A 288,358-nucleotide genomic window follows, 5' to 3' on the forward strand; every position below is an offset into this window, starting at 1 on the left:
AGACTTTACATAAAGACAAACCCCTCCTCCACTCCGATTTTTACGATCCTTTCTAAACAGACTGTAACCCTGTAAGTTAACTGCCCAGTCACAGCTTTCATCTAACCATGTCTCGGTTATTCCCACTATGTTATAGTTACCTGTAGATATTTCTGCTTCCAGTTCTTCCATCTTGTTTGTCAGGCTTCTGGCGTTTGCGAGCATGCATTTTAGAGAATTTTGCTTTGTTCCAATCTCCTCCCTATTGATTGTTTTCGAAATTTTCTTACCTCCCTTCTGAGTATGTTGTCTTGGATCTTCTTTGCCACACCTTATATCATTCATCAGTATAATATCTGGTTTCATGTTCGTGTCTAACGTTTTTCTTCCCATCCCCTCTTCTAGTTTAACGCTCTCCTGATGAGTGTAGCGAGTCTTCTGGCGAATGTGTGCTTCCCACGTTTGTTGAGGTGTAGTCCTTCTCTGGCGAGGAGTCCATCATACAGGTAATTCACACCGTGGTCCAGGAATCCAAATCCTTGTTGTCTGCACCATCGTCTTAGCCAGTTGTTCGCATCAAGGATCCTGCTCCATCTCCTGGTGCCATGCCAGTCTACAGGAAGGATAGAAGAAAAAACTACCTGTGCATCCAGTTCCTTTACTTTCCTCCCCAACTCTTCAAAGTCCTTGCAGATTGTCGGTAGGTCCTTCCTTGCCGTGTCATTTGTGCCAACATGTATCAGAAGAAATGGGTGGACGTCCTTGGAACTGATGAGCTTTGGTATCCTATCGGTCACATCCTTGATCTTCGCACCTGGGAGGCAGCATACTTCTCTTGCGGTTATATCCGGTCTGCAGATGGCTGCTTCTGTGCCTCTCAGTAGTGAGTCTCCCACCACTACCACTCTTCTTCGCTTCTTGGCTGTACTTTTTGTTGTCACTTCTGGGTGTTGCTGTGTGCCCTTTTCTTTGCTTGCTGGTTGTGCCTCATCCTTAGGTGTACCATCGTCATCCTCTGCAAGGCCTTGGTATCGGTTTGTCAGTTGTGTGGTAGGTGATGTCTCTATGGTCTTCTTGCTTCTTTTGGTCACATGCTTCCACTCGTCTGCTTTTGGAGGATCTCTGACACTTTCTTCACCTTCTGTGAAGGGCGGCACGGTGGCTCAGTGGTCCCAGGTTCGAATCCCACCAAGGACAACATCTACAAGGAGTTTGTATGTTCTCCCCGTGTTTGCGTGGGTTTCCTCCGGGTACTCCGGTTTCCTCCCACATTCTAAAGACATACTGATAGGGAATTTAGATTGTGAGCCCCATCGGGACAGTGATGATAATGTGTGCAAACTGTAAAGCGCTGCGGAATTTGTTAGCGCTATATAAAAATAAAGATTATTATTATTATTCTGTGACCAGTAGAGATGCTTCTGTTCTGTCTAGGAAGTCTTCATTTTCTTTGATGAGTTTCAAAGTTGCAATTCTTTTTTCCAGACCACGCACCTTTTCTTCTATAAGGGCCACTAATCTACACTTCAGGCAGGTGAAGTTGGATTCTTCTTCTGGTCGATCTGTGAACATGTAGCACATGTTGCAGCTCACCATGTAGGTTGTCACATCTGCCATGTTGCTCCTAGATCCTGCTGACTTGCTGCGTGTCTTCCTTCTTGTGTAATCTACTCAATCAGGCAAGCTTTCTTGCAATAATGTCCTAGAGACAAAAATTACGGCGCGCGGTTCGGCGATGTTTTCCAAGGTCCATCAGCAGCATCAACAGCAGCAGCAAGTAAATCAACAGCAGCAGCTGGTGCAACAGGAAACATAACTGCTGGTGCAGCAACTCCAGCAGCAACAGTGAAAATATCAAGAGGTGCCTGTATGCCAGATGGAACTCCTCACAGAGGTGATTTGTGGGAGGACGGCAGTCCCTTCCCCAAGTCCAGGTGATGACTCATATGTCCGAAAAGCAGAGGGTGGCAGAGCGTGACAAGCTACCTCCAGAGGTGTGGGCGGAGGTGCTGGCCCCCTTTCTAACTGGTGAACTCCAAAAGACTTATGATTTGGCATTACAGGATGCACAGGAGTATGCCAAATTAAAAACTGAAATTTTGGCACACACTGGAGTGACTATATTGGTCAGCGCACAAAGGGTTCACCACTGGGCGTATCATAGTGACAAACCCCCTCGTTCCCAGATGCTTGACTTACTGCACCTTGTACAGAAGTGGTTGCAGCTGGAGTCTTCCACTCCAGCCCAGATGGTCAAGCAGGTTGTCATGGACAAGTCTGTTCACGCCCTTCCTAGCCCATTGCAGACCTGGGAGACCCCTCTAATGCGGACAAACTGGTGAGCTTAGTGAAACGGTACCAGGTGGTCGAGAGGTCCCTAAGGAAGCCATGCGGGGTGGCATCCCCGTACAAATGTATCATGAAGGAGCCCAAATCTAAGAGGGGATTTAGAGACACCACTGGGGGGAGTCCGAGGTCGCAAAAGGTGGCTGAGGGGTTGCCAAAGGCCATTGTTAAAGACTCGATCTGCTGAAGATGCCACGTCAAGACACATAGCCACCAATTTTCCTATGTCCTCCGAGCAGATGGACTGCAGCCTAGGGAGCTGCTGCTCGTACTATGCCTCTCTCACCTGCAGTGTGGACTATCAACCTGGTGAGGGGCTGCAGTCATGTCCTGTGACAATAAATGGAGTACTTGGACTCGGGGAGTTTGGTGACCCTTATATAAGTCACACTCCCTCAAAGGTTGATCCCACAAAAATATGCATTTGCCAATGTCACTGTGATAAATGAGGTTGCTTATGAGTTGGGGGGGGGGGGCGATACCAGGTTTCCATATTTCACTTTAAACGCAGAGCTGCTTTATTGTGTCACTAAACTGAGAGAGGAAGTGACAGAAGTTGTTGGTATCGGTGTAAGGTATTAGGTCTGGCCCATTCTCATGTCTTGGGTGGGCATCTGGGAGTAGAAATAGAGGTTTTACTGGACTGGGTATCACTGAGACATTGTTAATGTTTGCTGATCCTGCCTTTCCTGTAAGCTCCCGAATACCACTTCTGCAGTACTCTTGTGCCGTTGCCCATAATAGAAGTCCCATTTGACCGAATTGCAATAGACCTGGTCAGTCCCTTAGTTAAGTCCACCAGGGGTCACCATTACATCCTTGTGGTAATGGACTATGCAACACGGTACCCAGAGGCAGTACAACTGAGAAATTCCTCAGCCAGGAGTATAGCACGAGAGCAAGCCCATATTTTCTCCCAGATGGTCCATCCAAAGGGGATTCTGATGGACCAAGGAGCTCCTTTTATGTCCATAGTGATGTGGGAGTTATGTTAAGTTCTCCTGACTACCCAACAACGTGTGTCGGTGTACCATCCGCAGACAGACGGCCTTGGTGGAGAGGTTCAACAACACCTTGAAATCCGTTAGAGAAGCCCCAAAGGCCTCTATGGGGTTCTCATGGTTCAAGATACTATATGGATGGCACACTCTGGAATTTCTGGACATGGCAAAGGAGACCTGGGAAGCGGAGGTAACACCCCACCGAGGCGTCATCTAACATGTGGCCCCGATGCGGGACAGGATCGCAAAAGTGATGCTGATTGTGAGAGAGCCTCATTCAAGCATCAGAGGCCCAGGCAAGGGTCTACAACTGGTCGGTGAGACAGACAGTTTAGCCCTGGAGACCAGGTGTTGGTGTTAATCCCCATGGTGGAAAGTAAGTTCCTGGCCAAGTGTAAAGGGCCATTGGAGGTGGTTGAAAAGTTAAGTGACGTCAACTACAAGATCCAGCAACTAGGGAGAAGATAGCTGTACCAGGTGTACTACATTAACTAGCTCAAACCATGGCGAAACGGGAAACAGGTGGAAGTTACGTGCCTGGGGGCCAATCCTCAAGCCAGGGTCAAGGATGTCACAGTGGCAAAGACACTGTCACTGACCCAGAAGCAGAAGTGCAGAGAGCTACCTCAGCGGAACTGGGACCTGTTTTTGGAGTGAATAAGTAGGTTGTGGAGCATGAAATCCTGACAGGACCGCATGTGAGAGTGAACCAAAAGTCGTATCGGATTCCCGAAGCCCACCGCTAAGTGATCTCCAAAGAGGTGAAGAGAATGTTGAGCCTGTGAGTCATTATCCTTGTGCTGAAGCCAGATGAAGAGTGGCATTTCTATAATGACTAGAGGAAGCAGAATAAGCTGTTCAAGTTCGACGCATATCCAATGCCCTGGGTCAATTACCTCATTGAGAGGCTAGGGTCAGCCAGATATATCACCACCCTGGATCTAACGAAAGGTTACTGGCAAATTCTCCTGTCCCCAAGTGCCAAGGAGAAGACGGCCATCTCTACACCGGATGGATGCTTTCAGTATGCCAGAATGGTATTTGGTCTGCTTGGAGCCCCAGTTACCTTCCAGAGTGTCAAGGACCGGATCCTAGCCTCAAAAAGTACACCACAACTTATCTGGACAACATTGTGATCTTCAGTCCGGATTGAGGAATTCACCTGCAGAAGGTCCAGGCGGTACTGGAAGCACTAAGGAAGGCAGGATTTATCATAAACCCAAGGATGTGTGCCATAGGGAAAGAAGAAGCAAACTACTTAGGCTACATCGTCGAAAGGGGAAAAATAAAGCCGCAAGTAGCTAGGGTGGAGGCAATCCAACCAGTCTCCAAGTAGCAAGTTTAGGCATTTCTGGGAATTTTAAAATACTAATCAGCGTTTAATCCCAAATTTCACAATAATAGCTACCTCCCTGACTGATGTTCTTAAGGGCACAAAGACATTGATGGCCAAATGGTCCTCTGAAGCAGAGATGACATTGCAGGAGTTCAAGCTCCCCCTATGCAAACAGCTGGTCTTGGTTGCACCTGACTTCATTAAGGAGTTTGTGGTCCAGACGGACACCTCTGAGGTCGGTTTGGGAGCTGTTCTGTCCGAGGAAACAGATGGGGATGAACATCCAGTCCTGTTGTGAGTTCATTTTCCCCTTCACCGTTGATGTCTGATGAACTCCCTCTGCTGGTGAAGAGAGGTAGTGAAATTGATTGGGTTGGGAAGAACCTGTCATCTGAACAGGTGGAGCCTGATTGGACACCCGGAATCACTGAGTGGATATAAGGCAGCCGACGCCCTACTGGGGTGCTGGTGATCCTTTCTGCTCTGAGCTCTTGCAAACCAGTTCAGTACCTGTCTTCTGAAAGCTAAGTATTTGCTCTCTTATTTTTCCATGAGATATTGTCTGTTTACTTAGTGTTTGTGTTCTGCCTGCGCTTGTTGGTACAGGCTGAGCTCCATTTTTGTCTCTGATCAAGTTGATCTTTTGCTCAGTCTTCAGAATATACCTGAGTGCTGATATAGTGATTTTGAAGTCTAGTGACTTCAGGGCCTTTTTTCTCAGATGTGTTGGGCATTATTTTAGCAGAATTTTTGCGGATTGCAGCCAGCATCTTTTCTGTCCTTTCCTATTTAGTTAGTTGGGCCCCATCGTTTGCTCAACCTGTCTTTCTGTCTGTGTTTGTGTTTTCATCTGCTTTTCACCGACAATACATGTTGGGGGCTGTCTATTGCTTTGGGGTCTGCTCTGGGGCAGTTTAGATTTCCCCTTTCTTTATTTAGGCTTATTTAGTTCTCCGGCTGTGAACGAGGGGTCTAGGGCACCGTAGGAACCCCCCACGGCTACTGTTAGTTGTGTGAATAGGATCAGGGGTCTGCAATCCGATAGCTACCAACCTCTCCGGTTTTCTGGACTCAGCTTGTATTTTTGTTTTTTCCTCCTTCGGTGACTCATTCATAACACAGTCCTATACCTGAGAAGGAAACTCTCCTCCTGTGAAAAGAACTACGCCATCGTGGAGAAAGAGTGCTTAGCCATTAAATAGGCAATTGAAATGCTGAAATCCTGTTAGGCCGGAAGTTCAGGTTAGTGTCAGACCATGCTCCCCTCAGATGGATGAGGGAAAGGAACAGGAAGAATGCTTATGTGACTAGGTGGTTTCTGGTGCTCCAGGACTTCAGCTTCCACGTGGAGCATAGGCCAGGGAAACTACATGGTAACGCAGATGCCCTGTCCAGAATTCCCAGCTTAGTGAGCAAAGGTGCCAAAACTCCTGGCATTGGGCAGAAGAGGGGGGGATATGTGACAAAGTCACTGGCAATGTCAATGACAATTCACCGAGTCAATTAGCTTCAGTGATTTGAAACCCAAAAATTTTCTCCAGCACACTAGGTGTTGAGAGGGGTTAAATGGCCATTTTAAGGGCTGGGTTTTTGTGGACCACCATAGGGTGCGTGTGAGGTTGTCCACCTTATCTCCTCCCCAGTGTCTGGTCTAGGGTTTAAATAGAAGGCCTCCTGAGATCTTTAGTGTTCAGTGTGGCTGGATAGGCTAACTCCAGAAAAGTGTTGGTGCGTGGGCTAACCTGAAGTATGTGTTTTGCTGAACCTTGAGCGGGAGGATCCCCAATACCACAAGGACTGTGCTTGATGTTAACTCTTTGTTTTGTTTCCCTTTTTTTTTTGCCCAAATGTGCCGTGTTTATTTTGTCTTCACTGTGGTTTATGTTGAATATATAATAAACCAGTGAAGATCTTAACGGAAATAAACATTTGAAATAAATCACTCTGTTTGTAATGAGTTTCACCATTTGAAATTGAAAAACTGAAATAAATTAACTTTTTGATGATATTCTAATTTTGTGAGAAGCACCTGTATGAATATAGACAGAGAGGAAGACAGAGAGAAGAAAGGAGAGAAGAGACAACAGAGAATAGAGAATCATCAAAGAATGAATATACAATGTACTTGCTCCTGCCATAATGATGTACAGTGTTAACAACCAGACAGGCTAAAGTCCACATGTCACGGAGAGATAAGCATCAGCCGCAGAGCTCAGTATGGTGACATGTGACTAATTTCTGAGTGATTTGTATGTGTTATTTCTAAAGAGAATATCATTAACCCAATAAAGGAAGTGAGGACGTTACTACCCCCTGGGATGTAACTGGGGATTCCCTCTCTGCTGAGTCATGTTTTCTGCTGATCTCTCTTTTTGCTTGAAAGGCAATTTATTCTCTTAAATAGTGCTGCCCACCCAAGGGTTAACCCCTTCCCTAGTGGCATGCTTCCAGCTTTTATGCAGATGGCATCATTTAATCCTTATAATGCAGTATTAACAGCAAAAGAACTGGCACATGGTGCATGCAATGGGCATTATGAACACAAAGCTGGCACTTAACCGTGAGCACCATATAGGCAAATAAAGAAATAGTAGGAATGGCTGGCGCACATTGTACTGGTTATACTGAGTTCTTACTTTGCCAGTCACCAATGCAAAAGAGGGAATCATCCCGATGTTTTGGGCCTCATATGCTGTTTCTGAGCCCACATAATTCACTGGTTGATTTTAATTAGCACCAAATATGATGAAATGCCCTGCATAGGACTTGTATATAAAGATATATCAGTGTTTTTGGGGCTGTGGATTGAGGGTTACTAGTGTTATCCAAGCCCTGGTGGATAAGGTGCAACAAAAGCCCTTCTATGACACTAAAAACACCACTAATATATGAGCGATCAGGTAAGAGACCATGATAAAGATTTTGCACTGGCGCATGGAAACTTTTAAGGGGGTGGCTTCTCAACACAGCGCTTCAGGAGCGCACTTCCCAGCCTCCTGCTTGAGAGGAGGCAGTGTGCTCCCAATGATTAACAGTTTGGACAAGTTATTGGCTGAGAACTGGTGCAAACTGTGTGCTGTCTCTGATGCTGCTATAGGAGGCAGTATATAAGGAGAACGATGGCCCTGGAGCTGTCCAGATCCAGCAATCTATCCAGCTTCAAAGCATAAAGCTGCACTCTGCTTAAAAGACTGACCGACTGATCACTGCTGATAGCTGAGGAGGCCGGTAACATAGTAACATAGTATTTAAGGTTGAAGGGAGATTTTAAGTCCATCTAGTTCAACCCATAGCCTAAGGCCTCTTTCACACTTCCGTTTTTGACCATCAGTCAAAATCTGCCAGGTTTTGAAAAAAACGGATCCGCAATTTTTTTTTGCGGATCCGTTTTTTTCCCCATTGAGTTGCATTACTGGCGGATCTTGACTGATGGTCATCCATTGGATCCGTTTTTTTGAGGATCCGCCAAATTTTTTTCATCCGCCGGCATGCCTGGACGGACCAAGCAAATTTTTTTTGTGGTTGGATCCGCATTTTCCAGTGTCCATGCCTGGAGAAAGGATGTCAGGGAGAAAATTAACCCTGAAATCCTTTCTGGCGGAGGAAAAAAAAAAATCAATCTCTCTCTCTCCTTCCCGGCCAGCGGTTCCTTTAAATTTCCTCATTTTGCGGATCCGTCAAAAAAACGTATCCTGTGGCATCCGTTCACATCAGTTAGGAACGGATCCGCTTGTCCGCCTTTTTGGCGGATTTTAACTGACACAAAAAACTGAAGTGTGAAAGAGGTCTAACATGTTGATCCAGAGGAAGGCAAAAAAAAAAAAAAAACAAGCGGCAAACACTAAGCTCCACATTGGGGAAAAGAATTCCTGACTCCACAGGCAATGAGACTAGTTCCCTGGATCAAAGCTCTATCAAGGAATCTAGTATATATATCCTGTAACATTATACTTTTCAAAAAAGGCATCCAGTCCTTTCTTAAATTTTAGTAGTGAATCACTCATTACAACATCACACGGCAGTAACCTTGGCAAAAGCGGTAAACTATAGAATCAAAAATCCTCTTGATATTGAAAACGTAAAGTATTTTTAACAATGGTTGGCTTGCAAAGTTGCTTGTCTTTAGAAGCACTTTGCCAATTTACCTATTTATGATATCGAGAAAATCCCTTTAAGTTACACATTAACTAGCTATTCCTGTTTCTCTCACCCCTTGTAGAAGAAATGCAACAAAAAATGCACAATGTATATTTCAATACCTGGCTTTGTACCAAGCTGATTTTTGGGGGGGCAAATGGTAGAAAAGACAATCATGAGCTCAGCTGTCTTTAAAGAGTTGATTCATAAGCAGATTTCTATGGTTTTTGTGTTGGCCAGCCCATGGTCAAACCAAAGCGGGCATCCAGGGGTTAATCCAGAAGAATCATCAAAGAGAAAGCCGGATCAGAACACTAGAACCCCAATTCAATAAACTCACCAGGGTAGCGTAAACCACAATAACTGTCACCAATTGCTCAATTTTGTAACTTAAAGCTTGAGTATCCCAACGTAAAATCTCCAACAGAGCCCCCAACTATCACAGGTCTTTAATAGTATTGGTGTTTTCATGTGGGTCCATTAGGCTATAGTTCTGATGTGCAATTTGCACCTTCCATAGTTACCCTCCTCGTTGGCACAGTGTACAACATTGGTGAGCTGGACGCTGGCTGCCTTGATGGTCTGCAAACCCTCCTTGCTAGGCTATGTTCACATGTTCTGTTTTTGGTCAGTATTTTATATCAGAATTTCTAAGCCAAACCAGGAGTGGAACAATCAAAGAAAAAAAGTATATTAGAAACATCTCACCACTTCTGTATTTTTCACCGACTCCTAAGTTTGGCTTATAAATACTGATATGAAATACAGAACGTGTGAACATGGCCTTAGGTTAAGTTCCCAAGATGAGTTTTTGACGCTGCATGTTTTGACTCTCTAAAAAAGGCAGTGTCTTAGGCTGCATGCCCATGATCAGTACAATTCTCGCAAAATGGAATGGATTTATAGAAATCTCCTGTCGACGCGATAAAGTGCATGTTAAAAAAATGCAATTAAAAAAAAAAACCTAATTTAGCTAATACTAGGTGCCGAAAATCGGCAACATCAAAAACTCACCAATTACTCATGGTGGGAATGTAGCCTTATTAATCTTCTAATTAAGGCCTCTTTCACACTTCAGTCTTTTGATGTCAGTCGAAATCCGCCCTTTTTAGAAAAAAACGGATCCGTTTTTAAATTAGCGGAAACTGTTTTTTTCTCAGACTTGCATTAGTGACGGATTGCGACAGATGGTCGTCAGTTTCATCCGTCATTTGACGCATCCGTCTGAATTTCAGCGTCCGTCGTCTGGATACAACGGAGATAGTAACGTTTTTTGTCTGCGTCAAAAAGACGGACGTTGACAGATCCGTCGTGTGCTAGAATGGGCGCCTATGGGCGGCGGATCCGTCACATGACGGAATCTGTTTTTTTAAACTGAGCATGTCCTGGAGAATTTCCATTCATTTAATTTAACCCCAAAAGACGTTCTAGAACAGAAAAAATCTCTCTCTCGAATCTGCCCCTTTAAAATTTCACCATCTGCTACTTCAACGGATCCGTCAAAAAAACGGATCCGATGCATCAGTTTTTTACAATCTGCACCGGATCCGTTTTTTCAACACTTTGACGGATTTCAACTGACGTCAAAAGACTGAAGTGTGAAAGAGGCCTAAGCAATGAGGTGGATCTTGTGATTGATAAGAAAGGTAACACTACGAGTGTGTAACATGCAGTTGTATGAAAAAGTATTTGCCTCCTTCCTGATTTCCTATTCTTTTGCCTGTTTTACACACTTAAATGTTTCAGATCACCAAACAAATTTAAATATTAGACAAAAATAACACAAGTAAACACAAAATGCAGTTTTTAAATGCATGTCATTTTATTAAGGGCAAAAGAAATCCAGACATACAGGTCCCTGTGTGAAAAAGTGATCCCCCACCAAAAAGAAATCATAAGTTAACTGTGGTTTATCATATCTTTGGGAAGCTGAGTTCAAATTCCCTAGCCACACGAAGGCCTGATTACTGCCACAACTGTTCTCAAGCAAGAAATAACTTAAATAGCACCTGCCTGACAAAGAGAAGTAGACCAAAATTTCCTCAAAAGCTAGGCATCATGCCGAGATCCAAAGAAATTCTGGAACAAATGAGGAACACAGTAATCGAGATCTATGAGTCTGGAAAAGTTATAAAGCTATTTCTAAAGTTTTGGGACTCCAGCAAACCACAGTGAGAGCCATTATCCAAAAATGGCGAAACAATGGAACAGTGGTGAACCTTCCCAGGAGTGGCCGGCCGACGAAAATTACCCCAAGAGCGCAGCGATGACTCAAAGAGCTTACAAAATACCCCACAACAACATCCAAAGAACTGAGGGCCTCACTTGCCTCGATTAAAGTCAATGTTCATGACTCCACCATAAGAAAGAAACTGGGTAAAAGTGGCCTGCATGACAGAGTTCCAAGACAAAAACCACTGCTGAGCAATAAGAACATAAAGGCTAATCTCGATTTTGACAGAAACCATCCTGATTATCCCCAAGACTCTTGGGAAAATACTCTGTGGACTAATGAGACAAAAGTTGAACTTTTTGGAAGGTGTACGTCCCATTACATCTTACACAGAAGTAACACAGTATTTCAGAAAAGGAACATCATACCAACAGTAAAATATGGTGGTGGTAGGTGATGGTCAGGGGCTGTTTTGCTGCTTCATGACCTGGAAGACATGCTGTAGTAAATGGAACCATGTATTCTGCTGTCTACCAAAAAATCCTTAAGGAGAACGTCTGGTCATCTGTTTGTGACCTCAAGCGGAAGCGTGCTTGGGTTATGCAGCAGGACAATGATAAAAAACACACCAGCAAGTCCACCTCTGAATAACTTAAGAAAAACAAAATTTAGACTTTGGACTGGCCTTCATTTATAAAAAAACATTTTGTGATTACTTGTGTTATCTTTGTCTAATATTTACATTTGTTTGATGATCTGAAACAATTAAGTGTGACAAACATGCAAAAGAATAGGAAATCAGGAAGGGGGCAAACACTTTCACACAACTGTATATGACAAAATGTACATGAGAATGTCCAGTGTTCAAAGTATTTATACTTTAATTCAGCAGACTCTATCTCACCTTGAGCTGCCCATAGGCAAAGGCCTTTTGTGCCTATAAATAAATCTGAATCCTGGTCCTGATCTTGCCCTGCGCATTTGCTCTGAGCGCCAGAATACATTTAAAGTTTTATAGTACTTCTATAGTTAACTAAGAATTAAATGTTCCCCACTAAAGTTATTTTCATTTGTCATCTTTTTTTTTTTTTTGCTACAGCTTGCATTGCTTTTACAAAACTATATAGCGTTGTTTCTGAAAGTCTAAAAGTTTATGTGCCAGGAAGTATAACAGTGTCTGTCCCTGTGATTGTTGTTTTATCTCAAATATCTCCCCATGTTATAACTTCCTGACGCTTTTACGTAAATTAAAGTGAATACTATAATTAGCAGTTTCTAATCTAGTGGGTATTTACAGAAATGACGAGAGTACGTGTGTTCTTTACGCTATTTCTTCTACTATTTTTGCTTATGTCTTAAAATAACAAAGACAGAACATTGGAAACAATTCTGTAAGAATGACTATTGTTTAGTACGTAAAAATCGTCATGACATCAATTAGAATAAATTACTAATTATATATCTATCATGGGCCAATTTGCTTTATCCAGTCCGTACCACAGCAAGGAGAAACGGGGCAATGAATCCCCCGTTCTGGTGACCAATGAGTGCTCGAACAGTAGGGCCCATAGTAATCAGATGTTCATCACCCATCCTGATGACTTTTTAAGGGAAAAGCCATTTAAAACCAAAGGAGCTGGTCACTTTGAATAGTCCATGTCAATATGCCCCATGGGAACATACACATGGGAGTACCCAGGATCAAAACTAGGGGGGGGGGCAAGCCATGGTGGTTCAGGTTGTAAAATTTTAGAACGAAAAAGGTGAATGAAACTGCTCCACACAGTATGAGCCCCATACCTGTATATACATCACCAGTCCCATCCCACTAAGCCCAGCACCTGTATGTACATCACCAGCCCACAGAGACCAGCGCCACCTATATACAGTATATCACCAGCCCCAGCCCACTGAGCCCAGCACCTGTATGTACATAATCAGCCTCAGCCCACTAAGCCCAGCACCTGTATATACATCATCACCAGCCCCAGCCCATTGAGCCCAGCACCTGTATGTACATCATCAGCCCCAGCCCACTAAGCCCAGCACCTGTATATACATCACCAGCCCCAGCCCACTGAGCCCAGCACCTGTATATACATCACCAGCCCCAGCCCACTGAGCCCAGCACCTGTATATACATCAGCCCCAGCCCACTGAGCCCAGCACCTGTATGTACATCAGCCCCAGCCCACTGAGCCCAGCACCTGTATGTACATCATCAGCCCCAGCCCACTGAGCCCAGCACCTGTATGTACATCACGCACCCCAGCCCACTGAGCCCAGCACCTGTATGTACATCACGCACCCCAGCCCACTAAGCCCAGCACCTGTATATACATCAGCCCACTAAGCCCAGCACCTGTATATGCATCACGCACCCCAGCCCACCTAGCCCAGCACCTGTATATACATCACCAGCCCACTGAGCCCAGCACCTGTATATACATAACCAGCCCCAGCCCACTAAAGGCCAGCACCTGTTTATACATCACCAGCCCCAGCCCACTGAACCCAGCACCACCTATATATATTACCAGCCCCAGCTCACTGAGCCCAGCACCTGTATATACATCATTACCAGCCCCAGCCCACTGAGCCCAGCACCACCTGTATATATATCACCAGGTCCAGCCCTAGCCTACTGAGCCCAGCACCACCTGTATATATATCACCAGGTCCATCCCCAGCCCACTGAGCCCAGCATCACCTGTATATACATCAGCTCAGCCACAGCCAGTCCCTGTATATACATCAGCCCAGTCAGCCCCCAGCCTCTGTATATACAATCACAACAAGCCCCAGCATTTACATAAGTCACAACCAGCCCCCAGCCCCTGAATATACAGTCACAACCAGCCCCTGAATATACATCAGTCACAACCAGCACCCAGCCCCTGTATATACATCAGTCACAACCAGCCCCCAGCCCCTGTATATACATCAGTCACAACCAGCCCCCAGCCCCTGTATATACATCTGTCACAACCAGCCCCCAGCCCCTGTATATACATCAGTCAAAACCAGCCCCTGTATATACATCAGTCACAACCAGCCCCTGTATATACATCAGTCACAACCAGCCCCTGTATATACATCAGTCACAACCAGCCCCCAGCCCCTGTATATACATCAGTCACAACCAGCCCCCGTATATACATCAGTCACAACCAGCCCCTGTATATACATCAGTCACAACCAGCCCCTGTATATACATCAGTCACAACCAGCCCCTGTATATACATCAGTCACAACCAGCCCCCAGCCCCTCTATATACATAAGTCACAACCAGCCCCCAGCCCCTCTATATACATCAGTCACAACCAGCCCCCAGCCCCTGTATATACATCAGTCACAACCAGCCCCCAGCCCCTGTATATACATCAGTCAAAACCAGCCCCCAGCCCCTGTATATACATCAGTCAAAACCAGCCCCTGTATATACATCAGTCACAACCAGCCCCTGTATATACATCAGTCACAACCAGCCCCTGTATATACATCAGTCACAACCAGCCCCTGTATATACATCAGTCACAACCAGCCCCCAGCCCCTGTATATACATCAGTCACAACCAGCCCCTGTATATACATCAGTCACAACCAGCCCCTGTATATACATCAGTCACAACCAGCCCCCAGCCCCTCTATATACATCAGTCACAACCAGCCCCCAGCCCCTGTACATACATCAGTCACAACCAGCCCCTGTACATACCTAAGTCACAACCAGCCCCTGTATATACATCAGTCACAACCAGCCCCTGTACATACATCAGTCACAACCAGCCCCTGTACATACATCAGTCACAACCAGCCCCTGTACATACATCAGTCACAACCAGCCCCTGTACATACATCAGTCACAACCAGCCCCTGTACATACATCAGTCACAACCAGCCCCTGTACATACATCAGTCACAACCAGCCCCTGTACATACATCAGTCACAACCAGCCCCTGTACATACATCAGTCACAACCAGCCCCTGTACATACATCAGTCACAACCAGCCCCTGTATATACAGTCACAACCAGCCCCTGTATATACAGTCACAACCAGCCCCCAGCCCCTGTATATACGTCACAACCAGCCCCCAGCCCCTGTATATACTGTATGTCAGTCACAACCAGCCCCCAGCCCCTGTATATACATCAGTCACAACCAACCCCCAGCCCCTGTATATACTGTACATCAGTCACAACCAGCCCCCAGCCCCTGTATATACATCATTCACAACCAGCCCCCAGCCCCTGTATATACATCAGTCACAACCAGCCCCTGTATATACATCTGTCACAACCAGCCCCCAGCCCCTGTATATACATCAGTCACAACCAGCCCCCAGCCCCTGTATATACATCAGTCAAAACCAGCCCCTGTATATACATCAGTCACAACCAGCCCCTGTATATACATCAGTCACAACCAGCCCCTGAATATACATCAGTCACAACCAGCCCCCAGCCCCTGTATATACATCAGTCACAACCAGCCCCCAGCCCCTGTATATACATCAGTCACAACCAGCCCCTGTATATACATCAGTCACAACCAGCCCCTCTATATACATCAGTCACAACCAGCCCCCAGCCCCTCTATATACATCAGTCACAACCAGCCCCCAGCCCCTGTATATACATCAGTCACAACCAGCCCCTGTACATACATAAGTCACAACCAGCCCCTGTACATACATAAGTCACAACCAGCCCCTGTATATACATCAGTCACAACCAGCCCCTGTACATACATCAGTCACAACCAGCCCCTGTACATACATCAGTCACAACCAGCCCCTGTACATACATCAGTCACAACCAGCCCCTGTACATACATCAGTCACAACCAGCCCCTGTATATACATCAGTCACAACCAGCCCCTGTATATACGTCACAACCAGCCCCCAGCCCCTGTATATACGTCACAACCAGCCCCCAGCCCCTGTATATACGTCACAACCAGCCCCCAGCCCCTGTATATACGTCACAACCAGCCCCCAGCCCCTGTATATACATCAGTCACAACCAGCCCCCAGCCCCTGTATATACTGTACATCAGTCACAACCATCCCCCAGCCCCTGTATATACATCAGTCACAACCAGCCCCCAGCCCCTGTATATACATCAGTCACAACCAGCCCCCAGCCCCTGTATATACATCAGTCACAACCAGCCCCTGTATATACATCAGTCACAACCAGCCCCTGTATATACATCAGTCACAACCAGCCCCTGTATATACATCAGTCACAACCAGCCCCCAGCCCCTATATATACATCAGCCCAGCCAGCACTCACTCACCCAGACCCAGCATGACGTCACTGACTGAACAGATAAACAGCGACTGCCTCAGGAGCGCGCGGGTACTAGAAACTCCTCCGGAATGCCTGACCTGATACGTTCAGCGGCGCGCTGCGGCCAGGGGTGGGAAACAGGGAAAGAAGAGCGCTCTCTCTCCGCCCACAAAGAACGTCCTGAAGTTCAACGTCAGGCGTTCTTAACCCCTATGTGCAGGGCACCTGGCCACTAACTCACTAATGCTTGCGCGAGCGCGTGCACCTGTAAAGCCAGTGTGCCCGAAGATTTAAAGGGCTGGCGGCAGGAAAAACAGGTGGCCTCATCATGATAGGTGCGCACCCCTGCTTTTGGGGGGGGAGCAGCTGCCCCCCCCTGCCCACGGTGGGTACGCCCATGAACATGCATAGAAAATAAAGGCTACCATTCTTTTAATCTTTCAAGTGTATCGTGCCATGATATCAATCCAGCATATCAATCAGACACTATGATAGGCTTTTCCAGTCTTTACAATAGCATATTTTTAGGTCTCCTATCAGTCCATCAGTCAGCCTCTTCATAGAACGCAACTCTGCAATTTAACAATTGTTTGCTGCAAGTACTCGACTAATTATACTTTTTCAGTTCCTAGGTATATCCGCACTCCTGGCTCCTTGTCTTCTGATGTATCCTGACCACTTGTCTATGTGTCCTCCTACATACCCTGTTGTCCTTGTCCTCACTTATCCTCATGCCTTCTGACAAGTCCTGCCCACAGTGTCATGACCTTTGGTCCATGTTGCTCACACTGGCCTAGGGCTTAGAAAATCTACCTCACCAGGTGAGCCCATAACACCTGGTGCCATGATCCCATTTTCCACTTTCTTTTATACCACATGAGGACGAGTCCAACCGCAAATGGGTGCAACATTTTTAGTATAAAAAATTGGATGCATTTTTTAATGCATAACCACCAAAACTGTTTTAGCAGCAGAGAACAGTTTTCTTTCAAATGTAGAGATTTATCAGCAGACGGCAATGTAAGGACCTCAATGTTAGAATTGTTAGGATCGTATGTCCGCTGCTAATGAGTGATGCTTCACAATCTGACATTACACATAATGCAACATACAATATTTCAGTATCCACTTTTTTTTGCTTTTAACTAAGGAGAGAAGGTAGCATTCCTACATCAGTCCTTGAGCACGAAAATCAATAGGTGATGAGAGCAGAATCTGGTACTTCCTTTGTGTGTATACATAATTCAGTGACAGCCACTCGCTGCGAGAAGCCTTGAATGACACCTGCTTCCTTCCATTCTTTTACTCCAGCACTTCTGCGCCCCAGTAATCAGAGCTGCAGAAACCACATTTTGAGCTGCCAGCATCAGATTTGTGAAGCCATTACAAAGAGCAGGAACTGATGAACACTGTGTACCAGTACCTATCTAAAATATTGGGAACAGCATTATAGGTAGACAGAAAAGGGCCCCTGTGCAAAAAACTGTATTGGGGCCCTTTGCAGTCCAATACCTTATCATAATACACAATTCCACCTGCTTTGGAGGTGGAAATGGTCCCCCTTACTGCTCGGGTACCTGTGCGACTGCAGAGGTTGCGCCAATTATTTGTCTGTCTCTGCATTTCAGCCACTCAGTATGATGCGGAGGATGAAAAACAACCAATGGGAAATGAAAGCAAAGTATACATTTAAGGACTCTATCCATTTTCCTTATTAGATCATATCAAGGTCATAGAGGGGGTTTCCTTTGAAGGACCCCCTCAATAAATCACATTGCAAATGTGGCTCCAGCTTTTCCTTTAAGGAAACGTCCAATGTATTATACTCCTGCAACTCGATAAACCTCAGAAAGTGAACTTTAAAAAAATTCCTTACATCTTAATCTAATGAGCTCTGTGTGGTCTGATGGGCATGTCCAAAGCATACGCTAGAACATCCTCATGTCCGAAGCATCCTCCAAAGCATCTTTCACAACATCTTCATATCCAAAGCATCATCTGAAGAATCCTCCAAAAGATCCTCATGTCCGAAGCATCTTCCAAAGCATCCTCATGTCCTAAGCATTATCTAAAGCATCTTCCACCAAATCCTCATGTCCGAAGCAAAGTCTGAAGCATCCTCCAAAGCATCCTCATGTCCTAAGCATTATCCAAAGCATCTTCCACCAAATCCTCAAGTCCGAAGCAGAGTCCAAAGCATCCTCCAAAACATCCTTATGTCCAAAGTATCGTCCAAAGCAGCCTCCAAAACATCCTCATGATCTAAGCATTGTCCAAAGCGTCTTCCACCACATCCTTATATCCGAAGCACAGACCGAAGAATCCTCCAAAACATCCTCATGTTCAAAGCATCGTCTGAAGAATCCTCCAAAACATTCTCATATCCTAAGCATCGTTCAAAGCATCTTCCACCACATCCTCATGTCCAAAGCATCATCTGATGCATTCTCCAAAACATCTTCATGTCCAAGGTATCGTCCAAAGCATCCTCATGATCTAAGCATTGTCCAAAGCATCTTCCACCACATCCTTATGTCTGAAGCATAGACCGAAGAATCCTCCAAAACATCCTCATGTTCAAAGCATCGTCTGAAGAATCCTCCAAAACATTCTCATATCCTAAGCATCGTTCAAAGCATCTTCCACCACATACTCATGTCCAAAGCATCCTCCAAAACATCATGTCCAAAGTATCGTCCAAAGCATCCTCATGATCTAAGCATTGTCCAAAGCATCTTCCACCACATCCTTATGTCTGAAGCATAAAAGCATCGTCTGAAGAATCCTCCAAAATATTCTCATATCCTAAGCATCGTCCAAAGCATCTTCCACCACATCCTCATGTCCGAAGCATCCTCCAAAACATCCTCATGTCCAGAGAATCGTCCAAAGCATCCTCATGTCCAAAGTATCGTCTGAAGAATCCTCCAAAACGTCCTCATGTCCGAAGCATCCTCCAAAACATCTTCATGCCAAAGCATTGTCCGAAGCATCCGCGGTGCCTGCAGTGAGCCTGTTAATCAAGCACCTTATTGATGTGGATGATGTAGTCATCATTCACATGGCGGTTAAAGAGTTCCATAGTATGGCAGATTTGCCACTTGGATATGGTTTTCGTGCAAAGCATCAAACACTATGCAGATGTGAACAGAGCTACACACATTTTGTATTCTATAACTCCTAACAACACTATAAGGGCTTTAAAGATTAGTAGAATTGACTATATTGATTTATTAATTGATTTACCCACTGTTTAATCATTTAGGCATATATTTTTAAGTATCTACAACAGCTCCGTTTGAAGAACACAGGTGGTCAATTAACATGAAGCCTTAAAGAGAATCGTCATCAAATTATACTTTTATTTAAATAACTTTTACAGCGTGGGGTGTTGTGAACTCATTTTCTGGTTTACCTCTGGCTTCTGGTGAGGGTGGTGGAGCTGGCTGTGTTGACAGAGGAGTCGTGAGTTCTCCATCCGGGCTCCCTCTAGTGGTGACAGCAGGTAATGAAGCTGATCTAAATGACAGAGACCAGCCCCATGAGGAGGACTGTGAGTGGACATCAGGAGTCTCTGACTGGATTTAAGACAGCCGACTCCATAATTTTGTGCTGGTAACTTTTCCTACCCTGAGGTTCTGGTTTCCAGTTCTGTTCCTGCCTTCTCAAGCTAAGTGTGCTCTGCTATTTTTTCACATGAGATTTGGTCTTGTTTACTCAGTTTTTGTGGTCAGCCAGCCCCTGCTGGGGCTGTGCTGAATTTCCATTCTTATGTCTGTTTATGCCAGTTTGCTTTTTGTCCCTGATCAGATTGGTCTCTTTTTGCTCTGTCTTCAGAATATACCAGAGTGCTGATATAGGGAATTGAAGTCTAGCGACTTCAGGGATTTTGTTATCAGAAAGTGTTGGACATTTTTTGGCAGGGTTTTGTGCGTGATTGCAGACAGCATCTTTCCTTTCCTTTCTAGTTAGTGTGGGCCCCATCGTTTGCTCAGCCTATTTTTCTGTGTTTGTGTATTCATCTTGTCTCACCGATAATACATGTTTGGGGGCTGTCTATTGCTTTGGGGTCTGCTGGGGCAGTTTAGATTTCCCCTTTTCTTGCTTTAGGCTTATTTACTTCTCTGGCTGTGACGAGGCGTCTAGGATCATCGTAGGTACGCTCCACGGCTACTGCTAGTTGTGTGGATAGGATCAGGGGTCTGCAATCCGCTTAGTTACTAACCTCTCTGTTTTCTGTGGCTTAGCTTGTTTTTGTTTTTCCTCCTCGATGACTCATTCATAACAGTGGGGTATGTGTTCAGTACATTGGTTGCACTTCTGGTCCAGCTAAAGAATTAAGTGGCATGGTCCATCAGAGCAGTTAATACAGCGACTGCCTCGAAATATTTTGCTTGTGTACGAAAGATCATTCCTGGCTTAAGTTTAAGGACATAGAAAAGTGATAAGGATTCATACAAATTGGAAATTATAAAGAAAAAATCTTAAAACAACTAATATGGATATTTACATTGGATACCAGAATAACAGAAGACTTAAAAAAATCATCATTATATAATTTTACTTCTATTGTCTCCTGAGATCTTAATCTGTGCATATACCGCCTCTGGTGGCCATTTTCCTAAAGCCCACTGCATTCATATCATAGGGAAAATAGACTCCACTCACCGGCGCCAACACATTCTGAGATCACAGGCACCGCAGCATCGCCCCGCTCCTGCCTGCCGCCAGCCTCCTGAAGCAGTAACCCTGCCTCCTGTGACCCCGCTAGCCTCACATAAGCTCACTTCGGATTATAAGGCATCCCCCATTTTCCTCCCAAATTTGGTGGAAAGAAAGTGCATCTTATAATCCAAAAAATACAGTGTCTTAAATGAATCCTCTTTGTATTTGTTCTTCTGAATTCTCTGCTTATCTTGGGGGTGCTTCTGCACCTAGCACAGATCATCCTGGAGTACTTTTGTATTACTATTACTTGCTATACTGCCATTTTTCAATTATCCACTTTATTAAAGTTTTTAATTCCACTTTGATTACTGTATGTCAATTTGGTATTGTGCAATAAATACACATTTTGTGATATAGAATATTATGTGCCTACGAGGCTTTTACCACATATCCTATTTCTTCCTTTATAGCTTACGTAATACTGGTTTAGATGTGTGGTTTTGGAACATCCATGCCATTTTATCTGTGCCTATTCTATTTTCTGTTTGGATACATTTTAAGAAACACTACATAACTTCGATAAAATTACAAAAAAAAAAAAGAACAATCCATTCTGTGACATTTTATCACTATCCATATTCACAGCAAAAGGGTCACTATGTTTCCTTCCTCAGCTTTTATACAGGCTATGATAGTCCCTCCTGATTGTCTATATGCTATAACTTTGAATACTGTAGGTCAATTTGGTATTGTGCAACAAACACACATTTTGTGATATAAATAGCATGTGTCTACTAGTGTCACAGTGGGACAGCAAATAAGTAACTTTACAGACTTTCAAACTAGGGGTCCTAGCTATCCCTGAGCCCGGGATTACCCCTGAAGGTGGGGATGCCGGGGCCTTGTTCATATGCAGTGTATGGGGGAAATACAAACAACAGATAGGGTAAAAGGGAAAACACAATCACACAGCACTCTCACAGAGAAATACATAACAAAACATAAAGTGTAAAGCTCGAGAGGCAACAAAGTAATATAAAGATGCCTAGGGAAAAAGAAAAGGGTTAACCAAACACCGCTCACAACAGCTTTGGAAATAACTAATAACCAGGACGTGTTCACCTCTTCAGACCAGGATAGAGAAACTATTGCTGGCATTACCTGTATAGCAGAGCCAGCTTAAATAGAGAAAGATAAGACATGACCGATTCTCCCGCAGTTTGTGACCAAAGGCAATCAACCACCTCACACCAGCAAAGATTTAACTCTTGCTAACCTACCTAGGAGCTGCAGCTCTAAGAGTCAACACCCTAGTTACCCTGCACTGATATTAGCTATCAATGGAGTTACAAATAGAAGTGTAAGACTCTGTGGAATCTACCGACCCTGCCGCCGCCATGACAGTTGGTGATGTTTGAGAAAACCTCCTTGTGACAAGTCTTTTTCACACCTCTCTTTTCCTTTACAGCTTTTTATATTAGCTTGGTGGATTTTAAGCATTCATGCTCATTTAGCTGTGCCTACCCTATGTTGAGTTTGGATTTATTTCATGTAGCTCTCTATCAGATCAATCCAACAACAAAAAAATAATAATCCATTCAGCGACATTTTCTCACTATCCAGATTCACCGCAAAATGATAGCTGCTTTTCCTGCCTCGGCTTTTATACAGGCTATGATAGTCCTTCCTCATTATCTTTTCTATATCTATATGCTATATCGTGATGTGATGGCTATAAGGCATCATTGGCAATTTATGAGCCTTTTCTAGCTGATGCAAATTTCTTCAATGCGTAAAATATCAGCATCAAATTATTCAAATTCACCATGTTCATTGGATTCCTAAAAATTTGACACAAATTTGCATCAAATATAATAGCTGAACTTTAGTCAATATACTTGCAATGTAAGATCATTATTGCTATCAAGTGTCCTCTGACTTTAATATCTGGATTTCCCAGCCCCCGATATTGAAAAGTGTTATTCACTATCCCCTGACTCCCCTCCCAGCACATGAGTTGTGAGCACGGCTTGATTTTCCCATTCAGAATTAATCTTCATAAACCAACTTGTGTCTTTTCATAGCATGTTGCTGGCATTAATATAGTAATGGTCTGTTTAAGCTTCAGAGAGCTGCACACAAGAGAATTATGGATTTTGTGATGTCTGTGGGTGTGGTTATAAATCCTCACTCTCCTTGCCCTCTGCCCTGTGTGGCATAAGCAGCTGTTAGTCAGGATGCCAGGGCCTTGTTCTCTGTAATTACGTCCAGAAAAATGTTTAACCTACGTATTTGTCATTTGATACTGCATCCTCAGTGGTGTAGAGTGTTTGGGAAGGGCTACATGGGTGTTTGCGCAATGCGCCAAAGTCTATTAAGGAGCAAAATTTTGCCCCATTCCGCGCTTTATGGCAAATTATCTGCGCCTGCAAGCATCATACACTGGATGGGATCTGGCCGGGAGTGTGGATAATGCATACATACCCTCTGATACTGGCTCAGAATCTGGCGAATCATCGCAGCGCACAGTGCTGGGGAGATTCATAGTCTGCAGTCACACAGAGTGAATGCAGACTTATCGATTTGGACCAGACAACCCCTTTAAGGTTAGGAGTACGATTAAGGCTAGGGTTCAAGATACGGTAGGAAATTGTAACTTAAACATAAAATAAAAATAAAAAGTAAAAACGTATAACTATTTTTCAAATTTGATTTACGATTTCAGAGAAAATCAGAAAAAACAAGGACAAAGCTCAAACTGACAATGCTGGCTTGGTGGAAAGGACTTGGAGTTAATGGATGGCGGATTAAGGGGCTGCAAAAAGCTAGTCTTTTCCCTGGGCGCTGACCACCCATGGTACCCCACTGGATATCCTGCAGGGACAGTGCTTTCTTGATTTTGTACTGTCACCATTATAAAAATAAAACCTATACCCACTCCTGACATGTCTATTTCACTAATTACTTGCATTTTAATAATATAACAAATCTGAATAATCTTTCCTTATGATTCTTTGTTCTGTTGTTCCTCCATGGTTGTCACAATTCCACCTATCAAGATGTCTGGACGCAGTGAGTGACAGCTCAGCCAGACAGGGGTGTACTGAGCTGTCGATTTGATGATGGACAGCTCAACTGTCCAATAGGATGTTGGAGCGTGCTGAGCTGTCAGTATGGTGATGGACAGCTCAACTGTCCAATGAGATGTTGGAGCATGCTGAGCTGTCAGTATGGTGATGGACAGCTCAACTGTCCAATAAGATGTTGGAGCATGCTGAGCTGTCAGTATGGTGATGGACAGCTCAACTGTCCAATAAGATGTTGGGGTGTGCGGAGATGTCAGTGTCTTGAGTGACAGTTTTGCTATCCATTCAGGGCCAGCGTGTGTCAGGGCTTCATCCATATGTCTCCTGTTTTGACTGCTTAGCCAGCTCTCTACCTTAGATTACCACCAATTGTAGCTTTGTTCATGAGGTGTGTACTTGCTACCAGGGCTGTGGAGTCGGTAAGCCAAACCTGCGACTCCGACTCCTCAATTTCCCTTACACCAACTCAGACTCCACGACTCCGACTCCCACATATATTGCTTATATTTAAGTGAAAAATGTATTGTAGTACAATGTGAACATCAGACATTTAATCATTTTTATGGTACAATAATCAAGATATTTAGATAGAACATAATATATATTTATTGGAATACAACTTTAGAACACAAAAAACTGTAATAAATTGTAAATATGTAATACACTATGTAATATCAATTACATATATACAGTACAGACCAAAAGTTTGGACACACCTCATTCAAAGAGTTTTCTTTATTTTCATGACACTGAAAATTGTAGATTCACTCTGAAGGCATCAAAACTATGAATTAACACATGTGGAATTATATAATTAACAAAAAAGTGTGAAACAACTGAAAATATGTCTTATATTCTAGGTTCTTCAAAGTAGCCACCTTTTGCTTTGATTACTGCTTTGCACACTCTTGGCATTCTCTTGATGAGCTTCAAGAGGTAATCCCCGGAAATGGTCTTCCAACAGTCTAGAAGGAGTTCCCAGAGATGCTTAGCACTTGTTGGCCTTTTGCCTTCACTCTGCTGTCCAGCTCACCCCAAACCATCTCGATTGGGTTCAGGTCTGGTGGCTGTGGATTCCAGGTAATCTGGCGTAGCACCCCATCACTCTCTTTCTTGGTCAAATAGCCCTTACACAGCCTGGAGGTGTGTTTGGGGTCATTGTCCTGTTGAAAAATAAATGATGGTCCAACTAAATGCAAACCGGATGGAATAGCATGCCGCTGCAAGATGCTGTGGTAGCCATGCTGGTTCAGTATGCCTTCAATTTTGAATAAATCCCCAACAGTGTCACCAGCAAAGCACCCCCACACCATCACTCCTCCTCCTCCATGCTTCACGGTGGGAACCAGGCACGTAGAGTCCATCCGTTCACCTTTTCTGCATTGCACAAAGACTTGGTGGTTGGAACCAAAGATCTCAAATTTGGACTCCTCAGACCAAAGCACAGATTTCCACTAGTCTAATGTCCATTCCTTGTGTTCTTTAACCCAAACAAGTCTCTTCTGCTTGTTGCCTGTCCTTAGCTGTGGTTTCCTAGCAGCTATTTTACCATCAAGGCCTGCTGCACAAAGTCTCCTCTTAACAGTTGTTGTAGAGACGTGTCTGTTGCTAGAACTCTGTGTGGCATTGACCTGGTCTCTAATCTGAGCTGCTGTTAACCTGCGATTTTCACACTTGTTTGTTAATTATATAATTCCACGTGTGTTAATTCATAGTTTTGATGCCTTCAGAGTGAATCTAGAATTTTCATAGTCATGAAAATAAAGAAAACTCTTTGAATGAGGTGTGTCCAAACTTTTGGTCTGTACTGTGTATATATATATATATATATATACACACATGCATACATATATATATATATATATATATATATATACACACATACAGTATATCACTATGACTTATCTCAGCTAAGACAAAGCCTAGATCCTCAGGCTACATTCACACACCGTGGGCGTAGCCAGGCTCAAACCTGGGGGGGCAGAACCTCATACTGTTCCGCAGAACCTCATACTGCACACCTCAGGGCGTGCAGAACCTCATGCTGCACACCCCTAGACTTGAAAATAAAGCCTACACCTTAAGAAGATGTGGTGATGAATGCAGTCTATTTATTCCAACTATCAATTGATGTTGATGTGTTACTGAAGACGAGCAATGCCTGTCCTGGGCGTCCTTTTGGGCAGCTATGAGGTGTACCTGACTGGTGCAAAAAAAAAAAAAAGGAGTGTTAGTCTGTGTGCTACCCGGCTTTCATTCTTTTTGGTACCGATAAGATATGGATAGAGAGAGCAGATTTCTAATCTGCTTTTGCTATTGAAATTATCTATGAGGTCAAAAACGTTTCAGGTGATGCGGTTTTTTAAAAAGCTGATCTGCTTTTGCAGCTGAAAAACGTATCCTCAAAAAACGCAGGAAAAACGCTGTGTGTGAATGTAGCCTTAGATCAGGAATAGAACAGCCATTTACAGGACATTTCATAACTTTCCCAAATTCCTATGAAAAAAATATTCAGCACGTTCTGCATTGAATTACTGTACCCAATTTATTATATATTTTAGGAGTCGGTCCATTTTATACCGACTCCACCAAAATAAGCACCGACTCCACAACTCTGACTCCACAGCCCTGCTTGCTACGTGCTCCTGTTCTTGTATTCTGATCTTTGTTGTTTGACCTTGGATTTGCCTTTGACCTTGCATTTGATCCACTACCTTCTTGGAATTCTGACCCCGTACAGTGACCTGACTATGCCTTTGTCTCAACCCTCTGTCTACGACGTACCCTGTTGGCTTTTGACCTCGGACCTCTTGATTACTCACCCTCGTGGCTTGTTAGTGAGTAGTGACTAGCGTCACACAGGTGTTACCAGTTAAATCTGGGTCCCTGCACACTCTCACACTGTCCACTCAGTTGTGACAGTATCAAGACACACCCCTTCGACAAAAGAATGGTAACACCCAATTGTTTAGTAGAAGTAGCGGAGAAATAGCACAATGCAGAATTATTTTTTAAAAAAAGATGTTCTTTTATCGTAATTTCAAGGGATTTTTTTTCTAAAAAAATAATCTGAACCCTGTGATCTTGGACCGCCACTGATTTACTAATTTATTTTTTCCAGTGCAGTTGTGATGTAGTTTCCTGCTGTGACACGTACTGGTATCATCAGATTACACCATTACGGTCAGATTCTATAAGGACCAGGTAAAAGAACATTTGCAGGTTTTCGTGTCCTTGCAGCCATGACGAATAAATGCTTCATTAGTGCATCATGTCCTTTAGCAATGCATTCGCACAAGCCTGGGAGCGTGTAGTATATATCACATGAGGAACTCTAAAACCCACAGAATGCAGATGGATTACAAAGGGATTTCAGGGAAAGTGGAATCGGATTTAATACTTGGAGAGTATGTTACACGTTAACTCGAGTTATGAATGCCTTCTATTTTCCCTTTCATTCTCGTTCCTTTTTTATTTTTACAATACAGAGAAATGCATACATTTAAGAAATTAGCTCCCGTGTCACTCATCCCCTGCAGAACTAGGGCGAGTCTCTATGCTATAGCAGCTGTATGTGGGTGAAAAGGCGGATATGTGAAGTGGTCAATGATAGAGCTATTTTAAAAGTAATATCTTGGTTTTGCAAAATAGTTCAGCCTATGTCCACCACATGTGGTTGGAGGAGTCAGATCCTTGTCCCACCGGTTGGACTCTCACCACTTACCCATTGATGCTGTATCCTCACAACAGGTCATCAATGTGTGATTGTTGTGAGTCAGACCCTTGTCCCACTGGGTGAACCCCCGCCACTTACCTATTGATGCTGCATCCTTATAATAGGTAATGTGTGATTGTTGGTAGTCAGACTCTTGTCCCACTCCTTGGACCCTCACCACTTACCCATTAATGCTGTATCCTTGTCATAGGTAATCAATGTTTGATTGCTGGGAGTCAAACCCTTGTCCTAGGGGCTTAGACCCCACCAATTACCCATTGATACTATAACCTTATAATAGGTAATTAACGTGTGATTATTCGGAGTTAGACCCTTGTCCCAGGAGTTGGACCCCACCACTTATCCATTGATGCTGCATCCTTATAGTAGGTCATCAGTGTGTGATTGTTGGCAGTCAGACCCTTGTCCTAGGGGTTTGGACCCCACCAATTACCCATTGATACCATAACCTTATATTAGGTAATGTGTGATTATTCGGAGAAAGACCCTTGCCCCAGGAGTTGGATCCCACCACTTACCCATTGATTCTGTATCCTTATAGTAGGTCATCAATATGTAATTGTTAGGAGTCAGGCCTTTGTCCCACCATCATTGACTGCCAGACTCTTATCCCAGGGGTTGAACACCCACCAATTACGCAATGATGGCCTATCTTTAAATTGTTGAACGCTCCCATCCAATAAGCAATTAGGACCTTTTCTATAAAACTTACAGTATGTCTACATAACTTGCTATAATCATTCAATTTCATAAATTTCATCATACCATGTGATATAATTTGACTTATAATTCAGGAGACATCCCCTACAATGTTGATTGCTAATGACTGACAATTGCTAGTAAAGATCCCTGCTGATATGAATATCTCATTTGAACTCATATTATAGCCTCATATGTGCATCACTGGAATCTTTGAATCTCTCGTAATGAGTTACTGAATATTCAATTAGTTTTAAGATGCAAATTAGTACTCAGCTATTTCCTCAGGAACACATAAGGTTTGCTGATGGCTACTTCTATGCACACCACAATTATCTGCTCTTTATAAAGAATAAACTTCTAAATGGACCTCTTTTCCCAAAGGGAGAATGAAGGAGAGAGTCTGCATTTTGAACATAACTTGTGTCACTTCCTGAGGCAGCCATTTTTACGATCTGAACATAATGGTATGACACAGATGCCAGATGCTTTTTCCTTGTAAGCAAAACTTAATTTTGAAAGATGATCAGGAGCCATACATTTAGCCTTCGATCTTCTTCACATCCAGTGTTTGGCTTTTTCTGTGCCCCCAACTCTTAGTTCCCAGCCTCTCAGGTCTCTAAGCTCCATGTACATAACTTCACCTGCTTACTCTATCATCAGTTGTAAGGCTGGTTTCACACTTGCGTTTTTTGCGCTGTATTTTAGCGCTAAAAAACGCATGCGTTTTTTCCCTATATTTTGAATGGGATGCACTTATGTGCGCATACACATGCGCTTGTATGCGTTTTTATGCGCATGCGTTTTTTTGTGGTGTGCGCTCGGGCGCAAAAATTGCATCCCGTTGCATTTTTGGGGCGTCCGACTTGCCTCAAAAAAAACGCATGCGCGCGCAATGCATTTTTTTACAGCAAGACACCCATTATAAGTCTATGGGTGCGCATATGTGCGCATTGGCATGCTCATGTATGCTTATTTTGCGCATGCGTTTTTTTGTTGACCATTAGTTAGACAATGGAAATTAGGGGTTTGGGTTAGATTTAGGGTTAGTTAAGGGGGTTTAGGGTTAGGGTTAGTATGGTTTGGTTAAGGGTTAGGGTTTAGGGTTAGTTAGGGTTAGTAGGGTTTGGTTAAGGGTTAGAGTTAGTATGGTTTGGTTAAGGGTTAGGGTCAGGGTTAGGGTATGGTTTGGCTAAGGGTTAGGGTCAGTAAAGTCATGGTTTGGGTTAGTGTGAGGGGCCAACTAATGTTGGAAAAAAACGCAAACGTGGTAAAAACGCACTAAAAACGCATACAAACGCTGCATTTTTTTCATGCATGCTCATAAAAATGCTTGAAAAAAACGCAGCATTTGTATGCGTTTTTTTCCATGCGTTTTTTTGCGGGAAAAACGAGCTGCAAGACAAAGCAAGTGTGAAAGTAGCCTAACTTCCATGTGAGTACTTTCTATCTGTTTGACTGCTTCTGTCGCCAGAAGGCGCCACACCTCCATTGTGGGCGACGCAAGACAGCAAAGTTGAATGCCTCTTTAAATCCCTGGGACTTGGGTTGCCATCTAGGCAGAAAGCTAGAGATTTAAGTTATTGCTTTAGTTCTTAATTACTTCCACCTTTGAGCCTAAGATGGAGCTGCTCACTATATAAACACCACAAGTCCCTGTCAGTTATAAATACATTTTAATCAGGTTCACACCTCTGTGCTCAGCTCCAGTAGTTCCAGTGTTTCATTCTGTTTCAGACCGTGGCCTATTTACTGACTTGTCTTCTGACTTATGATTTTGTGCCTTTCTTGTATGTCCTGATTCTGACCCCGTGACCTGACCATTTCTGCCAGCCTGCTCCACTGGCCAACAACTACTCTAAGGACTCAACTTCATGTACCTGTAAGTCCACTTCCCTTTACAGAAGGTAAGGGATGAAGGTCAGGGTTGCCCTGGTCCCTGATAGTAGCTATTGCAAATATGCCAGGCATACATGATACCTGCCAATGCTTAGAAACTGAGTGCTTCTCATGTCTCGATGTGGAAAAGAAAAACGCTGGTTAACTTATTCAAGAAAGTTAGAGACATGTTCATTGTTGTAAGCCAGTGATACCAGTTTGAGAAATGGTTTCATGAAAATGTGCCTTAGAAAGCTGCTTGAAAGAAACCTCAAGACTTGTGACTAGAGTTGAGCGACTTTGGTCGGATCGGGTTTCGTGAAACCCGAATGAAACAAAATAAGTTTCAGATGAAACTCGTCCGACTAGAGCAAAACAAAGTCGGAGTTTCGTCCGAAACCCGACCCCAATGCAAGTCAATGGGAAATAAAAGTCGGACGAAACTCCGACTTTGTTTTGCTCTAGTCGGACGAGTTTCATCTGAAACTTATTTTGTTTCATTCGGGTTTCACGAAACCCGATCCGACCAAAGTCGCTCAACTCTACTTGTGACATCATGTACCTGGGTATTCAGCATTTCCTGTTGGGCCATCGTCACAAAGATATGTGTGGAAAAAAAAAAATTAAAGATTAATTACATAGATCTCTCTGGGGTCTGCCTATTGGCTAATTACTGTGTGATGCAACATCACTAACTGCTGGTCTCTAGTGTACGGCAGTAAGGATTGGGTCTAGGTAATGAAACAGAAACATGTCTTAACATTATATCTAATACGTACAATGATCTGGAAACACACAGCTTGTGAAATGTGATAGAGACATACAAATGAAATTAATGTTAAGCCAAAATGTTGCAAGAGGTTTTGACAATGCCTTTGTATGATGGAGGAATAGTATTACCAAGGGAAATCAATCGTTTCCTACTTGAACAATTTCCATAGAGAAACAGTCTCTTGAGCAATCTCTCCTCCTTCCCAACAAAGCTGCATAAAAGGCATCCCATTTAGCTAAGAAAACTCGGCCGTGTACTTATGTGGGTGAGAGGCTCCCCCCCAAAAAAAAGCCTCCTGACGATTGCTATCTGGCTAAGCTAATATTCCTCAACATGTTGCAAGGTGTTATGTTGGTGGAGGTGGACTCACTGCACCACAGGCCAGACATACCCTGAAGGGATGTGAAAAAAGTGACTTCGGGGTATTCACAAGAGCCACTCATGGTGACGATAGGCTTGGCCACCAGTAATCACTCCATGACAGTCCCTGGGTTTGCAGCAGCTGACCGAAGGGTCAGAGACACGGGTACGAGGTACAGGTGGAGAGAGGCAAAGACGTGGTGAGACAATGACTACCAGCAGCAGGAAGACGCTGCAGTGTTGCAAATGCTACAAGAGGCAGCTCAACAAGACAGCCCCCGACTGGGGTGAGCAGAGGGTTGATCACCCTGAGTAGGGTGGTCCTTACCACCTGTGCAAGTGACCTGCGTAACACTAGGCTCGTTAGAGGGTTGCAAAATTGACAATTTGGCTATGTTCAGTAGGTGACACTAGCAAGATATTTTTATTTCCTTCTAGGTGGGAGCTGATCTGCCTGTTTTCCCCATAGAGCATTATCAATAAGGCTCCATACTCCACTGGTCTCTTTAAGAAAATCCAGTACCATGCCAAAATGTTTACATACAAAAGTATTTCATCAGTTTTATATTCTTTATTCAACATAAAATTTGGAGGAATGCAGAATTAAGGTAAATTGTAGAAGCGGAGGTTATGATATTCCAGTATAAAAGAAAGAAAAGAAAAGAATAACATGAGATACAACTGTACGAGCATACTGAGAATCTATTTAGTGATCAATTAACAGTGACTCAACAAATTTCAAAATGGAAAGGTGAAATGGGGAGAAGCTTTCCTACTGGAGCTGTTGGTCCAGAGGTGTCTGTAATAATAGGTATGAAGTGGATCCTTACTGAGGTAATGGCTCTCCAATGTGGTATTAATCCACAGGTAGTCAAAAAGTAGGATCTCGAATGGTGAAAAATTGGTCTACAGAAGGTCAATCTGAGACCACATACAAATTTGCAATTCTAAAGCAATTTGTTTTCATCCAGGATTTGAAAGTTGTGTTCTCATTCCGGAGAGAACCATGGTTAAAAGGGGTTTGTGAACAGATATATGTGAGAGCAGACTAATTTATTGACACAACATGTAAATGTGGGTCTAAAAGTTGCATTATGTTTAAAAGATTGTTAAAGGTCCATATCTAACCAAAGTAGAATTCAAAAATGATTGGCACTTCACTGTAGCTGTGGAGCACAAGAAGAGTAAATGGTGCAAAATCAGAGAAGTCCCTGTACTCACGGTAGCAATATCTGTCTGTATCATGGTATTGGTATCTAACCAAAGAACCATCGAAAGAGGATTGAAGGTAAAGTTTTGTTTGAATGACACACAAGGTTCTTTCCAGTCATGCCTGCACCAATCCAAAACTCTTGCAAGATGTGAAGTCAGGTAACAAGATTTACACTGTGAGTAAAAGTAAACAATGGTAGTTAAATGTAAGTCAGGGGTAGCAGGAGATAATTAGACACCTCAATGTGAGCTAAGCAGAAGGTGAAGCAGCTCCTGGCAAACACATTATAAATGAGAGTAATGTTTTCTTAATACTCAGAGAACACATAGCTGCCTAAGAGAGCCTTAAAAGGTCTGATGGTGACATCAGTTGTGTTTGCCACAGTACCTGGCGATAACAAGCATATATTAGGGTTGGCCATAGGAAAAGGAAGCAAGGCTCGGCACCTGAGCCAGGACAATAGGAAGGAAAAGCAATATAGTCATCTTGTCAGGTTGTGCATCTTTTAATACATTTCCCATTTCCACATCTGTAATGAGAGCTTCTAATAGCTCCACTTAAACATTCGACGAAGTAGGTAATTTGGCCCTTTGATTATAATCTTGAATGTGTCAATGAAAGTGAGAGACTCAGGATTGGATTTGTCTACAGAGTGGAGAGAATTGTAATTGTCTTCAAAAGCATTTGCAATATCCGGCAGCAATTGTTTGCAAGTATATAATGAATTACAAATTTCATCAACATTTGTCATGGCTTGTTGAATTCTCAACAATCTGGCAAGAGATCTACTAAATTTGTTTCCTTACTTGTAGACATAGCGGCAGAATTTGGAAAAAGTGGCTTTGTAGACGTGAGGACAGATGTTTCACCGGGAGGGTTTCTAAAAGAGCACTGAAAACCATGGGGCACCATGTCCTCTGGGATAGAGGGCACCAGTGTTGGTCAGTGCAAGCATAACTGTTATTGATATAAAAAGGCAGAGGTGGTCAAATTTTTGGTATGCCCTTTTATCTTCTGGGGGTCACAGAAACCTAAATAAATGCTCATGACAAGTTTTGTTTCTGGAACCCAAGGTCAGGGAACTCCAGCAACGTGCGTTCTCACACCATACTGTACCATACTGAAGTTTAATTATAGCAGTAGTTGGACACTACAAGTTTCCATACAGATTTCATGCACATGCCACTGCCCTGTGCATGAGGTTTTATCCTTGCTTAGGTCTTAATCTTTTTTTAGTTTAATCCTGAGAATAAAAGGACAATTAACAAAAAATATATCTGTAAGGGTGTATCACGGTGTGGTTGTGGGCTAATAGAGGTACACCTATACTTAAGGCCCTGTTACACGCAACGATATTGTGAACGATATCGTTGCAGCGTCACCAGTTTGGTGACGTTGCAGCGAAGTCAAAATGACATCATTGCGTGTGACACCTAGCAACGATCAGTTGGATGATGCCCCTGATGCCGGTGCCAGCAGCTCATAGTTGAAAAAAGGGGTGACAGATTCCCTTTAAGTATAGAGAGCGCGTGGCTTCCTACCAAAAAGCAATCCGAAGAATAAGCATGTCGCTTCAGGGTTAAAAGAAGTGAAATCAAATGTGCATTATGGATTGAAGAGTTAAGGCAAGGTAATTGGCCCCGGCGTCTTCACCATCAGAAGTAATCCGGGGAACACGGCCAGCTAGGGCGCCCCTAGCATTAGGGACAGGGAACGAGCCCTTAATCCTAGGACACTCGACAACAGAGTTGTAACAGTACCTGATAAGGACTTTGTAAAATGGAAACAAAGAATGAACATTTTAAACAAAAATAATTCTTAATTTCAACAAACTCCTGATATCACTGAATACAAACAATTTAGAAGCACTAGGTAGGGAGAAATCACGTTAGTAGATCATGTTCCTGATCAGTGACATTGATTACCCAGGCCGTGATCTGAGCGTTACATGGCAAAACTCAAAAGCAAGATTCAGAAATTGTTTATTTTTTTATCAAATGTAACCAACATTCTAAATTCATATTTGTCAAAATTAGAGAATGCCTTGAAAATAATAAAGGGCATCTTGACATCTATTTCACTCTCAATGATGATGCTCTTGGTAAATGAATTTCTAGTATATGCTTTGCTGTGAAGGGACGGAGGAAGTAACAAATTCAGCCTAGTAGTGCAAGTGGACAAATGTGGCTAAAGTTGGGTAAAGAAAATAATTTCAAAGTTTTGATGCACTGGCACTACTTTATAAATGTCACTCTGCCCATTGCTGAAGGTGTCAAACTAATACAGTTTAATGACAACTTGTTTCCTGATAATTGTGCAGTCCAATCAAGCTGCCAATTACCCAACAAACGAGCAAAATCCTAATTCGTTGGGTGACGCTATCTTTTTAGTCTGCAGAAAAGATCATTGTTCTCGGCAGCGCATAGTCCTGTGTAGACAAAACCTCTGCTGCTGAGAAAAATAGCAGTTTGGGAGCACAAGACAATCTATTATAGTGCCTTCAGTCCACATCTGAAGTTATATATGCCTGTGTAAACAGGATAACAAATGACCACCGGATAGCAAACCTGTAGCTGATCGGCAGTCAGTTAGTGCAGCAAGTCGGCTAATGTAAATGGACCTTAAAGAACCACTAAAGCATTTTTGTTTAAATGTTATTGCTGGAGTGGTGTCACTATTGTAACTTCCCTGCCCCCAGTAATATACTTACCAGTCACCGTCTTCTTCTGTTCTCATTGCCGCTCCGGTCATTTCCTGCAGATTGTGGCCTGCCGGATCGCTCCAGTGTTGGCTGGACCAGTCAGAAGTCACAACTCAATGTAAGTCTATGAGAGCCAGAATGTGAGCAGAATGAGGATCTGATAGACTTACATTGAGAGCTTGTGACAGTTACCTCTGACTTCCGGTCAATCAGAAAGATAAAGTAAAAAAAAATGGTCCTCTACTGATAATCTCCAGCTGATAAAACTGGAATTTTATAAAAAACTACACTAAGCAGCCCTGTAAGTGACACATCACAGGAATCAGAGTCTCAGCACCTACTGTACATTATGCTACCATTAGATTATGTAGCAAAAACCTGGTGATAGATTCCCCTCAAACACTGTCTATATTTCTGGGACGTGGCAGAAAGAAATTGTCACTGGCTGTCACCAGATTTCTGATAGCTGGTAAAATCGCTCTAGTAACTGCAAAAGACCGGCAGCAAAATTTAGTGGCACTAGGCACTGATACTTCAGGTTGCACTTTAAGGCGCAAACTAAACACTGAATGTTTACTTGCTTGAACTCTAAGATATACACCTCTACTGACTCAAAGGCACAAGAAAAGTTGTTCCAATATGTTCAGACCCATATAAATAAAGCTACACATGTTCTGGAATACTGTAGTGTAGAGCAATAAAACAAAACTGGGATTTTTGGTCGTCTATAGATATGCGATGTCTGGAAGAAGAATGAAACATATGCTGAAAAGATTACCCTGCCTATAGTGAAGCATGGTGGGGGCTCGGTAATGCCTACACTGAAGCATGGCAGAGGGTCAGTGATGCTCTGGGGCTGCTTTGCTTTTTATACTTGAAACCTGCAGTGTATGGAGGGGAAGATGGATTCAATCAAGGAAATTCTAGGAGAAAATGTAATGCTTTCTTGGAGGAAGTGGAAGCTGGGTCATCATTGAATCGTCCAATAGGACAATGATGTGATTGCAGACTTGTGAAGTCTCACAGCGTGCACAGTGTATGGTGTGAGGATTCTGAGGTGTCGACGCTGGGAAGGGTGGCGATGTGACAGCAACTATGCCATTCTCATATTTCCAGCCACATTTTGACTAGACGTATCCGGCCTAGCTCAATTCACTTGTTTTGAGCAAGGCCACACACGTTTAGTTGGCATGTGACACTGGCACCAGAGAATCCTGACTTCGGGCAGTGTGTATGCTGTGAGGATTCACATGTCTTGACTTTAACACCAAGACTGGACAACCCCTTTAACCTCTTCCCAAATAGGAATATGAAAAATGCCATCAGATTGCTTTTGCGTTTTTTGGACAATAGCTAGGTGACTAGATGCATCTCTGATGGAAGAGAAAAAGTTTTAGGTTCACCAGGCGAGGCCGGCAAGGACACTAGCATCACCACAAGGAGATTCACAACAACAAGATAGACAGAAAAAGGGGAAATAGTACTTAACACTGTCCCTGCTGTAAAGCACCACACAGCTGAGGATAAGGTATCCGGCCGGACCACGAACTCCAAGAACACAGCAGAAGCACCACTGAAACCAGAGTGCTCTTTACTCCAGGCTTGGTCAACATAAAAAATTATCACCGACAGTCAGTTGATGGGCCATGTGCCTTTTTAAAGGATGGTGGGAGTGGTCACCACTGACATCAGCTGACTAGCAACAAAGCAGCTGCCAGCAAGGAAACCAGACGTTAACCCTTGCTGGCCCAAAAGGAAAACAAATACCTTTAAATTATAGCGGAACCAGAGCAGCCACGAACGCAAAAATGAATCGTGACACAGTTCATGGGAAAAATCTGTAAAATCTGTATTCATATTTTTGCATTACTGAGATGACAGTTGGTGCTTTTGAAATTCTAATGAAAGAGGAGGAGCTAGAGACGGAGACAGACGTTCTGCTGCAAGTTCTCCATAGAACTTTATGTGCACAAACTGTCATCTCCTATCTCAGTAACTGGAAAGTCTGAATTCACTGAAGACACATTTTATTTATAAATTGAGAATTTTGACAATGAAAGATCAGTCCAGGAGGAGGAAGAAGCAGGTTTGCCTAATATTAAAAAAAAATATTTTAATGTGTACTATTGGTTTATGGCAAAAAATTAAAACACAGTTACTATTTAAGTTTTGGTAGTCCTACAGGCAAGAAATATGTTCTCATCAATTCACATGTAGTACAGATGGACTGTCAGGATCCATTATCTGTAGAGGAAGATGTATTATTTACAATGAAAAGAAATCTACAACAACGACCACTTTGTGGGTTTGAACTGAGGGCCAGTTTTATTCTGGATTTGCTAAATCTTCATTTCTTGTAAATGAATTTTATGTGGATAATATTTGCTATTAAAGAAAAATACAGTTACATCATGAATCAATACACCATGCAAAAGATGAAAGTCTACAAATTTAACAAGGGTTTTTGCCTCTCAAATTATTTTACTAATTTGTCCTAGCCTTGTTAAAAATAAAATCAACTAGTACTAACCCTCTATCCTTCGGGGATTGTGTATAGGCTGTGGCGGAAAAATCAGGTTAACATCGCTGCAGTCAATCACTGATTGATTGGCTACTGTTGATGTGACATCATCACTCCATCTTGTACACAATTTCCAAAGCAACGACTACAACACAGCACTTGGACCTAGGGAGGGTGATATTTTTATTTATCAATATATCTCAATTAACCTAAAAGGTATACCACTTCCCCTATGTGGCACAAAAATAATTAAATAACCAAAGTAAGAAAAAGATTGTGGCGGGGATGAAATATATCACAAGAAAAATATATCACAAGAATACATTTTATTGTATGAATTCATTAAGAACATGTATATGCAAAATAATTAAAGGAAACACCAAAAGACGAACAGACACCTTAAAAAAAAAACGATATGATACATACATTCATGTGCACACATATAACCATATGCAGGGCCGGCTCCCGGTTTTTGTGAGCCCCGGTTGAAAGAGTCTTATCGGCCCCCTTTAACACATACCACGATTTATGATGCACAGATACCAGATACGGCAGGGAAATATAGGTATAGTACAATGTCAAAGATTTCACTTATTACATTACATGAGTGATAACTATTGTAAATTCTACATTACATGAGTGATAACTATTGTAAATTCTACAATAGGTCAGAAACCGGACAGTATAGTCCACCATACAGTATTATGGCCACCACATAGTGCTCCATACAGAATAATGAGCCCCATATATTGCTCCATAGAGTATTATGGGCACCACATAGTGGTCCATACAGAATAATGAGCCCCATATATTGCTTCATTCAGTATTATGGGCACCCCATAGTCCTCCATACAGTATAATGAGCCCCATATAATGCTCCATACAGAATAATGAGCCTCCTATATTGCTCCATACAGAATAGTGAGCCCATAAAATGCTGCAGTATGATGGGCCTCATATATTGCTCCATATACTGTATAATGGGCCCCATATATTGCTCCATACAGTATAATGAGCTCCATATATTGCTCCAAACAGTATGAGTCCCATATAATGCTCCATTTTTAATAAAAAATAATAATCTTTATTTTGATATAGCACTAACATATTCCGCAGCGCTTTACACACATTATCTCTGTCCCTGATGGGGCTCACAATCTAAATACCCTATCAGTATGTCTTTGGAATGTGAGAGGAAACCGGAGTGCCCGAAGGAAACCCACGCAAACACGGGGAGAACATACAAACTCCTTGCAGATGTTGTCCTTGGTGGGATTCCATATATGATGCTTCAACGTATTATGGGCCCCATATATGGAGCTCCAGTGTACAATGGGCCAAATATATGATGCTCCAATGTATGATGGGCCCCATATATAATGCTCCAGTGTATAATGGGCCCCATATATAATTTTCCATATATGATGATCCCCATATATAATGCTCCAAACATTAAAAAAATAAATACTCTCCTCGCTGGCCGTTGCTCTGCTCCGGACTCCTCAGCGTTGCTGTCTTAAGCTCTCTGCACTGTGACTGTTCAGGCAGAGGGCACACAGACGTGACATCACCACGCCGTCTGACCTTAACGTCATAGAAGAGGCGGAAGACACTGCAGCAGTGGAGCGGGAAGAGGTAAGTATCTCAAGTGTCGGGGCCCTGAGCAGACGGGGGAGCCCACTCGCGGGTACTGGCACAAACACCGGGCCCCTGACGGCAAGTGAGTCCCCCGCCTGCTCAGGGTCCCAGCACTTGACTGGGTGCGCCGGGTGTGGACGCCGGCCCTGATCATATGTATGTGGAAGGTGAACTAATCATGGACATTTTACAAGACCATGTATACACAAAAGCATAATCGCAGGTGATCAAAAAAATATGATCCTATAGTAGTATATCAATAGTATAACGTGGCACAGCTGTGTCGGTGCACAAAAGAAGGTTCCCACACCAGTATAGAATAATCAAAAAATTTTTGGTACTCAACTCGTTGCAAAGATGAAGAATTTTTATCTGCAGTCACAAATATAGTCGCTTCGGCTGTATCAACTAGCCTTCATCAGTAAACAAGACTGCTCCTATCTCTGTAATTTTCTGGACATTATTAGAGCTGTGACTTTGAAATGCTCCAAAGGTTGCACCAACCAGAAGTTGGCATAAACATCCTATGGCTATGCCTGAAGGGGATTGTCCCAAAGGGGATTACTTGTGGGATTGTTAAATCCTGTGACTCATAGAAAACCCCAATTTCGCACTGTAAGAACAGCAGCTGGCTGTAGTTTCAAATGTCTGTCATTGGTGGGTGGCAGCAGGACCTGTGTGAACACGGCATCCACCGCTGGGCACTTGGGATTCGCGGCGGATACTGCGTCCACACTCCACAAACCACCACGCAGTGGGACGGCTTCATGTGCCTCCTCACAGGATTGGTCTATCTCACAAAGCCCAGTCACTAAGAATCTCACAGTACAATATATCGTACATTGATGAAGGTCCTAGACCGAAACGTCTGTGTATGTATGTACTGTTGTATAATTAAAAATCACCTTTCTGCATCAGAAACCTTTGGTGTGTGCCAAGTTTATATATATTTAGTTCACGGATTGGGATCCTACTTGGGCACCACCTACAATTCTTAGGGTTGTGCCAACGGTTTTGTTCTTACCTTTTCTTTACTGACGTTGTTCAGTCATTCCACTAGTAGTTTTTTCCACACAAAACTGCTGGAAAAACGCTTAAAAAGATGCTACGGCATCTTTTAGACATCTTTTGAAAGCTTCCCATTGAATTCTATTATAAAGTATAGAGCGTCCTCACGCAGGAAAACTCCTTTAGAATGGTCCCGCTCACTTTTTTTTTTGCAACTTTTCATCTTTCGAAACCTGAAGCTGTTAAAAGGCTTAACATTTGAACAGCAGGTTGTTTTTATGTGAAAATGCACTTGTTCACTCTTTTCAGTGTTTAGTTATTGCTTTTTCCAGTGATAATTCATGGCACCAAAATCCTGTGACTTGTTACCCTCTTCTCTTCCTTCATTAGTAGAAAAAGGGCATCCTGACTGTTGGGTTTGAAGATGTGGTAAAAGGGAACCCTATAAATAGGGGATGGAGCAAGCCTGGCCTGAGACATCTGAGTTGAAGCCCTTTCTTCTCCCATAGGCCCCAACAACGTGATCTTTACCTGTCACTAGTCAGTAAAGGAAAACCATGGACCAAAGTGGTCCACATGTTCACACCTTGTGCTGGAAGTGTAGCTAGCAAGGGGATGAAGGGAACAGATGGGCCCTACGAGACTACATGTGCAGTGGATCCTCAACAACACCGCCGGGCAAGACTCAAATATGGTACAGTAGACAAGAAGGCAAAAACAAACACCAGCTTTATAGAAAGGCAAAGGATTATATGCCAGGAAATAAGACTAACAGCTATTGTAATGATAACAGCAATATTAGATACAAGGAGAGATAGCTGAAGCGTGTACACAAGCTGCCCTCCAGCTATGGCAATACAAAGGTCAAGACAAACAATGTAAAACAATTTTTACAAAACTACTCTTCTAATTTCCAACCTGACTTGCAATAATTGGGCTGCGCTGCTACAGCGCCCTAGCTACAGAGCCCTACTCTACACCCCAACACAGTGAAACACCAGTGTACTCTCAGTTTTGTAGCTTAGAAGAAAGTCTGGTAGCTACTGCTTGGTCTTAATGTAGCAGATCCAAGTTTGTTGAGTTAAGCTCTTCTTCCAGGTTAACTGATCTGTCTTCTTCCTGAGCTGGGTAAGTCTCGCTTCCAGTGTCAATATTGAGAGATTACTAGTACCGCAGTGTTGTTTCCTCTTTCAGATTACAGATGCTCCAAGAGAACTACTCAGGCTGTGTGTTGTGAATCTGTCCTTCTGACACAGTCCTTGGGATCGATCCTGGGGTAACTGGGCACTAGCTTCTCCTTTGTAGCCATTAGTTAATTTACCAGTGTCTCGTTGTTAGGACATAGTTGTAGTCCTGCCTGTCTCTCACAGACACGAGGCTCCCTCTCTACTTCCTGACCCGACACACTTCCTGCTTCTGTCCAAAACTAATACACACCAAGCTTCAGGAGAGAAAGGTCAGAGTGGAGCATTGTCTCTTAAAGTCACAATGTCATTCAGTTCCTTGCAAGGGCTGACCCCATACACAAGCACCTCTTACTATGGTATTGACCTCCAAATAACTAAAATAACGCGCAACCCTACAGTATAACATGCAGGCTAAAGGATAGCGTTGGCACGCAGGCATTTGGACAGCCTAGAAGAGGATTTGGTTGTTGTGATCATCAAGGCTAGGAGTATATATTTTTTTCTTTCGCAATATCAATAGACAAAGAGAGGGCATTACTACTTTTATGGGGGAAATTAAGGAGCAATTATTTTTTGGAACACTTGGGGCATTGTTACATTACAGGTACAGTCGGGGGGCAATATAACTTTCTAGCAAGCACTTGGGGCATTCTCATTCTATAATGTTAAGGTGTACTCAGGGGGCATTATCACTTGTTAAGAGTGCTGCCATAGTAATGATATATTAAGGAGGAACTTAGAACATTATTACATTATAAGGGGCACTCAGGGCTTTATTACTTTATAACTGAATTTGCAAAATTATTACTGTATGGGGGCAACAAGTGAGGTATTACTTTCTAGTGTGTATGCAGGGTGCATTAATATTTTATAGGAGCATTATTTTTTGTAAGGTGGCGCAAAGGTGGGTAATATATTTGTGTGGATCATTAACAAAAGAACGGTTACTGTTTGGGGGTCCAATAAAGTACTTTCACTGTGTTGTGCTCATTTACAGTATGTGGAAAAATATGGATCACTATTTTGCACTACTATTTCAGACGCACTCGCTGTATGGTGCTATTGTTTTCTGGGGTGTTAGGGCTATTTAAAAGGGATAAATAAAATGGCATCAATATTTTGGGTGATAGTAGAAGAATGGTGAGTTTTTTGTAGGAAGGAAAAAGGTGCAAATGAGTTGTGGCTACAAGTGGAAGTCTTTATGGTGGTCTGGGCCAGATGGAATATATGGGAGATGTGAATGGCTCCCATCAGAAGGGATATCTGCTATTCTATGAGTCACTGAGTCTTAAATTATTCATGGATAAATATCAAGCCATGTAAGGTCTTTCATATTGAATGTCATGTTAATAAAAAGTATTGGAATGCCCCTTGGATGAGAGAGGGTGTGTAAACCTAGTCCATAGCCTATTTCAGTATTCCATAGAAAGTGTTCTCCCCATAATGTGATTATTCTATCACGGTCTGTTATCAACATGGAACATATAATATAATGTTAAAGACCTAATCTCTTTGGACAGCTTGCTTTTGTATTGATATCTAAATAACAATGTAATTAAAAAAAAAAAAACTGCTACCGGATATTGTAATCCTAGCAGCCAAGACAAATGAAGGTGTGATGCATAACATGCCCGGCAGAAGCAAATAAATAGATAAATCTATCTACACATGATCTACAGTATATATATTGGATATATTGTAAGGCAGCAGCGTTTCCGCCAGTGAATTTAGTGAGACTGTGACCCAGGCAAGTTAAGAAAAACATCCTTTATTGACCAACAACTGCACACATGAAAACTGTTCACCTCTGGATAGCAGCCGGGAATATGTAAATAAAGTCCAGTGCGCTGGCACTTGCACCCCCCTATCGTGGTTGCCCACGTCGTTGGCTCTGGTCTGTTAGCGTCACAGATCGAGGGGTACGTCCACAACACCATCAGCTCTACTACATGTGCAAGCCGAACACAAAAACTGATACATCCAAACCTTAACTGCAGGTTTAAATGAAAACCGTGTTCATGGGCTACTTGTAAGACCTGGACAGGAGGGAGAGATCCATCCCACTACCATCCTACAGATCTTTCCAAAAATAAAAGTCCGAGACAGGTTTTCCTAAATGGATTTGGTAAGATAACTTGATCCAGTCCGCACTTACTTTTTTTTTTTGCATGGTAACCACAGATATGGCTGTGATTCCAGTGCACTCCAGCTGTTCAGTGAGCGGGGATACATAACTGCCCTCGCATATGATTCCCATCATTATGTCACTATATATATTTACACACACACACACACACACACACGACCCCATATATATGCATATATTTGTTGGGGGGTTTTAGTGCTTTTTATGGAATCCGATGAGAGGAGCTAATGCTGTACGTGAAATGTGCTCTGCAGCTCAGTTCTCAAAGAGATTTAGTAAAAGGCAGGGATTATGACAGCACATTGATGGGTCTATGTGACAGTCTGTGATCAGTACTGGGCCACACATAAAACACTAAGTGACCTTCTAGGGTTTAGCAGATGGCCCAGAGGTTGTGAGACAGAGATGAGCTTGTTATCATGTTTAATCCAGCCCTATTGATTCGGTCATTTAAAACTGTTATAATTTCCACAATGTCACTCTCTATCATTTGTCTCATTGACCGTAAGGAAAATAAACTCCATTTTGGCCAGTGATGGCTATGAAGACTTAGTGGCCAATGTGGAGAATTATTGGTCAATCCTTCAAGCTTATAAAAATGCTACCATTGTAAAAGTTCTGCAAGTTATGGTAATTTAGAAATTACAAATGTGCATTATGAATGCCGTTTCGTACTGTGTCAAAATATATACGTCTTCCTCTATTAGGCTAATGTCACGTTTTCATTTGCATATTCCGTTTTGTGGACCAGACATACAGAATTCATTCTCAAAATGAATTTGTTGTATACCTGACACAGAGGGATCCCACGGATAACTATGTTGTCACGATGGGTCGTGTCACACCGGGTCATTCACAACGGTTGATCGGTCACCTAACAGCACAACGCCGATGGAATAGGGGAGAGGAAGGCCCTGACAATAGGGAATCAGGGACGGTCACCTCCTGCTCCAACCTGAGCCTGTCCCTGTTATAACCTAACACCCTATGCTGGTCCTTCCCCCTGCCAACGTCAGGATATCTCGTCCCTAAAATGTCACCTAAAACTGCCCCAGCTAGTGCACTGGCGGGTGACGGGCACTAGCCGCACCACTGCAGGTAAGGAACACAGGGAAGGGACAGACACCGAAGGGATGAGGTAACAAAAATATAACACTTAGCTTTCTGCCGCAAAGCACCGCACAACAGAGTAAGGCACCAGACAAGCGAACTCAGCAAAGCACCACTGCACCCAGAGAGCTCCTTCCTGCAGCTTGGCCGCTGTAGAATGAACACCGACAGTCAGCTGATGCATCAGGTGACCTCTTAAAGGATGATGGGAGTGGTCACCCACCCACATCAGTTGACCCAGCAGCAATGCAATCACACCAGCAGGGGGGGGGGGGGGACTGACATTGACCCCCGATGGTCTGAAAGGAAAAGTTTTAATCTAAGAACCAGATCTTCCACAGATCCAAAAATGGATTCTGACAGGTGTTCTGTTTGGATTCCATTTTGTGCCAGTTTTAAGAACAGAATAAAAAGTTCTGCATAATGATGATGACACAGGACATAGAAGGACCACGTAATAATCAATGGTGCCCCTCTGCTTCCGATTGTATCAGTTATGCAAAATATCCTTTTTTTTATGAGGATTGTGTTTGTCTGCTCCTCTGAGGATTCACCAGTCATGTGACTGCAAGTGTACAACTTGCATACTTCCAGCCACATTCTAACTAGACGTGACTGTACTCGATCGCTACATTTGTTCGCGTAGTCGGTATGTAACCACATGTATGCAAATCACATACACGCACCCACCGTTCCCAGGACTGGCACCAGAGAATCATCACAATGTGCAATGGGGGGATTCAGAAGTCTGCAGTCACATAGAGTGACTGCAGACTTGTACCCTGAGGCTGGACATATAGAATATGATTTTTCTTTGTGCACCAATAGTTTTTGACTAGGAGCAGGCTCATTTGCCTCAGTATACATGGGGCATTGACCTGATTTTTCTCACACCGATGCACCAACTTCCTATTAAAAACCAAAAGGAATGATCTGGGACATTAACTGGTGAGCATGCAGCGTGTAAGCACATGTTCACACAAGCCACTAACCGCAAGAACTTGTCCTTGTTCACACCATGGAACTACATAACTCTCCATTCAAGAATTTCCATTCTTTGTTTGGTAATGTCATGGCACCTATTAATGAAAGAGGGGGTACTGCACATGTTGCCACCACCTATGACCAAGCAAATCACTGATAAGTTGTTAAAATAGGCAAGATAAAGTTGGATAATTGATATCTGAGCAGGTAGAAGGTCCCAAAATGAGATCAGGTAGACCACTTAAAGGGAATCTATCACCCCATTTTTGGCCTATCAGCTGCCGGCACCGACATCAGGGGCTTATCTACAGCATTCTGTAGTTCTGTAGATAATTAAGCCCCCGATGTAACCTTAAAGAGAAGAAAAATTAGTTATATCATACTCACCAGGGGGGCGGTCCAGTCTTGGTCCGATGGGTGTTGCGGTCCGGCGCCTCCCATCTTCTAACTATGATGTCCTCTTCTTTGCTGCCTGTCGTGGCTCTTGCGCAGGCGCACTGCTCTGCCCTGTTGAGGGCAGAGCAGAATACTGCAGTGCGCAGGCGCCGGACTTCTCCCCGCGCCTGCACACTGCAGGACTCTGCTCTGTCCTCAACAGGGCAGAACAGTGTGCCTGTGCAGGAGCCACAACAGGCAGCAAAGAAGAGGACGTCACCGTTAGAAGATGGGAGGCGCCGGACCGGACAGCCCCTGGGTGAGTATAATATAACTCATTTTTCTTATCTTTCAGGTTACATTGGGGGTTTATCTACAGCATTACAAAATGCTGTAGATAAGCCCCTGATAGCGGTGGCCGCCGTTGATACTCAAAAAACGGGCTGACAGATTCCCTTTAAGGTTACAGTCCAGAAGAAATGCTACTATGACAGCCTATTTATGCACAATTTTCAGTGCCCGTCTTAAACACTTTTGGTTCCTCTGACTTCACCCCTTGTAGACACCTGCGATAATGAAGTCCAACTGCTATGGGATCAGAAATCCCAGTATTACAGGAGGTCTGAGAATCATAGCTTCCTAGCAGCTGTAGAGATGCTAATCCTGGTCTACATAAGCGACAGCGTTAGGAGATTCAGCTCCACCCCGCAGATTCTGTTTCTATCAAACTAATGGCATGATTTGGGTAGACTTTGAGCAATCCCTTGGAACATGTAGACAAGGATTATGCTTGTTCTATTGACCTCATCTCCGTGATAAAGAGGAGTTATGTTTATCAACGCATTGGACGGGCCCATTTAGAAGATTACCACATTTTTCAATCCCATTTGTGGGGAAAGAGGATTGCAGACAATTTATTTTATCTGCTGCGGGTGTTTATGAAGTTAGAAAGAACAGAGATGTGTTTAAATGCTGCCTTTATATATCGCTGGAATATGGGCTTGGATAATTCTTGTGTTTGAACGCTGAATTTCAGAGGCAGATCCTTTGTGTCCTACTTATTAGGGACGTGATACACTTCCATCCTGTGTCTTTTATACCACGCTTTAGGCTATTTTGGGTTATATACTCTGAAATGATCTTCTATAGACCAGTAGTAATAATGTTTGAGAGCTGACAGCTATGCAATACGTAGGAGGCAATATCATACAAATGATGACAAAATTGGGGCATATTTATCAATACTGGGTAATTTTTAGACAGAGAAAAATTAGACCAGTCTTAAATGTGTTGTGCACCTTTTTGGACTTTATTGGTTTACTTAAAGGGAATCTGTCAATTTGTTTTTGCTATGTAATCTGACAACACCAAGATGTAGGGGCTTAGAACCTGTCTCTATTGCTGTGTCCCTCACTGGGCTGTGCTTTGCTTTTTCAATAAAATATTTTTTTCTTTTTTTTTTTTTTTTTTTATCAGTAGGAGATTACCACTACAGGACTAGGTGTCGGGTACCTCCTAGTCTAACCATGCCCCCTACACTCATTGGCAGAATTATTTCAATGTACACAGAAAGCAGCCAATCAGTGGTGTGGGCGTGGTTATATAGGTCTCAGCATTCTGAGCTCTGCCAGGTCTGCAGCAAAGAAACCTGCAATTGTATCAAAATCACAACAAGCAAACTAGCAAGTGACATATCATCGGAATGAGGGTTTCACCCACAACAACATGCTGTTCTCTGATTACATTGCAAAAATCTGCTGACTGATTCCCTTTAAATGTATGCACTTGGGGCTAAAAACCATTTTTGCAATTGGCTTAGCTACATTTTTTGCATGGTTTAGCTTTTACAGGCTCCTTGGGTTTTTCTTTCTGATCTACAGCTTTAATATGATCTTTGGTTATAAATCAGCTGAGAGGACTTCAGAAAAAGACAGATAAGAGAGTCACAAACTTCTTGTCATACCATCATAGTGGATTGATTCATGGATGGTCACTAAGAGGCTACAGAAAGCAAACTGTGCAAATTTTAAAGGGAATCTGATTGCTAGAATGATTTTGAACCCCATTTGCATACATTTAAGAAAAATAAAATAAAAAAACAACTTATAGATTATCCTCAAAATTGGACAACCCCTTCAAAATTCCTCATTTATTATAGTGCTTCATGTTGTTTGATAAATCTGACATTTTCCAACTGTCTAGTCTAATTTTACACTAATAGTTCGATCATTTTGCGCGATGAATTTGCTATTTTTTTCGCCCTTGAAATTGCATAACATGGCACACCCATTTTCAACATGGCCACACCCCTTTGTCAGACATGGAGCAGAAAGTGTCAAAAACACATAATAAATATGGTGCAAATTTTTTTTTTTATTAAGTCTCAACACTCAATTTTTAACCATTTATATTACCTATTCCAGAGAGTTTCTTCTTGTTGTTCTTCTCTTTTCTCCACCTAGAAAAAAGATATTTGAGACTAGTTTTAGCTATTTATACATGATTTTAACCATTTTCGTCTTACTTTTCAGTTTCACATGTAGCATAGTGGACTAATACCATGAGTTATATCCTCTGAGGCAAGTTCTAATCCACCCCAGGACTCGAGAGCCATTTTTTAATCTTTTACCTCGTGATCCCCCCAGTGTTTTTTTTTTAATCACGTTTTTTATACTAACACTCTTTTTATGGCATTTTAAACATCATTTTTAATATGGTTGTAATAAAGTTTTATTGTTTTGTATGATTCATGTATATGTATCCATGCTGACGTGTCACCCCACTATTCTTGGTGCCTCCCCTTTTTTTTTTGTATATATACCCCTGCAATGATCTTCTGTAACATGCCCTGATGAAGTGAGCTGGGACTGGCTCAGGAAACGCGTTGGCAATAAAGATATCTTGAATTCTACCACAGCAGCGCAGTCTCTTATTGCACTACCAGCCTTCTTTTTATAAATGGACATGAGGGATTCCTGCTTTCTTGTATCCACATAGCACACGCTCAGAAAGTGTAGCAGCAACATGGAAGACAAAATGCAGCATAACTAAGTGGTGTGGCTGTGAATCCAGCACTGAATTAAAATATATTTGCTAAAAACTGCAGCTTGATTTGCCTGAGTCTCCTCACTCTTCCTCCACCCTCCTCTCTCCATAGACTTCAACATGCATTGCAGTCTGACACTTCACAGTTTTGGTAGTCCATCTTGCTTTGACAAAGTCTAATTTGATGGGGGTTTTTTTTGTTGTTGTTTTTATTTAGAGCTGATGATGAGTTCACGAGGTAGGGGGTTGGACAAGTGTCTCATAAGTAGAAAAAAAAGCATCTTTCTCTGAAAAAACAAGTACAATGTTAGGCTCACCAGATGAGGTGGATCCTTCAAGCCCAAGGTCCAGATGGGCACACAGGCCACATGCATCAATACAGCAAATGGGTGAGGCACGCAGGGCATGGATGGCTGGGATACTGGATACCACAGGCAGGAGAGAGGCATTCAGAAGACAGAGGACAGGCGGCCGTAGATGGTGGAGAATGCTGGTGGGAGACATCCAGGAAACCGTGGACAGGCAGTCAGGATGCTGGAAACCACAGGCATGAGACGTCCAGGAGACTACAGACAGGCAGGTGGGATGCTAGAAATCGCAGACAGGCAGCAGACGTCCTGGAGACCACAGAGAGCCAGAACAGCAAGTCAACGTGTATCAAGAAACAGCACTGAAGTCTTAATATCAAGCCACAGGATCTTGGTAGGCATTAAACAGGCCCGGGCAGATGCTCACATGAGATTACACTGGGCCATCTGCAAAGCCTGAAGTGGAGCACAACAGAGTCTAGTGCACAGGGGAGAGGGAAACAAGGCATGGATACTGGACATAAAGATCCAAAGTGGAGGACACAGTTTCCAATATCCATGTCTGGTAAATATATTTCACCATTACACTTCGGTTTGGCACTTTGCAGAATTCATTGACCAGATGTGCACCGGGGCGAATAATGCAATTCAGAGCGCTGAGCACTCCATCACTTCTGCCAATCATCACTTGGGTATGGGACATCCGCAGTTTTCAGGGAAAATGGAGCAATCTCACTTCCAAGAAAAGCTGCCGAGCAGCACATTTCCTATGTCCAGTCATAGCTCGATTATAGTGGGCAATTATCAGTCTACTAGAATGTAAAAGCCCCAGGAACAAGAGAAGCTGTGATCTTCAGAGCTTGCAACCAGACTGATGACAAAAATCTTTAATAAAAATTCCTAATCATTAGAGCAGACAGGTCAACAGCAGAACTCAAGACAAGAGCATCATTAAAGCTCTATGCTATTTCTGTCCTGCGCTGAATCTGGTCTTTGTACATGCAGACAGAACCTGCTCAAGCAAATAAAAGAAGAATAATCTGTTCTGGTTCAAAGATCCAAAATGACAAATATTTGGAGGAGTTGATACATAACAGGGTTTGAGCGTTAAATGCAAAATTACGAGTTCTTAAGTCATCCTCATCCAGACTCCTGTCGCCTAAAGGATTATTTCCAAGATCGTAAGTTATCCCCTCACCATATACCCTCTCCTTGGGAGAGAGGATAGTTTATTAATTTCTGGGAATTGACCTCTAGGAACACCAGTGATCCCAAGAATGGTGCTCTGCAACCAAAGAACTGCGCTTTGTAGAGCTTCGTCTTGACCATAGAGGAGGTGCAGATCTCTGGTTTCTGGCTTCCAGTCGGCTTTTCTGGATTTCTGGTAATTCGAGCAGTTGGAACCCTTGTGATAAGAATGGTATATCCTATCCCAAGACAGCATAATCAGAAAAAGGATTCCGAAACATCCGTCACCGGACGAATGCTGGCAGCATACATTAAAGAACTTGGACCGAATAGTCTTGCGGCTGACAGCTATTCTTTCCCGACTCCCCCCTACACATGCACATCCAGTTTGGACAAGTTTGCCAGGGTTCTGAATGGGAAGAGTGGAGTTAGCAGCTGCAATTATTTTTATTGATGGCCTATCCTTGGACAGGCCATCAATATCTGATCGATGGGGGTGCGACACCTGGCACCCCTGACAATCAGATGTCTCCAGCACCGACAAGTGGTTCTCGGACACAGAGGCTCTGTCAAAAGTTTAGTGGCCATTCATTTGAATAGGGGTGGATCTGCAGTATTCGTCCGCGGCCACTATGTAAATGACGGAGCTGCTGTGTGTAACAGCTGATCAGCGGGGATGCGGGGTGTCACACCCCCACGATCAGATATTGATCACCTATTCTAAGGATAGGCCGGAACAAGGTAGTTTGGTGCCCTAGGCAGATGAAGCTGATGGCGCCCCAGACCCGACCCCTACGAAATCTCAGCACTTAAGTAAAGGAATGGGTCAGAGACTAAGGTAAAAGGGCCTCTAAAGTACCCAAATTTTTTCACTCAGCAATACTAGAAAACGTAAAAAAAAGTGGTGTTCTTTAGTGGTGAGGCTCAACAGGGAGTAGGGCCGTTTGGTTTCAATTAAAGTGTCCATCATTTGGCAGATGCCCTAAAATGGAAACTAAACAGATAAAGGGATACACATATGCATGATGGTTTTTAAAGAAGCTCTCCTCGTCCCATCAAAATTTTTATTCTCTCAATACATTGTAATCATAGAATCGTAGAGTTGGAAGGGACCTCCTGGGTCATCTGGTCCAACCCCCTGCTCAAAGCAGGATTCGCTAAATCATTCTCATCCCTTATCTCCAAAAGGGTGTAGGCCAGAAGTGGCCTGCGGTTTGGTGGAATTCCCGATAGGGCAGACAGTAGATGACAGCTCATCTGCTCCCATATGGGGCAGGGCGGCTCTGACATCAATTCTATTAACATCTGGTAGACACAAATACAACTGAGGGGAGGAAGGAAGCAACGGCAAAGGAGCAGGACAGAGACTTGTGAGTGGTGTCAGTGACTGATACCGATCACCTCTGTGCCTGCATGCCGGCCGTCACTGTGCTGAATGTCTGCGGTCATAGGAAGATACTGGGCGGCCGCAGACATTCAGCCATGGCACTTTACTTTTTTTCCCCCCAAGTGCCCCCACGGAAAGGTAGCACCCTAGGCGGATGCCTAAGCTGCCTACGCCTCGTCCCGGCCCTGGTGAAATCTTCTGACTTTGGGATCACACTCATCTGCGTAAATAAAATTGCTCCGATGTTGTTCCTCAAAAGTAGGACGAGTGTCATGAGAGTACAATGCAATTTTTATCACATAGCATCCGTATGATATGGGGGGTTTTTTTCTCTGCAACTTTTATTCTATAATCATTTACATGACAATTTACAGAGTTCTGTACTACAGAATGTTAATGTATCTGTAAAAAAAAAATGGACGGCATGTAGTTGGTCCATTTTTTTTTCTTGCATCCATTGACTTACATTGACCTCCGGCTGAGGAAAAAAATAAATAAATAAATAAAAAAAAAAAAAATCGCAGATTAACACCGTTTCAGTGAATGACATTAGTCAGAGCGCAATACAAATTTTTTCATCGGATTGCACTTGTCTGATTTAAAAGCAGATGAGCATGAGCCCTTCAAGTTTCTCTGCACCATACTGAGCAGGGTGAGATCTCAAGTAGCAGCGGGGAGGAGGGACACTGAGGAGCTGTCAATCAGGCTAGGTGGGAAGAGATTGACTGTAAACCTTCAAAAAGGATTATACAGCTATTAGAACATCTGTTGATCCTACTAAGAGATTCTCCCTAGAATAATTGTTCTATTCTATGATTTCATATTCAATTTCTGATTGTATTTTTGGCAATTGAAGCATGTGTGGATAGTTTTTTGTTTTTTTTTGCAGAATGTACTCTATTTATATGCATACGTCAGCCCATTTCTCTATCGTAATCACTGGCAATAGGTATAATTTGTAAAGATCTCTTTGAATCACTATCTTTACACAAAGGAACATATGGTTTGCAGTCAGATGTTAGGCTCAGAGCTTTTCTGATTCATGACTTCAAGAAAAAAAAAAAAATCGACTAAAGTGGAAAACAGCAGAGCATAAGGCCAAGGAAAGAAATGCAAGCTTCTTTTGACCCGTTAAGCAAAGCTGAAGACGTTAGATTTACACATTCATTAATAACCGGTGACAAGAAAAATTATTACTATGGCAGAGAGAAAGTCGAAAAGAGCACCACCAAAGCTTCTAGTTCTGTCTCCGTCCTCAGCTCGCTGCTTTGCAACATATCTTCAGGAAATGTCTGTCCTGGAATTGCGAGGCATCTCCAGAACACGGTCCTGTGTGCCTCATAGTTTACTTCTATGGCCAAGAAAGTCAAACACAGCGTCTCCAAATTGTGCCAATGAGTAAGAAGAACGCAAACGAAGCTCTCTCTAATCAATTCTATAGGTATTCAGAAAATAGCCAAGCGAGTTTGCTCAGCTATTCTTAGAACCCACCAAAGACATGAATGGAGAGAGCCATCTCTTTATTCCCAGCAGTATGAGATAGAGGCACCATTATCTAGAAAGGTGGGGTCGGCAGCTATTAAACGCTTATCATATTAAGTGGGTATGCAATTAATGTCCAGGATGGGAATACCCCTTTAAAACCTAAGTTAAGATCATCTGGTTAATATTTATTTTTTGATCAACAATTCTATTTTAACACGCTTGTCCCAGGTAATCTGTGCTCCGCTTCCTTCCCCTGGGTCCACTGCCCTCTGTTGTTCTCCACATTGGGTTTTGCAAGTTCCAAATTACACCTTTTCAAGGCCCATTTAGACACATACCTTTGTCTTGGGATTGAGACTCTAGACCTCTGTTTGGTGTGCTCCACATTTTGTGCATACTGTGCTTTACTTGCTTCCTTTCCTGCTGGGCTAAATTTTATCTGTCCGGCTACTCCTGAGATTCCTGTGTGCCAAGTTCTTGCTACCTTCTTGTGGCATCAACTACAGGAGACCGTGTGCCCACCCGAACTTAAGGCTTAGAGGCTGAATCTGATTGGCATGGTATCCCTGGCAATCAACCGGTCTCGCTTCACTACACACATTATGAAATCCTGCCAGCAATCAGTTTAGTCAGAGAACCTCTTTAAGGTCAGTATGGAAAATCAGGCCTGCTGCAACCGCAAATTCTGCATGTGACGGCCTCCGTGTGCTTGACCACATTGCCGATGGGTGCTGGAGCTGCCTTTTATTGTATGAAGTATTTTGGCAAAATGGACCGAAGTAGCGCATGCTGCAATTTTTTCTATGCATTGCTCCATGTGGGTAATCAGCCATGTGCAATGCTACACTGGCTATAATAGGGGCGTGTGTTGTCCATGAGGGGTCCGTGTCACACACGGTCAGCACACAGACTCAATTTACGCTAGTCTGGACAATCCCTTAGGCTACATTTCCACAATGATCTTTTGATAAGTTTTTGATGTTGAAGACATTCTGCACCCATTAGGTAAAATAGGTCACTTGCATTTTTTTTTGAAAATACGCAAAGTAAGAAAAAACTCATCATGTGTACGTAGCCCAAGGGTTATTGTCCAGTTTAGAAATCTCATTGAATTATACCCTATTGGCAAATTAGGGTAATCAGAGATGGACTTCTTTGTTTAGGTTCATCACTATGGGGAACATTTTTCAGGGTGGATCACACAGCGATTTTTTTAAGCACTGAAGTATTGTATAAGTACATTGAAATGAATGAGATTGTATTTTTTGAACTGTGATATGTTTTTAAAAAAGCACAGCATGTCAATTCTTCCAGCGTTTTTACTATAATTTTCCCTCTTTGAGGCAATAATGGCTTAGGCCTGTTTCACACTTCAGTTGTTTGACGTCAGTTGAAATCCGCCAAAGTGTAAAAAAACGGATCCGTTTCCGCTATGCACCAAACGGATGTACCAGATCCGTTTTGTGGACGGATCCACCAGTGTATCAAATTTAAAGGAACAGCACTCTGGAAAAGAGAGAGAGACAGACACTCTTTTTTGCCGCTTCCAGAACGCCGTTTAGGGTTAAAATGCATGAAAGGTAAAATATTCCAGGCATGCGCAGTTTAAAATAGCGGTCCGCCGTTGGAAAAAAAACGATACATTGTCCGTCTACACCAGCTGGCGGATGGTAAAATTCAAACGGATCTGTCAAAAAACGGATGCAACAGACGACCATCACTGAAAATCCGCCGCTAATGCAAGTCTATGGGGAAAAAAAACGTATCTGCCAAAAAAATGGTGGATCCGCTTTTTTATAAAAACGGCGGATTTTGATTGACATCAAACAACTGAAGTGTGAAACAGGTCTTAGGAGTAAAAAGTGTAAAACAAATGCATTAAAAACTGGCATTTTTCTGGCCAAAGTCTGAGTTTGTCATGCAGAAAAACACTCATCTAAAAAGCAACGTGTGAATATATCCTTACAATCAAAGCAGCCCTCAGACAAGAGGTGCACAGGCAACCCAATCATTTTAATGAGCACTGTGCAATGATATATTTTACCCATGGGGGCGATTTAGGGAAACAACACTTTATGCTAGTTTTTCACAGACAATAAGGCTACGTTCCCACAATGATTTTTTGGTGAGTTTTTGATGTTGAAGATTTTCTGCAGCACTTCTGCACTCATTAAGATGGGTTACTTACATTTTTTCAAAAATACTCAGCATCAAAAACTCATCGTGTTTAAGTAGCCGAACTGATCTTTCATGGACTCAGCGGGGGGGACACTTTCTGATCAGTTTATTATTCTTATTATTTATTTATTTATATAGCGCCATTAATTCCATGGTGCTGTATGGGTCTACAGAAGTGCTGTTGGAATGCTCTGGCTGCTGTCCTGGCTGTTTGATCTTTGACAGGCACAACTACCAGGAATCTTGAGTAGTGGTCCACGATGGTAAGAGCATAGATGTAGCCTGAACGGCTTGGGACCAGCTTCACATGGTCCAGGGCAACCAACTCAAGTGGCTGTTTGGTTACTATTTGCTGCAGAGGAGCTCTCTGGCTGTTTCGATCCTTTCTGCGCAGGTTACATTGTCCACACTCCCGGCACCACCTTTCAATGGTCTTCCTCATACCAGCCCAGTAGAATCTCTCCCGGAGCAATGCTTCCAACTTCTTCCATTCCGAAGTGGCCAGCTCCATTGTGGTATGCTTCCAAGACCATTGATGCCTCTCTCTTTGGGACTACTACCTGCCAGACCAGCTCATGAGTGTGGGCATTAATACTCCTCCGACACAGCTTTCCTTCATAAATGAACAGCCGACCTCTTTCCTTCCACAACTGCTGGGTTTCCTCAGGAGCATCAGACTCTGGGCGTGAGTCAGCTTGTGACAGTAGCTCCTTCACCAGGCGGACTGTGGGGTCATTACCCTGAGTTTCTGCCCAGTAATGATGGGGCAATGGATTTAGGTTGACCTCTTTCAAGCCAGACCGTCTGTTTCTCACTCCTTGAACACGTTGGGCCGCAAGTGGCTGGTGCAAGGGAGGCAACTCTATTTCCTCAAGAGCCTCAGGGTCTTCTCCTGCATCTGGCAGATTAGGCATTCTGGACAGCGCATCAGCATTGGCATTCTTGTGCCCTGCTCGGTACTTAATGGTAAGTTCATAGTTAGACAGTCGAGCCATCCATCGCTGCTCCAGTGTACGTAGTTTTGCAGTTTCCAAGTGAGTCAACGGGTTGATGTCCGTGAAGATGGTAAACTTCAAATGGTAAAGCTAGGTAATGCTTGAATCTTTCAGTCACAGCCCAGACTATGGTCAAGAACTCCAGCTTGAAGGAACTGTAGTTGTCAGGGTTCCTTTCAGTGGGACGAAGCTTCCTGCTGGCGTAGGAGATCACCCTTTCTTTGCCATTCTATACCTGTGACAGTACTGCTCCAAGTCCCACATTGCTGGCATCAGTGTACAACACAAATGGTTTGACATAATCTGGGTAGGCCAGAACTTCATCTCCCGTGAAAGCCATCTTCAGTTGGGTGAAGGACCTCTCCAAATCCTCAGTCCATCCAAAGGTGGAACTTTTCTGTTTAGCCTTCTTGGACTGCCCCACCAGAAGATTTTGCATAGGGGTGGCTATTTCAGTGAAGCCTTTGATGAATCTTCGGTAGTAACCTACCAGTCCAAGAAATTGGCGTACTTCATGGAGGTTACTGGGCTTCGGCCAGTCCCGGATGACTGTGACTTTGTCCGGATCTGGTGCCACACCTTCTGCACTCACCACATGACCGAGGTACTGTACCTTGGGCTTCAGGAGGTGGCATTTGGAAGGCTTCACTTTCAGGCCAAAATAGGACAAGGCTTCAAACACCTCAGCCAGGTGTTCCAGATGGTCTTCATAAGTCTTGGAGAAAACAATGACATCATCAAGGTACAACAAGTCTGTCTCAAAGTTCATGTGTCCCAGGCAGCACTTCATCAGCCGTTGAAATGTTCCTGGAGTGGTGCAGAGCCCGAATGGCATATAGTTGAACTCACAGAGACCCAATGGGGTGGTAAATGCTGTTTTCTCCTTGTCTGCCTCTGCCACGGGAACCTGCCAATACCCACTAGTGAGATCTAAGGTGGAAAAGTAGTTAGCAGTTTTAAGTGCAGCTAAGGATTCCTCAATTCTGGGTAATGGGTAGGCATCTTTATGTGTAATGCTGTTAATTTTCCTGTAATCAACACACATTCTCATGGTACCATCCTTTTTCTTTACAAAAACTATTGGAGCTACCCAGGGGCTACAACTGTCTCTGATAACCCCTGCTTCCTTCATCTCTCTCAACATACCTTTAGCACTTTGGTATTGTGTTGGGGGTATAGGCCGGTATCTTTCTTTTATGGGTGGATGATCTCCAGTGGGGATATGATGTTGAACCCCTTTTGCCTTCCCAAAATCTAGAGGGTGTTTACTGAATACCCGCTCATATTCTTGGGTCACCCTGTAAACCGCATTTTTCTGGTATGAAGGTGTAGAGTCAGTCCCCACCTACAGTTGCTAGCACCACTCCTCCAGCTGCTTTACAGAGCCATTGTCCTTCACCTGGTCGGATGAGACCAAGGGCTCTGCTGCCTGCATTGCATTATTACTGACAGTGAGCAGCTTAGCAACTGTGGCGCACCGAGGTATTGTGGCCTCCTCCTCCCCACAATTCAAAAGGCGTACAGGTACTCTCCCTTTACGTACATCAACTACCGCTCTGGCTGTCAGGACAGTGGGCCTGCTATCAGAGCATACTGGCTCTACCAATGCCTGGTAATCTTTCCCTCTGAGGCCTATGGCTGCCCGACACCAAATCAACATTTCACATCTGGGGGGTATTGCAATGGGGAAAGCATCACTCACTCTGACGCTGCCAATTTCTCCGCCAGAGAGTTCTACCTGTTGTCTTTGCATCAGGGCCTTGATCTCCTTCTGCAAGACTCGTTGTTCACTGGAACCAGCAGTCTCAGCCACCTGTTGCAACAAGACAATAACCTCTGAAAGACAATTTTCAATTACAGTTGTACCAAGAGTCATCATGGGATTACATTCTCGTCGATCAATATCCACAACTATCAGACCTTGTGATTTTAGCTCTACCCGACCCACTTTAACAGTAATCTCTTTACATCCAATCTGTGGCAAAGACTGACCATTGGTCTCCCTCCAACATACTTGGCTCGCCAGTTCCTTGGGCCTTGTGGTCCTACTCCTGGGGGTTGGCCCTCTGCCCCAGGGGTTGCTCGTTTAAAGGACAGAATCTTGCAAGATGACCTGCCTTGTAGCAGCGACGACAGATGGGATGTCCGTCCTGGTCATAGCGATCGTTGTTCCTCCCTCAAAGTGGCGGGGCCCTCCTCTTCCGGAGCCACGGGACATCTTCTGGACTGGAAGCAAGCTAGATCTTCTCTTTGGAGGACACCTGCAGGGACTGCACGGTTTTAGTAAGTGCAGCCATACCTTTGGTCAACTCCTGGACCTGAAGACGCAGCTCCTCAGCTGGATCTTTACCCAGAGTCTGTGCATCAGCCTCCACAGGGATGGAAGGGTAAGATGTTGCTTCCTGGTGGTAGGTGATCGCTGGGCGCCTAGGGGGCGCTGGATGGTTGACAGTTGGTTCCTGCAGTACCCGAATAGCCCTGTCCTTGAAATCAGCAAAGTCCAGGTCAGGGTCTTGTAGGGTTATGATGCACAGCTGTGCTCGGTGGGTACTGGATAGGAGTCCTTCAATGAACTGCTCCTTTAAACAGTTTGTCTTCCTCTTTCACACTGTCAGGATCAATTTGCTTGACGGCTCGCAGCGCCTCCTGCAGGTTAAGAGCATAGTCACTTATACTGTCCTGCACTTTGTTTACACCCAAAGAACCTCATCTTGATTTCAGCTGCAGTGCGGGTGTCAAAGGTGCTTTTCAGCTTGGCCAAAATCTTTTTAACAGTCTCTTTGTCAGTGTCCTGTCAGGCTTTTACTTCTCTCTGTGCTGCACCTGTTAGCTGTCCAATAAGGATGTTCACCTTCTGGCTTTCAGATAGAGGGTACACCTCAAACAAACTGCACAGCCTCTGTTTAAATTCACTCAGGGTATGTGACTCACCCGAGTACTGCGGTAGCCAGGCCGCTCCCGGTATGTAGGGCATGGACAGCGGCATTATGGGAACCGCTGCGGTGGGCGCTACTCCTTGCGGCGCTGAGGGGTTGGCGGCGGCGGCAGCTGCATTGCTGCATGGTGCAGACATTCTCTTCGCCCCCTAGTTAACGTTAGCCAGGGCCGGGGGTTATGTGAGCTTACCGGCGGCTGCTTCGCAGGCCCAATGCTCCGGGCTCTAGGCCTCAGTTCCTCCCACTTCTCGCGCGCTTTTTTCCTCTTCCCGCGCAGGACTTCACTGCTTCGCGCTCTATGGCAGGCTCCTCCCATGAAGGCCTGCCCCTTTTCTTCCCGCGTGCACCAATCAGTGGGATAATGGCGGCAATGGCGCCAATTTCGCACACAGTCTATAACACACAACAGTGTCTCTAGCACACAGGACCCGGGGATACCGGGCTCCGTAATCTTGTTCGTGACGCCAAAATGGGTCGCCCTCCGAGGGCTGTGGGGTACTCTGTACCGGGCCGGTCTCTCAGAGGGGCTTGTCACAGCAGCGGTGACCCGGTTCGTGGCCCAGGGCACCCATGTAAAAGGGATTGAGTTGGGAATAAAGTTTATAGGTGAATGATTCGTGACGCCACCTGTGGTGTTCGGCAAGGGAGGTGTTAAGCCGACGCTGCATGCAGATCCTCTGGAACTGATGGTGTAGTGCAGCTATGATGTTGTAGCCACAGGCAGGGCTGTAGTTCCAGGGCAGTGTACGGTAGATAAAGGGTTAGGAAAAAGGTGCAGTGTTTGGCACAGAGATGTAGCAGTGCTGAGGATGTTACAGGAAGGAGGCAAGGACACAACAGGGTGAAGTTTCTTTACCTTTACTTGGCAAACACAGTCCAGGGTCCTGATTACAGATGGCACAGGAGCAGGCTAGCCTGGAAGCAACTCAGATATCTCTCTATCAGATGGGTTGTGTAGTCTCTTTCCTAGCGCTGGCTTGAGGTACATGCAGTACAGTGTTAAACTGAAGTTCCTCCTTCTTATCTTCTCTTAGAACTACCTCGAATGGCAGACAGCTGTAGCCCTCTATCTCTCTTGGCTCACCGGTCGCTGTCATGCCTCCGAGTCTTAGGGAACAGAGCATTTACAGCTTCCTATTCCTCTGGTTTCTGTTGCAGGACCTTCAGTATCCATACAACCGTGGAGACCAGGCTCCAGATCAGGCGCTTTCTCAAGGAGGGAGCTCTCTGTCCTCAGCTCAACCTCCAGCTTCTCTCTCCACGTCTACACTCATTGCCCTCCTCACAATAACTAACTCACTCCTTCCTGGCCCTCAGAACGTGCTCCTCCCCTAATCCTGGCTCAGAGCTCCCGCTGCTGGCCTGGAGTGGGAACGTGTTGCATGTAAATGATTAACTGTCAGAGAGACCCTTCCTTGCTTCCAAGAATGACATCACCCTCCCTGGAGGAAGGCAATGCCATTGTGGCGGCGCCACTGTACATGAGATGGGGGGTTACATACAAACTTGTAGATATCATTAACAGTAAACAAATTTACAATGACAGACTGGTACAGAGGGGAGGGGACCCTGTCCTTGCGAACTTACATTTTACAGGAAAGTGGGGAAGAGACAGAAGGTCGGGGGTGCAGCAGCTCTGGTGGTGATGCGGTGGTGAGGTGGCAGGACGGGTTTTCAGGTTCCGTCTGAAGGATCCGAGGGTGGTGGCTAATCGGACATGTTGAGGCATGGAATTCCAGAGGATAGGGGATATTCGGGAGAAATCTTGGAGGCGGTTGTGTGAGGAACCAATAAGTGTGGAGGAGAGTAGGAGGTCTTGGGAGGATCGAAGATTACGTGAGGGAAGATATTGGGAGATTAGTTCAGAGATATAGGGAGGGGACAGGTTGTGGATGGCTTTGTAGGTCAGTGTTAGTAGTTTGAACTGGATTAATTGGGAGAGTGGGGAGAAAGAGGGAGTAGCGAGGAGAGAGGTGGATTAGTCGGGCAGCAGAGTTGAAGACAGACTGGAGTGGTGCAAGAGAGTTAGCAGGGAGGCCCCAGAAGAGAGTGTTGCAGTAATCAAGGCGGGAGATGATGAGGGCATGCACAAAAGTTTTAGTAGATTATCAAGGATCTTTCTAATAAGTAGAGACTGATCAATTTGGAGAAACCCTTTAATTACCATGCAAGAACCTCCTGAAAATAAAAGTGTGGTGGTATAAATAGTACAATAATGTGGGTGAGTTTGCAATGTTCCTGTCTAAAACCTCATGTTTAGGGAATTGTAATGGCCCCTTAAATTGCAGAAGGGCACAGTTACTGTCATCCAGCTAAATCCCAGCTGTGACATGGAGAATTGAGCCTGAATATTGTGACTGTGGATGAGCATCATTACGCTCTTGCACAGCAGCATCCTAGTCATATATTTTTGTTCTAAATTTCCTTCTCCATGACATTGTCCCAGACTTCAGTGGAATATAAAAAAAAAAAAATCATAGATCACCAACATGATCCACTCCACCCCATACAATTTTTATTATATTTTCTATTTCCGTACGTACATACATACACATATGTATATATATGTGTGCATATATATATATATATATATATATATATATATATATATATATATATATATATATATATATATATATATATACATACACACACAAATTTTCCTCTGATTGGATGAGTCAATTAGTCAGTGCATGGAGAGTTTTTTTTTTTTTTTTTTTTTTTAACTGCAACAAGGGCAGAATGATTATAAAGCACAAACTACTACACCACCAGTGAGATAGTACTTATCATGCAACTGTAGAGGAGGATATGTTGAAAAAGCTGCGCTGCAGTAAATTAGCAGCCTTTCGTAATCCAAAATGGTTCTTTATTGTCCTAATGTGTTTACCTGCAAGTTAAAAGAAGCAATAATTTAGGCTAGTTTCACATTTGCGTTTGCAGGCCAAGCGTTGGGCTGCGGACGCTCGCCGTGAAGCTCCGCCCCCTGGCGCGCCTCCTCCAGTCAGCTCCATCTATGGGCGCATGCCGCTGCATGTGGCCTGCGTACCCTATCTTTAGCATTGGGTACGCAGGCCGTGTGCAGGTATGCATTTGCCGCCGCATGCGTCGTTTTGACGGTGCGGCGACCTGCGTGAAACGCAATGTGTTGCATTTTGGTGAGGTCACCGCACCGTCAAAACGACGCATGCGGTGGTGAACACATACCTGCGCACGGCCTGCGTACCCAATGTTAAAGATAGGGTACGCAGGCCGCATGCAGCGGCATGCGCCCAAAGGCGGAGCTGACCGGAGGTGCGGTAGGGGGCGGAGCTTCAAGGCAAGCGTCCGCAGCCCAAAGCTTAGCCTCCAAACGCAAATGTGAAACTAGCCATAGGCTTTGGCCAGAAAGAAAATGTCAGTTTTTGATGCTTTTAAGAATTTTTTGCATTTTTACCGCTAAGCCATTTTGATCTCAACGGGGGAAAACTACAGTAAAAACACTGCAAGAATCAACATGCTGTTTTTTTTTGTTCTTAAACAAATCACGTTTCAAAAAATGCAATCTTGTTCATTTCACTGTTACCATAAAATATAGCATTTTTTCGCATTAAAAAAGTGCTTAACATGTGGTCCACCCTGAAAAATATTCTTCATACTGAGGAACCTAAACAGAAGATCTCCGTTTCTGATTACCCCAAATTTGCAGAGTATAATGCAATGAGATTTCTAAACTGGACAAAAACCCTTAGGCTACGTTCCAACCAGTAGCTGTGGCTTCCTTGCACGCTTCTACCCTTCTCACCTGGCAGTGGCGCCAACTCACTCACCGCCACTGCCCCAGTCTTGAACTTCCTCATCCTCCTGCCCGGGGTCTGCGCACGGTTGGCAAATCTCTGAGCACTGTGCTTAGTGCACACATGTGCTCCCTCCTTCTTAAAGGGACACAGCGTGCTGTCCTAAAGTGTCCCCATCTAATGACTGGGAGACATTTATAATTTAAGGCACCTCCACCTGATGGGAGGTGCCTGAGCAACGTGTATTGTCTGCTTGTTTGCATGATAGCTAGTTCTCAGGTCCCCTGTTCTACCTGCCAGTGCACAACTGTACACCAGCCATACCTGCCTGCACTGCACCTACCAGTACCCCTAGAAAAACAAAAACAAAAAACAAATATCCTAAAGTAAAAACGTAAAAAATAAATTGCAAAAATTGCATGAAGGTAGCAATAATAATAAGGGTATTTAGTAAACATAATTTTGATCAAAGAATGTACAAGCCATCCTGCCATGTCAAATCTGATCGTTTTTTGCAGCTGAAAAACCGACTTCAACTCCACCAAAATGAGCACCGACTCTGACTCCACAGCCCTGCGCCAGGGTACAGGCTAGGGCCTGTGCATGCTAGAGGGCACGCCAGGGTACAGGCTAGGGCCTGTGCGTGCTAGACGGTACGCCAGGGTACAGGCTAGGGCCTGTGCGTGCTAGACGGTACGCCAGGGTACAGGCTAGGGCCTGTCTGTGCTAGAGGCACGTCAGGGTTCATGGCAAGACCTGCGTGTGCTTTAGAGAAGCACGGGGCGGTATGCCAAGGAGCAGGCTAAGACTTGCGCGTGCCAAGAGGGCACGCAATGCACAGTGCAGAGACAGCATGAGTGCAAGGAAGCACAGAGCATGGCTGGGGCACTGGCTAGCTGGTCGGGAGGCTCAGACAGGCAGGCAAGACTGAGGCGCAACAGGCGGACATAGCTGAGTCACTGGCCGATGAGCACGGCAGAGGCACAAACAGACGGGCGAGGGAAGGCCAGGCGCGTGCACAGGGCATGTGGAGAAACAAGGCAAGGCAAGACTAGGGAAAGTACAGAGCAAGGAGCGGAACGTAGGCAGAAGCACAGAGCAGGGTACAAGAAAGAGAAGCGGTGCGTATGCTAGAGGCCAGAGCCGTGTCAGAGACAGAGCAGGGTACAAGGGAAAAGCAGAGCGTATGCCAGAGCACATAGCGGGTATATGGCAAAGAGCATAGAATATAGAGTTAGCAGCGGAACGTAGGCCAAAGCCCAGAGCCGGGTCAATGCAGAACCTTGAGACTAGACAGCGAATGTGCTAGAGAGCACCACAGGACAGAGTATAGAAAAGGAACAGAGGTTGTGCTAGAGCGAACAATAAGACAGAGGAAAGGAAAGCCAGGCAAAGACAGAGAACATGGGAAATACTACAAGGCTAAGGATAGCAAGGACAAAACATGGCACAAAAGACAACACAAGACATGGCACATGACAATAGACAGAGTACAAGCACAGAGCGGGTGCAGAGAAGCACAACAGGGCAGAGTGCAGGGGCACAGAATACAGAGAGTGACCCAGCAGGACCATGCAGCCTAGCAGGTAAGCAACACGATACTCAGGCCCCGACCATAGGAAGGGGCAGTCTGATATAGGTAATTAGTACCTGAACTTCCGGGTGAGGACCAGGGGAGGACTTCCGGGTCGAGTCCTCCAGGATCAAAGAGGATCACATGGTCGGGTCCTCCAGGACCATAGAGAGGATTGCTGGATTCGGTCCTCCAGGACCATAGAGAGGATTGCTGGATTCGGTCCTCCAGGACCATAGAGAGGATTGCTGGATTCGGTCCTCCAGGACCATAGAGAGGACCACAGCAGGCAGAGCAGAGACGGGCGTTAACACAGCAACGGCATGCAGCCATGAGGTACGCATGCACATTAGCGATGGTGCACAGCCATGAGAGGTAGCACATGTGTGCACAAGCAATGGCGGTTAACCATGAGGTAAGGTGCGCGTGCACACTGCTCCGGGGGTCATGCAGCATAACATTCACGAGGTGCGCGTGCACACTGCTCCAGGGATCATGCAGAATAACAGTCATGAGGTGCGCGTGCACACTGCTCCAGGGGTCATGCAGCATAAGTCATGAGGTGTGTGTGCACACTGCTCCAGGAATCATGCAGCATAACAGTCATGAGGTGCGCGTGCACACTGCTCCAGGGGTCATGCAGCCTAACAGACATGACAGGCATGACAGATGAGTTTTGGGGGTTTTTTTGTGTATTTTCAAAAACATGAAAATAACCCATTTTAATTAATGGGTGCAGAAAATCTGGAACCAAATGCGTTGGAAGATAAAGAACCATTTTGGAACATAAAAGGCTTCTCATTTACCGCAGAACAGCTCATTTAACGTGATATCGTCCTTCTCTACTATTATTCATCTGGAAGAAGTTTTTATTCCAGTCTCGGGGCCGCAGCAACAGTCTCGCATGTCTATGTGACTTCACACAACACCGCCCACATACTCCGCGCATGCACCGCACATACTTCTGCCTTCCATTACCAAGTGATACTGCTCTATGTGTGCCTTTGTCCCCCAATCTGTTCTTATCAAGTAATTGACACATCTATACTGCGGGTAGTAAGGCCTAATTCAGGTATCTTTTTTTTTGCATACGACAAACATCTGACTGTTTTTCATAAGTGTGCTTGATCCCTTTCAGTGTGTGTATCCATTTTTACGATCAGTGTTATTTTTTTTATCATATACATAAAAAATAAAAAAATTAAAAAAGGGATGGCAGTTGGACTTTTGACAGACTTATTCATCAAACGTGAAAAATGGACAAGTCTCCTTTTATTTGCATACAATAAATCTACAAAAAAATAAGACTTGTGTCTATCCATGAAAATCATAGATGGCGCAGATACATGCAAAATTCATATGAGGCTTATAGCTAATCGAGTTTCTATGATTAATTAGACCATAATTTTAAATCTTATACTTATAGAATTGCTTTTTCACCAATTACATCATCTTTTGTCACATAAGGTTGGGATCGGATCAGACCACATCTTAAGCCATGCGCATGACAGCTTCCAAAAAAAAAAAAAAAAAAAAAGAATTCAGACATGGTTGCAATGGAGACATATACTTAATTTAGAAAAAATAACAGAATAAAAAACTTACAAATTTGACCTTTTTTTTCCTTTTTGACTTTTAAGCCAAAAACAATAGTATAGTCTGCTATGCTATTACTCTATTAGTGAAGTTTATCACTCTGTCACTTCCAGCTGAAACCCAGAAAAAGTGGGTCTTAAAGGTGCTCTTGATCCAGACATACGCTATAGTGAAAATTCTGCAGTTTCCTGTCACAGATGACATCTCCCTGAAGTCCCTGCTTGTTTCTTCTCTTCACATTGTAAGATCTATACTACCACTGTCATGTCTCCACCAAGCCCTACTCCTGCAACATCTGATACTGTCACTAGGCGCCACCATATTCATTCTTTGTACGGCACTGTTGATGGTGGAAACGTCAAGATCAGAAACTCTGTGCGGCCCAAGCTCTGTCCAGCCAGATATATTAGTGTGGATGGGACCTGTAGTGCCAGCCAGTCTGGCAGTATGGCTGTGTGTTGTCCAGCAGGAGATATCAACTCCCGACTGTGGCCATTGGGACTGCACCACTTCCTACTTAAACTCCTAGAATATTTCTGGGCGTTAACAATTACAGTTTATACTTGGTCTGGTTCAGTCCTGTAATTCAGGTCTTGTTCAGTTTGATTTCTGTTTCTGACCTAAATCCATGTTTAGATTATCCTTGTTTCAGACGAGTCTGTTGCTGTTCCCGACTATGGAATTGAGGCAGCCACTCCGCGGACCCAACCCAGGGGTCCCTGTATAAGTCCAGATTCCTGCACAGGGATTAAAGGTTGAAGGCCAGGGAACCCCATGGCATCTGCTATACACAGTAGCTAGTGTAAATCCTGTCCGTGGAAGTCCTATTAAGAGCTGCCAGCCCTCCACTGACTGTGTCCCCTGACAAATACATTGTGTGCAATGCAAAATTCATACAGGCTATGTAGCAATCGAATAAATAAATCACTTAGATTCGCAACCAAACACAGCCTTTGTGAAGACCACATAATTATAGGCATGTATTTATGTATTCTGCGTCATCTACCATTAGCTACGATGATGCCATGCACAAAATATATTTTATAGAAGGATCCGTTACCCCCACTACATGTTCTGCTGAAATCCTGGTCAATATGTACTAATGGCCACTCAAACCTATGCACTAACACTTGTGACTCTAGAAGCTCCAAGCTTGTTCATCCCTATGAAGTGAAGTCAATTTTCTAGTACAATACCTGGAGCTATATTTGGAAGACTGCTTCAGAGTTGGATCCGCCTGGGGATTTCATCGTGACGTAAACCACTGGTAAACAGGTCAGGGAAAACTGTACGGGTAGCTTTGGTCTTGTGTTCATCTGTCATATTCCTGTGATGAAAAACAGATAGGCACCGCTATTACCTAACAGTGGTCCCTAAAGACAACCTTTGTTGACTCGGGCTACATTTCTGGGTAATTTAATGAAAACTTCCACAATTCTCTTCATTTCATTTGCTATGGTCGCTAATCTCTGCGCTTAGACACTTGCTAGAACCTTGAAGACGTTGTGCATGAATATCAGTGTATGTAGCATAGAGAAGCAAAGTCAGTGATATAGAAAATTAATCTCCCCCATTACAGTTTTCAACTATAATTAATTTTATTTTGTTACGCTGAATAGTTTGCAATCTTTACATAAAATGTAACATATTACAAAGGAAAACTAAGCAAGTTGTGTTTTGTTTTTTTTATAAAACTATCAACACTTCTACACTTACCACTGCGATTAAACAGCCCTTAGGTACTCGATGAGAATCATTAAGGATGGGTTCACTCATCTGAATTCACAATTCCGATTAGGGACCGGGTGAGAGTCTCCTGTCCAGAATCAGCAGACTAATCTGTTAGGTTCAAGTCAGGAGACCGGCAACCAGCCCTAACATTGCGGTTCATACTCAGACCATGAATGTTGGATGCGTGAAACTGGCCGAAATGTGTCAAATCAACAATAACAAGAGATTACCTAAATGGGAAAACTACAAGTGGTGGTATCCAGCTCCATTTTAAATTAGAATCTTTTATTGTAGTCAATTAAAAGTAGACTCCATGATGATGGTGCGGCAAGGCATAATTTAGACAGTCATGTTATACAGCTAGGCGTTTCAGATGCAATCCGGCATCCTTTGCCAAAGCTAATGGAACTAGACCAGCAAGGTCCTACAATTTCCTGCCTAATAAAACCCCAGTGAAACAGAAAAATCACATGACATCCAGTGTAAACAGGTGGGATCTGACAAAACATTGAGAATGGAGTAGATTAACAAATATACATAGGCAATATTTTTCCATGTGGAGAATTGTTACCCTTTAGACCTCACTCCAGAGCCCATCACCTAGGGAAATCAGTTCTCATACTTTGCCCTGATGAGGGGAAAACACCCCGAAACACTAGACTGCAAATTGAAATTCTTATTTGGATTTTATCCCAAGTCATAGTGCAAGACTCACTAAAGGGTAAATAGTGACTTGTAGAATTGCGGCTTTCAACAGTTATAGTGTTCATGTCCTCTTCCTCTCTGAAGAGGCAATTTTCATATCAATTATATATACAATATAAAAACAAAAAATCTGCAACAAAAAGACATAAAATCAATAAGACAATCAATATAACAAGCTGCCATATATTAGTAATGGAACAATAATTTCCCTATGCATGTTCAAGCCGTCTGGGACACATGTACCCAAATTATAAATCCAGAAGGCTTCATTGGTAAGCAGGCGTCTCCTGTGATCACCTCCCTTGCTAGACCATTTAACTCTCTCGATGCCAAAAATATGAATGGATGAAGTTTGTCTGAGATGATGAATGATAAAATGATTGGAAGCATGTAAAACTGCGCGGTTACTATTGGTACTAGTAACTGTATCAGTAATGTGTTCAGAAATATGTATTTTTTGATTTACGAGATGTACAACCCACATATGTTTTGTGACATAATTACATTTTTGTTTACCTTGCCTCCCTAAGGCTGGTTTCACATTAGCGCATTTTCAGCGCGCGCACGGCCGGGGGTAGCTCCGCCCCCGAGCCGGCTCTCTGCCCGGCGTGCCCGCCCCTTGCTTGTAGCGCCGCCTACTAGCGGACAGCGGCGCCTGCGATCGGCGCACCCTATCTTTAGCATAGGGTGCGCAGATCGTGCGCAGGCCGTGCGCTAGTTGCGCTTTGACCTGCGCTGCGCACTTTTGACGGTGCGCCGTGCGCGCCAAAATCCGAAAAGTTTGATTTTGGCGCGCACGGCGCACCGTCAAAAGTGCGCAGCACAGGTCAAAGCGCAACTAGCGCACGGCCTGCGCACGATCTGCGCACCCTATGCTAAAGATAGGGTGCGCCGATCGCAGGCGCCGCTGTCCGCTAGTAGGCGGCGCTACAAGCAAGGGGCGGGCACGCCGGGCAGAGAGCCGGCTCGGGGGCGGAGCTACCCCCGGCCGTGCGCGCGCTGAAAATGCGCTAATGTGAAACCAGCCTAAATGGAATTAAAAAAAAGGAAAAAAAATTGTACCATTTAAAACTAGAGTTAATTCCAAAAGAAAACAAGTCCTCATAAGCTATTGATTGAAGAAATAAAAAGTTAGGACTCTCAGAATATGGCAAAAGAAACCATTTTTTTAAGCTTTAAAATTTTTTTTTTTTTTTTAAATTATCCATTTCCCAAAACATAGACAAATCTAACAAAAAAAAAAAATATTTGGTATCGCCGTATTTGTCCAAAACGAATAAAATATCCTAGTTATCTTATATGGTTGGCTGATGAAAGGTTGAAAAAATAAAATCTAAATTGCAGAAGTGTTAATTTTTGGTTCTTTTGCCCAGCCCAAAAAATTGAATTTAAAAGTTATCACAAAAGGTCAAAAGGTATATGTACCCACAAAAGAATACAAATTAAAAAGATAGTTCACACTACAAAAAAAAAAACAAGCTTTCATAAAGTTTATCAATTGAAGAATAAAAGTTATAGATCTCAGAATATTATATTGATATATATTGTATATATACCGTGTATAGTATTGTTTAACGGCCTTCTGCTCAATCTCGAGCCATGGCTACTTGATGGATGAACGCTTTGTAGAAAGATCGATCTTGTGCAAGCCTAGATAGGTCCACCAGGGTCTTCTTCGTTATTTTGATAGTATCAAGCCATCGGGTTGTTCGTCTTCCTCTTCGCCTTGTTCCTTCTAGTTTTTCATGATGTCCTTCTCCACTGATTATTCTCTTTGTATGATGTGTCCAAAGTAGGCAAGTTGTAGCTTGGTTATTCTTGCTTCCAGTGACATGCCTGGCTTGATTTGTTCCAAATTTGATTTATTATTCTTGCCATCCATGGTACTGATACCATCCTTCTCCAGCACCTCCAGCGTTGATCCTTCTGTCTTGTTTCTTTATTATCCACGTTTCGCATCTGTATGTTACTACAGAAAAGACCAGACTATGTATGAGCCGTGTCTTCATCTCCAGTGAAATGTTAATTAATTTGAAGACCTTGTCCAGTGACATCATTGTCGATTTGCCCATACCTATTCTCCTTTAATAAAGCCTTATTCCATTTATCCAAATGGTATCCATATTACTTCAGAGGGAGCTTGAGAATCTACAGCCGAAGGATCTCATTAACTTATTAAAAATTAACTATTCATCAAATATTAAGGCTATGTGCCCACGTTGCATAAATTCTGCGGAATTGTCCGCAGCATATCCGCAACTCCCTGCCATGGGTAAAACGCATGCGGAATTCGTATGTGTTTTCCCACAAAACACAAGCGTTTTACAGGCGTTTTACAAGCGTTTTTAGCTTGTAGAATGCTAGCGATTCCCAAGCGATTTGAAGAATCGCTGGCCGGCGAGCCTTCCAGGTGGAGCGTGCGCAGTACGGCCGAATACCTGCAGACAATCATCCGGAATTAACCACAGCTGGGCTCGGAAGGATGACGAATCAGATGTCCTGAAGCTGGATAATGCTGACTACTTAAAGGAGGGACAGCTGGCAGCACGCCCGACTTAGTATGGAGAATGCTAGCCATTCTGACGTCAAGTCCTTAGAGCCATCCTTGGAAAATGTAAGGTGTAGTAATGTGGCAAGGCGGACTTTGTGGCTAAGATCATGGACAGAGGATACCCAGTCAAAAAATAAGTTATGCTCGGTACCCTTCACGAGTTCAGACCAGTCCTGGATGAGTTGCTTGAAAAAGCATCTGATAAAAAGAAAGGCTTCCCCAAAGAAAAACCAAAGAGGATGCTGTCCTTTCGTAGGACTCGCTCTCATCCCAGGCAGGATTATAGAGGGAAGGGGTAGAGGCTCCTATCAAAACAAAGGACCAAGACCCAGCAGCCATTGACACCAGAGGCATTGGGGGGACACTTCAGTACTTCCTGGGAGGCTGGCAGGAAATTACCAAAAATCCATGGATTCTGCAGACAGTCGCTAAGGGGTACAGGATAGAGTTCACATCCCAAGAGATACTGTCGAACTTCTACCCAGTCTCCAGTCCACCAGAGACTCCTAAAAGATATAGATACCAAAAATCGAAAAGTTAAACCGCACCCTATAAGCATCAAAGTCTTTAAGACAGATTTGTAAAGGCGCACGTCAAAACCAGGGAGTCCATCCTGGAGCCAGTTCCATAGCAATAGATAAAAAAGACAGCACCTCAGACAGTGGTGAAAAAAAAAGCCTTACATGTTATTGCCACAGGAGGCAGAATAAATTGTAAGGCTTTTTTTCACCACTGTCTGAGACGCTGTCTTTTTTTATCTATTCCTAAAAGATATAGAACTTATAGAATTGCTGGTCATAATTCAGGTGCCACATTCCGGAGGGGAGTACTGAATAATAATCAACCTGAAACCAGTAAACCGGTGGGTGGTCTACAAACAGTTCAAAATGGAGTCACTAAGGTCGGTCATACTTCTGAAAAAAAGGACTCCGTAATGAGCACGCAGGATTTAATTAATGCCTTTTATCATTTACCTATCCATACCTCGCACCAAAAATACCTCTGGTTTGTGATAAAGAACCAGGGAAAGGTACAGAATTTCTAGTTCTGGTATCTCTGCCTTTCAGTCTCTGCTCTGCGTCCCGAATTTTTACAAAACTCATGGTGGAAATAATGGCCTTCCTAAGAGAAAAGACCATCCTCAGACTCCCAAACTTGCATGACCTACTCCTAGTAGCAGACTCGCCAGAGCAGATGGAGGAATATTTAAAAACAACCATGTCATTCCTGGAGAGGCTAGGGTGGTTAGTAAACCTGAAAAAACTCAAGTCTCAAGCCGGAAAGGAAGAAGGTGTTTCTGGGTGTACTCATAGATTCCGAACAGGAATATTCAATCCTTCCTCTGCACAAACAACGGACAATCAGAGAGAGGAGATACAGGCTATTCGAAAGTACATTTCCATCAGGAAAGCCATGAGAATTCTAGGTTTAATGACCTTATGCATTCCCAGTGTCCAATGGAGTCCGTTCCATTCAAGAATCCTACAGCGGGAGGTCCTTTCGGCCTGGGACGGCTAAGAGGCATCTCTGGACAACAGAATGTTAATATCCAGTCTTGGTGAACCAGAATATCAAATATCAGAAAGGAAGGCCCTGGAAAGTGTCGTCATGCGTAAGCATCACTACGGATGCAAGCCTCAGAGGTTGGGAAGCCCACATAGAAGGATGTTACCTCCAAAGAACATGGTCCACATCAGTGCACAACAGCTCCTCGAACCACAGGGAGCTCAGCGCTGTTAGGGAAGCACTGAAGAAATGCCAAGAAAAGTTAAAAGATAGACACATCAGAATCTTTTTAGACAATTCTACCACAGTATCCTTCCTGCTGCATCAGGGAGGTCTGAGGCACCATCACTTACAGGAGATATCAGAAACAATATTTTCCTGGGTAGAAAGCACGGTGAAGTCAATCAGATAGACTTTCTAAGCAGGGAAAATTTTGAATGCTCTGAATGGTCTCTAAACGAAGAAGTCTTTTATCAGCTGATCCAGCTCTGGGGTACTCCAGAAATAGACTTATTCGCCTCCAGAAGGAATACAAAGACACGAGAATTCTTTTCAATAAATCCAGGAGACAACCCGGCCGGGGTGGACGCCTTGGGACAGAACTGGAATATGGAGCTCGCATACGCCTTCCCACTACATACATTAATACGGAGAGTAGTGAGGAAGATTCAGGAGAGCCGGGCGGTTGTGATTCTAATTGTCCCCTATTGGCCCAAAAGGAGCTGGTTTTCCCTACTGAAGTGGATAGCGTTGGAAGACCAAATTCTTCTACCACCAAGACAGGACCTTCTGAGGCAGGGCCCTCTTTTCCATCAAAATCTAGGGATGTTACAGCTGTCAGCCGGGATCCTGAGAGGGAGATCCTGAGATCAAAGGGTCTGTCGGAATCAGTCATCTCTACTATCCTAAAGAGCAGGTTATATATCTAAAGATCTGGAAGAAATTCTGTTCACAAAGTAGAGTTCCAATCTCCATCATTCAAGGCCCAGATATTTCTCATATTCTAGAGTTCCTTCAGTCCGGGTTTGATAGGGGTCTGAAGCCTAGTACATTGAAGGTACAGATATCAGCCCTGGGATCATTCTTTGACTATCCATTGGCCAACCATCCCTGGATAGTAAGATTCATTAAAGCTATTCAGCTTATTAGACCTACAATACGAAGTTCAGTGCCCCCCTGGAATCTCATCTTAGTCTTAAACGAATTATGCAAAAGTCCATACGAACCACTGGAACAAGCAGACCTAAGGTCTGTGTCACTTAAAGCAGTCTTCCTGGTGGCGATAACGTCAGGAAGGCGTATAGGCGAGATCCAGGCCCTTTCCATAAGGGACCCATATTTAAAAATTCAAGAGGACTGTATCATCCTAAGGCTGGATCAAGCATTTCTTCCCTAAAGTGGTTATTGACTTTCACAGTAGCCAAGAAATCGTGTTACCTGCTTTCTGTCAAAATTGAAGAAATGAGAAGGGACTCTCTTCTCTCCACTCATTGGATGTAAGGAGGACAGTTCTAAAATACTTAAAACTCACAGAAAGCTGGAGAGTGGACTCAAACCTCTTTGTCCAGATGGCTAGAAAGAACAAGGGGAAGAAAGCATCAAAATCTATGCTGGCTAGATGGATAAAGTCGGCAATAGGTACAACGTACGTCTCGGCGGGAAAGACTCCACCAGAAAACCTCAAGGCAATCTCGGATTTGGGGGTAGAGAGCGCAGGGGCATCTGTGAATCAGATCTGCAGAGCTGGGACTTGGTCAAATTTAAATACATTTTGCAGACATTATAAGTTGGACGTTCTCTCAAATCAACAGACGGCCTTTGAGAGAAAAGTCCTAAAAGCAGTAATCCCGCCCTAGTAGGAGTTATTTGGTATTTTTCCTGGTGGTGTTGTCAGGAGGGACATCCTGGAAAGTAGGAATCAGTCCTACTGGCAGCGTCGGACTGGCCCACCAGAGAACCGGAGGATTCTCCGGTGGGCCCTGGCATCTGGTGGGCTCTGGCACCTGCTGGCATACAGGGCCAGCAGTTGCCTAGGGCCCCTGCTGCTCCAGGGGCCCCCAGCCAGTGGTGTGTCGCACACCATACAGCTGCTATGGGGGGCCCCTGCCACTGGAGCAGCAGCGGGTGACAGGAGGCAGAAGTCCCTGTCCCCGCTGCTAAAGAGAAATGAATATTCACTGCGAAGCAGTGAATTTTATTTCACAGTCTCCACCCCCAGAGGCCCCGCCCCCAGCCCAGTAAGCTGCTCTGCATCTGTAAATCAGGGCCAGCGCCGCCCTCAGTCCCCTCTGCTCCTGACTCACAGCCAGTGCACGATGACGTCACTACATCGCGCACCCGCTGTGTGTCTGGCAGAGGGGGCAGCTCCCAACACTGAAGCTGGGATCAGCGTGGGAGCGAGGAGGAGAGGTGAGTATCGTGGTTTGTTTTTTTATATCTCTATCTCTCTCTCTGTCTCTCTCTCTATCTAGATATCTATCTCTATAGCTATATATCTCTCTATATATCTCTTTCTCTATTATCTATATCTATCTATCTTTCTCTATCTTTCTCTATTATCTATATCTATCTATCTATCTCTATATCTATCTATCTCTCCATTATTTATCTCTATATTTATCTCTCTCTCTATATCTATCTCTCTCTATATCTATCTCTCTCTATATCTATCTCTCTCTATATCTAACGCTATGTATCTATCGCTCTATCTCTATCGCTCTATCTCTATCGCTCTATCTATATCTATCTAACTCTATTTATATCTAACTCTATACCTATCTCTATATCTATCTCTATATCTATCGCTCTATCTATATCTAACTCTATTTCTATCTAACTCTATATCTCTATATCTATCTCTATAACAATTATCTCTATATCTATCTATCTATCTATATATCGGAAGCTATCTATCTCTATATCTCTATATTATTATTACTATATCTCTATTATCGATCTATCTATTTCTATATCTATCTCTCTATCTATCGTTTATCTATCTATCCATTATCTATTTTCTATCTATCTCTATATCTATCGATCTATCTCTATATCTATATTTCCATCTATATCTATCTTTATATCTATCTCTATCTATTATCTATCTCTATCTATCCATTATCTACTATCTATCTATTTCTACATCTATCTTTCTATCTATATCTATCTAATTCTATATCTATAAAGCATTATACCCTATGAGGGGGCAGCATTATACCCTATGAGAGGGCTCTATTATATTCTATGAGGGTGCTACATTATATTCTATGAGGGGGTTGCATTATACTATATGAGGGCGCTGCTTTATATTCTATGAGGAGGCTACCCCAACTCCTGCTACATAATTAAGATTTGTACTACCTTATATTATACCCTGATATTAGCATGTTTTACCACACAATTGGTGGTCTGGTATTTATTTCTATGTAGCTACATAGTGGGCCCCAAGAATGATTTTCTCTGGTGGGCCCAAGGTGCTCCAGTCCGACGCTGCCTACTGGTAATGGATTTTCCAGGAGTCCATCATGACAGCACCTCTTATATGCCCTCCCTTGGATTTCCTGTCTGATATGTGATATGAACATGTGTAGAGAGGAAATTCAATAAAATATTTGTTGCATCCATCCTGGTGTGGCACCTGGAAAATCACTGAAGGGTGGTGGTGTGGAGGGGCTATTTAACCACTTCTGTGTTAATGTCCCTATCAAGGAAACGAAGGACTACCTCCTGGTGGTGTGGTCATGATGGACTCCTGGAAATACTACTATTACCGGTAGGACTAATTCCTACTTTTCAGAAGCTTGCAAAAATTAAATGCACAATCAGAGCTCCAAATATAGTAAATCTCCAAAATGCATGTAGTACATTGATATAGTGCTCAATATTAGCAGTGCTCAAGAAGAATGGTTCAATCTCACCTCACTTCTTTGTGTATGCACTTAGTTCCTGCTGGATCGAAAGACCTGGTTAGCAACTTACAAAAAGGGGCTCTTTTCTACTGTCCCTGTGGTGGCCAGAGTAGCTCCCACCCTTACAAGGGCAGTACCCAAGTGCATAAGTGTATATCCTATATACAACCATACTATAAGAAAAAATGCCACACGACGTGTTTTAACCCCAATCATGAGGTCTCATCAGGGGAGTGTATTTGCAAGAGGACAATGTATCTAACAGATCCAACATAGAAAACAAGATGGGGTATAGAGCATATTATTGCTGGGGGTACTTATGTTTGCTATCTTTGGGCTGTGAGGTCTTATCTATATGAGACCTCACAGCCCACAGTGCATTTCAGACCAAATGAGAATCATGACATCAAAGGAACTGATCAAGGAGCTCAGAGACAGAATTGTGGCAAGGCACGCATCTGGCTAAGGTTGCAAAAGATTTTCTGCAGTACTCAAGGTTCCTAGAGCACAGTGGCCTCCATAATCCTTAAATGGACTAAGTTTGGGACCACCAGAAGTCTTCCTAGACCTGGCCGTCCAGCGAAACTGAGCAATCGTGAGAGAAGAGCCTTGGTGAGAGAGGTAAAGAAGAACCCCAAGATCACTGTGGCTGAGCTCCACAGATGCAGTAGGGAGATGGGAGAAAGTTCCACAAAGTCAACTATCACTGCAGCCCACCACCAGTAGGGGACTTTATGGCAGAGTGGCCCGACGTAAGCCTCTCTTCAGTGCCACACATATGAAAACCTACAGAGTTTGCTGAAAAAAAAAAAAAAAAAAAACAACACATGAAGGACTCCCAGATTATGAGAAATAAGATTCTCTGACGAAGACAGAACTTTTTGGTGATAATTCTAAGCGGTATGTGTGGTGAAAATCAGGCACTGCTCATCACCTGCCAATACAATCCCAACTGTGAAATATGGTGGTGGCACCATCATGCTTTGGGGGTGTTATTCAACTGCAGGAACAGGACGACTGGTTGCCATTGAAGGAAACATGAATACGGCCAAGTACAGAGATATCCTGGATGAAAACCTCTTCCAGAGTGCTCTGGACCTCAGACTTGTCTGAAGGTTCATCTTCCAACAAGACAATGACCCTAAGCACATAGCTAAAATAACAAAGGAGTGGCTTCAGAACAACTCTGTGACCATTCTTGACTGGCCCAGCCAGAGCCCTGACCTAAACCCAATTGAGCACCTCTGGAGAGACCTAAAAATGGCTGTCCACCAACGTTCAACATCCACCCTGACGGAACTGGAGAGGATCTGCAAGGAAGATTTGCAGTGCATCCCCAAATCCAGGTGTGAAAAACTTGTTGCATCATTCCCAAGAAGACTCATGGCTGTATTAGCGCAAATTGTGCTTCTACTCAATACTGAGCAAAGGGTCTGAATACTTCTGACCATGTGATATTTCAGTTTTTCTAATTTAATAAAATTGCAAAAATTTCTACATTTGTTTTTTTTTCTTCCAGTCAAGATGGGGTGCAGAGTGTACATTAATGAAAATAAATGAACTTTCTTGAATTACCCACTGTATATACACAATTAATAAAGTACAGTAATAAATTATATTAATAGTAAATTAAAATTAAAGACAAGGGGCAACCTCCCGATACTAAAGTATTTAAATGGGATGGATTTACACCACAGAAAAAAACAAAACAAAGGAGCTAATAAAATAAAAGGAGGATCCTGATTTATAGACAGGAATATTTGAAGAACAAAATGAGCCAAGAATTTCCCTAAATTATAATTAAATAAAATCGACAAACATTATAAAGAGCCGATGGCAAAATGGCCCTACATTAAGGAACTGACTAAATAGCCATGATTATAATAATCATAAGATTTTCAGGGTAATGTGAAATTTGATAATATACAGTACAGGCAGAGTTTAGGGGAATTTCTAAACAATTATTATTTACTTGCGTTCTACAATTAATATCATCATTGGGTAGTCCGCTCATTTCTGTTCACGTTGCTAGGACTGCTACAATCTATCATAACTGACCTTTATGTGTTTTATAGCAACTTTGACCTATTTATGTACAATTTATTTTCAACTAGTTTGTGGATGTATAAAAAATACTAATATATGCAAAGATGAACTATTCTAAACAGAAATGTCATTAGACAGTGCTTTGCAGACTATGATAAGGCTCCTTAGCAGCAGAGAAAAGTCGCATGTGCCATTTATAACAGTGAATCCAAGGGGTAATGGTTCTCACTTTGTGAAAAGTGCCAAGTCAGCTGTCACGTCCCACCAGAAGACCTGGTGTTAGAAGATCACGTTTGGGAATGATTTGTGGATCTTTAGAGATGGTGTGATGTGTCCCATATTAAGTGGATTTAATTTCCTCTGGTGCTGAAGAGGTTAACAACCCTTTCTATGCTGGTCATAAACATGCAGCTCCATTTCAGCTGCTTCTGATCTGGTCATTACCTCTTCCTATGAAAACTGGCCAGACCTTCTTTTCCCTGCTGGTGAAAGATTTGCCTTCCTGTGCTGTTTGCTAAAGCTAAGTGGTTGGAGTGGAGTTGTTGTGAGAGAGATCTTTGGTTTGCTGTAGTACGTGTGTTTATCTCCTGGTCCCTGTTCCCATTTAGTTTATTCCTCCTAGTCCCTATCATTGGTTAGTGCTTTTTTGTGAGAGGTTTTCTGTTATCCCGGTTTCGTCTTTGTGTCTTGTTTACCTTACATTTCTGTCCCATGCCTCATGGGTTGCGGGGAGGGAAAGAGCAGGGTTTAACAGAAGCATAAAAAGGTTGGAGACTCGGGCCTCTCTACCGTCACAAGTGCACGACAGGGATAGTTAGGGTCCCAGTTACAGAGACAGTTTGAAGTCCCCCTTCCTTACCGAAGCAGGACAACAGAGTAAAAGAGATTTAAAAGGAGACTTATAAGCTATGCAATGTTCCTCTGGGAAATTAAATATGCAAGTATCCTCTACAGAGACTGTGAAGTCTGTGTAAGGAGACTTAAAGGCCATGCAATGGTCCTGTGGGAATTTAACCCCTTAACGACCGCCGATACACCTTTTAAGGGCAGCAGCTAAGGGTACTTATTCCTCAGAGCCGCTTTTTAACGGCGCTGAGAAATAAGTGTATAGCGGCCCCAGCATCAGAAAATCCCGGGAGAACATGATTCGTGTCGGTTTTTACTGTCACCAGTGTTGCATTCGCTGTTATTCACTGAATGTCGACCGCAAAAAAAAAACAAAAGAAAAAGTCTGGTTTCACATTTATTTCTCTCTCCTCTGATATGATCTAACATCAGAGGAGAGAGAAATAGGGTCTGCCTACCCCCCCCTTCTCAGTACCTCCGGCCATCAGGAAAATAGGGGGTACATGCAAACAGCAGTATATGTACGGCGACACGATTGCGCGGCCTCACGTTGAGCGCCATGGCGATTGGGTGCGGGTGTCAGGTCAGCTCTGTGTGAGAGCTGACAATACAGCACCGCCCACGATCGGTGCTAACACCGACCACAGGCATTTAACCCCTCTGCCACTGTCAGTAATGGCAGCAACATTGTGGAGCATCGGGTAGGGAATGAGTTGCCTGCACTCTTCCACCAGGACATGATGCTATCGCGTTGTCCTGATGTTCTCCATGGAGACTCCTGGCTGCAAGATGGCTGCGTGGTCCTTCGGGGTTCTGAAAGCAAGGTGGCTTGTGAGCAGGCGCTGACATGACTCCCTTCCCTGCCTATCAGATAGAGATGTAAACTGATTAAATTTGCTGATGACACAAAGCTAGGAGGGATAGCTAATACTAGAGAAGAGAGAGAGAGGATTCAAAAAGATATAAATAAACTGGAGAAGTGGGCAGCAACTAACAGAATGGTTTTTAACAGGGAGAAATGCAAAGTACTACATCTGGGCAATAAAAATGAAAAAAGCATATATAGAATGGGAGGAATAGGGCTAAGTGACAGCACATGTGAAAAAGACTTGAGTATACTAATAGATCACAGACTGAATATGAGTCAACAGTATGATGCAGCAGCAAAAAAGGCAAATGCAATTCTAGGATGTATTAACAGAAGCATACAGTCTAGATCACGTGAAGTCATTATTTCCCTCTACTCCTCTTTGGTCAGACCTCATCTGGAATATTGTGTCCAGTTTTGGGCACCACATTTTAAAAAAGACATCAACAAACTGGAGCAAGTTCAGAAAAGAGCGACCAGAATGGTGACCGGTCTGCAAACCCTGTCTTATGAGGAAAGGTTGCAGGATTTGGGAATGTTTAGTTTGCAAAAGAGAAGACTGAGAGGAGACTTAATAGCTGTCTACAAATATCTAAAGGGCTGTCACATTGTAGAAGGATCAACTTTATTCTCATTTGCACAAGGAAAGACTAGAAGCAATGGGATGAAACTGAATGGGAGGAGACACAGATTAGATATTAGAAAAAACTTTTTGACAGTTAGAGTGATCAATGAGTGGAACAGGCTGCCACGAGAAGTGGTGAGTTCTCCTTCAATGGAAGTCTTCAAACAGAGGCTGGACAGACATCTGACTGGGATGATTTAGCGAATCCTGCTTTGAGCAGGGGGTTGGACCAGATGGCCCAGGAGGGCCCTTCCAACTCTACGATTCTATGATTCTGTGATACTCTGCAGTGCAAAAGCATTGGAGGGTATCAGATCAGCGATCTGTCACTATACAGTGATGTCCCAGGATGGGACAATGTACAAAAGCTAAAAAAAAATAAAAAAAAAAATAAAAAAAAAATATTTTTCCAATAAATACATTGATTTATGTAAATAAAACGTAAACAATGAAAGTACACATATTTGGTATCGCTGATGGAGCTGCACGGCAGCTTGTTTTTTTGTGGGACAAGATTATGTTTTCAGCCGTACCATTTTTATTTACATCCGTCTTTTTGGTCGCTTTTTATTACAGTTTTTGTTTGGCGGTATGATAAAGCATTGTTTTTTGCCACGTTTTTACTTTTTTTTTTTTTACAGTGTTCACTGAAGGGGTTAACTACTGGGGCAGTTTTATAGAGCGGGTCATTACAAACGCGGTAATACCAAATATGTGTACTTTTATTATTTTTTTTATTTACATAAATGTATTTCTTGGATAGGTATTTCTTTATTTAGGGATTTTAAAAAAAATATTTTTGTACTTTTAATTTTTTTACCTTTTTACATTGTCCCAGGAAGGGACATCACTATATAATATCAAGTCGCTGACCTAACACTCTGCACTGCAGAGTATCACATCAGGAACTGACAGGCAGGGAAGGAGGCATGCCATCACCTGCTCCCAGCAGGCGCTCACAAGCCAACTTCCCTGAAGGACGCCGAAGGACCCCTCGGCTATCTTGGGGCCCGGGGGTCTTCATGGAGACCATCAGAACAACGCGATTGCGCTACTGACAGCGGTTAAATGCCCGCGATCTGTGCCATTACCGATCGTGGGCGTTGCTGCGGGGTATCAGCTCTCACACAGAGCTGACATCTGCACACCTTCGCCGCGAAGCTCACTGTGAGGCCGCACAATTGTGCCGCTGTACATATACTGCTCTTTGCAGGAACGCAGCTCTTGCTGAGCAGTATATGTACGGTGCAAGTCAGGAAGGGGTTAAAGATGCACTTGGTTTATTAGACACGACATAAACAAAGTTTAAGCACAAAAATAAACACAGCCCTTTAGGAAATTCAGCAAAACAAAATGGTAGCACTAAATACAGTCCTTGCATTAGTGGGGATCAGCTCACCCAGGGTTAGCAAGACCCATGGTTCAGGCATAAACAAAACACAAACCAATTCTCTGGAGAGTTCCGTTGCAGCCACTGACACCCACGTGTCTTTGAAGGTCATCTACTTAAGCCCCAGACTATCCTCCGCCCATGAGATTCATCACATGACTGACACAACAGAGGTCCTGGCAGTACAGGCTCTGTAGGTGGAGAGAAGGTGGGCATCCTCCCACCTACTCTATGGATGTCCACATAAAAACCATGGAACTTAGCTTAAACCTCACAGCACATAGTGGGCTGGAGGAAAATACTCTGGGTTTTACATCACTGACGCCATTAAGCGTAGTGACACATATCTCCCCTCCAGTACTTTGCCAGTGACTTTGACACACTTGATATCTGCAATCTGATGTCTTATAACGGAAATATACAAGCTTTTCTTAATATTTAAATGAGCAGTTAAGATCAATGGGCTGGACATAGATCTCCCCCAGAACCTGCCTCTAGAAAGGGTGTTACCAGTGTGAGACATTCAATGACTGACATTCTGTTTTCCTGATCTACATGTCTCACACTGGTAACTAGAGTTGAGCGACTTTGGTCGGATCGGGTTTCATGAAATAAAATTTGTTTCAGATGAAACTTGTCTGACTAGGGCAAAAAAAGTCGGAGTTTCGTCCGAAACCCGACCCCAATGCAAGTCAACGGGAAATAAAAGTCGGCATTGAGCGGATGACAGACTTTTATTCCCCATTGACTTGCATTGGGGTCGGGTTTCGGACGAAACTCCGACTTTTTTTGCCCTAGTCGGACCAGTTTCATCTGAAACAAATTTTATTTCATGAAACCCGATCCGACCAAAGTCGCTCAACTCTACTGGTAATGCCTGCTTTCGTTTACAATAGGCTCTGGAGACAGATTCTCAGGGAGAGCTATGTCCGGCCCATAGATCTTAACAGCTCATTTATATATTGAGAAGAACATGGATTTCTCAGGAATAAAAAATTGGATCACAGATATCAAGGTATAATTTTATTCCATTTTCTATGACCTACATGTCCATATAGGTGGCTTAGGAGGGTTGATCCTTAGTTGTATTGGTCTTTTTTCTCCATAAAAGGAAAATGAATGCTGCACGGAGACTAAAAATGGATACATGGCCAAAAAATGGATTATAAAATTGATCTTCTAAGGCCTGAGGAGGGCCTGCACGTGATATTTTGCAATATGGCAGATTTAATGAATGTAACATTGTCACATACGGTCACAGTTTATTCATCATAAAAAAAAGAGGAAAATAAATTAAAAATGCAAATCTGACCATAAAATGAAAATAGACGGGAGCGTACAATGAACGTCCCTACTGTATAACACATTCATCCATTGTGAGAACATCCTAATTTGTATGCAGATGGAAGTGAAGAAGGCAGACAGGTGTTTAATTAGTAAAAGGGTTTAAAAAGGTCAGGTTCGAGCACCCCATCTTTCTTTAAAGGTATGTTTACCACCGAGAGAAGCAAGGCCAGCCTGAAAGGTTCCCTGGCCAGTGTGAGCATTCTTCTAGTTGAGGTCCCCAGAGACGTGATGCTTTTGGAGGTTGACTGTGAGAGCATTGTGCAGCTCCAGCCCCACGTGACGTGAAGGAACGTCTCCACATGTCCCCCATTGATTCGAGGACTATTGTTTGAGCTCTATGATAAATGGAAAGCTCGTGCTCATACATTGTGAATCCAATTAAACTGTCAGTTTAGCAGCGCTGTCTTCCAGAATTTCCCGCACACAGACATCACAACAAGAGCGTGATTGTTACAGCTGTAGGGATGTATTTTATCTACTAGATTCTGGCTCGATGTGGGCATGAAATCCGCCTGCCAAGTGAAATCCAAGCTGGCTTATGTCAGGGTGCTTTAGGAGATATCCTGTTATTTATAGGATGTAGCATTCAGGTTGGCAAAGATCACCCCTGGGGTAAACCAGGCAGATGTTTGGTGCATTTGGGTTCATGAGCTCCAATACAGCACATAGAGCTGACCTGGGTTGGCATTATACTGTACATCTATAGGTTTTAGAGATTCTTTAAGGGATGAATAATCATGTCAATATGGAGTAATTCAATATTTTGTTCAAAATGCATTTTTTTTTTTAACTTATGCCAATCGTTCGAGTTGGGCAAAAAGATTTGCAGGGCCCTTGTGCATTGGGCACATCCATGGCACCAGACCAGAGCACTTGTTAAGCTCACCTGGTGCAGTAGACTGACTAAGATTCAAGTCCAGGAGGGCATACGGGCCTCAGTCAGGCTTACTTAAGGATACGTGGAACCGTGAGGACTTGGACAAACTGCAATCTCAGCATCAGTTGGCCAGAAGAAGAATCCAGCAGAGATGATTGGAAGTTCAAGAAAAATAAGAACAGATGGTGGAGCTCACCAAACAGAGGACTCTGGAGTCCCAATCCTGAAACACAGATGTGTGTCTTAGTGGGCATAAGTTGGCCTACTAAGCTAGTAGACCGGGAAAATTAAAAACCTGATATGGAGCACAACAGAGGGCTGCGGACCCAGATGAAGGAAGCAGAGTCTGGGATACCAGGGGCAGATGTGTAGCTGCCTGTGACATCCTGGGACCCTCTTCTGATATGTAGTCCCAATGCGACTACATTGTTATGATGTGATGCACGCATGCTGTCGTGACAGGACTACAAATGGGGAGATGTGCCGGCAGGTAAGAGACGATTCAAAGGACCCTGGTGCAGAGGACACATCCATAGCACTGGACCAGAACCTCCGACATCCTGAGCACCTCTTCTGATTAGTAGGCACAGCACTACGTCATTATTACAATGTGATGTATGCATGCTGTCGCATCAGGCCAACTATTCAGAAGAGGTGCCATCAGGTATGAGAAAGTCTGTTCTGGTGGCCACGAACTATCGACATGACAGCTGGCCGGTATCCTGTGAGTTGTTTTGTCAACTCTGCCAACCATGCAAAGAAGGCTCTGGTTATACCTGCAGAACAGAACAACTAAATAGACAGCAAATGCTGGATCTATCACATGGCAGAAACCAGGAGCACCTGGCGGACCCGACTGACCATATTGTGTTTCCATCAGGGTAGCCACCAGTTTATCAGAAAGAATAGCTCAACATGTTTAGCTGGATTAGGTCTCATTTACACATACTTTTTTTCACGCGCGTGTCCGATCTGTATTTTTCATGTACCCTTTACACTCTCTGGGGCTGTTCACATGTCCGTAATTTTTTTTTCATGTGAATGACCACACTGACTACACTAAGTAGGAGTTGAAAAACAAGAATCGAAAAACGGACGTCTGAATGATTCCTTAGGCTTGGGCTACAGGACAACTTTGAATTCAAGACAATTAGTGCGACCAAAGATTGTTATGCGTTAGCTACATTGCAGCGCTATGCAAGTCAATGGGGTTGCATTGTGACCTCAAGGGTACACTGACATGTAAGTCACAAAATTTCGGTCCCGATTGGACTATTTGACTTGTTTTGCCCAGTCGCTGTACCCTTGATTCGCAATCAAGTCCCATTCACTTGTACTGAGATGCTATGTAGCAGCAACACATAGCGATCATTACGCTTAGGGGAATACAGGTATGTAACATTCAGCGAGCACAAGGGACTGAAGCTGTGATGAGTTCCTTGTGACATCTAGAAGCAATGTTGGAAGGAATCTGAAGTTTCTCCATTCCGCCAAAAAATCATTGTCTGTACACAGATAATAAAACCCACTTGTTGCCTTCATAATGGTAATTCTCACATCCGGAAATGCTGACCACTGTTTATTTTCTTGGTTTTTCTTACAGTCACTTCATTGATTTTGCAGGTGTTTAGCAGAGTATGATTTCCTACCAGACAAGCAATTTCCATCTTGCATAAAACTGTAATAAGTCAGCTGTCCAAAAATTGCCCGAGAGCTGAGAAATGGAGGAAATTCATAGATTCTAACTTGTAATAACATCTACACAATTGTTGTGAACTCATGGAAGAAGAAAAGGAGTCACTTTTCATAACTTTGGATAAAAAATTGTTTACAAAAATTTGTTTTTAATAAAATATTAAATGGAAAATGCCTTAATGGTGAATTGGGGTCAAAAAACCCAGGCAGCGCTCTGACGGGAACTAAAAATCCCCCTTACTGTATTTGCGAATCTCATTCTGCTACATTGTTTCTTAAAAGGTAAACAAACGATCATTTAACGAGTAAGCACACTTTTTTTTATTTTTTTTATCATTTTGTTCAGCATGGAACGTTATCTAACTTTGCAAATCACTATATTTGGGGATTTTTCTTCACTACTGTAAAAAAATAAATAAATAAGTAAATATAAAAAAAATTGCACATAAGTGGCTTCCAAATTCCTGCTTTCCCCCAGTCTATTTGCCACCTTTAGCTGCGTTGGTTTCAAAGTGTACACATTTGGAGTACAGATGATGGCAGTGATGGGTCAGTTCAGCTCCTTGTCCCAAGAACTTTGAGGATAAGGTGCTGCAGATGACTGTTCTGATAAGCTCAGCATTCAGTGGAGGAGACAGGGGCTGACTAGAGATGAGCAGATTGATCCACGGAGGATCGAGTTAAAGTCAAATTTTCTGAAAATTAGAGGTTTTATAAGAATTTGAACATTTTGAAATTCAATTCGCGGTTCACAAAACAAAAAATTCCCGCCACCATTATCCACATTGCTGAAGTATTAAAGAGTGGGCTAACATCATTCTGTAGTGCCGCGGGGGCTTTCCCATAATGCCCTGCAGAAATGACATCTAGCGGATTATCATTCCTTGGACAGTGGTGGTCTCTACCTAGGACATCACAGATCAGATGAGCGGTTCTCAATGGAGCACAGATTGTACGGCAGAGTGAGTTTCCATCTCCAGAGACACTGGGTGTAAGTCTCTCTCTCCTATAGAGTGTAAGCTCTTATGGTCAGCAGTTTCCCCTTTCTCTCCTGTAGATTGTAAGCTTTTACGGTCAGTGGGGTCCTCTCTCTCTCCTGTACAGTGTAATCTCTTATGGTCAGCGAGGTCATCACTTTCTTCTGTAGAGTGTAAGCTCTTATGGTCGGCAAGGTCATCTCTTCCTTCTGTAGAGTGTAAGCTCTTATGGTCGGCGAGGTCCTCTCTTTCTTCTGTAGAGTGTAAGCCCTTATGGGCGGCGAGGTCATCTCTTCTGTAGAGTGTAAGCTCTTATGGTCGGCGAGGTCCTCTCTTTCTTCTGTAGAGTGTAAGCTCTTATAGTCGGCGAGGTCATCTCTTCTGTAGAGTGTAAGCTCTTATGGTCGGCGAGGTCATCTATGGTCGGCGAGGTCATCTATTTCTTCAGTAGAGTGTAATCTCTTATGGTCGGCGAGGTCATCTCTTTCTTCTGTAGAGTGTAACCTCTCATGATAAGCAGGATTCTAGCTCTCCTCTCCCCCACGTGTATTTTACAAGCAATAATAAGATTTCCAGAATTGAAATTCTTGCAAATGTATTCACCCCTTCCGCTGCCATCATCCATACACCAAATTTTATTAAGAGGTTGTCCACTACTTTATCATTAGGATAGGTCCTCAATGTCCGATCGGTCGAGGTCTGACACCCGCGACCTCTGCCAATCCCAGGTGTTAGCGGCGGCAGCTGGACATACTCAAATGTACAGTACCCTGCCACGGCCACTATCAAAAGACAGAGCAGCTCCGTATTTGAGCATTTCCATTTACCGACTAAGTAGAAAAGTAAAAATCAGGTGAAAAAAAATCGTTAAAATGCCAAAAAAAAAAAAATGATCACAAAAGAAATTAAATAAAATAAAAATAATTTACCAGTAAAAGGTATATTTATGTAAAAGCAAAAATAAACAAAAAAATGCGCACACATTTTGTAATGCCATGACCGGAAAGATCCAACCTATAAAACAGTCACACAAGTTAACCCCTTTAGTGAATAGAATAAAAAAAAAAAAAATTAAAAGTATGGCAAAAACAATGCTTTTTCATCATACTGCAGAACAAAAAGTGGAATAAAACGCGATCAAAAAGTCAACTGTAAATAAAAATAGTATCTTGTCCCACAAAAAGACAAGCCACCATACAGGTTCTTCAGCGGAAAAATAAAAAGGCTATAGCTCTCAGAATACAGTGATGCAAAAAGAATTCTTTTTATTGTGTAAAAGCGGCAAAACAAAAAAAATAATATAAATGTTGTTTCGCTGTAACTGTACTGACATAAAAAAAATAAAAATAATTCCTGAATTTCTGGCTTTTGTTAATTTTTCTTTCCAAAAATTGGAATAGAAAGCAATCAAAAAATGTCACGTGCTCGAAAACGGTACCAATAAAAACATCGACTCGGCCCACAAAAAAACAAGCCCTCACATGACTGTCAGTAGAATTCTGGAAAAAATATAGCGATGAAAACACTAGTTTTGCAAAAAAAAAAAAAAGCATCTTTTAGTGTGTGACAGCAACCAAACATAAAAACCTGATATAAATCTGGTATCGAGGTAATTGCACCGACTCGAAGAATAAAGTGGCCTAATACGGCACGAGGAAAGAATTAAAAAAATATAACCAATTCTTCACCTGCTGTTGATTTGTTCATTCTGCCTCCCAAAAATCGCAGTATGGCTCGGCGCACATTTATCATGCACTATGTGCTTACACCAGGGTTTCAGGGTAAATATCTGAAATACGTGATTCAGAAGGAAGCCCCGACGGAAGATTCCCTACAATGAGGTGGAAACACTGTGGATGGCGTCTGACCTGTGATCCAGCGGTTTCTGTCTTTTTAGGCGTGCACAAAACTGAGGTCAGCCACAGTTTTGTGCACTTCTGAAAGAAGGACAATGCTGAACGGAGGCCAGATGGAGTCCAGTGTAACTCTGCTGCCTCATTAAAGGGAATGGATCCCTTGGAAGTTTCATATGAATCGCATAATTCTGAAATTTAGATAAAAACCCCAATGTAAGCACTCAGTGTAGAGCACAGGATAAATGTGATCCCAAACGTTATGTAAAATGTTCCCAATAAAAGATTCAACTCAATTCACAAAAAAGAAAGTCCCCACTCAGGTCTGTCATCTGATAACGGAAATATAGGGGGCTTGCACGTTATTGGTAGCACAAATGTTCTGAAAAGCTCTATGGCTTCTCACCCACCAAAATAAATCCAGTGAATTCTCCACTCCCAAATACAAAAATCCCCTTCCGTTTTGATCCCCACAGTTTTCCTAAAGCACAGTTAGCCATCCACATGTTTGGCATTTCTGCAGCGATGAAAGCCTGTCTAATTTACGGGTGCATGTCTCCAGAAGCAAGAGCTTGCACAATGTATTGGGCACGACAATGTACTGAGCGCTACACCAGCGGTTTTTGACCACATGGGGTATTAGTGGACTCAGGAGAAATTGCATAACAAATTGCACGGTTTATTTTCTCCTATAGTTCCTTTTGAAAAAATGGCAATTTTCTAATGACTCAGTCCAATGTTATACAATTCTGTGAATCGCCTTATGGTTAAAAATTCTCACTACACCACTAGATAAATTTCCTAAGGTCACTTGTGGGGGTTTCTGCTGATTTGGCACTTCAGGGGCTCTTCAAATGTGTCAAGGCATCCAGCCAAACTTGCAGTCCAGAATTCAATTGACGCTCCTTCCCTTCAGAGCCCTGACGCGCCCCCAGTAATTTTCCAGCACATATGGGGTATCGGTGTACTCAGAAGAAATCATACAACAAATTTTGGAGTATATTTCCTCCTGTTACCCTTGTGAAAAGGAAAAAATTGGCGATAAAGCAACATTTTTGCTGGAAACATTTATTTTTTTATTTTCACGGCTCAGCGTTATAAAACTCTGTGAAGCATGGGTTCAAGGTGCTCACCATACCTCTAGATAAGCTCCTTGAGCGGTGTAGTTTTCAAATTAGGGTCACTTGTTGGAGGTTTTCACTGTTTCTGCAAATGCAACATGGCTTCCGCTATCTATTCCAGCCAATTTTGTGCTCAAAAGTCAAATGGGGCTCATTCCCTTCTGAGCCCCCTGTATGCCCAAACAGTAGTTTTCCACCACATATGGGGTATCTGTGTACTCAGGAGAAATTGCACAATAAATTGTATGGTCCACTTTCCTCTGTTACCCTTATGAAACATTTGCGGGTAAAGCAAAATTTTTGTGGTAAAAATTTGATCTTTTATTTTCTGTGAAGATATGGGTTCAATGTGCTCACCACACACCTTGATAAAGTTCCTTAAAGGGGGTAGTTTCAAAAAAATGGGGTCAGTTGTGAGGAGGGTTTTCACTGTTTAGTCACATCAGGGGCTTTGCAAAAGCGACATGGCGTCCCCTATCTTTTCCAGCCAATTTTGCATTCCAAAAGTTGAACGGTGCTTCTTCCCTTACAACCCTGTTGTGTGTCCTAACAGTAGTTTTGCACCACATATGGGGTATTGGCATACCCAGGAGAAACTGCTAAACAAATTATACTGTACATATTCCTCCTGTTTCCTTCAAGATGCAAAATTTGGGACTAAAGCAATATTTTTGTGGGAAAAAGTAAAATTTTATTTTTTTCCATCCACATTGCTTTAACCCCTTAAGCCCCAAGGGTGGTTTGCACATTAATGACCAGGCCAATTTTTACAATTCTGCCCACTGTCCCTTTAAGAGGTAATAACTCTGAAACGCTTCCATGGATCCCGGTGATTCTGACATTGTTTTCTCGTGACATATTGTACTTCATGTTAGTGGTAAAATTTCATTCAAATAACTTGTGTTTATTTGTGGAAAAAAACGGAAATTTGGCGAAAATTTCGCAATTTTCCAACTTTGAATTTTTATGCCCTTAAATCACAGAGATACTGCACACAAAAAACTTGATAAGTAACATTTCCCACATGTCTACTTTACATCAGCACAATTTTGGAACCAAAATTTTTTTTGTTAGGAAGTTATAAGGGTTAAAAATTGACCAGCGATTTCTCATTTTTGCAACACCATTTTATTTTTACGGACCACATCACATTTGAAGCCACTTCGAGGGGTCTATATGATAGAAAATACCCAAAAGTGACACCATTCTAAAAACTGCACCCCTTAAGGTGCTCAAAACCACATCCAAGAAGTTTATTAACCCTTTAGGTGCGTCACAGGAATTTTTTGAATATTTAAACAAAAATGAACATTTAACTTTTTTTCACTAAAAAAATACTTCAGGTTCAATTTTTTTTATTTTACCAAGGGTAACAGGACAAATTGGACTGCAAAAGTTATTGTGCAATTTGTCCTGAGTACGCTGATACCCCATATGTGGGTGTAAATGACTATTTGGGCGCATGGCAGAGCTTGGAAGGGAAGCAGCGCCATTTGATGTTTTTGGCTGGAATTGAGATCGGACACCATGTCGCGATTGGAAAACCCCTGATGTACCAAAACAGTGGAAACCCCCCACAAATTACACCATTTTGGAAACTAGACCCCCCAAGGAACTTATCTAGATGTGTAGTGAGAACTTTGAACCCCCAAGGGCTTCACAGAAGTTTATAACATAACAATTAAAAAATCATTTTTTCCACAAAAATGATCTTTTCACCCTCAATTCTTATTTTTCCAAGGGTAACAGGACCCTAAAAGATATTGTGCAATTTGTCCTGAGTGCGCTGATACCCCACATGTGGGGGTAAACCACTATTTGGGCGCATGGCAGACCTCGGAAGGGAAGCAGCGCCATTTGACGTTTTTGGCTGGAATTGAGATCGGACACCATGTCGCGTTTGGAAAGCCCCTGATGTACCAAAACAGTAGAAAACCCCCACAAATGACACCATTTTTGAAACTAGACCCCCCCAAGGAACTTATCTAGATGTGTGGTGAGCACTTTGAACCCCCCAGTGCTTCACAGAAGTTTATTACGCCCGGGCGTGAAAAAAAAAAATCGTATTTTTTCCACAAACATGATCTTTTAGTCACCAATTTTTTCATTTTCCCAAGGGTACAAGGAGAAATTAGACCCCAAAAGTTGTTGTCCAATTTGTCCTGAGTACCCTGATAACTCATATGTGGGAGAAAACTACTGTATGGGCACACGTCGGGGCTCGGAAGGGAAGTAGTGACGTTTTGGAATGCAGACTTTGATGGAATGGTCTGCGGGTGTCATGTTGCCTTTGGAGAGCCCCTAATGTACCTAAACAGTGGAAACCTCCCACAAATGACACCATTTTGGAAACTAGACCCCCTAAGGAACTTATCTAGATGTGTGGTGAGCACTTTGAACCCCCAAGGGCTTCACAGAAGTTTATAATGCCTGGGCGTGAAATTGAAAAAAATCATTTTTTTCCACAAAAATGATATTTTTGCCCCCAATTTTTTATTTTCCTAAGGGTAACAGGAGAAATTGGACCCCAAAAGTTATTTTGCAATTTATCCTGAGTATGCTGATACCCCATATGTGGGGTAAAAACACTGTTTGGGCGCATGGCAGAGCTTGGAAGGGAAGGAGCACCATTTGACTTTTTCAACGCAGAATTGGCTGGAATTGAGATCAGACACCATGTTGCATTTGGAGAGCACCTGATGTGCCCAAACAGTGGAAACCCCCCAATTATAACTCCAACCCGAACCCCAACACACCCCTAACCCTAACCTGAGCCCTAACCCTAGCCCTAAACCTAATGGGAAAATGGAAATAAATATTTTTTTTATTTTATTATTTTTCCCTAACTAAGGGGGTGATAACGGGGGGTTTGATTTACTATTCATGGCGGTTTTTATGTTTGGCGGCTGTTGCACGCTAAAAGACGCTTTTTATTGTAAAAATAGTTTTTGCATCACCACATATTGAGAGCTATAATTTTTCCGTATTTTGACCCACCGAGTCATGTGAGGTCTTATTCTTTGCGGGACGAGTTGACGTTTTTATTGATACCATTTTCGGGCACGTGACATTTTTTGATCGCTTTTTATTCCGATTTTTGGGACGCAGAATGAACAAAAATCAGCGTTTCATGAATTTCTTTTGGTGGGTTGCGTTTACACTGTTCCGCGTGCGGTAAAATTGATAAAGCGGTTTTATTCTTCGGGTCGGTACGGTTACAGCGATACCTCATTTAGGTTTTTTTTATGTTTTGTCGTTTTTTTGCAATGAAAACAATTTTATATAAAAAATAATTATTTTTGCATCACTTTATTCTGCGAGCTATAACTTTTTTTTATTTTTTTGCGGATGATGCTGTATGGCGGCTCGTTTTTTGCGGGACAAGATGACGTTTTCAGTGGTACCATGGATATTTATATGCGTCTTTTTGATCGCGCGTTATTGCACTTTTTGTTCGGTGGTATGATAAATCATTTTTTGCTTCGTTTTTTATTTTTATTTTTTAAGGGGTTCGCTAAAGGAGTTAACTAATGGGACAGTTTTATAGGGCGGGTCGCTACGGACGCGGCGATACCAAATATGTGTCTTTTTATTTTTTTTTTTATTTTCAAAAAATGAATTTATTGGGGAATATTTTTTTTTACTAATTTATTTAGCGTTTTTTTTAAAATTATTTTTACACTTTTTTTTTCTTTACTTTATTACATAGTCCCAGGTGGGACATCACTGTCCTGTGACAGATCTGTCACATCACAGATCACTGTGACAGATCAGCAATCTGTCACAGGCAGTTCTGCAGACTTCCACATGCCTGCGCTTTGCAGGCAGTGAGGAAGTCAGCTCCCTACAGGCCCCCGTCGCCATCTTGGACCCGGGGGCCTGTAGGCAAGGAGTCCCCGGCAGCAGCGCTGCACATTGCGCTGCCGTGGGGGGGCTCAGGGAAGCACGGAGGGAGCCCCCTCCCTGCCGATGCTTCCCTTTAACCCCCGGTACACCGCGATCGTGTTTGATCGCGGTGTACAAGGGGTTAACATGTCGGGGGCGGTCCGTGACCGCCCCCTGACACATTGTGCCGGGTGTCAGCTGTGATAATCAGCTGACACCTGGCCGCGATCAGCGGCGCTCACCACGTGGGCGCCACTGATCGCATTAGACGTACTATCCCGTCCTTGGGAATTAAGTCCCAGGGCACATGGACAGGATAGTACGTCTAATGGCAGAAAGGGGTTAATTCCGGTGAAGCCCACAAAGGATTAATTAACTTCTTGAATGTGGTTTTGAGCATTTTAATGGGTGTACTTTTTAGACTGAAGTCACTTTTTGGTATTTTCTATCATATAGGCCCCTCAAAGTCACTTCAAATGTAATGTGGTCCATAAAAAATGATTTTGTAAATTTTGTTGGAAAAATGAGAGATTGCTGACAAACTTTTAACCCTTCTAACTTCCTTACAAAAAAAAATGCTTATAAATGATGCCGATGTAAAGTACACATGTACTTAACTATTTTGTGATATAAATATCTGGTTTAAGAGCTGTGGGGTTTCTACTCACTCGGTTGCATTTGAGGTAGGCACGGAAAGCGGTTTCAGTAAAATGTCCAGGCTGGTTTATTAAGATTCCGTAAACCGCTCAAGAAACTAAACAAAAGACAGCCTTTTCTGGCACAATGTGAAAATACAAAGTAAACAGTTCATACAGTATTGTGCTTTCACCTGCTTGGATTAGTGTCCAGTTCCTGGATCCTTAGCAAAGACCAACACACTGGAGATAAACACACCTCCAGACACAGACACTGAATGAGACAACTGGTTTCCTTTTTATCTGCCATACCACACCCCTGGGGTGCGGATATGTGAGCAGCCAGTCCCACTCATCTCTTTGCTGGTAAACTCAGCCCTGATACGCCCTATAAACTCTCTCAGGACTATATGTGCTGGAGCCTGCTTTCCCGGGCTTATAGCCGCAAAGCTACCAACCTCGATGATACATATCTTCCCACAAGTACCTGCCCGACGGTCACCTTACAGGGCATAAAATTTCAAAGTTTGAAAAATTTCAAAATTGTCAAATTTTTGATATTTTCATAAACGCTAATTATATCGACTAATATGATATATTGTTACACCCGGTCCCTGTCCTGGCGCGGCGCCCAGTTCTGCCACTGTTACACCTGGTCCCCGTCCTGGCGCTGCGTCCAGGTCTGGCGCTGCCCTCCGTTATGGGCACTCACCTCGAGCCTCACATGCTGTCCTTTGGCAGCAGCCGGCCTCCTCTGGATCTCATGCTGCTGCTCAGCGTTCTGTCCTCCCTCCTGCCTCCACCTCTTGGCGTCCTGTGAGATCTGTAGCTAAGGATAATCGGGCACGTCCGCCCGCTCTCCTGCTTTCTTAAAGGGACGGCGTGCATTATTCAAAAAGTGCAATTAACCAATTGCAGGGCACTGGCTGCTATTTCTGGCCTCTCGTCCATAGGAAGAGTGCCGGAGGAACGAGTATCTATCATTGCTACATCCGGTTCTCATGCTAACCTGTCTGCGCTGCATCTGCAGTCTCTGTGCATTTTCTAATGCTCTCTGTCTCCACATCATATCAGTATCCTGTGCTTCCTGGTTATATCTGCAACCATCTGGGCGAAAGTCATCCCGTTCCACCAACAGCTATCCGTGTCTGAGGACTGTGTGAAAGTCACTGGAACAGACTCCTTCCCATCTACCCGGATCCAGGACCCGGCTCATTTCGGACTCTGCTGTAACTACTGTTATCCCTTTTGTTCCCGCTGGGACAGCTGCCACGTGTTCGGGGTCTAACTGGAGGTAGCACCTGTGTCCTCCGAGTATTCCATTCTGGCCCTGTCTGAGAGGCTTTACTACGGGTGCCTGGGGCTCAATAGTCACGCCCCCTTCGGAGCCCCCCCGGACCGTTGTCCCGAGGTTCCACTTTAAAAATAAAAACGAATGTGAACTTCACCATCTCTGCCTCCGCTTCCATCCGTTACATATATTTTGAAACGTTTCATAGTTATTACCTTATAAAGTGACATTGGTTAGAAAAACTGGCCTAGTCATGAAGGTGAAAACAGGCTTGGGGGTGAAAGAGTATGATCCCACAATGATGCGTACGAGACGGGGCGAATGATTGTACAAATTAACCAGTGCTATCACAATTTCATGCACTTATTCACCTCCGCAGGTGGGTGTTGCTTCCATCCAGGGTTGCACCATCGTAATGGACCCCAAGCATAAGTTCCCACAGGGCGTCCACATTTTCCAGGAAAAAAAAAATCTGCGTATTACAGAAGCAAAATGATAGTGAATGTCAATCTGTGCTTTGTATTTCAACCTTTGCAATGCAAACTGACATCGCCTGTACGTGTCGAAGAGACTTCTTATATACTTGTAAGGAAACCAGTCAATCGTGAGACCCCTGACATTACTGCTGACAGATCTCACAGAACCCTGGGACATTATATCCTCTGCTGTGTGATGCACATCACGTTCTGAACCCACTGGAGATAAGTAGAAAAGTCTTTTTCTCAGACAGTGAGAAGGATCTAGGTGGCAGAGTTCCCCTGTAAACAAGATATACACTGTATACCCTTGTTCGTACAGAAACCTGGGCCTTCACCCATTCCTACATTCAGTTTCCCTGGTAACAAAGCGCAGAAACATCTTCTCGACAAAGAAAACTGAATAAAATCACTGTACATGAGGGTGCATAGTCACCCGAGACACGGCTCCTGTTATCCTCATAGTAACACTGCGGCGCTAATACATGAAATCTGCACAGCAGCCCACAACAGGACAGCGGCATAATAATCACAAGCAGAGGGTGCACTCATTTATGTCATATATTCTCATTTTGCTTTTAGGTTAACCAGTTCTGGACCAGTCCATTTATCCCCGTTCCTAACCAGGCACATTTTTTTTTCATACATTTGCTTTAAAGATCTGTAAAAAGCTCTCATTCAGACGTTCAAATAAATTTTGCATCTTTTTTCATTATACGTGGAGTCTCAATTTTCATGTTCTTTTTATAACATTACTTTCATCTCTTTTTATACCGGTGGGAGAATAAAGGAAATGTGAGTCTGTTCTTGGTTTATGACCACACCTAAAATACATTTTAAAATGTGTACCCCTTTCTGTAACAATTATTTTTATATATTGGACATGTTTATTTTTAGACGATTGTGGGGCTAGTAACAAGGATTTGGATTGGCAGCGGCTTTTTTTTATTTTTTTCCTTTTTACCTACTTTTTATAAATTTTTTATTTTTAATTAACATATTGTGCCCCCCTATTATGTCATGACCACATTTCAACATTTCAAATAATTTTTAAAAATATCTCTAACTAGGGCTGGTACATTTTCCCCAGTTACAGAGGACATTCAAAGTCCTGGCAGTATAGCAGACCTGATTAGGTCTCCTAGAACTTTGCAGCTACTATGATTTTGTAAGTTTGCCCACTGTCAAAGACATGAACAGTCTATAATTTTAAGGGTAGGATAATTTTAACCTTGAGAGAAAGAATATCAAAAATACAATCCAGAAAATCACATTGTAAAATGCAAATTTATATAATTTATACAATGAGAAATAAGTATTTGATCCCCTACCAACCATTAAGAGTTCTGGCTCCTACAGACCACTCCTAATCAACTCCTTACCTTCCATTTTCTTAGGCTACTTTCACACTAGCGTCGTGCGACGCACTTCGCCCTGCGTCGGGGCGACGTAGCGTCGCACGTTGTGAAAGTTTTGCCCAACGGCGGCAGCGGATGCAGTTTTTCAACGCATCCGCTGCCCCATTGTAATGTCCGGGGAGGAGGGGGCGGAGTTTCGGCCGCTAATGCGCTGTCGAAAATGGCGTACACGACGCACCAAAAAACGTTACATGTAACGTTTTTGTGTGGGTCGCGGCCGCCAAAACACGACGCATCCGTCGCACGACGGATGCGACGTGTGGCAATGCGTCGCAATGTGTCTCTAATGTAAGTCAATGGAGAAAAAACGCATCCTGCGGGCAACTTTGCAGGATGCGTTTTTTCGCCAAAACGACGCATTGCGACGTGCGTCGCACGACGCTAGTGTGAAAGTAGCCTTACTATTGCACCAACAGTTGTCTCCTCACCCAGCATCTTACTTATGGTTTTGCAGTCCATTCCGGCTTTGTGCAGGTCTATGATCTTGTCCCTGACATCCTTACAAAGCTCTTTGGTCTTGCGCATGTTGTAGAGGTTAGAGTCTGACTAATTGAGTCTGTGGACAGGAGTCTTTTATAAAGGTGACTATGTAAGACATCTGTCTTTAATGCAGGTAACGAGTTGATTGGGAGTGTGTAGCCGGTTTGTAGGAGCCAGAACTCTTAATGGTTGGTTAGGGATCAAATACTTATTTCTCACTGCAAAATGGAAATTTATATAATTTATATAATTTAAACAATGTGATTTTCTGGATTTTATTTTTGATATTCTATCTCTCAATGTTAAAATTAACCTACCCTTAAAATTCTAGAATGTTCATTGTATTTGTAGTGGGCAAACGTACAAAATCAGCAAGGGATCAAATACTTATTTCCCCCACTTTATCTACTGGTCACACCATCAAGTAGTCAAAGAGGTCCAAATAGACACTGTATCTACTGGGCAATTCATTAAATACTCAAAGAGGTGCATATGGACCCTGTATCTACTGGCCATTCCTTCACGTAGCTTAAGGACAAAAAAAAGCCTGGTTTGCATTAGAGAAATGACCTCTAATTGTCCTCTAAGGAGGCATCTGCAATCTGTGGTAAAACTTTATATTATCTTAGCTGATCAAGCGGTTTTCACGCAAGAAATGACAACACAACAGGTACCTTCCCTCCCTGTGTACCACTGAATATTTATAGACCCATCAAACTCAGTAGAGCAGTTGTAGAAAGGTCAGCTCCATTAGATGTATAGATGTAATGTGTTATTATAAATCATGCGAGGATACCAGACAATCCTCTGGTGCATCCCAATCCCATGTCAGTCCCTGTAAATTGGTGAAGGTGACTTCATTTTTTTAAAACATTAATCCCATATTTAATATTCATTTTGCATAATTTAAGTCCAAACAAGGGTGGGATGAGATTGCTCTTAGCAAAGGGCCTTTGTCCAACCACCATAGAATACACTTGAGTTAGCACTTTTCCTTACAAAAGCATTTCTCTCATGAATCTTTTTAGTAGAATCTTTGGGCTATTGCATCACTTCTGACCATGGGGACCACCCCAATTAAGGAAGCATCAGTCAACTTCTGAACTCTAAGGATATGTCCCAGAAACTTTTTCAACACAACACCAGGCTGCATCTTGTCCGTGCTACTGTCAGCAGCTGGCGTGGCCTAAGCGTGCTACCATGACCTGCAAGGTCTCTGGACTTGACTCCTATCAAGCAACTCTGAACATCAGTGGTCGGTGATTACCCAGGAGCTGCCAGCAGTGAATCTTGATGATTTGCACAAGTTGCTTTCAGGGCGGCAGAATATTTCTTGGGCAGTCATTAATAACCTTATTGATAGCAGCCAAGGCTGTAAGTGCGGGTTTTTCTGGACATGGCGCTCATGCTCCATACTGAATAATCTGAGATGCTTTGAAAACGTTGCTTTCATTTTTGTATCATTTGGATATTATTAACATATCTGATCATCATAATTCCACAACTTTTCCTTCTTGGTCTTGCAGTTTCAATATTGAGGTATAAACAATATAAGCCCCCTCTAGTGGTGACTGCAGTTGGTCTGCATATTTTCCTTTAACCCCTTAACATCCATTGACATATAGTCAATGTTTGATGTGGGCTCCGCCCATGAGCATGCACCTTTTCCAGCACATGACAACTGATCTGAGCCCCTAACAGCCGTGGGTGGAATTTCAATCCTCCCGCGGCTGTTAACATGTTAAACGCAATGCCAATCTCTGACAGTGGCATTTAACATGCACGTGCCGGGTCTCCGATGGGTTGGCATGACAACCAAGGGTCTGCAGGAGCCCTGTGGTGGTCATTGCCGGATTGCTTTGAGCGTCGCCCAGCGGTTGGCACTCATATCAAGTGAGCATTTCTGTTAGATACAGCAGGTGATAAAATGACTGCAGCTTCAAGCCTCCCATAGAGACTACAGAAGTAAAAAGTGAAAAAAATGTTTAAACAAATTTAAAAAATATAAAAGTTTAAATCATCCTCTATTAACCCCATTCAAAATAAAACAATAAAAAAAAATACACATCTGGTATCGCCGCATTCAGAATCGCCTGATCTATCAATATATAAAAATAATTAATCCGATTTGTAAACGGCGTAACACGTAAAAAAATTAAACCGCCAAAATCACTTTTTTTGGTCGCTGCAGTATTGCATTAAAATACAATAACGGGCGATCAGAACTTTGCGTCTACACCGATATGGTATCAATAAAATGGTCAGCTTGGCGCCAGTGCTGTAACTATAAACTTCGGGGCCCCGGGGCAAAACTTCATAGTGGGGCCCCTCAACATTTAAATTACTAGAAGTTGTGCGGAACGTAGTGAAGCCTATTACGCATTGTTATATACAACACACAGGCTTCACCACGTTCCACAAGACCTTTAATAGATTTTGTTTATGATGCAAGTTTTAGATTCAGCTGCTTTCTCCAGGAGGAGAGAGACTGGAGCTGACATTTCTGCCTCCCCCAGCAGGTGCCAGACATCAAATACTACAACCCCCGACCACAGGTACAGCAGTCAACTATTGCTCCCTCCCGGTTGTGAGGAGAGACTGAGTAGGGGTTGTACACAGCTATGATTATTGAAGAGGCAGATGACTCACTGAGAAGATAGATACTGCATGACCCGGAGCCGGGAGGAATGTGTGCTTATGGTGACTTCCTCCTGACCTCCTCCCCTCCCCCTCACAGCAGTATAGACCTGCAGACTGGAGAGGGGCAGGGCTTCTCACAGTTTGCCACAGAGATATTTGTGTCTGCTGAGACTGTCTCCTCTCAATGCTGAGAGTTTGTTACAGTGTGCACTGTGCCTGCCTTGCCAACTCTCTGTCATCTCCAGACTAACATATTGTTACAAATCTTGTGCTGTGAGACTATCAAGGCCAGTGCAGGTTTCCATTCATTGACAGCTGGCAGAGCTCATGGAAATTACTGAAATCAGAGTCTCCTGTCCTCCGGGTGACATTGTCTGACAGGAAAGTTTTCCCCCTGTACTCCAACCCCCCCCCCCCCCAATCTTGACACAGGCACAAACCTCTCTCCATGTCACCTACCCCCTCACGGTGCTGGCACATCCCTGTCCCCATATTCCACCCCCCTCCACACGATGCTGGCACATCATCCCTCTCCATGTTTATAGTATATGGAGGACTATGGGGGTGCAGTATACTACAGGGCTGTGGAGTCGGAGTCGGAGTCGGTGCTCATTTTGGTGGAGTCGGAGTCGGTATAAAATGGACCGACTCCGACTCCTAAAATATATAATAAATTGGGTACAGTAATTCAATGCAGGATTTGCTGAATTTTTTTTCATAGGAGTTTGGGAAAGTTATGAAATGTCCTATAAATGGCTGTTATATTCCTGATCTAAGGCTACATTCACACACAGCGTTTTTCCTGTGTTTTTTGAGGATACGTTTTTCAGCTGCAAAAGCTGATCATCTTTTTAAAAAACTGCATCACCTGAAAGGTTTTTGAGCTCATAGATAATGTTTTCAATAGCAAAAGCAGATTAGAAATCTGCTCTATCTATCCATATCTGTCTATCCATATGGTATCTGTACCAAAAAGAATGAAAACCGGGTAGTACACCAATATATATTCTGTTCTATCTAAATATCTTGATTATTGGATCATAAAAATGATTAAATGTCTGATGTTCACATTGTACTACAATAAATTTTTCACTTAAATATAAGCAATATGTGTGGGAGTCGGAGTCGGAGAGTCGGTGTAAGGGAAATTGAGGAGTCGGAGTCGCAGGTTTGGCTTACCGACTCCACAGCCCTGGTATACTATAGGGAGCACTATGATGGTGCATTATAATGGGTGACTATGGATGATGCACTATAATATATGGAGCCAATTATACTATGTGGAAGCCATTATAATACTGGGAGGGCTCTGTGGGGGGGGCATGATAATACTTGAAGGACTATGAGGAAGCCTTTAAACTTTATGGAGGGTGATTTAAAGGGACACTGTCACCAGTGTCACTTACTGGGCTGCTCAGTGTAGTTTTCATAAAATCACTGTTCAATCAGTTTGAGATTAACATTGTAGGACTAATCAAATAGTCCAGCACATTCATTTACTGCTAAATATGAAGCAGGGAAAACAGTAATTATATTAAAATTACAGCAAGCAGCTCAGTAAGTGACACATCGCTGGAATCCGGGTCTCTATCTCTACATTATGCTGCTATCAGATGGGATGGCAAAATCCTCGTGACAGTGTCCCTTTAAAGCTGTGTGGGGGCCATAATACAGTGTGAAGAGATGTAGGGGCCATTATACTGTATGAAGGGCTGTGTGGGGTTCACAATGGGAATCATACAGTAGAAGAGGGATAGTCTTATATGGCAAGTATATTCCAAACTATATTTTAACTGGAAAAGTTGGGGGTCGTCTTATACGCCAGAAAATACGGTAATACTAAATACTATCTACCTACACACGCACTACAACTACTATATGCGACACAGACTGCACTGACGATCCGACACTGGCCGCTGACCGATGAGCAATGGCCAATGAGCAGTTCAGCAGTTGGGGTAAACAAGACCTCAGTGTCATTGCACGTCGCGCCGCTGCCTGAACTATTGGCTGAGCCACCGCCTGGTGCGACACCACACGATCAGCTAACAGTCTACTGTCTGCCATAGAGCTCCTGTTACTAAGCAAAATAGCGTTTCCCCATTTAAAGTATAAACGAACTAAAAACATTTACACTTGCACTTTCATGGATCTTTTCGTTATTTTTATTAACTTTAAACTCGAATAATATAGGAGCTGGGTATTTTATGAGAAATTATTAAAGTATTAAAATACAATTTTTTACCATCAGTTTGGGGCACCTTGGGTGGTTGGGGCCCCAGGGCAGTGCCCCGGCTGTAGTTCCGGCCCTGCTTGGCGAGTCAAAAATAAACCCTCACCCAGGCTCAAATCCCAAAAAATGGAGACGCTACAAGTCACAGAAAATGACAACTTTTTTTTTTTTCACAACTTCAATATAAAATAATCTAGACATGTTTGGTGTCTCCAAACTTGTAATGACCTGGGGAATCATAATGGCAGGTAACTCTTAGCATTTAGTGAATATGGTAAAAAACAAAATTGTAGAATTGCACTTATTTTTTGCAATTTCACCGCACTTTGAATTTTTTTTACCCGTTTTCCTGTACACTATTTGGTAAAACCAATGGTGTCGGTCAAAAGTACAACTCGTACTGCAAAAAAAAAACAATCCCTCACATGGTCATATTGACAGAGATATAAAAAAGCTTAGGTTTCTGGAAAGAAAGGGAGCGAAAAAAAGATGCAAAAAAGGAAATCTTCCAGGTCCTTAAGGGGTTAAACAGGTTGCTGTAGGGGCCAAAAATATTACCAAAAAAGGAGGGGAAAAAAAAAAGAAATTAATCCCAACACCGATCCCCCACAGCTTCAATTCTGACGCTTACCTGATCCCTCCTGGTACATGCGACATACCAGAAATGGCAGGTAGTGCCCATACAGCCAATAGTGCAGGGCTGGGGTGCCAAGGACCCACCAGTAAAACTCCAGTGTCCCACTTTTAAGCTACATAAATAACAATGAACTGGGTAGATTGGTAAATGAATAAGATGCTGCCATTGTCTGTACGAGGGGCGATCCAAAAGTAATGATAATCAATAATAAACACAATGAATATAGTCAAAAAAAAATTTATTTTTCTACATAGTCTCCTAACAAGTCTATATATTTAGTCCATCTCTTTTCTAAACTTAAAATTCCCTTTGAAAAAAAATTCTTGATCTTGACCCTCAAAAAACTCCCCAACAGCAGTTATCACGTCGCTATTATCGTCAAATTTCTTGCCCCGGAGGTGTTCCTTGAGCCGAGGAAAGAGAAAGAAGTCACTGGGGGCTAGATCTGGCGACTAGGGGGGGTGTTTCACCAGTTCAAAGCCCGCTTCTTGAATGGTAGCCATGGCAACTGCAGCTTTGTGAGCCGGTGCGTTATCTTGGTGAAACAGCACTCCAGCCCGCAGTTTGCCGCGCCTTTTCTCCTTGATAGCCTCCCGCAATCTTCTTATTTGTTCTGCGTAGTAGGAGCCCGTAATAGTGGCTCCCTTCTCCAAATAGTCCACCATAATAATTCCTTCAGTGTCCCAAAAAACGGACGCCATAACCTTCCCTGCCGAGCTTGACACTTTGAATTTCTTCGGCGTCGGTTCGTCGGCTCGTTTCCATGTCAACGATTGTTGTTTAGTTTCGGGATCAAAGTGGTGGAGCCAGGTCTCATCCATGGTCAAAAAACGTGACAAAAAATTCTCCTTGTCTGCTTGGAACTTTTCGAGATTTGCTATTGAAATGTCAACTCGTTTCTTCTTTTGCTCGTCGGTTAACATTTTTGGCACCCAACGCGCGGAGACCGTTCTCATATGCAATTCTTTTGCAAGGATTCTTTGAATACTGCCATATGAGATCCCTAAAAAAGGTGGAGACAGAAGCGTACAATAGGGTCTTATCCAGTGATATAAACGTTTCACAGATATGGATCCACTCACCTGGTTCAGTTGTGTGAAACACAACAACCATAAGCACAAATAGGTAGGATCCGATGAACTGCAGCAATCAGCCGGTCACTAGAATTGCATATATAGGAAGGAGAGAAATCCGGCTTTCAGGATCGCGCTGTTCCAGTCCAAAGTACACAAGGAGTTAATCCAAGGACCAAGCAGTGATTATAACTTCCTTTTTATTCCATAAACTCTACGCGTTTCGTGTACACACTGTACACTTTCTCAGGAGCAAAAGTTTTGCTCCTGAGGAAGTGTACAGTGTGTACACGAAACGCGTAGAGTTTATGGAATAAAAAGGAAGTTATAATCACTGCTTGGTCCTTGGATTAACTCCTTGTATACTTTGGACTGGAACAGCGCGATCCTGAAAGCCGGATTTCTCTCCTTCCTATATATGCAATATGAGATCCCTGTGACCTCAGCTACATGCCTGATAGTCACTCTTCGATCTGCCAACACAACTTCAACTTTTTTCACGTTTTCTTCAATGAGGGACGTGGATGGGCGTCCTTCGCGATGTTCATCTTCCGTCGATGTTCTTCCCAGCTTAAATTCCTTGGCCCAGCATGCAACTGTGGAATATGGAGAAGAGTCCCCCAATGTTTCCACCAAGTCGCTGTGTATGTCTTTGGTAGACATTTTTTTCAAGCAGAGGTATTTGATGACAGCTCTGAGCTCGTTTTTTACCATTTTGATGTTCACTCCTTGGCAGTTCATATTCAAATGAATGTAACTCCCGGGAATCGTGGCCTTTTTAAGTGATTTTTTTTTCCTGGACTAGTGGGTACCTAAGAGAGAAAACATTTTATTTTAATTTCTGTGTGCAATAGAAATAACCGATCATTACTTTTGGTTCGCCCCTCGTACACAGTGATTCCAGAATATTGTGCCAAGTACTGCCCATATAAAAGGGTAGTGGCCTACTCTTGCACAGCGGCCCACTGAAAGATTCTCCTGCTCTCCTGTGGGCCAGTCCAAGCCTGCTGGTGGGTATTTCCTACTATTTCTGTAGTGCTGATTTTTTTTTTTCTTCGGCAAGCCCTTTAAGGCTGCGTCCGCACTATGCCTGGATAACATGAATTAAGGTCTCTTTTTAGTTTATGTCAACACCTTCTATCATTCATACAAAACTGCAGGTGCTCCCTGGACCTAATGTATTTCCACTTGGTTGGTAAACACGGCATTCGGCTTATCGCATCTCGGAGATGTGAATGCAGGCCTGTCTGCTGCCTTGTGTGAGCCGCTGTGTGTATTGTACTCTGGGGGAGATAAGAGGAGACGCTCTAGGTACACACAGGAGACTAATGATAAAACAATATGCAAAACTAAACATGTTTACATCATGCTCCGGGTCACTGGCACCTGCTCATCTGATAGTTCATGACGTGGCACGGTGCTCTGGGCTTCTTTCTTGGTTGCAGCTCATGACCTGGAATCCCCACAATGAGAAACAGAAATCCATTGGGAAGAAATGCAGCGGGAGACATTTCTCTGCACCATTTACTAATATTCTCGCGATGAAGGCTATGTACCCACATATGGAGAAAAAAAGGACTTCTTCCCAGGAAAAACGCGCATTTTTATGCGGTTTTTTGCGTTTTTTTTACAGGGGCATCCTCCTGCTCATAGAATATAGTTAGAAATGCGGATTGTTCCGCAAAATTAATGAACATGCTGCGTTTTTTTCCGCGATGCGTTTTTTCACGGTAAAAAGCGCATTATGTGCACAAAAATTGCGGAATTCATTAAAAAGAATGGGATGCTTCTTGTATGTGATTTTGAAGCGTTTTTACCAGGAAAAACGCTTTAAAAAATGCAAAAAAACCCCACGTGGGTACACAGCCTTAATGTAACAAGTATGAGCTATATATTGCTGGAGACATAAGAAAATTATTCTCTAGTGTCTTTGGCACTTTACCCATTGGATGGAAAGTATGATTATTCTTATTTTTAGACAGATACTTTTTTTTCCATATAAGCAACTTTTAGGTCCATTTGCAAATGTATTACACAGATAAGATTGTGCATAAATACTGATTAGATATCCCTTTAAATCTGACTACTTTTCGGGATCCATTTTGTGTCTCCAGAATAATCCATCAAGGCACGGACTCCACAAAACTTATGAAGGTGTCCTGTGGTATTAGGCAACAGGAAGTTGGCTGCAGACCCTTCGAAGGGGACTTGTCACTTGCTCAAAAAAAAAGTTACATAACTTGGGAAAATCCCTGAGCTCCCCTGATTCTGATACTTTTTTTCCATTTTGCGCAGCATCGCTCCCTTGCAGAGATATTTAGAGAAAGTTTATTTCTTTATTCTAGAGTGCAGCATGGGAAATCTTTGCTTGTAGTTCAACTGTGCACATCTTCAGAGTCTAATCTGAGGGCATGGCACTTTCACTCCTCACCTCCCATGCACCATGGTTGGCATCATTTGGGAATGAGAGGTGAAGGCACATGCCCCAGAGAATACTGTAAAAAAAAAAAAAAAAAAAAAGCCCAGTTGGACCGCAAACTAGAGATTTCACATAAAAGAAACAAATGTGAATTTCTCTGCAATGGAGAAACGCAGCACAAAACGGAAAACGGCAGCAGGATCAGTGGATCGAAGGAATTTTTAAAACCTGCAATGTGATAGAGCTTTTTCCAGAGAGCAGCGTCAGGAGTTCAGAAGGCGTAATAAGTTGTGTTTTTTCTGTGGAGATGTCTCGCATATTATTTCTGTCTGTCCTAAACGAGAGAAACGCTTTGCACACACGTTTTCTGTTGGGGGTGTTCAACCTAAGTTTCTTCTGGCTATTACTCTGATCTGCTCCCTGTCCACATTTTCCGCCAAGGCTTTTGTGGATTCGGGAGCAGCCCTAAACCTAATGGACTTGGATTTTGTTAAACGCTGTGGATTTCCGATGACACCTCTGCAGACGCCTATCCCTTTGAGGGGGATTGATGCTACTCCTTTGGCTAAAAATAAACCCCAGTTTGGGACCCAGGTGGTAATGCGGGTCACCCCAGACCATCAAGAAAATTGCAGATTTTTGGTGTTACATAATCTGCATGATACTATTGTTCTGGAGTTTCCCTGGTTACAGATTCATAATCCAGTTTTGGATTGGAAATCTGTGTCTGTGGTGAGTTGGGGTTTTCGGTGTGCCTTTAGTGAGGCTCCGGTGTTTTCCACATCTCCTCAGTCGCATGATGTTCCTGATTATTTGGCGGACTTTTATGATGTATTTAGTGAGAATGAGTCTGCGTCTCTGCCTCCTCATAGGAGTTATGACTGTGCAATTGAACTGAGCCCGGGGTGTAAATTTCCCAAGGGTCGGCTCTTCAATTTATCTGTACCCGAGCACGAGGCTATGCGATCCTATATTAAGGAGGCGTTGGAGAAGGGTCATATTAGACCATCCTCGTCACCCTTAGGTGCCGTTTTTTTTTTTTGTAGCCAAAAAGGATGGATCATTAAGACCTTGTATTGATTATCGTGCCCTCAACAAAATTACTGTTAAATATCAGTATCCGTTACCCCTGATTTCTGATCTATTCTCCAGAGTTAAAGGTGCTTGCTGGTTTACCAAGCTTGACCTCAGGGGGGCGTATAATCTTATTCGCATTAAGCATGGGGATGAATGGAAGACGGCGTTTAATACTCCGGAGGGACATTTTGAGTACCTGGTGATGCCTTTTGGGCTCACTAATGCCCCTTCTGTCTTCCAGTGCTTCATGAACGATATTTTCCGAGATTTTGTCGATAAATTTTGATTATCTATCTGGATGATATTTTGATCTTCTCCAAGGATTGGGATTCTCATGTGGAACATATTCGGACTGTGTTCCGGATCTTGAGGGAGAATTCCCTGTATGTCAAAGGATCTAAATGCCTCTTTGGAGTACAGAGGATTTCTTTTTTGGGATATATTTTGTCCCCGTCAACTATTGAAATGGACCCGGCCAAGGTACAGGCCATTCACGATTGGGTTCAGCCCACTTCTTTGAAGGCCCTCCAGAAGTTTTTGGGTTTTGCTAATTTTTATCGGAAATTTATTGCAAAATTTTCTAGTATTGTCAAGCCATTGACTGATCTGACTAAAAAGGGTGCTGATGTGTTAAATTGGTCTCCGGAGGCAGCTTCTTCCTTTCAGGAGCTGAAGCGAAGATTCACCTCTGCCCCGGTTTTGCGGCAACCTGATGTCTCACTTCCATTCCAGGTAGAGGTGGATGCTTCTGAGATTGGTGCAGGAGCTGTTTTGTCCCAAAAGGATCCTGTAACATCTAAAATGAATCCCTGTGCTTTCTTTTCCCGAAAGTTCTCTCCATCTGAACGTAACTATGATGTGGGGAATAGGGAACTGTTGGCCATGAAATGGGCATTTGAGGAGTGGAGACATTGGTTGGAGGGAGCTAAGCATCAAGTCGTGGTCCTCACTGACCACAAGAATTTGATTTACCTAGAGTCGGCTAAGCGCTTGAACCCTAGACAGGCTAGGTGGGCCTTGTTTTTTTTACACGTTTTGATTTTGTGGTTTCTTTTCTTCCTGGAACAAAGATTGTCAAGGCAGACGCCCTCTCTAGGAGCTTCTTTGCTGATTCTCCTGTGGTGACCAAGCCTGCTACCATCTTAGGCGAAGGGGTAGTTCTTTCTGCCATCTCGCCCGATTTGAGACGTGCTCTGGAAGAGTTCCAGGAGGACAAACCTGAGCGTTGTCCCAGTGGAAAGTTGTATGTTCCTGACCAGTGGAAGAAGAAAGTGATGTCTGAAGTTCATTGCTCTGCTTTGGCTGGTCATCCAGGTATTTTTGGTACTAGAGATCTGGTGAGTCGGTTTTTTTGGTGGCCCTCCTTGTCTCGTGATGTCAGGAATTTTGTGCAGTCCTGTGGGACGTGCTCCCGGTCTAAATCGTGTTCTCGCTCTAGTGGGTTGTTGATGCCTTTGCCTGTCCCCAAGAGGCCATGGACCCATATTTCAATGGATTTCATCTCTGATATGCCGGTCTCTCAAAGAATGACTGTTATTTGGGTGATTTGTGATAGGTTCTCTAAGATGGTTCATCTTGTACCACTCCCTAAGTTGCCGTCTTCCTCTGAGTTGGTGCCCCTGTTTTTACAACAGGTGGTTCGTTTGCACGGGATTCCTGAGAACATTGTATCTGACAGAGGAGTCCAGTTTGTGTCTAGATTTTGGAGAACTTTCTGTTCCAGGCTGGGAATTCAGTTGTCCTTCTCCTCTGCTTTTCACCTTCAGACCAATGGGCAGACAGAGAGAACAAACCAGACCTTGGAGTCATATTTGAGATGTTTTATTTCTGCTGATCAGGATGATTGGGTTTCATTTTTGCCCTTGGCCGAATTTGCTTTAAATAATAGAGCTAGTTCTGCCACTTTGATGTCACCTTTTTTTTGTAACTTTGGGTTTCATCCTCGATTTTCTTCAGGGCAGGTGGAGCCCTCTGCCTGCCCAGGTGTTGACACTGTGGTGGAGAGAATGCACCAGATCTGGGACCAAGTGGTGGATAAGTTATCTCTCTCCCAGGAAAAGACCCAGCGGTTTTCCAACCGACATAGGACCATTGGTCCCCAGTTTAAGGTTGGTGATATGGTGTGGTTATCATCAAAAAATATTGCTATGAAGGTGGCTTCTCCTAAGTTTAAACCTAGATTTATTGGACCTTACAAGATTGTGGAGATTATTAATCCGGTCTCTTTTCGTTTGGCTCTTCCTGTCACATTTAAAATCCATAATGTGTTCCATAAATCTTTGTTGAAGAGGTTTGTTGAACCTGTTGTTCCGGGGGTGGCACCTCCAGACCCTGTATTGGTTGAAGGTAACATGGAATATGAGGAAGAGAAAGTACTGGATTCCCGTCTGGCTAGACAGACTCCAGTATTTGGTTAAGTGGAAGGGTTATGGTCAGGAGGATAATTCCTGGGTCTCTGCCTCTGATATTCATGCCAAAAGATTGGTGCGTGCCTTTCATCGGGCTCACCCTGATCGCCCTGGCGGCGTAGTTGAGGGTTCGGTGACCCCTCCTCAAGGGGGAGGTACTGTTGTGAGTTCATTTTCCCCTTCATTACTGAGGCCCGAGGAACTCCCTCTTCTGGTAAAGAAAGGTAGTGAGCTTGATTATCAAACACCTGAGGCTGATGATGATGACTGGCTGAGTGGAGTTACTGACTGGATATAAGGCTGCCGACGCCCTTCTGCCCTGCGGGTGATTTCTCTGTGGGATCCTTGGAGACCAGTCTGAATTCCTGCTCCTCTAAAGCTAAGTTTGCTGCTCGGCCCTTTGCTTTTGTGCTTTGACTTTGTTTTGCTTTGTTTTTCTGGATTTCTGCCATTCCCTGCTGGGGTGTGCTGAATTCATTTAGCTCTGTCTTCTGAAAATACCTGAGTGCTGATTTAGTTTTTGAAGCCTAGCTGCTTCAGGGCCATTCTCATATCAGCTTGTTGGCTTTGTCTTTGATAGGGTTTTGGCAGATTGCAGACAGCAGCCTTCCTGTCCTTTCCTATCTAGGTAGTTTTGGGCCCCGTCTTTGCTCAGTCTATCTTTCTGTCTGTGTTAGTATTTTCATCTTGCTTCACCGTCATTATATGTTGGGGGCTGCCTATTGCTTTGGGGTCTGCTCTGGGGCAGTTTAGATTTCCCCTTTCTTTCTTTAGGCCTATGTAATTCTCCGGCTGTGATCGAGGGGTCTAGGGCATCGTAGGAACCCCCCACGGCTACTGCTAGTTGTGTTGATAGGTTCAGGAGTCTGCAATCTGATAGTTGCCAACTTCTCTGGTTTTCTGGACTTAGCTTGTATTTCTGCTTTTGCCTCCTACGGTGACTCATTCATAACATATTACCTATCATTCTGCCTCTGATAAGGAAAATGCTGTAAACTCTTTCTGAAATCATATGAAGTACAAGTTTAACCCCTTCACGACCAATGACGCCACATAGGCCAGCCATGTCCGACGCAGCTGTAGCATCGGACATGGCTGGTGACAGCGATCCGACCCCCCCCACCCGTTAACGGGGGCGATCTGCCCCCCGCCTCTGTATGACAGCGGCGATGAGCCGCCGTTGTCATCTCCCCCCCGGCTTCCGATCCCTCCTCCCACCCCACATATTGGAAAATGGCGGGCGCATGCGCAGTGCGCCCGCCGGCTGCAATTTCCATTCATTCATTTGGATCACTGTGATAAACTCTCACAGTGATCAAAATAGAATGAAAAGTAAATAAACCCCCCGTTTATCACCCCCATAGGCAGGATCAACTAATAAAGAAATTATTTTTATTTTTCCATTAGGGTTAGGGTTGGAAAGAGGGTTAGGGTTGGAAAGAGGGTTAGAATTAGGGTTAGGCTTATGGTTGGGATTAGGGTTAGGGGTGTGTTGGGGTTAGGGTTGGGATTAGGGTTAGGGATGTGTTGGGGTTAGGGCTGTGGTTAGGGGTGTGTTGGGGTTAGGGTTGAAGTTAGAATTGAGGGGTTTCCACTGTTTAGGCACATAAGGGGTCTCTAAAGGCGACATGGTGCAACCATTGATTCCAGCCAATTTTGCGTTCAAAAAGTTAAACGGTGGTCCATCCCTTCCAAGCCCCGACGTGTGCCCAAACAGCGGTTTACCCCAACAAATGGGGTATCAGCGTACTCAGGAAAAATTGCACAACAACTTTGGGGGTCTAATTTCTCCTGGCACCCTTGGAAAAATAAAAAAATTGGGGGCTAAAAAAATATTTTTGTGGAAAATTTTTATTTTTTTATTTTCACGTCTCTGCGTTATAAACTTCTGTGAAGCACTTGGGAGTTCAAAGTGCTCACCAGGCATCTAGGCAAGTTCCTTGGGAGGTCTAGCTTCCAAAATGGGGTCACTTGTGGGGGGTTTCCACTTTTTAGGCACATCAGGGGCTCTGCAAACGTAATGACGACCGCAGACCATTCCATCAAAGTCTGCATTTCAAAACATCACTACTTCCATTCCGAGCCCTTACGTGTGCCCAAACAATGGTTCCCCCCCATATATGGGGCACTAGCGTACTCAGGACAAACTGTACAACAACTTTTGGAGTCTAATTTATCCTGCTACCCTTGTGAAAATAAAAAATTGCTGGCTGAAAATTTTTTTGAGGAAAAAAATTATTTTTTATTTTCACTGCTCTGCGTTATAAACTTTTATGACGCGCTTGGGGGTTCAAGGTGCTCACCACACATCTGGATAAGTTCCTTGGGGGGGTCTAGTTTCCAAAATGGGGTCACTTGTGGGGGGGTTCCACAGTTTAGGTACATCAGGGGATCTGCAAATGTAACATGATGCCCGCAGACCATTCCATCAAAGTCAGCATTTCATAATGTCAATACTTCCCTTCCGAGCCCCGACGTGTACCCAAACAGTGGTCCCCACCAACATATGGGGTACCAGCGTACTCAGGACAAACTGGACAACAACTTTTGGGGCCCAATTTATCCTGCTACCCTTGTGAAAATAAAAAATTGCGCACCAAAAAAATAATTTTTGGGGGAAAATTTTTTTTTTTTTTTTTCACGGCTCTGCGTTATAAACTTTTGTGAAGCACTTGGGGGTTCAAAGTGCTCACTATGCATCTAGATAAGTTCCTTAGGGGGTCTAGTTTCTAAAATGGGGCCATTTGTGGGGGAGCTCCAATGTTTAGGCACACAGGGGCTCTCCAAACACGACATGGTGTCCGCTAACGATTAGAAGTAATTTGCATTTCAAAAAGTCAAATGGCGTTCCTTCCCTTCTGAGCCCTGCCGTGTGCCCAAACAGTGGTTCCCCCCCACATATGGGGTACCAACGTACTCAGGACAAACTGGACAACAAGATTTGTGGTCCAATTTCTCCTGTTAGCCTTGTGAAAATTAAAAATAGTGTGCTAAAAATCATTTTTGAGGAAAAAAAATATTTTTTATTTTCACTGCTCTGTGTTATAAACTTTTGTGAAGCACTTGGGGGTTCAAAGTGCTCACTACACATCTAGATAAGTTCCTTACGGGGTCTAGTTTCTAAAATGGGGTCAGTTGTGGGGGAGCTCCAATGTTTAGGTACACAGGGGCTCTCCAAACGCGACATGGTGTCCGATAACGATTGGAGCTAATTTCCATTCAAAAAGTCAAATGGTGCTCCTTCCCTTCCGGGCCCTGCCGTGGACTCAAACAGTGGTTTATGACCACATATGAGGTATCGGTGTACTCAGGAGAAATTGCCCAACAAATTTTATGATCCTTTTTATCTTGTTGCCCATATGAAAATGAAAAAACTGAGGCTAAATAAAATTTTTGTGAAAAAAAAAAGTACTTTTTTTTTTACAGATCAATTTGTGAAGCGCCTGGGGGTTCAAAGTGATCACTATGCATCTAGATAAGTTCCTTGGGGGGTCTAGTTTCCAAAATGGGGTCACTTGTGGGGGAGATCCAATGTTTAGGCACACAGGTACTCTCCAAACGTGACATGACAACCGCTAAATATTCCAGCATATTTTCCATTCAAAAAGTCAAATGGTGCTCCTTCCCTTTTGAGCCCTGCCGTGCGCCCAAACAGTGGTTTATGACCACATGAGGTATCAGTGTACTCAGGAGAAATTGCCCAACAAATTTTAGGATCCATTTTATCCTGTTGCCCATGTGAAAATGAAAAAAATTGATGCTAAAAGAAATTTTTTGTTGGAAAAATTAAAATGTCCATTTTTTCTTTCCACGTTGCTTTAGTTCCTGTGAAACACCTGAAGGGTTAATAATCTTCTTGAATGTAGTTTTGAGTATCTTGAGGGGTGCAGTTTTTAGAATGGTGTCACTTTTGGGTATTTTCTGCCATATAGACCCCTCAAAGTGACTTCAAATGTGAGGTGGTCCCTAAAAAAAAAAATGGTTTTTTAAATTTTATTGTAAAAATGAGAAATCGCTGGTCAACTTTTAACCCTTATAACTTCCTAACAAAAAAATATATTGTTTGCAAAATTGTGCTGATGTAAAGTAGACATGTGGGAAATGTTATTTATTAACTATTTTGTGTCACATATCTCTCTGGTTTAACAGAATAAAAATTCAAATTTTGAAAATTGCAAAATTTTCACCAAATTTCTGATTTTTTCACAAAAACGCAAAAATTATCGACCTAATTTTACCACTAACATGAAGCCCAATATGTCACGGAAAAACAGTCGCAGAATCGCTAGGATCCGTTGAAGCGTTCCTGAGTTATTACCTCATAAAGGGACACTGGTCAGAATTGCAAAAAATGGCCTGGTCATTAAGGTCAAAATAGGCTTGGTCATGAAGGGGTTAAAAAAACCCTTGTTGCCAGTGTGAAAACTGATAAAATTTCGAATTTGTTTTAAATAAAAATCATGATATGGGAAGAAAAAAAAACACATTGCCAAAATGTAAAAAACTATAAAATGTAACATAAAAGCCTGATCTAGTCAATAGGTCATTTTGTGACATATATATAGTGAAAAGGTCACTGGTGAAATACTGGAGGGGAGATGTGCGTCACTCAGGGTGTTAGCCTCAGTGATATGAACCTGGAAAAAATGTTCCAAGTAACCAAGCTCTGTCTCCTGCCCATACAAGTCCCAAAACAAACAAAAGTCCCAGCCTATGATAGTGGGGTGCAATAAGGCAATAAGTCCGGGACCATGCCAACCTTTTGGGACTCAGTACTTTGGGGCATTTGAAAGTCCACTCTGATCACAGGATAGTCTTTAGCATCCTTGTGGATGCAGTAGATACTAACCTTCTTCTCAGGGATCAGCTGGAGAGGAAGTGTGGCCTTCACAAGGGTCGTCAAACTCCCTAAGTCTAGCAGACCATTCACCTTTTATGGGACAAGCTTGTGGGCCCTCGCTAGGTGAACCGTTCACACTGCAGGCCAGATACACAATATGAACAACGGTATCCCAGGCTAGTCCATCTGCTCGGATGTCAGGGTACAACAGGCGGCTATATGGCCTATACCATGACATTTTCAGCATACATCACTGGCTGGGACCTTCGGCACTACCTTCCCCACCCCTTTAGACCTTGGAAGCCCCCCCCTTTTAGGCCTCCACCCTCTCTTAGGACCCCCAGTATGCAGTGGGTTGCCTCCCCAAGGAACCCTCGACCCAGATACCATCCGACCAGTTAATCAGTGTTCCGGGGATCACCCTGGGCAACCCAAGTCTGCGTTGACCTTGAAAGGGAATGCACAAACCGGTCCATCACCGCACGCTCTACCATCTGCGCAGGGGTAGATTATTCTGTCTGTAACCATTTTTGGACCAGGTGCAGCAGAGCAAGCATTTGGGAGCAAGGGGGTTTGCCACGGTGATATGCCCAGTGGTGAACCCTTTGTGTCCTGTCATTGTCACTCCCAAGCGCGCTAAAATTTCAGTTTTCAGTTTCACATTCTTTGGCGTCTGGAAAGGCTAAGTCATAGTAGGCATTCTGGGGCTCCTCTGTCAAGTATGGTGCCAGCACTTCCACCCATAGCTCTGGTGGGAGTTTCTCTCTCGGCGACCCTTTCAAAAATGGTCAAAAAGGCCTGTATGTCATCACCCAGGTCATTTTCTGCAAGGCTAACCTTACTGACTTCCGGATGGAAAAATCATCAGCTGACCTTGGAGTCGGAGCTGCCGCCGTGCCACAAACCGCCTCTGTGAACAATTAAATCTGCTGCTGTTGTCAGTGCTGTACTTGTTGCTGCTGCTGCTGTATCTGTTGCATAAGCAGCTTACTTGTCTTCTGTTGTGCCAGCTGTTGCTACTGCTGGGCTTGCACCAGGTGCTTAATCAGGTCCTCCATGCTGTCTGATGTTGCTTGCTGGTTTATCAAACAAATAAACTTGCACTCAGTAATGCTATAGCATTTAAACACGAAATATGGAGGGCGGAGTGCTCGGTCAGAGAACCAATATACAAATAACAAAAGACTGATTGTCACATCCAAACAGAAACCCGGCAATTGCAGTAATGCAATTGAAATTTCATATTTTTCATGTTTACATGCTATAGCACTACCCAGTGCAACTTACTTTATTATGCATAGAGATGGCTACTCTTACTTTGCACCTGTCCACACCAGCTTTCTGTTTGGAAGTGACAATCAGTCTTTTGTTATTTGTTGCTTGCTGGCTTATGGCCACCTTCATCCAGAAAATGCAGCACCTATGTAGCAATCACTCATACTTCCTGGGGAATTTTCCCACGCTTCTAGCACCAACTGTGGTAGATCGACTACCTCGCCTGCTTAAAGAGATAGTCACAGGAACACTTCTCGTTTAAGTTTTCAGCTGGTTTATTAAAAACGTACTGAATAATCCAGTGCAAAATTACATAAACAAACACGCCCTTCTGGCATAACGGGAAAAACAAAATAGCATACAGTACAGTCTGTGTGGTTTGCCCGCTCTAGGGCACCAAAACAAGGTTCAGTTCTCTTTAGGACATGCACATCTCTGGAGATCTCAGCTCCAGACACACTGAACACTGAATGGGTCCAAGGGCTCCACAATGACCTTCTGGATTACACCCTGGGGTGGAGATATGGTGAATAGTCTCCTACCAATTATTCAGTTATTTACAAAAATCCAGCCCTTAATATGGACGATTAACCCATCTTAGCATTTGGTATGCTGGAACATTTTTTCCAGGGTCATATCACTGAGGCCAACATGCTCTGTGACACATATCTACCCTCTACTATTTTGCCAGTGACTCTCCCACAATATCTAGAGATTATATCGGAAAATACACTGTGTTCCAAATTATTATGCAAAAAATATTTCCTCATATTTTCTCTAAATTACCTATATGAATTGCAGTCATTGTTATTTTCCAGTCATTTAATATTCTAGTATAATTGCAATGTTTTTGAACAAACTGCCTATGAACACAGTATATTTTTTAAAAATATACACTCAAAATGCATGTTCCAAATTATTATGCACAGCAGAGTTTTCAACCTTTTTATTTTTATTTTGACCAAAAAAATGGTGAATTGTGAAATTAGAAGCATTATCAGCTTATTACAAAATGAAATCTAACAGCTTTCAAGTCAAAACTTGATTCTAGGTGATGTTACATTTGCACATAGGACCCCTTGTTCGAAAGAAGCTTCTGAACTCTCTCGTCCATTGAATTTGTCAGTTTTTGGATGGTTTGTGCTTCAATTGTTTTGCATGTGGACAGAATACCCTCCCAGAGCTGTTGCTTAGATGTGAACTGCCTCCCGCCATCATAGACACTCCTTTTGATGATGCTCCAGAGGTTCTCAATGGGGTTTAGGTCAGGGGAAGATGGTGACCACACCATAAGTTTGTCCTCTTTTATGCCCATAGCAGCCAGAGATGCAGATGTGTTATTTGCAGCATGAGACTGTGCATTATCATGCATGAAAATGATCTTGCTGCGGAAAGCACGGTTCTTCCTCTTGAACCATGGCAGGAAGTGCTGTTTCAGAAACTCCACATAGATTATGGAGTTCATCTTTACCCCTTCAGGGATCCTAAAGGGGCCGACAATCTCTCTCCCCATGATTCCAGCCCAAAACATTACTCCACCTCCTTCTTGTTGGCGCCTTAGCGGTGTTTTCATGGGGTGTCCATCAACCAGCCATCCTCCACTCCATCCATCTGGACCATCGAGCGTTGCACAGCACTCAGAACAGTTTGGAAGTCAGTCTTCATGTATCGTTTGGCCCACTGGAGCCGTTTCTGCTTGTGTGCAGTGGATAGAGGTGGTCGACAGGATGGCTTACGCACAGCTGCAAACCTCTGAAGGACCCTGCATCTTGTTGTTCGGGGGACGTTGGAGGCACCAGCAGCTTCAAAAACATTGCTGCTATGACAAGGCATTTTTGCAGCTGCTCCTTTAACCTGACGCAATTGCCTGTTGGAAAGAGTCCTCAATTTTTCCTTATCAGCAAGCACACGTGTGTGCTGGGAATCAGCTACATACTTCTTGATTGTGCGATGATCACGATGAAGTGTCTTGGCAATGTTGATTGTATAAAACAGCAAAAGAGCAAAAAGGTTTACCCGTACAGGCCTCCAGACAAATGCACTATCAGGATGCAGTGGACCCATATAATTAAGATGACAACACAGGTGCAAGAATACCGATAAAACAACCGCTCGCAGCCTACCAATACATGGAGGAGGCTTTTGACACGCATGTTAATGCACAACAAAACACTTGTATGCGGCGCTGTTCACACTATGCGTGAGAGATCTTTTGCGCAGGTTATGGGCTCACATATTTTGGCCAAAATATCAGCTAATACTCCACATTTTTTTTAATGTGTTTTTTGCACTTTTTATTCAGGGTGCAGTTGGGCCCATTTGGTCTTGTAAACTGCAGTGTCTGTTCACATGGCATGCATTTTGATAGCGCTGGGCCAGCCCACCTGGCGTCACTACTAGGCTGGCCTGGATGCTGTGCATGGCCATAGTGTGAACAGCGCCACATACAAGTGTTTTGTTGTGCATTAACATACCAGGCAACCGCCTCCTCCATGTATTGGTAGGCTGCGAGCGGTTGTTTTATCGGTATTCTTGCACCTGTTTTGTCATCTTAATTATATGGGTCCACTGCATCCTGATAGTGCATTTGTCTGGAGGCCTGTACAAACCTTTTTGCTCTTTTGCGGTTTTATATTATTGGTGGACTTTCAAGTCCTCTTTCTGTGCTGTATCAATGTTGATTGTTGTCATGCCTTGACCTAAATACTCCACAATTTGTTGCTTCTCAGCAGCCGACACATCCTTTTTCTTTCCCATTTTGGCAAAAAATGTAGGCTGCTTAATAATGTGGAACAGCCTTCTTAAGTAGTCTTGCCTTTATTTGGACACACCTGCCAAACTAATTTGCACAGGTATCTGCAATTGCTTTCAGTGATATAAAGAGCCCTGACACACATCAACATCAATGAATTTAAATGACAAACAAAAAAATTCTAACCTTATCACTCCTAAACTCTTTTTACATAATAATTTGGAACTCAGTTTATAGCAGAATTTTTGTGTTTATGGACCAGGGAATGTGATTAATGGGGTGTATACACTGCAGAACACATCAGTTACAATATGCAGGAAAATGGGAGTAAAACATGAGAATATTATATTGCAAGCTCTGTGTCCTTATGTTCTTCTGACACAGTAGATATGTGACAGTCTTAAAGAGCTAAGCAAAAAGATGCCGGCTCTGCACACTGTGGCGTAACAGGAACCTTCTGCAAAACCTACAATTGGAAGGTTGCCTATTCCTGTATGGTGTCATAGGACATCACAGTATAGTCTGCTATTTCAGGCACGGCAGCATTGACCAAAGGACTATAACCTCTATAAGATCAAACGCGCGACACTGTCCTCGATTACGTTTACCATTGCTGAGTAACGGGGTGCAGCGCTATCACCTCCATTTTCAGTGATAGTGCTGAAATTGTGCTACATAATCTCTTATCCCTTTTTATCAGTATGTATGTCTTTATTCATTTTCTTCGCTACTGACGTCAGGTCAGTCATTCTGCACTAACAACATTACTAACAATAATTAAATAATTTAGCATGCCTCGCCGCGTCCCTGTTTATTGATTGACATTGCTGGCTTGCCCAGGGCAGACAGTGCGTGATCAGAAGACTACAGCGTGTGCGTGCACACTGACAACGCAGGTGCCGAGTGCACACAGACCTCTCTGCTGCAGCCCCTCACTTCTCTTTTGTAAGTGTTAATGTAGTGAGGGGCCGCAGCAAATAGGTCTGTGCGCACTCGGCATCTGCATTGTCAGTGTGCGCACGCACACCGGAAGTTTCTGTTCAGCCATATGTGATCATAAACTATTGTTTTTGGCGCATGGCAGGGATCAGAAGGGAGTGAAAGCTGTTTGGTTTTGGGGTACAGGTTTGGCTGGAATAGATAGCAGAAAGCCCCGATTTTGAAAAACAAACTCCTCAAGGAATGAATCTAGACGTATGATGACAATTTTGACCCCACAGATTTCTCACATTGTGGAATAAAAATAAAACTTTTTTTTTTTCCCAATAAATTTGTTTTTGCCCCAATCTCCCATGATAAACATGCTGGACACAGGTTGTGTGCCTGCCCAATCACAAACATGTACATTCATATACAGGAAGAAGACTTTCCTAACCAGGACATACACGTACGTGAAACACCGGGAAAGGGTTAAAGTAAACCTGAAGTTAGGGTATGTGCACACGCTGCAGATTCTGCTGTGGATCCGCAGCGGATTTGGCCTCTGCGGATCCGCAGCAGTTCTGCAGACAGTGTACAGTACCATGTAGGTCTATGGGATTTACAATCCGCTGTGCACATGCTGCAGTTTTTCACAGCGGAAAAGCTGCGGTTTTAAATCCGCACAAAGAATTGACATGTCAATTCTTTTTGCGGATTCCGCTGCTGTTTGCCACCTATTCCATTGTCCAGGTGTCAAACCGCAGGGAAAAACCGCTGGCCAATCCTGCAGGTCAATTTACCTGCGGTGATACCTGCAGGTCCGCACGGAAAAATCCGCTGGTGAATCCGCAACGTGTGCACATAGCCTAAAACATGGTTGTGCTGCCATCTCCCAGCATAAGGTTAGACATCTATTAGTGCACATACGGTTAGGTCCATATATATTTGGACAGAGACAACATTTTTCTAATTTTGCCAAAGCAACCCAGGCGTTTATTAAAGCAAAGAAGTGGAATATTCTTGAATGGCCAAGTCAGTCACCTGATCTCAACCCAATTGAGCATGCATTTCACTTGTTAAAGACTAAACTTCAGACAGACAGGCCCACAAACAAACAGCAACTGAAAACCACCGCAGTGAAGGCCTGGCAGAGCATCAAAAAGGAGGAAACACAGCGTCTGGTGATGTCCATGAGTTCAAGACTTCAGGCAGTCATTGCCAACAAAGGGTTTTCAACCAAGTACTAGAAATGAACATTTTATTTACAATTATTCAATCTGTCCAATTACTTTTGGTCGCTTTAAAAACAGGGTGGCACATGTTAAGGAGCTGAAACTCCTAAACCCTTCATCCAATTTTAATGTGGATACCCTCAAATGAAAGCTGAAAGTCTGAACTTCAGCTGCATCTGAATTGTTTTGTTTAAAATTCATTGTGGTAATGTCTAGAACCAAAATTAGAAAAATGTTGTTTCTGTCCAAATATATATGGACCTAACTGTATCTAATATGTCAGGGTCTTACTTTGTAACTTGTCATCCAGTCTTTAGTGGGCTGGTCCTCTTCATCAACATTCTGCCAGCATTTTAGGAGCTAGAATTCCCGGAGTGGGGGGAAAAGGCTCTTCAAACTATAGCTTTTCTGAAATGCTGGACAGCACAGACTTTCATTGATCCATACACAAGTGTATTTTACAAACGGATCCATGCAAATCAGAGCATGTATTTTTCTCGTCAGACAATCCGCCTGAAAAATAAAATGAACACAGTGCACAGCAATGTCAAAACGACACTGCTGTGCACATGTTCCATCTTAGGTCACATCAGGGTTTGGAAAACTTGAAGTGGTTAAAAGAAGAAGTTACCTGCCCAATATTTGAGTGGCTTGTACTAGGAAGCTGCTCGCTTTCTTTCCATGTAAGTAAAGAGGAAAAGACGCCGGTAGTGGAAAACCATCATCAAAGCTGCTACAGGAAGAAGACTCCTTTTTATTTCCTGAAGTGGCTTCACATTTGCAGCTTACAAAAAGGTGTGGATGAGCTACATGTTTCACTCTTTAGGATGCAAAGGGTATATACACACACATAAGGAAAAATTGACATGTTGCAGATTTCCAATGCATGACTCTTGCCAATATACGATGCAGGTGCTTTTTTACAACATGTGCACAATGTGCATTAGATTCTAGACGATCTCAATGTTGGTATTGTAAGTCACATTATATGTATGAAATATTTTCTCTGTGTACTATACGGAAAAAAAAAACGCTTTCTGTACGTTAAACTTCCTATCCATCCTATTAGGGAATGGCAGTATGAGCAACACCCTAATTCATTACTGTCAAATTTTCCACTGCTTCTCTGCAGTACCGTCAACAGGTAAGTGATCAATGCCAGCGCGGAGGATGCACGGCTGATGCACAACCTTACTACAGCTTCTTCTGGGAATTGGTCCCATATACTGGATAATAAGAGCCATTCCTAACATAACATTAGTTCATTTATTATAATACAGTCCACAGAAGTGGTGGAGACCCCAAGAGGAACCTGTGTCTGCGATGTGGTTATATAAGCACTATAATATGGTCGGATTATTACAGATTTTGCATTGCTTTTGGTTTCGAGGGCCCTCCAGGAGGTCAGGAACCCTTCTTCCTCTGCATTGGCCAAAGCTTAAATAATTGTGTTACTTCTGAAAATAGCTCCATTATTTTACCATACATACATGGAAATCATTAGTCTCTGAAAACAGAAACCAAGCCACCTGCTGGGAACACTTCAGCATAGCATACATTTTAATCTCTTCCTCTCGACAACACGAACAGCCATCCTGGACCTGCTATTCATTACCCAGTCCGGAGACGCTCATACAAAATTTATAGCTCATTTCTAAGCATCGGCCAAAAAAAAAAAAAAAAAAAAAACTGTGCTGCCTCTGTTATATTGCTTAGTAGGTAATCAGCGCCCTGGGATGCTAGATTTCACGGGTCCGCCGCTTGGATGTGCCGAACACTTTATAATTTGTGGAGTTTTTCTCCATTGATAAATTTGGCAACAGAGATTTGTACGGCTGATAGAAATAAAATCAACTTTTACTCTATGTGACTGCACACTTGCGAATTCTCACAAGGCGCACATTGCTCATTGTCAGGATTCTCCCTGATGCTAGCGAGGGACCGGATGGTAATGTGACCACAAGAATGCGACTGTATACTTCCGGCCACATTCTGACTAGATGTGTCCAGCCCTGCTCAATTACTTTGTATTGAACAAGGCTGTGCACGTCTAGTTGGCATGCGACCACATGAATGCAAATATACACTTGCGGTAACGTGTCCTCCAGCTACATGACAGTGCGCACTGTGAGTATTTACGAGTCTGCAGTCACATAGAGTAACTGCAGACTTGAACTCCAAGCCCATTAAGTTTCACCAAGGGATGGGAATAGATAAAGGGAAGGGGTGTAAGGTACATCCATAATGTGTGACCCAGTCTGCCTTAAAGGGAACCCGTCAACTGTTTAGGCCGCTATAAGATGCGGCCACTGCCTTTCAGGGCTTGTCTACAGCATTCAATAATGCTGTAGATGAGCCCACGGTCCGACCTGATAGATAAGAAAAATAAGTTTTATTACACTCACCCGGGGGGGATCCAGGTCCGGCACCTCCCATCTTCTTATGATCGCTGCCCTCCTGCTTGCTTCATCGCTCCACGGCATCGCGCTCCTGCGCTGGCGTACTTCTCTACCCTGTTGAGGGTAGAGCAAAGTACTGCAGTGCGTAGGCATCGGGAAAGGTCAGTGGCCCAGCGCCTGCGAGTTGTCACCCACCACAACTCTCTGGGTGCAGTCTTTGAAATAGTTTTCAATCCAATTACCGTACTTTCTAGGAGAGGCTGGAGCAATGGACTAACAACGCATGCCGCGGCAAAAGCATACCTGTGCACGGCCTGCGTACCCAATGCTAAAGATAGGGTACGCAGGCCGCATGCAGTGGCATGCGCCTATAGGCGAAGGTGACCGGAGGAGGTGCGGCGGAGCTTCACATCGAGCGTCCGCTGCGCATCCAAACGCAAATGTGAAACTAGTCTTAATGAAGCTGCCAGTTGAGGACCTGTGAGGCATAGATTTCTCAAACTACAGACTCTAATGTACTTGTCTTGTTGCTCAGTTGTGCAGCGCGGCCTCCCACTTCTCTTTCTACTCTGGTTAGAGCCGGTTTGTGCTCTCCTCTGAAGGGAGCAGTACACACCGTTGTAGGAAATTTGTAGGAAATCTTCAGTTTCTTGACAATTTCTCGCATGGAATAGCATTCATTTCTAAGAACAAGAATAGACTGTCGAGTTTCACATGAAAGTACATTTTTCTGGCCATTTTGAGAATTTATTGGAACCAACAAATATAATGCTCGAGATTCTCAACTAGCTCAAAGGAAGGTCAGGTTTATAGTGTCTCTAATCAGCCAAACTGTTTTCAGCTGTGCTAACATACTTGCACAAGAGTTTTCAAGGGTATTCTAACCATCCATTAGCCTTCTTGCACAGTTAGCAAACACAAAGTACCATAAGAACACTGGAGTGATGGTTGTTGGAAATGGGCCTCTATTCACCTATGAAGATCTTGCATTACAAACCAGACGTTTGCAGCTATTAACAATGTATAGAGTGCATTTCTGAATCATTTAATGTTAGCTCTATTTGAAAAAACTGCTTTTCCTTCAAAAATAAGGAAATTTCTAAGTAACTCAGCTTTTGAAAGGTGTTGTGTGTGTATATATATATATATATATATATATATATATATATATATATATATATATATATACACACACACACATACATATATTTTACAGGGATTTTACATGAAGTGAGGTACTGTGTTCGTTAACAGGTTGTTGAATCTCGGGTCATAGAGGCTAGCAGCGTGTACGGGATCCTTGAGGTTGGTTTTAAATTTGTATGGGGATTTATCAGGACATGGATCGCTCTGTTATAAGTTTTTTTTGGGGGTCTGGCGATTGGTGGGGCTTACAGCAAAGGAATGTCGAGTCCCAATTTTGCGGTTATTTCTTAATAACCCTGTTTTGGTGCTTCTGAGCCTGTGGGTTGTGGCTGAGAGCATGTGTGGTTGGTAATTTTTTGGATCAATTTATTTTGTAGCTTTAAAGACCTTAGCACTTTTTTGGAAACCAGGTAAAATGTTTGTAATGTTTAAAATAAAAGGCCGCTGTGGTCAATATTATCCAACCTTTGGTGTTCTGTTATTTGTTAGAGGTACAAGAAGGGTTGGTGCAGGGTGGGGGGGTTCCTTCCTTAACGGTCACGGGAAACACTGGAGAGTCGACAATATCAACGTCATGGTTTCTACTAGCCTCTTCATAAAAACTAGGGTAGCTTCACAACTTCTGTCCCGTGTAAAACCATGCTGGTTATCACCTGTAATATTTTCTATCGCATACTCCTGTATATAATCCCTTACAAGCTCCTCAAATGTTTTGTCCATAATGGATGTTAAGCTTACTGGTCCTTTAGCTAGGACAGGGAGAATCTTTGTAGACCATAAAATTGGTCAATAGGATTAGGCAATTTTTCATCGTGCTAAATTGGAAGGTCTGCACCAAAATAAATAAGTAATGCAATGACTAAAGTTACTCAACTTTTATGACAAATTGTAAAATGGAATTGTATCTGTAGGAAACTGGGATCAACACCCATCATCACCACTTGAGATCAGGGATGTCCAGAGACAATTCCTTATTTATGTGCCCATACACATTTTATCAATGTCAGCTGAACGCACCGCTTTCAGCAGGACAGATTACCCATTTAAATGCTTTAGAGAGTTTCCTACGCCCACACGAGATAAGCCAGTGTGTGTGGCAGCGGCTTACTTCCCTCTCCCCATTGAATGTTCCCAGTCATTTCAGTAAAGTTTCATAAATCAATATTAAAAGCAAATATAAAAAACTGTTTAATATATATTGTGAGAGAACTATGCTTCTTTCTCCATTGACGGACTTCCACCCTCCTAAAATCATCATCTACTCAAACTGCTAAAACCTATCAAGACTACCTGCATACTCACTGAAGTATCAGGTTACAGCTGGCTATTGTCTATGGAGAGAAGGAGGGAGATACAGGGCTAAAAGCAGAATCAAAGAGAGAGGTACAGGCATACTATAAACCAGTATCAAAGTCTAAGAGTTTTATCTCACACCAGAGCTGTATTCACAGTTACACTGCTCAGTACAGCCTCATAATTTCCTGAACAGGGCTGAGGCTTTTACATAGAAAGAAGAAAACAAGAATCGCTCATGTTTGTGTGTGCCCGTGTATGGGAGAAATTATAATACTTATTGTCCACTCACTAGCTCAGAGACAACTAAAAATTAAAGATTAGAGACTGTAGATGAGATAACTGATGAAATATTCAGGATACAAGTCATACAATGGCCAGAAATAGGGTTACTCCTCATGAAAACCCACATGACAGCTCAGCTCATTTTGGAAAGTCACTGGTACACGGAGACCCTTTTTTATCATAGCCAAGGAAGCCATGGAGAAGCTGCCCAATGTTAGGGCTGTATCATTTTGGTGACAGCTTACCACTTCACTTAGAAGGGATGTCCCATCCCAATGACTTTGCTCTGAAAGGCCCCTCAAACTTGAGGAGTAGCCCACACATTCACCTACTTATAGGTGAAAAACAATTTAAAGGGCTTGTCCAGTTCAAATAGGTAATATGAATCCCCCCCCCCCAGCGCATGTACTGTGCTCTGCGGGGATTCGCCAGGTTCTGAGTGGGACCGGAGGGTATGTATGAGTTAGGTATACTCCCGGACCCAGGCCAGGAGTATGTATAACACAAACAACCCCTCTGGTCCCGGCTCAGAAACCGTTGAATCCTCGCATCGCACAGTACATGCGCTGGGGTGGATTTATAAGTCTGCAGTCACACAGAGTGACTGCAGACTTTTCGATTTGGACCGGACAACCCCTTTAAGGCCAGACGTATTTGCTGCAGAATTTCCAGCAGCAAACATGGATGGAATCTAAACAGAATATCTACAACATAAATTGACATGCGAATGAGATTGTAAACCACAATGATGACACTGTACCAGGCTGTTAAATTACTGTCTGGAGAATGGTAGCATATCTGTCTCATGTGAACAAGTCCTAAGGCGAAGCATCACTTTAAGGAAGTTTGACAACTACATTTGAAGTCAATTTATTCTACTAAATGTATGATCAGTTCCTTCACACAAGTGATGATTAAAACATTGTGAAAAGGCGATAATTGACTTTTGATAATCCACAGAGTTTAAAAAAAAAAACAAAAAAAAAAAAAACAAACTAAAGCAAATTTAAAACATTTAAATTCCACTGGGAATAAACTGACTGCTTATTATCTCCTCTTACTCACACGCATATACAGGCCCAGACTGGCCATTAACCCAGGCTGAAAACCGGCGGCATTAACTCGTATAATTATATAATAATATGACAAGAGCATCACTGAATCTACTAGACAGTGACAATAATGCAAGACCTCAGCGAAGAAAGACTGAGAGCCGGAAATAATTATTTAATGCTCTACTTGGTTGCAATTAAATTTGTTAAAAGTCACGCCAATTACTAGCCATGTCAATGGATGTAGGTGGGGAGGCCTCAGACTTTGGCTTATATTGCAGGGTACGTGAGACTGAATAAGTTTAACTTTCCCGACTTTATTAAAGGGGTTGCACTATAAATGCAAGTTTTCACCTGTGCACAGGATAGGTGATAACTTACTGATCCTTTTTTTTTTTTTTTTTTAAATAAAGCGATAGTCCACCATGTGCATCGCCGATTGTAGGCTGTACGCTTCCCCTTGCGGGTCACTAAAAAAAGCCAAAATATTATGATTTAACCCCTTCACGACCTATGACGCCTACGTGGGCGTCATGAAAAGCAGTGCCCAAACGACCTATGACGCCTACGTAGGCATCATGCTATAAATAGCCCCCCTGCGGGTCGGGTGACCGTGGTCACTGAAAGGTCACCCGACCTGCACACAAAGGACCCTTCAGAGTTAACACCTGGGGGTGTGGCTTAGCCCCCACGTGCCTACGATCGCTCTGATTGGCTGTTAAAAGTGAAACTGCCAATCAGAGCGATTGTAATATTTCACCAATGAAAATTGGTGAAATATTACAATCCAGCCATGGCCGATGCTGAAATAGCATCGGACATGGCTGGACACCGATCAACGACCCCCCCCCCCCACACCGACTGACGGCACCGATCGGCTGCCGCCACCGTCTGACGGCACCGATCGGCAGCCGCCGTCATGATCTGCCCCTCCGCCTTCCCTCCGCCCCCCCAGCCCTCCGATCGCCCCTCCGATCACCCACTCTCACCCTCCTTTGTGCCTCCGACCTCCCGCTATCCGTCCCAGTGTCCTGCCGTCCAGCGTCATGGGCGCCGCCATCTTGCAAGATGGCGGGCGCATGCGCAGTGCGCCGAATCGAATCTGCAACGCTGCAGATTCATTCATTTATTTTGATCACTATGATAAACTTTCATAGTGATCAAAATAAATAAAAAGTAAATCACCGCACCCCTTATCACCCCCATAGGTAGGGACAAATAATAAAATATTTATTTTTTTTTTCCATTAGGGTTAGGTCCAGGGTTAGGGTTGAACTTAGGGTTAGGGTTGAACTTAGGGTTAGGGTTGAACTTAGGGTTAGGGTTGAACTTAGGGTTAGGGTTGAACTTAGGGTTAGGGTTGGGTTGGGATTACGGTTAGGCTTGTGGTTAGGGTTAGTGTTGGGATTTCGTTAGGGGTGTGTTGGGATTAGGGTTGTGGTTAGGGTTATGATTAGGGTTAGGGGTGTGTTGGGGATAGGGTTGGAGATAGAATTGAGGGGTTTCCACTGTTTAGGCACAACAGGGGCTCTCCAAACGCGACATGGAGCCACCATTTATTCCAGCCAATTTTGCGTTCAAAAAGTCGAACGGTGCTCCCTCCATTTCGAGCCCCGACGTGTGCCCAAACAGTGGTGTACCCCCACTTATGGTGTATCAGGGTACTCAGGAAAAATTGCACAACAACTTTGGGGGTCTAATTTCTCCTGTTACCCTTGGGAAAATAAAAAAATGGGGGCTAAAATAATTATTTTTGTAGAAAAAAAAGATTTTTTATTTTCACGGTTCTGCGTTATAAACTTCTGTGAAGCACTTGGGGGTTCAACGTGCTCACCACACATCTAGATAAGTTCCTTGGGGGGTCTAGTTTCCAAAATGGGGTCACTTGTGGGGGGTTTCCACTGTTTAGGTACATCAGGGGCTCTGCAAACATAACATGACGCCCACAGACCATTCCATCAAGTCGGCATTTCAAGACGTCACTACTTCCATTCCGAGCCCCAACGTGTCCCCGAACAGTGGTCCCCCCCCATATATGGGGTACCAGCGTACTCAGGACAAACTGGACAACAACTTTTGGGGTCCAATTTATCCTGTTACCCTTGTGAAAATATAAAATAGTGGGCTAAAAATCACTTTTTGAGGAAAAAACTGCGTTATAAACTTCTGTGAAGCACTTGGGGGTTTAAAGTGCTGACCTCACATCTAGATTAGTTCCTTAGGTGATATAGTTTCCAAAATGGGGTCACTTGTGGGGGGTTTCCACTGTTTAGGTACATCAGGGGCTCTGCAAATGTAGCATGACGCCCACAGACCATTCCATCAAGTCTTCATTTCAAAGCGTCACTACTTCCCTTCCGAGCCCCAACGTGTGCCCAAACAGTGGTCCCCCCCCACTTATGGGGTACCAGCGTACTCAGGACACACTGGACAACAACTTTTGGGGTCCAATTTATCCTGTTACCCTTGTGAAAATAAAAAATAGTGGACTAAAAATAATTTTTCCAGGAAAAAAAAAATATTTTTTTATTTTCACGGCTCTGCGTTATAAACTTCTGTGAAGCACTTGGGGGTTCAAAGTGCTCACCACACATCTAGATTAGTTCCTTAGGTGATCTAGTTTCCAAAATGGCGTCATTTGTGGGGGGTTTCCACTGTTTAGGTACATCAGGGGCTCTGCAAACATAACATGACGCCCACAGACCATTCCATCAAGTCGGCATTTCAAAACGTCACTACTTCCCTTCTGAGCCCCAACGTGTGCCCAAACAGTGGTCCCCCCCACATATGTGGTACCAGCGTACTCAGGACAAGCTGGACAACAACTTTTGGGGTCCAATTTATCCTGTTACCTTTGTGAAAATAAAAAATAGCAGGCTAAAAATTTATTTTTTGAGGGAAAAAAAATATTTTTATTTTAACGGCTCTGCGTTATAAACTTCTGTGTAGCAACTGGGGGTTCAAAGTGCTCACTATGCATCTAGATAAGTTCCTTAGGGGGTCTAGTTTCCAAAATGGGGTCATTTGTGGGGGAGCTCCAAAGTTTACGCACACAGGGGCTCTGCAAACACAACATGGTGTCCGCTAACGATTGGAGCTAATTTTCCATTCAAAACGTCAAATGACGCTCCTTCCCTTTTGAGCCATGCCGTGCGCTCAAACAGTGGTTTCCCCCACATATGGGGTACCAGTGTACTCAGGACAAACTGGACAACAACTTTTGGGGTCCAATTTATCCTGTTACCCTTGGGAAAATAAAAAATAGCGGGCTAAAAAAATCATTTTTGAGGAAAAAAAATTATTTTTTTATTTTCACTGCTCTGCGTTATAAACTTCTGTGAAGCACTTGGGGGTTCAAAGTGCTCACCACACATCTAGATAAGTTCCTTCGGGGGGTCTAGTTTCCAAAATGGGGTCACTTGTGGGGGAGCTCCAATGTTTAGGCACACAGGGGCTCTCCAAATGCGACATGATGTCCGCTAACGATTGGAGCTAATTTTCCAATCAAAAAGTCACATGGCGCTCCTTCCCTTCCGGGCCTTGCGGTGCGCCCAAACAGTGGTTTATGACCACATATGAGATATCGGTGTACTCAGGAGAAATTGCCCAACAAATTTTATGATCCTTTTTATCTTGTTGCCCATGTGAAAATGAAAAAACTGAGGCCAAATAAAATTTTTGTGAAAAAAAAAAGTACTTTTTTTTTTTTTACAGATCAATTTGTGAAGCACCTGGGGGTTCAAAGTGCATACTATGCATCTAGATAAGTTCCTTGGAGGGTCTAGTTTCCAAAATGGGCTCACTTGTGGGGGAGCTCCAATGTTTAGGCACACAGGTACTCTTAAAACAAGACATGGCAACCGCTAAACATTCAAGCATATTTTACATTCAAAAAGTAAAATGGCGCTCCTTGCCTTCTGAGCCCTGCCGTGCGCCCAAACAGTGGTTTATGACCACATATGAGGTATCAGTGTACTCAGGAGAAATTGCCCAACAAATTTTAGGATACATTTTATCCTGTTACCCATGTGAAAATGAAAAAACTGATGCTAAAATAAAATTTTGGTTGGAAAAATTAAAATGTCCATTTTTTCATTCCATGTTGCTTAAGTTCCTGTGAAGCACCTGAAGGGTTAATAATCTTCTTGAATGTAGTTTTGAGTAGCTTGAGGGGTGCAGTTTTTAGAATGGTGACACTTTTGGGTATTTTCTGCCATTTAGACCCCTCAAAGTGACTTCAAATGTGAGGTGGTCCCTAAAAAAATGGTTTTGTAAATTTTGTTGTAAAAATGAGAAATTGCTGGTCAACTTTTAACCCTTATAACTTCCTAACGAAAAAAAATTGTGCTGATGTAAAGTAGACATGTGGGAAATGTTATTTATTAACTATTTTGTGTCACATAACTCTCTGGTTTAACAGAATAAAAATTCAAAATTTGAAAATTGCAAAATTTTCAAAATTTTCGCCAAATTTCCATTTTTTTCACAAATAAACGCAAAAATTATCGACCTAAATTTACCACTATCATGAAGCCCAATATGTCACGAAAAAACAATCTCGGAATCGCTAGGATACGTTGAAGCGTTCCTGAGTTATTACCTCATAAAGGGACACTGGTCAGAATTGCAAAAAATGGCCAGGTCATTAAGGTCAAAATAGGCTGGGTCATGAAGGGGTTAAAAAGTTTCGCCAACTTGAAAATTCTATCTTTAAAAGTAATCGAACTTGGAAGATGTAAAACTTACTCATGAAGTTCATTCAAATAAAGGGTCACTTCACTACTTTTGGTGGTCTATCCAAGGATAGGTCATTAAAGGGGTTATCCAAGAATATTTTTATTTTCTACACTGGGACTAAAAACTTATAGACAAGTAGCTGCTAATTACCTTCTACCAGGCGCCGACAACAGACACAACCATTCCTGCCGGTGATTGGGTGTCATGTAGAGATGAGCGACTTTGCCTTTAGGGTCGAGTCGGGTTTCATGAAACCCGACTTTCTCAAAAGTCGAGTCAAACGAAATCAGCCGACTATAGGGAAAAGTCGTGAAACGCGAAACCCAATGCAAGTCAAAGGGGAGAAAAGTCGGCAGTGAGTGGAGGACTGTAAACACACCTGGCATGAATTTTAACCCTAGAGGCGGCAAAATCTCTCTCTCTCCCACTCCAGTTACGCTCCCGCTACGCTCCGCTTCTCTCATTGGCTGAAAAAAGTCACGTGCAAGCATTCGGCAAAACCTGACTTTGGCGCTTGGGTCGCCAACCGCATGGCCAACTTCACACTGTGGTCGGGTTTCGTTTCATGAAACCCGACTTTGGCGAAAGTCGGCGACTTTTGAATCTGACCGACCTGTTTCGCTCAACTCTAGTGTCATGTCAACAGAGCAGCTACTTCTCTTTTGCTTTGCTCTGCTGACGAGGTGTAATTGCCATCATGCTGATTGACAACTGGTTCCCAGTTGCCTAACTGCGGGGAGCAGACTGTCAGTCAACATCATGTCTGTAGACAAGCCCTGTCGACAGAGCAGCCCGGAAGAGAAGGAGCTGCTCTGTTGACACTGAGCAGCTGAATCGCTGGCAGGCGCAGTGAATGACTATTCTGTGCCGGCGCAGGGTAGAACAAGAAGTTTTTAAAGTCTATAGTAAAAAAATAAGTCTTGAATAAAACCTTTAATATAAGATTGGTGGGGTTGCTAATCAGCAGTTCTCTGTGTGTCACCATTGGACAGGTCATAAATATAAAATTAGTGGAGCAACACTTTAACAAAGGGGAGATAACAGTGTCAGTCTCAAGTCCTTGCAGGTTCACTTGACTTATATTCGTGACTGTTTCTTGTGTTAGCAAGTCATCAGTGCTAAGTGTGAAAGGGCTGGCTGGCCATAACGCCAACATATTCCGCATCGCTTTGCGCATGTGGGTCGCCCTCACACCCAGGGCAGTGGGGTACTCGGTACCGGGCCCGATGGCCCTCAATGGGACATGTCACGGTAGCTGGAACCCGGCCCGTGGCCCTGGGCGCCCATTGTAAATGTTCAGTGTCAATGTGTAAGTCGTGACGCCACCTGTGTTGTCCGGCAATGAAGATGTAAGCCGACGCTGCAGACAGATCCTCTGGGACAGATGGTGTGTTGCAGCAGTGATGTTATAGCCCTCCACAGGCAGGGCTGTAGTCCCAGGGCAGAGTAGGTGAAGTGACACGTAGATGGTGTAGTGTCAGGCGCAAGGGATGTAGCAGTGCTGGGCAGGTTGGCGCCGGAATAAGTGGATGACACCAAGGCATGTAGTTCCAAAGCTTTACTCACAGTCCGTTGTACAAACAGGTGCCCGCCTCCGTGCCATGTCCTCCGGGTCAGGGACTCAGTCAATCTCCAGGCCAGATGGAATACTCCTTTCCAACACTCCGCCAACATGTGCCTTTCTGAACGCCTCCTTTTATAGCGCCTTTAAAGGGAATCTGTCACCCCTTTTTTGAGATATCATATAATGATATCCTTCAATTGTGTGTCACATAAGGATTCTCTTAGCACTTTTGCTTCCCCCTGACCCCGCACCTTTCATGCATAAATACCTTTTTTAGGCTGGTTTCACATTTGCGCTTTTGTGCGCAGCGCATCGTGCGCACCTGTGCGCATGCGCACTGCGCACCTATGTTTAACATGACGTGCGCATGGTCTTGCGCACACTTGCGTTTTCGTGCGCATGCGTTTTTTTGTCTTTTGCGCCAGGCGCGCCAGACGCAACATGTTGGATTTTTTGGTGCGCCCTGTCTCGGCAAAAAAACGCATGCGCACGCTTGCGCACGGAATGCGCAAAAACAACACATTGAAGTCTATGGTAACGCATGCGTGCGCATGGTCTTGCGCACGGTTGCGTTTTTTTGCGCATGCGTTTTTGAGTGAAACAAGTCTAGAATGTTCTCTAGACAATGGAAAAAATGTCACACCTAAAAACACATGTGCATAAAAAAACGCAAACGCATGCAAAAACGCATGTAAAACGCATGCAACGCTGCGTTTTTTTGACGCATCAGCGGGCGCATGACGTTAAAAAAACGCGCGCTTGTTTTGCGTTTTTCTTTGCGTTTTTTATGTGCACGATGCGCTGCGCAAAAAAACGCTAATGTGAAACTAGCCTTATATCGGTTCAGATGTATGTAAACTGCTGCTGTCCGGCCCGCTGGATGGGGCTTATTCAACTGCTCCCCCCCTCCCTGTCTTGCTCTACACAAGAAGAAATGCGTAGAGCAAGACAGGGAGGGGGGAGCAGGTGAATAAGCCCCGCCCAGCGGATCGGACAGCGGCAGTTTACATACATCTGAACTGATATTAAAAAGGTATTTATGCATGAAAGGTGCGGGGTCAGAGGGAAGCAAAAGTACTAAGAGAATCCTTATGTGACACACAATTGAATGATATCATTATATGATATCTCAAAAAAGGGGTGACAGATTCCCTTTAAATGAAGTACTCCTAGTACTGAGTTACACTGGAGTTCCTCCTGTCTGATGTTCTTATGAACTCTACTTGTACGGCAGACAGCTGTAGCCTGCTTCGGGGACTTCTTGCTACTACAGTAAGTCCCGGCTCACTATCCAGTTGCTGTTGTGCCCCCAAGTCTTGTGTGGGAATAAAGTGGTCACTACTTCTATTCCTCCGGTGTCTGCTGCAGGACCATTAGTATCCATACAACCTCGGGGACCGGGCCACGGCCTTGCGCCTGGAACTTCTAGGAAGGGTTCGCTTCTAACCCACGTCCTCTGTTCTCTTTTACTCCTCTCGCTCCATACTAGTCTTTCTTTCTATGGAGAATCAGGCTTTCAGTCTTGGTTACTCTCTCTCTTCTTTTCCCGTGCCAGCAGACCCAGGTAACTGGGATCTGCTGCAGCACCTCCATCCATCCATCCCTCTCTCCAAGGATCCTCTTCTCTCCAACTCTCTAACCAACTGACTCACTGTCCTAAACTCTTCCCGCTCCTTGTAATGTAATCTAACTCCACCCACCTCCCAGCACGTTTCGTGTTCCAAGCAGGGAGCCGCCAAAGGTGCTTTGCTACACTACCTTGTGGTGTGGGGTGCAAGTGTTGGAGCGTGGTCAGGAGTCTCCACCTTACCTGGTTGGTGGGATACCACACTTCAGGAGGAGGTGTAGTACCTCTGTGGCGACTGAGCCTCAGGGGCGCCACACATGCATCATTCCGTATGGTTGATATTTGGAAGGTATTTCTGTATTTTGGTTAAGTGTCCCTAAAGGATAACATAGCAGTAGGTGATGTATTTGTCATATGAGATGAAATGACACAATTTGCAAAATCTAGGCCGTAGTTATTTATGAATTTATAATTTACATCTCCGGCCTGCTCAATATGCATCCCATATACCGGAAACCTTTCTTCATAATGACCTAGATTTATCAATGAATTCTAAGAGCTCCTTGAAATTAGAAGCTGAGCAGTTTGTTTTTGTGGGGGAGGGGGGGCATAAATCCTTTTTTTGGAACACAGTCATAATTAAGGAACGGTGCAACATGCAATATATTCGATACAAGCATTGAGTCAATGCACCTGAACAAGAAATGCAAATACCGGATCCCTCTGATATTAACAAGCGAATGTTGGGCTCAAGTGCAGGGAGATTTATTATTACTTGGCAAAGAAAGAGCTGCCTTCCTAAATGTTTCTCTAGCTATAACGCCCTCATACATAACCTATCTATGGATCAAAATTGACCGTACCCCTTTGTCTATATATTCCCTAAACTATCCTCCACTCAAAGAAAACTATTGATCAACTAAAATCATGGCATGACTTGCCACTAATTCACGGGAAGGGACCACTTTGTCAAAAGGAAAAGCATGACCAAGCTTATGTATCCATTACAAACCCTCCTGCTGTTACTAAACCATATACAGTTGTGGCCAAAAGTATTGACACCCCTGCAATTCTGTCAGATAATACTCAGTTTCTTCCTGAAAATGATTGCAAACACAAATTCTTTGGTATTATCTTCATTTAATTTGTCTTAAATGGAAAAAACACAAAAAAGAATGAAGCAAAAAGCAAAACATTGATCATTTCACACAAAACACCAAAAATGGGCCAGACAAAAGTATTGGCACCCTCAACCTAATACTTGGTTGCACAACCTTTAGCCAAAATAACTGTGACCAACCGCTTCCGGTAACCATCAATGAATTTCTTACAATGCTCTGCTGGAATATTAGACCATTCTTCTTTGGCAAACTGCTCCAGGTCCCTGATATTTGAAGGGTGCCTTCTCCAAACTGCCATTTTTAGATCTCTCCACAGGTGTTCTATGGGATTCAGGTCTGGACTCATTGCTGGCCACCTTAGAAGTCTCCAGTGCTTTCTCTAAAACCATTTTCTAGTGCTTTTTGAAGTGTGTTTTGGGTCATTGTCCTGCTGGAAGACCCATGACCTCTGAGGGAGACCCAGCTTGCTCACACTGGGCCCTACATTATGCTGCAAAATTTGTTGGTAGTCTTCAGACTTCATAATGCCATGCACAATGTCAAGCAGTCCAGTGCCAGAGGCAGCAAAGCAACCCCAAAACATCAGGGAACCTCCGCCATGTTTGACTGTAGGGACCGTGTTCTTTTCTTTGAATGCCTCTTTTTTTCTCCTGTAAACTCTATGTTGATGCCTTTGCCCAAAAAGCTCTACTTTTGTCTCATCTGACCAGAGAACATTCTTCCAAAACGTTTTAGGCTTTTTCATGTAAGTTTTGGCAAACTCCAGCCTGGCTTTTTTGTGTCTCGGGGTAAGAAGTGGGGTCTTCCTGGGTCTCCTAACATACAGTCCCTTTTCATTCAGACGCCGACAGATAGTACGGGTTGACACTGTTGTACCCTCGGACTGCAGGGCAGCTTGAACTTGTTTGGATGTTAGTCGAGGTTCTTTATCCAACATCCGCACAATCTTGCGTTGAAATCTCGTCAATTTTTCTTTTCCGTCCACATCTAGGGAGGTTAGCCACAGTGCCATGGGCTTTAAAATTCTTGATGACACTGCGCACAGTAGACACAGGAATATTCAGGTCTTTGGAGATGGACTCGTAGCCTTGAGATTGCTCATGCTTCCTCATAATTTGGTTTCTCAAGTCCTCAGACAGTTCTTTGGTCTTCTTTCTTTTCTCCATGCTTAATGTGGTACACACAAGGACACAGGACAGAGGTTGAGTCAACTTTAATCCATGTCAACTGGCTGCAAGTGTGATTTAGTTATTGCCAACACCTGTTAGGTGCCACAGGTGACTTACAGGTGCTGTTAATTACACAAAATAGAGAAGCATCACATGATTTTTCGAACAGTGCCAATACTTTTGTCCACCCTCTTTTTTATGTTTGGTGTGGAATTATATCCAATTTGGCTTTAGGACAATTCTTTTTGTGTTTTTTTCATTTAAGACAAATTAAATGAAGATAATAATATCAAAGAATTTGTGTTTGCAATCATTTTCAGGAAGAAACTGAGTATTATCTGACAGAATTGCAGGGGTGTCAATACTTTTGGCCACAACTGTAGATGTCAACATCCTCAATAGGGCCTTCAGCCATTTTAAATGGCCCCAGGATTAGCCTAAATAAGCTCATGGCTTTGAAGGACGATGGAGGCATCAATTTGCCTAGTGTTAGGAATTATAACTTAACTTGCCTTGCACGTTATATACGGTAATTGACTGATTCTACATAAGGCATACCTATTCTGAGTATACGTTAGAGTCTGATTTTGCTTCTCCCTATAGCTTAACTGCACTTCTGCATTCCCAGATCACCTCCCTACCTTCTATGCTCAAACGCTCAATAATATTTAGAGACTCAATATCCACGATTAAAGCAGTGAGGAAAAAGTACGGTCTAAATAATATCTCCCACCTTCTCCACCCAAATGAGTCTAGAAGGTTAACATGTACCAAACGTCTAGGAAAATATTACCTTCCTCAGTTCCATTATCTAAGGTTTGAAGAAATTAGACTCTCCATAATGGCTAGCCCACGAGAGGCCACCTCTGAATCGATATAAAATCCAGACTCCATCTTTTAATCTCCAATACATACCCACTCAATATCAACACTTTATGCCTTGATGAAACCCAATGTCATGGGTTTATTGCGACAGAGAGGAGCCAGCGTCTGATTTCTCGTACTCCAGCACGGATTATAGGAACTTCACCATCATACAGTTTTGTCAGTAATGCAGGGGTTAATCTGTTTAGCTTGCATGTTGCTGGAGTCTTCCAGCTTTGATGGTCTCTGCTGTTCAATGTTGGCCACTTCCCTCTCCTATATATACACTCGACTCTGGCAATCAGAATTGTCAGTGTTAGGTTACTTCTGCCCTGGCTAAGAAGCATGGTGGAGCTTGTTGTTTGAGAAGGCGTTTTGAGTGTTGTTCTAAAGACTCTTGGTTGGATTTTTGACTGTATGCACACCCTTATTCTCTCCCATTTGTTTTTCTTTTCCCTTCCTTCACTCCCCAGTGTTCTGCTGTGTTGCTTGTGAGCGCATATTTGTGTGATTGGTATATTTCCTTTATCCCTGTATGTATTCCCTTTGTTAATCTGGGTTGTGTATTCTTATACTCTACTATTCCCCAATTCCCTGGAAGGGAGAGGGAACAGTTTTAAAGCTGATCTAGGAGCTCAGCAAGATACGTGACCCCGGTGTCTTCACCATTAGAAGTAATCCAGGGAGCAGGGATAGCTAGGGCATCCCTTATCTTTAGGGAAAGGGAAGGAGCCCTTGTATATCTGAGCCGTGACACCCAACTTACAGGGAATACACCCAGACACCTATAAATACTTTAAGAAGCAGCTAGATGATGCTGATAATACCAAAGTAAGAGTGGGATGAGCTTTATTTAGGAAGAGAATTATTTGCGACTCTTGCAGAGAAACACAAATTAAAATTATGCTTTGGGCGATTTATGTCGTTAATATACTCCAAAATGAATCTCTTTCAGATAGACTAACTGTATGTCAAAAGCGTCACCTCCCAAATGCCGACTTTTTCCACGGTCTTTGGCTTTGTCCCAAGATAGCCTCCTTCTGGAAATTGCTGTTACACTTTGGGGCTTTAATTGTTGTTTATCTCCCCAATTAGCCCTTTTACACTTCTGGTACAGTTCAGATGTCAAAACCAACCAGTTTAAGGGCCTGCAAATTGATGCAATTTCTACTGCTTTTGGCAACAAAATTACAGTAATTCTTAAAGGGAATCTGTCAATACCTTGGATGAATATAACCTATTATACCGGGCACACAGGTTATAGAATGGTTATAAAAATCATACCTGTATGCCCATATCTTTGACCTTGTAGTGGAGAAATCCTCTTTTATTTGTATATAGTAATGAGTTCTGAGTAGATGTAATGAGTAGACTCGGGGGCATGTAGGGTCTGGAAGAAAACTCTGTCTCCAGTCTTCATTAGCGTACCAGCTCCCTCCCATCAGCGGTTACATACATCCAAGGGGTGACAGATTCCCTTTAAACTCTGGCTGGAATGCCCTCTGTCCCATAATTAACCTCTTCCTAACATGAGATTATATATATATATATATATATATATATATATATATATATATATATATATATATATATATATATATACACACACATATACACACACAAAGTCATATGTTAAAGTTTGGGCACCCCTATTAATGTTAACCTTTTTTCTTTATAAAAATTTTTGGTTTTTGCAACAGCTATTTTAGTTTCATATATCTAATAACTGATGGACTCAGTTATATTTCTGGATTCAAATGAGGTTTATTGTACTAACAGAAAATGTGCAATCTGCATTTAAACAAAATTTGACCGGTGCAAAAGTATGGGCACCTCAACATAAAAGTGACATTAATATTTCGTAGATCCTCTTTTTGCAAAAATAACAGCCTCTAGTCGCTTCCTGTAGCTATTAATGAGTTCCTGGATCCTGGATGAAGGTATTTGTGACCATTCCTGTTTACAAATCAATTCCAGTTAAGTTTGATGGTCGCCGAGCATGGACAGCCCGCTTCAAATCATCCCACAGATGTTCAATGATATTCAGGTCTGGGGACTGGGATGGCCATTCCAGAACATTGTAATTGTTCCTCTGCATGAATGCCTGAGTAGATTTGGAGTGCTGTTTTGGATCATTGTCTTGCTGAAATATCCATCCCCTGCGTAACTTCAACTTCATCACTTATTCTTGCACATTATTGTCAAGAATCTGCTGATACTGAGTTGAATCCATGCGACCCTCAACTTTAACAAGATTCCCGATGCCGGCATTGGCCACACAGCCCCAAAGCATGATGGCACCTCCACCAAATTTTACTGTGGGTAGCAAGTGTTTTTCTTGGAATGCTGTGTTTTTTAGTCTCCATGCATAACGCCTTTTTGTATGACCAAACAACTCAATCTTTGTTTCATCAGTCCACAGGACCTTCTTCCAAAATGTAACTGGCTTGTCCAAATGTGCTTTTTCATACCTCAGGCGACTCTGTTTGTGGCGTGCTTGCAGAAACGGCTTCTTTCGCATCACTCTCCCATACAGCTTCTCCTTGTGCAAAGTGCGCTGTATTGTTGACTGATGCACAGTGACACCATCTGCAGCAAGATGATGCTGAAGGTCTTTGGAGGTGGTCTGTGGATTGTCCTTGACTGTTCTCACCATTCTTCTCTGCCTTTCTGATATTTTTCTTGGCCTGCCACTTCTGGGCTAAACAAGAACTGTACCTGTGTTCTTCCAATTCCTTACTATGTTCCTCACAGTGGAAACTGACAGGTTAAATCTCTGAGACAACTTTTTGTATTCTTCCCCTGAAAAGCTATGTTGAATAATCTTTGTTTTCAGATCATTTGAGAGTTGTTTTGAGGATCCCATGATGCCACTCTTCATAGGAGAATCAAATAGGAGAACTACTTGCAAGTGGCCACCTTAAATACCTTTTCTCATGATTTGATACACCTGGCTATGAAGTTCAAAGCTCAATGAGGTTACAAAACCAATTTAGTGCTTCAGGAAGTCAGTAAAAAGTAGTTAGGAGTGTTCAAATCAAGAAAATGATAAGGGTGCCTATACTTTTGCACCGGTCAAATTTTGTTTAAATGCAGATTGCACATTTTCTGTTAGTACAATAAACCTCATTTGAATCCAGAAATATAACTGAGTCCATCAGTTATTAGATATATGAAACTGAAATAGCTGTTGCAAAAAACAAAATTGTTATAAAGAAAAAAGGTTAACATTAATAGGGGTGCCCAAACTTTAACATATGACTGTATATAGCACTGTGCGTTCCTGCAAATCTTTGTATATATATTACGGTGTGATGATCCTACGGGTTCACATTGAGCGCTGCAGCGATCAAATGTGGGTGTCAAATGACACCCTGCAGCAATGCCCACGATCGGTGACCCCGGACCGAAAGATGGCTGCGGAGTCACCCTGGGACAGTGGCCTGTCAGCTCCTGCTCAGAGCAGGAGCTGACATGTCTCCTCCCTGTGTGAGAGACGTCGATCTAATTCCCTGCACAGTGTTAGATCAGCGATCAGTCAGTTGAAAATTGATGTCCCCCATCCTGGGACAATGTAAAGAACTTATTAAAAATTGTAAAAATATATTTTTTTTAAATCACAGGACCAATAAAACCATCACACTAGTTAACCCCTTCAGTGAACACTGAAAAAAAAAAACTAGATAAAAACATATGCTTTTTCATTCCTTAAACTGTCATCTTGGCCCACAAAAAAAAAAAAAACAAGCCACCGTACAGCTATATCAGGGGAATAAAAAAGTTATAGCTCTCAGAATAAAGTGATGCAAAAATATGTTGGTTTTTTTTATAAAGTAGTTTTCATTGTGTAAAAGCACCAAAACATAAAAAAAATATATAAATGTGTTATCACAGTAATAATACTGACCTGAAGAATAAAGCTGCCTTATCAATTTTACCACACGTGGAACAGCATAACAAAAAAAGAAAAGAAAACAATTGCAGGTTTTTGTTCATTCTGTCTCCCATAAATCGGAATATAAAGTGATTAAATAAGGTCATGTGCCTGAAAATGGTACTAATAAAAACTCCCGCAAAAAACAAGCCCTCACATGACTGTCGGTCAAAATATTAAAAAATTATAGCAATCTAAATATGGAGATGCATAAACTGTGTGACATCGGCAGCCGTGTCCACCGCCGTCCCAACAGCGGCAGGACCCGCCGCAGCCTCCTCTTACCCACGCTCCTCCGAGCTCCCTCATTCTGCCTTCCGCTCTGCTGCGTCCTCGTGCAGGCGCCCGGCAGCTTTCTTAACCTGGCAGTGGGCGTCTCTGAGGGGCAGGGTCAGAGAGCCATTTCCTGGCATGAGGTATTTCAGGCGTCTCTTAGTGGGAAGACGCCTGGTTATTGTGTGCTACTCCCTGCACTGATCTGGCTGCTTATAGCCCATCTATAGCCTTCTTCCTTGTCTGGTGTTACCTCGTCTCTGTCTCTGGTTCTGTTACCTTCCTACCTGCCCGCCATCCGTTCTGCCTAATCCTGTATTCTACGCAGTGTCCTCCCTGACCCCCGTCTGGTATACGTTCCCTTGTGCCTGTCTGGTCCCCTGTCCTGGTGCTCCTGCCTGCAGTCTGTCCGTTGTTATACTAGTTCCTGGGGCTAGCCATGCCTGCCTCTCTCCGCGTTCTGTGCCCTAGTCCTGTTACCCCCTGTGGGTATTTGCTGTCTGGTCTCGCTACAGCTGTCCTTTTTCGGTACTCCCTACTCCGGTACCGTAGGCCCTGTCCGGCAACCCAGTCCTGCTCATAGCCTTCCCAGTCCTTCGAGCCGCCCCTCTTGGCTCCAGCTGTCGCGGTTCTGACCCCCGCGGTCCTGCCCCTAACGGTCCCTGTATAGGGGTCGGTTCCACCTGGCGCGCTCGGCCCGGGGGCCACAGGGTCCACTCTCGGACGCTGCCTATCCCTGAGCATCACAAACTAGTTTTTACAATATAAAAACTTTTAGTGTGTGACAGCAGCCAAACAAAAAAACCCAATATAAATTTGATATCGCTGTAATCGCACCAACCCTAAAAAGAAAAGTTGTCTAATCACTTATACTGCATGTGGAACGGTGTTAAAAAGAAATAAAACCAATTCTTCACCTGCTGTTGGTTTGTTCATTCTGCCTCCCATAGATTGCAGTATAGCTGGGCTCACATTTATCCTGCACTCTATGCTGAGTGCTTCCACCGGGATTTCAATGTAAATCTCTGAAATACTCGATTCAGACGGAACCCCCAGTGGAAAATTCCCTATAATGAGGCAGATGGAGGCTCTGTGGATATGGTCTGGCCTGTGATACGGTGGTGTCCATCTTTTTAGGATTGCATAAAAGTGCCGTCGGCCACAGTTTTGTTCACTTCTTAAAAGAAAGACACGGCTGAAGAGATGCAAGACGGAGTCCAGAGTAACTCTGCCGCCTCATTATAGTGAATGGCTCCCTCGGTGGTTTCATCAGAATCAGGTCACTCAGAGATTTAGATGGAAATCACAATATAAGTGATCAGTTTAGATCGAAGAATGAATGTGATCCCAAATGTTATGTAAAATGTTCCCAAAAAAAGCTTCAACTCAATCCACAAAAAAGCAAGTCCCTATTCAGGTCTGTCATCTGTTAACAATAATATAGGGGGGTTCCACTTTACTGGTATAACAAAGGCTCTGGAAAATAGCTATAGCTCCTCGCCGTTTAAAAGAAATTCAGCGCTCCCAAATCCAAAAGCCCCCTCCCTCCAAAGCCCCACAGTGTGCATAAATCACATTTAGAGCCCAAATATTTGGCATTTCAGTAGCGATGACAGCCTGCCTAATTTATGGTGCGTGTCTCCAGAAAGAAGCATGAGCTGGACACCACAACGTACTGGTCACTACCACGTATGGGTCACTACAATGGCAGCTTGCAATTTTCACTCCGCAACATCCACTGCTTCTTGCTTCTGAAAAAATACCCATTGAGTCAAAATTGTCACTACACCTGCAGATAAATTCGCAAAGGGGTATAATTTGCCAAATAGGGTCTATTAAGGAGGTATTCTGCTTTCCTAGCGCTTAGGGGCTCTGCATATGGGGTTCGTAAACTATTCTAGGTAAATATGTACTCCAGTAGGCAAATAGCGCTGCGTCACTCATGAGTCTCTCCATGTGGCTAAGCAGTACTGTACATATGGGGTATTTCTACATTCAGCAAAAATTGTGAGACAAATTTTGATGCCTTTTTTTTTACCAATTTTTCTGTGTGAAAATGTAAAATCTGGGGTTAAAACAAAATTTTGGTGGTAAAAATGTAATTTTTTCTTCAGTGCCCAATGGCATAAAATTCTGTGATACACCTGTGGTGTCAATACGATCATTTCACCCCTAGATGAATTCATTGAAAGGTGTATTTTGCAAAATGGGGTCACTTATGAGGGGTTCTGCTGTTCTGGCACCTTGGGAGCTCTGCCAATATAACATGGCACCCTCAAAGCAGTCCATCAAAATCTGAACTCCAATATGGTGCCTCCTCCCTTCTGAGCTTTATAATGTGCCTCAAAAATCAGTCTAACATTATGTGCCAGGTTCATTCATTTATTGATGTCACTTTTTTGTTTTGTGGTATTCACTAAATGTTTGCCCTAAATTTTTCAAAATGGTGCCTGTGGTTTATGAATCAAAATAAAAAATGGTCATTATTTTTTTCCTTTAACCAGTTTTAGCAACTTACACATTAGATGGTCACCTAGTACTACTGACCTTAAAGAAGCACTCCTCCTCCTCCCATCAAAATTTGTATCCTCTTAAAATATTGCAATAATCGTATTATATAGCACTGTGTACTTACAATTGCTCATTTTAACTTCTACCCAGCTAATTCTTCTCTTTTCCATAAGGTCTATGATTAAAAACAGATGAGCTGAATTCTTTTATGCTCCATGTAGAAAAAGGAGGTCAATTTTCCCTGTATGAGTGACTGCAAAAGTCCCTGGTAGGAGGAGGGAACAGCTGAGTCAGGAGATGATGAAGGGGATGATAAATACAGGGACAAGAGACTTCCTGTTTCTACACAGAGCAAAGAAAAGAATTAGCTGGGTAGAAAGGAAAAATAAGCAATTGTAAGTACACAGTGCAATGTAATATGACTATAATATATTAAGAGGATAAAAACTTTGATGGGAGGAGGAGGAGGGCTACTTCGATCTAATGTGTATGGGGGCTTTAAGTCTTCCTTACAGGAAGTTCCTATTTCCAAAATAGGAAGTGATTGGTCCGATAGGCGCAGAAATACTCACATTTCAAGAATAGGTTTGCCGATTCACTTAAATTAAAAGTCGTCTAATACTATACTCAAAACTCGCCGAAGCTCATATGTAAAAAATTAGATGAGAGGCACATGCAGGTCAACGTCAGGGAGAACGGATGGACATTTCTGTACTGTTGTTCATGTGCTTACAAGGACTACTAATAATAATGTTGTCGATGACAACAAAGCTGATTAGGATTCAAAGAATTTGATGTTTGGAATGTAAAGAACATTGTGTGAATCTAACAATTCCCGTATTGTCCCGGGAAATGCTGACACAACCGTAGGACAGGTGGATGAAGAAAGACTGAAAAAGATGAGAAGGTTCACTGTGTTGTAGCCTTGAGCCGAGGCGGTAAATAACATAAAATGTGATGGTAACGCAACACATCAGAAATCACACAAGTGATTTACATATACAGTCATAGCAAAATGGCATATGTAATGTAGGTCAAAAACAAGAATTGCGCCCTCCAGGGAGAGACGGTTGTGCGATGTCACCCGAGAATAGAATCTTTCTGGGTCTCATTTGTTTGGTTGCTAAAAAAGAATGGTGGAAATTGTCAGTGACTAAACTTGCCTGTGTCCGATTTCTGACTGCCATAATGTGAACACATTTTGTGTCCACATTGCAGCCTCAAAATCTTTTTTTTTTCTCACTACAAGGTAAAACTGACCTGGCAACATGATTCTCCAGAGTACAATTATATAGATACAAGATATGAAAAAATATATATATATATAAAAAAATTTTTTTTTTTTTTAAATTAGAGTTTGTTTTTTTCGAAATTTGTAAAAAAAAAAAAAAAAAAAAAAAAAAAATGTATTATGTCACCATTTTCAAAAACCCAGGCTGTGTGAGGGCTTACTTTTTGTGCTCTGAGCTTACGTTTTTATTGATATAATGTTTTGATCACCTTTTATTGCAATATTGTGGTGGTCAAAAAAGCATGGATTTTTGTGAGTACTCACCGTAAAATCCTTTTCTCCGAGACGCTCATTGGGGGACACAGAGACTGTGGGTGTGTGCTTCTGCCGTCTGGAGGCCGACACTAAGTGTACAAAAAAAGAGTTAGCTCCTCCTCCGCCGCATACACCCTCGCCCCTAGGCCGGGCGTAACTCAGTTTAGTGCATAAGCAGTAGGAGAACGCGCCTTAAACTCAGGCAAGAAACTATATGTCTGAAAAAGGGGCCACCCTAAACCTTGTACAAGGATTTGTATAACTCAAAATAAGTAAATGCCAACTGGCTGATAGGGTGGGTGCTGTGTCCCCCAATGAGCGTCTCGGAGAAAAGGATTTTACGGTGAGTACTCACAAAAATCCATGTTTCTCCTTCGTCTCATTGGGGGACACAGAGACTGTGGGACGTTCTAAAGCAGTCCTCTGGGCGGGATCTTAGCTCACCCAATCCATGCTAATTTGCGCCCCTGATTAGAGGTGCGCAACTGCTGCCTGGAGAATCTTTCTTCCCAGGCTTGCATCCGAGGATGCCTGGGTATGTACGTTATAATGTTTGACAAACGTATGCAAACTGGACCAGGTAGCTGCTTTGCACACCTGCTCCGCTGAAGCCTGGTGTCGCAGTGCCCATGAGGCACCCACTGCCCGTGCCGAGTGAGCCTTGATCCCTGCCGGAACCGGCGTGCCACTGATTTGATAAGATTCTTGGACCGTCAGGCGAACCCATCTGGCCAAAGTCGCTCTGGACGCAGCGAGCCCCTTCCGCCGCCCCTCTGGAACCACGAATAGAGAGTCTGTCTGGCGGAATGGCGCTGTCCTTGTCACATACCTCCTAAGAGCTCTTACCAGATCCAGGGTGTGCAAAGCCTTTTCTACCCTGTGCACCGGTGCCGGGCAAAATGAGGGTAAGACAATGTCTTTGTTGATATGAAATGCAGACACAACCTTCGGCAAGAAGGGAGGAGCTGGCCTTAAAACTACCTTATCTTTACAAAAGGTCAGGAACGGCGGTTTACAAGATAAGGCCGCCAATTCCGAAATCCGCCTAATAGACGTTATAGCTACTAGAAAAACGACCTTTCTGGACAGGTAAGGTAAGGAGACCTCTTGCAATGGTTCGAAAGGAGCCTCCTGAAGGGCCCTGAGCACCAAGTTCAGGTCCCATGATTCCGTCGGCGCTTTATAGGGGGGTACTAAATGTGCGACCCCCTGCATAAACGTCCTAACCTGCCAGACGGAAGCGACTTTTCGTTGGAAAAGCACCGACAGGGCCGAGATTTGCGTTCTGAGCGAACTCGGAGCCAACCCTGCGTCCAGCCCTGCCTGTAGAAAAGCCAGTACGTTGGGGATCGAAAAAACCAGAGGAGCCACTTCACGATCCCTACACCAACGGAAAAAAAACTTCCCAAGTTCGATGATATACTCTCGCCGAGGAAGGCTTTCGGGCACTCACCATCGTGGCCGCCACATCGCGCCTGAATCCTGCCTGTGTTAACAGCCAAGATTCAATGGCCACGCCGTCAAACACAGGGCCCCTAAGTTCGGATGGCAGATCGGCCCCTGGGACAGTAAGTCCGGCCGATCTGGAAGACGCCAGGGTACGTCCACCACTAGTTGAACCAGATCTGCATACCAGGCCCGCCGGGGCCAGTCTGGGGCCAGCAGAATTGCTGGAACCTTCTCTCTCCTTATTTTCCTGATAACTCTTGGAAGCAGCGGCAGCGGGGGGAACAAGTACGGGAGACGAAACTGGCTCCACGGGAGCACCAGAGCGTCTGCTGCGATTGCCTGCGGATCGAGGGATCGAGCGACAAACCTTTGTACTTTGGCATTCTCTCTGGATGCCATAAGGTCCACGTCTGGTGTCCCCCACCGTTGGCAGATCTGCTGAAAGATCTCGGGGTGCAGGGACCATTCCCCTGCCGCGACCCCCTGTCGGCTGAGAAAATCTGCCGCCCAGTTTTCGACTCCCGGAATGTGCACCGCTGAAATTACCACGCGGTTCTTCTCTGCCCAACGCAGTACCAGCCCGACCTCGCGCATGGCTGCCTGGCTGCGCGTGCCCCCTTGATGGTTGACATATGCTACTGCTGTAGCATTGTCCGACTGAATGCGTACCGGCCGGTGTCTCAGGAAACACTGGAAATGTTGCAGGGCCAATCGTATTGCCCGTATCTCCAGAATGTTGATCGGGAGAACTATCTCCTGAATGGACCACCGCCCCTGGGCTGTGTGACTCTGGAAAACTGCTCCCCAACCTTGCAGGTTTGCATCGGTCGTCACCACCAACCATTGTTCCGGGGGAAAGGGTTTCCCCTGGACCAGAGACGAGTCGCGAGTCCACCACCGGAGTGAACGTCGGACCAGCGGAGACAACTTGCACCGATGACTGAGAGACAGCAGCCTCCGGTCCCATGCTGACAAGAGCGCATGCTGAAGCGGACGGAGATGGAACTGGGCAAACGGGATTGCCTCCATCGCCGCCACCATTCTGCCCAACACACTCATGCCGTACCGGATGGATCTGGTGCCCGGCTGTAGAAGGTTCCGTACCCCTTGCTTGATTTTTCGCGCCTTGTCCTGAGGGAGGATCACCAGCCCCCGGGAGGTGTCGAAAATCATGCCTAGGAACACGATTCTTTGGGCTGGAACCAAGGACGACTTGCTCCGATTGATCAACCAGCCTAGACGGGCCAGGGTATCCAGAGTGATACTGACATTGTCCTGGCACTCCTGAAACGACGGCCCCTTTACCAAAAGGTCGTCCAGGTAAGGTAACACCGTTATGCCCCGTGCATGCAGGATGGCCATAACCACCGCCATTATCTTTGTAAAGACTCTGGGGGCAGTGGCTAAAGCGAAGGGCAGAGCCACAAATTGGAAATGTCGTCCTCCGATCGCAAATCGCAGGAACCTCTGGTGTGGGGGAAATATCGGAATATGTAGATATGCATCCTGCACATCGATCGAGGCCAGGAATTCCCCTGGATCCATGGCTGCAATGACCGAGCGGAGGGACTCCATCCGGAATCGCCTGACCCTGATGAATCTGTTCAGGATCTTTAGATCCAGTACTGGCCTCACAGTCCCGTCTTTTTTGGGGACCGAAAACAGATTGGAGTAAAACCCCTGCGACTCTTCGCCCTGCGGCACTGGGGCGATGACCCCTTTGCGCTGTAGCGTCATTATAGCCTGTAACAAACTTTCCGCCTGCGAATCTGTCTTGGAAAGTCGGGAACGGAAGAATCGCTGTGGCGGCCGTCCGACAAACTCTATCTTGTACCCGGACGATATTAGTTCTGCCACCCAAGTGTCGCGTGTCACTGCGACCCAAACGTGGCTGAACCCTAGTAGGCGTCCGCCCACTCTGTCGTCCGTAGGTACGGAGCGCCTCCAGTCATTTAGCTGGAGGCTTTTGGGATCTGGCCCCCCTCGCTCTGGGCAAACGGCCTCGGCCTCTACCCAGCGGATTGGCCCTGTAAGAGGTTTGCTTTTCCCTACTCTGGCCATCGTTTGCGGAGGAGTATGCCCTGGCCGAAGTCCCCCCCCAGGGGCTACGAAAGGGCCGAAAACGCCTCTGCGTTTGCCTGAATGCCGGGCAACTTCTCTGCTGCGGGAGGAAACTACTTCTCCCCCCTGTGGCTTCTGAGATAAGCCTATCAAGCTTCTCACCGAACAGCCGATTGCCCTGAAAAGGCAATGAGGTTAAGGATTTTTTAGAGATAGAATCCGCTTTCCACAGCCTCAGCCATAATGCACGCCTAATGGCGATCGCATTTGCTGCCGCCACAGCCGAACACTCGGCCGCGTCCAGTGAGGCGCTGACAAGATAATCACTCGCTCCTGATATCTGATTTGCCACCTCCAAGACCTCCGCGGGCAGATCCCTGTCTTGGAGGGCCTTATACAGAGCGTCCCCCCACGAAACCATGGCTTTAGCCACCCAAGTTGCCGCAAAGGAGGGGGCCAGAGCCGACCCTGCTGCCTCATATACCGAGCGGGCAAGCCCGTCCATGAGGCGATCAGTTGGGTCCTTTATAGAAGAAACACTGGGTATCGACAATAGCGATCTTGATGCTAAACGTGATACCGGTGGGTCCACTACTGGCGACTCTACCCAACCCTTATGGAGCTCAGGAGGAAACGGATACTTTGCTTGCAGCGCTTTTTGCATTGCAAAACGCTTATCCGGGTGTTCTCTATGTTTCTGGACTAGCTCCTCAAACTCCGGATGCGTGGCAAACCTTCTATGTGGTCGCCTGGATTTCTTGAAAGAGACCTTGTGACCTGAGGCTGTGGGCACATCGTCCTCGATCTCTAATGTCTGGTTGACTGCCTCAATGAGACTGTCCACCGAGTCCTGGTACCCCAGGCTTTCTAGATTCCAGGCCTCCTCCTCCTCGCCCTCATCCTGATCGCTCCCTGAGCTCAGCGACGGGGAACGAGATGCCCTAATACCCGCCGCCGAAGCCCCGGAGGGCCCGGCCGACGGGGAACGAGCCCTTTTGATATGAGCTTGCCTGGTACTGGAGCGGCCTCTAACGGTTGGAGGGTCCTGAGACGAGGACGAGCTATCTCCCGCTGGCAGACCACCATCCTTGTCCCTGCCCGGGCCTTGAAGGGATTCAATTGCCCTTGTAAGGGACAGCATAGAATGCGATAAGGACACCGCCCATTCCGGGGGGTCCTGACCCCTGGGTTCTGAAACAGTGGGGGGCTCCTGGGCGCGCTCCGACTCGCAGGCTTCACAAAATTTACCCGCCTGTGCCTTTGGCAGCCTGACCCCACAGGACACGCAAACCGCGTATAGGAAAGAGTGAGCTTTCCCTTTGGCAGACATACTTGCACAAGCTGAAGGCAGGGTAGAAGGAGGAGGAGGGTAACCCCTTCCCTGACAACCAGTGCGGTTCTCCAAACGGAGTTGCACTTACCCACCGGCAGCGTCCCACTCCTGTTTGAAGTACCCCGGAAAACTCCGGATGCGTGGACGCGAGGTGGTAGGGCGGAAGTCTCCGCTCCGGGACTTGTGCGCCCGCCGTTCTCCACCCCCTGACCTCCAGGCCTCCTGCTCCTATACAGAGCGTCTCCCCATGCGACGTCAGTGGGCGGGACTTCCGGCTACCACCGGAAGTCGGCGGGCGGGGCCTCGCGCGATACTCACGGGCCTCCTCCTGCCGCGGGGGCCGCGGGGGCCGGCGGGCTTCCGGCCGCACTCCGGTACACGCGGCGTGCGGCGTCCGGGTGCAGCGCCACTCTGGGCAAACGGCCTCGACCTCTACCGTTACTCACCGGGGCAAACTTGCGGTGCGCTCCAGGAGAGAGGCGACGGGCGAGCGAGAGAGACGGATCTCCCTAATATTAAAGGTGAGCAGGGCCATCCGCCGTGGGCTCCATCCCCGGCAGGGGGGGGGGGGGACTTCTGGTACCGGTTTCTTCCCCCTGTACTCGGCCACGTCCAGTAACTAGACCCCTCGGCTCACCTGCGCCTCCAATTCAACCCCTGGACTCACTACCTAGGGGTGGAAGGGGCCTCTATAAATTGTTGTTGTAGGAGAGGAACAACGTGGAGGCTGACCCCTGGGTTCTGCTCACACGTGCTCGCCTGATGAAGTTATGGGGAAACCGAATCCTCTTATCAGGATGCGTTGCCCCTCTTTAAAAAATAAAAAAGAAAAATGGTTGTCTGGCAAAAAGTCCCAGATGTGTCCCTCGGTGCGGGAGAGGACACGTGGAGGGTTACTCACACGTGGTCGCCCGTTGATGATTTGGGGAGATCGGACCCTCTCTTTAGGATCCGTCGCCCCTGTCTTATCTTCATAGAAAAAGGAGGGGGAAAAAAAAAAAAAGAAAAAAGAAAAAAAAAATCTAGTCTGGAGCTCCAGACTGCGTGTGCCTCCATCAGACACTAAGCAAAAACTGAGTTACGCCCGGCCTAGGGGCGAGGGTGTATGCGGCGGCGGAGGAGCTAACTCTTTTTTTGTACACTTAGTGTCGGCCTCCAGACGGCAGAAGCACACACCCACAGTCTCTGTGTCCCCCAATGAGACGAAGGAGAAAAATTAATTCTGCCTGGAGTTTCGATTTCCTTTCTCCTTACACCGTTTAACAATAGGATTAATTTGTTTTATATTTTAATAGATGTGAGTTTGTTTTATTTTTAATGGTGCAAACGGGGGATGATTTGAACTTTTATATTTTTTTCTTATTTTAAAAAACTTTTCTCTTTTTACTGTTGTCTCCTTAGTGGACTTGATTGAGCCTGTGATCCTGTGAGCTGCTTTTAGAGGCAGATGATGGCTGAATAATTCAGCCATCATCTGCCGGCAAACATCTGGGCTCAACTTGCGAGCCCACAAAGTCAGGGAGCTGGCATATTACGTAAACGCATGTTTCTAAGGTGCATACTTGTAAAAGATGACCATGTTTCAACACAGTGATGGTCTCTTTTTCATCTGTTTGCATCCAGTATGTCCATTTTTACCATATATGTTTTCCACCCATATACACTAGAAAAATCAGACAGAGGCACGATTCAATTCTTCAAAAACAAATTTTCCAAACATTCCAAACAACTCACAGTTAAAGTGACTAATTCATTTGAATGAACAAGTTGAACTCGCCATTTGGACCAGAGTAGGGCATTGCTCCGACTTTTTCGTGTTGACCAATGGTCTGTGTTAAAAATCAGATGTGTGAGAACTGCCAGGTACGACCCAGCCATATTTGAGATGGACGTGGATGAATATAGAGTTGTGAAAGACTTCAACCTAACTCCGACTAATGATAACTCAAGATGCAGCGACGACACCGGACGCCAATAGGAGAAAATTTATGAGCAAAACAACAATGAAGTCACCGGACAAGGTCTTCAAATCAAGGAACGTTACACTGGTGACGAAGACATGGTTCATACATAATTTGGTGTTTTCTGTGGTAACATACTGATGTGAAACCTGGATGATAAAGAAATAAGACGGAAGAGGAATCAACACCTTTGAAATGTTTTGCTGGAGAAGGATGTCATCAATACCATGGACGGCAATCAGAACAAACAAATCAATTTTGGAACAAATCAATATACAAATTGCCTCTTCAGAGAAGAAGAGGACTAGAACTCTATAGCGCCACCTGCTAGCGATCCTACAAGTCACTATCGATCCTTTAACAAGCCTTGCAATAAGACTTGGGATAAAAGCAAAATCAGAATCTCAATTTTCAGAAATGGTGTTTCGGGGTATTGCCCCTCGTCAGTGCAAAGCATGAGATCTGATTTGGCTACGTGAGAGGCTCTGGACTGAGGTCTAAGGGGTAAAATTTCTGCTTCTTGACAGTGACATACCAGCCCTGACCCGTCAATATAAGACGGCTCATTCACTGTGCAATCCTCCTCTGGGAAATCACATCTTTAATTTTGCACGGACAAGTAGAAATACCCTGAAACACCGTGCCTATAAATTGAGATTCTGATTTTGCTTCTATCCCAAGTCATATTGTAGAGCTCGTTAAATTGTTGATAGTGACTTGTAGGATCGCTGCTTCCAACAGGTGGCGCTATAGAGTTCTAGTCCGCTTCCTCTCTCAAGTGGCAATTTGCATATTTAATTTCCCAGAGATGCATTACACAGCCAATAAGCCTTCTTACACTGGCATGACAGGGCCGATATGTCACTCTCCACAAGGAGAAACGTTACTCCTTAGACCTCGGAACAAATCAAGTCAGACAAGTCACTCGAAGCAAGGATCACCAAGCTACGACTTGCCTACTTTGGACGCATCATATGAAGAGAGCAATCACTGGAGAAGGACATCATGGTCAGAACAATAGAAGGAACAAGGCGAAGAGGAAGACCAGCAACCCGATGGTTTGACCTATTGGTCGACTTATTTAGGTGAACATATTTAGGCTTGCACAAGATTGATGTTCTTACAGAGCATTCATCTATCAAATTGCCACGGCTCGAAAACTCTGCGCTGCAACAGTCATAACATGGGAACAAACACTGAAGTCTGAATAAAGGCTAACAAATCTGTGGATGGGGCTCACTCTTCAATGGCATCAATATCGGGCCTCATTCAGACATGTGATTATTCTTGCATGAAAAAAACGCGAATAGCTGTTCATTGGTGTTTTGGGTCCGATTTTCAGTGTTTGGTCAGTGTTTTTTCACTAATGGGAAAAAAAAAAAAGGAAATCTTCTCCTATCCATTGCAATGTCAATCACGGAACGCACATGAATTGTACACTCATGGCATCCATTTGCTGTATGTGATTTTCACGGACACTAGTATGAGTAATTTTGATCCATGACTTGCATCAAAAACGGACGTTTCTCAGTGATTTTTTGCGGAATAAAAGAACATGGAGATGTAAATAGCGCCATAGGCTATAATAGGTACGTGGTTTACCCTGTTATCCCCGACACCGATCTCTGTCAGCTCAGTCCGGTCACAGACGGCTCCTGCTAGTGATTCAGCCGCATCTGGTTGACAGAGGAGCAGCTTCTCTTCCAATCTGCTCTGACAATGCGTCATGGCTGCCAATATCTAGCTGATTGACAGCCGGCTCCCTACTGCTTAACTGTGGGGATCCATCTGTCAATCAGCATGACGACAGCAGTCATAACTTGTCAACAGAGCAGAGGAGAAAAAGCTGTTCTGTTGACGTTGAGCAGCTGAATCACTGGCAGGAGCAGTCAGTGATCTCTCTGTTCTGCTGCGGGTAGAATAGGCAAATAGTTAGCAACTACCTGCCTATTCATTTTTAGGCACATGGTTAAAAAAAAAAATACTAGATAATCCTTTTAACTCTTTTTCTAAGCTTTGCAGGCATGTGCCAGCCATGATGAATTGCAAGCAGGGTAAAAGTAGGGTTTCTCCGGGGTTCTCTCTCTTCTTTTCATTGTTTCACGTCCTTTAGTTGACTTTAGAGGAAGACTCAGTTTCTCTGTTTCCAAAACTCCTGCTAAATATATGTAAAATGCTGCACTTTGATGAGCTTGCTAAATGGAGTTGTAATGAACACCCAGTTTCCTGGATGAAATTAACACAGGGATTCCTGCAGGCTTGTTTTATCCTGTGAAAGCACAGCCGGGAGACTCCTGACCACATCACCTCCAAAAGGATGCAAAATGATCATCTCCTGCATGGCTAGATCTTTAGTGAAGGTGACAGGAGGACAGAAAGAAGACAGAGGAAGCTCAGGATAGCAAAACACTTCATTCCCATGGGCCCTGCTATTGCCAAGAAAGTATTGTACTATTATCCAAGTGAAAAAAAAACCTTACCTTTATTGAGCAGGTCAATACGATTACAGCAATTCCAAATTTATATAGATTTTCATGATAAAAAAAATTGCTTTATGTCACCCAAGAGAGGCAAAATCAACCAAAAAATAGCAATTGGTTTCATTTTTTAACTTTAGATTTTTTTTTATTTTATTGCAAAATATTAAAAGGGTGGAGGAGGCATAATTTAATTTTTTTTATTTTCTTTTATATTTTTTCTAAACTTTTTTTTAACAATTTTTCAAACATTTTTTTTCAGCCCTTCCCAAAAAAACCCATGACTCTACAACACTTTAATGATTTACTATGAGCATATACATGGCAGACACGGGGGTCTTCGCTGGCTCCCAGGACAAGTTACCAGGACTTTTATATAGAAATGCACTCATAAATAGGTCCTACTTCACACCCTAAGGTTGCCACTTGCCCTTCTCTCAACATTTTTAAGTTTCGACGTAGGTACTAAAAAAGGTGCAATAAGTGTTGAAGAATATTAATATATCTGGTGCACGCATTTACAAATAAAATTACGTAAACTGGGTAAAATTTTGGGTACAAATGATATGATAAATGTCCCAAATAATTGTTATGCAATTCTTGTGAATTAAATATTTATTGGATGAGGTGTGCAAATGTTTTTGACAATGTGTATCCAAATTGATGATCTGCTCTCTGGGAAATTGGGTCTAGTACTAAAAGACCAAAAAAATCTAAAAATAAAAGTCAAAAGTGCCTATCTCAGGACAACAAATGTCCCCCAAAACAGTGCATAATGTAAGCATCTACTACAGGACCCTAAATGACTGTCGCTAGGACACAAATCCTAGGTGGATATAAGTGCTGACTCTGCCCCAGAGGGCTGTATAATGGCCATCATGACCCCACCTCTATGGAACAGTGACAGGACCTCAATGACCGGGACAGGAACAGGACCTCAATGACCGGGACAGGAACAGGACCTCAATGACAGGGACAGGAACAGGACCTCAATGACAGGGACAGGAACAGGACCTCAATGACAGGGACAGGAACAGCACCTCAATGACAGGGACAGGAACAAGACCTCAATTACAGGGACAGCAACAAGACTTCAGTGACAGGGACAGCAACAAGACCTCAGTGACAGGGATGTCAACAGGACTTCGATTTCAGGGACAGCAACTGGAGCTCCATGACAATGAGAGGGTTGCCACAGCAGTGATTGTCATGGGACCTCCATTATCAATGACAGCCACAGACTCCCACTAGAAGTGACAGCAACAATGCTCCGTTGAAAATGGAAGGAATATTCTTAGGGCTAACAGACTGTGACTTTAGGCTATTTGAGCTTGACTTTACTCATTATTGTCCAGATCCCCCTCTCCTTCTCAAAGTCCTTGCACACTAGAAAAAAATCTCCTATGTGCCAACATTGACACGGATGCTACAGGTTTACCATTCGTAACCTAAATTCTGCCATTTCAGAACTGGGAACATGTAGACAAGCCTGAGATGAGGAACGAGAAGCAGGTGATCCTGTCCTATCAAGTACACTTTAAATGTTTTACTTATTTTAACCTAAATCTGTGAGAACCAATATACCGTACATAATTCATATTTCCAAATCAATCGCCATACATTATTTATAAGAACAGAGTTATTTTACATAATTCTATGTATAATTTATATATCAATGCCACGGGATAGAATGCTTAACTGTGACAAACTGCGTCTAACTGGCATATGCTGTTTATTAAAATAAGAAGGAAAAAAAAAAGGTTTAGATCTACTCCTAAATGGGACTAATTAGAACTTGACTCATAAAAGCTCTTGATGATTGATACTCAAAGTGAATAAATAGAATAACCTGATATTGACATTAAAGGGGTTGTCCCACTAAGGATAAGTGATAAATGTGTGACCACTGGGGTCTGACGGAGTTCCAGAAAACGGGTGTACTATGGTCATGGGGAATGTAAATTATGTTAAACTTAAGAATATTTAGTGACTTGTCCTAATTTATAAAGTCATTGTCTAAATAAAAAAAATCCTTCATTCTTCCAGTTTTCGCTGTGCCCCTTAATGAGCTGATACTTCCTGTTCTGATCACTTTTCAGCAGTCCCATTATCATTACAGACAGGACTTCCTCCTCCCCCTCTCTGCTCAATAATCACATTGTAAATCACATCTAGAATACTCTCCCATAGAAGTCAATGAACAACTCCGAAATTCAGATTTTAGTGGTCCGACATAAAATGTCTGAACTTCTGTTAATGCAAACTAGTGCAAGATGGCTGAGCCCATTAATCTTGTACAGAAAAAATTATCTTCAAACCAGAAAATAAAAAATGATTTAAAAAAAAAATGAATAGTTTTCATTAGTGAAAAACTAATTTTTTTTTGTACTATCATAAAATCCTACAGTACCATCGGAATAAACCCTACCTGGCGTTATGAAGCCGACACTACATGGAAAAAAAGTGCTTGCTTGGTCTGGTAGGTAATAACCAGTACAGGATCCAACCTGACCCCACCCCCAGGACAGTCTCCTCTCCTCCACACCGTGGGCAGGTACCATCCGCACATGAAACGCTTAACTTTGCGCATGGTGGGCAGCGCCACATGCGGGAAGTAAGCGGTTCTCATGCATGCCTATGGGTGCGGAATCGCAGCAATTCTTTGCGATTCCGCAAAAAGAATGAGCATGCTGCGTTTTTTTTCCATGATGTGATTCCGCCTCGGAAAAAAGAGCAGCATTAGCACAGCATGTGCGGAATGCCATAGGAATGCAAGGGGTGCTTTCTTTTAGAGTTTTTTTTTTAAACGTTTTTGCGCCGAAAATCGCGCCAAAACGCTTAAAAATCACATCGTGGGCACACAGCCTGAAAATGACTCTAATAGCACCACAACTTCATTCACCAATGTTATGCAACATATATTTGTATTTTAAGTTAATTATTTGTTTGAATATGACATTACTTTCTGTGGCCGACAAAACTTTTGTCTTGCCAAAATCTGACCATTCTGTGTCCATGAAATGATCAATATTTCTGCATTGATGGCAATTTATTTTCTTAACCTAAACCACATTTCGGAGGGTTTCAGCTTTCAAAAGAATAAATTACACACCCAATGGATGAACTTAACGTCAGGTTATAAGCTTTTATTTACATAACGTGGATAAGCGACATAACTTCTGTCAGGGAGTGCATATACTATATACAGAGCTCTGGTGTATAATGTCACTGGTGATCCCTGTATTACCTGTACACAGACACTGTACACTATATACAGAGCTCATGTGTATAATATCACTGGTGATCACTATTACCTGTGCACTATATATAGTATATACAGAGCTGCTGTGTATATGTCACTGGTGATCACTATGGTACCTCCATACTGACACTATATACAGAGCTCCTGTGTATAATGTCACTGGTGATCACTGTGGTACCTGCATACCGACACTATATACAGAGCTCCTGTGTATAATGTCACTGGTGATCACTGTGGTACCTGCATACTGACACTATATACAGAGCTCATGTGTATAATGTCACTGGTGATTACTGTATCACCTGTACACTGACACTATATACAGAGCTCCTGTGTATAATGTCACTGGTTATCACTGCATTACCTGTATACTACACTGCTCAAAAAAATAAAGGGAACACTTAAATAACACATCCTAGATCTGAATGAATGAAATTTTATCAATGAATACTTTGTTCTGTACAAAGTTGAATGTGCTGACAACAAAATCACACAAAAATCATCAATGAAAGTCAAATTTATTAACCAATGGAGGCCTGGATTTGGAGTGCCACACAAAATTAAAGTGGAATGTTGAGAGTGTGTGGACCCCATCTGGAATGTAATGTCCTTAAGACGAGTCAAAATGATGCCCACTATTGTGTGTGGCCTCCAAGTGCCTGTATGACCTCCCTACAACACCTGGGCATGCTCCTGATGAGGCAGCGGATGGTCTCCTGAAGGATCGCCTCCCAGTCCTGGACTAAAGCATCCAACTCCTGGACAGTCTGTGGTGCAACATGACGTTGGTGGATGGAGCGAGACATGATGTCCCAGATGTGCTCAATCACATTCAGGTCTGGGGAACGGGCGGGCCAGTCCATAGCTTCAATGCCTTCATCTTGCAGGAACTGCTGACACACTCCAGCCACTTGAGGTCTGGCATTGTCCTGCATTAGGAGGAACCCAGGGTCAACCACACCAGAATATGGTCTCACAAGGGGTCTGAGGATCTCACCTCGGTACCTAATGGCAGTCAGGCTACCTCTGGCGAGCACATGGAGGGCTGTGTGGCCCTCCAAAGAAATGCCACCCCACACCGGTCATGCTGAAGGATGTTGCAGGCAGCAGATCGCTCTCCACGGTGTCTTCAGACTCTGTCACGTCTGTCACATGTGCTAAGTGTGAACCTGCTTTCATCTGTGAAGAGCACAGGGCGCCAGTGGCAAATTTTCCAATCCTGGTGTTCTGTGGCAAACGTCAAACGTCCTGCACGGTGTTGGGCTGTGAGCACAGCCCCATCTGTGGACGTCGGCCACTCAGACCATCCTCATGGAGTCGGTTTTTAACCGTTTGTGCAGACACATGCACATTTGTGTCAAGTATAGCGTGGCACTACCACAAGGTGCACAAATAGGTTACCCAGACCAAAGTGAATAAATAAAGTAACTTGGCACTCAACTGAATGATCCTTTACAGATGAAGTTTATTTTTTTATTTTTTGCAGCCCTAGAAAGACGTTTTGGCCCACAATCGGCCTTCATCAGTCTGCTATAAAAGGTACAAAATATATACAGAAACAAAAAATCATGACAACTCCTCATAAATCCAGTGATGTCAAATATACATTATTGTTCAAAACATGTTGATTGGGACATATAATACAAATTTTAACTGAGTTTTGCCACCGTAAAATTATTGACACAAAAACAATGGAATTTCTTACAAATTCCCATCCTATTACCCCCATTTTCTATGTCCTGCCTAAAGTGCATAAGAGTCTGGAAAATCCCCCTGGACGCCCCATAGTGGCATCCACAGAGTCCATTCTATCCCCTTTATCGGTTTTCATTGAGAAAGTTCTCACACCCTTGATTAAAGACACACCTTCCTTCCTTTTGGACACGGGTGATTTTCTTAAGAAAATCAATGATTTGGGTCCAATACCAACTGGAGCCATATTGGTCTCTTTTGACGTTAAGGACCTTTACACCTCTATCCCACATGATAAAGGCATGCATTGTGTCCATAGTTTACTCACTCGAGCCAATGTGCACAAAGATATAATCGACTTAATCCTGCGTCTTCTTAAGATAGTACTGACACGCAATTACTTCATGTTTGAGGAGAACTTTTACCTCCAAACCAGGGGTACTGCCATGGGATCCAACATGGCACCCCTGTATGGCAATAGCTACATGGCCGCATTTGAGGGGGAAGTAGTATATACCAATGCACTCTTTCGATCACATTGCTCTGTGTGGAAACGCTATATTGACAACGTGTTTTGTATCTGGACTGGTTCTCCTGAGTCCCTAGACACGTTCTTTAATAGTTTAAATACATCCTGGACAGGCCTCTCGTTCACCATCACTAGTAGCGAGTCACAGGTCAGCTTCTTAGATACAATGATCATAAAAGACTATCAGGGCAATCTGAGCTCCGATCTTTACATTAAGGCCAAGGACCGGAATAGCTTTTTTTACTCAAGTCTACATCCACCAGCGGTTAAAAAGGCGATTCCAAAAATCACAATTTACAAGGGTTTGGAGGATCGTTTCAGATCCTGAGAAACGAAAGATGCGACTACAACAGATGAATTCAAAATTCAGGAAACGTGGCTACCCGCAAGAAGTATTAGCAGAAGCTTTAGACCCACAGGAGACCACCCGTACAGAAATAACCTCTCGGGTACCATTTGTCCACACTTATCATCCCTATGTCAACATTTTACACAAAACCATAAGGAAACATTGGAACCTATTGTCTACTGCCCATCCTGAGGTCCCAGAATTCCGTAATCTGTTTCTTCCATGTTATAAAAGGCCCAATAATATACGTGACTCTCTCATTAGGGCAGACATTGGCCCCAGACAAAGAGCATCTACACAGATTCATACAGAATCCTCGTACTGGCACGTACCCTTGCTTACACTGCCACCAATGTAATAATGTACAAAAAGGAGATGCGTTCTTTCACCCACATTCAGGCAAAAAATATCCCATCAAGGATTTTTCTACCTGTGACACTGTCGTTTATCTTATCAAATGCCCCTGCGAGCTCCTCTACATAGGAGAAACAACCCAGGCCATAAGGGATAGGATAAGCATGCATAAGTCGACTATCAGATGTAAGAATCTACTTGCCCCACCATTTTCACACAAATGGACACAGCATTACACAACTAAAATTCCAAGTCATCAAACATGTCCCAATCCCCAGACATGGGGGTGACCGGATTAGGATGTTGAAACGAAGGGAATCTTATTGGATTCATGAGTTGCAAACACTAGCCCCCAGAGGGCTAGATAGGGACTACGATCTATTGTCCATTATGTGATATTACGATATAATTATTTGGTTTTGACTACATTGTTCACAATTATGATATAATTATTTAACTATTGACCACAATGTCCACACTTATAACTTTGTTTTAATTTATTGAGGGCTACAAGGGGACAAATGTCAAGATGTATGAACAGAACAGTACCTATCAATGAATGGCTGATATTGTGAAAATTAATATTGTTTTTCTCTTCATTTTAGAGTCGTCTCTACTGATCTCAAATTGGCTATCCTCACGTATCACGTCCGTCTGGACTTCACTTTATCACCCGACTGCAGAATGTTAATACTGGTAATGGGATTTTTTGCTTTTTCTTTTTTTCACTATACCCGCCTACAAAATTATTGCAACAGCAATTGCGGTTCACTCCCTTAGAGGATATTCTATATATTCATATTCCACTGTTCCACCTTCCATTGGGCCCCAATTTTTTTTTTTTATATATCCCGGTAAACCAATTTTTCTATATATCCTGGTAAACCAATTCCTCTACCATGCATAATAATTATGATCAACATCTTAATCAGACATTCTTTCCATTGCTGCAACGTCTTCTTCTAATAAGTTTTGTGTTTTTCAAGTATCATGGAGGTGCCACACATTTCTTGTTCCCCTCCTGTTTTTGGAACGCTATTTTTTCCCCATACAAAGGTAGAAATAAGCCGCTTTTGTCATATCGGCTCATTGGCTCCTCCAACGTGACATACTCTGTCACATTTCATTGGAGCGCAGGAGCCCCCATTCATTCTTGATGGAGCATTATGTGATTGACATACGGAGCCGGGCACTTCCGGTAAGCGCGGACTTTGTCCCGCCTCCATTTTATTTATACTCGCCGGCAATGGCGAACGCGGCTACCAGACGAGCGGGGGAAACCGCGTCTAGCCCGGTACACCTAAACCACAGTTCCACATGGTAAGCATTTACAAAGGAGCCCTCCTCACTTGCTGCGTAGTACCACTGTGGTTATTTCACCGCTCCATATATCTTCTTTCTCTTTAGTCTCATATGGGCCTACTCTTCTACCGTGCCTCACAGTGACAGTCTCAATAGGTATACTTACATGGAACACAATACGTGATGTGTTTATTACCATATTCTGAATTTTACATACATTATTTACAGGCCAGTATCCATGGCACTCTAATGAGATGTACCCTATATCCAATTCTTCTTATATAATCATATATTGATTTACCAGGTATATATTCAGCCTCAGTCATTTAATTTTCACCCGTTCTTTGTGTCTCATAATATTTTATGCATTTTTTAATACAGCAAACTTACTCTAGTGACTACTGGAGACACAATATAAATCTGCATTATATCTTGAAGCAGGTATGACCATAGTACCATCCTTTCTTAGGGGCACCACCACCGTAGGACGCTAATCACTTAAACCACCTCACTTAATTTGTCATAGGTACCCACATAAATTCTTGGTTTGATACCGGGTTACTTTACCGCGATACCAGTCGGGTATGTCTTCCCCATTATTTAATCCATTTCCTCAATTTTTTTTTCTTTCTCACCTGGTTCTCCTGGCTAGAGTTGAGCGACTTTGGTCGGATCGGGTTTCGTGAAACCCGAATGAAACAAAATAAGTTTCAGATGAAACTCGTCCGACTAGAGCAAAAAAAGTCGGAGTTTCGTCCGACTTTTATTTCCCATTGATTTGCATTGGGGTCGGATTTCGGACGAAACTCCGACTTTGTTTTGCACTAGTCGGACGAGTTTCATCTGAAACTTATTTTGTTTCATTCGGGTTTCACGAAACCCAATCCGACCAAAGTCGCTCAACTCTACTCCTGGCACATTGTCATTGTATGTTTCGTGATTGTTAACCCGATATGAAATTCTTTGAAATTTGTCCCAATCAACATGTTTTGAACAATAATGTATATTTGACATCACTGGATTTATGAGGACTTGTCATGATTTTTTGTTTCGGTATTTTGTACCTTTTATAGCAGACTGACGAAGGCCGATTGTGGGCCGAAACGTCTTTCTAGGGCTGCAAAAAATAAACTTCATCTGTAAAGGATCAGTTGAGTGCCAAGTTACTTTATTTATTTTCATGCACATTTGTGGCCTGCTGGAGGTCATTTTGCAGGGCTTTGGCAGTGCTCCTCCTGTTCCTCCTTGCACAAAGGCTGAGGTAGCGGTCCTGCTGCTGGGTTGTTGCCCTCCTACAGCCCCCTCAACGTCTCCTGGTGTACTGGCCTGTCTCCTGGTAGCGCATCCAGCCTCTGGACACTACGCTGACAGACACAACAAACCTTCTTGCCACAGCTCGCATTGATGTGCCATCCTGGATGAGTTGCACTACCTGAGCCACTTATGTGGGTTGAAAAGTCCATCTCATGCTACCAGGAGTGTGAAAGCATAACCAACATTCAAAAGTGACCATAACATCAGCCAGAAAGCATTGGTACTGAGATGTGGTCTGTGGTCCCCACCTGCAGAACCACTCCTTTATTGACGGTGTCTTGAAAATTGCCAATAATTTCCATCTGTTGTCTATTCCATTTGCACAACAGCATGTGAAATTGATTGTCACTCAGTGTTGCTTCCTAAGTGGACAGTTTGATTTCACAGAAGCTTGATTTACTTGGAGTTATATTCTGTTGTTTAAGTGATCCCTTTATTTTTTTTGAGCAAGAGCTCCTGTGTATAATGTAACCGATCGTAATAACTGTTGTCTGTATTGTGCTTTTTTATTAATGATCAGTATTGTCCCTTGAATGTGGTGGTAATATGTGGTCTGGTCATGGTGTGGTAGTATTTGTACCTTGTATGTGGTATTATTCAGTCACTATGTAGTGTTAATATATGGCCTGGACATGGTGTGGTGGTATTTCTCCCTTGTATGTGGTATTATTCAGTCACTATGTGATCTATTTGGTCGCTATACGCTAGTAATAAGTGGTCTGGTCACGGTGTGGCGGTTTTTCTCCCTTGTACAGTATGTGGTATTATTTAGTCACTATGTGGTAGTAATATGTAGTCCAGTCATGGTGTGGCAGTATTTCTCATTGTATTTGTTATTATTGATCTTGCTATATAGTATATGTTGTGTATGGCGGTCATTTGTCCTCTCTGATATTAATTAGGAGAAGATTCTTTATTTCCATAAGAGATGAAATACTTGGAACAAGATGTACTTAGAGGGTTTCCAGTGAAAACAAGTAATTACCTCTTCACAGGATAAGTGATATCTTATTGATTGGTTGGGGTCTGACTGCTGGGACTTGCACCGACTGGAAGAACGTGGAGCTTTTATCCGCATTAGAATGGAGTGGCATGTGCAACTTGACCACTGATCCATTCATTCCCTCAGTGGCTTGTTTTTTTCTGAAAGCCCCAAAGAGGATGAATGAAGCTGCGGTCACACATCCTACCTACTGCTGCATTTTAAAATGGGGATAAAAGTGCACTGTCAGGGATAAAAGTTCCCCAATGATTGGACACAAACAATCAATAAGTTATCACCCATTCTGTGCAGCCCATGGATGGTGTGTTTGAATCAAAGAGACCCCTTAATGAAAGCTACGATTGTACATCCCAGTTATGATGGTGCACAGTAGATGTGCAGGAGTTTTAGAGTCGATGCTCCACTATAACAAGGATAATGGTTAACTGGTATTTGCATATGGTTGTAAGGTGGGCCCCTAGGGTCAATTCCTCCTGTGGGCCCCAGACACGCCAGTCCAACACTGATTATATATGCCACTCACGTATTTGTAGCTATCTATATATCTATCGTTTTCTATTCTTTTCTGATGGGTCACACTGTGAATTTACTGTACGTAGCTGATGAAAAGTCGGGTTTCCTATGAGATGGGTGCAAAAAAAAAAAAAATCGGACGGCACGCACATGGTCCAAGTGCTGTGTGATTTTTTTTTTCTTGCACCCATTGACTTATATTGATGATTACGATCTAAAATTTGCATCCACTACCAGCATGCAGCGATTTTTATTAGTCTGATCAGAGCTGATAAAAAAAAAAACGCAGATGAGCCCTGAATCGTTGAATAACATTGCTCCGAATGCGATCGGAATTTTTATCGGATTGCATTCGTCTAATTCCAGCGCAAATGTGAGCGAGCCCTTACAGATGTCTTCATAGTAACACCTGGGTTTAACAATTAAAAAGACAGCTTTTTAACAATGCTATAGGTGGTAGTACAGATCCACCATCCCCTGGCTGTCAATTAGTAAGCGTCCACTATGTACAGGGTATAGGCAATCCGGGTAATATATTCTCTGGCTGCATTCTCCTGGTATGTGCTGTGGAGCAGCGAGTTACTGTCTGCGTATTAATATTTCATATCAGTGAGTCTAATGATAAGAGAACATTTTAAACTCATAAATAATGTTGTGTGAAGTGCTGAGGCATTAATGGTTAATGAACATTAGCGCAGGTCACGTGATGGGAGCCACTGACCACAACCTGCAGATCCTGACATTTTACAAGAGCAAGTTTCCCCTTAATTAGACCCAGAGCTCTCTGCAGGTGGAGTACTGACAAGGAACAGCTCCATCCTCCTTCACGACACAATACAACCATAATACGGCCATCCCTATGGTCTGGGGCAATCATGGGCATGGTAACTACTATTGCCTGGCTGCAGGGTCAGCCCTTGAAAACTAGACGAGTACGAAATAAATGTTTGGGAGCTGTGGTGAGATGTATATGTGTGCTGCTTACACACAAAAGCATACTTATGTACAAATGTAGAGATACATACAAAGACATACACACGAGCAAATGCAATAAAGATTATTCAACCCTCAGTGCAAAATTGGGTTATTCTCCAGAATTACAAATTCTGCTGTTTTCAATAACTAATATAACAAGCTCTTTCTCCAATTTCACCACAAAAATCCAATTTTACTGACTGACCTCTGTAGTCTGAGACTTATCCACACCTCCATGGCAAGCATCAGTAGAGCTTCTCTGGCTGTTATAACCTGCTGTAAACACGATACATGTGCAGATACCAGCTTCTGACAGCATTCCGGAGAAATCTTAACCCACTCTTCATAGGTAATGACCTCGACGTCATTAATAATCTTAAGTTTGCTGCTGGAACCACAGCCTTCAACAATTTTCTATTGGCTTCTAGTCAATTGACTGAAGTCCATTCCAAAATCTTCCAGGACAGCTTCTGAAACAAGTCCTTGGTGGACTGTGAGGTATGCTTCAGATAATTCTTTTGTTGGAATATCCAATGACGCCCGTGCTTAAGCTTCCTCAGAGAAGACATGACTTTTTCTCCAAGGATTTCATGATACTTGATTGAATCCATCTTTTCCTCCACATGCTGCAGCTTTCCTGTGAAAAGCAACCCAAGACATTACAGAGCCACCACCATGCTTCATGGAAGGCATTAACAAGCGACCGTCATGCTTCACTGTAGGCATCACTGTGCCACCACCCATGCTTCACTGTAGGCAGGATGTTCTTTTCAGAACATAATTCATTCTTCCTCCTCTAGACTTATTCCTGATCCATATGCCTGAAAATTTCCAGTCTTGTTTCATCACTCCACAGAATACAATCCCAAACTTCTGTAACTTATTTATAGGTTTTTGAGCAAATTAAAAAACTTTGTATGCTTTTGGGTCAGTAGGTGTATAACTGAGTTCGGACATAGACAGTCAACGTTCCATATGGGACTTACTGTAGTATGCAAACTGATAACTCAGTTACTGCAGCCACCAACTATTGCTGCAGCTACTCAAGGGTTTTGATCACCTGAGTACTCAGGACATTGATGCCATCTTCCTCTTTTTGTCACATCCAAGTCATGTAGCCAATGGTCCTTTTACTTTGAACTTGTTAACTCTGCTTCCAGCTGTATCTCTTGGAATAGTCAATGGCTTTGTATCTTTTTGTGTCCACTTCACTTGTATAAGGCAATGATCTCTTCTTGACCACTCTCTTGACAATTCAAGATTATTATTGAACTGGATGTCATTACCCATGAGGAATGGGCTAAAACTCCACAGGAACTTAACCATTAGGCTGCCAGAAACTGGTGGCATCACATCTGCACCAGGCCACAACATAATAAAGGTGGATTAAGTACTAAAAATGCTTGTTGTGAAGAGAGGTTGAATAATTTAACTGAATGTTTTAAAGCCCTCTAAAGTTTAGTAAACTGACTCTTACCTGTGCTTCTAAGTTTGGTGCTTGAAAATCCTGAGCTATCCTTTGTTTTCTTTCGCAGACAATTATACAGGCACATTTTAGAGACCAGAAACTTGGAAAGGGAATTTAAATCTCTGGACTTTTAACGGGTTTATCCAGAACTTTGTTTTTGCCAACTACCTGTCGGAATTGTACCCGACTGCGGCATAGAGTGGTCACCGACCGTTCTTGCTGACGATATAGCTTCTCAACATCAACACAACAGGTCTTCCAGGCTGCTCTGGTGATGGGGTGTAACGGACTATGCTAATTGACAGCTGTCAGGCAGCAGGAAGTTGGCTGTCAATCAGCATGACGCCAGACAGAGCAGAGCGAATGAGAAGCCGCTGTTTTGTTGACATGATGTTAGTGAACACTGCTGAATCATCGACAAAGTGGTCTCTGTCCTCTCTATGCCAGCAGAGATCGGTGCAAGGCACAAGGCAGGTAGGTAGTCCATAGTAACAAAAAGAAGCACACAAAAATAAAATTTGTGGATAAACCATCTCAACTTCACCCCCAAGCATAACTGGGATCCCTAAAAAATGCTACATTGGATGTTTTTTGTTTTCTGCCCCTTTTTTCTATTTCAGCCACGACCAGTCCTAACAAAATCAGGACTGCTGGCAAAAAAGCATGTGGACCCTGACCAGGGATACGGAGTTATACTTATACTTCAGATCATCACAATACCTGGTGGTCTAAGTGCAGTTCAGTAAAACCATGTGTGTTATGTATCATTAATAGGATGGACAATAAAATCCATCTAAATCAGGACCATATTGGGCGACACAGGTAAAATTACTTTTCAGTGCATGGTACATAGATATTTATATTAGTTCATTAACACACTTTTTTAAGCTTACTTGTAAAAGCCTTGTCTTTCCCGAAGCATATCCCCTGTCTGTGATTGTTGGAGGATCACCTATTGCTATAAAAACATAATCATCAGAGCAGTAATCGCTTTTTACCTACTCAGTAATTTCTTAGTTATATCTGCATCATGGTAAGCTAGATCAAAACATATAATGCATCACTATATATGCACTGCGCGACTAAACTGGAAGCCATATAACGGCCAATATTATTTTATTAAAAATAACACATTTGTCATTTATCGATCTCGCAGTACCATCAGGAAGGTGTCCGATTGGATTCCAAATTTATTCCGCAGCAGGACAACGGCCCCAAACACATAACTAAAGTCATTAAAGGGAATTGGTTAGCAGGTTTTTGCCATGTAATCTATGTAGGGGCAGAGACCCTGATTTCAACGTGTCACTTTCTGGTCTATGTCTTATCGTTTCAATGAGATCAGTGTTTTATTAACAGGAGATTATCACTATTGGACTACGTGTTTCACGCTTCCTGGTACAACCCCATCCCCAACACTGATTGGTAGCGCTGTGTCAATTGACAGTGTACACAGAAAGCGGCCAGCGGTGTGGGCGTGGCTATACACAACTCAGCATTCTGAACTCTGCTAGATCTACAGCTGGAAAAAACTGCAATTCTAGTGCAACAGCTGTATCCAGTAAATTAAGTGATAGATCACTTGAATCAGGGTCTCTACTCCTAAATAGTGTTGAGCATTCCGATACCGCAAGTATCGGCCGATATTAGCTGTACCGGAATTCCGATACTTAGTTCCGATACTTTTTTCATATCGAATACCGGAATCGGAAGTTCCCATAATGCTAGGAGCCCGCTCGATTTGATTCAGCCAATGGGGATCCTCAGAAGTGTGGGCATATCCTGTTAGGCATGTAGGCATGTTAACTACTGGCATGGCTGTGATTGGCTGCTGAAATGATGTCATGATGCACTATAAAAAGCGCTGCAGCCGCCATTGGTCACTCTGCTGTGAATTCAGTTAGGGACAGGTTGCTGTTGAAGACTGTGAGGGACAGTTAGAAATAGCGATTCCACAAAACATATAGTGCTTAACCCAGGCTACATAAACCACCACTGTAGCTTGCTTTTCCCTAGCAGTGCTGTTTTCACAGCTGTCTGCAAGGGCTGTGTGAGTGCAGACCCACGCTGTGTAGTGTGTCCTGCAGGCACGTCTGCTTGTAGGCCGGCCAGCGTGTGTCTCTGCCTCATACACATTTTTCTTTTATTGCTGCTTTTTTTTTCTCCTGTATAGTGTGCTTCCATACGTATCCATATACGTTGGTTGCAAACACTAAAGGAGTGGACAGCGGAGCCTTTCAGCAGCCTTTCAGTGCTATAGCCCATTTCTCTGCACTGTTTTTGGCTGTCTGATAGGTCTCTCTGTGTGTGAGTGCAGCTCACGTTGCAGTGTGTTCTACAGCCACCGCTAGCTGTAGTCCGCTCAGCGTGCGTCACTGCCTCATACATAGTCCTTTTTTTGCAGCTAATTTAGCCAGATTTTTGCTCCTATATTAGTGTGCTTCCAACCGCATCCATTGTCATTGGTTGGTTGCAAACACTATATAGGATTAGATAGAGGAGCCTTTTTGCTGGCCTGTGCCCTTCAGGGCCAGCCAGGCTAGTATCACCCTATTTTTTGGAGCCTCATCAATTGCATTGTAGGTTAGCTTCCTGCATTGTAATCGCTCCAAAAAGTTTGTGATACTATAGCTTTCAAACTTTGGTCACATCCTTTCCTTTCCCCCCATCCAAAAAAAAGGAAATAAAGTTCACCAAACACTCCACTTTACAGTTGTCTAGGCCACATTAGATCATATTAAAGTGTAGTACACACACTCTTAGCCAAATTAGTGTTTCTTATACTGGTTAGCAGATGTTCAGGAATAAGAACACTAAGCCACCCCTTTTTTACTTTTCTGCCTATCTTTATCAGTCTACCAAGATGAAGAAGGCAGGGAGTAAGGCACGTGGTCGTGGAGTTTCAGCAGGGAGAGGACGTGGGGATTCGGTGTCTGCTGCAGCCACCAGTGACCCGGCATCCCCCACTTTTACCAGGCAACAGTCCTTCATGCGCAGCTTTGTAGGACCTCGCCGTACCCCACTGCTGCGTGACGAACAAATTGAAGCCGTTGTCGGATGGATGGCAGCTAACGCATCCACTTCAATGACTTCCGCATCCTCCCAAGGCCAGAGCACTGAAGAGCAACCATCTGTCTCTTCACCACCTGCCAAATTGCACAGGCAGTCTGAGAGCCCTGGACAGGAGCCATCTCAATCTTTACTTCTGTTCTCAGAATCTGTTGGCTTGGAAAGAGGTGGCCAGCCAAGCAGCATTCTAGAGCGTGAAGAAGAGGGAGTATGCAGTGATGCGCAACTGCTTTGTCCCTCTGAATTTGAAGAGGCGGGTGGGCCAGTGCCTATGGTCAGCACACCTCAGTATGCATCAGATGATGATGAGACTCAGTTGCCAATTTCTGGTGCGTACGGTGCTGGCGAGACAACCCAGGACCAGCCGGTGCTTGAAGAGGGGAGTGGAGATGATGAGGTCCTTGACCCATCATGGCGTCAGCCACAGGAAGGTGGTGGGAGCAGCTCTGAGGAAGAGATTCCCCGAACGGCCAAAAGAGGAGGGAGAGGGCGGGGGCAGACTTGGTTGCCTGTAGCCTCCACTTTGGCACCCGTGAGGAGCAATCCTCTTCCAAAACACAAAACGGGCGCTCCCAGGACTTGCAGTGCGTGGTCTTTTTTTGACACAGTTGCAGATGACATTTGCTTTGTCAAATGCAAGCTGTGTCATCAGAAAGTGAAACGAGGGAAAAATGTGACCAACCTCAATACCACAAATATGTGGAAACATGTGCGTACCAAGCACGAGGTGGTGTTACACAGACACACTGAAGATGTAGGCCAACCTTCAGCAGCACCTACCACCTCTTCAGCTCGTGTTGGGGCCTCTTCCTCCAGCTCTCACACAGCTGGTTCGGCTTCCTCACTGGAACGCCATGGAAGAACCACTGCCACTGTTGTCCAGAGACCCAGTGAAATTCCACCCACTGAACCACGTTCGCAGTCATCAGCACACTCCCAGGCCACTCACCAGCAATCGGTAGCACAGGCATGGGAGAAAAAGCGGCCATACTCGGCAAACCATCCCCGAGCACTGGCTCTGAATGCCGGCATTGCCAAACTACTGGCCCTTGAGATGCTGTCATTCAGGCTGGTGGAGACTGACACCTTCCGGAACTTTATGTCATTGGCAGTTCCACAATACAATGTGCCCAGCCGCTTTTATTTCAGCAGGCAAGCTGTCCCTGCCCTGCAAAAGCATGTGGAGGGAAAAATTAAAAATGCGCTACTAAATGCCGTCAGTAGCAATGTCCACCTGACCACCGATGCGTGGACCAGTAGCCATGGACAGGGACGATACCTTTCCCTCACTGCCCATTGGGTCAATGTTGTGGAGCCGGGTACAGATCTGGAGAGTGGCTCTGTACGTATTCTGCCAACTCCAAGGATTGCAGTCTGTACATATTGAGTCCTCCTCCTACTCTAGTTCCTCGGAATCAGCACTGCGTGAGCCTGTTAGGCCAGATATGAGCACAGGTGTGGCCAAACGTCAACAGGCCGTCCTTAAATTAATTTCTTTGGGGAATCGGAGCCACACAGCACAGGAGCTCTGGAATGCCATCAAGCAGGAGAGCGATGTGTGGTTTGTGCCAGCGAATCTCCAGCCACATTTGGTAATGAGTGACAATGGCCAAAATCTAGTGGCAGCTCTGGGCCTAGGCAACCTCACTCACATACCATGTCTGGCACACGTGCTCAATTTGGTCGTGCAGAGCTTTCTGAGGGACTATCCGGATCTTGATGCACTGCTGCACAAGGTTCGCCTAGAGTGTGCTCACTTGCGGCGTTCCAGCATGGCAAGATCGCGCATTGCATCTCTGCAACGCCGATTCCGCCTGCCAGAACATCCCATCATATGTGACCTCCCCACCAGGTGGAATTCAACGTTACATATGTTGGAGCGGTTGTGTGAGCAGCAGGCAGCAGTAATGGAGTACCAGCTGCATCAGGCGCAAACAAGTCGCACTGTGCGCCGGACACACTTCACCACCACTGAGTGGGCCACTATGAGGGACATCTGCCAAGTTTTGCGTGCCTTCGATGACTCCACGCGAATGACCAGTGCAGATGATGCACTAATCAGCATGACTGTCCCCCTCATCTGTCTGCTTCAAAAAACCTTACAAGCACTAAGTGAGGAGGTTTTTGAAGAGGTCGAGGATGAGCAGTCAGAAATGCCATCTGCTTCTGGCAAGTCTGCGCAACGTGCTTCCACACAAAGGCTCAGGCAGAGGACACTTAGTGAGGAGGATGACGAGGAGTCAATGGAGGAGGAGGAACACATCTCTCCAGAGGAGGGAGGTACACAAGGCTCTAGTAGTCAGTGTGTACAGCGAGGGTGGGGTGATGCTGAGCAGGCAGAGATGCTGCCTCAAGCTGGGGACAGCGTTTCCGGTCCAGTTGGCAGTCTGCAGCACATGGTTGATTTCATGCTGCAGTGCTTGTTAAATGACCGCCGCATCGCCAACATTCTCCACACGGCTGATTATTGGGTGTACACCCTCCTAGATCCTCGCTACCGGGACAACTTGCAAAGCCTCATACCACAGTTGAACCGGGAGCGAAAAATGCGGGAGTACCAAGAAACACTTGTGCAGGCCATCATGTTCTCCATTCCCCCCCACAAGTGTTGCTGGTAGTGCTTTTCAAAGCAGCCATGTGGGTAGAGGCAGTGGAGGAAGCTCTGCACAAAGAGGTAGCAGAGGCAGTGCCGCAGGACAAGGCAAGGCCAGTATGGCCCAAATGTGGAAAAGTTTTGTGGGACCGCCACAAACGGCTACACCATCACAGACGGCTCCAGTCAGCAGGAGGCAACGTTTCCGTCAGATGGTGACAGACTACTTGTCGTGCCCTGTTAGTGTTCTCCCAGACGGCTCTTCCCCGTTCAAGTATTGGGTCTCTAAGCTGGATACATGGCCAGAGCTTAGCCAGTATGCATTGGAGGTGCTGGCTTGCCCTGCTGCCAGTGTATTATCGGAACGTGTCTTTAGTGCTGCAGGTGGTGTGGTAACAGACCGTCGCACGCGACTATCCGCCGATAATGTTGACTGGCTTACTTTTGTGAAAATGAACAAGGCCTGGATCTCACCTGAATTTGACAGTCCTCTTCCAGAATAAATAATTGGCTGGCAACAGGATCCAGGTCTCCTGTTGTGTTCATGTTTCTATGACCTGAACTTTATTTCCTGGGCTACAGCAACGCCCGTTGTTGCTCAGAAGTGCTGTCCACACAGACAAAACACTCGCTCATGTGTAAGTGGGGTTCGGTAACGTCAGCTGATCCCCTGCTGTGTGTACGGCAAACTCTCCTGCTGCCTACAACTTCTGACTACCTCTGATTTAATATGTTCTCTGATTTGCCCTCTGTCTCCACTCTGTTTTGAGTATTTCCTCCGGCCTACAACACCGCCTGTTTCTGCTCTCAAGTGCCGTCTGCACAATCCACACTTGTTCCTGTGGTACCTGGGTCCTGTAACATCTGCTCATCTCCAGAGTTGAGCACAGCAATGTCTCCTGCTTTGTCTACATTCCCACTACTTGTAGTGGAAATGTGGACAGAGCAGGAGACATTGCCTGACTCACCTCTAGGGAGAAGCTGCTGTTACAGAACCCCAGTAACACAGGAACAAGTGTGGGTTGTGCAGACGTCATTTCAGAGCAGCAATTGGCGTGGTTGGAAGCCAGAGGAAATACTCGAAACAGAGTGAAGACAGAGGCCTAATTGGAGTACGTTGACAGTTAGTAGTAGTCTAGAAACAATCGCAAACTGCCACCAAGTAGGCCTCGGCCTACTACCTGATTTTCCCTGGGCTCCGACACCGCCAGTTGGTGCTCAGAAGTGCTGTCCGCACAGACAAGACACTCGCTCATGTGTAAGTGGGGTTCGGTAACGTCAGCTGATCCCCTGCTGTGTATGGCAAAGTGTCCTGCTCCCTCCACAGTCAAACAACCTCAGATTTACACCTGGCTCCAAGTAGGCCTCGGCCTACTACCTCATTTTCCCTGGGCTCCGACAACGCCAGTTGGTGCTCAGAAGTGCTGTCCGCACAGACAAAACACTCGCTCATGTGTAAGTGGGGTTCGGTAACGTCAGCTGATCCCCTGCTGTGTATGGCAAAGTGTCCTGCTCCCTCCACAGTCAAACAACCTCAGATTTACACCTGGCTCCAAATAGGCCTCGGCCTACTACCTCATTTTCCCTGGGCTCCGACAACGCCAGTTGGTGCTCGAAAGTGCTGTCCACACAGAAAAACACACTAGTTCATGTGAAAGTGGGGTTCGGTAACGTCAGCTGATCCCCTGCTGTGTGGAGGGCAAACTGCTGCTGCCTCCAAATTTTAGCTACTTCAGATTTAAACATTCTCTGATTTGGCCTCTGTCTCCACTCTGTCTCTAGTATTTCCCCTGACCTCCAACACCGCCAGTTCCTGCTCACAGTTGCCGTCCACGCATTCCACACGTGTTCCTGTGTTACTGGGGTTCTGTTACGTCAGCAGATCCCCCAATGTGTGTCCGCCACTGTCTCCTGCGCTGTCCACCTTCCCACTGCAAGCGGTGGGAATGTGGACAGAGCAGGAGACAGTGGCAGACACACATCAGGGGATCTGCTGACATTACAGAATCCCAGTAACACAGGAACACGTGTGGATTGGGCAGACGGCTACTGTACACATAAACTGGCGGTGTTGGTAGTCACGTGAAATCCTGGAAACAGAGTGGAGACAGATGCCTAATTGGAGCACGTTGACAGTCTGTTGTAGCCTACAAACAATCTAAAACTGCCACCAAGTAGGCCTCGGCCTGCACCCTGGTTCTCCCTGGGCTCCAACAACGCTAGTTGGTGCTCGGAAGTGCTGTCCACACAGAAAAACACACTCGTTCATGTGAAAGTGGGGGTCGGTAACGTCGGCTGATCCCCTGCTGTGTGGAGGGCAAAGTGTCCTGCTCCCTCCAAAGTCAAAATACCTCAGCTTTACACCTGGCTCCTAATAGGCCTCGGCCTGCACCATGATTGTCCCTGGGCTCAAACAACGCCAGTTGGTGCTCGGAAGTGCTGTCCACACAGAAAAACACACTCGTTCATGTGAAAGTGGGGTTCGGTAACGTCAGCTGATCCCCTGCTGTGTGGAGGGCAAACTGCTGCTGCCTCCAAATTGTAACTACTTCAGATTTAAACATTCTCTGATTTGGCCTCTGTCTCCACTCTGTCTCTAGTATTTCCCCTGACCTCCAACACCGCCAGTTCCTGCTCACAGTTGCCGTCCACGCATTCCACACGTGTTCCTGGGGTTCTGTAATGTCAGCAGATCCCCCAATGTGTGTCCGCCACTGTCTCCTGCGCTGTCCACCTTCCCACTGCAAGTGGTGGGAATGTGGACAGAGCAGGAGACAGTGGCAGACACACATCAGGGGATCTGCTGACATTACAGAATCCCAGTAACACAGGAACACGTGTGGATTGGGCAGACTGCTGCTGTACGCATAAACTGGCGGTGTTGGTGGTCACGTGAAATCCTGGAAACAGAGTGGAGACAGATGCCTAATTGGAGCATGTTGACAGTCTGTTGTAGCCTACAAACAATCTAAAACTACCACCAAGTAGGCCTCGGCCTACACCATGATTGTCCCTGGGCTCCAACAACGCCAGTTGGTGCTCGGCAGTGTCTTTGGCACGGGGACTCCCTGTTGCCCAGCCTGGTTCCAGCACGCCTGCTGTTTCCGGGTAGTGTCAAGGTCACTATGCCACCAATCCGTTGTCCTGTCGTCTTGCGGCCGGGTTAGCCGACTCTACGGTGCCTGCAGTTTAGGTGACTCCTATGTGGGCTGCGGGAACTGGCACTGAAGGCTGGATCCGTAGTGCCAATGGGACATGGACCCCCTGTAGGACTGTGGGTTTCGGTAACTGCGCCCGGCTTGCGGCCTGGCTACTTTGCTTTCAATGGGTACCTTCAGCTACCCACCTGGGTTCCAGCACTGTCTGCTGGCTCTCGCCAGAGCCTTTGGCCTAGGTGCCTCCATCTCGGTATCTGAGGTCCAGCACCGTCAGCTGGTCCTTGGTAGTGCTTTCTAGCACAGGTACCTCCTGCCTAGTAACCGTGGTCCAGCACCGTCAGCTGTTCCTCGGTAGTGCCATTGGCTCTTGTAGCTTTTGCTACCCATCTGGGTTCCAGCACCGTCAGCTGGTTCTCGGCAGTGTCTTTGGCACTGGGACTCCCTGTTGCCCAGCCTGGTTCCAGCACGCCTGCTGTTTCCGGGTAGTGTCAAGGTCACTATGCCACCAATCCGTTGTCCTGTCGTCTTGCGGCCGGGTTAGCCGACTCTACGGTGCCTGCAGTTTAGGTGACTCCTATGTGGGCTGCGGGAACTGGCACTGAAGGCTGGATCCGTAGTGCCATTGGGACATGGACCCCCTGTAGGACTGTGGGTTTCGGTAACTGCGGCCGGCTTGCGGCCTGGCTACTTTGCTTTCAATGGGTACCTTCAGCTACCCACCCGGGTTCCAGCACTGTCTGCTGGTTCTCGCCAGAGCCTTTGGCCTAGGTGCCTCCATCTCTGTATCCGAGGTCCAGCACCGTCAGCTGGTCCTTGGTAGTGCTTTCTAGCACAGGTACCTCCTGCCTAGTAACCGTGGTCCAGCACCATCAGTTGGTCCTCAGTAGTGCCATTGGCTCTTGTTCCTTCTGCTACCCATCCGGGTGCCAGCACTGTCTGCTGGTTCTCGCCACAGCCTTTGGCCTAGGTGCCTCCATCTCGGTATCCGAGCTCCAGCACCGTCAGCTGGTCCTTGGTAGTGCTTTTTAGCACAGGTACCTTCTGCTTAGTAACCGTGGTCCAGCACCGTCAGTTGGTCCTCGGTAGTGCCATTGGCTCTTGTTCCTTCTGCTACCCATCCGGGTGCCAGCACTGTCTGCTGGTTCTCGCCAGTTTCTCAGCCTTCTTGTACCTTCTGCTACATTTCCAAGATCAAGCTTTTTGAAATTGTCTTTGGTAATCCTTATTGATCTCCATGACGACGACCCTGATGATGACAACCCTGAAGACCACACCAAAGAAGACCAGAAATATGACCCTAAATAATAAGACCAAGAGGACAAAGAACATGAAGACAACCACCAAGATACAGAACAAAAGACAGAAGAACAAGAAGCAGAAGACGCAAAAGCAGAAGAACATTAAGCATAAGACAAAAAATCAGCATAGAAGAAATCAAAATTATAAGCAGAAGACGACTAAGCAGTAAATGGGGGTGAGTCCGTTCCTCCTCGTGGTGCCCCTGGAAAATGCCTGCTGCTGCAGGCCAAACTGAACGCGGACAAATCCTGTTGTAAATCTTTTGTGACAGGAAGAACGTAAGGTGTAATCTTATAACTTTTATAGATAAGTACTACAGGAATGCCTGTCACCATAAGAAAATGAAGAAAAAGAAGAATAGGAAGAAGATGAAGAAATAGCATATGAAAATTAATAATAGCTGAATAAGAAGAATATGAAGAATGGAAAAAAAAAATTAATGGGAAGAAGGTGAAGAAGAAGAAGATGAATAAGGTGAAGAAAAAGTTGATGAAAAAATGCTACTGCTGCGGATCATGAAGGAGAAAGTGTGGGAGAAGTACAAAAGAAGGTGAAGAGCATGGAAGTTGCGAAACATACATATCTGACTAAATATAAAAAAGTTAACATAGTCAATATCTTTTTAACGCCGAACGTCTTGAAAAAAAAAATTGGAATTAATGCTATGCCATGTGATTTGAATAAACCACTATGCTTTTAATGTCTCCTCCACCTCCCACAATACAGTCTACATGATTCTTATTTGTTTTCAATTATGTAGAATTAGCCAACAAGGAAATAAAGGGCTTTTTTTAATTCTGATACCGGAAGTCCCATTGACTTGAATGGGACTTCCGGTATCGGAATCGGCGATACCCGATATTTTTTTCGTATCGGGTGATACCATCCGATACGATATTTTTGGGTATCGAACGGTATCGCTCAACACTACTCCTAAATCATGCTGCTCTTGGATTACATAGCTAAAACCTTGTGACAGATTCTCTTTAATAACTATATTCAGCATACAAAAAGAACAAGGTATCCTGGAAGTGATGATACAGAGTCCTTATCTCCCATCATTCAGTCTGTCTTGGATTACATGGAGAGATAGAAGGAACTGCACAAGCGACATCCACAGAAGATCTGTGGTCAGGTCTCCAAGATGTTTGGAACAACCTTCCTGACGAGATCCTTCAAAAATTATGTACACGTGACAAGTGACCGAAAAGTATGGATGCTGTTTTGAAGGCAAATGGTGGTCACACATTATACCTAGACTTCTCTTGTGTTTATTTTTTATCAGCTAACAAAATGAATTAACTATTAACACTACTGTTTCCGAAACCATTCTCTCTTTGTAGCATTTTTGAACACTTGGCTAAATCTTTTTCACAGTACTAGATTTGTAAAATATAGTTTAGAACATTGAATGCAGCCTAATATCCTAACATTTTGATTCAAAGAACGGCCAAAACAAAGTAGAAAAGACGTCGAAAAATTATTTTTATTTCCTTGGGGAAAAAAAATAATGTTTTTCAACTCCAAATATGACAATAAGTTTAAATGATTGGAACATCGACCCAATAATCTGGTACCAGGAATATTTTAGCACTCGTGTTTTTCCACATAATATAAGAAGTTTGGGGCATATTCTCTTACAATTCTGCATTATTCTGTTCCTCTGTTATTCTCATTAGATATTTATGAATAAATTGACAGATGGGTATTACAAGTTGGGGGGCGTGTTAAAAGTGTGCCCCTGCACAGTCTCACACTGTCCAATCAGAGCTGACATTATCAGAATATGTAATGACACACCCATCTGACAAGGGAACAGGTAACACCCAGTTGTCAATTTATAAGAGGAAACCTAGGATTACATGATAACGTGCTCCATGAGTCGAGGTAAATACAGGAATTTACAGACAAGTCAGGATTCCTCATAGGGCCTCTAAATTATTAATGACCCCAGAAATCCTTATTATACCTTATGGGACAGTATTTCATGTGTCAAAACCAAGGTTGAATGTACCATTAGGCACAAGAAGACTATCCCTAAGGGTGACCCAGAGGGAAACGAACGTACATGTGTGAGAGGCTGCATTGATTTCCCGATCGCTCATAAAACAAATCTTATTAATTTGGAGTTCAAAACGCATAGAATAGAGTGGTTTTCGCTAACATACCTTACTATGGCTCATACAAGGGGAATAAGTACACACCCCAAAGATGGAAATCCAGTACTGAATGGAAGTGATCAGGTATAGGAGATTGTCCAGACTTGTGAACCCTTGAAAAATCTTAGCATTCATTGTTGTTTGTGTTACTTAAGTGGTTGTCCGGACTTGGGGGTCAAGTCTGCAGTTACTCTATGTGACTGCAGACATGTGAATCCTCGCAGCTCGCAGTGTGCGAGCTGTCAGGATTCTCCAGTGCCGGGGACAAGAAGTTAAGAGACCAAAAGTATGTGATTTGCATACTTCTAGACACATTCTGACTAGACATGCCCAGCCTTACTCATTTCAATTGTATTGCGAGAGGCCACCCATGTATAGTCAACATGTGACCACAGGGATGCAAATCACTTGCTTGTGGTCACACATCCGTCAGCTTATGATGCCAGCACCGGAGAACCCTGACACTGCACGTTGCAAGGATTCACAAGTCTGCAGTCACATAGAGGAACTGCAGACTTGACCCCAAGGCTGGACAACCACTTTAAGTAACACAAACAACGATAAATGCTAAGAATTTTCTTTTTCACAGTACATCTATGGCCAGATTACCATGCTGGCGATATCCACAAAAAGGCCAAGCCATTATATTTTACAGACAATTCTTATAACTGATCATAGAATTAAAACCCTAAGCAGTAGGCATGTGTCGCCCTATTATTCAGCAGTTCTGTATTGCATAACTACTGTAATCAAAAGCTTTATCATTTGAAGCACACGGTTCAATGCAAGTGGACATGCGGCTACATGGCTCATCTAAGAGTGTGCATGGAGTGAAGCGTCGTTCAGTGTGTTTGTCTGCACATGACTGCAACCTAGTGGTAAAATATGTGGCAACATACACTATATGGACAAAAGTATTGTGACCTATCACACAGTCTACATCCATAGGCATTAATATAGAATTGGTCCTTAATTCAGAGCTCTAACATTTTCCGCCTTTCTGGGAAGATTTTCTAAAAGAGTATGGAGTTCTCTGGTACATTGACGTATTAAGATTCACCAAACCCAGAATCGTCCATCAGATACCACATAAAGAAGTGTAATCTGTCAATGCACAAAACATGTTTCCATTGCTCCAGGGTCCAGTGGCAGTTTGCCTTATACCACTACATCCAACGTTCGGCATTGTGCTTGGTAATGCAAGACTAGCATGCAGCTGCTTGACCATGAAGTTCGTGGCGCATAGGTTTTGTGATGATGGTAAAGGTTTTTACACCCCAAAATAATTTCACCAATGGAAAGGCACTGTAATGTATGTAAAGGCACTGTAATGTATGTAAAGGCACTGTAATGTGTGTAAAGACTACTTTGTGAATCATCTTTCTGACGTCTTGATGATAGTATGGTGATAAATTCGGACCATCAGCTTTATACACTTTTGTATAACTTTACACCATCTATGCCTTATTTTGACCCTAACTTTTGGTGCAAATTGGAGAATAACTCTTAGAGCTGGTTCCTGGTTTATGCAGGCCCTGGGGGCTACAGAGACACAATGGGTTCCTTTCCTCTTTTGGTTTTTCCTTCTCGCCTTCCAAGAGCTACACGTTTTTTATTTTTTGGGTCAAGTATTAGCACTGTTTTCTTTTGCAATATGAGATGTACTTTATAACTTCACCATTATGGCCTCTGTACGACTTTCTAATCTCTTTTTATTCCATTTATTTGAGAGGGGACATAATCAAAAAGATGGAATCTGACATTTTTATTTTGTTTCAAAATTCAAAATACTGTATTGGATAAAAAATATATTTTATTAACTCACAAATGTATGACATTACAGTATAATACTTTTTTAGTTAACAGTCCCTGACAATACTAAATATATTTTTTACTTTTTTTTTCTAGAAGGGAGGATAGGAACATACAGGATATATGAGCGGCCAAGGTTATTAGGGAACTAGGGGGTCTGCAATACCAAGACAGGTTATTACACTTGGGGTTATTTAGTTTGGAAAATCGAAAGCTTAGGGGTGATCTTACTACAATGTATAAATATATGCGGGGACAGTACAAAGACCTTTCTAATGATCTTTTTACTCTTAGACCTGTGACGGGGATAAGGGGGCATCCTCTACGTCTGGAGGAAAGAAGGTTTAAGCATACTCACAGACGCGGATTCGTTACTGTAAGAGCAGTGAGACTATGGAACTCGCTGCGATATGATGTTTTAATGAGTGATTCCCTAATAAAATTTAAGGGCCTGGATGCCTTTCTTGAAAAGTATAATATTAGAGGTTATATACACTAGTCTCCTTGATATTGTGTTGATCCAGGGAGCTAGTCTGATTGCCTTATGTGGAGTCGGGAAGGAATTTTTTTCCCCAATGTGAGGCGTACTGATTGCCACATGGGTTTTTTTTTGCCTTCCTCTGGATCAACATGTTAGGGCAGGTTAGGATAGGACATGGGTTGATCTAGATGGACTTAAAGTCTTCCTTTAACCTTAATAACTATGTTACTATATTAGTATGTGTGTGTATGTATGTATGTACGTACGTATGTGTATATATATATATATATATATATATATATATATATATATATATATATATATATATATATATATATACCGTATATATATATATATATATACACACACACACACACAGACTATACACATATACCACTCACAGGTGATGGTGGAATAGTCAGCTCTGGCAAAAATTAAGAGACCACTGCTGCTGCACAGATTTATAAAACTCAGCTTCTCTACATGTCTGACAGCCATTCCATTCCAGTTGAATTCCGACCAGAGTACATCTCATTCTACTTAATGTGCTTCTGATTAGGTGATCACCTGAACCAAATCTTATTTAATGAGGGAAAGTATAAAAAACCCTGCTGTGGTGTTCACAATCCTCTTACAATAGGACAAGCTGGATGGCAAAACAAGTGATAGTAATATCACAAAAGTAATAGGAATGAAAAAATAACTTTTATCCGTGCCAGAGGAGTTGAAAAGAAAAGTCTTGAGTGAGGAAAAGAAGGTCTCAGTTCTGGCTTTACTTGCAGAGGGATACAGTGAGCGTCATGTTGCCTCCATCCTTAAAATTTCTAAGATGGCAGTTCATTACAACAAGGTCAAGCAGCAGACATTGGGTACAACAAAGCTACAGACCGGCAAAGGGCAAAAACAACTCTCCACTGACCGGGATGACCGTCATCTTATTCGATTGTCAGTCAGCAACCGCAGCATGACATCAAGTGACCTACAAAAGGAATGGCAAATGGCAGCTGGGGTGAAGTGCATGGCAAGAACAGTTCGCAACAGGCTCCGAGAGGCAGAACTCAAGTCATGTAAAGCTAGAAAAAAGCCTTTCCTCATTGAGAAGCAAAGGAGAGCCAGGATGAAGTTTGCCAAAGACCATAAGGATTGGACCATAGAGGACTGGAGTAAGGTAAGCTCTGATGAGTCTAATTTTCAGCTTTGCCCAACATCTGGTCGTCTAATGGTTAGACGGAGACCTGGAGAGGCGTACAAGCCACAGTGTCTTGCACCCACTGTGAAATTTGGTGGACGATCGGTGATGATCTGGGGATGCTTCAGCAAGGCTGGAATTGGGCAGGTTAATCTTTGCGAAGGACGTATGAATCAAGCCGGATACAAGGTTATCCTGGAACAACAGTTGATTCCTTCTGCTCAGGCACTGTTCCCAACTCTGAGGACTGGTTTTTCCAGCAGGATAATGCGCCATGCCACCCAGCTAGGTCAATCAATGTGTGGATGAAGGACCACCACATCAAATCCCTGTCATAGCCAGCCCAATCTCCAGACCTGAACCCCATTGAAAACCTCTGGGATGTAATCAAGAGGAAGATGGATAGTCACAAGCCATCCAACAAAGAAGAACTGCTTACATCTTTGTACCAGGAGTGGCATAAGGTCACCGAAAAGCAGTGTAGAAGACTGGTGGAAAGCAGCCATGACGCATGAAAGCTGTGATTAAAAATCATGGTTATTCCACAAAATATTGACTTCTGAACTCTTCCTGAGTTAAAACATTAGTATTGTTGTTTCTAAATGATTATGAACTTTCTTTCTTAGCATTATTTGAGGTCTGCAAGCACTCCATTTTTTTTGTTATTTTGACCATTTCTCATTTTCTAAAAATAAATACAAAATTTAGTGCTTGAAAATTCGGAGACATGTTGTCAGTAGTTTATAGAATAAAAGAGCAATTTACATTTCACTCAAAAATATACCAATAAAGAGAAAAATCAGACAAAATGAAAATTTTGCAGTAGTCTCTTAATGTTTGCCAGAGCTGTATATACCGGTAGCTAATGTGCAGTGGGTGAAATTAGTATTGAACACGTCATCAATTTTCTAAGTAAATCTATTTCTGAAGTTGCTATTGACATGAAATTCTCACCAGATGTCGATAACAACCCATCCTAGCCACACAAACCATACATTTTCAAAAATTATGTGTAATAACAAGACAATACACATAGAAAAAGTATGAGTACTGTTACTGCTTCTAAGTACGGTTGTCCTGAAGAATGAGTCGGTGTGACTCTGAAACGCGTTGACAGTAAACCAGCATTTAATCCAATGACAGACGTAATTTTTCAGGTAAGCACAGAATTACTTTCATTGCCCTGGCAATTTTTTTCCCCCCTTTTCCAGTCTCTTAAATGAAGCTAGCGCCAATTGTGGCAGTTAGACTCTGGCGCCGGCTGTATAACACAGCTCCTAAACCCTCTCCATACGTGCGGTGTGCACATCCGCTGGCAGATGTCGTCATTTTGACCCTTGAAGCATTTGGGACAGTTGACACAAAAAAGAGCCTCTAGAACGTAAGTGTCCTAGAGAACTGCTATAAAAAGCGATTAAAGGGAAGCTGACAGCGGGTACATGCTGCCCCATCCACTAGCAGCATGTAACAGACACTGGCTGTCTGAAACGCTGCGGACAGGCGGGTCCCTGGCGGCTTGTCCCCACCCGCTATCCCTGAGGGATGGGTCTCTTGGCAACTAATATAGGCACGCCTGGATTACGGTAGCCACCTATCTGCTTCTTTCGCTCATTCCCTGCCCGGTATGTACACAACATAAAATCATTTATTCACTTGTGTCTTTAAAGTGATAAATAAATGACGACATTTTGGTGTTATAGCTCACCAGAACGTGGTTTAAAAGCAGGAATAGAAAATCCGTTTTACAAAAAAAAGAGCTGAAATATTTATGTAACATGGAGACTGAAGGACGGAAATATTAAACTCCATCAGATCTCACAGTAATGTCTGAAGGTTATGTAACTACGACTCAGCACTGTTTCCAATGGTATGTCAAGGTAGAGCCGCAATCTGGGCTTTGTCGAGCTAGACTTGCAGTTCTTTTAGGACACTACCTTTGCGACCCGTTGTGGCCTTCACATACAGGAAGGAAGAGGTGGAATGTCATTATGTCGATGGGTGATACAGAAGGTCTGATACCTTGTGAATTGGCTGAGGGGCAATTCCAGGCACAGAAGTATGGATGATTGTGTGCCTAGTACAAGTGGCACACTAATGCTACGCCAAAAGGCACTGTTGGCGTGAGCCCAGGTGACGACCTATCCCAAGGATCTTGGAAAACCCAAGGCTGTGCCTAATTAAGTCTGTCTTCCTATTACACAATAAAAAACCTGTATAAGTGAATGGAACTAGAGCACCAGGCACGACTCCACATATAAACACCACTGTGCCTAGAAGATCAGGGAAGGGGCCACAGTGCTCCATGGAGTGTGTGGCACTCTCACACTACTGACCCCTGAGGGTAAGAGGCCTACAAATTGCATATTAATGCCTATCCAGTCACTTCAACTTTGTCAGTGAAACAGGTCGCGTGCCCAGACAGACATAACTTTAAGTCCCTGCATAATGCATGAGTTTTACACACATGGCCTTGGTATCTTAGGCTCCACTCCCTTCTCTTTGGTCAGCTGCCATCTGTTGTGCCCCAAGTCGGGTTCTGTAAGTTGCCTGGTGTGAATCAATGACATCTTCTCTTTGGACCTATTTAAGGCCTATTGACACGCACCCGTGTCTTGGGATTGAGACACTAGTCCTATGTTTGCTGTGCTCCACCGTCTTTGCTATTTGTAATTGCATTCATCCCCGCTGGCTTCCACTTCATCCATCCTGAGATTCCTGTGTGTAACAAGTTCTCGCTGACGACATGCCTTCCTGCCTGCAGCATCAATGCCTGGGGGCCGCGTGCCCACCGGGACTTGAGACTTAGATTTACATCACCAGGTGAGCCAAAAAGGGTTACAAAAAAAATCAAAACAAGTTGGATTTTTTTTTGCAACTTGCTTGTCGTGCTTGCAGTAACCTTGCAGGTTGCACCGTGACCCTATTCATCTACCTAATGCTGCATTGTAGCAGGGGCACGGAGCAATCTTCAGATATAGGACCTGCGTTGTCATGTAGCCCGAGCCAAAGAATAGACAATCTTCGTGCTTTACCATAAAACTCCATTAAAGGACAGAGCGAGTCCACAGTGACATTACCAATGAAATCGTTGGATTCTAATTGTACAAAGGAAGAAGCACTTAATTCCAGCAGGGTTTAACATGCGCTACAATAATAAAGGATGAATCATTTGACAAACTCAAGTCTCGCTCTGTGCCAACTCTGACTCCAGGAAAGATGAAAGCTGCTTCAGAAACAGGCTTCAGGAATGTAATGGAAAGCATAAAAGACCAGGAGATCTGATCGTATAAAGGGCCAGTATGAAGCTATCCGCGGTGACAGCTGTGATGGATGGTGGGAATTGTCTGAATCGCTGCATGCTGACTCTAAAGCACCATTACAGCAACAACAAAGAAACGTAAATGAAAAATGAAATCCATAAATCTGGAAGAGTAAAGAGACAAGGTAAAGATTTAAAGCCCTATCCCACCAGGAACTAGAGCAAGTAGGCAGAATATTGTGCCTTCTCGCTCACTGCCATTAGCACCAGAAGGTTTATCATCCCAGGAGTTTGCAGCGATTGCATTATTATTTTATCATTAACATTTATGCATGTATTTTCATTTACAGCTCAACACTTAAATCAAGATTTTAGAAGATTCGGTGCACACACTCACAAGGAATACTAGGATAGTGAAGAGTCGTTAAAAGCTTTGCCTCATCAAAAATTTGAAAAATAAATTATAGAGTACTTGTAAAAACAAGCAACTTTGCAATTTACGTCTTATTAAAAAAAAAAAAATAATAATTTCATAGTTTACTGCGCTTGTTGTCTGAGTTACCGGCCACCTTTGCAGTCAATCAGCAGTGGACGGACTCCTAGGCAAGGAACGAAGTGGCTTGTAGGCTCTTTCCTATAGAGATTGTAAGCAATTTTCTGAAGCTGGCCAGCTCACTGGATCTAGCTAGCCTTGGTGACCCTACGCTCCTCCTTAGTTGCAGCATCGGAGAGCTCAAAATTTGAGCTACCAACGCTAGAATGCTACTAGTCCGAACTATCAATCAGTCAGGAGCGCACTGCTCTCCCAAAAAAGCAGTAAGCCTGGAGGCAGGAGAGCGGTGCAGAGGGAACGTATGGCCATTTCAACCATGGGCCAAGTCCAGATCTTCGTTAGGAAGCTCAAAAGCAGATTCCATAATTTAATAGCTGGACATGTGGTCACCAGCTAATCAGACTGCTAGACCTGGGTTGGGTGATATAAGCACTGGCAAATGTCTAATCATGGGATTTAATGTCCTTTGTGCTGAACCCATTGAAAAAACATAACAGTATAAGCTTCTTTTTGACCTTACCTTAAAATTACCAAATTCTGGAAAGCTCCTTAAGGTTCACCCTAAAAGGCCGTTCACAAGTCACAGACACCTAAATCCACAACAAACCTGCAAAAACTTTGCATTAAGCGCAAGGGTTTTTGTAACCCGAATCACAAGCTTCGTAAAGAAAACTCCATGAGAGTCTCCTACAGAGTAACCACGAGAAGCCACATTATTTTTACAAATTAAACAATGGGGCAAACCTCCCAGAAATCCGAACGTCAGCATCTGATTTCTGACACAGATCCTCTAGTAAAATTCACTTTTGCAATCATCCTAGGGCCTGATGAAGACATCCATTTTTCTATTCTTGTTTTTTTTTTTTTTTTTTTTTTTACAGATGGCATACTCATTTGTCTATAGGATTGTTTACGTCCGTATTTTGATCTGAGTCATGGATCAAACTTTACCATGCAAATCAAAGGGTCTATGGAACAAAAAAAAAATCAGACAGTTCACCGATTCCTTCCGAGTGCTGCCATTTTTCTTCTAATGAGAAGCTTGGATTTTTTTATTTTTGTATATGAGAAAAATGGAGGACAGACTGATTGTATAAATAGGAAATACACTGGGTGCAGAATTATAAGGCAAATGAGTATTTTGATCACATCATCCTTTTTATACATGATGTCCTACTCCAAGCTGTATAGGCTTGAAAGCCAACTGCCAATTATTTAAATCAGGTGATTTGCATCTCTGTAATAAGGAGGGATGTGGTCTAATGACATCAACATCCTATATAAGTTGTGCTTAATTATTAGGCAACTTCCTTTCCTTTGGCAAAATGGGTCCGAAGAAAGATTTGACGGACTCTGAAAAGTCAAAAATTGTAAGATGTCTTGCAGAGGGATGCAGCAGTCTTGAAATTACCAAACTTTTGAAGTGTGATCACCGAACAATCAAGCGTTTCATGACAAATATCCAACAGGGTCGCAAGAAGCGTGTTGATAGAAAAAGGCGCAAAATAACTGCCCATGAATTGAGGAAAATCAAGCGTGAAGCTGCCAAGATGCCATTTGCCACCAGTTTTGCCATATTTCAGAGATGCAACGGTACTGGAGTATCAAAAAGCTCAAGGTGTGCCATACTCAGGGGCATGGCCAAGCTCAGGAAGGCTGAAAAACGACCACCTTTCAACAAGAAACATAAGATAAAACGTCAAGACTGGGCCAAGAAATATCTTAAGACTGATTTTTCTAAGGTTTTATGGACTGATGAAATGAGAGCGACTCTTGATTGGCCAGATGGATGGGCCCAAGGCTGAATCAGTAAAGGGCAGAGAGCTCCACTCCGACTCAGACGCCAGCAAGGTGGAAGTGGGGTACTGGTATGGGCTGGTACCATGAAAGATGAACTTGTGGGACCTTTTCGGGTTGAGGATGGAGTGAAGCTCAACTCCCAGACCTACTGGCAGTTTCTGGAAGACACGTTCTTCAAGCAGTGGTACAGGAAGAAGTCAGTATCGTTCAAGAAAAACATGATTTTTATGCAGGACAATGCTCCATCACATGAATCCAAATACTCCACAGCGTGGCTGTCTATTAAAGGTCTAAAAGAAGAAAAAAATAATGACATGGCCCCCTTGCTCACCTGATCTGAACCCCATAGAGAACCTGTGGTCCCTCATAAAATGTGAGATCTACAGGGAGGGAAAACAGTACACCTCTGGGAACAGTGTCTGGGAGGCTGTGGTGGCTGCGGCACGCAATGTTGATCGTAAACAGATCAAGCAACTGACAGAATCTGTGGATGGAAGGCTTTTGAGTGTCATTGTAAAGAAAGGTGGCTATATTGGTCACTGATTTTTTTTGTTTTGTTTTTGAATATCAGAAATGTTTATTTCTAAATTTTGTGTTGCTCTATTGGTTTACCTGGTGAAAATAAACAAGCGAGATGGATATATATTTGGTTTTTATTAAGTTGCCTAATAATTCTGCACTAATAGTTACCTGCACAAACAGATATCCTCCTAAGATAGCCAAATCTAAAAAAAAAACCACTCCAACTTCCAAAAATATTAAGCTTTGATATCTATGAGTCTTTTGAGTTGATTGAGAACATAGTTGTTATTCAATTATAAAAAGAATCCTCTCAAATACAACTTGCCTAATAATTCTGCACACGGTGTATATATGTGTTACTCCATCAAACCAATGTCTACAAACAATGAATGGTTTTTTTTTTATGTACTCAAACTACACAAGCAAAGTTAATAATTAAAATAATAAAACAATAAAAGCAAGGGGGGGCCGATGAGAGACACAAAATAATGAAGCTATGAAGACAAAACAAAGGGTAGCCATCATATGGTAAAATACTACCAAGGAATGATAACAGCTATGTGTATGCACATATGTATATCTACAAAGTTACTTACAATGCAATTCTGAAAGTTAGACCTATAGAATTTTGGGGAAACGTAATGCACACACATAGTGCAATGTAATACTCAAAATTAAATCAATAGTAAAAAGTTAAAGATGCATTATAGTCATACATGCCCAAAAATAAAAAATAGAATGTATCACCACATCAGTCTCCACCTCAGATCCAGACACGTGTTTCGACCCTACTTCCTCTGGGGGATCCATATTGTATAAATATAGAAAAATGGATGACAATTCGATCCAGCATACTTTTGAAAAATGGTGCATCTTTTTCTTGCATACAAAAAAGGATGGACGACTAAACGAGGCCCGAGATCTCTTTCAGATGACCACTTGTAGGTTTTGTGCCATTTGGAAGAAAATAAAGTAACAGCATTTTGTAGATCAGAATAGTGGATGTAATGGCTGGTGGTGATGGCAGAGGACATGGAGCTGAAAACGAACCCAGCGGGGATGAGACTGTCCGGATTATTACAACAGTCTTCTGAACTTGACCTTCGACTATATATTCACACACATTCTCAAGACATTTGCAGAATCTCAGCAAATTCCATCCCACAAAAAATCAGCACCCGTGGGTGATGGCTACCTGTTTTGTTGCTACTGGCATTTTTATAAGTACATTATCCTATCCTGGATTTAGCAGCTTACCAGTTAAGTTGCTTGGCAGGATGGAAGCCGGCTGTATTGCTACTGAGCATTATATGAAAGGCGGGATTATTTTCGTAGAGCAAAGTTTGCTGTACAACCTTCCCTAATGAGCCAAAGTAGTTAAGGTAGAAGTATTGAGAATAAGTTACCGTGAGCAGAGAGCAAAAAGGTTTACAGGTCGCAGGTTTTGTACTATAGTTTTTTATCGCAGGAAAAAAATATAAATTTTTAGCCAGAAAAAAATATTTAAAATTGAGAATTCTCATTCATTGATACATTTTAATGCCTAAAAGCAAGAGAATACTCGGATCTCGTCATAAGGCATAGATGAAGAGTAGTCTAGAAAGTTTGCCATTTGTTACCATCTTTTGTGTTAGCAATTAAAAATGTATTAACCGCTTAGAACTCTCAATTTTAAATAGGGTACTTTTTTAGGGTTTTATTGAGCTGTCATTCTGCAATTATCCTCTAGGGGGCCCCATAATACTGTATGTAATTGTCCTAGCGCACTGGTTCTTGTATCTATCCTCTTCTCACCCCAGAATTTCCCACTCCCTGTAGTAGAATGTGCTGATATCCTTGCATGACCTGATAATTCTGCTATTATCACACTTCGATATGGAGTAGACAGCAATCTCAGAAGTACAATTTTCTCCTGCCCACTGTGCTTTTTTATGCAGCGTAACATGACCTGCGGTGCGTGTTTCCAATCCCCAACATGTTAATTTCTCTTGCGGGTGCACTGATTTTCATGTGCTGATTTTCCCCATAGACTTATATTAGATGCGAAAAATCTGCAGGTAAAAAATGCATGTAATCCGCACATGACCGTATTTAAGACATGACACGAGACAAAAACAGACAGTGTCCAAAAAGCAATACAAATACATTTACCTTATAGGTACAGAAATTCTGAAACATCAAAAGATCATCAAATCAAATCATTATGGGAACTTATTCTTATCAGTGTTTTATCAGCAGGAGATTATCACTACAGAACTTGGTGTTTCATGCCTCATGGTCCAACCACATCACCATCATTGATTAACAGATGGGTATAGTGTACTTAGAGAGCAGTCAATCAGTGATGTGGGTGGGGCTATAAACAGCTCAGCATTCCGAGCTCTGCTAGAACTGCAGCAGAGAAAGCAGGGATTGTATCACAACGGCTGCACCCAGTAAACTAAGTGAGAGATCGCTGAAATCAGGATCTCTGCCTCTACATCCGTGGTTCCCATACTCCAGTCCTCATGGACCCCAACAGGTCATGTTTTCAGGATTTCCTTTGCATTTCACAGGTGATGGAAGTATCATCAAGGCATCAGGAATTCTCTTAAATGTGTAACACTATGGAAATCCTAAAAACATGACCTGTTGGGGTCCGCGAGGACTGGAGTTTGGGAACCACTGCCCTATATCATGCTGTTGTCAGATTACATACCAAAACATGCTGACAGATACCCTTTACGTAGCGCATCTCTGGCCTTTCTGTGCACTAGAAAACTCAATCTAGATTTACAGATTTCTGGTATGTATCAAAGTACATTTGTAGGACGGTGATTACCCCACACCTCCCATTTCTAAGTATGCTTTAACATTGCGTTTTGGCACCCGTTAGTTGGTTCCGTTAAGTCCAAACTCATAAACTCATAAAACGAGACCATATACGATAATGGTACCAACAGAGTGAATGTGTATACCCATTGACGCACCCATGATGTGACTGCAGGGCATCAGTGCGTTTCCATGACATCTATAGAAGACTCTTGCGCTTGTTATGACGGTACTTCTGTGAAATCCAGTCCGTTGATGGTGTTCATAGGAGACCATGATTTTTGCTATATACAGCAATGCTGTGAAACTGCTGCATATACAGTGGGGAAAATAAGTATGTGATACACTACTGATTTTGCAAAATGGGGATAAATTTAATTTTTTTTCGTATTTCTAAAAAAAATTTTTGTACTATTTGGGGCACTTGTTAGTCTCCTTAGGGGACTTAAATCTGCTATCATTGGATCACTTCAACTGTGAGTAACAGAATCTAAAAATAAAAAGCATAAAATCAAATTGAAAGATTTTTAATTAATTAATTTGCATTTTATTGCATGAAATACGGTATATTCTCTTTCTGTGTTCATTGATTGCAATAGAGGTCAAGATTACCAAATTCACCTATGTGTAATCATTATAAGCTGTAGGCTCATCCATCGAGGAACAGCCTGTGATCATGAAGATAGGAGTTCAAGTTTTGAGGAGGTCTGATCACAGGGAATGAAGCATATATATAAATAAAATTTGTGTTTTTATAATTGTTTACTATTATTTTTAATAGTTTTATAGAAACACAAAAAAAAACAAACCTTTTTCTTCACCTCTGTATACAAGGACCATAGAAATACAATGCTATATATCCAATGTATCTCTATGGGTAGGTATATTCTTTTTCTGGGTTACTTGCCTTCAACAGTGGTCAAGTTTACCAAATTCTCATATGGGTACCATTATAAGCTGGGGCTCATTGGTAGAGCAACAGCCTGGACTATGCAGACACGTGTCAAAGACCTAGGGTCTCCTGATCACAGACATAGCAAATATAAATAAAACATGTACTTTAATGTATGAAGCTCCCTTCTCCTGGAGCAGTACCTACTGCGTGTTGAAGACAGATGTAAATATAGAAGCTAGGAACGTACCGTTGAAACCTATGAAGCTATATGAGGAGATACACATCAGGTTGTGGGGTATGTTTGGGTTGCAAGCTATATGTGGGGGGTACATATGGGGTTGAAGGCTATATGTGGAGTACATATGGGGTGTAGGCTATATGTGTGGGTACATATGGGGTTAAAGGATATATGTGGGGATACATATGGGGTTGCAGGCTATATGTAGGGGGAAAATATGAAGGTACAGGATATAAGTGTGGGTACCTTGAGAGGAAATCTCACATGTGCGCATTGCTGTTCTCTTTTTTCCTCCGCAGTCTTCTGTCCTATAGGCATCAAAAGTCTTTGGTGCAGGTGTGGTGTGATTAGACACATGCACTGGAGAACACTGGAAATTATACTCGATGCTTGGAAGGACAGAAGACTGGAGTAGGATTGATCAAATAGCTTCAGATAAGAGGTTATCAGAATAGCTATAGCACTTACCGAATAGCTGCCTCGGTAACCTGGATAGCTCCCGATAATCAGCTATTCGGCGCCGCAGCTGCATGTGTCACGGCTGTCTGACAGTCACCACAAACAGGCTCTCCATGCAAGTGTTGTGACTGTCACACGGCCTTGAACAGCTGGTCATCGAGAGAGCTCCAGGTATCCAATGCAGCTATTCGGTAAGCGCTATAGCTCTTCGGATAAGCACTTATCCGAAGCTATTCAATCAACCCTACTGTGGAGTAAAGAAGAGTATGGTATAACGGGCACATGTGAGGTTTCCTCTCGAGCGACCGATGTCACAGGGACAGAGTGAGGGATGGGAGGTGAGATATATGGAGATGAAGTGTGGCGATGAGTTACCTTCCAAGCAGCATCCTCCCCATTACCTGGAGGAGGTATAAAGTGATAAAAGATGATCTATAAACAACAAGGCATCTCACCCAGGTCTTCCGTGTTCTCTATGATAGAGCTGCTGTCAGACATCTCTGGCGGTGGCCTCTTATCCTATGAAAGGATCAACAGTCTGATGGGAGACATGCCCGATCCTTACCCGACAATCATCTGTCCAGGGTCCCTTACACATTAGGAAAGTTCCCCTGGTGGGCACTTGGTGGATGGGATTTATAGAAATTTCAGCCCACTGGGCTTTTTTTTCACTGTGGTGAGATTCTGAAATCTGTAAGGGTAGGTGCACACGATCTGTAAACTCTGCGGGTTGGTTTCTGCATACTTGCGCAGCGTTCAAGCCGCAGCATCCAGATGTTACAGTATAGCGGATGGGATTTCAAAAAATCCCATGTCCACTATGTGTCCAGGGACACCCATGGAGGAGAGAGACATGTGGCAGGTCTCCGCAAGATAAATTTCACCCTTACAATGTAATAGATGATGTGAATCCGCACAGTTCAATGAACACATGTGGATTTACCTGCGTTCGATAGCCTGCAGCGCTTTGAACGTAGAGGACATGTGCTGCATCCAAAGCGCTGTCAATTCCTGAACATCTGCACACACCCTGACACGTCAGTTTCCCTCGCTATAAATATCGGTTTTATTTGCAGATTTTGCTCATAGACTTGAATGTAATGAGGAAAATGATTTTTTGCTTTTTTTTCACAGCGGAAAAGTGAATGTAACGAAATACTGCAGGAACTTAGCCTGACAGCACAGTCAGACGGCCGACGATCACATCACAGTGCTCGGACTTGCCGGCGGCTCTCCAGACATGAGTGTATTTCTATAGCTGAGGAGGGCCGCCGGCCAATCCGAGCATACGATCGTCTGTATTATTCGGCTATCTGACTGCACCCTTCACCGGTCTGATGAGTGTCGCAGGTCCGGATCCAGCGCCTCCCATCTTATGATCGCCGCCCTCCTGCTTCTTCATGGCTCCCCGGCATCGCGCTCCTGCGCAGGCGTACTTCTATGCCCTGTTGAGGGGAGAGCAAAGCACCTCAGGGCGCAGCAAAGGTCAGAGAGGCCCGGCACCCAGGGGCGTATCTAGGGGGGGGGGGGGCAGCCGAGGCAGTTGCCCTGGGCCCAGCCGGCAGGGGGCGCAGTCCGGGACGCCTAATACAGCGGTCCGCAGTGTCCTCCCTGGCGGCTGCGTTCCGCCGCCCCCCTGGCCTGAGTCGGCGGTTCTCTGTGTCAGCTGTTAAGCTGACAGCTGGCGCAGAGAAGGTGCGCGTGCCGGCTCCCAGGGAACAATTGTACTGGCGTCTGTATAGACACCAGTACAATTGCAGCTCTGACCGCCGGGCCAGAGCGACGTCAGCAGCGTGACATGTCATGTGATCACGCTGCTGACGTCACTCCCCGGCGCCCAGAGTGAACGCTCAGCACTGGTGGTAAGTGTGCTCCAATGTGGAGCTGAAGAAACCACCGAAGATGGGGGGTGTTAATGTGTGGCGATGGGGGATAATGAGTGGGGATGGAATTAATTTGTGGAGGGTTAATGAGTGGGGATGGGGGTTAATGAGTGGGGATGGAATTAATTTGTGGAGGGCTAATGAGTGGGAATGGGGGTTAATGAGTGGGGATGGGGTTAATGTGTGGGGGGTTAATGAGTGGGGATGGGGTTAATGTGTGGGGGATTTGGAGTGGGGGGGGCACCGAACCAAATTCTTGCCCCAGGTTCCATGAAGCCTAGATACGCCTCTGCCGGCGCCTGCGCACTGCAGGACTTTGCTCCCCCCTTAACAGGGCAGAACAGTGCGCCTGCGCGGGAGCGCGATGCCATGACGAAGCAGGAGGGAAAGGGTTAAGGCTATAAACATTTCAACATTTTTGCCAAAATTCTTATATTCTTATATATTTTCGCAAATAAAGGCAAATATAATCTACCTAAATTTACCATTAACATAAAGTACACTATGTCATGAAAAAAGAGTCAGCATCACTGGGATATAGTGAAGGGTGTCAGCTATTACCTCATAAAGCGACACTGGGCAGAACGGTAAAATGTGGTCTGGTCACGAAGGTGAAAGCAGGAGATAAGCAACTCTTTACCAAATACAGGTTGTCTATAGAGACCCCCTCAAAATGTCTGTATAGACCCCGCTCACACCGAGAGACGGGCTGACTGACCGACTACCTGACATGTCTGAGGCGGCGTCACTCACGACTCACGTGACAGAAGCGCGCCCACCGCACGGCCGCTGTGAGAGTGACGTCACAAAGCAGAGAGGCAGGGGGCGGAGCTACAGAGGAGGCGTTAGGGTCGTGATTGTATGGGCGGGGCCAAGCGCTGAGCAGGAAAGGGGTGGAGCCTAAGAACGGCGACCACCACCGAGCCGGAGAGAGCACGGTGACCCGGGGGGTGACAGGGACGTGTTTCGTTACCCGGGTTGGTGGTAAGGATGCCGCGGGTGGTGCCGGATCAGAGGAGCAAGTTCGAGAATGAGGAATTCTTCCGGAAATTGAGTCGTGAATGTGAGGTGAGAGCTGGAAACACCGAGCTGGTGGTATATAGAGAGTGTGGGGGGGATGTGCTGTATATAGAGAGTGTGGGGGGGATGTGCTGTATATAGAGAGTGTGGGGGGGATGTGCTGTATATAGAGAGTGTGGGGGGGATGTGCTGTATATAGAGAGTGTGGGGGGGGATGTGCTGTATATAGAGAGTGTGGGGGGGGATGTGCTGTATATAGAGAGTGTGGGGGGGGATGTGCTGTATATAGAGAGTGTGGGGGGGGATGTGCTGTATATAGAGAGTGTGGGGGGGATGTGCTGTATATAGAGAGTGTGGGGGGGATGTGCTGTATATAGAGAGTGTGGGGGGGATGTGCTGTATATAGAGAGTGTGGGGGGGATGTGCTGTATATAGAGAGTGTGGGGGGGGATGTGCTGTATATAGAGAGTGTGGGGGGGATGTGCTGTATATAGAGAGTGTGGGGGGGATGTGCTGTATATAGAGAGTGTGGGGGGGATGTGCTGTATATAGAGAGTGTGGGGGGGATGTGCTGTATATAGAGAGTGTGGGGGGGATGTGCTGTATATAGAGAGTGTGGGGGGGATGTGCTGTATATAGAGAGTGTGGGGGGGATGTGCTGTATATAGAGAGTGTGGGGGGGATGTGCTGTATATAGAGAGTGTGGGGGGGATGTGCTGTATATAGAGAGTGTGGGGGGGATGTGCTGTATATAGAGAGTGTGGGGGGGATGTGCTGTATATAGAGAGTGTGGGGGGGATGTGCTGTATATAGAGAGTGTGGGGGGGATGTGCTGTATATAGAGAGTGTGGGGGGGATGTGCTGTATATAGAGAGTGTGGGGGGGATGTGCTGTATATAGAGAGTGTGGGGGGGGATGTGCTGTATATAGAGAGTGTGGGGGGGGATGTGCTGTATATAGAGAGTGTGGGGGGGGATGTGCTGTATATAGAGAGTGTGGGGGGGATGTGCTGTATATAGAGAGTGTGGGGGGGATGTGCTGTATATAGAGAGTGTGGGGGGGATGTGCTGTATATAGAGAGTGTGGGGGGGATGTGCTGTATATAGAGAGTGTGGGGGGGATGTGCTGTATATAGAGAGTGTGGGGGGGATGTGCTGTATATAGAGAGTGTGGGGGGGATGTGCTGTATATAGAGAGTGTGGGGGGGGATGTGCTGTATATAGAGAGTGTGGGGGGGGATGTGCTGTATATAGAGAGTGTGGGGGGGGATGTGCTGTATATAGAGAGTGTGGGGGGGGATGTGCTGTATATAGAGAGTGTGGGGGGGGATGTGCTGTATATAGAGAGTGTGGGGGGGATGTGCTGTATATAGAGAGTGTGGGGGGGGATGTGCTGTATATAGAGAGTGTGGGGGGGGATGTGCTGTATATAGAGAGTGTGGGGGGGGATGTGCTGTATATAGAGAGTGTGGGGGGGGATGTGCTGTATATAGAGAGTGTGGGGGGGGATGTGCTGTATATAGAGAGTGTGGGGGGGGATGTGCTGTATATAGAGAGTGTGGGGGGGGATGTGCTGTATATAGAGAGTGTGGGGGGGATGTGCTGTATATAGAGAGTGTGGGGGAGATGTGCGTGGTTGGGGGGGGTGACGTGCCGTGTATAGAGTGCGTGGTTGGGGGGGGGACGTGCCGTGTATAGAGTGCGTGGTTGGGGGGGGGGGCACGTGCCGTGTATAGAGTGCGTGGTTGGGGGGGGGACGTGCCGTGTATAGAGTGCGTGGTTGGGGGGGGGGCACGTGCCGTGTATAGAGTGCGTGGTTGGGGGGGGCACGTGCCGTGTATAGAGTGCGTGGTTGGGGGGGGGCACGTGCCGTGTATAGAGTGCGTGGTTGGGGGGGGGGCACGTGCCGTGTATAGAGTGCGTGGTTGGGGGGGGGGCACGTGCCGTGTATAGAGTGCGTGGTTGGGGGGGGGGGCACGTGCCGTGTATAGAGTGCGTGGTTGGGGGGGGGGCACGTGCCGTGTATAGAGTGCGTGGTTGGGGGGGGGGGGCACGTGCCGTGTATAGAGTGCGTGGTTGGGAGGGGCACGTGCCGTGTATAGAGTGCGTGGTTGGGGGGGGCACGTGCCGTGTATAGAGTGCGTGGTTGGGGGGGCACGTGCCGTGTATAGAGTGCGTGGTTGGGGGGGGCACGTGCCGTGTATAGAGTGCGTGGTTGGGGGGGGGGACGTGCCGTGTATAGAGTGCGTGGTTGGGGGGGGGGCACGTGCCGTGTATAGAGTGCGTGGTTGGGGGGGGGGCACGTGCCGTGTATAGAGTGCGTGGTTGGGGGGGGGCACGTGCCGTGTATAGAGTGCGTGGTTGGGGGGGGCACGTGCCGTGTATAGAGTGCGTGGTTGGGGGGGGGCACGTGCCGTGTATAGAGTGCGTGGTTGGGGGGGGGGGACGTGCCGTGTATAGAGAGTTCGTGATGATGTTTTTTATTTTTGGTATTTTACATTCTGTTAGTTTTTCTTTATTTCCTGCTGGGTTTTCTGTGGATAAACATCTTTGGCATTTTCTTGCCATGTTTTCTTATTTTTCTGTGTTTGCAGATCAAGTACACGGGGTTCAGAGACCGGCCGCACGAGGAGCGACAGGGCCGCTTCCAGAACGCCTGCCGGGACGGTCGCTCTGAGATAGTAAGTCTGCGCCTGTCTTACACCTGGAACCTTACACCGTACATCCGTAGAGCCAGGATTGTCTATTCCTCCGTTATCCCCCAGCCCAAGACCTCCCACCCCTCCAGCACAGACATAGGGGTCCTCTTCCAAAAGCGCCCAGTTGTGGAGCCGCTCCGCCGGCTGTATAGTGACCGGTTACTGCACATTAGTGTCAGGTGTGCAATTCCCTGCCGCAGCTGCTATACATTGGACGGAGCTGCTGATTGCAGGTGTGCTGCCACCGACCAGACATTGATGACCTATCCAGTGTTACAGTCCCAGACAACCCCTTTAATTTGGCATCCTTGTGCATAGACATCCTCTGACTTGCTGTGTATTGATTCTCTATTTAAGGCTTTCGTGGCCACAGGAACCAACCTGTCGCTGCAGTTTTTCCCAGCAAGCTGGCAGGGAGAGGCTCGCCAGGCTCCCACCCGGGATTACGTGGACTTCGAAAGAGAGACTGGAAAGGTAGGTCTGAGAGAACCTGGACTCCAGAGGAGAATGTCAAATATATTGGGCCAGATTCAGCAAAGCTTTTACATTAGTATTATGACATTGAACGCCGTGAAAAGTCACACAATTTTGCGACAGCTGGGAGTTGCGCTAAAATTGTGACTTGCCATTTTTTCCCAGCTCTGACAAAGCGGGCAGAATGAGGAGTTGCAACAGTCACGCATCATGTTGACATGTTTTGTTTGTTTTTGTTTTTTGCCCCAAAAGGAGTGAAAAATGGCATCACATGGATATATGTTCCCATTGACGTCATTAGAAAACGTATTTAAAAAGTGTTTTCAGGTGTTTGTGATGTGGATTCTGGGGTAGAATCAAAAGCGATTTTTTTTTTTTTTTTTTTTTTTTTTTTTTTTCTTCCCTCTCTTGGGAAAAAAGCTGTGTGTGTGCACGTGTCCTTAAAGGGGCTTTAATAACAATTGCCTATATGATCTATTCACAGGGAAGCTGATGAATATGTAGCTGGGAGCCCAGTTAATTAAAAAAAAAAAAAAATCACTAGTGGTTTCACATTTTTGCAATTTTTTTTTTTTTTTGTTTTTTTATTTTAGTCTCATTTGGCCAGAAATAAGCCATGCAGCCAGATGTTGGCAGTGAGTCAATAGGAGAATCTAAAATGCACTAGAAACAGTACATTTTTGTCCTATTATATATAAAGCTGAGTGTGGGTGTGTGTATTTGTATCACGCCATGCCCACTCCACATAGCCCCACCCGCTGGTGGCTGGAGAGTGGGGTTGTAGAGGGAACGTGTGGGACGTGGGTAGAGAGCGGGGCTGTGGAGGGAGAGTGTGGGACTATGGAGAGGAGAGCGGGACACGGATGGAGAACCGGGCTGTGGAGGGAGAGCGCGGGACACGGATGAAGAGCGGGGTTGCGGAGGGATAGATTTGGACGGCGCATGGAGAACCGGGCTGTGGAGGGAGAGAGCGGGGCACGGATGAAGAACGGGGTTGCAGATGGATAGATTTGGACGGCGCATGGAGAGCGGGGCTGTGGAGGGAGAGAGCGGGACACGGATGAAGAGCGGGGTTGCGGAGGGATAGATTTGGACGGCGCATGGAGAGCAGGGCTATGGAGGGAGAGAGCGGGACACGGATGAAGAGCGGGATTGCGGAGGGATAGATTTGGACGGTGCATGGAGAGCGGGGCTGTGGAGGGAGAGAGCTGGACACGGATGAAGAACGGGGTTGCGGAGGGATAGATTTGGACGGTGCATGGAGAGCGGGGCTGTGGAGGGAGAGAGCTGGACACGGATGAAGAACGGGGTTGCGGAGGGATAGATTTGGACGGCGCATGGAGAGCGGGGCTGTGGAGGGAGAGAGCGGGACACGGATGAAGAGCGGGGTTGCGGAGGGATAGATTTGGACGGCGCATGGAGAGCGGGGCTGTGGAGGGAGAGAGCTGGACACGGATGAAGAGCGGGGTTGCGGAGGGATAGATTTGGACGGCGCATGGAGAGCGGGGCTGTGGAGGGAGAGAGCGGGACACGGATGAAGAGCGGGATTGCGGAGGGATAGATTTGGACGGCGCATGGAGAGCGGGGCTGTGGAGGGAGAGAGCGGGACACGGATGAAGAGCGGGGTTGCGGAGGGATAGATTTGGACGGCGCATGGAGAGCGGGGCTGTGGAGGGAGAGAGCTGGACACGGATGAAGAGCGGGGTTGCGGAGGGATAGATTTGGACGGCACATGGAGAGCGGGGCTGTGGAGGGAGAGAGCGGGACACGGATGAAGAGCGGGGTTGCGGAGGGATAGATTTGGACGGCGCATGGAGAGCGGGGCTGTGGAGGGAGAGAGCGGGACACGGATGAAGAGCGGGGTTGCGGAGGGATAGATTTGGACGGCGCATGGAGAGCGGGGCTGTGGAGGGGGAGAGCGGGACACTGATGAAGAGCCGGGTTGCGGAGGGATAGATTTGGACGGCGCATGGAGAGCGGGGCTGTGGAGGGAGAGAGCGGGACATGGATGAAGAACGGGGTTGCGGAGGGATAGAGCGGGACGGTGCATGGAGAGCGGGGCTGTGGAGGGAGAGAGCAGGACATGAATGAAGAGCGGGGTTGCGGAGGGATAGATTTGGACGGTGCATGGAGAGCGGGGTTGTGGAGGGAGAGATTGGGACATGGATGGAGAGCGGGGCTGTGGAGGGAGAGAGCGGGACACGGATGGAGAGCGGGGCTGTGGAGGGAGAGAACGGGACACGGATGCAGAGCGGGGCTGTGGAGGGAGAGAGCGGGACACGGATGGAGAGCGGGGCTGTGGAGGGGGAGAGCGGGGCTGTGGAGGGGGAGAGCGGGGCTGTGGAGGGAGAGAGCGGGACACGGATGGAGAGCGGGGCTGTGGAGGCAGAGAGCGGGACACGGATGGAGAGCGGGGCTGTGGAGGGAGAGAGCGGGACACAGCTGGAGAGCGGGGCTGTGGGGGGAGAGAGTGGGACACGGATGGAGAGCGGGGCTGTGGAGGGAGAGAGTGGGACACGGATGGAGAGCGGGGCTGCAGAAGGAGAGAGCATGATGGCGGGTGGAGAGTGGGGCTGTTAAGGGAGAGAGCAGGACCCACAGTTAGTTACTATGCCCAGGCAACACCAGGCTCTTCAGCTAGTGTATATAAAAAAACCCTTCTTGCCTACTGCAGAGGTATCTTGCAGTGACGCCCATTACAATATATTGTTGCACGTGATTCTGTTAGTAGGACTGAGCGATCTCGCGTCATGAAGTACCGGCTTATGAATGAGTAATTGCTGACCGCTCACACTCATCAGTCACTTTTCCTTTGGCTATAAGGGGATTTCTGCCTCCTGATGAGTCTTCTCGATTGTTTTCTGCACATTTGCTCATGTGTTCATCACCGTCGCTGTAGGATCAGGCCTTTGTTTTCACATTATCTGCCCTAGAAGTTTAACGTGCAGGCCATAATATATGACCCCAAAAGCTGATGCCTCCTCTCACTTCCTGATCCACAACAAGATGCCTCTTGTTTGGTTAGACCAAGTTGCTATTTATGCCATCTTGCAGAACTGATGTCAGAACTGATCCTATATATAATAAGCGGGATTGTTCTTGGTATCCAATCCACTAATTTTTGCTCTGAACTTTTGGAAGGGCCTGGATCTGAGAACGTTGCATGCTGTTTTTTTTTGTTTTGTTTTTTTTTAGTCTGGAGTTTATGGAGCTTCGGAGTGTATATTGGGTGCGTCACTAAAATGGGAGACCTTTTAGTGGCCCGTACAGTCTTTCTGGTAAGGCTGAGGTGGATTCTCTAACCTGTAGGTCTGGATGTGCAGCACGGACCAGAGTTGTTGGTGCATTGTGGATCAAGCAAAGGTGGATGTGGATGTGCCTGGCAGCAGAGCTAGATGTGCCTGGCGGCACTTTGGGGTGGCAGAGCTGCATGGGCCGGGTGGCACCTTGGGGCGGCAGAGCTGGATGTGCCGGGTAGAACCTTGGGGCGGCAGAGCTGGATGTGCCGGGCTCTACTTGCATTGCGGAACAGCAGATCCCAATGGAGCAGCAGAGTTGGGTTTGCCAGCGATGTGTGAGCAGCCAAGGATGTGTTAGTGCCAAGCTGTCTAAATAGTAAGGCAGCATGCCACCTGGACCACTCTAAAGCACCTAGATGCGTGACCTCTGCGGTGCGCACCAGGTTGCCATGATGACCTGATGCACACAGGATTCCGTCAGCTGCAGGAGGATGAAGAGCATTGCACTGGTGCTGAGACAGGTGAGTAACCATTGCACAACCCCGTTATCTTCACACACGCGTTCATGCTTTCTGTGTTCAACTTCCTCATGGCTCCGCTATGTCCGGAGGCTCCCCCCATCTTGTGGTCTCTCAAGTTTCCTTCACAGTGGCAGGAAACCCCAAATCTCCTTCCTGGGGGGTTGTAGGATGCCCCTTCAGAGGGCGTTGGAGAGTTTGGTCCTGGTATAAAGTTTTGTCTGTGGTCTGCCTTGTCAGAATGAACTTCAGCTCACTTTGTGAAGGAAACTGTGGTGGCAGAGATATGGTTGGAGCGAAGCATTCTTTGTGATCTACATAATACAGGAGAAGCCTCGGCTCGATACACTCAGCCTCCTATCTGGGACATCAATCTAATATATAAAGCTCAATGTATGTGTGTGTGTGTGTGTGTGTGTGCGTGCGTGCGTGCGTGCGCGCGCGTGCGCGCGTGTGTGTATGTATGTCCGGGATTGGTATCCGCACCGTCGCAGCTACAGCCACAAAATTTGGTACAGTCACACGTCTGGACCTCAAGAGCATTATAGGTTATGTTGTAAGGCGAAATTTTAACCCCGCGCGTTCCAATTCACCAAACAATTTTGCCCCTATCTACATAATGGGGAAAAAGTGTGTGTATCAAGCCCCGCCCTCATCATGAAGTCATAATGGTTGCCATGGCGACGCTGTCATCATACGTTGCAAGCCCCGCCCCTCATTATGATGTCATAATGGTTTCCATGGCGACGCTAATGTCATAATAGGTTGCAATGGCGAAAATGCTGTCACAATGGTTGCCATGGTGACGATGATGTCTTAATAGGTTGCAATGATGACGGTTATATCATAACGGTTGCCATGGTGATGATGATGTCATAATGGGTATATGGGCACTGGACTATGGGATGGAGGCTATGTATGACGGGTATATGGGCACAGGACTATGGGATGGGGGATATTTATGACGGGTATATGGGCACGGGACTATGGGATGGAGGATATGTATGACGGGTATATGGGCACGGGACTATGGTATGGCGGATATGTGTGATGGTATATGGGCACGGGACTATGGGATGGAGGTTATGTATGATGGGTATATGGGCACTCGACTATGGGATGGCGAATGTGTGATGGTATATGGGCACGGGACTATGGGACGGAGAATATGTATGATGGGTATATGGGCACTCGACTATGGGATGGAGAATATTTGTGATGGGTATATGGGCACAGGCCTATGGGATGGAGGATGTGTATGACGGGTATATGGGCACGGGACTATGGGATGGCAGATGTGTGATGGTATATGGGCACAGGACTATGGGATGGAGGTTATGTATGATGGGTATATGGGCACTCGACTATGGGATGGCGAATGTGTGATTGGTATATGGGCATGGGACGGAGAATATGTATGATGGGTATATGGGCACTCGACTATGGGATGGAGAATAGTTGTGATGGATATATGGGCACGGGACTATGGGATGGAGGATGTGTGATGGGTATATGGGCACTCGACTATGGGATGGAGGATATGTATGATGGGTATATGGGCACGGGACTATGGGATGGAGGATAATTATAATTTGCTATAACTAACCACAGTTACTATGCCCGGGCAGCGCCGGGCTCTTCAGCTAGTTACCAGTATTTATCGGTTGCATATTAATACATTTTGCCCAAAATACTCCACCTCGTATAGATGGGAGTGCTATTTTAAAGGCAAGAAATGTGGGGGTTTCTGTGGTATGTGGACACCATAGGGCATGGGTGCACAACCTTATTAATTCAATGACCACATGGGGGTCCTCAGGGTCTGACCATAGCGTGTGGAATGGCATCCCCACCCCCCTGGTTTGCGTATAATAAATGCCGTTGTTAGTGGCAGATCCTGGCTGTCTAACACAGCCATCATCTGCCGGCAATGATGAATACGGAGTCCCAGTGTTGTTACTTTTTATGGAAAAATTTCAGTTGTGGCCAAAAGTATTGACACCCCTGAAATTCTGTCAGATAATACTCAGTTTCTTCCTGGAAATGATTGCAAACACAAATTCTTTGGTATTATTATCTTCATTTAATTTGTCTTAAATGAAAAAACACAAAAGAGAATGAAGCAAAACATTGATCATTTCACACAAAACTCCAAAAATGGGCCAGACAAAAGTATTGGCACCCTCAGCCTAATACTTGGTTGCACAACCTTTAGCCAAAATAACTGCGACCAACAGCTTCCGGTAACCATCAATGAGTTTCTTACAATGCTCTGCTGGAATTTTAGACCATTCTTCTTTGGCAAACTGCTCCAGGTCCCTGATATTAGAAGGGTGCCTTCTCCAAACTGCCATTTTTAGATCTCTCCACAGGTGTTCTATGGGATTCAGGTCTGGACTCATTGCTGGCCACTTTAGAAGTCTCCAGTGCTTTCTCTCAAACCATTTTCTAGTGCTTTTTGAAGTGTGTTTTGGGTCATTGTCCTGCTTGAAGACCCATGACCTCTGAGGGAGACCCAGCTTGCTCACACTGAGCCCTACATTATGCTGCAAAATTTGTTGGTAGTCTTCAGACTTCATAATGCCATGCACACGGTCAAGCAGTCCAGTGCCAGAGGCAGCAAAGCAACCCCAAAACATCAGGGAACCTCCGCCATGTTTGACTGTAGGGACCGTGTTTTTTTCTTTGAATGCCTCTTTTTTTCCTGTAAACTCTATGTTGATGCCTTTGCCCAAAAAGCTCTACTTTTGTCTCATCTGACCAGAGAACATTCTTCCAAAACGTTTTAGGCTTTTTCAGGTAAGTTTTCGCAAACTCCAGCCTGGCTTTTTTATGTCTCGGGGTAAGAAGTGGGGTCTTCCTGGGTCTCCTACCATACAGTCCCTTTTCATTCAGACGCCGGCGGATAGTACGGGTTGACACTGTTGTACCCTCGGACTGCAGGGCAGCTTGAACTTGTTTGGATGTTAGTCGAGGTTCTTTATCCAACATCCGCACAATCTTGCGTTGAAATCTCTTGTCAATTTTTCTTTTCCGTCCACATCTAGGGAGGTTAGCCACAGTGCCATAGGCTTTAAACTTCTTGATGACACTGCGCACGGTAGACACAGGAACATTCAGGTCTTTGGAGATGGACTTGTAGCCTTGAGATTGCTCATGCTTCCTCACAATTTGGTTTCTCAAGTCCTCAGACAGTTCTTTGGTCTTCTTTCTTTTCTCCATGCTCAATGTGGTACACACAAGGACACAGGACAGAGGTTGAGTCAACTTTAATCCATGTCAACTGGCTGCAAGTGTGATTTAGTTATTGCCAACACCTGTTAGGTGCCACAGGTAAGTTACAGGTGCTGTTAATTACACAAATTAGAGAAGCATCACATGATTTTTCGAACAGTGCCAATACTTTTGTCCACCCTCTTTTTTTATGTTTGGTGTGGAATTATATCCAATTTGGCTTTAGGACAATTCTTTTTGTGTTTTTTCATTTAAGACAAATTAAATGAAGATAATAATACCAAAGAATTTGTGTTTGCAATCATTTTCAGGAAGAAACTGAGTCTTATCTGACAGAATTGCAGGGGTGTCATTACTTTTGGCCACAACTGTACTTCCTGTATTTTTTTTATTTTTTTTTTTGTATCCCATCGGTGAACTCGCCTGTCATAAAACTCTACTGCCATTTAGTTATTAACACGCCGAGCACCTGATCCATCACCGGACCTCGCTCTCTGCACCAATTAATCACTGTCATCCACAAGACGATGAGGATTGCTGTTATAATGGAAGGTGTAACCGTAGCCAGTCATTTGGAGATGTAATAAATTCCATTTCTTGGGGCGCAATGGGGATATAATGTATCACTTATTAAAATAATGATCATTTCTAAGCCACAACTGTATCACATGGCATCTAAGCCAGGAGGTAAGCCTTCGGTAAGCACTAAGGCCGCGTTCACACATCTGTTGGTTACCAGCCAAGAGAACCTAGATTTTTCTCAATTGTCATCTTAGTTATACCCACTTTTGTTTGTTTTTTTTCTTGCTGAAGCGGTAGACTGTCTAAACTTTTTTTCTCCATTGAGCCGTAGCAATGGATCAGTTGGAAACAGATGGAGCAACGAAGTGTGAAGTCCGTCTTCCGTGTTCCATCCGTTTTACACAGATCCCCATAGGCTTTATTGGCACGGCCTGATCCGCAAAATCGGATGAGAACAGAACCTGCTCCGACTCTCAAGGACCAGCTACTCAAACATGTCTGCATGGATCAATCAAACTCGCAGTAGCTCCCATTTTTTTATTTTGTGGTACTTATGGGAGTAGCAAATGTCCTAAAACAGAGTATTCCTTTATCCCGCTAAAAATCTCCCTCTAGCACACACATGTCAAACTATGGCCCTCAGGTCAAATCTGTCCCACAGGCTGAGTATATTTAGCTTCCAAAGCCAGGCGGAACAACCATTATTCTGAATGGAGTAGTATGTGGGGCCATTATACTGTATGGAGGACTTCGCTGGGTCCATTATACTGTATGGAGAATTTTATTAGGTTCATTATACTGTATGGCTGACTATTTGAGGCCATAATACTGTATGGAGAGCTGCATGGGTCTGTTACACTATGTAAGGCAATACTAGGCCCATTATACTGTATAGAGGACTTTGGGGCCATTGTACTGTATGGAGGACTTCAGGGCCATTATACTGTATGGAGGGCTCTGTAGGGCCCATTATACTGTATGGAGGACTTAATTGTACTGTATGGAGGACTATGTGGGGTCCATTATACTGTATGGAGGAGTTTGGGGCCATTACACTGTATGGAGGACTTGGTTGGGGCCATTATACTGTATGGAGGACTATGTGGGGCCCATTATACTGTGTGAAGGACTATATGGGGCACATTATACTGTATGGAGGACTTTGGGGGCCATTATACTGTATGGAGGACTATGTGTGGCCCATTATATTATATGGAGGACTTTGGGGCCTTTATACTGTATGGAGGACTATGTGGGGCCCATTATACTGTATGGAGGACTTTGGGGCCATTACACTGTATGGAGGACTTGGTTGGGGCCATTATACTGTGTGGAGGGCTATGTGGGGCCCATTATACTGTATGGAGGACTGTGGGGCCAATTATACTGTATGGAGGACTTTGGGGCCATTACACTGTATGGAGGACTTGGTTGGGGCCATTATACTGTATGGAGGACTATGTGGGGCCCATTCTACTGTATGGAGGACTTTAGTAAAAGCAGTAAAACTGCTGCCAGGTCATCCAACCACTGATTGCCAAATTTCTGTGTACGCTGTACATGGGCAGAAAGTTGCCAATCATTGGTGTAAGTACCTCCAATTAGAACTGTATAGTTCTTCTGATTTGCAATGTTGCTTACCCCATGTGCAGGGCATGACATTATCTTGGGTAACCATGGTTGCGACCAATCATGTAGTGACAGTTAGGAATCCATGGTTGTGACCATGACTAATTAAGTTACTGCAGCCAGCAATAGATCGTGCAGCACAGAGGCTATAGAAAGGAAATGGTGTGACATTTTTATTAAGACCCAGTCGCCAAAAAAAGTTTTGTTTTTTGTTTTTTAGCCCCCAGTTGCATGCTTTTAATGAAGAAAACCATTACAAGATGGTTTTATAGCTTAATAATGCCGTTCATTACGAGGTCCATGATCTGACGTTGGCACCTTGGCAAGCGTTCTCTGACTGCTACGGGGTGTTCATATGAATAATGGGAGTCAGATCTGAGCTGCAGTTACTCAGTTAATTGATGACACCACTTTCCTCGGCCCTTATCCAACTCGAGCTCAAATTTCCCCGTAGTTCTGCACCCGCTGAATTCCTCATTAATCCTGGAGTCCTTGGCCCGTGGCCCACAGTAAATGTGTTTTCTGAGTGTGCCAGGTCTATCTACGTGTGCGTCTTTAACAAGCTCGGGATGGAGGCTGCAAAATCCTGTTCTCGTGATCATTGTGGGTCCCAGAGTTCCCATCGCTATTATCACCATCCTATTGATAGAGAATATCATGTATTTTTGGACTGAGTCCTGTGTCGCCTGCACTCAAGACAATGGGTGGTCTTTAATGGTTTAGTATATGAGGGATTTAGGATGATGCTAACCAGGACCCCCCCCCCGGCTCTGTTTAAGGTCCATTTAAAGGCTCCGATGATCCTGAACGGTGTGTGCGTCATGTGGAGAGGATGGATAGACCTCCAGAGGTTGGACGGGATGGGCTGCTTAGAGTTTGATGAAGACAGAGCGCAGGTTAGTAAAGACCGCCCTGCCCCAACCCCGGCCCGCGCTTGCATTTCGTGCCACTGCGTTGCGTAACACCACGTGGGAAGGACTTAATAATAGACATTAAGTACACAGTCGTCATATCGCTTGCTGGATGAGAACCCGGCATTACTAAATATTATTTTTGGATGCATCCAGCTAGTAGTTCTGGAAAGTTGGCTTACTGAATATGGTTCTTGTTCGCTCTCAGCACGAGGACGCCCTGGCGCAACAGGCGTTTGAGGAAGCTCGCAGGAGAACCCGTGAGTTTGAAGACAGAGATCGCTCTCACCGGGAGGAAATGGAGGTGAGAGTTTTACGACCACGCTGCCCTTAACTGGTCAGTACCCCTTAGAAATAACTTCTTCTTGTGTGCATGAACGATGGGTGCCAAATCCGGGAGGGACGTGTAATATCTGGTGGATGCATTATAGGACAAGTCATGGTGGCATAAACTAGCAGCTTTTTCCGACTTTGAACTTGGGTGGCGTTCACACAGGCAATGCAGTTTGTCCAAACGTGCAGTTTTTATTGCTTTCCACAGGTTGCACAGCACCAAAACAAACTCTTAAACATAAATCCCTAGCCTTGTCCAGGCGCTAACTAAACAGTACAGACCGTGGCTACTGATAGACGGCTGAGCTAGCCCCAGCTGTATCAAAGAAAACAGCTGTTGTCCATAGAAACAAGCGATACTTGAGGTTCTCTGCCCGCAGACTGTGCAGACTCTTCTCAGAGAAGGATTCTGGCGTCTCTCTCTCTTTTCAACTCCAAAACACGTCCAGTGTGGTCAGCTTCCTTGACCTGACTGCCTTAGATAAACACCTAGCCTCTTTATATGCAGAACTAGCCAGATGTACTAACAAGTCTTCAGAATAAGGATTTAAACCTAGCCTGTCTCGCATTACTACATTCCCTCCCCTTTTGCCCAAAGCCGAGGGCTGGTCACCATCTGCCTAACCACTGTGCCTACAGGGTGCCACTTTATCAAATGTGAGAAGCGTGGTCATTTCTGCATTGCCTTTTCAGAGACTACCTCCAGGTGGGCCTCAGGAATTTTACAGGACTTTAAATTGATCCAAACATGAGTCTCATGTTTGACACAAAGGTGACCCAGTAACTCCCAAGAACCTGCCTGTATTTTTGGGTACCGATTTTCGGGTGTGTTGATATTTGGAAGGCAGCAAAGTTCCTTACACACTTTGACAACCCTTCCATGGTTTTAGCAGGTTGTCATAATCAGGGGAGGCTTCCTCATCCTTTCTAGCCAATACAGTGAACAGAAATTCACCGTTTTCATCATGTCCTTTGTTACCATAACAGATTCCTGGCAACATACTGCAGCTTCAGCCTATAAGTCCCAGAACAAAGGACAATCTCCACCGATAGCCATATCATGCACCATGTCCCGGGGCACGACATCTGGGGGAAAACACATGAGCAATGCCTGTGTGAATATGCTCTTATGGGGATTTCAGTGTGTTTTTCTGCAAACATGCTTTGTTTTGTTTTTTTTGTTCGCTATTTTTTGTATCAAAATATGCATGGCTTTTCCCATAGGCTGGGCTATCAGAAAAATATTTCATAGATGTGTGTTTGGAAAGAACAGGGCCTCCCAATAAGCTTGTAAGCTTAAAAAAAGTATTTCAATGATGGTAAACTAGAAACCTCTTAATTATACATTTTATCATCCATCAGGTTATTTTGCACTGCCCATTGTGTAAAGACAAACCTTCCAAATAATGCTGGAAGATTTGAGCTGTGAATCCCTGCAAAATTGTGAACTCTTGACTAGAGTTAGAGGATATGTCACTTGCTCATTTTCTTATAAAACTCCCTGAGCTCTCCTGATTCTGCCAGTCTTTTCTGTTTTGCGCTGGGTCACTCCATTGCAGAGATATCCACATTTGTTTCTTCTGGAGCGCAGTATGTGAAATCTCTGCTATACAGTCCAACTGGACGTTTCTTCACATCCTCCTCTTAGGACATGCACTTTCACTCCTCCCTCACTGACTCCCGACAGCATCTGCGTCTCTGCTCGATCAGCTGTGATTGGCAGCATCCTGGAGGGAGGAGTGAAGTTTCTGAAGAAACTCCCCATTGACTGCAAAGTAGAGATTTCACATGCTGAGCTTCAGGAAAAAAAAATGTGAATATCTCTGCAAAGGAGCGACACAGCACAAAACGGAAAAAAGTGGCAGAATTGGGAACGCAAATATTTTTTTTGACAAGTTATTTAATTACGTTTTTTTTTTTTTGTTTTGAGCAAGCGATAGGTCCTCTCTAAATATGGGCGACAACACTGGTTCTGTACTAAATAAGTAATTCAGTGTATTCTTAGCTATTTAACATTTTTATATAGATTATATATTTATGTGGCCTGATGTTGGGACATGCATATTAGTAATGTCACCTCAAAGAGGAGAAAAGTCTTAATTGCTTAAAGCGATTGCTTTTTTCCCTGTACTGCCATTCGAAAGCAACTGCTCCCGCTTTTTATCTACTAACCAAATGTTCTTCATCCTTCCTCTAATAGCTGTTGCTGCCTCAGCCGCCCATTTTTCTTTTCCTCTGCAGCGGGCTCGGCCCCTTTCCTTACCACAATGTATGAACTTGTGATTTCAGATTGCTCTACTGCACACAATAGAAAACTGACGAGATTGTAGCGCCCCCTGCTGTTCTTATGTTTAATTGCAGGATTGGATTTACGTGTGTGTGTAGGTGTGTTTGTGTATATATGTGTGTGTGTATGTATATATATATAGATAGATAGATATATATATATATATATATATATATATATATATATATATATATATTTATTTTTTTTTATTTTTTTTTTAATCTACATATTTGTGAAATATTTGCAGATATATATTAGTTGTATGAATTGTAATGGGGTCTATGGCTACTTTTTTCTGGCTGCCATTCTTCTAGAGAAGACTAGTCAGTAAGAAATGGCTTATAAACAATTGAATGTCTGGAATTGCACTTCAAATGAAGGTCGGATACAAATTTGGCGTTTCTGAAAGTTAGAAGTGGTTGTGGATCTTTAATATTGTTCGCCTATCCATAGGATAGATCCTTAATATCAAATAAATGGGGAGGGGGAGGTTATGTCCCGAAACTCCAACCAATCAGCTGATTTAGGCTGTGTGCCCACGTAGCGATTTTTAAGCGTTTTTGCCTCGATTTTCGGCGCAAAAAAGTTTAAAAGTCATGTACAGAACGCCCCCATGCATTCCTATGGCATTCCGCACATGCTGTGCTAATGCTGCGCTTTTTTCCGCGGCGGAATCGCATCGCGGAAAAAATCGCAGCATGGTCATTATTTTGTGCGGAATCGCAAAGAATTGCCGCGATTCCGCACCCATAGGAATGCATGAGAATTGCTTACTTCCCGCATGTGGCTATGCCCACCATGCGGGAAGTTAAGCGTCTCATGTGCGGTTGGTACCCACGGTGTGGAGGAGAGGAGACTGTCCTCCAGGCCCTGGGTACCATACCCCTGTAAAAAAAAGAATAAAAAATAAAAAAATCGGGGTATATTTACCTTCCGGCGTCCCGCGCTTCATTCCCGGCCTCAGCGTTCCCAGTAATGCCTTGCGGCAAGGTCCTGTAATGACGTAGTCTCGCGAGATCGCTATAGCAACGCGAGACTACGTCATCACAGGTCTCGCAAGGCATTACTGGGAACGCTGAGGCCGGGAATGCAGCGCGGGACGCCGGAAGGTAAATATACCCCGATTTTTTTTTTATTTTTTTTTTAGCATTTTAACATCCTATCTTTTACTATTGATGCCGCATAGGCAGCCTCAATAGTAAAAACCTGGTCACACTTGTCAAACACTATGTTTGACGAGTGTGACCAACCTGTCAATCACTTTCCAAGCGATGCTTCAAATCGCTTGGAAAGTGTTTGATTATCACACACGAAAATTGCGGTGAAATCGCGTGGAAAAAAACCGCGCGATTTCTGGGAAGGAGTCCGGTTTTTAGTGTCCAGAATAAAACGCTACGTGGGCACATAGCCTTTAAGGTACCACATTGCTCTGAAGGTGACACAGCGCCATGCATAGTGCAAGCTCCCTTGCAATACCAATCATTGCCACTACACAGTGCATGGCGCTGTGCCATTTGAGCAACGTGGCACCATCAATCAGATGATCGGGCATCTTCCTGTATCTGCTTGTGTGTATTATGCACATGGTCTTCGTATCTGTTTTTAACTTTAAACAGAATTTCTCTCTTGTGTAGGTTCGGCGGCAACAGGATCCCACCTCCGGCCTGGGCAGCGGCGATGACCTGAAGTTACGCTAAGCCTGACGCCACCTCCCAGCTTTCCATTATCCCCGTGACCTGCGAGCCCAGGAGAATAGAAGCCTTTGACCATTTCGTCTCGGCCCTCCATTTCCGAAGCCTTCGCCCTCCCAACAACGGTTCGATCCCCCCTCCCCCACCTTCATCTATGCAAAGCTTTTAGCCGCATGTGATGTGCACTCGGGCGGCTGTAGGGTTTTCTTTACAGTCTGCTGATAATTTAGGTCAATGATGTTTTTTTTTTTTTTTTTTCTGATGTTTTTGTTACTGTAGCTGTTGTGCTTTCTGCGCGGGAAGCTTTAATGCTTCTTTAGCAATCACATTGATGCCTTTTTTTATTTGTATAATTTTACGTTTTGTTGTTTACTTAATTTTTTATATATAATTATTTGTACCTTGTAAAGCATTGCCGAAAAGCGGTATGGTCTTTTCGCCTTGTTAGCTTTAGATGGATATCGCGCCATTATTGCACTTAAACAAAAAAAATCACATTTTGATGGATTTTTTTTTGTTGTTTTACATGACACGTCACAGATACAATATAATTGACTGAAAAAGCTAAGCGGTATTGAAACTGTGCGTAAATATTAGTGGTGAGAGAACGTTTCCGGAAAAGGTGTTATCTGAGCATGCTCGAGTGCTAACCGGGTGACTTCGGCGTGCTCGAAAAATATGTTGGAGTCCCCTCGGCTGATCCACACATGCAGGCACGGGAACTGTTTTGAGCACGCCAAAGTCACCCGGTTAACATTCAAGCATGCTCAGATAACACCTTATCTGGAAACTTTTGCTTATCACTAGTAAATATCCCTTGATAGCATGAGGATAAAGGGCGACTTCTGCTGTGAGGCCCTCCTTATGGTAAAATTTAGACTTGGTGCCATATTTGAGCTCTCAGTTAAGATAAGGCTGGACCAAGCTTAAACTACGCTCTGATCTTTTAGGCAAACTTAACACATACTTGTTAAAAAATAAAAAAAATTACATTACATGGTCTCAAAAACCATGGCAAAATTGCTGGGGTTTTTTTTTTCAACCCCTTTAGTATATTGGTTGAAAAATGAATTTGTTCCATTAAATGAAATGTAACCTAAGCTTATTTTTGCAAACACATTGTTGATATTACAGTGGAGGAGATGAAAAACTCTTCAAATACCCTTTTGCCCCTTGTCTGCTTGTGATTCGCTGGCGTTTCTGCTTTTGCAGATTCTGACAATCTGGTTCCTAGGGACATTATGCCTGACAACTGAAATCTCACATGACCGCACTATGACAGCACAGAAGGGGAAAAAGCGAGAACTCAATCCTTACCCCTCCGCCAAATCTCAGCCTGCATTTTTTAATTTTGCAAAGATTTGGATGGTACAGTATCATACTGTAGTCAGACTGGCTGGCGGCTCTCCTGAGCGTGAAAGCGCGTCGGGGCTGGCGGCTCTCCTGAGCGTGAAAGCGCGTCGGGGCTGGCGGCTCTCCTGAGCGTGAAAGCGCGTCGGGGCTGGCGGCTCTCCTGAGCGTGAAAGCGCGTATTTCTATGCAGCTGTTAACGCTTGGGTGACATGTGAACAGCCCCATAGACCCCAAGAGGTACAAGTTCTGTCCATGAAAAACAATATATAGGACTTGTACGCAGTAAACAGAGATCTGAACGAGCCCTTAGTCTGGTTATGGATGCACTTGGTGTAATTCTGTAACACGGCACCCATATTTTAGCGTTCCTCCACTTTCATCAAAATGTGGATAAATCTGGAATCTCCAAAACCCATTTGTCAGAAGGAGAATCGCATGACTCGCTGAGTATCTCCTGGCCCAAATTATGGACCAGAAGCTGCACATTTGGCGGCTGATGTGAGAGCACAATCATTCTTGTAGATTTTTTTTTTTTTTTTTTTTTTTTTCTTGTTATTTTAGTGGCAGCTTTGTTATTATTTAACATTACATCTGATATTAACCTGAATCATTACTGTACAGCCGGCTGGAATATTTCTATAATATGAAATTAACCAAAATGTGGACGTTTGACCAAAAATTACATATCTACCTGGACCTCAGTATAAACCCGGCTTTACTATAGATCTGTGGCAGATCGCCCAGCAACTGAACGGTTAATCGCTTTAAGACCCACATGTCTGTATGTTGTCAAAGTGAATACTGTATGATGTGTACCTGTAAACTGATCGGTTTTAATAAACGGCTGATGTTGTCTAACATGACCAGACTTTTCTCCATTTATTGTTTGAGCCATGCTTAAAGGGAATCTGTCAGTAGGATCAACCCTCCTAAGCCGTCTTAGGAAGCTGAATAAAATGATACCTTGATATCTGCGATCCTACGTTTTATTCCTGAGAAATCCACATTTTTCTTAATATGTAAATGAGCTGGTAAGATCTATGGGTCGGACATGGATCTCCCCGAAAATCTGCCTCCAGAGCTTATTACCAGTGTGACATGTAATGACTGACCAGTCTGCTCTCCTGATCTACATGTCTCACATTGGTAATGTTCCTTTTCCTTTAAAATAATCTCTGGTGGCAGATTCTCGGGGAGATCTATGTCCGGCCCATAGATCTTAACAGCTCATTTACATATTAAGAAAAATGTGGGTTTCTCAGGAATGTAAAACCTCAGATCGCAGATATCAAGGTATCATTTTATTCCGCTTCCTATGATCTATATCCCAATAAAGACTTCTTAGAAGGGTCGATCCTACTGACAGATTCACTTTAAGGAGAGTCAGCTTTTTTTTTTTTTCAATAAAGTATTAAGTACACTACAAATAGTATAGTTTTTTTTGTTTTGTGTTTTCCCACTTTTGGTGCATTTATTGGATCCATGACTTTTTTTTTTAGTTTTCCCAAGAGGAGGCCTGCTTCTCTTTTCATGTGTTTTTCAATATGATTTAAGATGCAGAAAGAAGCTGCTTATACGTGGAGAAAGAAATGGCTTATAAGTGGAGAAAGAAGCTGAAAGCTTAGTCCATTTACTTGACTAGGGCTGTGTTTTTTTTTTTTTTTTGGTTTTTTTTTGTTTAATCTTACAATGAAGGGATTCAGTAATGGAAGACGAGAGATCTTAAAACCTCTAAGGAGCTGATATAGAAAGTGTTGGAACCAATGGTGCTTTATAAATAATAATAATTGAAAAAAAGATCAATCAACATTTTTTAAGAGATGCAGCGCCATCTTGTGGCTGAGCTAAACAACAACCATTAAGGTTTAAATGCGAAACGTGGCTGTAATGGGTAGATCTGGGGGACAAGGCTTCCATTTTCTGGGGGAAAAGGGATGCAAATGAGTAATTTATATGTATATACTTACAAAAGTATTCCACCCCATCTCCGGCTTTTTTCCTAATGTGTTACATTACAACATCTGTTATAAATATTTTTGTAATCCGATGTGTGTGACGCATCAGCACTAAATAGTCTATGTTGGTGAAGTGAGAAAATATAGGGATAAATTAAATGTATGGGAACAAATAACTAAAAATTGGCCTGTGCTTATGTATTCACCCCTTTTGCTATGAATGCCATAAAGATTTCTGCTGCAAGCAATTCCCTTCATAAGTTCCATGCTTAGTGACAGGACGTCCACCTGTGTGCAAGCTAAGTGTCACGTGTCTGTCAGTATATACACTTTACATTTTCTGAAAGGTCACAGACCCTGCAACACCATGAACAAGAGGCATGACTAACCAAACACCATGAAGACCAAGGAGATCTCCAACCAACACCACAAAGACCGACGAGATCTCCGAACAGCACCATGAAGACCAAGGAGATCACCTAACAATCTTCATGGTGTTAAGGAGAGCTCTACAAACAACACCACGAAGACCGAGGGGGATCTCCAGCCAACGCCACGAAGATCGAGGGGGATCTCCAACCAAAGTTGTTGAGAAGTACAAGTTGGGGTTGGGTTAGAAAAAATAAAAAAAAACCAAATCTCTGATGATCCCCTGGAGCACCATCAAATCCATTATCAATAAATGGAAAGAAAATGGTACCACAACAAACCTGCCAAGAGAGGGCCGCCCACCAAAACACTCACCCCGGGCAAGGAGAGCATTAATCAGAGAGGCAGCACAAAGACCAAAGGTAACCCTGAAGGACCTGCAAAGTTCCCAAGCAGGAATTGGAACATCTGTCCATACGACCCGCAATAAGGGCTCATACTCTCTGGTGAGAAATACGGAAGAATGCAATTCGATAAAAAATCGGATTGCACTGGGACCAATATTATTCAATAGGTGATATCTCATTTGGGAGTTTTTTCTAAGCTGAAATCGGACTGAGAAAGAAATCGCAGCATGCTGCGCTTTTCGGATGAGACTCGCCGGTGCAAGAAAAACACGGACGAAATACGGACAATCCGTTTTCCACGGATACATTACCATTCTGTGTCATAGAACACTGTAAATAGTCCGGTAAATCAGGGGTCCCCAACCACCAGTCCGAGGCCCAGCACCGGGCCGTTGCAGTGCTCTTGCCGGTCCGCGGACACAAGGGGAGCCGGCGGCGGTGCAGCAGCTGATACTCGCCCTGCATCCCTGTCGGCGCGGCACCTTCATCCATCGCTGAGCAGTCAAGTGTACCGCTCGTTTAAGGTCATGAATATGGACGCCACTCCTCTCCCATAGGCCTGGCGTCCATATTCATGGACCTTAATGAGCGGTAGCACGTGACCGCTCCACACAGGAAGAAGCTAAAACGCCGCGAGATGCAGGGAGGGAAGTTCAGCAACGTGAGGGTAAGGAGGATGGGGTAGCCCAGCCATACATACACTGGTGAGAGCAGAGCCATAAATACAAGGGAGGGAGAGTGGGAGCGGAGCCATAAATACAAGGGAGGGAGAGTGGGAGCGGAGCCATAAATACAAGGGAGGGAGAGTGGGAGCGGAGCCATAAATACAAGGGAGGGAGAGTGGGAGCGGAGCCATAAATACAAGGGAGGCAGAGTGGGAGCGGAGCCATAAATACAAGGGAGGGAGAGTGGGAGCGGAGCCATAAATGCAAGGGAGGGAGAGTGGAAGCAGAGCCATAAATACAAAGGAGGGAGGGTGGGAGCGGAACCATAAATACATGGGAGGGAGGGTGGGAGTGGAGCCATGCATACAGGATGGGACAGGGGAGCCATGTATACAGGATGGGAGAGTGGGAGCGGAGCCATGTATACAGGATGGGAGAGTGGGAGCGGAGCCATGTATACAGGATGGGAGAGTGGGAGCGGAGCCATGTATACAGGATGGGAGAGTGGGAGCGGAGCCATGTATACAGGATGGGAGAGTGGGAGCGGAGCCATCTATACAGGATGGGAGAGTGGGAGCGGAGTCATGTATACAGGATGGGAGAGTGAGAGCGGAGTCATGTATACAGGATGGGAGAGTGGGAGCGGAGCCATGTATACAGGGTGGGAGCGGAGCCATGTATACAGGATGGGAGGGTGGGAGCGGAGCCATGTATACAGGATGGGAGGGTGGGAGCGGAGCCATGAATACAGGATGGGAGAGTGGGAGCGGAGCCATGTATACAGGATGGGAGAGTGGGAGCACAGCCATGTATACAGGATGGGAGGGTGGGAGCGGAGTCATGTATACAGGATGGGCGGGGGGAGCGGAGCCATGTATACAGGATGGGAGGGTGGGAGCGGAGTCATGGATACAGGATGGGAGGGTGGGAGCGGAGTCATGTATACAGGATGGGAGGGTGGGAGCGGAGTCATGTATACAGGATGGGAGGGTGGGAGCGGAGCCATGTATACAGGATGGGAGGGTGGGAGCCATGTATACAGGATGGGAGAGTGGGAGCAGCGCCATGTATACAGGATGGGAGAGTGGGAGCGGAGCCATGTATACAGGATGGGAGAGTGGGAGCGGAGCCATGTATACAGGATGGGAGAGTGGGAGCGGAGCCATGTATACAGGATGGGAGAGTGGGAGCGGAGCCATGTATACAGGATGGGAGAGTGGGAGCGGAGCCATCTATACAGGATGGGAGAGTGGGAGCGGAGTCATGTATACAGGATGGGAGAGTGAGAGCGGAGTCATGTATACAGGATGGGAGAGTGGGAGCGGAGCCATGTATACAGGATGGGAGGGTGGGAGCGGAGCCATGTATACAGGGTGGGAGGGTGGGAGCGGAGCCATGTATACAGGATGGGAGAGTGGGAGCGGAGCCATGTATACAGGATGGGAGAGTGGGAGCACAGCCATGTATACAGGATGGGAGGGTGGGAGCGGAGTCATGTATACAGGATGGGCGGGGGGAGCGGAGCCATGTATACAGGATGGGCGGGTGGGAGCGGAGTCATGGATACAGGATGGGAGGGTGGGAGCGGAGTCATGTATACAGGATGGGAGGGTGGGAGCGGAGTCATGTATACAGGATGGGAGGGTGGGAGCGGAGTCATGTATACAGGATGGGAGGGTGGGAGCGGAGCCATGTATACAGGATGGGAGGGTGGGAGCCATGTATACAGGATGGGAGAGTGGGAGCAGCGCCATGTATACAGGATGGGAGAGTGGGAGCGGAGCCATGTATACAGGATGGGAGAGTGGGAGCGGAGCCATGTATACAGGATGGGACTGGGGAGCCATGTATACAGGATGGGAGAGTGGGAGCGGAGCCATGTATACAGGATGGGAGAGTGGGAGCGGAGTCATGTATACAGGATGGGAGAGTGGGAGCGGAGTCATGTATACAGGATGGGAGAGGGAGCGGAGTCATGTATACAGGATGGGAGAGTGGGAGCGGAGTCATGTATACAGGATGGGAGAGTGGGAGCGGAGTCATGTATACAGGATGGGAGGGTGGGAGCGGAGTCATGTATACAGGATGGGAGGGTGGGAGCGGAGTCATGTATACAGGATGGGAGGGTGGGAGCGGAGTCATGTATACAGGATGGGAGAGTGGGAGCGGAGCCATGTATACAGGATGGGAGAGTGGGAGCGGAGCCATGTATACAGGATGGGAGAGTGGGAGCGGAGCCATGTATACAGGATGGGAGAGTGGGAGCGGAGCCATGTATACAGGATGGGAGAGTGGGAGCAGTGCCATGTATATAGGATGGGAGGGTGGGAGCAGCACCATGTATACAGGATGGGAGGGTGGGAGCAGCGCCATGTATACAGGATGGGAGGGTGGGAGCGGAGCCATGTATACAGGATGGGAGGGTGGGAGCGGAGCCATGTATACAGGATGGGAGAGTGGGAGCGGAGCCATGTATACAGGATGGGAGAGTGGGAGCACAGCCATGTATACAGGATGGGAGGGTGGGAGCGGAGTCATGTATACAGGATGGGAGGGTGGGAGCGGAGCCATGTATACAGGATGGGAGGGTGGGAGCAGCGCCATGTATACAGGATGGGAGGGTGGGAGCAGCGCCATGTATACAGGATGGGAGGGTGGGAGCGGAGCCATGTATACAGGATGGGAGAGTGGGAGCGGAGCCATGTATACAGGATGGGAGAGTGGGAGCACAGCCATGTATACAGGATGGGAGGGTGGGAGCGGAGTCATGTATACAGGATGGGAGGGTGGGAGCGGAGTCATGTATACAGGATGGGAGGGTGGGAGCGGAGCCATGTATACAGGATGGGAGGGTGGGAGCGGAGCCATGTATACAGGATGGGAGAGTGGGAGCAGCGCCATGTATACAGGATGGGAGAGTGGGAGCGGAGCCATGTATACAGGATGGGAGAGTGGGAGCGGAGCCATGTATACAGGATGGGACAGGGGAGCCATGTATACAGGATGGGAGAGTGGGAGCGGAGCCATGTATGCAGGATGGGAGAGTCATGTATACAGGATGGGAGAGTGGGAGCGGAGTCATGTATACAGGATGGGAGAGTGGGAGCGGAGTCATGTATACAGGATGGGAGAGTGGGAGCGGAGTCATGTATACAGGATGGGAGAGTGGGAGCGGAGTCATGTATACAGGATGGGAGAGGGAGCGGAGTCATGTATACAGGATGGGAGAGTGGGAGCGGAGTCATGTATACAGGATGGGAGAGTGGGAGCGGAGTCATGTATACAGGATGGGAGGGTGGGAGCGGAGTCATGTATACAGGATGGGAGAGTGGGAGCGGAGTCATGTATACAGGATGGGAGAGTGGGAGCGGAGTCATGTATACAGGATGGGAGGGTGGGAGCGGAGCCATGTATACAGGATGGGAGAGTGGGAGCGGAGTCATGTATACAGGATGGGAGGGTGGGAGCGGAGTCATGTATACAGGATGGGAGAGTGGGAGCGGAGTCATGTATACAGGATGGGAGGGTGGGAGCGGAGTCATGTATACAGGATGGGAGAGTGGGAGCGGAGTCATGTATACAGGATGGGAGAGTGGGAGCGGAGTCATGTATACAGGATGGGAGAGTGGGAGCGGAGTCATGTATACAGGATGGGAGGGTGGGAGCGGAGTCATGTATACAGGATGGGAGGGTGGGAGCGGAGTCATGTATACAGGATGGGAGGGTGGGAGCGGAGCCATGTATACAGGATGGGAGAGTGGGAGCGGAGCCATGTATACAGGATGGGACAGGGGAGCCATGTATACAGGATGGGAGGGTGGGAGCAGAGCCATGTATACAGGATGGGACAGGGGAGCCATGTATACAGGATGGGACAGGGGAGCCATGCATACAGGAAGGGAGAGTGGGAGCGGAGCCATGTATACAGGATGGGAGGGTGGGAGCAGCGCCATGTATACAGGATGGGAGAGTGGGAGCGGAGCCATGTATACAGGATGGGAGAGTGGGAGCGGAGCCATGTATACAGGATGGGAGAGTGGGAGCAGCGCCATGTATACAGGATGGGAGAGTGGGAGCGGAGCCATGTATACAGGATGGGAGGGTGGGAGCAGCGCCATGTATACAGGATGGGAGGGTGGGAGCAGCGCCATTTATACAGGATGGGAGAGTGGGAGCGGAGCCATGTATACAGGATGGGAGACTGGGAGCAGAGCCATGTATACAGGATGGGAGAGTGGGAGCAGAGTCATGTATACAGGGTGGGAGAGTGGGAGCAGAGTCATGTATACAGGATGGGAGAGTGGGAGCAGAGCCATGTATACAGGATGGGAGAGTGGGAGCGGAGTCATGTATACAGGATGGGAGAGTGGGAGCGGAGCCATGTATACAGGATGGGAGGGTGGGAGCGGAGCCATGTATACAGGATGGGAGAGTGGGAGCGGAGTCATGTATACAGGATGGGAGAGTGGGAGCGGAGCCATGAATACAGGATGGGAGGGTGGGAGCGGAGTCATGTATACAGGATGGGAGAGTGGGAGCGGAGTCATGTATACAGGATGGGAGAGTGGGAGCGGAGTCATGTATACAGGGTGGGAGAGTGGGAGCGGAGTCATGTATACAGGATGGGAGAGTGGGAGCGGAGTCATGTATACAGGATGGGAGAGTGGGAGCGGAGTCATGTATACAGGATGGGAGGGTGGGAGCGGAGCCATGTATACAGGATGGGACAGGGGAGCCATGTATACAGGATGGGACAGGGGAGCCATGCATACAGGATGGGAGAGTGGGAGCGGAGCCATGTATACAGGATGGGAGGGTGGGAGCGGAGCCATGTATACAGGATGGGACAGGGGAGCCATGTATACAGGATGGGACAGGGGAGCCATGTATACAGGATGGGAGAGTGGGAGCGGAGCCATGTATACAGGATGGGAGAGTGGGAGCAGCGCCATGTATACAGGATGGGAGAGTGGGAGCAGAGCCATGTATACAGGATGGGACAGGGGAGCCATGTATACAGGATGGGACAGGGGAGCCATGCATACAGGATGGGAGGGTGGGAGCGGAGCCATGTATACAGGATGGGAGGGTGGGAGCGGAGCCATCTATACAGGATGGGAGGGTGGGAGCAGAGCCATGTATACAGGATGGGAGCATGTGAGCAGAGCCATGTATATAGGATGGGAGAGTGGGAGCGGAGCCATGTATACAGGATGGGACAGGGGAGCCATGTATACAGGATGGGACAGGGGAGCCATGCATACAGGATGGGAGAGTGGGAGCGGAGCCATGTATACAGGATGGGAGGGTGGGAGCGGAGCCATGTATACAGGATGGGAGGGTGGGAGCGGAGCCATGTATACAGGATGGGAGAGTGGGAGCGGAGTCATGTATACAGGATGGGAGAGTGGGAGCGGAGTCATGTATACAGGATGGGAGGGTGGGAGTGGAGTCATGTATACAGGATGGGAGGGTGGGAGCGGAGCCATGTATACAGGATGGGAGAGTGGGAGCGGAGCCATGTATACAGGATGGGACAGGGGAGCCATGTATACAGGATGGGAGGGTGGGAGCAGAGCCATGTATACAGGATGGGACAGGGGAGCCATGTATACAGGATGGGACAGGGGAGCCATGCATACAGGAAGGGAGAGTGGGAGCGGAGCCATGTATACAGGATGGGAGGGTGGGAGCAGAGCCATGTATACAGGATGGGAGAGTGGGAGCGGAGCCATGTATACAGGATGGGAGAGTGGGAGCGGAGCCATGTATACAGGATGGGAGAGTGGGAGCAGCGCCATGTATACAGGATGGGAGAGTGGGAGCGGAGCCATGTATACAGGATGGGAGGGTGGGAGCAGCGCCATGTATACAGGATGGGAGGGTGGGAGCAGCGCCATTTATACAGGATGGGAGAGTGGGAGCGGAGCCATGTATACAGGATGGGAGACTGGGAGCAGAGCCATGTATACAGGATGGGAGAGTGGGAGCAGAGTCATGTATACAGGGTGGGAGAGTGGGAGCAGAGTCATGTATACAGGATGGGAGAGTGGGAGCAGAGCCATGTATACAGGATGGGAGAGTGGGAGCGGAGTCATGTATACAGGATGGGAGAGTGGGAGCGGAGCCATGTATACAGGATGGGAGGGTGGGAGCGGAGCCATGTATACAGGATGGGAGAGTGGGAGCGGAGTCATGTATACAGGATGGGAGAGTGGGAGCGGAGCCATGTATACAGGATGGGAGGGAGGGAGCGGAGTCATGTATACAGGATGGGAGAGTGGGAGCGGAGTCATGTATACAGGATGGGAGAGTGGGAGCGGAGTCATGTATACAGGGTGGGAGAGTGGGAGCGGAGTCATGTATACAGGATGGGAGAGTGGGAGCGGAGTCATGTATACAGGATGGGAGAGTGGGAGCGGAGTCATGTATACAGGATGGGAGGGTGGGAGCGGAGCCATGTATACAGGATGGGACAGGGGAGCCATGTATACAGGATGGGACAGGGGAGCCATGCATACAGGATGGGAGAGTGGGAGCGGAGCCATGTATACTGGATGGGAGGGTGGGAGCGGAGCCATGTATACAGGATGGGAGGGTGGGAGCGGAGCCATGTATACAGGATGGGAGAGTGGGAGCGGAGTCATGTATACAGGATGGGAGAGTGGGAGCGGAGTCATGTATACAGGATGGGAGGGTGGGAGTGGAGTCATGTATACAGGATGGGAGGGTGGGAGCGGAGCCATGTATACAGGATGGGAGGGTGGGAGCGGAGCCATGTATACAGGATGGGAGAGTGGGAGCGGAGCCATGTATACAGGATGGGACAGGGGAGCCATGTATACAGGATGGGAGGGTGGGAGCAGAGCCATGTATACAGGATGGGACAGGGGAGCCATGTATACAGGATGGGACAGGGGAGCCATGCATACAGGAAGGGAGAGTGGGAGCGGAGCCATGTATACAGGATGGGAGAGTGGGAGCAGCGCCATGTATACAGGATGGGAGAGTGGGAGCGGAGCCATGTATACAGGATGGGAGAGTGGGAGCGGAGCCATGTATACAGGATGGGAGAGTGGGAGCAGCGCCATGTATACAGGATGGGAGAGTGGGAGCGGAGCCATGTATACAGGATGGGAGGGTGGGAGCAGCGCCATGTATACAGGATGGGAGGGTGGGAGCAGCGCCATTTATACAGGATGGGAGAGTGGGAGCGGAGCCATGTATACAGGATGGGAGACTGGGAGCAGAGCCATGTATACAGGATGGGAGAGTGGGAGCAGAGTCATGTATACAGGGTGGGAGAGTGGGAGCAGAGTCATGTATACAGGATGGGAGAGTGGGAGCGGAGTCATGTATACAGGATGGGAGAGTGGGAGCGGAGCCATGTATACAGGATGGGAGGGTGGGAGCGGAGCCATGTATACAGGATGGGAGAGTGGGAGCGGAGTCATGTATACAGGATGGGAGAGTGGGAGCGGAGCCATGTATACAGGATGGGAGGGAGGGAGCGGAGTCATGTATACAAGATGGGAGAGTGGGAGCGGAGTCATGTATACAGGATGGGAGAGTGGGAGCGGAGTCATGTATACAGGGTGGGAGAGTGGGAGCGGAGTCATGTATACAGGATGGGAGAGTGGGAGCGGAGTCATGTATACAGGATGGGAGAGTGGGAGCGGAGTCATGTATACAGGATGGGAGGGTGGGAGCGGAGCCATGTATACAGGATGGGACAGGGGAGCCATGTATACAGGATGGGACAGGGGAGCCATGTATACAGGATGGGACAGGGGAGCCATGCATACAGGATGGGAGAGTGGGAGCGGAGCCATGTATACAGGATGGGAGGGTGGGAGCGGAGCCATGTATACAGGATGGGACAGGGGAGCCATGTATACAGGATGGGACAGGGGAGCCATGTATACAGGATGGGAGAGTGGGAGCGGAGCCATGTATACAGGATGGGAGGGTGGGAGCGGAGCCATGTATACAGGATGGGACAGGGGAGCCATGTATACAGGATGGGACAGGGGAGCCATGTATACAGGATGGGACAGGGGAGCCATGTATACAGGATGGGAGAGTGGGAGCAGAGCCATGTATACAGGATGGGACAGGGGAGCCATGTATACAGGATGGGAGGGTGGGAGCGGAGCCATGTATACAGGATGGGACAGGGGAGCCATGTATACAGGATGGGACAGGGGAGCCATGTATACAGGATGGGAGAGTGGGAGCAGCGCCATGTATACAGGATGGGAGAGTGGGAGCAGAGCCATGTATACAGGATGGGACAGGGGAGCCATGTATACAGGATGGGACAGGGGAGCCATGCATACAGGATGGGAGGGTGGGAGCGGAGCCATGTATACAGGATGGGAGAGTGGGAGCGGAGCCATGTATACAGGATGGGACAGGGGAGCCATGCATACAGGATGGGAGAGTGGGAGCGGAGCCATGTATACAGGATGGGAGGGTGGGAGCGGAGCCATGTATACAGGATGGGAGAGTGGGAGCGGAGCCATGTATACAGGATGGGACAGGGGAGCCATGCATACAGGATGGGAGAGTGGGAGCGGAGCCATGCATACAGGATGGGAGGGTGGGAGCGGAGCCATGTATACAGGATGGGAGCATGTGAGCAGAGCCATGTATACAAGGATGCGACAGGGGAGCCATGCATACAACAGGGGGAGCCACACAGAGCTGGACAGGACGGGGGGAACCACACATACATTTTCTGATGATTAGAAAATAATCAGCATGTACAGTACTCCAGTACAATTTTTCTTAAGTGCTCAATGCTCCATTTCCTTGTAGGTTCCAATCATCATTAGCAGTGATGGTCATCAGTAGAAGTAGCCCAGTGCTCCCACTGAAACAGAGAAACAAGCCAGCTGCTCCCACTCATTCAGAACCTATGGTGAGTTGAGTCACATTATAAATGTTATAATTAAATGATAAGTATGCACTGCTAAACTACAACCGCGTCCATAGCCCCGCCCCATTATGACCAAAGCCCCGCCCCTGTCACACCTCCATCCCCTTGAAGCCGGTCCCTGGTGCAAAAAAGGTTGGGGACCACTGCTGTAAATGACTGTAGAAAAATAGTTGCAGAGAAAAGAAACGCATTGCATACGGATGATATATGGATGCCATGTGAGAAAAATTACATTGTACTCGCAGGACACTCGTCCGTTTTTTCAGTCCGGAAATCGGACCGTTTTTTTTTCTCGCAAGTGGGTATGATCCCTTAGTAGTACATTCCATAGAGTTGGCTTTTATGGAAAAGTGGCCAGAAATAAAGCAATTTACTAACACACACAAATTGTAAGGTTCGTTTTCAGTTTGCTAAAAGATCTAAGAGACTCCGCAAATGTATGGAGGAAGGTGCTGTGGTCAGAGAAAACCAAAATTAAACTTTTTGGCCACCAATGTAAACGTATATCTGGCGCCAAACCAACACAGCACATCGACCCAAGATACCACACCCACAGTGACACATGGTGGCAGCATCATGCTGCGAGGATGTGGATGTTTTTAATAAGCAGGAACAGGGACAATGGTCCAATTCGAGGGGAACATGGATGGTGCGAAATACAGGGATATTCTTGAGCAAAACCTGTTTCAGTGATTTGAGACTGGGACGGAGGTTCACCTTCCAACAAGACAATGACCCAAAGCATACTGCTAAAGCAACACTCAAGTGGTTTAAGGTGAAACGTGTAAATGTTTTGGAGTAGCCTAGTCAAAGCCCAGACCTTAATCCAATGGAGAATCTGTGGTCAGACTTGAAGATTGCTGTTCACTGGAGGAAACCATCTACCTTGATGGAGCTGGAGCAGTTTTGCCTTGAGGAATGGCAAAAATCCCAGTGGAAAGATGTGGAAACCTCATAGAGTCTTATCCGAAGCGACTTGTAGCTGTGATTGCCACAAAAGGAGGCTCTACAAAGTACTGACTTTAGGGGGGTGAATAGTTATGCACATTGAAGTTTAAAGTTATTTTGTCCTGTTTGTTGTTTGCTTCGCAGTAGAAAGAAAACCAAATGTTCACAGTTGTAGGCACGTTCTTTACCTGAACTGATGCAAACCCTGAAAAAAGAAAGCAGACGTTCCAGATCATGAGGTTGCAAAACACAAAAAATGACAAAGGGGTGAATAGTTTTGCAAGCCACTGTAATATCCGAAAAGCTTGTGAACGTCTCAAACTGAATCTGTCATCAGGCTTTCGCCACCTAATCTGAGAACAGCACAATGTAGAGGCTGACACCCTTATTCCAGCAATATATCACTTTCTGGGCTGCTTGCTGTAGCTTTTTTTGCTAAAATCACCAGTTTAGTCAGCAGGAGATTATCACTGGTGGACTAATAACCAACCCTGCCCCCAAAACTGGTTGCTTTCTGCCTATGCACAGTGCAGACAGAAATCTGACAATCACAGGTGTGGGCGGGGTTATGTACAGCTCGGCATTCTGCTACGTCTACATTAGAGAAAACAGTGATGTTATCAGAACTGCATCAAGCAGCCCAGTAAGTGACACATCACTGGAATCAGAGTCTCTGCCCCTACATCATGCTACTTTCAGATGAGGGAGCAAAGATGATGGTTGAGTTATTTAGCCATCTAAAAGCTGCAGAAGGAGCAGAGCTCCGCCGTTGACTGTTAACCTGTTAGATGCCGCTGTCAATCTCAGACAGCGGCATTTAACACACAGCGTCAGGGGGGTTTGTCTGTGACATGATCGCGTGGCGCCGATTGGTTGCCTTGACAGGCGGGGGAGTCTGCTGAAGACCCTATGATTCTCCTGTGAAAGCCGGCCAATATGGGTACGGGATAACGCGCTGCTCACCGGGGGTCCGACACGTCGATCCTCAGGACGGGTTGGAGGTGCTCACATTCAACCATGGACAATGAACAGAGCGGGGGACGGGCGGGTTCGGGTGTGTGTTCTTGGGGGGGGTGCGAGCGTGTGTTCTTGAGGGGGTGCGAGCGTGTGTTCTTGGGGGGGGCGAGCGTGTGTTCTTGGGGGGCGAGCGTGTGTTCTTGGGGGGGTGCGAGCGTGTGTTCTTGGGGGGGTGCGGGCGTGTGTTCTTGGGGGGTGCGAGCGTGTGTTCTTGGGGGGGCGAGCGTGTGTTCTTGGGGGGGTGCGAGAGTGTGTTCTTGGGGGGTGCAAGCATGTGTTCTTAGGGGGGTGCGAGTGTGTGTTCCTGGGGGGGTGCGAGCGTGTGTTCTTGGGGGGGTGCGAGCGTGTGTTCTTGGGGGGGGCGAGCGTGTGTTCTTGGGGGGGCGAGTGTGTGTTCTTGGGGGGGTGAGAGCGTGTGTTCTTGGGGGGGTGCGGGCGTGTGTTCTTGGGGGGGCGAGCGTGTGTTCTTGGGGGGTGAGAGCGTGTGTTCTTGGGGGGTGAGAGCGTGTGTTCTTGGGGGGGTGCGAGCGTGTGTTCTTGGGGGGGTGCGAGCGTGTGTTCTTGGGGGGGTGAGAGCGTGTGCTCTTGGGGGGTGCGAGCGTGTGTTCTTGGGGGGGTGCGAGCGTGTGTTCTTGGGGGGGTGCGAGCGTGTGTTCTTGGGGGATGAGAGCGTGTGTTCTTTGGGGGTGAGAGCGTGTGTTCTTGGGGGGGTGCGGGCGTGTGTTCTTGGGGGGTGAGAGCGTGTGTTCTTGGGGGGGGCGAGCGTGTGTTCTTGGGGGGTGAGAGCGTGTGTTCTTGGGGGGTGAGAGCGTGTGTTCTTGGGGGGGTGCGAGCGTGTGTTCTTGGGGGGTGAGAGCGTGTGTTCTTGGGGGGGTGAGAGCGTGTGCTCTTGGGGGGGTGCGAGCGTGTGTTCTTGGGGGGGTGCGAGCGTGTGTTCTTGGGGGGGTGCGAGCGTGTGTTCTTGGGGGATGAGAGCGTGTGTTCTTGGGGGGTGAGAGCGTGTGTTCTGGGGGGGGTCCGGGCGTGAGTTCTTGGGGGGTGCGAGCGTGTGTTCTTGGGGGGGGTGCGAGCGTGTGTTCTTGGGGGGTGAGAGCGTGTGTTCTTGGGGGGGTGAGAGCGTGTGTTCTTGGGGGGGTGCGAGCGTGTGTTCTTGGGGGGTGAGAGCGTGTGTTCTTGGGGGGGTGCGAGCGTGTGTTCTTGGGGGGTGAGAGCGTGTGTTCTTGGGGGGGTGCGAGCGTGTGTTCTTGGGGGGGTGCGAGCGTGTGTTCTTGGGGGATGAGAGCGTGTGTTCTTGGGGGGTGAGAGCGTGTGTTCTTGGGGGGGTGCGGGCGTGAGTTCTTGGGGGGGGCGAGCATGTGTTCTTGGGGGGGTGCGAGCGTGTGTTCTTGGGGGGTGAGAGCGTGTGTTCTTGGGGGGGTGCGAGCGTGTGTTCTTGGGGGGTGAGAGCGTGTGTTCTTGGGGGGGTGCGAGCGTGTGTTCTTGGGGGGTGAGAGCGTGTGTTCTTGGGGGGTGCGAGCGTGTGTTCTTGGGGGGTGAGAGCGTGTGTTCTTGGGGGGTGAGAGCGTGTGTTCTTGGGGGGGTGCGAGTGTGTGTTCTTGGGGGGTGAGAGCGTGTGTTCTTGGGGGGGTGTGGGCGTGTGTTCTTGGGGGGGTGAGAGCGTGTGTTCTTGGGGGGGTGCGAGCGTGTGTTCTTGGGGGGTGAGAGCGTGTGTTCTTGGGGGGGTGCGAGCGTGTGTTCTTGGGGGGGTGCGAGCGTGTGTTCTTGGGGGATGAGAGCGTGTGTTCTTGGGGGGTGAGAGCGTGTGTTCTGGGGGGGGTCTGGGCGTGAGTTCTTGGGGGGCGAGCATGTGTTCTTGGGGGGGTGCGAGCGTGTGTTCTTGGGGGGTGAGAGCGTGTGTTCTTGGGGGGGTGAGAGCGTGTGTTCTTGGGGGGGTGCGAGCGTGTGTTCTTGGGGGGTGAGAGCGTGTGTTCTTGGGGGGGTGAGAGCGTGTGCTCTTGGGGGGGTGCGAGCGTGTGTTCTTGGGGGGGTGCGAGCGTGTGTTCTTGGGGGGGTGCGAGCGTGTGTTCTTGGGGGATGAGAGCGTGTGTTCTTGGGGGGTGAGAGCGTGTGTTCTTGGGGGGGTGCGGGCGTGAGTTCTTGGGGGGGGCGAGCATGTGTTCTTGGGGGGGTGTGAGCGTGTGTTCTTGGGGGCTGAGAGCGTGTGTTCTTGGGGGGGTGCGAGCGTGTGTTCTTGGGGGGTGAGAGCGTGTGTTCTTGGGGGGGTACGAGCGTGTGTTCTTGGGGGGTGAGAGCGTGTGTTCTTGGGGGGGTGAGAGCGTGTGTTCTTGGGGGGTGAGAGCGTGTGTTCTTGGGGGGGTGCGAGTGTGTGTTCTTGGGGGGTGAGAGCGTGTGTTCTTGGGGGGGTGTGGGCGTGTGTTCTTGGGGGGGTGAGAGCGTGTGTTCTTGGGGGGGTGCGAGCGTGTGTTCTTGGGGGGTGAGAGCGTGTGTTCTTGGGGGGGTGCGAGCGTGTGTTCTTGGGGGGTGAGAGCGTGTGTTCTTGGGGGGGTGCGAGCGTGTGTTCTTGGGGGGTGAGAGCGTGTGCTCTTGGGGGGTGCGAGCGTGTGTTCTTGGGGGGTGAGAGCGTGTGTTCTTGAGGGGGTGCGGGCGTGTGTTCTTGGGGGGGTGCGAGCGTGTGTTCTTGGGGGGGTGCGGCCGTGTGTTCTTGGGGGGGTGCGAGCGTGTGTTCTTGGGGGGTGCGGGCGTGTGTTCTTGGGGGGGTGAGGGCGTGTGTTCTTGGGGGGTGCGAGCGTGTGTTCTTGGGGGGGTGCGGGCGTGTGTTCTTGGGTTCTTGGTGGGGGTGCGAGCGTGTGTTCTTGGGGGGGTGCGGGCGTGTGTTCTTGGGGGGTGCGGGCGTGTGTTCTTGGGGGGGGGGAGCGTGTGTTCTTGGGGGGGTGCGGGCGTGAGTTCTTGGGGGGGGCGAGCATGTGTTCTTGGGGGGGTGTGAGCGTGTGTTCTTGGGGGCTGAGAGCGTGTGTTCTTGGGGGGGTGCGAGCGTGTGTTCTTGGGGGGTGAGAGCGTGTGTTCTTGGGGGGGTACGAGCGTGTGTTCTTGGGGGGTGAGAGCGTGTGTTCTTGGGGGGGTGAGAGCGTGTGTTCTTGGGGGGTGAGAGCGTGTGTTCTTGGGGGGGTGCGAGTGTGTGTTCTTGGGGGGTGAGAGCGTGTGTTCTTGGGGGGGTGTGGGCGTGTGTTCTTGGGGGGGTGAGAGCGTGTGTTCTTGGGGGGGTGCGAGCGTGTGTTCTTGGGGGGTGAGAGCGTGTGTTCTTGGGGGGGTGCGAGCGTGTGTTCTTGGGGGGTGAGAGCGTGTGTTCTTGGGGGGGTGCGAGCGTGTGTTCTTGGGGGGTGAGAGCGTGTGCTCTTGGGGGGTGCGAGCGTGTGTTCTTGGGGGGTGAGAGCGTGTGTTCTTGAGGGGGTGCGGGCGTGTGTTCTTGGGGGGGTGCGAGCGTGTGTTCTTGGGGGGGTGCGGCCGTGTGTTCTTGGGGGGGTGCGAGCGTGTGTTCTTGGGGGGTGCGGGCGTGTGTTCTTGGGGGGGTGAGGGCGTGTGTTCTTGGGGGGTGCGAGCGTGTGTTCTTGGGGGGGTGCGGGCGTGTGTTCTTGGGTTCTTGGTGGGGGTGCGAGCGTGTGTTCTTGGGGGGGTGCGGGCGTGTGTTCTTGGGGGGTGCGGGCGTGTGTTCTTGGGGGGGTGCGGGCGTGTGTTCTTGGGGGGGTGAGAGCGTGTGTTCTTGGGGGGGTGCGGGCGTGTGTTCTTGGGGGGTGCGGGCGTGTTTTCTTGGGGGGTGCGGGCGTGTGTTCTTGGGGGGGTGCGGGCGTGTGTTCTTGGGGGGGTGCGAGCGTGTGTTCTTGGGGGGGTGAGAGTGTGTTCTTGGGGGGGTGCGGGCGTGTACTTGGGGGGGGTGCGGGCGTGTTCTTGGGGGGGTGCGAGCGTGTGTTCTTGGGGGGGTGCGAGCGTGTGTTCTTGGGGGGGTGAGAGTGTGTTCTTGGGGGGGTGCGGGCGTGTACTTGGGGGGGTGCGGGTGTGTTCTTGTGGGGGTGCGGGCGTGTGTTCTTGGGGGGGTCCGAGCGTGTGTTCTTGGGGGGTGCGGGCGTGTGTTCTTGGGGGGGTGCGGGCGTGTGTTCTTGGGGGGGTGCGGGCGTGTGTTCTTGGGGGGGTGAGAGTGTGTTCTTGGGGGGGTGCGGGCGTGTACTTGGGGGGGGTGCGGGCGTGTTCTTGGGGGGGTGCGAGCGTGTGTTCTTGGGGGGGTGCAAGCGTGTGTTCTTGGGGGGGTGAGAGTGTGTTCTTGGGGGGGTGCGGGCGTGTACTTGGGGGGGTGCGGGTGTGTTCTTGTGGGGGTGCGGGCGTGTGTTCTTGGGGGGGTCCGAGCGTGTGTTCTTGGGGGGTGCGGGCGTGTGTTCTTGGGGGGGTGCGGGCGTGTGTTCTTGGGGGGGTGCGAGTGTGTGTTCTTTGGGGGGTGAGAGCGTGTGTTCTTGGGGGGGTGTGGGCGTGTGTTCTTGGGGGGGTGAGAGCGTGTGTTCTTGGGGGGGTGCGAGCGTGTGTTCTTGGGGGGTGAGAGCGTGTGTTCTTGGGGGGGTGCGAGCGTGTGTTCTTGGGGGGTGAGAGCGTGTGCTCTTGGGGGGTGCGAGCGTGTGTTCTTGGGGGGTGCGAGCGTGTGTTCTTGGGAGGGTGCGGGCGTGTGTTCTTGGGGGGGTGCGAGCGTGTGTTCTTGGGGGGGTGCGGGCATGTGTTCTTGGGGGGTGAGAGCGTGTGTTCTTGAGGGGGTGCGGGCATGTGTTCTTGGGGGGTGCGAGCGTGTGTTCTTGGGGGGGTGCGGCCGTGTGTTCTTGGGGGGTGCGAGCGTGTGTTCTTGGGGGGTGCGGGCGTGTGTTCTTGGGGGGGTGAGGGCGTGTGTTCTTGGGGGGTGCGAGCGTGTGTTCTTGGGGGGGTGCGGGCGTGTGTTCTTGGTGGGGGTGCGAGCGTGTGTTCTTGGGGGGGTGCGGGCGTGTGTTCTTGGGGGGTGCGGGCGTGTGTTCTTGGGGGGGTGCGGGCGTGTGTTCTTGGGGGGGTGAGAGCGTGTGTTCTTGGGGGGGTGCGGGCGTGTGTTCTTGGGGGGTGCGGGCGTGTGTTCTTGGGGGGGTGCGGGCGTGTGTTCTTGGGGGGTGCGGGCGTGTGTTCTTGGGGGGGTGCGGGCGTGTGTTCTTGGGGGGGTGCGAGCGTGTGTTCTTGGGGGGGTGAGAGTGTGTTCTTGGGGGGGTGCGGGCGTGTACTTGGGGGGGGTGCGGGCGTGTTCTTGGGGGGGTGCGAGTGTGTGTTCTTGGGGGGTGAGAGCGTGTGTTCTTGGGGGGGTGTGGGCGTGTGTTCTTGGGGGGGTGAGAGTGTGTGTTCTTGGGGGGGTGCGAGCGTGTGTTCTTGGGGGGTGAGAGCGTGTGTTCTTGGGGGGGTGCGAGCGTGTGTTCTTGGGGGGTGAGAGCGTGTGCTCTTGGGGGGTGCGAGCGTGTGTTCTTGGGGGGTGCGAGCGTGTGTTCTTGGGAGGGTGCGGGCGTGTGTTCTTGGGGGGGTGCGAGCGTGTGTTCTTGGGGGGGTGCGGGCATGTGTTCTTGGGGGGTGAGAGCGTGTGTTCTTGAGGGGGTGCGGGCGTGTGTTCTTGGGGGGGTGCGAGCGTGTGTTCTTGGGGGGGTGCGGCCGTGTGTTCCTGGGGGGGGTGCGAGCGTGTGTTCTTGGGGGGTGCGGGCGTGTGTTCTTGGGGGGGTGAGGGCGTGTGTTCTTGGGGGGTGCGAGCGTGTGTTCTTGGGGGGGTGCGGGCGTGTGTTCTTGGTGGGGGTGCGAGCGTGTGTTCTTGGGGGGGTGCGGGCGTGTGTTCTTGGGGGGTGCGGGCGTGTGTTCTTGGGGGGGTGCGGGCGTGTGTTCTTGGGGGGGTGAGAGCGTGTGTTCTTGGGGGGGTGCGGGCGTGTGTTCTTGGGGGGTGCGGGCGTGTGTTCTTGGGGGGGTGCGGGCGTGTGTTCTTGGGGGGTGCGGGCGTGTGTTCTTGGGGGGGTGCGGGCGTGTGTTCTTGGGGGGGTGCGGGCGTGTGTTCTTGGGGGGGTGCGAGCGTGTGTTCTTGGGGGGGTGAGAGTGTGTTCTTGGGGGGGTGCGGGCGTGTACTTGGGGGGGGTGCAGGCGTGTTCTTGGGGGGGTGCGAGCGTGTGTTCTTGGGGGGGTGCAAGCGTGTGTTCTTGGGGGGGTGAGAGTGTGTTCTTGGGGGGGTGCGGGCGTGTTCTTGGGGGGTGCGGGTGTGTTCTTGTGGGGGTGCGGGCGTGTGTTCTTGGGGGGGTCCGAGCGTGTGTTCTTGGGGGGTGCGGGCGTGTGTTCTTGGGGGGGTGCGGGCGTGTGTTCTTGGGGGGGTGCGGGCGTGTGTTCTTGGGGGGGTGAGAGTGTGTTCTTGGGGGGGTGCGGGCGTGTACTTGGGGGGGGTGCGGGCGTGTTCTTGGGGGGGTGCGAGTGTGTGTTCTTGGGGGGGTGCAAGCGTGTGTTCTTGGGGGGGTGAGAGTGTGTTCTTGGGGGGGTGCGGGCGTGTACTTGGGGGGGTGCGGGTGTGTTCTTGTGGGGGTGCGGGCGTGTGTTCTTGGGGGGGTCCGAGCGTGTGTTCTTGGGGGGTGCGGGCGTGTGTTCTTGGGGGGGTGCGGGCGTGTGTTCTTGGGGGGGTGCGAGTGTGTGTTCTTGGGGGGTGAGAGCGTGTGTTCTTGGGGGGGTGTGGGCGTGTGTTCTTGGGGGGGTGAGAGCGTGTGTTCTTGGGGGGGTGCGAGCGTGTGTTCTTGGGGGGTGAGAGCGTGTGTTCTTGGGGGGGTGCGAGCGTGTGTTCTTGGGGGGTGAGAGCGTGTGCTCTTGGGGGGTGCGAGCGTGTGTTCTTGGGGGGTGCGAGCGTGTGTTCTTGGGAGGGTGCGGGCGTGTGTTCTTGGGGGGGTGCGAGCGTGTGTTCTTGGGGGGGTGCGGGCATGTGTTCTTGGGGGGTGAGAGCGTGTGTTCTTGAGGGGGTGCGGGCGTGTGTTCTTGGGGGGGTGCGAGCGTGTGTTCTTGGGGGGGTGCGGCCGTGTGTTCTTGGGGGGGTGCGAGCGTGTGTTCTTGGGGGGTGCGGGCGTGTGTTCTTGGGGGGGTGAGGGCGTGTGTTCTTGGGGGGTGCGAGCGTGTGTTCTTGGGGGGGTGCGGGCGTGTGTTCTTGGTGGGGGTGCGAGCGTGTGTTCTTGGGGGGGTGCGGGCGTGTGTTCTTGGGGGGTGCGGGCGTGTGTTCTTGGGGGGGTGCGGGCGTGTGTTCTTGGGGGGGTGAGAGCGTGTGTTCTTGGGGGGGTGCGGGCGTGTGTTCTTGGGGGGTGCGGGCGTGTGTTCTTGGGGGGTGCGGGCGTGTGTTCTTGGGGGGTGCGGGCGTGTGTTCTTGGGGGGGTGCGGGCGTGTGTTCTTGGGGGGGTGCGAGCGTGTGTTCTTGGGGGGGTGAGAGTGTGTTCTTGGGGGGGTGCGGGCGTGTACTTGGGGGGGGTGCGGGCGTGTTCTTGGGGGGGTGCGAGCGTGTGTTCTTGGGGGGGTGCAAGCGTGTGTTCTTGGGGGGGTGAGAGTGTGTTCTTGGGGGGGTGCGGGCGTGTACTTGGGGGGGTGCGGGTGTGTTCTTGTGGGGGTGCGGGCGTGTGTTCTTGGGGGGGTGCGGGCGTGTGTTCTTGGGGGGTGCGGGCGTGTGTTCTTGGGGGGGTGCGGGCGTGTGTTCTTGGGGGGGTGCGAGCGTGTGTTCTTGGGGGGGTGCGAGCGTGTGTTCTTGGGGGGGTGCGGGCGTGTGTTCTTGGGGGGTGCGGGCGTGTGTTCTTGGGGGGGTGCGGGCGTGTGTTCTTGGGGGGGTGCGAGCGTGTGTTCTTGGGGGGGTGCGAGCGTGTGTTCTTGGGGGGTGCGGGCGTGTGTTCTTGGGGGGGTGCGGGCGTGTGTTCTTGGGGGGGTGCGGGCGTGTGTTCTTGGGGGGGTGCGAGCGTGTGTTCTTGGGGGGGTGCGAGCGTGTGTTCTTGGGGGGGTGAGAGTGTGTTCTTGGGGGGGTGCGGGCGTGTACTTGGGGGGGGTGCGGGCGTGTTCTTGGGGGGGTGCGAGCGTGTGTTCTTGGGGGGGTGCAAGCGTGTGTTCTTGGGGGGGTGAGAGTGTGTTCTTGGGGGGGTGCGGGCGTGTACTTGGGGGGGTGCGGGTGTGTTCTTGTGGGGGTGCGGGCGTGTGTTCTTGGGGGGGTGCGGGCGTGTGTTCTTGGGGGGTGCGGGCGTGTGTTCTTGGGGGGGTGCGGGCGTGTGTTCTTGGGGGGGTGCGAGCGTGTGTTCTTGGGGGGGTGCGAGCGTGTGTTCTTGGGGGGTGCGGGCGTGTGTTCTTGGGGGGGTGCGGGCGTGTGTTCTTGGGGGGGTGCGGGCGTGTGTTCTTGGGGGGGTGCGAGCGTGTGTTCTTGGGGGGGTGCGGCCGTGTGTTCTTGGGGGGGTGCGAGCGTGTGTTCTTGGGGGGTGCGGGCGTGTGTTCTTGGGGGGGTGAGGGCGTGTGTTCTTGGGGGGTGCGAGCGTGTGTTCTTGGGGGGGTGCGGGCGTGTGTTCTTGGTGGGGGTGCGAGCGTGTGTTCTTGGGGGGGTGCGGGCGTGTGTTCTTGGGGGGTGCGGGCGTGTGTTCTTGGGGGGGTGCGGGCGTGTGTTCTTGGGGGGGTGAGAGCGTGTGTTCTTGGGGGGGTGCGGGCGTGTGTTCTTGGGGGGTGCGGGCGTGTTTTCTTGGGGGGGTGCGGGCGTGTGTTCTTGGGGGGGTGCGGGCGTGTGTTCTTGGGGGGGTGCGAGCGTGTGTTCTTGGGGGGGTGAGAGTGTGTTCTTGGGGGGGTGCGGGCGTGTACTTGGGGGGGGTGCGGGCGTGTTCTTGGGGGGGTGCGAGCGTGTGTTCTTGGGGGGGTGCGAGCGTGTGTTCTTGGGGGGGTGAGAGTGTGTTCTTGGGGGGGTGCGGGCGTGTACTTGGGGGGGTGCGGGTGTGTTCTTGTGGGGGTGCGGGCGTGTGTTCTTGGGGGGGTCCGAGCGTGTGTTCTTGGGGGGTGCGGGCGTGTGTTCTTGGGGGGGTGCGGGCGTGTGTTCTTGGGGGGGTGCGGGCGTGTGTTCTTGGGGGGGTGAGAGTGTGTTCTTGGGGGGGTGCGGGCGTGTACTTGGGGGGGGTGCGGGCGTGTTCTTGGGGGGGTGCGAGCGTGTGTTCTTGGGGGGGTGCAAGCGTGTGTTCTTGGGGGGGTGAGAGTGTGTTCTTGGGGGGGTGCGGGCGTGTACTTGGGGGGGTGCGGGTGTGTTCTTGTGGGGGTGCGGGCGTGTGTTCTTGGGGGGGTCCGAGCGTGTGTTCTTGGGGGGTGCGGGCGTGTGTTCTTGGGGGGGTGCGGGCGTGTGTTCTTGGGGGGGTGCGAGTGTGTGTTCTTTGGGGGGTGAGAGCGTGTGTTCTTGGGGGGGTGTGGGCGTGTGTTCTTGGGGGGGTGAGAGCGTGTGTTCTTGGGGGGGTGCGAGCGTGTGTTCTTGGGGGGTGAGAGCGTGTGTTCTTGGGGGGGTGCGAGCGTGTGTTCTTGGGGGGTGAGAGCGTGTGTTCTTGGGGGGGTGCGGCCGTGTGTTCTTGGGGGGTGCGAGCGTGTGTTCTTGGGGGGTGCGGGCGTGTGTTCTTGGGGGGGTGAGGGCGTGTGTTCTTGGGGGGTGCGAGCGTGTGTTCTTGGGGGGGTGCGGGCGTGTGTTCTTGGTGGGGGTGCGAGCGTGTGTTCTTGGGGGGGTGCGGGCGTGTGTTCTTGGGGGGTGCGGGCGTGTGTTCTTGGGGGGGTGCGGGCGTGTGTTCTTGGGGGGGTGAGAGCGTGTGTTCTTGGGGGGGTGCGGGCGTGTGTTCTTGGGGGGTGCGGGCGTGTGTTCTTGGGGGGGTGCGAGCGTGTGTTCTTGGGGGGGTGCGAGCGTGTGTTCTTGGGGGGGTGAGAGTGTGTTCTTGGGGGGGTGCGGGCGTGTACTTGGGGGGGGTGCGGGCGTGTTCTTGGGGGGGTGCGAGCGTGTGTTCTTGGGGGGGTGCAAGCGTGTGTTCTTGGGGGGGTGAGAGTGTGTTCTTGGGGGGGTGCGGGCGTGTACTTGGGGGGGTGCGGGTGTGTTCTTGTGGGGGTGCGGGCGTGTGTTCTTGGGGGGGTGCGGGCGTGTGTTCTTGGGGGGTGCGGGCGTGTGTTCTTGGGGGGGTGCGGGCGTGTGTTCTTGGGGGGGTGCGGGCGTGTGTTCTTGGGGGGGTGCGGGCGTGTGTTCTTGGGGGGTGCGGGCGTGTGTTCTTGGGGGGGTGCGGGCGTGTGTTCTTGGGGGGGTGCGGGCGTGTGTTCTTGGGGGGGTGCGGGCGTGTGTTCTTGGGGGGTGCGGGCGTGTGTTCTTGGGGGGGTGCGGGCGTGTGTTCTTGGGGGGTGCGGGCGTGTGTTCTTGGGGGGGTGCGGGCGTGTGTTCTTGGGGGGGTGCGGGCGTGTGTTCTTGGGGGGGTGCGGGCGTGTGTTCTTGGGGGGTGCGGGCGTGTGTTCTTGGGGGGGTGCGGGCGTGTGTTCTTGGGGGGGTGCGGGCGTGTGTTCTTGGGGGGGTGCGGGCGTGTGTTCTTGGGGGGTGCGGGCGTGTGTTCTTGGGGGGGTGCGGGCGTGTGTTCTTGGGGGGGTGCGGGCGTGTGTTCTTGGGGGGGTGCGGGCGTGTGTTCTTGGGGGGTGCGGGCGTGTGTTCTTGGGGGGGTGCGGGCGTGTGTTCTTGGGGGGGTGCGGGCGTGTGTTCTTGGGGGGGTGCGGGCGTGTGTTCTTGGGGGGTCCCACCCTCAGCGATCAGCAACTTATCCTCTACCCTATTGAAAACTGGAGAGAAAAAAACCCAAAGCAATAACTCGACGCCAGTTTTCCAATGAATTTGCCGCAGGTCGCCGCGGAAGCCTGACGGGGACATCGCCGATACTGGCCGTTTAACCCTTTAAATGTCGCCGTCAGCAGCCAGTGATCAAACAATTGCTTTTTTGAGGGATTTTTATTTAGAGCCTTCCCAGAAAGAGTAAAAAAATGAATTATTAAATTAGGTGAAATGTACATCAAAAATAAAAAAACCTTAAAAAAGACAATGAAGATAAAAAAGACACTTCCGCGTTAATATGACAGCTCTATTTTCCAGTCTTTTCGTGATTGTTTGCAGCCCCCGGTACACACACAGACACGTCTATACTCCCGCAGCCCCAGCCTCCCTCCTCGCCGCCATCCCCCCCGCACTGCCTCCTCCTGCCGCTAGGCGGAGCTAAGGATCACTTTACGGCTGTTCTGTTCAGAACCGGAAGTTTTGCAGCAGCGACCGGGAGAAGAACATAAACAGAGGTAAGAGCGGTGCGGGTGTCCCGCCACGGGCACCGAACAGCTGACACACAGGACCCCCGGGGCTGCTGCAGTGGTGGCACAGCACACGCTCCTGCCTACAGGCGGCGGCTACATATGGCTAGGGGGGCAGGCAAGGAGGGCTGCTACCTGTGGCTCCGCACCTGGTGTGGGACTACAAGGCTCAGCATGACCTCTTAACCCTGTAGTGACCAGAGACTGGTGTATGGGGGGTGAATATGTGTAACTGCCCCCACTGTACCCATAGGGAGGTGTGTATATATATATATATATATATATATATATATATATATATATATATATAATCTCCCCAGTGTGATTGATGGGACTCGTGACATGGTGGTGTCCTGCTGGTCTCTGGGCCGCTGCGGCCCCCCAGGACATCCTGCCCCCAATCCCGTACGCCTTGGCCATATTACATTTTTAGCACTGGGGTGGGCTACTGCACTATCACAGTTTTTGGGGGGCAGGGTCCCCTGACGGACCCCTAGGGATACGTTTAGGCCTCGTTCAGACATCGCTGCTTCCCGTGTGGCTTCTATCCTGCCCGTAGATATCATACACACGAGAGTCTAGGGGCCGTCGTTGTGTCGTGACCGAGTTTTCCACACTAAAAAGAAATGACTTTTGTTTTTTTGTTTTTTTTGTTGTTTTTTTTAAAATCAGTGTCACCAATGCAAGTCTATAAGTCCGGGAGAAACTTGGGAGCCATCAGAGGTGTTTTTTTTTTTTTGCGTATTCGAAAAATCACTGACCTCTGTATGAGGCGTATGTGAACGGGGCTTTACGATAACTTGGAAGTGGATCCACGTTCCTTAAAAACCCCTCATTTACTAGACTTCCATTATTACTTTCCCGTCGTCCCAGCAACAAAAAAAAAATGCGCCCATGTTGGGGATTTGCAGCAGATTTTTCTGCAGGAGTAATGCTGCATAAGATGTTTTTCTTTTTTTTAATGCATTTTTTTTCCCCACATTTTGGTTCAAATTTGCATGGGGAAAAAAAAAAAAGAAATCTCATGCCCACGCGGCTCATCCGTTTTTGTGAACGGCTCAGTGCGTGAGCACCGATCGACTTGTGTATAATCTTTCAGCATTCGTTACCGGGCCGGAATCCACCCCTTTAAATGTATTTGCTGTTATCCATTCTTTTTCAATAAGCAATTCCTCTTCACCAGCGTTCTGCTAGCACTACAGGAGCTGGAACTTCCATTCCAGTGCTTTGATCTTGCTGTCCGAAACTATCTTGTGTATGTAGGATGACGGACAGGAGATCAAGAGCAATTCAGCAGCTATTCTCCAGACGTTCCGGGCTCGCTCTCCACAACATCGATTGACGGACCGATCGCTTCTCTTGCATTTCCTATTCCATTGAATTTAATATGGTGCCAAGTATTGAACTTGCTTTTTTTGCAGGACTTTTTTGGTGCCGATTTTTTTTTTTTTTTTTTTTTTCACTGAATCCTCCCTTGGTTTTGTCAAATCTGTTTATAGGGGAAATGATTATGTTCTCGTATTTAGGATCTGTGTGAATGAGATGTTAGGAGTGTAACAACTTGTGCTGATCACCCTCTTGAGACTGACGGTGCCATGACACCGTGGAAATGTCACACGATCATCCCAGGACATGGTGACTACCGTAGCATGACGATGCATTGTGTACAAGTGTCAGATCTCTGGCGGGCCACTGCAGAATGCAGTTTATAGCCAGAGATCAAGAAATGTAAAAAATAATAGCCGATTGGTGCAAGTGATGAAATCCTCTCTGCTCGCCCAGCGCTGCCTCCGGTCTTATAACAAGCTGCAGCGGTGACATCACGACTCCTCAGATCGAGGCAGTGGTGGATTTTCAGGGTGTGTTGTGCACAGGAAATGTGAAAATAAACATCTGCACAGATTTCACAGCATGCTGCAGATTTGCAAATCTGCATGCCATCCATTATTTTGTGGATTTTTTTTTTTTTTTGCATGCATTGCACCCCCCTTTATCTTACAGACCCACCTGAAAATGACAAACAGGCAATCCCTGCGTGTCGTGCGGTTGTCGAACAGCCGTGGGGACTCAAACATAGTATTCGAGCGTCGGAGACCCTCCATTAGCACCCGAGCATGCTCAGATAACACCTTCTCCCAGCACGCTCTCATCACTAGTGGTATCCATTATTAGCATGAGTCACGTCAGCGAGGGAAGCCGCGATTAATGCTGCTCGTAAATCATCTGACGTTTCATTATCTACGCGAATTAACATTTCCAGCTTGTTAATAAGATTCATTAATTAAACCTCCATATTAAAAATTCCAGTGCGTAAAAGAAAAAAACAAAAAAAACCTACCTGCTCCATTAGAAAAAAAATCATGATGACCTGCTGATTGGTGGACCGTGACACTTTTACCCCCTTAAGTATAGAGCGGCAGTGCGGGATCCATCCATTCCCAATGGGGCTATCAAAGGCTGTAAGTTTTTTTGTTTCCCGGCAGCCACATAGAGAGTGAGTGCAGTGGTGTTCAGGCGTCCGACCTCTTAGAACATTTTGTAATGGGGATAAAGGTGTCCTGTTGAGGAAGAAAAAAAGTCCCTATTCTACCAATCGGAGCGGGTCCCAGCTGTCAGACTCCCACCGTTTGGTTAGTTATCGGAGAACCCCCCTTTAATTGTGGAGCGAACTGTTCTGGAGTTGCCCAATTTCCCATTGAGTAAACTGTACGAATACTTTTATACTTTTAGCCTCCTAAAGGGGTCATGAATTGATGTACATATAGTCATCTAGAGACCCCGAATACACATCATAGAAGAAGTATCAAACCATAATGAACAATCGTCGACTGCTTCACCGACTATTCGTTTCGATCGATGGCCGAGCGTTGACCAGTTGGGTGTATCGGGTTGTTTTTGACTGACCGTGAGCACTGGATGCAGCATTGTCTGAAAAAATCCAACATGATCGATGCCGTCTGAGATGTTGGGGTTTTGTTTTTTTTAAGATTACCATGTGAGGATTGACTGGTTGTCGGCTCATATTTGCCTTGTGTGTATTTGGGGCATTAAGGATCTGTTCACATCATGTTTCACTTAAATCTGATGGAAACTGACATCCTACTACATGGGCTTGTAGGAATATCTCCAGCAAGAACCCTAGGTATTATGGCAGGCGATCCTGACCATTTCAGCAGAACTTGCCAACCATCCTATATTTTTGGGATCCTCCCAATGCTACAGTTCAGTAGATAAGTGGTCAGCACTGGAGGAACCACTCTGCTAATATTGACAGCAGTAAAACTATGTCCTCCTGGTAGTCACTGGAATAAAATTATAGGCATATTAAATTTTTGTCCATCTCCGTTTGATCATGTGGATCCCATTGTAGTGAGCGTGAAGCCTGAACTCGATTTATTCAGAAAGGCCTTTGAGTTTTTGGTTTGATCCACAGATCATGACTGAGGTCGGCTAACCCCAATGTATGATGATCCCCATCTTGTTGTTCTTGTCCTTTGCAGGTTCAGACGCGGTAGCATTCTGGATCTCAGCTGACCTCCAAGAATCCCCCTGTCCTGAGCCAATGCTGGATCTGGAGGTTGTGCCAGAGAGATCCCTGGGCAACCAGCAATGGGAATTTACATTAGGTAGGAATTATACCGAATTATTTTCTTTTTAAATTCCATAAATGGTTACAGGTCAAGAATCCAGAATATCCACCAGGGTGTAATGATGGCTGGAATTATCCTGGCAAACTATGGTGCCCATACATTTTAGGTCGAGTTCTGATGATTGCATTTCGCAGTCTAAGGCCTGCTGTCTCTAACATCATGTCCTCCCTCTAAAACTGAATCTGTCAAAAACAGATCCTTGTGTTTCCTCCCTCCACTAACCTTCCCAAACCCAATATTGCCAATTCCATTTGTGATTCTACCGTCTTGGGGTCATATATCACTCAAATCTTTGATTCAATCCCCACATCCGATCACTTGTTCATGTCATCTACACCTCGAAAACATCTCTAGAATTGGACTTTTTCTTAGCTTTGGCAGAAACTTTTACTATTCCTCTTAGGCTGTGTTCACACACAGCGTTTTTTTAGCGGTTTTTACCGCGGATTTCACTATAAAACCGCTAAAAATAAGCTTCCCAGTCATTTCTATGCATTTTGCACTTTTTGTGCACATTGATGCGTTTTTTACCGCGAAAAAAATGCATCACGGTAAAAAACGCAGCATGCTAATTAATTTTGCGGATTTTTCCGCGGTTTTGGCTTCTTTAAAAACCGCTGCGGAAAAAAACGCATCAAAAACGCGCAAAAAACGCCGCGGGAAAAATAGGTGCGGTTTCTGGGAAGGGAGTCAGGTTTTCAAGCAGAAATTTTCTGCTACGTGTGCACTTAGCCTTATTCATTCTCGTCTGAACTATTGTAACTCTCTACTAATCGGCCTCCGTCTTACTAAACTCTCCTCTCTTCAGTTTGTCCTGAATGCAGCAGCCAGGATTATGTGCCTGTCCAGCCTCTACATTGATGCCTCTACCTTGTACCAGTCATTGCACTGGTTACCCATCAACTCCAGAGTTCAATATAAACTTATCTCTCACCCACAAAGCGCTTCACAGTACATCTCCTCCCTCATCTCAGACAACCACCCTCCCCACACCCTCCATTCTGCTAATGGCCTAAGACTAACATCCTCTATAATCCGAACTTTTCACTCCTGTCTCCAAGACTTCTCAAGTGCTTCTCCAATTTTCTGGAATGCACTACCCAGGACAATTTGATTAGTCCTCTATACCCACAGTTTTCAGTGTGTCCTAACATCACATTTCTTTAGACTGGCCTACCGCCTCAACATATGTTGTCTAACTATCCCTGTTCTGTCCGTACAAATTTTTCTTTAAAATCATGACCCTTGTACCATTTGTCCTCACATCCTCCATGCACCCAATAGCCCTCTATGTCCGTACTGTACAGTTACTGGCCGGTGACCTCCTCATGCAGCATTATGTGAACGCTCTATTTATTACATTGATGGCTGGACCGTACAATGTAAGCAATTTTTACCATCCACCTTTCGTGTCCCCCCCATTTCCTCATAGATTGTAAGCTTGCGAGCAGCCGGACCCTCACTCCGCCTGTATCTGATGACTTGTGTTACTCTGTAATGTCTCTATTGTCTGTACACGTCCTCTCTGTAATGTAAAGTGCTGCTGAATATGTTGGCGCTATAGAAATAAAAATTATTATTGGGCCCGAAATGCATGGACTTACAGCCTGGTATATACCTATGAAGGTGCCCGGAGTCCCGCCGTAAGTATGTGTTATATTCGTGTACTACATGAATCGGAGGCACCTAACAAGGAAAGCAAAAATACACTTGGTGTGTAAAGTTTAGACGATGACTGCGAGACATACGGGGATTGTGGCTTATGTATTATTACATGAGCAACATCCTGATCCTGTTTGTGAAGCTTTTTTTGGCACGTGCCTCATGCCGTCACCTGTTTTAAGGACTCTGACCTCCTGTTTCCTCTGCTGTTGCGACACAAGGAATATCCTGAGTCATTTTGGGAGCAGTTGTTTTATCCTCTTTTTTTTTTTTTTTTTTTTTTTTTTTTTTTTTTTTTAAATTTCATTGCCCAATAAATCCATAGTTTATAATCACGCCATTATTAGGGTGTACAAATAGAGACGCACAGCCTGAATGCTATCTCTGCCCTCCTGGCATAAACACCCGTGTCGTCCTCTTATCTCTCCTTAGTCCTTGCTATCCTCTGATCCTTTTAAAGACCCCTTGGCACATTAGACTGACGGCAAACAAACCTCCTGATATCAATTGGTTCAGGAACAGTCTAGTCGGTATGGGGGGGATAGATGTCAGGGGAGATAAGGATCCGGCATGTCTCATTTCAGACTGCTGATCTAACGCCAGAGATGACTGTCAGCAGCTCTCCCGTAGAAAACGCAGATAGCCGCCAGCTAAACCATAGTTTGGCCAACAGGTCCTCTTCTCAGCCTTTCACGTCATTGTTTCTAAGGTTTCTTCCATGTATCCCACCATATAATACAGTTTTCTACCCTGTAATTCTGCAAAACTCTCCTTCCTGACCTCTGAATGAATGATTGTCCGCAGCGGTAACATTGGAACTGTGCCGAACAGAGAAATGGCTTTTTATTTTTCTGTTTATGCATTTTTTATTTTTTATTTTTTTTTTTTTTATATTTTAAGCACCAATTCTCCAACCAGGAACAGATGTATTAGAAATCTTACCGGTCCTCCTACAGGAAACTTTACTATTTTCGTGTACTTTATGTCCTTTTAGTAGAAGTGCAGAACAGTGTGGTTTTTATTCTTGATCTACAGACGCTAACATCGCCTCTTTTCCAGGAATGCCCCTGGCTCAGGCAGTATCCATCCTCCAGAAGCATTGCAGGACCATCCGAAATGTGCAGAACCTCTATAGCGAGCAGGTAGGTCGCCTCTGATCTAACTTAGCTGCCTTTAATAAAAACCCGGGTAATAATGGAATCAATTTGCTTTTTGGGATTTATGGAACCGGCGTAAGTCATTGTGTCTGGGAATTGTAGAATTGACATCGCAGAGCCCACTCGGCGGGGGCAGAGAAATGATAATTCCCTTCTCTGCCCACCTGTGATCAGAGAAACCCTTTAAGTCATAGGTTCCTCTGTAAGTATTTAAGCTTGTCAATAAATCTTTCCATCTCCGCAGTGTCCTCTGAATCACGACCTCATCCTCAGCCTGACTCAGGACGGGATCAAACTGCTGTTTGATGCTTATAATCAAAGGCTAAAGGTGAGCGGCTTGTGGACCCCCGTTACCAGCACGGAGCCGGACCACGCTGACCTCTCCAAATCTTTATCTCCCATCACAGGTGATAGAAGTCTACGATTTGTCAAAAGTGAAATTAAAATACTGGTGAGTGCAAATACCTGGACACGTGTCTAACGCGATGACTGCTGGTCTGTTTGAATCAGTTGTCTAATGTTGGGGTGAGCGAACGTGCTGGGAAAAGGTGTTATCTGAGCATGCTCAGGTGCTAGCCGAGTGTCTTCAGCGTACTCGAAAAATACTTTGTTCGACAGGCAATCCCTGCACATGTTGCGGCTGTCGACCAGTCGCCGGGACTCGAACATATTTTTCGAGCATGCCGAAGACACTTGGTTAGCACCAGAGCATGCTCAGATAACACCTCATCCCAGCACGTTCACTCATCACTAATAGGGATATTATAAAAGTTTTTCTTCTGAGCTTTTACAGAAGTACACGGCTGTGGATGGTTTTGTAGGAAAACCCTCTTCTGGATCCGTCTTGATCAGACAACAGTCTCGTGCCCCTTATTCTTACATGAGTCCTATTAATTAGAATGGGTCTAGTGCATAATGATTGCAGCAGGCATTGGCTTCTCTCTTCCATGAGGCCATATATTACATTAATTCCTTCCCGATGAAACATCCTAGGTTGGGTGCGTTACGGAGCCGATTCCTGCCTTTATCAGCAGTTACCGGAGCTGGCTCCTCTTGCTGCTGTTTTGAGACTTTAAATGGTTGCGAGTGGTCGGACCCATCACTTATTCCTCTCCTCGGTGTAATTGCAGGATACCGATGGGTTGGCACAGTAGATGGGAGGCCTACTGAACACCAACGAAGCTCAGCCCGCTGCTGGGCTTTACTGGAGCTCGTCTTTACTATCTACTAAATTATTGACGTTTTGCGGTATATATTGTTCAATTGGTCACAGGTTGAAATCCCCCAAAGGAAGAAGGGAGCAAATGATTAAAAAAAAAAAAAAAAAAAAAGTTTTACAAAATTAGAAAAAACAGCTCTAGAAGTTTCGATCATCATCCTTTCCTAACTTAAAAGAAATGATTTGGTATCGATGCATCTGTTAAAGTCAAATCTGTGACCAAAAATTACTGTAACTGTGTGCGGCTCTATGCCGCTGTCTTTTCACTTTTTTTTTTTTTTTTTTTCCCCCAGTGGGGTTCACTTCAACTCTCAGGCAATAGCTCCCACTATAGAGCAGATAGATCAGTCGTTCGGAGCTACGCATCCTGGAGGTAAAAGCCGCTCTCGCACCTCTTTTTATATGAGGAGCCCACAGATGTGATGCACACGGGGAGAGACCAGAGTAATCGTTAATTTTGATAATTACAGTGTATAACTCGGCAGAACAACTGTTCCACCTCAACTTCCGCGGTTTATCTTTCTCCTTTCAACTGGATTCTTGGACAGAAGCTCCCAAATATGAGGTGAGCAGCCTTACGTCTGCTTCTTTGTTAGGACCACCATCTCAGCCGACTCACCTGAACACACAGGTGTCTTTTATCAGTCGAATGCCCCTCTGTTCTCTTTGAGAAAGCCACTGTGGCGAGCCAGTGGGCGAATACATCGGCAATCGTGCTATGAGTGATTAATAGCAGCAGTCGGTGATCATCATGGCCACTGCTATTACTGGCAGATGCCAGCTGCGTAACTCAGGGGACATCTGCTGCATATGAAGCTGGCTCAGCTCCTGTGCCCGCTCTGCGCAGCGACCTGTGACAAAAATGTACATCGCTGCTCCGTAAGGTTAATATACACAATACAATGCATTTACTTGATTGTGTATGTCAAGAATTAAAGGCAATTATTTTCTCTGCTTTTAAAGCCCAATTTTGCCCATGGACTAGCATCAATTCAGATACCGCATGGAGCCATGGTGAAACGCATGTACATCTACAGCGGCAACAGCCTACAAGACACAAAGTGAGGAAGTGTTGCATACTTTTTCAAGCCTGTTTATTTTTAATTGACATGTCACGATTGATCCTGATTTGTGTCTTCACAGGGCCCCTCCTATGCCTCTGAGCTGCTACCTGGGCAATGTGTATGCAGAAAGCGTAGAGGTCCTGCGGGATGCATCTGGGCCTTTAGGACTGAGACTTCGTCTGATCAGCACAGGTCTCTTTTTTTTTTTTTTTTTTTTTTTTTTTTAACATTTTTATTTATTCTTATTCCTGTGTTGCCATTTATAATCATGGACTTTCGTGTGAATTTACTATAAAAAAAAAATAAAATATCTTGAACAGAATGAACAGTACATAGAATGGCTTGCAGAACTATTCACCCACTTTGGCTTTTTCCGTATTTTGTTACATTATAACCTGCATTTAAATATTTTATAATCCGATTTCTATGTGATGCATCAGCACTAAATAGTCTAAGTTGGTGAAGTGGTAAAAATATAGGCAGAAATTAAATGTATAGGACCAAGTAACTAAAAATTGGAATGTGCATATGTTTTCACCCCTTTTGCAATGAAGCCCTTAAAAATTTCTGGTGCAAGCAATTACCTTCATAAGTCTCATGGTTAGTGACAGGACGTCCCCCTGTGTGCAATCTAAGTGTCACATGTCTGTTAGTATATACACTTTACCTTTTCTGAAAGGGCACAAAGGCTGCAACACCATTAACGTCTTTACGACATATGACATATATACGTCATATGTCGTGTCTTCCCCTTTGTTTCGGTCTCCAGCGCTGAACCTGCGTCTTTTCCGTCATATAACAGCTGATTTAATCAGTCAGAATCAATAATAAATAAATTGTGGAACTACATTTTTTTTTTTTTTTTTGCAATTTCATCACACATGGACTTTATTCGTGTTTTCCAGTACACAATATGGTGAAATCAGTGGCGTACAACTCAGCCCTTGAAAAACAAGCCCTCACATCGCCATATTGATGGAAAAACTAAAAAGTTATGACTCATGAATCTAATACTATGTAATAAGAATATTTAGCTGATGCAGTGTTATTTTTTATTTATTTATTTTTGCAGGCTGTGGTCCTGGAGTGATGGCGGAGGCAAAGACGCGGATGTCTGAGCGCTGCGTACACTTTGGAGATTCCTGCCAGGATGTGTTGAGCACACTCGGTGCGCCACACAAAGTCTTCTACAAGTCTGAGGATAAAGTAAGTAGACAAAAGGTGGACAGTGATGAGCGAATGTGCTGAGATAAGGTGTTATCCCGGCATGCTCGGGTGCTAACCGTGTGACTTCGGCATGCTCGAATAATATGTTCGAGTCCATTCAGCTGTTAGACAGCTACAACACATGCAGTGATTTCCTGTTTGATAGGCAGCCATGCAAGTGTTGCGGCTGTCAAACAGCCGTGGGAACGCAAACATATATTTGAGTACGCCGAAGTCACTCCGTTAGCACCCGAGCATGCTCAGATAATACCTTATCCCAGCACGCTCGATCACCACTAGTGGACAGGTCTGACATTAATCTGCTTGGCCTCCGGGAAGCTACAATTGCTATGGGTCATTACTGGACTGACCACCACTTGTCATAATTGCCCACATCTTCTGACAAGTGGGTAGTGACAGATCCACCATGATACCACTGCTACCATGTGTTCAGTGTTATATTTTCTCTTGTAATAAGAGGGACAGCATTATTGATTTTATGGCTTTGGAGCTACCAGTGTTTTTTTATAATATCCAGATCACTAATTTTTTTTACTCTGTCGCCTAATTGGGGGACACAGAACCTTGGGTGTTATGCTGCTGTCCACTAGGAGGCGACACTATGCATAATCTGAAAAAGATTCACTTTGGCTCCTCCTCTGCAGTATACACCCCTGGACGGCGTCAGCCTTCTCCAGTTTTTGCTTAGTGTCGCAAGGAGGCACACCTTTTTTCTTCCGTTTTTTTTTCCTTTTTTTCACTCCAGGGATCACCTTAGCGAGGCACAGGATTCGGAGGGCATCTGTGACTCCGACTCAGATAATGAAACGGTCAGGTCCGTGGTACCTTCTCCCCCTAGCAATACAGCGCTAGTTGAGGACATAATTTCTGCCATTCATCGGGTGCTAAAAATTCCAGAGTCGCCCCCGGAAGTCCCAGAACATAGGATTTGCTTCGAAAGTGTTCAAAAACCACCTAAGGTCTTCCCTAATCACGATGAGTTTGAGAAAATACTTACAAACAGTTTGCGCAGCCTGACAAAAAATTCGCTAATCGCAAATATTTGGAAGCGAAGTACCCCTTCCCACAGAAAGACACCAAACAATAGACAGATCCACCTGAAGTGGACCCTCCGGTTTCTAGGCTAGCGCAGACTTTACTCTCTCTGCCGGATAGCTCAACCCTCAGGGACGCAGCAGACCGGCAAGTAGAACGCATGGCTCGTTCTATTTTCGAAGCGGCAGGCGCCTCTCTGGGCCCTGCGTTTGCTTCAGTTTGGGCAGCCAAGGCCATCCTGGCTTGGGCCAAAAAACTACAGGAGGGTCTTCAGGCTTCAAATCCTGAACTCTCGGACCAAGCGGTCCAGATGGCAGTGGTAGCAGACTACATGATTCATGCAGCCCTGGATTCCGCCAGAGGTGTAGCGGGAATAGCATCAAACGCCATCACGATCCGACGCATCCTCTGGCTGCGAGAATGGAAAGCGGATGCGGCCTCAAAGAAGTCCCTCACGCGACTTCCATTTTTTCCTGGAAGACTTTTCGGCGAAAAGTTGGACACCATGATAGCCAATGCCACTGGGGGTAAGAGTACCTCTCTCCCTCAACTAAAACCGAAACGCACGTTTAAACGAAGAAACCAGACGCGATTCCGATCCTTTCGGAATTCCTCGGGCTGGTCCGTTTCGCGCCCAGTGCAAAACCGCAACCGTTCTCCACGCAGAGACAACCCACGGACGCAGCAGCGACCGGACAGGGCTTGGCAGTCGAAAGCAGGCCAAGCGAAACCCAAGGGAGGAAAAACTCAACTTCACTTCATCCTGACTCGAGACCTCCGGAAGACACCCCACCAGTAGGCGGCCGACTTTTACTCTTTCAGCAAGTCTGGCTGCCTATTACAGAAGACAGGTGGGTCAGGGAAATAGTGTCTTCCGGATACAAGATAGAGTTCACTTCCGTTCCACCGAACCGGTTCTTCCTTTCTGTTCCTCCAACACCACCAGAAAAGGCTCGTGTTTTCCACCAAGCGGTTTCCTCTCTCCTTCAATCAGGAGTTGTGGTGCCGGTTCCCGCGAACGAGAGATTCCGAGGATTCTACTCAAATTTGTTCGTAGTCCCCCAAGAAAGGAGGCGGCGTCCGACCCATACTGGACCTAAAACAGCTCAACAATTACGTACGGGTCCGTCATTTCCGCATGGAGTCCCTCCGGTCCATCATTGCATCCATGGAGCAGGGAGAATACCTCGCCTCCATAGACATACAGGATGTGTATCTCCACATACCAATTGCTCCCGCCCACCAAAGGTTTCTCAGGTTCGCGGTCAACCAAAACCACTACCAGTTTGTCGCCCTTCCGTTCGGACTCGCCACGGCTCCAAGAACGTTCACCAAAGTCATGGCGGCCACCATGGACATCCTGCACTCAAGAGGCATCCTAGTCGTCCCGTACCTGGACGACCTCCTCGTCAAGTCTCCCACTTTCAAAGACTGCGAGGTCAGTGTCTCAATCACTCTAGACACTCTGAGTCGCCTGGGATGGCTAGTCAACCTACAGAAATCGTCGACCATCCCAACTCGGACTCTAACATTCCTGGGAATGGTATTCGACACCGCCAGGGGCCTGGTGCTCCTTCCCAAGGACAAGACACTGGCCATCCGTCTGGGAGTTCGCACACTCCTTCGCAGTCCTCCTCGATCTCTCCGGTTTGCCATGAGAATCCTCGGCAGGATGGCAGCAGCAATAGAGGCAGTGCCATTTGCCCAGTTTCACCTCAGGGTCCTTCAACTAGCCATACTCAGATCTTGGGACAGGAACCCTCTCACCATCGACAGGGAGTTCAGGTTGACGTCATCAACCAGGAGGTCCCTGCATTGGTGGCTCAAACCAAACTCGCTTACACGAGGGAAGCCATTCCTCTCAGGACAATGGAAGATCCTGACTACCGATGCAAGCCTGACAGGCTGGGGGGCGGTGCACCTACATCACAGGGCACAGGGCAAGTGGTCACCGAGGGAAGTGACATTGCCTATCAATGTTCTGGAAATCAGGGCCATTCTCTTGGCACTGAGAGCATTTCATCACTTGCTTGCAGCCTCGCACATACGGATACAGTCGGACAATGCCACGGCTGTGGCATACGTGAACCACCAAGGCGGGACCCGCAGCGCCCAGGCGATGAGAGAAGTGGCTCATATCCTCCGCTGGGCGGAAGACACAAGGTCGGTACTTTCTGCGGTACACATTCCGGGTGTAGAAAACTGGGAAGCTGACTTTCTCAGCAGGCAAGGAATGGACTCGGGGGAGTGGTCTCTCCATCCCGAGATTTTTTACCAGATCTGTCAACGCTGGGGAACCCCGGATGTGGACCTAATGGCATCCCATCTCAATACCAAGGTTCCCAATTTCATGGCCAGGACACACGACCCGCGGTCGCTCGGAGCGGATGCCCTGGTCCAGGACTGGTCCCAGTTCCGACTCCTGTACATTTTTCCACCCCTCCCCCTAATCGCCAGGGTCGTGAGGAAGATCAAGCAAGAGGGAGTTCCGACCATCCTCATCGCGCCAGACTGGCCCAGACGTACTTGGTACGCCGACATCGTCCAACTTACGGCAGACGCCCCCTGGCGTCTACCCGACCATCACGACCTTCTGTCTCAAGGTCCGTTCTTCCACCAGAATTCAGGGGCTCTCAATTTGACGGCATGGCCCTTGAAACCTGGATTCTAACCCAGGCAGGTTTTTCACCGGCAGTCATTGCAACTATGATCAGGGCAAGGAAGCCTGCCTCTGCCAAGCTCTATTATCGTACCTGGGGAGCTTTCTTTTCTTGGTGCGAATCTCATGGACAAGTCCCACTCCCTTATTCCCTCCCGAAGGTACTAGGTTTTCTTCAATCGGGCCTAGATGCCAAGCTATCCTTAAGTTCGCTTAAGAGTCAGGTGTCGGCGCTTTCAGTCCTTTTTCAAAAGCGCATTGCTATTAAACTGCAAGTAAGGACTTTCATCCAGGGAGTTTCCCGATTGGTTCCTCCCTACAAACGTCCGCTGGATACGTGGGACCTCAATCTGGTCCTGACAGCATTGCAAGCTCCACCCTTCGAACCTCTTAGAGGAGTTCCACTCTCCATTCTGTCTCAGAAAGTGGTTTTTCTAGTGGCGATCACCTCGTTACGCAGAGTGTCGGAATTGTCAGCACTTTCCTGCAGACGGCCTTTCCTAGCCTTTCACCAGGACAAGGTGGTTCTCCGCACGGTACCATCCTTCCTTCCGAAGGTTGTGTCCAACTTTCACCTTAATGAAGAGATTTCACTGCCTTCCCTTTGCTCGGTTCCGGTTCATAGAGTGGAGAAGGCTCTGCATACGCTTGACCTCGTCAGAGCATTGCGGATTTACGTGTCCAGGACTGCACCTTTCCGGAAATCTGATTCCCTCTTCATTCTTCCGGAAGGTAGTCGCAAGGGGTTGCCGGCTTCCAAGGCTACCCTTGCCAGGTGGATCAAGTCCACCATACATGAGACCTACCGACTTAACAGTTCCCCTCTTCCGGCCGGTATCACGGCACACTCTACACGGGCAGTAGGGGCCTCCTGGGCCATTCGGCATCAGGCTTCGGCACAACAAGTGTGCAAGGCGGCCACTTGGACTAGCCTACACACATTTACGAAACACTACAGTGTTCATACCCAGTCCTCAGCGGATGCGAGCCTGGGTAGACTGGTTCTGCAGGCGGCAGTACCCCAAGTCTAGGGGACTGTCAGCACAATATTCGTCCACTGCTTCCCACCCAGGGACTGCTTTGGGACGTCCCAAGGTTCTGTGTCCCCCAATTAGGCGACAGAGTAAAGGAGATTTTTGTGTACTCACCGTAAAATCTTTCTCTTAGCCTTTAATTGGGGGACACAGCTCCCACCCTGTTGCCCTTATGGGCCGTTGTTTTCTGTTGAGTTCTCATATTGTTCTTTGAGCTCGTACATAGTAGCCTTCTTACAGGCATGGTTATGTTATTTGGTTACGTTCCTCCTTATGCTTTGGCACAAAACTGGAGAAGGCTGACGCCGTCCAGGGGTGTATACTGCAGAGGAGGAGCCAAAGTTAATCTTTCTCAGATTATGCATAGTGTCGCCTCCTAGTGGACAGCAGCATAACACCCAAGGTTCTGTGTCCCCCAATTAAAGGCTAAGAGAGAGAGATTTTACGGTGAGTACACAAAAATCTCCTTTTTTTTGTGTCTTCATACGTTTGAAGGAATGACGCATACGAGTAGGAATTGTGTTCCAGACGTATCAGCTTTCTGCATGAGCCTTTCTTGACAGCTAACGTTATGTGTACGTCACACGGTGGGTGCACAGTCTGCACCATACATGGCTCATGTCAGCTGTGTTACACAGGCACCTGCATGTAAAGGTACTGTCACACTTAGCGTTGCACCAGCGATCCCGACTAGCGATATGACGTGGTCAGGATCGCTGGTGCATCGCTAAGTGGTCGCTAGTGAGCTGCCACACAGGCAGATCTCACCAGCGACATCGCGGGGGTCGCTATTTACCTGTCAGACGAGGCGATCTAGACGTCCTCCCGCCCGGCTCCACGCTCGTCTCTCCACAGGAAGCTGACGACGAGAAACGGTCCAGGAAGTTCTCGCACAATCAGCGATAACCAGCGGGGGAGCCGGTCGTAGGTAAGTATCAGACATAGCGATATCGCTAGCAATATCGCTATAACGTCACAAGTTATAGTGATATTGCTAGCGATATCGCTAAGTGTGACAGTACCTTTATAGCCGAGCTCCGATCGCTGCTATCCTCCCCTGAATTGCTTCTGTCAATCCATTCCAGACTGAGTCACAAATCCAACTTTAATGAGTTTTTTTGTTTTACTTTTTTACAAATTTTTACCACTATATTAAAAAAAAAAAACCTATGTAAATTTGGAAAAAGCTGTTTCTGTAAGGACCTGAAGAATCTTAGAAAATCAGTAGAAAACTTAACAAGTTATGTGTCTTGGAAAAGAACTAAGAGGGAAAAAAAACTAAAGCATGGAAAAAAAATAGGCCATGGCGGGAAGGAGTTAATAGATTCGGAATATGTCATCTTATTACTTGCTATGTTAACTAGAGATTTCATAGGAGTCCTGACCTCTTGTAAAGTGTTCTGTGTGTTGCAGTGATGCGTCTCTCTTAGTCACCAGGTAGGAGCTGTGAATATTTTGGCATGCTGATTAACTTCTTATTCCATAATGTGGAAAATGATTCTTCGGCTACCCACTCATAACTGTGACGGAAGTGATAATGCCCACTGGGTGTAGGAGAGCAGCCATGAAGAGATATTACAAATAACAGATGAGTTGGGTCGACTTGATTTGCAGGACCCAGTCCATAATCTGTGGCCGCTGGCCAGGATCCCTGAGAACCGTCTCCTACCTCCTCTCCTGTCCTCTGCGGCTTTTCTTTTGGCGCGATGTCATTTGGGAATCAGCAATGATGTCATGCTAATCAAGAGGAAGGTAGGAGGTGGTTCTCTGCTCTCTGGTCCACATGACCAGCTAATTAATTTGCACCAACTTTTCAATAATAGTGATGATACATTAAAGGGAATCTGTCAGCAGGTAAAGCAGTATGATGTAGAGGCAGAGATCCTGATTCCAGGGATGTGTCACTTTATTAGGTTGTTTGCTGTCGTTTCAATATAATCATTGTTTTATCAGGAAATTATCACTGCAGGACTAGGTCTCGCAGTGCAGCTGGTCTGTTTAACCCCGCCCCCACCACTGATTGGTAGCTTATGTACATTGTCATCAAACGGCCAATCAGTGGTGTGGGCAGGGTTATTAAACACAGTTCAGCATTCACAGAACTGCTACATCTATATAGCAGTGAAAACAGTGATTGTATCGAAAATGCACTAAGCAACCCAGTAAGTGACACATCGCTGGAATCAGGATCTCTGCCTCTACATCATGCTGATCTCAGATTATACAGAAAAAAAATACTTACAGATTCCTTTTATACTGTAAACTGTAGTGCCCAGTACTCTGGTTTGGTACCAGAGGTCATTTGGATACACTCTCGGGCCTTAAGGTTTCTTCTCGGTCCCACCAAGCATTGTACTACACATAAGAATCGACATCTGCACAGTGATCGTTATGTATTATGTGTTCCCCACGAATGCTTTAATTTTGTATTTTTTTTTTTAAACTTTCATTTATTTCCTTTCATGTTTGCAGATGAAAATTCATTCCCCGTCCCCCCACAAACAGGTTCCTGCCAAGTGCAACGATTATTTCTATAATTATTTCACCCTGGGAGTGGTGAGTATTTATGCCTAAACCGATTGCTGCCAAGAATCCGGCTCTTCCCACATCACTTGTCAGTCAGGAATATTCTGATTTACAGAATGAATACATTTACCTTCAATAATTTCCTTCTCCCCTTAGCTCATCTTACATGTATAATAGTTGTTTTTTTTTTTGTTTTTCTTTTCCTGCTCAGAAATGAACCCGTTACTCAGCAGGTCAACGCTATGGTTTTTGTTTTTTTCCATCTATTTTTAACACAGAGCACATTTTATGCATAAAAAAAGCAGAAAGTATTGTTGTGTGAAGGAGTGTATACGATGTCAGCGGGGCAGGAAGGACCATCAAAAAAAAAAAAAAAATTCTGAAAAATCACTGTGGTAAAACATTGTGAAGGCAATACAACCAAACTCAAATCTGCAACAAAAATCAACAATTCTTGATGCAGATTTTTCATCAGTTTTTGTGAATTCATTTAAGTTGGGGGGAAAAAAATCATTGGGTATATAGAGGTGTATATATCGAGAGCATCCTCCCGGTGTATACCTCCAATATATACTACTACATTCATTGCCAAAACAAAACGCATAGTATACCTATTTTTATTTAAAGGGGTTTTTCAGTGCAGCTCTTACTTCCAGCCGCTTGCCAGGAGTGATCGGATTGGGTGTTGGACTCTCACCAATCGTATATTGATGACCTATTTGAAGGGTATGCCAGGAGTATCACAAGTCCAAACAACCCCTTTAATGCCTGTGCTCGGCCATCCCCTTTAACGCCTGGACAGTAGTTTGACCTCTCATCATGTGGATGGGCGTCTATGGGTACAGAGACTGGTGGTTGCAGCCCAGTTCTGTGTTCTCAAAATATGTTGCGAATTTGCAAGAGAATCCGAGGATTTTAACTTCCTAATTTGCACTGTTTGAACAAGGTCTTAGATCTTCCCATTAGGATCTGATCTTAAAGTGCTTTTTTTTCCTTGTTTATTATACTTTTTGACTTTCTTTTCTATCTCCGTTTCCAGGATATTCTGTTTGATGCAAATACCCACAGCGCCAAGAAGTTTGTATTGCACACAAATTATCCAGGACATTACAATTTTAATATGTGAGTAGACTCTTTAAATGAATCGTCTCGTGATTTGCTGTCGGCTCTGGGTGGGTCCTGGCTCCGATCAGGGAGACCTAGCAAATTTATGGAGACTTGTTTATGGGCAATACTCCAAATAAGCAGACGAGTTCACGTCCGCTAAACCAAACACATTTGGATGATGTGAGGGTTTTTTTTTTTTTTTGCCTAAACGATTTCACATGACTTACCTTTTGGTATTGGCACCAGTCGAAAGTCTGCAAGTACTGGACCCAGTGGTACGCCTTATGTAAATGCCAGTAACGATGCCAGTCCTTGTCTTCACCATGCCTGCGTGAATTATTTGTACTCGGATGTTATTAGATGGATGCTAGTGGGCAACTACAGGGCAGTAGGGGGTTTAGTACCGCACAGTTGTCTTCCTTACTACTATACCACATTGATATCCTAGTACGATATTCTGTGACTAAGATGGCACAATCTGTGCATATTCATCCATGTTTGCTAGATGCATTTTCTTGCAATTTATGAGACTAAATACATGTATTCACTGATTGTACATACACGATATAATCACTGTCTCTCTACTGCCTTCCCTATGCTTTTTCATGGGTTCATACGTTTAAAGTGTAAAGAGAAGCAAAAGCCCCTGCCAGACAATCGTGGCAGCGGCTTTTTTTTCTTGAAAACTATCTGCCAATGAAAATACAAACACCAAAATTGGTTGGTTAGATAATTTTATGCTAAAACTAATTACCTCTTTCTCCTTTTTCTCAGATATCATCGTTGTGATTTCCGGATTCCGTTAATAGTTAAGAAAGGTGTGCTTAGTTAATTGCATTTTCTTGTGTCGTGACCCATCCCCTTTATCAGCCTTTCCTATCGCAGCATCTAATGTTAGAACATGACTATCTTCCTTTTTTTTTTTTTTACTTAGACAACTCTGAAACACAGACTGAAATCTGCACCACGTACAGCAAGGTGAGCCGCACACATTAATTCTTGTAGGCTGGGCGATGCAGCCATTCATCTCACTAACAAGCAGTGGTACCTTTATGATTGGCGGTCGTTTACTGGCCTTTTTAGACCGGACGATCGCTTTCACACCGAATAACCATTCATAGTATTATTCTATTTTCTGGTTTTCACTAGTGATGAGTGAACGTGCTGGGATAAGGTGTTATCAGATCATGCTCAGGTGCTAACCGAGGGTCTTCGGCGTGCTCAAAACATGTTCGAGTCCCCACGATTGTTAGCCACAAAACATGCAGGGATTATCTGTTTATTAGGCAATCCCTGCATGTGTTGCAGCTAAACTTAAGGGCCTGTCACACTAAGCGATATCGCTATAACGTCACTGGTTTTTGTGACGTTATAGCGATATCGCTATGTCTGATACTTACCTCCGACCGCTCCCCCGCTGGTTATCGCTGATCGCGCGAGAACGGCCTGGACCGTTTCTCGCCGTCAGCTTCCTGCTGGGCTTCCTGCTATGGAGACGAGCGACGCGTGGACGCAGGCGGGAGGACGTAGGATCGCCTCGTCTGACAGGTAAGTAGCGACCCCTGACCCCTGCGATGTCGCTGGTGAGATCTGCCTGTGTGGCAGCTCACTAGCGACCACTTAGCGATGTACCAGCGATGTACCAGCGTTCCTGACCGCGTCATATCGCTGGTCGGGATCGCTGGTGCATCGCTAAGTGAGACAGTACCTTTATTATTCGAGCACCTCGAAGTCGCTCGGTTAGCAATGAGCATGCTCTGTTAACACCTTATCCCAGCACATTCGCTCATCACTATTTTTTTTATTTAGTAGGTATAGTGATTTCTTAGTTGTACAGTGTAAGATCTGGAAAATCTTGTGATGCATTGGCACTGAAGCTAAATTAGTAGATTCATAAATGATTGAGAAAGAACAGCTGGCCTGGGATTGGTTTTAACTTTTTTTTTTTTACAAGTGGGACAGTATTCAAGAACACTTGGGTCATCCTATGGAGAAGCCAGTTGTCCTTCACAGGTAAAATTTATACTTTTTATTTTTGACACGAAGCAATGTCAAATCCATTGGGGTCAAGTCTGGTGAACGTGCCAGTCAATCAAGTGGGCCTTTTCGGCCAATCCATTTATTAGGAAATGTTTCATCAAGATACTCGTGGACTACTCTTGAATAATGTGGAGGGGCGCCATCTTGTTGGAAATAAAGATCATTTGAATTAGGCTGTCGCTATAACTGAGGAACAACTTGATTCATTAGAATTTCGAGATACTTATCTCCTGTGACTGTTTCATCAAAAAAATGGTCCAAAAAACACCATTATAACCCTTGAAATTGAGATTCTGATTTGGCTTGTATCCTAAGTCATACTACAAGACTCGTTAAAGGGTTGATTGTGACTTGTAGGATCGCTACTACCAATAGGTGGCGCTGTAGAGTAAAAGTCCTCTTTCTTTCTGAAGAGGCAATTTGCACATTATAACCCTATTACACATACTGTCCACCTACTTTTGGACCACCCTGTGTGTGTATATGTGTGTGTGTGTATGTATGTGTGTGTGTATGTATATATATATATATATATATATATATATATATATATATATATATATATATATATATATATATATATATATATATATATATTGTGTGTGTATATGTATTTAAATTCTTTCCTGCACCATATTTAATATCTCCACCATCCCTTTATCTGCAGTAGCAAGTACTTTTAATACTTTCTGGGATTTGAGCTGGATTTCCATGGCATGATTTCAATGTTAACACAACCGCTGATTGACTACTTGCAAGCATCGAATGATCGTTAAAGTTCATCACTTTGTGCACATATAATGTGTTATCGGCAACACATGTCCCATTTACATGGTGCAACGTCCTGCCAAAAACAGACAAGATATATATCTTTGTACCATGTTAGCTAATAGCAGAATATTTAGAATTGAGAGTCCTCAGTGGTTGATACCTTTTAATGGCTAACTGAAAAGATGGTAACACATTGCAAGCTTTCGAGACTACTCAGGCTAGACGAATACAACATCTGAAGAATCACATTTTTATACACAACACAGCACAGAAAAAATGCAATAGATAAGACAAGTGACATGAAGCACAATTGTCTTTATGGGAGAGGGATAAATATTGGAACAGTTAGTAGATAAGGAGCGTGAAAGTTTTATTGCCCTCTGATTATTCCTTATTTGATGTAAAAAGACATAAATCCATGCAACACATTCATTCCTGCACTGAATGTGTCAAAAGTTGTCATAAATGTGTACTCTGAGACTCTTCTGTCTCTCTGAGACTTGAAGTTACCTTTTAATACAAGTAATTTAATGTCCATCATGCTATGACCAGGCATACAAAAATGTTGTGCCACAGGTATGGAGCCATTCTTTTTTCCCTTATTGTGTGACGATGAGAATTCATCCTTGTTCTAAGCTTTTGCCCTGTCTCCCCCACATACAGACCCCCAGTTGGACATTTAGTAAAAATAATTAAGTACACCACATTAGATGTGATGCAGCTGAAAGTACCTGGGATCTTGTAGTCCTGATGTGAGTTGGGGATCTTTATCTTGTCCGTGATCTTTATATATGGACAGGTTTTACATTTCTCCATCGCTTCATTGGGGGACACAGGAACCATGGGTGTATGCTGATGCCACTAGGAGGCTGACACTATGCACATAAGAAAATTAGCTCCTCCGCAGTATACACCCCACCAACTGGTGCTGAATTAGTCAGTTTTTAGCTTAGTGTCAGTAGGAAGTGGACACGGGTCTTTCACCCCTATCTACCTCAGCGTGCTTCGTTCCCTTGCAGGTTCCGGAGGGATACAGAGTAAACAGTCACATCTGTACTCCCACAAAGAGACTATGAGTACGGCGTGTACTGCCACCCTGTATCCTCATAGGTCTAGCCGCAGGATCAAGAACTAAAAAGATCCTAGCCTCTGCCTCACACCCACTCGCCCACCAGAGCCTGTCGGTAGATGGAGGCACGGACGTCCGTTGAAGGGTACGGGCGTCTTATTTCCTCACTGGATGTAAGGTACAGCGCGGCTCCATGGGTCCTAATGCAGCAAACGCTGGCTCAGACATCGGACGTTGCAGCGTCCACAGCCCTGGGCTCTCAGAGCGCCGCGACAGAGCGAACTGGATTTGTGGTACCTTTCCTTCCAGGGGAAGCCCGGTGACAGCGCTGCTCCAGGGGTCCTAAGTCAGCAAGTGCTGGCTTAGGCATCGGATGTTGCGGCGTCTCCAGACCCGTGCCCTCATTGCGCCGCGACAGTGCGGCTGGCGGGATACCTCCGGGCCGCGCTGCGCCCCTCCGGCGACCGCTGCTTCAAATTTAGGCCCCGGCTTCTATTCGGGTCTTGTGCTGTTGTTCCGCCCACCTTCTCCCCCGGCCACATTTGCCACCCACTACTTCTGCAGGGGGGAGCGTCCAAGCGCGGTTGTTCCGCCCATCTTCTCCTCTGCAGAGCGCGTCTTCTCCCAGGCAGCCGCCATTTTCTTCAGCCTGAGAGCTGGTCGCCTTCCCTGTCTACAGGAGCCGTTCCCAAGGGAGCCAAGCAATAGCTGAAAGTCGCTTCACAGGTGCCGTGAGAAGCTCTGCACTGCAGACTGACACCCTCCTCAGCTGTTGGTCCCCTAACCGTCTGGCGCCGCTTAGTGGGTTAGCTCACCATGTCTAATTCTAAGCCACTTTGCTCTCGTCCCCCCAACTTCCTCTTCACTTTGCATGTTCTGCTTGCAAACGCAAATTTCCATCAGGCCAGTCCTCTCCCCTCTGTCATTGATCCCACCGTTCAGGAGCCCCCGGCTGGCCCAAGTGAGAGAGAGACCCCTATTCCAGAGTGGGCTTCCTCTCTTTCTCAATCTGTGGCAGATCTCACCAAGGTATCTCAGACCCTGGTTTCTGTACTTGATAAGTTGCCCCTGCAGACTTCCGCAGGGCCCAGCAGGCCACAGGAAGCTCCGACTGAGCCTACCAACATTAGCCGCAAAAGATCCAGACGGGCACCCCTCTGATTCGTCTTCTCGCTCCGTCTCGCCCCATAGCCCGTCACAGCGGCCCGGGTCGGACAGATCCTCTTCTCCTGAACCAGGCGAAACTTTCTCGGACGCGCCCTCCAAGGATGTTTTGGAGCTGGACTCGGACCAAATCGCAGACATGAGGGATATGGTCCAGAGCCTCATTGGTGCGATCAACCAAACCTTTAAGATCAAGGACCCGCCCACGGAACTCGCAGATCAGGGTGTTTCGTTCAGGCGGTCTAAACCGCCTACCAAGGTCTTCGCTCCTCATTCTGAGTTTCAGAAGATTCTGACTAGGGAAAGAGAGAATCCGACCAGACGCTTTCTCGCCGGAGCTCACCGCAGAATGGTCAACTTCTGTCATAGACCCGCTGGTTTCCAGACTGTCTAACAACACTGTCCTTCCGATCTCTGGGGGAGCGTCGCTAGGTGATCATAACGATAGAATCTTTTTTAGAAATCAGCCTTCGAAGCGGCGGCATCGGCCCTAAGTCCGGCCTTCGCTTCTACCTGGGTTTCTAAGGCCATAACTAACTGGGCTAAGATCTCCAACAAGGCATTCTGGCCGGGGCTTGTCCAGAGCAACTGGCGGACCTCGCCGACCAGATTTCCCATGCGGGCGAATATTTGGTATCTGCCTCCCTAGATGCTGCGTCTTGCGCAGCCCAGGCATCTAGCAACGTTGTGGCTATTCGATGCACAGTTTGGCTTAAGGCCTGGCAGGCGGACTTATCGTCAAAAAGTCCCTCACCAGCCTACCCTTTCGCGGTTTGCGCCTCTTTGGTGACAGACTAGACCAGATCATTAAGAACGCCACTGGGGGCACAAGCTCGCTTCTGCCCAAGTCCAAGCCTCGTCGGCCTCCTCCGAAGCGTCAGTTTCGGCCCTTTCGACACTTTCGTCATTTCGCGACCGCAGAGTCACCTTCTAACCAACAGAGGCCACAAGCGCGCCAAGATAGGAAAAGAGTTTCCTGTAGGCCCACTCCTTCCTGGCGCTCCCATTCCTCCCAAGGTAGATCCACCAGGTCTAGACCTGGAAGGTCTTCCTCAGCATGACTGGCGTCAAAACCCCGGCGCATCCCACCGCTTGGGCGGCCGTCTTCTTGCTTACAGGGACGTCTGGCTCGCCTCGGTGGAAGACGCTTGGGTCAGGGAAATTGTATCCTCAGGATACAAAATAGAATTTGTTTCTCGTCCTCGGGATCGATTCTTCAATTCCCGACCCCCAAAAGATCCCTCACTGATCCCGGGCTTCCATACCGCCATCGCCTTTATCCTCGATTCGGGGGTGATTATCCCTGTTCCAGAAGCAGAGCGCTTCACGGGTTTCTATTCGAACCTGTTTGTAGTACCAAAGAAAGGCGGTACGGTTCGGCCCATTCTGGATCTAAAGTTACTAAACACAAGGGTCCTCCTGCGACACTTCAGAATGGAGTCCCTTCATTCAGTAATCGCTTCCATGGAGGCACAGAAGTTTCTGTGCTCCATAGACATTCAGGATGCTTATCTACATGTTCCCATCTTTCAAGGACATCAGAAATTCTTGCACTTCGCGATACATCAGGAGCATTTCCAATTTGTCGCTCTACCGTTCTGTCTCGCCACCGCTCCCAGGGTTTTTACGAAAATAATGACAGCGCTGATGGCCATTTTAAGGATCAGAGGTCTCGTGCTCTTCCCATACCTGGACGACATCCTCATCAAAGCTCAGTCCCTGCCCCAGGCTCACGAAAGTCTCGCCATCGTTTGCGACACCCTTTCCCGATTCGGGTGGATTATCAACAGGAAAAAGTCCTGCCTGATCCCAATGCAACATCTTGTGTTTCTAGGCCTACTTTTCGACACCCGTCAGGCGAAGGTTTTCCTTCCCGAAGAGAAGAGTAACTCTCCAGCGGGATGTTCTCTTGCTTCAGAGTCCTCGGCCCACTTCTCTCCGTTCAGCCATGAGAGTCTTAGGGAGGATGGTAGCAAAGGCGGAAGCGATTCCCTTCGCCCAGTTCCACTCGAGACCTCTTCAGCAGGCCATTCTGACGCAGTGGAACAGATCAGTGTCCTCCCTGGATCGTCCAATCCGACTCGTTTCAAGTCAGACTGTCCCTCAATTGGTGGATAACATCACCTCTCATCTCCCAGGGCCGGTCTTTTCTTCGGGTGCATTGGCAGGTGGTGACGAGGGACGGCAGCGGTATTTCGCCATCTGACCGTCCAAGGGCGTTGGTCGTCGCAAGAGGCAGCCCTCCCGATCAACGTCCTGGAGATACAGGCAATTCTTCTGGCCCTTCTTCATTGGCACAGGCAACTCAGGGGTCTGCCAATTCGGATCCAGACGGACGATGCCACGGCGGTGGCATATGTCAACCACCAGGGAAGGACTCGGAGTGCCTTGGCCGAGGTATCCAAGATCCTTCGTTGGGCAGAGGCCTCAGTTCCAGCGATATCCGCGATACACATCCCCGGCGTTTAAAATGAGGTCGCCGACTTTCTCAGCCGCAATGGCCTCACGGCAAGGGAATGGTCCCTGCATCAGGACGTCTTTCTTCAAATTTGTCAGCGATGGGGAAGCCCGGACGTGGACCTTATGGCGTCCCGTCTGAACAGGAAGGTGACTCGGTTCGTGTCCAGAGCACGCGATCCTCTCGCGGTAGGTGTCGATGCTCTGACCATTCCTTGGTAACAGTTCGCACTCCTATCTCTTTCCTCCCCTTCCTCTTCTCCCCAAACTGTTGAAGATCAAGGCAGAAGAGGTGCCAGTCATTCTCATCACGCCGGATTGGCCCAAGCGGGCTTGGTTCGTGGACATCGTCAACCTTCTCGCGGATGCGCCTTGGAGACTTCCAGACAGACCGGATCTACTGTCTCAGGGTCCGATATGCCACCCCAATTCTCGGTCTCTCAATTTGACGGCGTGGCCGTTGAGACCGGTTCTGGAAAAAATCGGGCCTGTCAGACCAAGTAATTCACACCATGATCTGTGCTAGGAAACCGTCTTCTTCCAGAATATACTATAGAACGTGGAAGGCATATTTTGGGTGGTGTGAATCCAATCGCATTTCGCCTATGTCTTTTTCGCTTCCTTCTATTCTGGCTTTCCTCCAGGTGGGCCTGGATGCTGGGCTTGCCCTTAGTTCCCTAAAGGGCCAAGTTTCAACTCTTTCCGTGCTTTTCCAGAGGTCGTTATCTTCTCATCAGCAGGTCAAGACCTTTCTGCAGGGGGCAGCTCACACAGCTCCGCCCTGGAGGATGAGAGCCTGTATGGATGGCCGGACAGAGCTGAGCACTGGAGTAGAGGTATGGGTCGGGTCCTGTCCTCCGGGAGAAGCGCTGACGTGGCGTCAACGGTGGTGCACCAGCCCCCCCGCCTCTAGGCGCTAGCCCGAAAAATTTAGTCCCCGGCTTTCCGGCCTGCTAGGCCGCAATTTAAATAGCACCGCCCCGGCCCGCCCACCGGCGCCTACCTCGGGTAGGCTCAAAAATCTAGCCCCCGGCTTTTCCGGCCTACTAGGCCGCAATTTAAATAGCGCCGCCCGCACTGTTGGCGCCGCCCCCTCGCCTTGGCGCCTCTCATCCTGACTAGATGCGCAATCCTAGTCTCGGGGGCCATATCCTTTTACCTCAGCCTGCTCTAGATATGAGCTGTGAGGCAAGCATTCTGCCGGATACCGGGTGACACCGCAGGGCCACCGCCATTCCTCCCGGGGGACACAGCATAGGACCGGGTAAGCTGCATCTGCCCTCATATTAAAGCTTAACCCCTTCCCGGCACGTTCCCTGCAGCTGCAGCAGACTCTGCCGTTAACCCTTTCAGGAGCGCTATGTCTCAATCTAAGGAAGCGAAACGGGCTGCTAAAAAGCACACTGCGTTTTTTACCGTGTGTACCACCTTGCAAGTCTGCCTTACCTAGTGCACAGACTAATCCGTTATGCACTGACTGTGACCCGGCCTGCGCCCCGACCTGCGCTCAATCGCCCCTTGCCGCCACTGCTGACGGGTCTCCTGCGTTTAGTACCCCTGAGTGGGCTGCGTCCCTGTCACGGTCGGTGGAGTCTCTGACCCAGGCTATATTCTCCCTCTGGGAGGGAGCCAGAAGGCGTCCTTACTCCCGAGGAAGGCTTTGGCATCAAACGGGAACCGTCCACCAGCAGGGGCTGTACTCGTTCAAGGGATGGTCGGGGCTCTAGAAAGAGGACCCATGACACTTCCCCTAGCCCAGTTCGCGCCTCTGCATCTGCGACTCCTGTCTCTCCCTCTCCTGGAGTTCTCAGCGAGCACGACTCTGACTTTCATTCTGACACGTCTGCCCCTCAGAATCCCCCAACTGATCAAGAGTCTCTTGATTCTCTTATAGAATCAGTTAACATGATTCTGAAGTTGGATGAGGATAATGCTCCTGCTCCAGCACATCCTATTTCACTTAAGAAAACCAAGCGTGTGCGCAGGTTATTTACCAGCCATCCGGACTTTAAGAAAGTTGTCCAGCAACATAGGGATCGTCCGCATAAGCGTTTCACAGGGCAAAAGTCTACTCAGGCTAAATACCCTTTTGACCCAGACCTAATGAAAGATTGGTTACAGTCCCCGCCTGTATCGCGTCTGGCTTCAAAAACGCTTCTGTCCGTGTCCGAGGGTTCCACGATCAGAAACCCCTCCGATCGTCAGATTGTCTGCCTTGCCCATTCAGTTTTTGAAGCTTCAGGAGCAGCGCTTTTTCCATCTTTCGCGGCAATTTGGGTCACGAAAGCAATGGCCGCTTTGGCAGAGGTCTTGATTACTTCCTACCAGGACACCAATCTTCCTCCAGAAGCAACCACGGTCGCCAGGCAGATAATTCACGCATCGGACTTTGTAGTGGACGCCTCTTTTGACGCTGCCAATTGCGCTGCACAAACTGCCGCTAACGCGATCTCCATTAGAAGAGCCCAATGGCTCCGCGACTGGCGGGCAGATGCCGCATCTAAAAGATCCTTGACTTCTCTTCCGTTTCAAACGGGTCGTCTTTTTGGAGAGAAACTAGAGCAGCTCATTTCTGATGCTACCGTGGGGGAAAAGTAAATTCCTCCCTCAGCAAAAAGCTGCTTGGCCGTTTCACAACCAACAGCCGACACGCTTTCGTTCCTTTCGCAACAACTCCGGTTGGTCTTCCTCTACCTTCTCTTCCAGATCAGGTCCGTCTCTGTGCGGAGACAGAGGCTCCCAGGTCTCGTACAGACCTAACCGCCCTTGGAAACCCAGACCTAGGGCTTCTGGTTCCAAGGGAGCCAGGTCTCATAGATCTACCCAATGACTTGTTGCGGTATACGGGGCACACCAACAAAGTAGGCAGCCGCCTACTTTCCTTCAGCCACACCTGGCTCGCGGTCGTCCACGACAAGTGGGTCAGGGAGCTGGTGTCCTCCGGATACAAGATAGAGTTCTCCACTCCCCCTCCAACTCGCTTTTTCCTTTCCTCTCCGCCCAAGGGAAAGACAAGAGCCTTCCTTCGGGCTGTTCAGGCCCTCTTATTCCGGTCCCTCATCACGAGAGGTTCAGAGGGTTTTATTCAAACCTTTTTGTGGTTCCAAAGAAAGACGGCACGATGAGGCCCATTCTGGATCTCAAACTGTTATATCAGTTTTGTCATGGTTTGGCGATTCTAAATGGAATCTCTCCGGTCAGTGGTCACTTCCATGGAAAAAGGAGAGTTCGTGGCATCCATCGACATCAAGGACGGTTACCTTCACATTCCGATCTGCCCGTCTCACCAGCAGTTCCCGAGTTTTGCAATTCACGAACACTTCCAGTTCATTGCCTTGGCCTTCGGACTCGCTATTGCCCCCAGGGTCTTTACCAAGGTCATGGCGGTTGTCATGGCCATTCTCCACTCTCGGGGAGTAGTAGTGTTACCATATCTGGACGACCTGCTCATCAAGGGTCCGTCCCTTTCAGCCTGCGAAGAATCTGTCGAGATAACAGTAAATACACTTTCATGCCTGGGGTGGAAGATAAACTTCGCAAAGTTTCCGCCGAAACCGGCTCAGCAAATTTCCTTTTTAGGAATGATCTTGGACACTTCCCGCGGGTTGGTCTTTCTCCCTCCGGAAAAGACGCAAGCCTTACAACAGGCAGTGCGGACTCTTTCCCGTCCAGCTTCACTCCATTCGTTTCAGCATGAGAGTTCTCGGGAAAATGGTGACTGCCATGGAAGCAGTTCCGTTTGCACAGTTCCATCTCTGTCCCTTACAACACGCGTTGCTGTCAACTTGGGACAAGAACCTGTTCTCCCTGGACCGTCGGATCCTTCTGTCCCTGCGGGTCAGGCAAGCCCTCAAGTGGTGGACTATGAGGTCCTCCCTGAATCAAGGGAGGTCTTTTCTCCCAGTAAGATGGTTGGTAGTATCCACCGACGCAAGTCTTCTCGGCTGGGGTGCGGTCTTTCGTCACCACACGGCACAGGGTCGTTGGTCAACCCGAGAATCACGTCTCCCCATCAACATTTTAGAGATACGAGCGATCAGATTTGCTCTACGGAGTTTCCACCATCTCCTCGCAGGTCACCCCATCAGGATCCAATCAGACAACGTCACGGCTGTAGCGTATATCAACCGCCAGGGAGGTACCCGGAGCAGGATGGCCATGCACGAAGTGAGTCACATCCTCCATTGGGCCGAGACCAACCATTCATCCATCTCAGCAATTCACATCCCCGGCGTAGAAAATTGGGCGGCAGATTTTCTCAGTTGCCAAGGCATTGCCTCAGGAGAGTGGTCTCTTCATCCGGAAGTCTTTCACCAGATCTGTCTTCATTGGGGGACTCCGGATGTGGACCTCATGGCCTCCAGGCTAAACAAAAAGGTGTCTCGGTTCATTGCCCGATCGCGCGATCCATGCGCCATCGGAGCGGACGCCCTAGTTCTGCCATGGCACCGGTCCCAGCTTCCGTACATCTTTCACCCTCTTCCCTTGCTTCCGAGGGTCATCAAGAAGATCAGAGCGGGGGGGGGGGGGGTACCAGTAATCCTAGTCGCGCCAGATTGGCCGCGTCGAGCTTTGTACGTGGAACTAATACAGCTAGTCTCAGACGTCCCCTGGCGACTTCCAGATCGCGCTCAGATCTGCTTTCTCAGGGCCCGATTTACCACCAGAACTCCAGGGCCCTGTCTTTGACGGCATGGCAGTTGAATCCTGGATTTTAGCACAGGCTGGATTCTCTCTCGACGTCATTTCCACCATGATTAGTGCTAGGAAGCCTGTATCCAGATGTATCTATCACCGCACCTGGAAAATCTTTTCATGGTGCAAGGATCGTGGTTGTTCCCCTCTGGTGTTCTCCATTCCAGGCATATTGGAGTTTCTTCAATCCGGATTAAAATCAGGCCTCGCGCTTAGGGATTTTTGTGTACTCACCGTAAAATCCTTTTCTCCGAGCCATTAATTGGGGGACACAGCACCCTCCCTGTTTAGCCTACTGGCTCATTTGTAGCTTTCTTAGGTTTTGACACAGTTCGTTATTGTTGACTGTTTAAGCTCCTACTGCTTTTTTTCACTGAACTGGAGATATCTCATCCAGCTACGGGGTGTATACTGCAGGGGAGAAGCTAACTTTTTTCTGGTTTGCTTAGTGTCCTCCTAGTGGCAGCAGCATAACACCCACTGTCTCTGTGTCCCCCAATGAATGGCTCGGAGAAAAGGATTTTACGGTAAGTACACAAAAATCCCTATATTGTCATTATCTGTGGGGGTCCCAGAAGTGGCACCCTCATCGATAATTGATTGCTTTTTCTAGCAATCGCTTTGCTTTGGATATGTGGCATTTATTGCGGTAAGCAACTTATACAGCGGTGCTTGCCCTCCTTTTTTCTCCTGCATTACCATTCGGCTGGCAAAATGGCTGTACATGAGCTGCTGCTCCCTATTGCCGCTCTATACATTTCATTCCCATTCTGTGACGGAATCACTGATTGGGTGGATCAGGGAAATGCTGTAGATATACTATATCTTGACTTCAGCAAAGCATTTGTCCAAGTATCTCACAAAATCCTTATTGAAAAAATGACTAGGTATGGAATGGACAAGGCAACTGTTAGGTGGATTCATAACTGGCTTAGTGATCGGACCCAAAGAGTGGTCGTAAATGGCTGCACATCCAGTTGGAAGAATGTCTCAAGTGGGGTACCACAGTGCTCTGTCCTGGGCCCTGTATTGTTCAACATCTTTATCAACGATTTAGATGAAGGAATTGAGGGTAAACTAACTAAATTTGCTGATGACACAAAGCTAGGAGGGATAGCTAATACTAGAGAAGAGAGAGAGAGGATATAAATAAACTGGAGAAGTGGGCAGCAACTAAGAGAATGGTTTTTAACAGGGAAAAATGCAAAGTATTACATCTGGGCAATAAAAATGAAAAAAGCATATACAGAATGGGAGGAATAGGTCTAAGCAACAGCACATGTAAAAAAAAATTGGGTATACTAATAGATCACAGACTGAATTTGAGTCAACAGTGTGATGCAGCAGCAAAAAAGGCAAATGCAATTCTAGGATGTATTAACAGAAGCATACAGTCTAGATCACGTGAAGTCATTATTTCCCTCTACTCCTCTTTGGTCAGACCTCATCTGGAATACTGTGTCCAGTTTTGGGAGCCACATTTTAAAAAAGACATCAACAAACTGGAGCAAGTTCAGAAAAGAGCGACCAGAATGGTGACCGGTCTGCAAACCCTGTCTTATGAGGAAAGGTTGCAGGATTTGGGAATGTTTAGTTTGCAAAAGAGAAGACTGAGAGGAGACTTAATAGCTGTCTACAAATATCTCAAAGGCTGTCACACTGTAGAAGGATCATCTTTATTCTCATTTGCACAAGGAAAGACTAGAAGCAATGGGATGAAACTGAATGGGAGGAGACACAGATTAGATATTAGAGAGAACTTTTTGACAGAGTGATCAATGATTGGAACAGGCTGCCACGAGAAGTGGTGAGTTTAACTTCACTGGAAGTCTTCAAACAGAGGCTGGACAGACATCTGTCTAGGATGGTTTAGTGAATCCTGCTTTGAGCAGAGGGTTGGACCAGATGGCCCAGGAGGTCCCTTCCAACTTTACGATTCTATGATTCTATAAATCAATCTGTAATCCTACATAATCGCTTTATTCCTTTTGCAGATCTTCCTCTCCAAATAACACAAATCCATTCGGATCAACTTTTTGTTTTGGTCTACAGAGGATGATTTTTGAGGTTAGTAAATTACATTTCCGTTCTTGGGGTTCACTTTTTTTTTTTTTTCCCATTCACCGTGTTCACTAACTACAAAGTATCTGTCTTGATCTAGGCTGATTGAGAACTGAATTGTTTGGGGGGTTTTCTTGTCACGAGGGTCTCTTGACAATAAGTGGATCACATATTCTCCTACTGCTGGGACCCTGATCAGATATAGTCTTTTGGGAAAACATGGCAAGAATTGATCAATATTCTGAAGATTGGCAGTTATCCATCATCTAATTTTCCAACCTCTGGGGGTGTAACTGTTGGAGCCTTTCTTGAGTAACTTGCTGATCGGTAATGGCCAAGTTCTGTGCTCAACCTTCTCTAGAAGTCCTATAGACAAGCAATGGAGCGGAGATCGAGCATGTGCATCTCCAGTCAAGCTAGGACTCTAAAGAGGCCTGTTCTCAGAATCGCTGGGGTATGACGTCACTCGGTGGCCGCCTAGTTTTCACAGACTGCAGGAGATGCTTGAGAAATTAATATTATTATTTTATTGTAATATTTTTTGTTTGATTAGTAATAATAAAACAAATAGTACAAATATGATAATAAAATTATTAAAATAATTACAAGAATAGAACAAATAATATTTTAGTATTTTCTATTTTTGTAATATTTATCACTATTATATATTACAAGAATAATAAAACAAATAAAATAATTACAAGAATAGAACAAGTATTTGTTCTATTATCCTTGTAATATTTTTTTTTTTATTATTTTACTATTATTGTTTTATTATTCTTTAATATAAGAGTGCGTGTGTAACTTTTTTCTTCAGTATGAGAATAACTGCCACTATGACCAATCGGTAATAAAAATTTGACTCAAGACACCGATGATACTTGGACTGATTTTTGCATACAAGAAAAATCGGTGACGTGTTAACGAGCCCTAATCAGTGTGCCATTATCTCCGTAGTTATGACCCTTGCACTCCTGTTTAATATCAGTTTCAGTACTATATTGACTTCATTTTCTTTGAGAAATAACGTCCTTGATAAGAAGTGTCCTCTTTTCTTTTGGAGCCTTATACTTATTAATTTTTTTTTTTGTTTTAATTATTGATTTAGGTCATGCAGAACAACCATATAGCATCAGTTACCCTTTACGGAGCCCCAAGATCCGCTGTGCATCAGAAAGCGCCTGAGCTGAGCCAGTGAGCAGGAGAACAGCGGGTGAGGTTGTACAGCCCAGCGTGCCTTCACTTGCTGACAGATACCCCCGGGAATCGCAGCACTGTGCTCCGTGGGCCATGCAACAAGGAGATGCATGGGACGTGGGTGTCTGCGCTCGTCGCCTCGTTTTCCGGTTCCTGCCAGGCATCCTTATTTTTTATTTTTTTGCAGCCGGCGTGCCCTCCGTGTCCCTGTATCCTCCTACTGCAGAATGTCAGGGCCTCCGCTGCGTGTAAAAGCACAAAACAAAGCTGGAGCCGCACGCAGGAACGGGGCGTGAGGAGCCTTGTGTGTTCGTGTTTAGTTGACTTCCTGTGATGGTCACATCTGTATATATTCCTATACATGGGTATGTGAACACATTAATATTTGTGTGGGGATAAGGACAGTCTGACATGTAATTGGTGTGTTTGTATATACGCCTAGATCTATATATACAGCCACGTATTCAGGTACCACACATCTTGGGACTCTACAGCTCCAGTACACACAAGCCACTATCCTGTGTGGGTACATAAGATATAGGCTTTTTTTTGTTTCTTTACCCCCATACGCATGGATGCTGTGGGAGGCTTGTTTTTTTCGGATGCTGCGTAATTGCTACAAATCTGAAAGGGAAGTATTGAATTAAAGAATAAAAACATATTTTTGTAATTGTATACAACAAATTAACAACGAAAATGTCAAGCAATTAAAAAAGAATCGTAATGATCACATACGGGGATGGGGGGGGGTCCCTATACTGAAGCTCTCATCAAGGGTACCATCTTCTGTGAAAGTAAAGACCCACATACTGATTACATAGCTGTCACCCAACAATGGATTGGGCTGCAGTTCCCGTCTCCCCTATATACAGTTATGACCGACTCACCCTGGCGCTGCCGTGATCTCTATGAGAAAGTCGCTGCCAAACTTTTTTGACAGCAGCTTATCTCATACAGAACTAAAGAATCAGCCGTCAGAAATCCATCTGTCGGGGAGAGTCGAGAGGACCCCAATAGACTGTCGGTATATCGGCGGGTTCAGCCGACTTTAATCTATATGAGGACTTTAACTATACAGGATAAGGATGGGAGTTATGGGTGTGTGTCCTCCTTCGCGTAGAAAGGCGTGCAGCTCTGCAAACGCATTTCATTGCTTGTTTTCATTCTGATCCTGATTTAGAGCTGCGTTAACAATCCTTCAAGCTGAACTCTTCCAGCATTCCTACCTGGATCAATGTCTGCACAAAGCTTTCTCCGGTTATTTTTTTTTTTTTTGCTCCCATGCCTAGACACGTGAGTTGAGCAAAAAGATTTGCACAATCCTGATTCGGTGGCCACGTTGATGGTCCATAGCCGCGAAACAAAGCCCGACAAACTTCCACTTGATTACATCCTTCTGCATCAATCTACGGGGAAGAAACACCAGCCAGCAGGTAGCAGGGGATTTGCCACAGACTACCAATGTGGCTCCTACAAAACTTTTTGCCTAATTCTACCTGTCCCTCTACATTTTAGGGGTTCAGCTCAAGTTTGTCAACTATTTGTTTTTTTGTTAGCCAGCAGGATTGTGACTGCAGCTCTGAAGTACCTTGCAATAATCCTTGATTACAGTGTGTATTATATGTAATGAAATGTATTTACAAACTTGCTCAACTTTATATGTAGGTGGTATCTATCGATGAATAAAGGACGGACACTGATGCCCTCTTCATGTTTTGCTGCCAAACAGCATTGCTGATATTTCAGGGAATTGGCATTCTAAGGCTGGTTTCACATTTGCGTTTTTTAGCGCTGGAAAAAAACGCTAACCTGCGCATGCGTTTTTTCCCCTATATTTAACATGGGTGCGCATACCTGCGCGCTTGTAAGCGCATGTATGCGATTTTCATGCGCTGCGTTTTTTTGGGGTGTGCGATTTGGATTTTCCAGACGCATCATGTTGCATTTTTTGGCCCTGCAAAAAAGCGCATGCGCACATATGCGCACGTTTTGCGCTAAAAATGGCCATTATAGCCTATGGATGCGCATATGTGCGCACTGGCATGCTCATGTAAGCGTTTTTTTGCATATGCGTTTTTTTTTTTTAACCATGGAATTTAGGGGTTTGAGTTAGAGTTAGGGTTAGTTAAGGGGGGTTAGGGTCAGGGTCAGGGTTAGGGTTGGGTTTTGGGTCAGGGTTAGGGTTAAGTATGGTTTGGTTAAGGGTTAGGGTCAGGGTTAGGGTCAGGATTAGGGTTAAGTATGGTTTGGTTAAGGGTTAGGGTCAGGGTTAGGGTCAGGGTTAGGGTTAAGTATGGTTTTGTTAAGGATTATAGGGTCAGGGTTAGGGTCAGGATTAGGGTTAAGTATGGTTTGGTTAAGGGTTAGGGTCAGGGTTAGGGTTAGGGTCAGGGTTAGGGTTAAGTATGGTTTTGTTAAGGATTAGGGTTAGGGTCAGGATTAGGGTTAAGTAGGGTTAGGGTCAGGGTCAGGGTTAGGGTTAGGGTCAGGGTTAGGGTTAAGTATGGTTTTGTTAAGGATTAGGGTCAGGGTTAGGGTCAGGATTAGGGTTAAGTATGGTTTGGTTAAGGGTTAGGGTCAGGGTTAGGGTTAGGGTTAAGTATGGTTTTGTTAAGGATTAGGGTCAGGGTTAGGGTCAGGATTAGGGTTAAGTATGGTTTGGTTAAGGGTTAGGGTCAGGGTTAGGGTCAGGGTTAGGGTTAAGTATGGTTTTGTTAAGGGTTAGGGTCAGGGTTAGGGTTAAGTATGGTTTTGTTAAGGGTTAGGGTCAGGGTTAGGGTCAGGGTTAGGGTTGTTTAGGGTTTGGGTTAGGGTTAAGTATGATTTGGTTAAGGGTTAGGGTCAGGGTTAGGGTTAGTTAGGGTTTAGGGTTTGGGTTAGGGTTAAGTATGATTTGGTTAAGGGTTAGGGTCAGGGTTAGGGTCAGGGTCAGGGTCAGGGTTAGGGTTAGTAAAGTCATGGTTTGGGTAGTGTGAGGGGCCACCTAAAAATGTTGGAAAAAAACGCAAACGCGGTAAAAACGCGCTAAAAACGCATACAAACGCATAAAAACGCTGCGTTTTTTTCATGCATGCTCATAAAAATGCTTGAAAAAAACGCAGCAGTTGTATGCTTATGTATGCGTTTTTTCAATGCGTTTTTTTGCGGGAAAAACGCGCTGCAAAAAAAAGCAAGTGTGAAACCAGCCTTACGTTGGGTATTGGTAACCTGTAAACTTTTGCACTTTAAAGTGATTCCATCACCTAAAGTTCAGGGGAGAGAGGGACTCTGGGGGGGCAATAATGGCCTCCGCTTCCTCCCACTCGGTCACCTCCTCTGCTGTTTTCCAGGTTTTGGGTGCACTTTAATAAAAAAAAAAAAAAAAAGGGGTGTTTTGGGGTTTGTGAATCATCACTCAAGAAGTGTGTGACCCCCCCTCTCCACGAGCCCTGCCATCTGTCAGTGTTTGTGGCCTGCCTCATCGGAGAGGAGAAGCACCCAATACAAATGCGCTCATCGCCTATTTTTTTTTTTTGGTTTGTTTGTTCTTTACCATTTGCACTACATACACTTTACTTGGTCAGTCACTGAACATCATCTGAGGGATCTTTTAGGGATGTTCAGGCATTGATCGAAGCGATTTATTTATACGGTGGGAATTAATCCTCTCCTCCCCATTTTCCCCTCGCTTAATTATTACTTGACGAACCGATCTCTGTTGTACCCAATTCATCTCGGCTTTTTTTTTCTTTTTTTTGCTTTTATGTCCATTTTTGTTAATATAATTTTCTCTAATAGTCTTATAATTACTGATGATGTGATGTTACTATTTTTTTTGTTAAAGCTCGTTATTATTTTTAATCCCTTTTTGCTGTTCCTGCATTAAAAAGTAAGGGGTAACGTCCTTCTAAGCCAAACATCCCCCCCGAAATGTGTTCTCTCTTACAAAGATTTTTATCCTTTCTTCGTAGACCGTAGCCAAAGACTTTGCTCAGCATGCGCATCAGATAATTTTTGCCTGAGAATTTGCAATGACGTTTTAATGCCTGTTATGTATTGATCCTGGTATATCGGACGCAGCAGTAGGTTTAGGCAGATAAGTTGCCTATATAAGATGGCGGATCAGGTGCGAAAGGCTTTACTATGTTTTTGGAACTTTTTTATTTCTTTTACGCCTTTCTTGCCTGTTTCCTCTATGAATTCTTCAGCATCCTGTGGTTTTCTACGATTACTCCGAGCATGTTACAGGCCGCTATACCCCAAGGAGGGGTAGGATATTGAGGCATGCAAAAATAAACAAAAAAAAAATTGAGCCTTCAATAAAAAGGAAAACTTGGCCCAAAATCACCCTAAAAGTGGGAGGGGGTGCAGGGGAGAGGTTATGTATAACTATGTATCCCATTTGTAATATTTTGTTGTAACAACTTGTGATATATGGACAAAATTTTGTGTGTTTTCCACAAAAAAAAAAACTAGTGTACAGATTTTTGTATATATGATCTTTTTTGTAAGACTAAATTTGTGTGTAGATAAAATCAATTTTCAGCATAAGAGCCAGAATGGAAAAGAGGAGACGACCCCCCCAGGACAGTTTTCTTATGCCATGTAGTCTTCCTTCATCCAGGATCAGATGTGCATTTTTTTTCAACTATTCATCTTTGAAAAAAAAATTTAATCCCTACACTATGTAGATTGCAAAGTGATATCCAAAATGTAACAGTGACATTGCATCCTATAAATTTTTCAGTGCTCGCAGAATCCAAGCATTCCCCCAAATACTCGAGTTTAGCAATATTTGCTGATCGATCCCAGTGACTTATTCTAGTTTGCCATCTAGTAACACTATTCTGGGACTGGGAATAGAGTCACTATATCGTATTAACATCCGACATTTCCAGTGTGTTCTGCTCTTTAGAGCCCATCTCTTTGCAGCTTGGGAACATCTTCTGTCTCAATTCCCTGAATTAGGTTTATAGTTATTGGCAGATAAGTAAAGCTTCTCATAAGTGTTCTACATTTCAATTTTTCTAGTGTCTTTTGGGGCTGGCAGACATGAGTCAAACACATTAAACGGAACCTATCACCCCCCCCCCCCCCCCCCCCAGGCGTTTTTAAGTAAAAGAGCCACCTTGTGCAGCACTAATGCTGCATTCTGTCAAGGTGGCTCTTTTATTTAGTGTCCCTTCCACCGCAGAAATAAGCATTTTTAAAATTTGTCAGACATACCTGAAGTTTGACCGGGGGGCAGGTCTTTCCACCTCGGACACATACGCCTCACATCCATCCATCATGTCCTCCTTCAGTCTTTGCTCCGCCTCCTCAGCGTTCATTTCAAATTCTGGCACCTGCGCTGTACTATATTTTCTTGGGCATGCGCAGTTAGCGCTGCCCGTGCTCTGAAATCACATCATATCCTTCCTATCGCGCCTGCGTGGACGTGTGGCCCGAGATCCCGCCCCGCAGTGTGAATAAATCAGAAGAGACTGCGGGGCGGGATCTCTCGCCACTCGTCCACGCAGGCGTGATAGGAAGGATATGATGTGATGTCAGAGCATGGGCAGCGCTAACTGCGCATGACCAAGAAAATATAGTACAGCACAGGTGCCAGAATTTGAAATGAACACTGAGGAGGCGGAGCAAAGACTGAAGGAGGGACATGATGGATGGATGTGAGGCGTGTGTGTCCGAGGGGGAAAGACCTGCCCCCCCGGTCAAACTTCAGGTATGTCTGACCAATTTTAAAAACACTTTTTTTCTGTGGTGGAAGGGACGCTAAATAAAAGAGCCACCTTGACAGAATGCAGCATTAGTGCTGCACAAGGTGGCTTTTTTACTTAAAAATGCCTGGGGGGGGTGACAGGTTCCCTTTAACTAATGCTAGTGGGTTGGAAACTTGAAAGTGGCCCATTTAAAGGGGGAGCTGTGACTTCTCATTAGTATGTATTTTGTTTACCATGTGTAAATGCCACTGTTCTCATGAGTCTGGCATTGTTTTTCCTTTGTCCCTGCGCCTCTCCGTTCCTGAGATATGGCCCCTTCTTTCTTTTCTATAAATGTAGTCTTGTTAGCAGAGTGGGCGTGGTCCTCGTGAAGCTGCCACCCCCACAGAAGAGCTAAGGCCACGCCTACGTAGAGGGAAAGGCGAAAATTACATGCAGGATAGAGATGGGCATATCTCCGGAACGGAGAGGCACAGGAACAAAATAAAAAATACTCCAGATTTAGGAAACCGGTGGCATTTAGACCAGGTAAAAAAAAAAAAAAAAACGTTTTTAAAAGGATTATTAAAATGGCCAACTCCTAGACTCTTCTCTGCTCATATGATCATCACAGGGTACTAGGTGTTATTACTCATATACATACAGAAGCACATGATTCAGGCATTATGTATCTCTTGAGCCTCTTTTCCACCCTTGTGTGCATATGTCTGTGATCCCAAACATGAATGTCCATATATACAAACTCCTCACTGCCACTATTCAACCACGATATTATGTGATCATTGATGTGGATGGTGATTTGAAGTCAAAAAGTTAGAACACCATTGGATCAAAAACCCTTTTGTATAAGGTGAGGGTACTTGCAGGCTTTGTCCCCCATTTTTGGGGTTTGTATCCCTTACTGCACATTTCCCTCCAGTCCTGGGGTAGCCTCCTCTTTTAGCATATCTGCTGCTCGAGTCTATTTTTGTTTACATTGCTCATCCCTCAAAGTATTATGTCCGGTAGGTCATGGTGACATCACCTGTCCATGTAAGATAGAGACTGATGTACATGGGGGACGGGGAGCATCATTTGGGCCAAGAAACAGAATTACTTTATGAAATAGACGTTTAGAAAATATTGTGGGGTTCACAGCCTAAGATTTTATCTTGTGCAGGGTTTTTTTTTCTGTACAGGGTCAGTTCAGGAATTTGTTTCTTTACAATTGAATAAAAGGGTGTTTGTGATCATGCTTTGATCTTGTTTTACTACTATATATAATTTTATTTTATTTTTTTTTTTTAAAAATACTCTGGAATCTGATCTGTAGCCCCGAACAGCATGTGTATCCACTGGTCAATAAAGGGAGACCCTTGGTCACAAATCTTTCTCTTGCAGTTGATATTTTTTTTTCTGATTATGTGTGTCGCTGTGAACTCCGAAAAACCTTTATCGAGTACTCAAGACACAGCCGGTTGCAGAAGAGTCTAGCCATTTGTTCCCTGCTATTACATCAGATCCAAACATGAGCTACAAAGTCCGTCACATGGATTAGAATGATAGCCTTAAAACTTTCAAGCTATTAATATTCAGTTTTGCTTTTATTTTTTTCTATTCTAGGTTTTTTTTTTTTTCTTTAATGGATCATGATTAGCGATGAGTGAATGTGCTGGGATAAGGTGTTAACTGAGCATGCTCGGCGTGCTCGAATACTATGTTCAAGTCCTCGCAGTTGCATGTCTCGCGGCTGTTAGACAGCAACAACACGTGCAGGGATTTCCTGTTTATTAGACAGTTCCTACATGTGTTGCTGCTGTCGAACAGCTATAGCCGCGGGGACTCGACCATATTATTCGACCACGCTGAAGACACTTTGCACCCGAGCATGCTCCGATAACACATTATTCAAGCACGTTCGCTCATCATCACTACTAATTACCCCAAAATCTTTTCGATGTATTTACTTGACAATGGGTGACAAAAAGGAAAGTTTGAAATGATCTTTGAAGACTTTAGAATCTTTGTTCCCTACCTTGTTTTATGGAAGATTCCTTCACCTGCCTTCTCCAATATTAGGATCTGATCCTTGGAAGGGGAAGCCTGACTGTAACCACCTGCTCAAAAAGTACACACAGGTGGTTACGGGTGGTGCACATCCTCCTGTGGTGTTAATAAATTGCTCTTGGATCAACGCCTAAAAGTGATTGGAAACAAATGCTACAAAAACAAGACATGTAATACAGAAAAGCCGTGATTCAGTGCATTTATTTCGACACAAATACATTATTGAAAGTGTTGAGATATATTTTGCAGCCTGTGTGTATGGCTCGGGCTACACCAAGACTTTTTTTTTTTTCCTATGGACATTTTTTTTTTCTCAGGGTGATCCTTATCCTTGGGCTATGTTCTGATGAAGTTCTTGGGGATGGTCAAAAAGCGTATGTATCAAAGCTTTGGTAATTGCCATGCATCTTAAGAACTGCACATCAGAATCAAGCTTTTACCATTAATTGCCTTTACTTTCTGCAAAAATCGCTTTACGCCACATTTACTTTTTGCCATGTGGTTGTCATCTGCATGTGACGGACCGTGGTTAATCTCCACTGTGTACAGGAGCCCATACACTTGTATGAAGTCTGTGATTTACATAAAACTATTTAAAAAAAAAAAAATTCCTTGGGGGCTGGGCCTACCCTGTGTCTTTGTATAGTGCTAAAGGATGGTTTTTAGTTTTTACAGTCTTGGTGTAGCCCTACACCAAATATCAGTTTTACTCCTTTGGCCAACAGCTATCTTTCCCCACTTCTGCATCAAGGGTGGAGATAGATGGAAACCAAGCAGGTGGGAAGATGTATATAAATGGCCCCGGCGTGATGCACAAAGCGCCTGTACTTGGTTTGAACAGTCATTCTGTACTGAATAAGTCCATTTAACTTGACTCTGTCAGCGCAGAGTGACTGTTCATACCAAGGACACGCTCAGTGCACCCTTGGTGGCCAAACCGTCCCCTCCACCTACTTGTTTTCCCTCTGTCTCCACCCCTTTGATTGACAGCTATGGCTTGACACGGGGCAGATATAGGCGTAGGTGGGAAGGTGCAGTGATATGTTTGGTCACACCAAGGGTGCACCGAACGCGTGTATTTGGTTGGCACAGTCATGCCGTGTTGATAGTCCCTTTAACTTTTCCCATATTTCTTATTCGTCTGGTTACTGCTTTTTGGTAGTTGATAGTTTTGGTACTTTAGAAATTGGTTGTTTTGCTTTCTTTCTTTTCCAATGGAAAGGTTTTTTTATCCTCTGCTTTTGAGAACACGGTGCTTGTTGGCTATGAAGAAGATTCCACATCAGCCATATCTCAGCCGCCTTCAGGCTGTGCACCACCATTAAATCCCGATAGAAGCAGGGATCAAATGTCTGCAAATTTGGAGCGGCTGATGGTTTTGTAATACCAAATGTTTTAAACCCAGCATGAAGAACTGGTGTAAGATGAATCCTTTGCAAGCACATGCCCAGAAACACATCATCTATGGGGAAAAGCTCGACTTCGTTGCATGACTTGGCTAGTTTTTTCATTGTGACGGCTGACATTAAGAACCCTCCTCCACCGGCGTACGCTGGATACGTTCCTAGCCCGTACATTGTCTCGGGTATGTAATATTTGCTTTTCTTCGATCGTATTGGCTTCGCGTTATTGATAATGTCCCCAACAAACAAGTCTGCGTCGGGATCCTGAGACTGCAGGAAATGGATAAGATTCTCGACGTTAACAAATACATCGGCGTCTCCTTTGAATATGAATTTGACGTTGTTGCAATGCTCCGCCGCCCAGCTAAGGAAGTGGATCTCTTTCAAGGTTAAATTGAAGAAAGTATCAAGAAAATCCCATAGTAAAATATCTTTGTAGTAATGACTTTCCTGCTGCATGAGCGATTCCCACATCGACACTGATGTTTTATTCCTGGGGATCCCCAGTAGGAAGACTCTTCGTACCCGTGCCCCATTGATGACCCCTTCTCTTCCCCAAGTCTTGCGGACGCTTTCACGTCGATCAAAGTCTTCCACAATGGATTTCACAGCAATAAGAAGGAAAGAATCACCTGGTGGCTTGTTACATTTACTTGGCTGATTGATCAGCAGGGTGAAGTTGCGGTAATCTTTGTTTTTAAGATACTGTTGAAAGTCAAATGGTGGCACTGTGACCACCGAAGAACTGGAAGGTTTTACCTCCTCGCTGACCTCCTGGGCATTGTACGCGTCGGAGAGGAGTTTGGCTTTACCCAGACTCTCTTCAGACTCCAAGAAAGTCTTCGCCTTCACAGTCTGTGGTGGGTTCTTTGGTTTCTTTGGCTTGGCGGGAGATGTTTTTTGTGTTGGCCTGAACAAACCATAAAGTAATGTACAAAGGGCGATCAACAGGAATAAGGTGCAGAAGACCTCTCCCTTCAGCCGAGCTCTCATCGTTGAGTCACCATTGAACCGTATTAGTTTCTCAGGTCAAGAAAAGTCACTTGAACCCATCTGGAAGACAAGAATAAAATATTACCGGAAGGATGTTGGCTATGGGAGAGCATAGATCAGATGTTCCACACATAGTGGGGGAGCACGACTATATATTTTTGGCCAGCAGATCGCCTTTGGTGGTCTGGTATGGCCAATACATTGACGATCTCATCATTATTTGGGGAGCGGATTTGACTGCCGTACCAGACCTCATCGAATATATGATTGACAGCATGGTTAATCTTAGGTTTACACATGAGGTCCAAGAGTAAGGAAAGTGTTTTTTTACATTATGGCAGATGTGAATACAAGTATGATAACTACCACTACTCTTTGAAAGCCCATATCTGGGAATACTTTAGTCCATTCACAATCTTGTCACCCCAAATATGTGATGAAGGTGATAACCATAGGAAAATTGGCACAGGCAAAGGAAACTAAAGGAATGATGAACTACAAAAACAGTTGTCATTCACAGAGAAGACAGGAAAATGGACGAGAGAGAGCATCATTACTTTTCGACGAGAACAGTAAGTATCAAATTAGGAACTTCTCCAACAATGATA

The 288,358-nt window shown here is 45.6% G+C and overlaps 3 protein-coding genes and 1 long non-coding RNA gene across 10 annotated transcripts in view; 2 read left to right on the top strand and 2 right to left on the bottom strand.

The window, feature by feature from the left end:
- Positions 1-48,601: 48,601 nt before the first annotated feature.
- Positions 48,602-198,940, bottom strand: LOC141095815 (uncharacterized). Of its 2 annotated transcripts, XR_012233478.1 has the most exons (4): positions 198,805-198,940; positions 68,019-68,149; positions 49,718-50,017; positions 48,602-48,813 (listed from the first exon to the last, which is right to left on the bottom strand). It is a non-coding gene; the product is annotated as an uncharacterized lncRNA (long non-coding RNA). The 2 variants fall into 2 exon arrangements; XR_012233479.1 differs by lacking the exons at positions 48,602-48,813; positions 49,718-50,017 and adding an exon at positions 66,479-66,737.
- Positions 198,941-199,170: 230 nt separating this feature from the next.
- CBFB (core-binding factor subunit beta) lies at positions 199,171-219,015 on the top strand. Of its 4 annotated transcripts, none has more exons than XM_073582132.1 (6): positions 199,171-199,311; positions 201,857-201,943; positions 202,319-202,435; positions 212,357-212,473; positions 212,697-212,825; positions 216,725-219,015. In XM_073582132.1, the coding sequence occupies exons 1-5, from the start codon at positions 199,234-199,236 to the stop codon at positions 212,820-212,822; spliced, it is 525 nt and encodes a 174-aa protein (XP_073438233.1). In that variant the 5' UTR covers positions 199,171-199,233; the 3' UTR covers positions 212,823-212,825; positions 216,725-219,015. The 4 variants fall into 4 exon arrangements, with proteins under 4 accessions (XP_073438233.1, XP_073438225.1, XP_073438242.1 ...); XM_073582124.1 differs by having other exon boundaries at positions 216,743-219,015; XM_073582141.1 differs by having other exon boundaries at positions 212,697-212,792.
- A 24,656-nt stretch (positions 219,016-243,671) lies between these two features.
- PHAF1 (phagophore assembly factor 1) lies at positions 243,672-279,309 on the top strand. 3 transcript variants are annotated; one of them, XM_073582183.1, is made up of 18 exons: positions 243,672-243,803; positions 247,316-247,441; positions 250,187-250,269; positions 250,529-250,612; positions 250,692-250,735; positions 251,797-251,876; positions 251,974-252,068; positions 252,467-252,564; positions 252,647-252,759; positions 253,640-253,773; positions 260,995-261,078; positions 262,088-262,170; positions 262,930-262,973; positions 263,090-263,133; positions 264,110-264,168; positions 276,346-276,418; positions 277,521-277,625; positions 277,797-279,309. In XM_073582183.1, the coding sequence occupies exons 2-17, from the start codon at positions 247,378-247,380 to the stop codon at positions 277,608-277,610; spliced, it is 1,272 nt and encodes a 423-aa protein (XP_073438284.1). In that variant the 5' UTR covers positions 243,672-243,803; positions 247,316-247,377; the 3' UTR covers positions 277,611-277,625; positions 277,797-279,309. The 3 variants fall into 3 exon arrangements, with proteins under 3 accessions (XP_073438284.1, XP_073438266.1, XP_073438274.1); XM_073582165.1 differs by having other exon boundaries at positions 277,521-279,309; XM_073582173.1 differs by lacking the exon at positions 243,672-243,803 and adding an exon at positions 243,817-244,072 and having other exon boundaries at positions 277,521-279,309.
- Positions 279,310-285,528: 6,219 nt separating this feature from the next.
- Positions 285,529-288,358, bottom strand: part of B3GNT9 (UDP-GlcNAc:betaGal beta-1,3-N-acetylglucosaminyltransferase 9) — a 62,691-nt gene continuing 59,861 nt past the window's right edge. Inside the window, exon 2 of the mRNA XM_073582195.1 lies at positions 285,529-287,810. Within this exon, the coding sequence (XP_073438296.1) occupies positions 286,500-287,750 (1,251 nt within the window). The 5' untranslated portion in view covers positions 287,751-287,810 and the 3' untranslated portion in view covers positions 285,529-286,499. The remainder of the gene's footprint in view (positions 287,811-288,358) is intronic.

This window comes from Dendrobates tinctorius, unplaced genomic scaffold (genome assembly GCF_039654945.1).
Source record: "Dendrobates tinctorius isolate UK_male_01 unplaced genomic scaffold, ASM3965494v1 ptg000009l, whole genome shotgun sequence".
Taxonomy (NCBI): Eukaryota; Metazoa; Chordata; class Amphibia; order Anura; family Dendrobatidae; genus Dendrobates; species Dendrobates tinctorius.

What these genes read in the sequence shown, in the direction of transcription:
- PHAF1 (XM_073582165.1), top strand. Translation starts at nt 247,378, where the DNA reads ATGCTGGATCTGGAGGTTGTGCCAGAGAGATCCCTGGGCAACCAGCAA. An exon ending in GGACATTACAATTTTAATAT is followed by an intron (nt 262,171 to 262,929) that starts GTGAGTAGACTC and finishes CCTTTTTCTCAG; the next exon opens with ATATCATCGTTGTGATTTCC. An exon ending in AAGCCAGTTGTCCTTCACAG is followed by an intron (nt 264,169 to 276,345) that starts GTAAAATTTATA and finishes TTCCTTTTGCAG; the next exon opens with ATCTTCCTCTCCAAATAACA.
- CBFB (XM_073582115.1), top strand. Translation starts at nt 199,234, where the DNA reads ATGCCGCGGGTGGTGCCGGATCAGAGGAGCAAGTTCGAGAATGAGGAA. An exon ending in GGGACGGTCGCTCTGAGATA is followed by an intron (nt 201,944 to 202,318) that starts GTAAGTCTGCGC and finishes TCTCTATTTAAG; the next exon opens with GCTTTCGTGGCCACAGGAAC. An exon ending in TTGATGAAGACAGAGCGCAG is followed by an intron (nt 212,474 to 212,696) that starts GTTAGTAAAGAC and finishes GTTCGCTCTCAG; the next exon opens with CACGAGGACGCCCTGGCGCA.